Source organism: Dromiciops gliroides, chromosome 5, assembly GCF_019393635.1.
Source record: "Dromiciops gliroides isolate mDroGli1 chromosome 5, mDroGli1.pri, whole genome shotgun sequence".
Classification (NCBI taxonomy): Eukaryota; Metazoa; Chordata; class Mammalia; order Microbiotheria; family Microbiotheriidae; genus Dromiciops; species Dromiciops gliroides.
This window is the reverse complement of record NC_057865.1, coordinates 9,764,608-10,052,965: the sequence shown is the minus strand read 5'-3', so window position 1 is coordinate 10,052,965 and position 288,358 is coordinate 9,764,608. Positions and strand designations below refer to the sequence as shown.

The following is a 288,358-nucleotide window of genomic DNA, read 5'->3' as shown; positions in this document are numbered from 1 at the left end:
TGACTTACATTATACTGCCTAGTATATGGTATGTGCTTAATAAGTGTTTGTGAATAATAACTGATGAATGAGTGAATATCTTACAGGATTACTGTAAGAAAAGCTCTCTGCAAATTTCATTAGTACTAGGCCTAGGGTCATAGATCTAGATCTGGAAGGGACTTCAGAAATCAATAAGTCTAAAACATTCATTTTTCATATGGGGAAACTGAGTCCCAGAGGAACAAAGTGACTTTGCTGAGATTATATGTTTCTTGAAGGGAAGACGTTGAGGGCTCCTATCTTCTTTTGCGCACCCAGAGTGATACAACCACCACTTTCCTGAGCTCCAGAGAGATCCTGAAAGGCACTGGGCTAGTAAGGGTGTAATGCAGCTGGGCATTAGCTTTTCATGGACAGTGACTGATCTGTGCCGATTTCTTTCAACCACGCTTAAAATACCTTTTTCTTCTGTCTCCATCAGAGTCTTTGAGGAGGCAAACAGATTGATGTTAATAAGCTGTTTCTTGTTTCTCATTGTCGTTTATTTGAAGGCTGAGCTCATGAAGTGAATTGATAAGAAGGAAATTAACATATAGGGACATGAAACAGAATTTATTTACACACAGAGTGGCTGGCGATGAAGGAAATCGCTAACGGCAACAACAATCTTCAACCATGTTTTCTGTCTCCGTGCTGGGAGGCAGTGAGTGGGTAAAGGAGAGAGGAGCCATTTTGTGGCAGAAAATGCCCATCCTAGATGGAATCCTGCCTCATCAGGGATTGGGGGAGAACTGGGGTTGTCAAGGTTCTTACATGACAGGGCAAAGTCCAGCATTCTTTTCCAGCTTGAAGGCCTCCAGGGTGGGCCAGGGTACCTGAAGGAATCTGTGGACTGAAGATTGGCCTGACTAAATCCTGAGAAGTTCAACACCAGGATGGCCATAGCCCAATATTCAAAGAAGCTCTGTGGAGATATTAAGTGGCTGAGAACAGTTTAACTACCTTTCCTAACCAAGGGTTGGGTGGAAAGGTACCAGGAAAATCATCATATCCCTTAGATATACCTGGATCACCCCAGAAAAAAAAAAAGATGGAAAGGCTTTGAATATGAGCCAATGATCACCTGATCCATGAGAAAAATCCTGATTTTAGTGGACTTTGGCTCAGATTCTGGCCCTGGCCCTACTAGCTGAGTGACCTTGGGGAAGTCACTTGACTTGTCCAGACTTTAGTTTCTTCATCTGCAAAATGAAGGGCTTGGATTAGATGTCTCTTCAAATCTATAGTCCTAAATCACTTCAACTTTCTAGGTCTATTTCTTCAGCTGTAAATTTAGGCGGTTGGACTAGGTGGAATTCTGAGGTATCTTCTTGTTCTAGATTTTTTGCTACATGATGAAGCGCTAAATTTTGAGGCACAGACCCCAAGGCTACAGGAGCTCTGGAGCACAACAAGAGGTAGGGATGGAGTAATCAATGACAGAAAAAGAACGAGACAGACAGAGACAGAGACAGAGAGTCAGAGAATATGAAAGTTACAAACAAAAGTATGCATGGTGTATTACCAAAGCTCATAAATGTCCTTTTCTAATCAGAAAAATGTTACCCTGGTAACCTTTTTATAACTCTGTCCAATTCACTCCTACTTTCTTTCTCCTCCCTGATCAGTATCTAATTTCTATAGCCTGGACCCTAATCTTGAAATAGACTGCTTCTTCAAAAGGCTTTTGTTGTTCAATCATTTCAGTCATGTCCAATACTTGGTGACCCCATTTGAGGTTTTATTAGCAGAGATCCTGTAGTGGTTGGCCTTTCTTTCGCCATCTGATTTTATAGATGAGAAAACTGAAGCAAACAGGATTAAGTGACTTGCCCAGGGTCAAACACTTAGTAAGTGTCTGAGGCCAGATTTGAACTCAAGAAGATGAATCTTCCTGACTCCAGGTCCAGCATTCTGTGCACTATTCCACCTATCTGCCCTTATTTGTAACATTTTACAGAATATTTGAACAAGTCTTGGTTTTGGTTTTTAATGGAAAAAATATGCTTGCCTCTCCCCAAGATAATATCAAATCAAAGCAACAAATATTTATTGAGTACATAGTACACCCAATAGAATCAATGGGGGTAAGGATAGGGACAAAAGAATCCTTTGACAGAATGTGGCCCCCAAGAAGGATTTTAATATTCAAAAGTTATCCTACTGAAGGTCACCAATCTGCTATGGTCCCATAGATTGGTATCCCTTTGAAATGGCAGGTGCTATGGGACAGGTAAACTTGGGTCTTCAGATGGTCAATATGATTGTGGATGAGGTGATATCACCTCATCACTGAATAGAAGTCAGGCTCTGGTATGTTTCCAAGAGCCACCAAAGACTTCCATGATGGACCATGTCACACCCCTAAAAAGGAGATGGAAATGACTCCCCCAAAACACCAAGGGGGCCTTTTCCCAAGAGCTGACTGACCAGTTTCCTCAGTTCCATGAGTATAAATAATTCTTTAAGGTTTGCAAAGCGCTTGATCATTAGAGGTGATATGATACAGTCAAAAGAATACTGACTTTGGAGCCAGGGAACTGGGTTTCAAATTTTGCTTCTTTTACCTATGTGACCTTGGACAGGTCATTGTGCTTCACTGGGCTTCAGTTTCCTGATTTGTAAAATGAAGTACAACTAGGTTGCCTCAAGTTCCTTCCAGCTTTAGACACGTGATCCTATGATCTTTGCTATAAGAACTATGGCAGTCTGATAGACCTTCCCCGGACTCGCCCAATATTACAGATTAATGAATCAAATGGGCAAAAGACACGGGCCAGATACTTCCTACTAAATTTTAAGATCTTTCAATCTTTCTAGTCTTTAACAGGGATATCTCTTCTCTTGGCTCCTAAGAATTGATACAGCTCATGCAATCATGTTTTTATACTAATGGAGTATAAATATCTTTGTAAAGTAATAGCTGAGTGACAAGAGGTCTGTAATAAAAGTCAACAAGCCCCATCAACAAGTATTTATTGAGGGCCTACTATGTGTCGGGTTCTCTGCTAAACTCTGGAGATGCAATGAAAGGCAAAAGACAGTCCCTAACCTCAACACTGCTTGGTATTGATATTGAAAAATGCAAAGTAGAATGGGGATTATAATTGGCATGAAGGTAACATGATTTGGAAATGCTGGCTGGAAAGTGGCTGAGTCCAAGGAAGATGAGGTGAGAGCTCACCTATCATAGTCCACCTTCCTAGGGATGGAGCCCAAGGTTCCAATGGTGAAGAAATAAGGGTGACAGCTGGATTGCAGGTGATAAGGTGTGTATGTGGCTTTTGAGCTTGAATAGAAGTCTATCTTTTTCCTTGCTTTATAATATGTCTTAAGGAAATATCACCCTCATGAGATTTCCAATGGTATTGTGAAAGACCCATGTTTTCATTAGTTTGAGGGCTTCTTTCCAATCCAGTTTGTCTCTGGTCCATACATGAATACTTAGAAGGCTTCATGACTGATGGTAAGTGTTCTTTCTAATGGCACAGATCTCAACCCATCTCTGCATGTTCTTTTCAAGTCTCTGTGGTATCTGTTTATAAGGTGAATTTTCCATTGATGACATCATATGCTCACTATGTAATTCAACCACTTCCATTCTGGGCCACATACATGGATCCCATCTTTCATGCCCCTTTTCAAACTCAAGGCACCTTTGGTATGGCAGGCATACAAGTACAGGGCATCTTTGTTTTTCCTTTTCAATACACGTTATTGATGCCTTGTGTTGTTCTATCATGGAGTTTTCTGTCAATGCTCTGCTTGCCTAACATACATCGCCACTACCACTCCACTAGAATTGAACCTTTCCTTGAAAAAAAAGAAAACCAGTGAAGTAAAAACATCTGATAAAGTTGTGGCACCTGACAATGTATGCCATGTTCTTTCCCCATGTCCCCCACCTCACACACTCATAGTGCATCTTTTCATTGCCATCTGGGTGGTTTATAGTTACATTTCTTCTGAAATCATTTGGACTCTATGATTCACAGTCATTTGGTTTCATTGGCAGGACATTGGCATAAAGGCCATCAAAATCACAGCTTTAGACTTCAGTGGTGCATTTTCAATATTCCCATAAACACAACCCTTGTCTTTGAGCTTCTTAACCTATTATTTATTATGATTCTAGACAAAAGGCCCATAATGATTGCAAAACACTTCATATCAACATCAATGTAGCCATTGCATTTGGAATGATTTCATAAAATGGCTTCAGCTGTCATACCAGGGAAGAAATCAATGAATAAAGAGAGGCAGCTTGAGCCCCCAGAAAGAGCATTGGACTTAGAGTCAAAGACCCTAGACTGAAGACCTGCTTCCCCCACTAGCTGGGTGCCATTGGACAAGTCCTTTAGCCTCTCATGCTATAAAATGGCAATTGCCAAGCATGCCATCAGACTCACAGGGATGTCAGGAGACTCAAATAAGAGAATGAGTGCCAAGTGTTAAACAGGCATTAGCTTTGGGGTTTAGTGGCTGGAGAGATGCTTTAGAGCCTGCAAGGCCTTGTTTCAAGTCTGGCCTCTGATACAGTGGCCATGTGACCCTAGGCAAGTCCTTTTGCCTCTCAGTGCTCCTCATAACTCCCCAAGACACTACATTGCAGAATAGGCGAGGACTTTCACTGGTAGAAGGAGCTTTTTCATCCAGGAATTCTCCCAAATCTAGTTCCTTTCCCTATCCCCAGTGTAATCCAAAAATGTCACTATTTCTTATTGATGAAGATCTTTGTGATAAGCAGCCAAAAGTCAACAAAATTGCCAAGTCTTTTTCCTAAAGTGTGTTCATGAGTCTCACACAAAACAGAATTCTGGTTCATTTCCCATCCTAGTTTATCTTCCCATTCTCATCTTTGTTTCCCTCAATGCGATTTACTTCCTTGCCAGCTGCGCATCCATGTGGAAGATGACATATTTCCAAGAGTCATCTCACCAGACATCCGCACCCAGCCCACAACTGTAATCACCATAGACAATCATGAGGCCCATTCAAAAGCATCCTTCCCCACAGGACACTCCATGAGTTACTGTTCTCTTAGAGTCTGGTAAATGACTGTTATGAATAAAGGAAAACGGGAGGCAGGAGGATGTTCATCAGTGGAGCTGAGGCCGCTGCCAGTGACAGAATCGAGATGAAAGGCACAAAGAAACTCCGCCTAATGAACCAGCCTGAGCCCCAAGAAAGAAACAGACGCTCTCCGTGATTGAAATGTAACTGCCAGCCACTCACAGCCCACACGGAGCTGTCATGAAGGACATCTAAATCTGTCCCTGTCTGCAACGGGTGTTGTGACAGGAGCTGACAGCCTATCAAAGAGTGGTAATTGCCACCTAAACATCCCGCATTTGATCAACTGTGCACATGTTTAGGGAAAGCAGTTATTTCACTTAAAAAACAACCATTTTCTTTTCTCCTTTCAGAACCAAGTGACAGGGTTTCTTTTCTTCAGAGAGCCAAGACAGCGTTGCCTTGTGTCTATCAGGGCTAGAATCTCAAAGGGTGAAAGAATCATCAGGAAAGTCTGTGACTTGTTGTAGACTTGAGACAGATATTCTTGCTGTTTCTCCAGAGAACCTTTGAAATAAAGTAGTGCTAGTGGGTACAAAAGTGACACGTGGGGATACTGGCCAAAGGAAAGAGGAAGAGGTGGCTTGTGTTGAAAATATCTTCCTGCCTGTCATTTCCTAGATGTGTGACACTGGAACAGTCATTTCTTAGACTCTCTGAGCTGTGGCTTATTCATCTGTAAAATGAGGGAAATGAACCAGATAACCTCTAAGGTTGCTTTCAGCTCTAAATCTATGTTCCTGTGATCATAAGTGATAGCCAATGGATATTTCATACCAATAGCTTAGCGCCAAAAATCTTCCACAGAAAAGGAGAAACTGAGAGCTCTCAAAGTTTGTCCTAATAAGATTTTACTTGTAGAGAGTGAAAGTTGGCACAACCTACAAATTGTCTCCCATACTACTGTAATCCTAGAAATATAGAAAGTGTGCAAACCACTGGAAAGGGGACACAGTACAATGACCTGGTCACCCAGATTCTTCCACAAATTGGCTGTGAGACTTTGGATAAGTTGCATAACCTCTCTGTATATAAATTTCTTCATTTACAATTCAATTCAACATTTTGCCATTAATCTTGTGATTTTAATCAATAAAACTTTAAACTTAAAAGGAAGAGAGTGGGAAAAATGATCATCATTGATCTTTTAAGATTGAGACCATGGAAAATATATGCAACTTAGGAAGAATGAAACTAGGAAGAAATGCTAGCCATTCATGAGAGACATCATCCAGCCAACATGAAGAAATCTAGCAATTAAAGGCATGGCCTCAGATGTCTGTATGCAAAGCCACAAAATATGAGTAATAAACACAGTGAATAAGAGAGCCCAACAAAGGAAGAAAAGTAGGCCTCTTGTGTATTACTGAAACTTGTAGAAATAAGACTCATAACCAGAGTATAGGTCTGAAGAAGAAATACTTTATACACAAGGAAAAGGAAGGAAGGAAAGGAAACAAAATGAAACGAAAGGAAACGAAAGGAAAGGAAACGAAAGGAAATGAAAGGAAAGGAGAGGAAATGAAAGGAAAGGAAATGAAGGGAGGGATGAAGGAAGAGAAGGAAGGAAGGAAAGCCAAAGGTGCTATGTCTGTCATCACAAGTACACATGACAGGAGGGATATAATATTTATAATGATGGGGCTAGGATGCATAAAAACCTTGACAGTCTAAAATAATGGGTTAAATTGAATAAGATGAAAATGAATACTTAATTTAAAAAAAATATCCATTTCCCAAGTACAAGAGCTGAACATGCAGCAAGGCAATAGATCCACTGACCAAGATCTCGAGGTTTTACTTGCCTATAAATTCAAAATGAATCAATGGTATGATATGGCAGCTCGAAAAGCTAATGCTATCACAAGTTGTATTAATAGAGGCATACACCAGAACATCTGAACAAGAGAGGTAACAGTCCTTCTGTGCTCTGCTCTAGCCAGACTTCTTCTCATGGATTGTGTTCATTTCGGGGTAGCACAGTCACAGAAGGACCTTGATCAAATGGGGAATCCAGAGGAGGGCAGCCATAATGATGAATGACCTTGAATCTATGTCATTTGAGAATCTAGGAATGCTTAGTCTAGAAAAGAGAAAACTCAAGGTTGGCAGGAGGAGAGGGACATAAAATATCCAACGAACTGTTATATCAAAGAAGAATCAGATATCTTCTGTTTGGCATCAAAGATCAGAACTAGGGCAATAAATGAAAGGTTCAAAGAGGTGACTTTAGACTGGATATTTAAAAAAACAACTTCCTAACAAGTAAAGCTGTCAAAACAATGGATAGGCTGACTTAACAATTGGTCGATCCTCAGAGGTCTCCAAGCAGAAACTGGGTAGTTTACTTAGTGGGGCTGTTATAAAGGAGATTCCTTTGAGGTATGGATAGTACTAGGAAAACACTGAGGTTCCTAGAATATTGTGATTTTAGGATCTGTTCTATGTCCCACCTTCAAACTGGAGTTGTCAGAAGAGAGAAAATGGCATTATGAGAAAAAATGTCACATAAAGATTGGTTGAAGACATGGTAAACCTGTTCAAATCCTGTGAAGATTTTTTTTTTGAAAGAGAAGCCTGACCTAAAATTGCTTGTTGGCATCAGGAAATGTGCAAGTAGAGGGAGGCGTTAAAATAATAGAAGTGGAGTGAGTACGATTGTTGAGCATGGTACCAGAGAAGAGAGGAAAGGGTGGGATTGCACACAGGACTTGGGGTATTGGCCTTGCCAAGTCACCGAGCAGCCTCATGGATTCCTCTTGGAAATAGGAAATAACTACGACAGCCATACTCATATACTTGCTGTTCCCCATACATTCTTTACACATGCCTACCTTTATGTCTCTTTTCCCCCACCATTTACTTTTTAAAATTTATTTTATTTTAACTTATGGAATAAAACAAGCATTTCCATAATATAGGACAATAAAAAGATAATTTCACATTATATGATATGATATTAAAGAGTATAGTATATCATGTCATGTCATATCATATCATATCATATTAATTATATTTATGGAACAACTCTACAGGTTGTCCATCCAATTGTCTTTGTCTGAACAATAGACATTTTTGATACATTCAGACATTTCCTATGTGTATAAATAGCCCAAAGTCTTTTGAGTAATCACAGATCTCATTTGTAAGACTATGAAATGTTTCTCAAAGAGGAGCATGTGGAAGACTTCATCAGCTCTAGGAAATCCCTCTTTAGTTTGGACCCTGCAAGGACATTCTCTATGAGAGTGACAAACACCTTTGATGGAGATCTCATTCTGTTTTATGTCTTACTTGTCAATAATAATCAGAGGGTCATGAAACAAGTTATCTCTATCATCTATCTTTCAAGGGATGTTGTGTGATACATAGTCTTATCCTCAGAGAGTCCAGCAGGATGTCTTCTACATGCCAGAAACTGAGTCTACTTTAATGCTTCATAATCCTTGTGATTTCATCAGTGTGGGAATGTGTATTTCCTCCACTGACAATGACAGAATCCTAACCTCCCTTTAATACTTAGTTTCATTGGTTTCTGTGATCAAAAATCATCTCGTTGCTAGCATATGGTTATCAATCTCTCCCAAAATAGCTTGGTCAGTCCTGGGATAACACCTGGTGACTAGACAGAGATTCTCCAACCTAATAGGATTGTCTGGCATAGCCTTTGACCACCTACTGGCCATGATGAGGCTTCAGAGTAGGGCCTTAGTAGAAGAGACAGCCAGTGCAGTTGATTAATTACAGGTGAAAAGCCAGGATTTCGGTTCAAAAATCCTATGTCTGCAACTCACTGCCTGACTGACTGTAAGCAAGTCTCTTAAACTCCCTCGTCATATTTCCCACCAGCACTTAGCATGGTGTCTGGCTCATAGTAGGCACTTCAGTGCTAATGGATGGACTGACTTAATAAGCACTTTCTATGTGCAAGGCACTGTGCTAATCATTGAAGATACAAATACAACCAAAAGAAAGACAACCTCCTTCCTCCAGAATTTTACCTTCTAATGAGGGGAAATAACATATAAAAGGGAACTTAAATGGGGAAAGAGGAAGTACCTATTTGGACACAAAATGGTAATTTCCAGAGAATGAAGATCTGGGTTCTTGCCCAAAGTGGACATTCTAGGAGGAATTCACCAATAGCAGAAATGGGCTGATGAAGCAGAAGGAGATGGCAGATGAAGCATGGTGGTAAAGTCCCAGCTCCCATTACTTCAACCACTTCAATAGATCATGAATCCATCCCCTCTTCCCTAGTCTCACTTCTAGCTCTGTAGTCCAGGGCCTTATTATCACCTACCTGGATTGGTGCCTCCTGAAAGGTCATCCCACTTTTCTTCTGTCTCCATTCTACTCCATCCTTCATACCACTGTGGGAATATTTTTAAAATTCTTATTGATTATACCTCCACAATATTTCTTTCATCTTTCCCTTCTGTCTTCTCCCATAACTATCACCCTGGTTCAGGCACCCATCACCTCCTATCTGGATAGTTGCAACAGCCTCCTAAATGATCTTGCTGCCTCTACTGTCTCTTCACTCTAATCCTTATTCTATACATGGATACTAAAATAATTTTTCTTATTGGAACACTAATGCACTGTTGGTGGATCTGTGAACTGACCAACCATTCTGGAGAGCAATTTGGAACCATGACCAAAAGGCTTTATAACTGTGCATACCCTTTGACCCAGCAATACTACGACTAGGTCTATATCCCAAAGAGATCATAAAAAAGGGGAAAGGACCCACATGTACAAAAACATTCATAGCCGCTCTTTTTGTGGTAGCAGAAAATTGGAAATTGAGGGGATGCCAATCAACTGGGGAATAGCTGAACAAGTTGTGGTACATGAATGTAATGGAATATGATTGTGCTGTAAGAAATAATAAGCAGATGGATTTCAGAAAAACTAGAAAGACTTACATGAATTGATGCTGAGTGAAATGAGCAGAACCAAGAGACCATTGTACACAAAATCAACATTTTGAGATGATCAACTGTGATAGACTTAACTCTCCTCAGCAATACAGTGACCCAAGACAATGCCAAAAGACTTATGGTGAAAAATGCCCTCTGCATTCAGAAAAAGAACTATGGAGTCTAATGCAGACTGAAGCATACTATTTTCACTTTTGTTGTTGCTTTTTTGGTTATTTTTCTTGTATATTCTTACTTGCATTTTTTCCCTTTTATTCTGATTAATGTGGAAATATGTTTAACATGATAGTAATGGATAACCTATATCAAATTGCTCACTTGCCTCAGGAGAGGGGAGGGAAAGGAAGGTGGGAAAAAACTTGGAACTCAAAAAATATCTTTATATGTAATTGAGAAAAATTAAAAATAACAAAAAATAAAATAATCTTTCTTACAGATAGATCTCATCATGTCAGTCTTCGCTGAAAAATCTTGAGTGGACCCCTTTAGAGTGATCAAACTCTTTTCTTCTTGGCCTTTAAGGCCCTCCACATCCTGGTACAAGCTCCCCTTCCCAGGGTTACCTCATATTGGTCCACCCCACATGCCCTGCTCCAGCCAATCTGGAAAACTCTTTGCTCCCTGAACACGAATAATTCCTTCATGTTTCCATACCTTAACTTGGGCTAGTTGTTCTTCCTGGAATGTCATTTTCTCCTCTCTTTGCCTGTCAAATGCCACATCACCTATGAAACCTTCACTGATCCTGCCGGCTCTTAATGGCATGTACCTCTCACATCTCCTATAGGACTTAGGGCAGTATTGAATAGGCTGTTAGGCTTGGGGTCAGGAAGATTCAGCCTCAGTCTTCCTTCTGATACATTCTGACTTTATGAATCTGAAAATGTCACTTAACCTTTGTAATAATTGGAATGATGCCACCTACTGGACACTTGCTGTGGGAAAGCTCCACCATGAGGAAATGCCTCAGAGACATTGTGGCTTTTCCTTGGCGTCAGGAAATGACGTTTGCTCATGGGTGCTGTCTATCAAGGCTACCAGCCAATCAACTGGAGGAGCCTCCTATTTTCTGGGAGGAGAAAGGAAGGAGGAGAGGGAGCCTGCGCAGAGAGCTCTGGGGCTTGGGGGGTTCCTGACTGGATGGTGGTGGCGGCAGAGGACTTCACAGGAAATTTGAGGAAAGATAGGAATGCCAGGCTGTTGGAATTCTGTTCTCAATCTTTTTCTTTCTATTTTCCAATAAACTCTTAAAAACCTAAACTTGATTTATCAGTGATTTGAGTCAGTTTCCCCCAAAACTGGGGGAACAGATTAGAATCCACATTTAGAATCTTCCATTACACACCTTTCTCAGTCTGTTTCCTCAGCTGTAAAATGAAGGAGTTTGACTAGATGACTTCTACCCTTCCTTAAAGTTCCAAATCTAGGATCCTGTGACTTTGTTTTGCCTCATTCTAATGCATTTATCTTTTATTGTAGCTACCTGTCTTTGTAGCCTATCCTCCATTAGAAGGATAGTTCCTTAAGCATAGGAACCTTTGTCTTAGCTCAACCTTGTCTCACCCCCAGCATTGAGCACAGTGCTCTGCACATAGAAGGAACTCCATAAATGGTTGTTGCATTGGATTGTTGATAACCTAACAGCAGAATGCAAGATAGCCTGGGGTGATGTGAGACTGGACACTGGAAGACCACACACCAACCAGGACCTCACTACTCCTATATAATGAAAATCTCCCAACAGGCATCAGAGGACTCACAAAGAGAATTTAGGTAGATGCAAATTTGGGGAGATATATGCATGTCAACACCAGCTTTGGATTTTTTTATTAAACAAAGATATCCTCCTTTTCTTGATTCCTAATGCACATAAATAGCTGATTACTGGGATTTGGTCTCATCCCAATATGTGAGTTTCTAAATGTGAACCTGACAGTGCCTTTTATCAGATGGCATGATTAATGATGTTCTTCTCAGGGTAGCTTTAGTTACTATTTATTAAGATGCCTCCCAAATCCTAATGTTGTTTTTCAAAGATAGTCAGTTGACAGTTGCTTATATTCAGTCTGCAGGAAGCAGAGAAGATTACTGCTGTGGTAGAATAGTTTAGAATAATCTCGTTTATTCAGATTTAATTATTTGGTATCTTCTTTTTAACTGCTTTTCTTCTCAAATCCTTCCCTCTCCACACTCCTGCCTCCCAAAGCTGGTGATTTGGAGTTTTAGAAGTTGCAATAACAGTCATCCTCATTTATTCAAGGCTCAGTTCAGGAATCATCTCCTGCACAGGAGCTTTCCTAATCCCCCCTCCCCCCCACACACACACACCCCATAGGTGTGCCCTCACCACTCCCGGTGCTCTGAACATTCCTTGCTATTTACTGTGTGTGTGTGTGTGTGTGTGTGTGTGTGTGTGTGATATCTGTGTGCATGTCTCCTACCATTAAGTAGAATGTAAGCTTCTTTAAATCAGGAGCTAGGGTTGGGTTGCTGCTGTTGTTCTTGTTTTGTCTTCGTATCCTTAGTGTCCAGCACAATGTCTCAAACATGGTAAGGATTTTTCTTAAAATAACAGACATTCTTATTTATAGTTTGGGGTTCCAATTTTTATTCCTCCTTCCCTCCCTCTCCTACCCCCCTCCCTGAGGCAGCAAGCAATAAGATATGGGTTATACATGTATAGTTATGTAAAACATGATGATATTAGTCATTTTGTATGAGAAAACTTGAATAAAAGAAAAAAATGAAAGAAAGCTTCCATCAATATCAGTTCTTTCTTTGGAGGTGGATAGTATGTTTCATCAATAGTCTTTGGAATTGTTTTGGATCATTGCATTGTTGAGGATAGTTAAGTCATTCACAATATTGCTGTCTCTGTGCACAATGTTCTCTTGGTTCTGTTCATTTCACTATACATCAGTTCATACAAGTCTTTCCGGGCCTTTCTGAAATGATCCTGCTTGTCATTTCTTATGGCAAATAATATTCCATCACCACCATATACCACAACTTGTTTGGCCATTCCCCACTTGATGGACATTCCTTTGGTTTCTAATTCTTAGCCACCACAAAAAGAGCTGCTATAAATATTTTTGTACAAATAGATCTTTTTCTCTTTTGGGCATGTCTTTGAGATATAAACCCAGCAATGGTATTGCTGGATCAAAGAGTAGGTACAGTTCTATAGTTCTTTTGCCATAGTTCCAAACTGCTCTCCAGAATGGCTGGATCTTTTCACAACTCCACCAAGAGTGGGTTAGCATCATAGCTTTCCCACATTCCCCTCAACATCCAATATTTTACAGTTTTTTTATATTTGCCTCTGATAGGTGTGAGGTGATACTTTGGAGTTATTCTAATTTGAATTTCTCTGGTTAATGGTGATATAGCACATTTTTTCATATGATAGCTTTGAATTCTTTGTCTGAAAACTGCCTGTTCATATCCTCTGACCATTTATCAATTGGGTAATGACTTCTATTTTTATAAATTTCACTCAGATCTCTATATATTTGAGAAATGAGGCCCTTATCAGAGATATTTGTTTCAAAAATTCTTTCCCAGTTTTCTGCTTCCTTTGTAATCTTCATTACATTAGTTTTGTTTTTGAAAAAAAATTTTAATTTTATATCATCAAAATGATCTATTTTACATTTTGTTTTACTCTTGTGATGAAATAATGGGATTTAGCAGATACTCAAAGACCCACCTGGAGATTAATCTATACTGATTGAATCAAGTGAGAGTGATTGACTGCTGATTAAGCCTACTTCAAGTTAACTGCATTATAATCACACCTGGCTAGCCCTTAAGAAGGTATTGTTCTCAGAAACTAGACTGTGAACTCAACTTGAGAACACCTTCAAAGCCAATGGATTTGGATGACGCCAACCAATCACTTGAAGCAGTGTGTAAGGACCGCCTCTGTTCCAGACCTATAAAAAAGCTTCCACAAACAGCTTGCTAGGGTGTTCCTGATTAAAGCAGGCTCATGGAGGAGGACTTCAGGAAGAGCCCAACCAGGCTGGAACTCTAGGTTAGACTGGTGCTGAAGCTTCTGATTTAAGGCAACCACAATTTAGATTTTAAACATCACACTCCCTATATATTCTTTGGTCCTAAGCTCTTCCTCTACCCATAAATTGGACAGATAAACAATTCCATACTCTCTTAATTTGCTTATGGTATCATCCTTTATGTGTAAATCATGTACCTATTTTGACCTTATTTTAGTATATAGTGTGATATGTTGGTCTATACCTAGTTTCTGCCATACTATTTTCCAGTTTTCCCAGCAGTTTTTGTCAAATAATGAGTTTTTGTTCCAAAATCTTGAATTTTGGGGTTTATTATATACTAGATTATTATACTCATTTACTATAATCTAATTTGTACCTATTGTTTTCCACTGATCTACCTCTCTATTTTTTAACCAGATTGTTTTGAAAATCACATGGTATTTGCTAAATGCTTGATGTTCCTTGCTATCATGTTTTTTGTTGTTTATTTTTTCAATCTTAAAAGTATTTTATTATTTTCCAATTACATGTAAAGATAGTTTTCAACATTTGTTTTTTTGTTGGTTTTTTTTGTTGGTTTTTGTTTTTTGTTTTTTTAGTGAGGCAATTGGGGTTAAGTGACTTGCCCAGGGTCACACAGCTAGTAAGTGTTAAGTGTCTGAGGCCGGATTTGAACTCAGGTACTCCTGACTCCAGGGCCGGTGCTCTATCCACTGTGCCATCTAGCTGCCCCAACATTTGTTTTTATAAGATTTTGAGTTCCAAACTTTTTTTTCTCCCTCCCTCCCTCTCACTTCCCTCCCCCCTCTCCAAGAAGAAAGCAATCTTATATAGATTATATATGTACAATCACATTAAACATATTTCTGCATTAGTCATGTTGTGAAAAAAGAATCCGAACAAAAGAGGAAAACCTCAAAAGACAAAAAAAAAAAGTAGAAACAGTTTGGTTCAATCTGCATTCAGATTCCACAGTTCTTTTTTTCAGGATGTAGAACGCATTTTTCCATCATGAATTGTTTGGAATTTTCTTGGATCATTGTATTTCTGAGAAGAGCTAAGTCTATCACAGTTGATCATCACACAATTTTGCTGTTACTATGCATAATGTTCTCCTGGTTCTTCCTTGCTATCATGTTAAAACAACTCATGGCGCTCAGATTCACTCCTACCCCTGGCCATGGTGCTGACCAGTGCTATAAAACCCAAACCAAAAGAATTCTCTAAGTATTCTCTCCCCTCACTCCTTCCCTTTATGGGGGGGGGGGGGGATGGGGGAGGAATTCAACTTTCTTAGATACATATAGAGCCACATGACTGACTCCAGAGAAAGCAAGAATAGTCTTCTTCTTCCATTTGTTGGCAATCCTTGTGGTTGTCAACATCTCCAAAATCACATGATTGCACCTTCTCCATAAGACTGGCTGTTGCATAATTCACAAGCTCTGTATTTCCATGTTTAGCCATTTTTATTTTCATGGTTTTTCCTTCTTACTCTTTCCCTAAAGGACAGCAGGATGCTAATGGATGCTCATTCTGTTCTGTGTGTCATTGGTAATTTCAGGAGTGCCACTGGCAACTCCTGCACCTTCCTTTCTTAGTCCTCTATCTGGGGCCCAAGGTTGAACTGAAACCTGCTGCCAAAGCACCTGAGGGATCACAAGGAACTCAAAAGAGAGTAGATTCCCAGTAAGCTGGGAATGACTAAAGAAATCAGCACAGCAACTGATACATAGTAGATGCTTAATAAAAAGAACAAGCTTGATTATAAGGGAAGGAAGATTTGAGAAGAGCCCTTTCTCCACTTCTTGGCAGAGTTGGAAGACCTCACATCTGAAACACTCATATGACATCATATTTGTTTCAGTGTTTTAATTAATTTTGCTGATTTTTCCTTCTTCCTTCTTTAAAATTATTTGAAATAAAGTACTCAGGAAGGGAGAAAAGAAGATTCAAAGGGGGAGTGTAAGTGATGTAAAAATAAAATATACCAATATAAAATTTACATTTACAAATTTCTGGCTATCAAAGGTTTCTCTTGTAAATAAGGTCCCCAGGACTACCCAGTTTACAGCATGGATCAGTCTTTGGCTCCTTTCCCCAAAGCCCTAGCAACTGAAATATAATTTTGAAAGACTGAAGATTCCATTCCATTTTAAAGAAGTTGCATTGTCCTGAAGTACAGTGGAAGTAAAGGTTGACTATCCAGACTCATGGCGGTCTGAGCACTCCCTCCTTACAGCCTCATGTGGCTTTCTGACTGTTCTTTAAGCCCAGAATTTCATTTCCAGTCTCTATGCCTTTGCTCAGTCAACCTCTACACACTCCCTCCTCACCTTCACCTCTTAGAATCTCATTTCCTTCAAGTCTCAATTCAAGCATCACCTTCTACATAGAGCCTCAGTGAGATTCTTTTACTCTTACCTTAAAGTTGCAGACTGTTTGGGAACTGTCCCAGTAAGATGTGCTGCCCAGGCTGCTCCCATTGGGAACACATTGTTGTAGTACATGTAAAATACTCATATCTATTTTGTATATACTAATATATGTCTGTGGCATCTCTCCTGCCTGACACAGTGTAAGCTTTTTAAAGGCAGGCAATTGTTGAATAGTTTCAGTCATGTCCAACTCTCCATGATCTTATATGGGGTTTTCTTCGCAAAGATACTGGCATGGTTTGCCATTTCTTTCTCTGTCTCATTTTACAGATGAGGAACTAAGGCAAATACAGCTAAGTGACTTACCCAGGGACACACAGCTATTAAGTGTCTGAGGCTGAATTTTAACTCAGGTCCCCCTGACTCAAGGGCTGACACTGCCACCTAGCTGCTGTATAAAGGAAGATACTATAACATTTTTGGTTTTGTATTGCCAGTTCTAAGCAAAGTGCCTGGCACATAGTAGGTGCTTAATAAATGTTTATTAATTAATTGATTGACTGATGGATTGATACTCCTTTGGAGGCTATATGGTGAAGTGGAAAGCATGCTTGATTCAGAGTCAGGAAATCTAAGATCAAATCCTAGTTCTGATACATCTGAAATAAATTACTTAACCACTTTGGATGGCAGTGCCCTTATCTGTAAAATGGCAGAATTGGACACAATGATCTTGAAGGTCCTTTCTAGCTCTAACTACATAATCTATGATCCTATAAATTATCTCACCTGATTAACTCCACCTCCATACCCTACCTTCTTTCCATGCTAATGGAGAACTAAAGGCTATTGATTGGCACAGTGGCTAGAAACCTGAGTTCAAATTCTTAGTAAGACACTTAGCTGTGTAACACTGGGCAAGTCACTTCACTTTCACCATCTTGGTTTTCCCATCTGTAAAATGGAGTTGATAATCATAGCACTTACCTGCCTGGGCTGTTGTAATGATAAAAATAGATAATCTATGAAGAAGGCTTCTATGGTTGCACCAACTCTAGTTATCTAGCAGAATCTCTAGAGTTTGGGGTGAGGGTGCTCTAGACATATTCTTTCCTCCTTCCTGGTGTTCCAGCTTTGCTATCTGGTGCCTCCCCGCCTGTGACAGCAGGTGTAGAAAACCATTCAGCTGTGCCTCAGTGAGATTCTCTGTCTCTCACCTTAAAGTTCCATGCTGTTTGGGGACTGTCCCAATAAGATAATAAGTGCTGCCCAGGCTGCTCCCATTTGGAGCATATTGTTGGAGCACATGTAAAACCCTCAGCATGGGGATGTGGCTCCAGTGTTAAGCTATTCTTAGAGGTGATGGCTCTGGCCCCTCTGTGGGGCAGGGGAAGCACGTTGCTCCTACGTGGGAGCTGAGATGCCAGTCAGCGCCCACAGAAATCCAGAGGAATCATAGAGCAGGAGAGCTATACCTGGGGAAAACTAACAACAAAGAGCAACATTGTCATCATGGAATTCCCCTATCCCACTTCCTTCCTCCCAAGTGATACAGAGACCATCATGAAAGCAAAGGGTAGTGCTTTGCACTGTGGGAAAAGTACTATCTCTTGAATTGGAGAACCCAGGTTCAAATCCTACCTCTAAAGCTTACTATCTATGTGACTTTCCAAAATTCAGTTTGCCTCAGTTTCCTTATCTGTAAAACTGAGAGGCTGGACCAGAGGGCCTCTCTGTGGTCCCTTCCAGATCAGATCTAGCATTCTATGGCTGAGGTCCAGCAGCCCCTGAAGTTGTCCCTACCTGTCCCCTCTGGGTCTCCTCTTAAAGATCAGGGCCTCTTGCTTTTAGCATCAGGTGCCTCCTAAGTCCCCCAAAGCACTTTAGTAGCCTTGGACCCAGCTCTTCTTGTAGAGGTCTCCCAGATGCAGTGATTCTGTGCCTTTGAAGTGGCATCTCCATCTCACCACTTAACTCTTCATGAAATGATATTCTGAGGGCCACAGTCAATCAAGACCAGAGTCCACACTCCCTAGATCCCTGACCCTGGGTAAACATTCTCTAAAATTTAGTCAGGAAAAATGTCTTGGCTACTGGACTTCTTGCTCTCTACACCACTGAGTAAAGTGACTAGGACCTCTATAATTTATACACACCCAAGCCAGGGTCTTGTCCACTGACGTGTTTAGTTGATCTCTCCTTGGCCAGTCTTTTGGGCTCCTCGAAGGGTCATGTCCCTCAGAAGGGGATCCAGGCCTAAGGCACTACTGGGTCAGATAGTTACTAGTATCATTTGAGACCCTTGAGCCTTGGAAAGTGTGGCATGAGACCTTCAAGAGACCCCAGTCTCCAATGACCCCTAGCCTCATAGGCTCAAACCCTTCTGCCAAGCCAGTGACTCAGTATATTCTTTCTGGACTAGAGTCTCCTCCTTCTCCTGGTCCCCTAGATTCATTCATTCATTAAAATAATGCAGTCATCATTAAGCATCCTTTAAGTGCCAGGCATTATGCTAGACTCAGACAAAATCCAAAGCAGTCAGTCCCTGCACTCAAAAGAATGCACGTTCTACAGGCAGTAATGCTATGTATGTAGATAAGTAAACACAAAGTAATATTAGAAGGACCCTGGTGAAATGATATTCTGAGGCCCAGAGTCATTATCCTATTATAGCTGCAATGGTGATGCCCCCAAATGGCCAGGCACCCTCCATCTGGCTACTGACAGCTCACCAGCAGAGGGCTCCCCTCCTCCATCAAAGGAACTAAGAATGGAGAAGGGCATGGGGAGGGGGAACCCTCCCCTTCTCACCCGCACTGCCAGAAGCATCCACTGAAGAGAAAACAAGGCTGACAAGCCCCCCAGGCACTTAAAGGCCAACATCAATATAACCTTTTAACAGACTCAGGGCTTTGCGTACATGGGGGTGGGGAGCAGTGTTTTTAATGTTTTCTCCACATGTAAAAGATTTTACTAGGCTTTCTTTAATTACTATGTGGCTAATCCATACTTATACATTTCCCCTTCCTCTGAAACTTAAATAATTTGATCTTGACTTAGAGAAAATCAATCCAATCGAGGCAGTTACTGCTGGAGGGTGGTCCATGCTCTCCCATCCCTAAGTACTTTCATCACCTGCTTTAACACTGTACCCACCCGTGCTTCCAAGGGGGTCTTAGAGCTGGACTCAAGCAAACAGCCCTAATATTGACAAAATCACACAAAAGGCACATCAAACAACGTCACCTGGGAAAAGAAAGGACTCACCAATGGAATCCATTCAAGACCCGGATTGCTGAAATATACCACCCTGCCTGTCTCAGCCTCCCTCCTGTTAACAGTCTTGATTCTGTCACTATTCTGCTCCATGCATTCATCCACAGACAGAAATGTTTAATCGGAAGAATATCTGGCAAAGAAGTCACTTATAAATGCTTATTGATTAACTGATTGGATGATTCTAATTTGTAAGACACGTTACAATTTATAAACTTGAAAGCACTGCATATTATATCATGCATGTATAATATATAGTACTTTGAGGATTATATTATACATAACATAATATACTTACATAATGTACATTATATTATAGATAACATAATCTATAATATGCAGCATATTTGCAATAATATTGTATATAATATATACCCACATACTTATGCTATCATTGTTATTGCACTTTCCTTCTAATGACCTTGAGAAGTTGGGAGCCCAAGTGATCATCTTAGTAACTCAAATGTCCACAGCACGTTAAAGTTTTCATGAGGCTTCATCTGTTCATTTGATTCAGACAGTAGCCCAGTGATGGAGGTGCTATTTTTATCCTGACTTTCTGGATGGGAATGGAGGCTCAAGCAGGTTCGGTGATTTGCCGAGGATCCCTGAGCAGAGCAGGCCCTTAGATCCAAACCTGCTGACTCACTCTGAGGCTCTCCAGTCTGATTCCCATTTTACAGATGAGGAAATCAGTTAAATGACCTGCCCACAGCCACTGAGCTATAATCTGGACATCCAGGATCATGGGCTTCCAAGACAGGGCCTTATTCCATTAAACTAGGGTGTCTCCTTTTCTTTTCTTTTTTTTTTAGACTGGGTCTCCCTGTGTCACCCAGACTGGAAATACAGGAGCTGCTCCTGTAGCCAACCTCACCATAGATCGGCACAAAAACATCCACCTGCTCAATTGTCAACTTCAATTCCTGCCAAGTTGACAAGCATTTGTTAGTCACTTATGTGCCAGGCGCTGTGCTAAGATGCACTCCGAGAGAAAGACAGGCCTGCCCCCAAGGCGCTTCCCTTCTGAGGGTGGAGGACGACGCTCAGAAGCAGAGCAGTGTAAGGAAGAAGGATCCGGCTGGGGGCATTGTGGACAAAGTCTTGGGGGAGAGGCGGCAGTACAGCCTGGATTGGAAGGAGGCGGGGCTGGCCTGGGAGCCCTCCTCAAAATGGAAATTGTGGTCGCAAGCGGACAATCAGAGAGAGGGGCCGCAGCAGCGGAGGGGGATGCCAAGGTGTCCTTGGAAGCAGCCCAGGGATGAAGGGAGCTTCCAGGCTAGAGAAGTTACGGCGATGTTGTGGAGCGTGTCTGGAGGGTCCGGAGCAGAGCCTGGAGAGGAGCGGAGAGGACGTGAGCCGGTTTGCTTCCTCTTAGGAAGCCTGATTCCCCATACACACACTCTGAGAGACGCCTCATAGTGGGGCTGGACTGAGGGGGGGCCAACCGGGCATCCATCCACCAGCCTCAGCCTCTCCAGGAGCAGGGATTACCGCCTGTAACTAACCACCTGGATGCACCCCCTGTTATGACCTTAGTGCCTCTTTTCAGCCAGGTGGCACAGTGGGCAGTGGACCTGGAGTCAGGGAGACCTGAGTTCAAATCCTGATTTAGACATCGCTAGCTGTGTGACCCGTGGCAAGTCATTTCACCCTCAGTTTCTTCACCTGTAAAATGGTGACCAAATGAGGTAATAATTATAAAGTGCAGTCGCCGGCATGTAGTAAGCTCTCTATAAATGTTAGCTATTGTTATTATTATTAAATATAAGTCTAGTTGAAGACCCATTTAGGTGGGTACTCATTCTTGTAGGATGTGTGTACTATTTCTCCACTCTTTCTCCTAGTAAACTATAAGTTTCTTAAAGGCAGGGACTGTTTCCTTTCTTTATATCCTTGGGGCATAGCACAGGGCTAGCAAATCATAGGCAATTAATTACAAGCTGGTTGAATTGAATTCTAATTCAGTACAAAAGTCTCCCTGAAGAATAGAAAAATTTCAAAATTAATTGATCACTGAAAAAATGTGGCATACAGAGCTGGTGTTAATGAAGAAAATATCAGGTACAGCTTATGATGATGGATCCTCATGTGGATAAATAAGTTTGAAATAGGGGGCAGCTAGGTGGCGCAGTGGATAAAGCATCGGCCCTGGATTCAGGAGTACCTGAGTTCAAATCCGATCTCGGACACTTGACACTTACTAGCTGTGTGACCCTGGGCAAGTAACTTAACCCCCACTGCCCCACAAAAAAAAAAAAGTTTGAAATAATAACTAGAATTTACAGAGGGCCTTGAGGATTGCAAAGCACTTCATAAATAATATCACATTTGAGGTAGGGGCTATCATCCCTATTTTGCAGATGAAAAAATTGAGGTGGACAAGGTTAAGTGACTTGACCAGGGACCCACAGCTGGTAAATGTCTGAAGCTGGATTTGAACTCAGACCTTTTTGACACCAGTCCAGTATTTGATTTACCATGCTACCCTGCCCTCCTTGATAAGCAACATTCCAAAATATCTTTGTCATCATTCTTTAAAAATGGTAGATAAGTCCGGCATGGTGGCACATGCCTAGAAAACCTGTTGTTGGGGAGGTCAAAACTCTTGTGTCTCTTGAGTTCAGAAGTTCTGAGATACTGTATGCTGAGCCAATCTGGTGTCAGCACTAAGCTGGGCATTTAAACGGTCAGTTCCCAAAGTGGGGGTGGGGGTGTCAGGGAAAGGCACTGAGTTGCCTAAAAGGGCTGGGGAGGGGAGCAAACCAGTCAGGGCAGAAAAAAAGTAGTTCTCAGCTCCCAGGCCTATCAGAGTGACATTGCCCCTGTACTTCCAGCCAGGTTGAGGCAGGGAGACCCAGTCTTTAAGCAAAAAGCAGACAATTCCTTAGTAGGTGAATGTTAATTCACAGATCTTCCTTTGTTTGTGCCCCCTTGTAAATTAAAAATCACAGAGAAAAAATGAATTACTGCAAAGTCTATTCAATATAGGAAATGTTAAGTACCTACTACTGGGCTAAGTGCTGGAAAGTACAGGAGCTCTTACGAGCTTTGAAAATTTTAATTATTGCTTTAGTCTTTGTGCCTGGATTTTGAAGCAAGTCATAAGGACAGCACAATTTTTCTAAATTAAATTTTTTAAAAACAACCACAGGTCCTATCCTATTCTTTTCTCTCTCTCTCTCTCTCTCCCTCTCTCTCTCTCTCTCTCTCTCTCTCTCTCTCTCTCTCTCTCTCTCTCTCTTGTCTTTGGCACTCTGTCCCTCTATCTGTTCTCTCCTTCCCTTTCCCCATCCTTTTTTAAATATCTTATTTTCCCCAATCACGTGTAAAAATAATATTTAATGATTGTTGTTTTTTAAAGTTATGCTTCAAATTCTATCCCTTCCTCCCTTCCCTCCCCCCTTCTTGAGATGATAAGCAATCTAATATAGATAATACATACACAATAATGTAAAACATTTCCATATTAGTCATTTTGTGGAAGGGAGGAAGAGAGAGAGAGAGAGAAGAAAGAAAGACAGGCAGACAGAAAGGAAGGAAGGAAGAAAGAAAGAAAGAAGGTCATGCTTCAGTCTATATCCAGATCCAGATGCCATCATTTCTTTGGAGTCAGAATCTTCTGAGTCCAGATGGAAATCCTTTAGCCAAGTCCCATTACAAGTAAATTACAAAAACCTGCACCATGTTCTTGACTCAATATATCTACTTGAAAGTCCCAGGACTCCTCAGAGGAAGAAAATTCCACCATCATGCCCAGTCTGAATCTGGGAAATTGTCCAATGAAGGAAACACTAGACTCATGCTTTGTGCATTTCAAAAAGGTGGAAGAACCAGCAGTGACCCAGTCCCATAGCAGAATCTACCCATAGCTGCATCAGCCACACCCGGTAAAGAGTAGCCTGACCTATCTTCCCAGCAGTCAAGACACCATATCCTCTGAAGTAACTTGCCCAATGACGATGCGAACCATAAGTGAAGTTGGGAAGAAAATGTGCATTTATATAGCACTTGCCCACTGTGTGAAGCATTTTTAAATAAATAGTATTGTTTGACCCTAATAACAATTTTATAAAGTAGGTGCTATTATAATCCTCATTTTACAGTTGATGAAACTGAGGCAAACAGCTATTAAGTGACTTTCCCAGAGTCATACAGCTAGGAAGGGTCTGAAACAAGATTTGAATTTGTGATTTCCTGAGTCCAGTGCCAGCATTCTTCTCCTCTGTGCTACTAACTGTCTCTACCTTGGTGAGAGGGGAATGCTTAGTAATTACCACTTGAGGATGGAATCCATTCTCCCCAGGGACCAAGGGAAGAGATGAAAGTGCAAGGTTTCTGTTCTTTCTTTCTTACTGCATCTTCTCAGTAACTATGCGAAATGGTGAATTGATTTTGGGGAGAGAGCATTCTGTCATATTAGTGTAGTAAGTGCTGGTTAAATGACATTGAGAATATGGTAACTGGCATTTGATATTGTGAGAAATACACTGGGTGGGTTTGAAGAGCAACAGCATTTAGAAAGATACTCCCAACCTCCTCAGGTTCACTCAGAACCAGGGAGGTGCTGGACTCCACTCATACTGGTTGGTGAGAGCCGATTGTTAAATTTTCAGTGTAAACATTTACATCTTGGAAGTTGACAGATGCTACCAAATAGGGCTCGATTTATTGTTGTGCCTGAGTTTAAGAAAGTGGTGGAAAAAAATAGTAAGAAAGCAGATTAAACATACAAAAGTACAGTAATTTTTTGTTGTTTTCTTTACAAAAAGCAAGTTGTTAAACACTGACCAGCATACCACTGCATGGGATCTAAAGGCAGTTGTAAGCTACTGAACTCTGGGGATCCAACCTGCCAGAATGAATGGGAGCAGGGAGAGTCAGACCCATGATTCCACCAGGGAGGAAACTCCCAGCATGTCATCGGTGACAGTCTTAGTTGTCTGAAGCACTGAGATTGTCAGTCAATCAATACACATTTATTAAACACCTACTATGTGCCAAGCACTGTGCTAAGTGTGAGGGATACAAAGACAGGCAAAAACAGTCCCTGCCCTCCAGGAGCTCACAATCTATTATGGTAGACAACATGCAAACAAGTCTGTACAAATGACCTGTAGACAGGATAAATAGGAAACAATGCTCTGAGAGCAGGCACTTAACAAGTCACAGAGTTAGTACATGCTCAGGGTATGGCTTGAACCCACATATTCCTGTCTCCGGGGCCAATTATCTTGCCACTATATACCATAGTAGTCTCTTTATCAGTGCTTGGGGCATTAAACTGAACTGAACTGACACTCATGCTCATTTATTAAGGATAGGGCTGCAATAATTCATTATCCAAATAAAATATCATTCAAAACAAGTTTCAGACTCAAAATTAAAAGTTCTGAACAAGAAACCATCTCTTTTCTCAGATCTTGCTCGCTTGGTTACGTAGCATTTTTCTTGAGCATTCTTTTTAAAAACTAACATGAAATGTTCATACAATAAATAGAACTTTTGTGAAAAGAAAGCAGGAAGAAAATAAGAGACCATGTTTCCTTGAGGCAAGTGTTTTCCAACAACCATTTTATACCAATTCATTTTTAAACCCCTTATGGAGGCTGGCATTTAAGGCCTTCCAAAATCTGGATGCAGCCTCTCTTTCCAGCTTTCTTTCACATTTCCCCCTTTCCAACACTTGTGCTGCAGCCAAACTCGACAAGTAGCCGTGCCACATATTTGGCTTCCCATCTCTCTTCTCAGTGCCTTGGAGCAGGCAAGGCTCTTCCACTTTGCCTAGAATGAACCCCCTGTTCACTTCCACCTTGAAGACCCCCTCACTTTCTTTGTCTCAGGCCAGGTCCCTCCAAAGGGCTATTCCTGTCTGCCTAGCTGTTTATGCTCTTTCCTTTCTCACGCTACCCTAGATTGACTTTTCTGTCCAAAGTTTGTGTCTCCTAATAGAATGCAAGATTTCAAAGGGCAGGGATTGAGGGCTTGTTGGCTTGTTTTATTCTTGTCATTGTATCCTGAAGTTTAGCCATTGCTTGTGGTATATTGATTTTCTTATTCCCCTCTAACAGTCACTAGCTATGAGATCTTGATCGATCAACTAATCTGAGCCTCAATCTTGTCTAAAATGTGCAGAATAATAGCACCTACTTTACAATCCCTGATCTCAAGGAGCTCACATTCTAATTGAGAGAGATACCACATAAAGAGAAATTATATTCAGCTTCAGCAGTGAGACCCAGAGGTCCATAAAGTGAATTTGGAAGGTAAGACAAAGGTAAAATTTCATAAATTTCTAAAATTCCCTCTTTTATCTTCTCCCCCTGAAATTCAAATCCAGCCTCCATGGAAGTTCTGGACATTGTCACTTAGTTGCTGTCTGCCTCAGTGTCTTAAACTATAAAATAGATTATTTGCTTTTGTTCTGCAGAGCAATGAGGGTTAAGTGACTTGCCCAAGGTCACACAGCCAGTAAGTGTCAAGTGTCTGAGGTCAAATTTGAACTCAGGTCCTCCTGAATCCAGGGCTGGTGCTTTATCCACTGCACTACCTAGCTGCTCCCCCCGCACACACACACACAAAATAGATTAAAATAGAACCTATATCCCAGGGTTGTCGTGAAGACCAAATGAGAAGAGAGTTGCAAAACACAGTGCCTAGCACATAGTATCACATAGTAGGTTCCTAATAAATGCTTGTTTCTTTTCTTCCTTCCTTTCTAGAGGTCTGATGAGCCATGTGGTTCTTTCTGGGTGTGGGGGATGGGAGAAAGATGAAGGAAAGGATACCTGTTGGTGGCTTAGGATGTCTAGCCTCCCTTGGGGTCTAGAGAGAGAAGGAAAGGAAAAGGAAAAGGGGCCCCACTAGTGGCTTGTCCTGACTAGCATCCTCTTGGGGTCTGGAAAGTGGGAAAGGAAAGGAAGGGGGAAGAGAATGGAAAATTTACCCTGAGTTTTTAGCAGCAATTCACACCTAGCAAGCCTGGAGGGGATCTCATCTTGCTGGAGGTAGGGGTGGGGGCTGGATAATGCATGGAGGACACAAGCCATTCATATTTCCTTTCTGGTGACTAAAGATGAAAATTGTGTTTATGATAGGCTAAGGACTTGGAGTGAGGAAGATCCTGAGAATCCTAAATCATGCTTCAGACATGTGCATGACTTTCAGAAAAATCCCTTTCCCTTTCAGAATTTCAGTTTCCTCATTTGTAAAATGAGAATAATAATAACACTTAGATCACAAAATTGTTCTGAGGAGCAAGTGAGCTAATGTATTTATTTATTTTTGTTTGGTTGATTGGTTGGTTGGTTGGTTTTGTTTTTTATTGTTGTTGTTGGTTTGGGTTTTTTTTTGAAGGGCAATGGGGGTTAAGTGACTTGCCCAGGGTCACACAGCTAGTAAGTGCCAAGTGTCTGAGGCCAGATTTGAAGTCAGGTACTCCTGAATCCAGGGCCGGAGCTTTATCCACTGCGCCACCTGGCTGCCCCCGAGGTAATGTATTTATTGCAACGAACTTTGCAAACTTGAAAGGGCTAAAAAATGAACTGGGTTTGGTTTTTGTTTGTAAGACCTGGGACTTTTTTGCAGTAGTGAGCTCCCAGAGAGAAATGTTTCTGCCAACCCAATCAGTAATTCATCTGTGATGTAAATCTTTGAGAGTTGCCTGGGAAACCGAGAAGGCAAGCCATGTACCCAGGGTCACACAGCCTGAAGAGAAGGGGATATCTTCTTGGCTACAAGTCAGCTCTCCAACCACTACTGAAATGTGAGCTACAATCATTATTCCAATGGAGAGAGAGAAGGAGAGAACACTCACTTGTCCTCCTCACAAGTGGCTTTTCCCCAGGACAATCACACCAGCATTTGATGGGGCTCCCTTGGGCAATGCTAAATGGGACCCAGTCAAGTCGAATGGAACACAAGAAGAGTATTTGGAACTTTTCTCCTTGGCCAAGCCCAACCACATACCAGTGGATCAGCTTTGTTTTTTGTTTTGTTTTTGTTTTTGTTTTTTGCCATATCCCCGCTTTTACAACATGCCGATGGTTTCCTGGACACTTTGAGGCAACTGTGAAAAACTGTGATGCAATGGAGCCCAAGAATGTTTTGGCTTTTACAGCTACCATGCCTTGGATCCATTTTCTACATGACCCCCCAAACCGCAGAGCCCCACTGCCCCTAGCGCTATCATCCTGCCCCCTTGATGGGCATGGCCTTGTAAAGTAATCTTTTGATAGCCATCATTCGCGGGTGGAAAGTTCGCATTCAATTACTGGGTAATGTTACGATGGGGAGACAGTATTCATTTCAGCACACACAGAACCATTAGGAATATCAGCTGCTGCCCTTTAGTTGAGGGAGCTGACCTCCCCGGACTCTGACCCTACAAGGATGGAATTGCCTTGGTCTCCCATAGAGACAAGCAATCCATTTTCCCTTTGTGTTTTTGAAGTCACATTTGGCTGTGCTTCTTGAAGGTGCAAAACTAATTGGCTCTTATCACAGTTCTATTACCTCTGGAGGCAGATCAAAATTAATGCAAAGGAGAAATCTGGACCATCACAGACAGGCTGGCTAAATGGGAACTCAGTGTACACAAACCCATAGAGACTCTTGCAGAATGATAAGTCTTGGAGTTCTCCGGGTTATCAGTTTGGGCTCTCACTCCTTCTTTTTCTATCATTGCTTTAACCTTGGCTTTCCCTAGTGCATCTGCTCTGGGGTGATTAATTCTACCAACAGAAATGCATCATGGAAGGGCAGCTTGGCACAGTATAACTAATTAGCCTCCCAAATCATGTGTTCATAAATTAAGACTCTGTTTCTAGTCACAGAAATAAATCAGATTTATTAGGTGGGGGGACTTACATCAGATGCATTGCTGGGATATTTTCAAGTTTCTTGCTGTCTTGTTCACTAATTTTCAAATTGTTCTCTTCTAAATTTATGATGTAATTATTGGGAATCAGAGGACTTGAGTTCAAATCTTGGTCCAGCAAACCTGTGTGACCTTGGACAAGTCATTTAACCTCTAGAACTCACCTTGAACAGTCAGCTTTGTGATGCAGTGGATGGAACTCAGGACTTCGGGAAGACCTGAGTACAAATTCTGCCTCAGATACTTACTAGCTAAGTAACCTCAAATAATGAAGGAAGGAAGGAATCTAGCATTCACTGAGTACCTGGTATGTGCCAGACACTGCTCTGAGTGTTTACAAATAGGATCTCCCAACAACCCTGGGAGGTAGGTGCTATTGTTATCACCATTTTACAGATGAGGACACTGAGGCAAACGAAGGTTAAGTGGCTTGCACAGAATCCCAGAGCTAGTCACTTAAACTTTCCAAACCTCAGTTTCCTCATCGGTAATAAAGGGGTGGTTAGACTTGATGACCTCTGGCCCTTTCAACTCTAAATCTATAACCTGGTAGATTTTTTTTTATCCATGAAATGAGTGGGTAGTTAGGCTGGGTGGTCCCCAGAGGTCCCTCCCAACTCTAAATCCATGTAACTAGGATTCCAGGATCTTCACTGCCCCTCTTCCAGCACTGAAACCTTTTGTTGCTATTTGACTTCCAGATTCCTAGAGAAGGGACACCAAAGTTCTCAGACATTGCATCCATAAAGGTAAATACAGACCCAAGGTCAATCCTCCCCTTCCCTTCCCCTGGATGTCACCTGTGCTAAATGGAGAGACATCACTGGTTCACCCAGAATCCTCTGATGATGACAGGGGAGTGTAGTTCTTAGTAAGCACTTGGGTAGGTCCCCAAAGGGGAGGCTGAGATGGGAAACTAAAATTGCCCCATTCTTAGTCATCCTTGACAGGGGAAGTGGCCTTGCAGCTGGCTCCTCCACAGCCCCATGACCCAACTCAGCACTCCACATGTAGACAAAGGCAGTAGTAGGCTCTACTTTGGACAGAGTGCCCACGGTTTCACCCAAACGACTCAGCAGGGTACAATAAGATATGTTCCTGCCCTCACAGAGCTTACCATCTAAGTAAGAGGTCAAGCATTAAGCGAGGGATGTGGAATAATTAAAGAACAACAACAAACCAACCTTTCTAATCCTACAGGTAGAACTGCAGTACTGAAGGCTGGAGTGGTCAAGTGCAGGCAGTCATGGCCAGGCAGGACATGAGCCTTGAAAAAGGCACCTCATATGGCACGTGCTGATTGGTTGATGGGGAGAGGAGAGAGAAGGAAGCTCTAGCTCCTCTGCCAACCCGGGATTCTGGCTGTTCACATGCTCCACACCCCCAGGTTCTACCCCCTGGGTCTTTGCCTAGGCTGGACTCCAATTCTCCTCACTGCTGCTTCTTCAGAGGACAGCTCCGGGGCCTCCTCCCCCACCAGGCCTCCCTGGTCCCTCTGGGTGTTGAGCCCTCTTCCTCTTGATCATTTTGTATGACTTTGAATGTATTTGGAATTAACTTGTCTACAAGATGTGTCCCTCACCAGCCCAGGACAATGGAGACTTCTCGAGGGCAGGAGTCATGTCCCTGGCACTGAGCATGTGGCCTGGCACCTACAAGGTACCTAATCACTATATGTGAAATTGAACTGTATTGCAGGATAACAGGCTAAGCAAAGGCAGAGAGGTAGACATCAATACAGAGAACCCAGGGCAGTGGGGAGGAAATGAGGGATTCTGAGGGTTGGAGGTGAGAAAGGTTTTCATTCCAAGCATTCCTTGTTGTCACCAAAGCAAGCAGGTCACTTTGGTTGGACAAAAGTACAAGAAAGAGAGTGATGTGTAATAAGGCTGAAGTCAGGTTGGAAAAGGCTTCAAGAGCCAGGGTAGCTTGTGCTTGAACCTAGAGGTAATAGGGAACCACTGGAGTTTATTGAGCAGGGGAGGGACATCATTAGACTTTTGAGGACCCTGTTAGTGGAACCTCAAGGCCATCTAAAGGGCTTTGGCAGGAAATGGTGTTGGTTTGTTCTTATGGCTTATTTTGTTTCAAATCTTGGGACTCTTTTTCTTGCTTTTCGGTTGTAATCAGAACACTCTTTGGGTTGGAGAGAGACAAAGACAGAGACAGAGAGACAGCAAAATGGAGAGACAAATAGAGAGAGACAGAGGCAGAGAGACAAAGATAGAGATATCCAGAGAGAGATATCCAGAGACAGACAGAGAGACAATGAAAGAGATGCCCAGAGATTTTAAGGAAAAAGAAATTGACTAAGATGGAGGTAACTGATCTTTGTATAAATAATGGAAGACAGAAGAAAATGAACACTGAAATAAGTTCAAAGAAAACTAGCTCCTAGTTCTGTGTCCCCTGCTGACCAGCTGAGTTATCTGGGACAAATCACCTCACCTCTATTTGCTTCAGTTTCCTCACCTGTAAAATGAGGGCCTTGGACTTGAAGGCCCCTCAAGTCCCCTGTGTCGCTAAAGCTAGGATCCATTTGAAATTTCCAAATAGACTTGATGGGCCTCCCTTTTTATTTCTTCCTAAATCATCCAGAGGGTGATCCTATGATTTGCTTAGATCCCTTAGCAATGTCATAAATGGCTCTACTCTTTTGAATTTAAGGTCTCTGTAAAGATTTTCTTCCCTCTGACACTTCCTCCAAATCACTTAGAGTCTCTACATTATCTACAGATTTGAGAAGCATGCTGCTTATACCTTTGTTCAAGTCATTAATAAAACATTAAATAGCCTTGAGCCAAACACAGATTTCTGGGACCCAAGATGGCAGATCTTCCAAGAAGACATGGACCCATTAATGACTACTTGATAGCCCCAGTCTTTCAACCGGCTCAGAATTCAAGTAATTCTGCCTTCATGTAGCCGATAGCTCCCAGTTTAGTTTACAAAGATCATGGCAGATTTTGAAAAGGGAAAGAGTTGTGTTTCTAAGAGAGAAAGGACCCTGAGCTGCTGCTAATTCTCAAATACCATCACCCTCCTGGCCTTTGGTATCTAAGGAAACATTCCAATCCATTCCCAGCCGCTGGTGCCCAATTGAGAACATGTTGATAGGAAGGTCTAAGGTGTGTTGAAGGTCTATGTGTGGAGGGCTAAGAAAGGTGAGGAAATTCGGTCCTAGAATAAGAACCAATTTGGGGAAGATTGGGACAATGAGGTTTAGCGGGGCTTATGGAGGAAGGAGCTTCTAGCCTGTGCAGATAGTTAGGAAAAGTAAACACTTACTCGACCCTAGGAGCTGCCCTGCACATGATCCAGTATTCTGGGAACAGTGATCAAAGAGCTCCCTCTGATATGGGTAGTCTAGAGTCCCATTCTGAGCTGTCTCCAGTGGAACAACCCATCACCTCCACCTCCTCCACACTGGCCACTTATACCCCCAGCTCTGATAAACTGACTTTTGCCTTCTCCTGCCAGGACCCACTGCTTCCAAGACCACTCATTTTATGGCTCCCCTTCTTGTGTTGTCTTCCCCTGTTAGAAGCCAAGTTCTTGCTTTCATATTTGTATCTCCAGCACTCAGCACACAGTAAGTCATGAATAAATGTTCTCTCTGTTTATCCCTCTATTTGCCAATCTATCTTTGCATGGGAAATGAGAGCCTGTGTGTGAATGGAGTGGAGAGGGAAAGGACAGAGGTGAAAAGAGGAATGTGTACAAATGGGCCTAGACTAGGAGATATGAGAAATTCAGAGAGGTCACAAGAGTGGGTTCATTACAAGAGCACTACCACTGAGTCAATGTCCTCCTCCCCAGTCACCCTGTGGGAGGGCTGTGCAAAGAATTACAATGGTTTTAGCTGTCCCCTTGTGAGCTTGCTAAAGCAACTGATTTGCTGGAAATAGAGTATAGGCTCTCTTCCCACATTAGGGCTTCAGAAAAAGTGGGGGTTGTAGATAGGCAGTCTGGTCTGCAGCCCATGTGACCAAAGGCCACCTGGCATGATCAAGAACCCCAGGGCATAGGATGGCTGGTGTGGAGTCACAAAGCCAGCAAGTGCTTTGAGTGTTGGGTCCAGATAAAAGGAAGGCATTTCTACAGAGGCAATACTGAAGATGGCCAGGTAGGTGGGCCCAAAGTTCAAATTCCCATCACTCTACCAGTTTGGCTAGCCATCCATGTATCCTTTCTCTGAATTCTTTGAAAACTGCTCCTCTACGTTTGAGGGCATGCATCAGACAGACTGCACAAGTAGTCACTCGATCAGTTCCACTGAAGGTACCCATAGTTTCTACACCAGAAATGTAATTTTCCTTCACAATCAGGTCCAAAAATCCAAGTTTCCCCTTTCTCCCTGGTTCTGAAGTCCCTTGCTCCACCTACTGAAGAATGAAATTATCACTAAGGCAAAACAGGAATATGCCAACTCCCTCACTTTTGACATTTCCCATGTGCCCTAAGGATATCCTTGAAAATTCACATTTAAGGGTTATACACCAGTAATTAGTCTTCACACGTGGGCTAACAAAAGGATGTATACAGAACTGCAAACAAAAACATCAGAATACTTCTGAAAATATCCTCTACCATTTACACAGGGGATTATATCTCCTAGTAACACATCAATGAACCCTTACCAATAAACTAACCACTTTCCACCTGAGAAAAGAAATACAGTGCATTAAATGCTTCCTATATTGAAATGGGTACCCGTGTGTAGGGCACTGTACTGGGGAAAACAGTTCCTGCTCTCAAGAACCTTAAATTCTAAAAGAGAATACAAGTACATGTGTACATTATTTTTAATATATCCCAAGCTTCAACAATTGATTTTCAAGTGAACTTCTGGAAAGGAGTCCCTCAGACCAAAGCTTCTGAAACTTTGGGTCGCAACTCCATATGGGGTCACATAAATGAATGTGGGGGTGATAAAAATTGGCAACAGTAAAAGGTTATGTGTACTTATTTTATTTATCTATATACCCAGGGTCACATAAAAATTTCTCCAGTGAAAAGGAGCTGGGAGTGGGGAATTTTTCAGAAGCCCTGCCCTAGGCAACTCTATAAGAGGGTGAGTTATAGATGAGTCTGCACAGTGGAAGGAATTTCCACCCTGAGAATTGTCTATACCAATTAAACAAAAATTCTCTCTCTCTCTCTCTCTCTCTCTCTCTCTCTCTCTCTCTCTCTCTCTCTCTCTCTCTCTCTCTCTCTCTCTCTTTCCCCCCCCACCTATCCCCAGCTATGTCTGTCTGTCTCCCTCACAGTCTATGTCTTTGTCTGTCTCTTTCTCTCTGTGTCTCTATCTCTCTGTGTCTGTCTCTCTCTGTCTCTCTGTCCATGTCTGTCTGTCTGTCTGTCTGTCTCTCTCTCTCTCTCTCTCACACACACACACACACACACACACACACACACACACACACACTCCCACTGCAAAAAATTATAGGAATTAAGCAACTACTAAGCACAACTAGCTCCTAGTTCAGCGGGTGGAACAGTTAAAGGTACTAGAATTTAGGGGAGTTTGGTTGGTTGTTAAGAAGGCGGCACCCTGATACCCTTGCTAAAGCTGATCAGAAAGCTGAGGCACCAAGCAAGGAAATGACTCCCAGAGCTGAGCTGTTCTCTGTCATTTCCTTCCCTCCACTCCTAGGCTTCTTTTCCGATAGAAGTCCACCAGGAGCCCCCACCCACTCAGCAAACATCCAAGGAAAACATGATAGACAATTCTGGAAATGCAAACTCAGCAGCTACCCGAATGCAGAGAAAATGAACTGGGAAGCAGAATTTGACTTTGCTGTCCTCTGGCCTACACATGATTTGTTTTTAAGAGCATTGAACCTTGGGCTCCAGAGCTGGAAGAGACCTTAGAGATTAGGTACTACAACTCCATCATTTTACAGCTGAGGAAACTGAAACCCAGAGAAGAGAAATGTTGCATAAGTACAGAGTAGATTAAATTCTGTTAGAACTTGAACCCAGGCCCTCTGTCTCCAAACAGTTGCTTTTGATATCATTAAGGAGAAGAATTTATCCATTTTGAGATAGACCTAAGACCAATCTGCCTAGTCACTTGAATGCCTGTGGAATAGATATACAGATGGACAAAGGGAACAGAGCAGGGATCATTGGCATGGCAAAGGGGACAGTAAGAATTAGTATCTGACCCCTTTGGGGGCACTGAAAGCTTGCAAGTTCACAGCCCATCCACAAGATCCTGAAATAACCTAACACTCAATATCTCAAAAAAGTAGCAAAATGACCACCCCAGACCTTCATTCTAAAAGTGTGGCAGAATCCAAGTCTAACATCAAGTCCAAAGTCAAGAAATAGAATGGAAGAACGTATAAACTAAAAAAAGAACCTCACTATAATGAGGTATTATCATGGGAGGGTTGTTCAAGAAACAAATGCAAAAGAAGAGAATGATTCCAAAAAATCTACAAGCAAAACCTCAGAGAAAAACACAGCTTGGGCACAAACTCAACTAGAATTCCTGGAAAAGAAGAAAAGTTTTAATTTTTTAATTTTTTTAGAAATGCAATGAACGCACTTGAGAAAAAAATTGGAAAACAAATGAGAATCATGGAAGATAGAATTGGAAAGGGAAATAACATCTTGGCATAAGAGGCATAAAACCTTGCCCAAGCAACAAGCTCCTTGAAATTTTGAATGGATCCAGCAGAAGCCAATGACTTCATGGGGCACCAAGAAATATTAAAACAAGGTCAAAAGGCTGAAAGAATGGAAGAAAATATAATTTATATCATAGTAAAAACAACCTACATGGAAAACAGATAAAGGAGGAAAAAAATTTAAAATCACTGGACTATCTGAACAAGACCAAAAAAACTGAGCCTACACTTCATATTTCAAGAAATCTTAAAAGAAAATTGCCCAGATCTCTTAGCACCAGAGGACAAAGTGGAAATAAAAAGAATCCACCAGTTATCTCCTGAAAGAAACTCCAAAATGAAAACTCCCAGGCACATCATAGCCAAAATTCAGATCTTCAGGTCAAAGAAAAAATACTGCAAGCAGCATGATAGAAAGAATTCAGATACTGAGGAACCACAATCAGGATTACATACAACTTAGCTGCCATGGCTATAAAAGAACAGAGAACTTGGAATACAATATTCCAGAAGGCAAAGGATATTGGCTTATAGCCAAGAACAATTTACCATCGAAACCAAATCTAAGTAAGGGGGTGGGGAGGGGGGAGGAATGGACCATTAATAAAATAGAGGACTCTCAAGTATTCCTGATAAAAGACCAGAACAATGTAGAAACTTTGAAGTTGAAACATAGGAGTGAAGAGAAATATATAAAGGTATACATGGACCAACAGTGAAAAAGACCAAACTTGGATAAACTGCTTGTATTCTAATATGGAAAGATGATACACATGTCCCCTCTGAAACCTATCATCATCAAGGTTCATAAAGGAAGTCCAATTAGACAAGGCCTGGAAGTGGGTCTGCTATGTGTTGATGACGTTAAGGAAAGGATGGAAAGAAAGAGGAAGAAAAATATACAAGAGAGGAAGGAAAAAGAAATTTGGGGAAATGATCTCATATAATCAGGGTACAGAAATAGATATCTATACAAAGAAGGAGGAGGGGAGTGAGGGTGGCAGCTGACCCTTGAACCTCACTCTCATCTGCATTGGTCAAAAGAAGGAAACATACACAAATATACACAAGCAGACTCATGCACACAAAGGTACAGAAATACCTTTTACTCAGCAGGAAAATATGAGGGAAAAGGAGGGAGGTGGAAATAGAGGCAGGATAGATTAAAATCCAAAGCAAAACAGACTCTAATGATTTACAAAAATATTCATAGCTCCTTCTGAGATAGCAAGGATAAGAATCTGAGAGGGTACCCATAAATTGGGGAGTGGCTGAACAAGTTATCCTATATAAATGTGATGTAATACTGTTATGATGAAGTCTTATCAGGGTAATGACCAACCAGGAATCCAGAAGTCTAAGGATGAAACATGGTATCCACCTCCTAGTAGAGAGGTGAAATACTCAATGCAGAATGAAACTTTTTTTTTTTAACATGGACAATGTAGACATTTTGATCAACTATACATGCTTGTAATGGGTTTTGTTTGTCTCATGTTCTCAAATGTGGGGGGGGGTTGAGGGGAGAAGGTGAATCTTGGCTGATTAAAACTATATGTATGTATATATGTATATATGTATATGTAAATATATATTAGCATCTGGCCCAGTCTCTTATGTATATGCATGTACAGGTACTAAGACTTCTACTTTTGATCTCCCATTTAAATAGTGCTACACTGGTATCTCAGATATTCAGAGAACTGCAGGAAGGCCTCCAGGTCACTGGAAGGGGTCTCTGTGAAGGAATTACTGAAAGACATGCCTAGGAATAGCACAAAAGGAAAAGGTGCAAAGAAATGTGACCTGCCTTGGTAGATGAGGTCCTGAAATCCAGGATAACCCTGATGAGATTAGGAAACCCATCAAAGTTACCTGCTAGGAGTTATCTGCTTCTGTGTCATTTTCCTAAGTTATTATTAGTAGTGATAAAGTAATGGTGATGGTGGTGGTGGTGGTGGTGGTGGTAGCAGCAGCAGCAGCATTTACATATAGCTTACTATGTGCCAGGCACTGTGTTAAGCACTTTCCAAATATGTAAACCTCAAATTCAATGCTGTCTTTATTTAAATCGCAGGGCCATTTAAGGGTGGGAGAGACTTTATTATATACATACATGTTGTCCAGCGTCTAGTAGATGCTTTATCCATGCTTGTTGATTATTGGATAGACTTTAGCGACCATCTCATCTGAGTCCTTCCTTTTACAGAGGAAGAAACCAAGGCCTATAAGATCTCCTTTATCCTTCCACTTCTCATTGCTCCCAGAGCCTCCAACTTCATTCTGACACAGACAACTGCAAGAATCTTGTAACTGGTTTTCTCTCCCCTCCCCGCCAATGGCCAAAGAATTTTCTTTAAGCCAAGATCTGACCATGGTACTTTCCTAATCATAAACTAACATTTCTGGAAACCCTACTGTTTCTGGGATGAAAATGTTCTTCAGTTTGGCTTTTTAAGCCCTTCACAATCTTGCTCTAACCTACCTTTCTAGATGTATTATACGATGATCCCCTTCCCCTACGCTACAGCCTAGTCAAACTGACTTTTCCTGGTTATACTCTTACAAGACACCCAAAATCTCATCTCTGTGCATTTCTACTGCCCACCCACCATACACACAAGCCCCCACCCCTCCTTGTGTGCTTGTAATCGGTCAAATATAAGCTCTTTGAGAATAAGAACTATATCCTTCTTGTCTTTGTATCTGCAGCACACACAAGATAATCGATAAATGCTTGTTAAATTGATTGATTGTGTCTCGATTTCCTCCCCTGTAAAATGAGGATTGAGCTGTTTGGACTCCCCACTTCACAGAGTCCTTTTGAGGAAGCCACTCAAGGTTATCTTAATGTGAACCGAACCACCCTGGCTAAGAGCTCAGGATGGAGACCTCCCTTTGAGAAGTATGTCTTTTTGCAGAGTTTGGGGGCAAATGTAGAATTAAACTCCTAGAAGATGGAGGCTGTCTCTCACTCTTTATGTTTGTAGTACCTGGTACAGTGCCTGGAATAGGATGGGTGCTTGAATGATTATTGATTGATGGGTGATTAGAGTGTAGGATGGAGACATTTGGGCTATTTCAGGCAATCTATGGGAATGTTCTAGAAATCCGATTTTCATGGAATGAATGACTACATGCCATCATTAAGGTTGGCACCTTTGTTTTATATGTAAATACATTCAGAAGGATCCCAGCCAAGAAAGCAGGGCTGCAGATGGTGGAGACACGTTAGGGAGCAGAGCTCGCTCATTCTCTCTCCACACACATTCATCTATTCCCCGTATATGGTGCAAAGAAAGATACGTGAGCCCTTCCAAGTTTCCCCAAGTATAGTTTTGTATTCATTTTTATAAACAATTAGACACATTTAATTTGGAAAATTGTTCATTTTCACACTCCAATGACTAATATGCTCATCCTCTGCCCCCAGGCCATATGGTTGTTTCCTCTACACCTTTCCTACATAGGAGAGGGCTAAGGCAGGGAAAGGAAGGGAAAGCCAGAAATGGAGGAGGGAGGTACAGGGAAGAGAAACTCCTGAAACTGATGCATTGGCCAATCTCTGCCAGCATGGGTAAGGACCTTTAACTCTTTCTATCACTCTAAAGCAAAGCAAACACTAGTTTCCTTCCTTCCTTTTATCCTTCCTTCCTTTCCCTTTCCTGTGTCCCTTCCCTCCCTCCCTCCCTCCTTCTCTCTCTCTCTGTCTCTCTCTGTCTCTCTCTGTCTCTCTCTCTCTCTCTCTCTCTCTCTCATTTTTGAATATTCTATGAACCATAATAGAAAGGGATAAAGTAGGGCTGGGCTGGAGGTTTGGGGAGTTACTCTGGATCTCTTATTTGTAGATTTGGAAATTTTTTTAAAACCCTCTTGCAGTAACATTTTATTATTTTTGATCATCAGGAGCCTGGATGTCAGGCATATAGGTCTACTAACTAAAACCCAGCCCTCTGATAACCCCACCAATGATAAACTCTTAAAAATCTCTTTGGTCAAGCTGAAACTTATCCTCCACCTCCACCCTGAGGGGTTATAGATCCTTGAAAATCTTTTATATTATATGAAAATAGCGGATATATGAAACACTGCCCTAAGTACTTGCTACTGTTTATAGTGGAAACTGAACCTTGATATAGAACTGTAAGGATGGTTCTGGAGTCAATCCCCACCCCCCAAATAGTCTGTTCATTTTGTCGTGGTTCCTTTCATATATTTGTCCTTTCCTCCTATCTGCTTCAAGAGTAACAGAGTTGAGAGAGACTCTGGAGGTCATCGAGTACAATATACAAATTTCTCTATGACCTACCTGGCAAAGGCTCATTCAGCCTCTCATTTGCCTGTCAGTTAGGGCAAAATCACCAAGCCCCAAGGCAATGCATAGCACTTTAAGAAAGCTCAGTGCTAGAGAGAGGGGGGGGGGAGAGAAAGAGAAAGAGAAAGAGGGAGGGAAGGAAAGAGAGAGGAAAGAAGGGAAGAGGGGGGGGTGTAATGAAGCTGGGTTTTTTCTAATGAAAAAAAATGGACTTTATTCCCTCCCCCCCCCCCCACCCCATCCATCCACCGTTCTCTCATCGTGAACCTTTTGGACCTTGCCTTCTAACTTCGTGACATCTGCAGATCTGATGAGCATGCCACTAAGCTCTTCAGCAAGTCACTGGTTAAAAGTATTAAGCGCTGCACAAGATCAAGCACAGATCTTAGAACCACACCCCTAGACACTTAGAAAAAAATCCATAAGATTTCTTGGAAACATTTGTCTTAAGAAATCTTTCCATTTCTAAAAATCAGCCCTTTCTTTGTGGTATTTATTTATAATCAGTCACAGATTTCCAATTACTTGTCTTTCTTTTTTAAAAAATTATAAAGTTACATCATTATGGGAAATATTGAATGAATCTACTGGTTTTTTTAATGTGAACACAGAGAAGGAATGGAATAAACTGCCACCTAGAGTTAGGTTTGGGTTCAGTTTATTATATAGGGAAAAAATTACTGGACAGCAATAGCATTAATCAGTGCTGTGATAAACAATGTTAGAGAAAGGCATCATGGGAAAATTTTTTACCTAGGGGAAGGAGGGAAGGATTTGGCATCCAAGGATCTGAGTTTGAATTCTAGCTCTACCATTTATAGCCTTGTGACTTTTTGCAAAAATCACTTCCTCTCTCTTGGCCTCTGTTCCCTCATTTGTAAAAGGAAGTAGTTGACCAAGATGACTGTTAAGTCTGAGATCCCAGGATTTGGAAATGTCAGCAAAGAGTTGGTTGCTCCCACTTTATGAAAATGAGTATCGGGGTTAATACATCCTGTTACACATTCTTTTCAGTTTTCTGTTTTCATTTGTAATGCTTGGACTGCCCCAGCAAGCTTCAGCTGCTCCCGAAACAGTTGGTCAAATAATTGTGGTTTCTTTCCATCACCAAGGTCAGTTTCTCTGATGCAGAATTCTTCACTATTCCATGCATAACTAATCCAGCTTTCTCCTTGAATAATGGTGACAGGGCCTTGAAAGGACACTAAGAATTTCCCACTGCTCCTGGGATCCCTGTCAGAAATCATATTATTCTTTTCAGATCTAAATGTGACAATTGAATGTCTCATAGCCTGGAGAAAAATCATCTTGCACATTTTGGGATTTTCATTTCTTAGATCACACCTTGTCAGAATCCCTGCAGTTACTTGAGAGCTTTGGGATGGGGTCAGAGCTCACAATCAAAATGGAGATCATGGTACCTCCTTCACAGGGTGGATGTGAAAATACAATGAGATAATGGATGTAAGATACTTTGCAAACATCAAAGCCTGAAGTAAATGTAAGCCATTGCTATCATTATTACCATCCTTTTAATTAGATGTTTCTGTGCCTCTTCCCCAAGCTTCTTAAAGGACTGGCATATCAGAGATCTGTCCTATTCTCTATTCTGCTACAGTATGGCTTTGGACAAATTCCTTAAGCCTCCCTCGGTTTCCTCCTTTCTAAAACAAGACCTAAGGAGACAAGGTCTCCCATTTCTAAAGCTCTGGGAGGTTTACAAAGCACTTCAGTTATAGCTCCCCTATAGGAGAGGGACTGTAAGTACCGTTGTCCCCATTTTACAGCTAAAGAAACTGAGGTTTAGAGGAGATGACACATTTTGCTCTTGGTCTCATGGCTAAGTGTGCAGCAGAGCAAGGGTTTAAGGCCAAATCTAGCTGTAAGTTCAGGATTCTCTCTTCTCCTCTGCCTCTTCAAGGTGATACCCAGCTCTGAATGTCTATGAGTCCATGATGCCAATTTCCTTACCCTTTGTCTTCCATTCCATCCACATATCTGGTTTGTTTGTCATTCATTTCTTCTACCCCAAAATAAATAGGCATCTGTCTCATCCTTGCTTCTTGCAGCTACCTGATTCAGTCCCCTAAGCCCACTGGTATCTTCCCCATGTTCTCTTCACTCAGTAGTCCAAGCAAGGACCACTTGTTTGTCCTATTAGAGTGAGGGTTCTTTTCTTGTGCTCTGAGACTCATCCCCCCACTGACACTGACAGACAGGTCAGGTACTCAGAGTGTGACAATGATATCTCCCCTTGGTATTCTGGGCATATACATGAGTTGGGGGTAGTTTTCTAAGGCTAGGCTCATGCCTACTGGCATGTTTCTCCCTGTGATGATTAGTTCAGATAAATTAGTCAGACAGAGTTAGTTTTTATAAAGAAATATTTACTAAGGTGGCATAGTAAATACAGTGCATACAAAATATCCTCCCCAAAGTCTGTGAGACCCTCTCTCATCAGTACATGTAGAGGCTAGGGGAAAGTTGGTTCAAATTTGGAACATGTAGTAAAGTAGTAGTATGACTTCTAATTACTGAAAGTCCTTTTCTCCCCTTCTTGAAGTATCCATAAAGTTCACCTTTGGAATGTTCTAACTTGATACTAGGCTCCCAGTAGTGTCTCAAGGCTGCCTTTCCTCAGTGTCTCTACTTTGTCCTTAGCTCCCTATTCATACACTGTACCAGCTCCTTTGAGGACACTGGTAGGGCAAGTACACCAATGGGAAGTCCAGAATCCTCCAAACTGCTGAAGTTCACAGGATCCTCCTCTGGTCAAGGTTTGGGGGTAAAGGAAAGATAGAGGCTGACTATTCTCCTTCCCCCATGATTCCTTCTTAGGGGCTTGGCTAGAATGGCTCTCACAACTGAGCTGCCAAAGCCTCAAATCTCAGCTTAGAACTGTCTGATATAGAAGACTTACAGGTATGATCAAATAATGGGATTTGGCAGACACCCGGGGCCCCACCTGAAGATTGATTTAGAATTGTTTAAATTGGGTGAGACTGAGAAACTGACTGAGTATCTACTTAAGGGTGATTGGATGGAGACCACACCTGGTTGGCCCTGAGTGCTGTGTTGTTCTCAGAGGCTGTGGACTACTGATGTCAGCAGGAGACCACTCTCAACCAATTAGCTTGAAGGACCTCCTCTTTTGGGGAGGGAGATAGGAATTAGGAAGGGGAGGTTAGCTCACTGGATTTTTGCTCTTTTCTTTGAGGAACGGCACAAGGCAGCAGACAGGGAAAAAAAAGGAGAGTCCCTCTTTTCATTCAGACATTGGCTTGGTGGCAGAACTTCAAGTGGGCTGCTAGGAAAAGAAGGTTTTTTTTCCCTCTCTGGCTATACTGAATAGATCTAAACTAGAATTTTCCATGCTATAAGGAATCTGTTCTCAATCTCTTTCTCTTCACTAACTTCTAATATATTTTAATAAATCCTTAAAAGTCTAAATTCTTGCTGATTTTATCAGTGATTTTAGCCAGCTTCCCCCCCAAAACTGGGAGGGGGTAGATTAGAACCGACATTTAGATTTTAAACAACACACAGGGCAAGATCAAGCCTCCTTGGCTGATACCAATACACTTCCTGTAGAGTATCACTCCATTTCATCTACTGACTTTCAAGAACTTTTCACATCTAGTCTAATGCCCTAGCTTGATTGATTGACTCAATAGTGATATTCAGGTTTTGTTAACACCTAGTTCATTTAAGTGGGATGGGGGGGGATTAATTGATTGATTCAATGAAGATATTCTCACCTGATTAAGTACAAGAGCTCACTGGGACGGGGTGAATGAATAACTCGATCAACTTCCACATTTACACATAGGAGTAGAGGTTGATGAGGTTCCTGCCCCTCACAAATTCTGTGATTCTCTCATTATAATGTCTGTTCCTGAAACCTTAGCCCCACCAGAGACCTTTCCCACTCCTCTCACTTTCTCCTATTACTATCTCTTCCACCAGGCTTTACTGAGGCACATTCCACTCATTCCTCTGAGGGGAAACTTATTTTTAGCCTAAACTTGTTTTTTACCTCTTCTCCCCATCTCCTCACCCTAGCTGAAATCTAACACTTCTTGGATGATACCACACTCGCAGAGCTTTCACAGAATTACAGAATCCCAGAGGCAAAAGGAATCTCAGAGACCACCTACTGCAACCCAAGCCTGAATAAGAATCTTCTCTGTGATCTTTATGAAAGTGGTTATTTTGGTCTTTGATGATGTGAGTTCCCCCCCCCCCCACCAAGGCAGCCCATTCTATTGTGGGGCAGCCCTAATGCTTAGAAATGTTTTCCTCACAACAAGCTTAATGTTGTCTTTCTGCAACTTATAGCCACCGCTCCTCTGGGGACAAGCAAACCAGCTCATTTCCTTTTCCTTGTAACTTCATTCCTCCCCCATGGGGGGAGACCCTTCTCCTTTAAACTCAGTGATAAAGGCAAAGCTCACCCCCCAAAACCCTCCTTAATACCCTTTCTGGGTCATGAATTAAAATGGCACTTGCTGTTCTTTCATTTGAAATTTGCACCAAAACCACAGGCTTCAATCAGTCTTGGGCTGGGCATTAGGGCACACTTTGTTCTTTATTTTCTCCCTCAGGGCAGATGCCAACGGCAGTGCTCCCCCAGGGGTACAGGGGAAAACCCAGACCTGGGCTCTGCATTCCTGGACATCAAACTCTTTATCCTTCCCATTACCCCTACACTCTGTGGCTCCAGGTTTCTCCCATGGGGGGCTTCAGCACTTTGGTCAGCTCTTATTTCCACCCCTTTTCCCAACATGGACATGGAAGAGATTTCCAAACCAGGGCTAGATGCATCAGGCACCTTGGATTTATGGTGCATTAGCTGTGCACCAACATAGTCACGTCCCAGACCTCATCAAATCCTCGTTCCTGCTCAGAGGTTAGCAACTCAGAATCCCTCTTTCAGACTGATGCATGTGAAGGATCCCAGAAGGGTGCTCTGTCCTGTCTGACATTATTTCTTATAACTTTGCATATATTTTATATTGGAGAAGGAAATTTCGGTCAAGAAAACTCCAAATGCGATCATGGAGAGTAGACTGAAATGACTCAACAGCAACAACACGTATTTTATATAGACTTTGGATCATAGAATCATTGGCCCAAAACTGGGAGCATTCCCAGAAGCTATCTAGGTGACTGTCTTCATTTCATACATGAGAACATTGAGGCAAGAAATGGATGTGACACTGCCATGTAGCAGCAGCACCTGTCACGTGACAGGCTCCTAAAATGCTTATTGGTAAATGGATGGCAAGGTGAACCATTGTCACGCATTTGCATCCTACTTATACATGAGTCCACCAATAGATTCAACCAGGGCCAACAAGAAGCAAATTGTGAAAGAGGCATAACAGCTTCTGAGGGCTTTGAACCCTCTTTCTTGGCCCACTGTTCTTACTTGTGGTGCCCTACTCCACTCTTTCCCTCCTTCTCCATTGTAATTTATTGCTACTTCTCCCTTGAAAATGATTCCATTGGGCATACTGCCTTCTCCCCTTCCTATTCAGTAAGTCTGGATTTCATAGTCAATAAATAGTAGTGCTTCTAAACAACTGAATCCAAAAAAAGAGAAATTTTTATTTGAGAGAGAAAGGAAAAAAATAATGAGGGTATTCAAGCACTTGAAATTTCAGGGAAATGACAATCCATGTAGAAAAATATACACATCCATCCAAAATCACTTCTGTAAATTGAAGTTAGAGACTGGATTGCCTAGGTCACTGAGAAGTAAAGCAATTTGCCCAGGATCACACAGTGAGGGTGGGGGAAAAGGAAAAACTTAAACCCAGCTCTATCCTGTCTCTGAAGCTGACTCTCTATTCCCACACTGCTTCTCTCAGACCCTAAGTCTCTGAAATTAAAATTGCAGAGAAGCAGGTGACCTGCCTTGGCAATAAAATTTCTCATAAGAAGCTTCCTATCCTGAAAAATCACAGATCTGTGTTTTTTTATGAGGATATGATTCTTCATAGTAAACCTAAGGAGTTGGAGAGAGAAGCATTCCTGCAAAGAGGGTGTAAATAGATCACTCATTGATACCGTTCATGGACCCAGAGGGGGTCTGCCATGTAGCCACAGGAAAAGATACAAAAAGAGGAAGAACAGAGCTGTGACATACTGGGGTCCAGGAAGGAGAAGAGAGATTACTCAAAAGACCCAGGCCTCTTCTAAGTCCTGCCCACAACTTCCGGTCTTGTCAGGGTGGATGGAATAACCTCCCTCTTGCTAAAGCCCCTGTGGCCAGCTCTTCAGTGTCCCTCAAGGGCTGGAGACAGCCTCAGGAGGTCTGCATTTCAAGCTCTGAGCCAGATCTGAGAGCCAGTGGAGATGCTGCCCTTTGATTAGGGAGAAGTCAGTTCTAAATAAAGGAAGTCCAACTCTACTAAAAACGGAAAGCTGCCCCCTCGAAGCAGCTACAGGGTTCATTGTGGCTCGCCTTCCAGAGCCCCAGGGTTCAAGCAGCAACAGCAGTGAAGTGGGAGAAGGGTGAGTTATTATGCCCTTCCTGGTTCCAAACTGCTAGAAGAAAACTCGGTGACCATAGATAATGACATTATAGCCACAGATGACTAATGCACATTTCTAATTACTGACCCATCCAGTTACTCCTCATCCCCAGGGCTTTAAAAGTAGCTTGCCAGCTAATCCAATAAACTAATTAGAAAGACTATTATGCCTTAATGTGTAACAAAGAAAAGATGTGCATGTCAGCAGTTCTCTTCTATTTTTAACTTCAAAACATAAATAAAAGGAGAACTTTAGGTATCTTGGCGGATTCAATGGAGAGAGAGTTCCAGGGCAAAGGGTCACGCCAAGCAGCAAGCAGTAGTGATATGACATAGTAAATAGAGCACTAACCCTGGAGCTAGAAGACCTGGGTTGTTCAAACCTGGACTCTACTCCTTAAGCCCTTGTGACTGTGCATCTGACTCCCAATTTGTAAAATTAATGGTTAGGATGTGGGGAAAATAATAGCTAATGTTGACCTCAAGCTTTCAAGTTTGCATGGTAATTGAAATCATTGTCCTAATTTCATAGATTAAGAAACCAAGATTCATGGAAGTCAAGTGATCTGCCCAGCACCACATAGTAAGGCATAAATACAGCAATGTTGAGCTCCAGGTGTTGTTAAAGGCCAGTCCCCTCTATTCACAGGTGAGGATTTTGGGGTCAAAGATGCTGAGCTGCCTAAGACAACTCGATGACAGAAGCCGGATTTGAATCTGCTATTGTACCTCACAAAGATGAGTATATGTGATTCTAAGTCTAGTATACTAGCCACTATGCTATCTTCTCTCTCTTAGACTATCTTTAAAGTTTCCTCTAGGTCTAAATTCGGTGGCCCTTCCAAGCAGCTGCCTGGCCTGCTTCTTCTTAAAGCTGGGCATATACAGGCTATATATGCATGTATTACAGCCCATGTTCAAGGATGGTCTGCCTGGCTAACACCAGCACAAAGGCAGGAATCATCAGTGACCTTTGTTTCCATTCCCCAAGAGATCTCTGAAGTCCTCAAGGAGCTCCGGCATCGGGAGTAGGGAGCTGCCTCTTAGTTCTGGCTTTCCATCATCAGGTCAGGCTTCTGTATTCTGATCAGCATAAATGAAATGGGGGATTCTTTCTTAGGCATGAGTGACTGGGATGGGGTATGGAAAGTCCATCCCTGCAAGCCTGGCATCCATTGATAGGCATCAGAAGAGCTGCGGATACCTTCCCTGGGGCTGCTTGGGACAGGGGCTGGAATGCCTGGGCTGGCTTTAGCTCCCAGCTTCCCGGCTTCCAGGACAAGCGGTCAAGGTGGAAGAAATGATGAGGACCGACTTTTGTTAAGGACTTTACAAAGCAGAATCACAAAGTCTTAGAGATGGAAAGGCCCTGTGACTATTTAGTCTAACTCCTACCTCAAAGGAAGGCCCGGGGCAGCATCCTTGACAAGTGGTCTTCCAGTCTCTGCTTAAGAACCTCCAAAGAGGGGGCTCCATCTGCCTCTCCAAACAGCCCCTTCACTTTGGGACAAATCTAATCATTTGGAAGTTTTTCTGGACATCAAACCTAAATTTGACTTCCATCCACTGCTCCTGGTTCTGCCTTCAAGGTCCAAATAAAATGCGACCGATTGTTCCTCCCAATTTGAAGACAACTGTGAATGGTCCTCTTGGTTCTTCCCTCTCCAGGCTAACCCTCCATGCCCATCACCCTCCTGCTTACCCTCTGCTGGACATTCACGGGGTTATCAATGTCCATCCTTAAACCCTGGTGTTCAGCAATGAACACAACACTGGAGAGGAGTGACTCCACCTCCCTATTCCTGGAAGTAGTGCCCCTCTTCATGCAACCCGAGATGGCACAAGCTGTTTTTGGCTGCTACGTCACACTGATGACTCTAATACCCCAGATCTTGTCCGTAACGATGGTTCTCTCTCCATGCCTCCCCCATCTTACACTTGTGACAATGATTTGGATGAGCCTATAGCGAGCACTCTCCGGCTTCACTCTCCCTGTTAGGATTCTAGGATCCTTTTGAGGGGCTGTCTTTAATTCTGTCAGATTAAGCTTCCATTCTGGTGCAGTCCTCTCCGTGTTGACTAGCAAATATCTCATTTAACCAATGCATACTAATTAGCATCTTATAAAGAAGATTTAATATATTAATACATATAATAATATAAAGAATATGTAAAGATATAACAAAAACAGGAATATAAATGTCTCCCCAACACTTCAGGGACATACTCTTCCACTTCAGTCTCTGGGGAAAGCGTGCTTACCCTGTATGCATCTGCTATATAGCATCTCTCCTATCAGGTCTACAATCAAAATCAACCTTAACCCTCCCCTCCCCCCAGTAGAAGGACAACTCTTGACTCAGGGATTCAATTCTGGGATGCCTCTAAAATCTGGAACGGATTTGACTCCTTGATTTCTGGACCTCAGGAGGCCCGCTCTCCTGCCCTTTGGAAACTCATCTGTCCTAGCGTCCAGATTAATCTCCACTTAAGATGAAAGAACAAATGAAGCAATGAACCAAGGCCTGCATTCACCAGCCACATGTTGACCTCAGAGGAAGAGAGTCCAAGACTTGACATTTATGCAGAATCAATTCCATCTTAGGAGATTCCGGCCAAGGATCCAACCTGTTAGCCTCTCAGCCTGGAGCCATCTGCAAACTTGACCAAATCCTGACCTTGACCCAACTAGCTGTATGGCCCTAGGCAAGTCACTTACTTCTCTGAGACTCAGTTTGCTCATCTGTGAAATAAGGACGATAATGCCTGTAGAACCCGCCTCAAAGGGTTCTTGTGGGACCCAAATGACATACACAAGTAAAGCACTTTGAAAACTTAAGGGAATGTTGTAGAAATGCCAGTTAGTGGGATATCTTCCTCCTCCCCATATGGTCCTACATATGATTCAGTATTGATACAGAATTAGCTCATTGGAGTTGTGATTTAATGGTTGAAGAGGGTGACAGAAAGAAAATATTCCTGAGCACCTATGTATAATTCCATGTTTAATTCAACCTTACAGGGTGAAACGGGCTACGTGAATTTCAATTCAGTCACCAGTTATTAAACACCTGTTCTATTTGAAGCCTTGTGATGGGCATTGGGAATACAAAGACAAAGTCAAGGCATAGCTGCTGCCTCAATTTCCTCATCTGTAAAATGAGCCAGAAAAGATAATGGGCCCAGACTCCAGTATCTTTGCCGAGAAAACCCTAGATGGGATCGTAAAGTGTTGGACCCGGCTGAAATGACTGAACACCAACAACAAAGCAGGGAGCTTACTGTCTACTAGAGAATGCAGCTGGAAAAGAGAGAGAGAAATACAGAATAATTTGAGGAGGGGGTCCGAACACCTGGAGGAAATCTGGGGAAGCTTCCTACAGGAGGCGTTCCTTGCACTGAGCCTTGAAGGAAGCCTGTTGGCTTCAGTATTTGAGATGCTAATAAGAGCTGACATTTATAAACCGCTTTAAAGCTCGCAAAAATGTCTCATTTTAGTGTCTCCTCCCTGCAATAACCCTGTAAGGGAAATGACCTTATTATCTCTGATTTTACAGATAAGGAAACTGAGGCTGAGGGGGGCTAAGTATGACGATCATTAAGTGATGGCTAATAGGTAGCAGCATTCCAGCCGGGTCTCCCTGATTCCACTTCCAGGGCCCGGGGCCTTTCCAGCACAGTAACTTTTTCTCTAAGGGGCAGAAGTGAGGAGAGATAGCACAGCAGATATAGAGGACAGCCTGGACAAAGGCACTGATGGGGGAAATGGACTGCTGAGTCGGGGCATAGCTCAGGGTCCAGTATGGCTGAAAGGAGATGATACGACATGTGTCTGGAAGGGAAGGGGAGGGCCAGTTTGTGAAGGGCTTTAACTGCCAGGATGAGGAGCTGGCTTTCTATCTCACAGACCAAGGGGAGCCTCAGGAGGTTTCTGAGGAGGCCAGTGATGTGGTCAGTCCTGTGCTTTATTTAGAAGGATTATTTTGGCAGTTGTGTGGGGGATGGGTTGCCTTCCAGACTCAGGAAGGCCAATCTGTGGGCCCCACCTGCTCTGAGAAGGCAGTCTAACCCTGCCCCTGTATCTCCCATGTGGGAGCTGAATAAGGCCAAGTATGGAATGTTGCCATTTTCTTTGGATGAGAATCATTACAATCAGAGATGAAAACTGGGCAAAGTGTCACAGCACCAGGGCACCTCAAAACCAGCCAAGTTCAGGATGGGAATGACTTCTGGTGTAGGTACTCCTATAATTACTCCAAGCTAATGATTAAAAACTAGGGCTGCCTATAGCAAAACTTCCAAGGAGTTTATAATAACAACCCTTCCCGCTGGATGAGTTCTTGGTATTTCCAAAGGACTTTCAAATTATTAATTAGCTTAACCCATCCCACATTCCCAGGACCCAAACTAGTGCCTTTGTTTTTAAAACCAAGAGAGGTAAAATTATAATTTGTTGAAGGCTCTATTGCAACATCATCTGAACTCACTTCCCGCCCATTGCTACTTTGTCTTTAGTCAAGGAGGCCAAGCTAATTTCATTAAAGCATCAAATTAGAAGATTATATTGTCAGTAGGATGTCGTGTACCACATAGACCTGATACAAGGCTGAAAATAATGTGTTGAAACTGACATCTTTGAATACATTTGCCATCATGTAAACAAAAAAATTTACTGCTTATAAAAATTTTTGAATGTTTAAAAACTCCCACTAAAGATAAAGGGGTAGTTTATCAGTCTGGGACTAACACTACCCACACCAGACTGGCAGGATTCCATGAGAAAACACTGCCACTATTCTTCTCTACAAAAGTTCCTTTAAAAAAAACTCCAAAGTGACCTTCATTCAAAGGTTACACACTGAAAATCTTCCTTTCCTGTAGCAGCTTTTAGTTTCCTGCTTTCAACCTCCTTATTTTACAGATAAAGAGGCCTTGAATTGCAAATAAATTCTTGTTCCCCTATAGATATTGGCTGGCAAATTGGCTTGTCCTATAATCTTTGCTAGGGTTTTCTCCCCACTTCATCATTCTTATACCACTGACAACAAATCACAGCGATTTCAGATAAAAATTGTATAAGGAATGTTTCTAAATCTCAAAGCAGTTTTGAAAAATATTGGGGGGGGGCGGCTAGGTAGCGCAGTGGATAAAGCACCGACCCTAGATTCAGGAGGACCTGAGTTCAAATCTGACCTCAGACACTTGACACTTACTAGCTGTGTGACCCTGGGCAAGTCACTTAACCCCCATTGCCCAGCAAAAAAAAAAAAAAAAAGTATTAAAAGAAAACATTCCAGCATCACTAAATCCCCAAAGACTCCTGGACCCTCAGATTGGAAGTGAACCTCAGAGGCCACCCCTAGGTAAGAACATCCTGAACACAGCGTCTGACCCGAAGTCCCGCCATCTCTGCTCGGACGCCCATGGGGAGGGGGCATCCATTCCTTCCTGATTACCCACCTCCACTGGGGCACCTTCTCGTACCTCAAACATGTCTCTGGGCCTTCTCAGAGCAAGGCTGATTCCTCTCCCCAGTGAGAGTCCTTCCTCCACCAGAAGGAACATTAGCCGGGCTCTAACCGAGCATCCGCTTCCTTAGACTAACCATCTCCATTTCTTCAGCTCAAGGACCTTCTGATTTTGAGGCCCCTCCCCCAGCTGGCTGGCCGTTAACAGTCCAACGCATGTCTCTGCTTTCTATGGGGTCCGGATGGTAAGGAGATGCTTTCTTGGTGGCAGACATCTGTAGACATGGCCAACAAGTGGGTGTGATTGGTTGGGCTATATCTATTTGTCCTATGGAAGGGCTTCCGCTTAGGGTGGAGGTAACAAAGGTGGGAAGTTAATGGACATCTTAAAGCATCAATAATAATCTTTTTTAAATGTACAGAAGAAAACAAGATAAAAAGTGCACAAGGAAACACAAATAGAGCAGGTGTGTTTCTACTCTGGGATTTTTGTCTCTGCCTATGTGTATCTACACACGTCTGTGCTAGCTCCAATGTATGTTGGGGATGTGACCCTGGGCAAACAGAGGCCCTTAACCTTTCAGTGTCTTGGGGATGGAGTCATGGAGTCACTCAATGAGAGCTCTTTCTACCCCAGTGAAGCCACAGGGCTGCTTCAAAAGGAGAAGGAAGATAAGGGATGTTCGACCTTGGTTCATTCTGGAAATTCACCCGCTCTTTACCTTAGTTTAAGCCTATAGAGACTATTGCAATAGCCTCTAAACTGGCCCCCCTTCCTCAAATTTCTCCCAACTCAACCATCCCAGGGATTCTCAGCTCAGAAAGGTCCAGCAGTCCCCTACGGCCTCTAGGTCATGGTGCAAACTGCTCAGTTTGGACCGTGAATGGCTCATCACTCCTTCCCTTAGGCACCACACACATCCAAGCCACCGGGGCCTTTCATAGGATCATAGACTCAGGAGCAAAATGAGCTCAGAAACCATTCAGTCCCAGCCCTCATTTTGTAGTCTTAAATGGAGGCTTAGAAAGGTGACATCATCACCAGGTGTGGGCAGTAGCTGCCCACCTCAGAGGTCACCCAACTGCCTCACCAACGTGACATTCCATCTCTCATTTCCTCGCCTTCGCCTCAGCTGTCCCTCATGTCTGGAGTGCACTCACTCCTCAGATCTGGTTCTTTGAGGTTCAGATCCAAAGGAGGTCTTCTCTGGCTTTTCCTGTTGCCGTACCCTTGCTCTATAAAGTACTGAGCATTTACTCTATACACATTCTGTGCCTGTTTCTATGGCCTCCAATCCTCATAGACTGCAAACTCCCTGAGGGCAGGGACCGTTTGACTTTGGTCTTTGTAACAGCCCCAGCTAGCCCTGTGTTTGGTTCAGAGGAGTTGCTCAATAGTGTAAATACTTTCTGAGTGAAGGAAAGGGGGGCAGCATGGGGCTAAGAAAATGCCATGGACTCACTCTCTATTTGGCCTTGGGCAAGTGGCTTCAAGTCTCCTGTTTCCTCCTACATAAGAAGAGGGAGCGGGAACTAGGAGAACTCCCAGGTTGCTTCCAGTCCCAGATTCATAATTCAGTGGGTGAGTGATGGTCATCCAGCAAAATAAACCATGATCTGTCTACTCCACAAGCACGGGTCACAAAGCCACCAGGCACCAGGACCAAACAACCAGCCTTCCCTCAGGGAGCTCCTGACAGCAAACGGGCAGATGCTTCTAGTGTGCTGCGACCTCCTTCTCCACTGGTGAAGGGGGAATGCTTGCTGACACACTCCTCAGAGCATTGGGAAAAAATAGCTCCTCAAATCTCCTCAGACCACCGGAGATGAAAAGGGACTGAGTTCAAAGTCCCATGCCGCCATCTGGAGCACCCAGGAGACAGTGCCCAAGGTCTTTCTCTGTAAGTTTTACCAGGTGCATTACTTATATTATCTCATTTCAGCCCCCCAATAACACGGTGAGGTCGGTGTGAATGTGGATGGAGGGCCAGAAGGCCTGGAGCTGTCTTGCCTTATTAAAGCCCTCACGTGGATCTTTGCCTCTTTTGAGGACCAGGCCCCGGGGTTTCATGGGTGTGGGGAGCTTCAGGAGAAATCTGTCAATCAAAGCTGGTCACCTGCTCCACTGGGTTGGAGAGGGGCCTGGAGCAGTGAGAGAACAGGTCACTTGCTCAGGAATGCACAGTCAGCTTGGTTCTGAGCGACTTCACGGCCAGCTCTCTACCCAGAATGCCAAACAATCTCTCATTGTCCCGCTGATATCTCAGTCTCCCTTTTATCACCCATATTGTGCAATGCTGCCATGGCAACTCTTCCTTGGGCTCCAGTTATTAAAAGTCCATTTAACATGGTGGTGCTTTGGTTGGTGAGCATCCCAGCCAATCACAGATGGAAGAACTTACAGGGAGGAAAGCCTCTCTTGTCAGTGTGCAGGCAGCATTCTGCCCAGCCCTTGGTGACAAGCCCAGCCCAGCAAGAAATTGCTTTCTTGGGCACAATTCACCTCTCTGAAATTGCGAGAATCTCTTTGGAAATCAAAATATTGAATACCTACTGTTGGGGGGGGGGGCGGGGAGCATTTCATTTTTTTTTCCTTAACCAACTACAATTATTTCTCACTTATTAACTGACATTAACAAGATAAGTCATGAGTTTGTTGCATTTTGCTCCTTTGTCAGTTATTTATTCCAACCTTTATTTATTTATAAAGGTCTTTTCTGCTGCCACTTAATTTGATATCCAGCTTAACCAAGGGGCAGCTTCCAAAAGGGGTCAACAGGTAGTCATGAATTCTCAGGAAAAAAAAAACATTTTTAAGTTTATAATGTTTATGCTTGAGGAAAAAAAACTGACAAAATTGCAGAAGTAAAAAAGATTTCTTTTTACTTCCTAATTAGTAAACGTAAAGATTGTCTGCTTTTGACTAGACTTCTCATTTGAGGGATCTTACCTTTAGTTAAATAAATAACAGGTGTCTTACATTTCATTTCCTCTCCTGAGAAACTTGCTAACAATGTCACGCCTATCCAAATAGTTGAGTGTGTGAGTGTATGTGAGGGGAAAAAACCCTCAGGAAGAAATGGAGCCAGGTGAGTTCATTGCTTTGGAATGTAAATTCTCAGGCAACCTTTAGATCTGGGTTAAAACCTTAGGGCAAACTAGAGCGGGGCCAGATCCAGGTGGCATGAGACGATTGGTGGCAAACATTCTAAGCAATGCCTTTCCCCGACGTAATTACCAGTATCAAATGCCCACACCCTATTCACATTACTTTATCCAGTGTAACCCACATTTAGGGGGTTCCGTATTAGCAATCCAGCAACTCTCAATTTTCTTTGGAATAAGACCTGAACTCTTCTATTTAGCATTTGAAGCCCTTTATAACCAATCCATCCATTGGTAATTATTTCTTAAGTGCTACTGTGGGGCAAGCAAAACTGTGCTAGGCACTACTCTTGTTTGTCCTTCATTTTTGAAGAGGACCAATGGCATCAAAAGGTGATGTATTGACTTTCTAGTGAATTGGATTCAAGTGGCGCAGAGTAGCAAAAAATCATCAGCTCTCTCTTCCAGAGTTATTGAAAAAGGAAAGAACGAAGGAAAGGAAGGAAGGAAAGGAAGGAGAGGAAGGAGAGGAAGGAGAGGAAGGAGAGGAAGGGGAGGAAGGGGAGGAAGGGGAGGAAGGGGAGGAAGGGGAGGAAGGGGAGGAAGGGGAGGAAGGGAGGAAGGGAGGAAGGGAGGAAGGGAGGAAGGGAGGAAGGGAGGAAGGAAGGAAGGAAGGAAGGAAGGAAGGAAGGAAGGAAGGAAGGAAGGAAGGAAGGAAGGAAGGAAGGAAGGAAGGAAGGAAGGAAGGAAGGAAGGAAGCAGCAAGTTACTTAACCCTCATTGTCTGGCCCAAAAAACCAAAAACTAAAACAAAACCCAGAGTCATTGAAATCCACTGGCAAGGGGGCAGCCAGGTGGTGCAGCGGATAAAGCACTGGCCCTGGATTCAGGAGGACCTAAGTTCAAACCCGACCTCAGACACTTGACACTTACTAGCTGTGTGACTTAACCCTCATTACCCCACCCCCCTCCAAAAAAAGAAAAGAAATCCACTTTCAGGACAAAAGTCAAGACAACTGGCGTTGGCCCCAAGATACAATAGATGACCTTGGCATCTCTGACGTCTGACCAACCTCTAAGCACTCCATAGTCCGTGCTTCAGCCGCCTTCTTGGTTGTTGGAACAAATTGTTCTCATCTGCCTGTTCTGCATGGTGAAGTCTTCAAAGGCTTGGGGCAGACACCCCCTTACCTCCATGATGGGTCTGTGGCCTGTTGGTTACCCTCACACCTGGTTTAGCCCGTCCGCCAAGATGATTTACTGGGGCGTGGCCATTGGCTGCAGCTTCTTAGAGGCACAGGTGCAACTGGGTGAACCCAAGGGTAGATGAGCAGCCCTGAATAGAAGGTCTTGGCATCCCTCACACCAGAGGTGCTAGGCACAAGAGCTACAAAGGCAAAAGTGAAACAAAAGGTCCCTACCCTCAGGGAACTTACAATCTAGTGGGGGAGATAACACAAACATATGTCAGTATATACAAAATTCCCTCAAGGAGCATATATTGAGGGAAGGACAGAATGACTTTTGTCTTTCTATTCCCAGAATATAGCACTGTGTCTGACATAGAGTAGGTGCTTTAAAATACATGTTGTATGGCATGGATAAATCTAGAATGTGCAGCAGCCCCGGTAATAGGGAAACTCATCTCCCAGCCTTTATCTTAAACCCCAAACAAGTCACATTATTCAGTGTGAAGCTGAGCAAAGGAATCAACCTAACCAAGAGATGTATGATGCCAAGTTATGGCTGTTTAAGAAGGAACATGGAGATTGGTGTGGTGAAAAAAGAAATGGGTAGGGTAAATAAACACCCATGGTCACAGAAATTAGAGGCAATCACCAATGAACTTTCAGAAGAAATCTCTGTTATGAGGTACTATCAGAAACAGCTGTACTTAAACTGTACCCAATGAATCACCTATTTCAACCTTCTTTGAGGGAAACCAAAGCCCAGAGAGATTATATGGCTGGCACAAGGTAACTTGATGGCAGAGCTATAGTTGGAACCCAGGTATCCTGACCTGGAATTTGGGACTCTTTCCAGCATATCACACTCACTACCTTTGGGAAGTGGGGAGGGGGAGGGAGAGAGAGAGACAGAGGGAGAGAGAGAGACAGAGACAGAGAGAAGAGACAGAGAGAAAGAGACAGAGAAAGACAGAGAGAGAAAGAAGGACAGAAGCACAAAGAGACCCAGGCAAACAGACAGATACAGAGAGATGAGAAAGAGAGACAGACAGACAGACAGACAGACAGACAGACAGACAGACAGACAGAGAGGATGGACTGGGTAAAGAATTTTCATGAGCCTTCTCTGATAGTTTCCTGGTTGCTGGGAGTTTGGAGATTCAAACATGGATGCTACATTTCTATAGTCCAAACACTATTAGAAGCTATTTCACACTCCAGTGACTTCCTAAAGACGAAAGAACAAAATAGCCTTTTATTCAACAAAGTCAGATGGCGAACACTAGGCTTCCACAATCTCTTGTGTGCCCATTTCTTTTCATGGGCACTAAATCTCTCTAAAACCAGTAGAATTTGAGCACTGGAGGGCATGGGGAGAAGAGAAGAGGGCACCCAAAGAATCAACAGGAAGCAATGCTTTCTACAGATACTTATTTTGGTGGTTTCATTGTGACTTAAACCTTTAAGTGATAAAAGGAATGCGTAAGCGCGGATAATTGCTGAGTTAAATTAAGGTGGAAACTGGATAATAATCGGGTTATTCAGTAATTATTTTGTCTCTGCCTGATGCTATGTTGAGCGCAGACTTTTTGTTGCTTTCAAATACTGCACAGTGGTACCACCTTTCACAGCACGCTTTTTGTCTTTGTGTGTCTTTAGTTCTTACATAAGCAAAACAAAGAACCTCTATGTCATCAGGGGTGATTGTGCACATCGGACATATTTGACAGGATTTTTTGGTTAAAAAGAAAAGAGATGATACAACTGGGAAAGATCTGATAATGGAGGGAAATGATCAGAAAATTACTGGTACATTTATACGTACTCATGATGAAGACCATTCAAGTCATCTTTGCACATGAAGGGACTGATCAAACACCTTTTATATGAAGCCTGTTCTTATCTCCTCAGTTTCTGTAACCTGTCTTCCAAAGTCACCATGTATTCATTTTGAGTGTACCTCTATACCTTCCCCTCCTGCTGTCCCAGCCCACCAATAGCACCTTCTGCTATTGAAGGTAGCCATGGATTTTTCCCTTCTTCAACCAACCGTCCTGGCCCCACTGTGCAGTTCCCACAAGACATGGAGTACGAAATTTTAGCTGGATGCTAACCTGACATCTCTGGAGGGATGCCAAAGCCCCCACTCTACTCCAACCCTTGGACTCACTATGCCCTTGGTAGGGACCATCCAATGGTCTTGCCATCTACCCTGCTTCTTCTCTGAATAAGTACAACCCATCCTTTCTATCTCTCATGGATAGAACTAGGATAGGAGCCTTCCTTTATATTGTATCTTCTTTGCTTGGTATGTGAGTTCCTTAAGAGTCTGAACTGCATGGAATTTCTATTTTTATCTCCAGCGTGTGGTCCAGTTCTTGACACAGAGAGGCATACTATCTCTTCCTATTACAATGTAAGCTTCTTGAAAAGTAGGAACTGTTTCTGCTTTGTCTTTCAGTCTTCAGCACTCAGAACAATGCTTAGCACATAGTAGGTGTTTGTTAATGTATCAATTGGTTTACTACTTATATATGGTCAGCTTTGCGTCACCTGAAATGCCTCATGCTTCCTTACCTCCATGGGGTTATTCCACCCCGCCACTCCCACTCCTGTTTCCTGTGCCCTTCCTCCTTTTCACCAGAGATTCTTGCCCATCCTTCAAAGTCCAATTCATAGAATCATGTACTGAGAGTTAGACTAGGGCCATAAAAATTACCTTGTCCAATCTCCTGCACTTTATATATAAGAAAATGAAGGCATGGAGTAGTTAAGTGACATTGTTTAAGGTCACATGATTAGTAAGTATCTAAAGCAGGATTTGGATTCAGATCTTTCTGACTGTAAATCCAGCGTCCTATCCAAATTGTTGTTGTTTGTTGGGGTAATGTCATGACTTGCACTGAATTGGATTTAAGCGAGGAAGGGTTATACAAGGTCATCAAATTTATTCTCTCCTCTAGAGCCATCACGGTCCAGTGGCAAGATACACACACACACACACACACACACACACACACACACACACACACACACATCAGGATGACTGGAGATAGCTCCGGATGTTTTAAAGGCAATTGGGATTAAATGGCTTGTCCAGGGTCACATAGCTAGTAAATATCTGAGGTGAGATTTGAACTCAGGTCCTCCTGACTCCAGGGCCAGTGCTCTGTCCAAATAGCTTCTTCCCAAATGTCATTTCCTACAGAAGAATGCTCATCCCCTCTTGGAAACAACTCTCCTCTCTGCTTACCCAACATAAATGTGTTACATTGAGCACTGTGGTCATCTCTATGTGGTTCTTAGCCCCTCCACTGGTGTGCATGCTTCACAAGGGGAGGGACTTTGTACTTATCCAAACTTGACTTGTCTTCAGGGCCTTTAGACAGTATTTTACACAGAGTGGAGACTTAATGTTTGCTGAACTATGTCCTTAACTTGATATTAAGGTGCTACCAACAGTGTATCAGACAACATGTGCTTTAAGCTGATAAGGGATTATTGGTGATTCTAGGTCAACCAGACCCTCTGGTCCAAAGGGTTAAGGATATAATCAGTTACCATGGAACAGATTACCCACGATTGGGGGAAACTGGCCATGAAAAAAAAAATCACAACTAACTTTCAAGAGCAAACTGTTTAGAATGGGAAAAATATTCTTTTTCTTTTAAAGATTTTCACTTGAAACAAAATCTCCAGGCATAAAATTATTAACATAAGGTATAAACATGACATCTCAGGACTGACTTTTATTTTAATTTCCCAGAGGACTGGACACCACTTCAACCAAATAAAGGCACCAACATCAGAAATTCAGTCAGCAAGGTTGTGCCCCAGCCCAACCATTAGTTACGATGGTATTGATGCACAACTCAGTTTCTTCTCAAACTTTTCACTAGTCCCATGATTCCTGTCCTAAGGCTAATGATCTCATAACAAGCACAATGTTTATTGTATCCACCGTTTCATGCTGAGTTTTTTTAAGCTCCAGTATCAGACAAAAATAGCCCATTAGCTATTACAGTATGGAATATACAAAAAAGGCCATATTAGGGGAAAAAAGCAAATTCCTAAAGTATGCCACCATCCCTGCCACAAAATGATAGATGGCTCTTCTGTGTAGACCCTTCCAGAAGAACTTGCTACCCTGTGTAATTGTCCTACTCCCCAGTGCTAGAGCCAATAGTGAGATAATGGTCATGGTGGTCGCTAGAATGTTGAGGTGTATGAAGTGTTTTACAAATATTATCCCATTTAATCCTCAAAACAACCCTGGGAGGTAGGTGCCATTATCACTGTCCTCATTTTACAGATGAGGACACTGAGGCAGGCCTAAGGTAACGGCCTTGCCGAAGGCCATGCAACCAGTAAGGAACTGGGGCTGGTTTGGAACTCAGGCTTCCTGACTCCGAGGCCAACATCGTACCTGCTCGGCCACCAAGAATGGAATAGCATTTAGTAATGCAAGTTCCAGGTGGTATTCTCTGTACTGGGGCTCCCAAGAGAAAAGTGAGTCATTCCCTGTTCCCAACAAGCTCATGTTCTGATGCGAGGAAACAAGGTGGGCTGGATTCAGAGTTCAGCTACAGAACAGTTGGATCCCCAGGGTGCTGGGGCAAGGTCAAGGGCAGGACCCAAGTTCTTGGATGGAAGAAAAAACAGAAGCAAAAGATGGTCGCTATCTCCATCCCAAGATTACAATATTGGGGTGATCAAGATTGGAGAACGAATCCTTCAAAGGCCATCACATCTGACCCCTTCATGTTACAGATGAGGAAACTGAGTCTCTGGGAGGGAAAAGGACCTGCCCAGGATCACACAGCTTGCAGTCTTCCAAGCTGGACTCTAAAAGGTCCAACCATTCTCCTTTCTTCCAGGCAGGAACGTATGCAGACATTTTAGGCAGATGAGTGTCATCTGGGTCAATCGAACGCCAATGGCTGTCTTGCCAAGAAGTCTTCGTCATTCAATTATTTAACAAGCACTTTGTAAGCCCAGGCTGGATCCATGGCACTGTGGTAGGCACTGAAGGCCCAAGGCCTGGGCTGATAAGGCATCTCCCAGAAGAATCCAGTACACTGTCCATGCAAAGCAGGATGCCTGACTGGTCTGGGGGCAGTGTGATAGACGTTCTCCTTCTCAAAAGATGCTCTGCTCTGGAACAAAATGGCTGGATGGACTGAGGAAGCCCTCTCTCCTTGATTCTGTGCCCCACCCCTGCTGTTCAAAGCCCACCTTTGGAATAGTCGGCCCGTTCGTTCAGTGCTTTGCCACACCCACAAAAGCAAAAATGCTTCTCCTTCAAAGAGGAACATTTAGCTTTCTGTTACTAACCAAAAGAATACTTCCCCAGCAACAGGAAAAGCTGAAAAGCACATCTATTTTTAAAAACAAAACGTGAAATGCTCAGCGCTTTGCTGGTTTGGTGACTGAAGGTGCATAAATCACAGCTGTCAACATGGGGTGCCTGCCCCATCTTGAACCATAGGCTTCATGAAGCTGCCGTGTGACTTCGTTCCACTTTTTCTTGGGGGGGTTCTTTGCCTCCACTGAAGTCAAAGTTTTTCTTGGGACTTTGCTGCCTGGATGGAGGCTCTCTCTGAGTGTGCTAGTGTGCTCAGAGCCCAAGGAAAGAAGGGAGAGAGGACAGCCGTTGAATTCCTCTCCACAATGGAATGAATCAATCATTCACTACAGAACCATTCCTGGGTCAGAACAAGAGCTTTTGATGACTGCAATGAAATACGATCATGATGGGCTTAGGGGAGTGACTCAAGGACAAGGAACTATGGACATTTGACAGTGGAAAGAACCTTAGAGTTTACCTGATCCAGGGACCTTCATCCTCTCTAGTCGACCTGATGTATACCTCACCACTAGCCCCAGATGGCTCTGGAGGAGAGTGAGGCTGGTGACCGTCCCTCACTTCAATCCAATTCAATGCAAGTTATAATATTACCTTGATGTCATGGTCCTCCTTGGGAACAAAGGACAAACAACAACAACCCTTCTTTGGGTCATGGACCTCTTTGGCAGTGTGGGAAAGGCAAGGAACCTCATCTCAGAATCCTGATTCTGCACGAAGGAAACAAAATATGTTCTATTACAAAGGAAACCAATGACGAGGGGAAATAGAGAAGTGATTTGTATTTATTCATTTATCTATCTACTTGTTTGTTTATTTATTCATGAATGAGTGAATGTTCTTTGCCATCTGAGTTTGCAGAACCCCTCAGAACCCCTGTAATCTCTCCAGGTCGAATCCATTGTCTAATCCAACCTCCTCATTTAAGAGATTAACAAACTGAGCTCTAGAGAAACAAAGACACAATTATCAATCCATCAACCCACCAATCCGTCAACAGACAACTAGCAAATCTAGAATTAGACACCAGGCATTCAGATAGTCAGCTCAATGTGTTTCCCACTGCCCTCCCCTCCATAGCCACATCCCTGTTATCTTGCCTGTATCATTTCTGCCTGTGTTACAGATGGCTAACATTTTTCAAGCCCTGCCTGTTTCCAGGGATTCCTCCCCACCCCCAACATCATCAGCAGAGGCAGATGGGTAAGCCAAGTTAACTTTGCCTGTTTGCTGCAACTCCCATCAGCTCAGCTGGGGGAGGGAGGAGGAGTGGGGCAGGCTTACCTGAGGCATTCTGCTTTGTCTTAGTAGATGAGCTGGTCAGGTGTGGACATAGGGAGGACAGCCTCTGATCTCAAACTTCTAGAGAGAAAGGAGGAAATGACTTGAAGCAGGCTCACTTCCCTGTCTCTAAGGAAGATCAATAACAGGAGAGCTCTTTCCAAGTGTGAAGCATCATGCAAGCACAAGGCATTCTGATCACTGCTAAGAACACCCCACTCGGGGAGAAGGGGCTCGCAGGCTCACTCACTACTGACTGCACATCTTGATCTCACTCCTTGGGAGAAGAAACTCCTCTTTGAAAACACAAACACCCAACTTTCTAGCCTAGATTCCTTAATAGTTCATACCCCTGAGTTAAAACATCAAATACAATTATTCTCCAATATTCCCATTTGCAATCCAGGAGCTCACTGAGATGACGATTTTTTCCAACAAGGCACATTGAAGTCCATCCCTGCCCACCCATCCTACCTGACTCTTGTCTGGGTCCTCCCATGTGTTCACAGCGAGGGGTCTACCAGACATGTTGGCAGCCTTCCTTGCTTTCTCCTAAAGTTGAGAGGATGGCTGCAGAGTGTTCTGGCTGTTTATACCTAAGTGGTTCAGTGGATATAGCACCATGGACTTGTAGTTGGGAATTTCTGAATTCAATTCCTCCCTCAGACACTAACTACCTATGTGACCCCAACCAGGCAACCCAATCCCTCTCAGCCTCAGTTTCTTTATCTGCAAAAAGGGGACAACAATATCAATCGGATACAAAGACAAAAATGATACGGTGCCTGTCCTCAAGGGGCTTACATTCCAGTTGGGGAGACAACATGTACATGTGTGTTTATAAGGACAGAAAGTATGTCTAAAGGCAACTGTGTGACCTGAGGAAAGTCACCCAATCCCTCTCAGCCTCAGTTGTCTTCTCTGTAAAATGAGGAAGGTTGGACACTAAGAAGTCAGTGCCACAGTTTTACAAATGGGGAGAACTGTATAACTTAATAAAATCAGAAGTCCCTGACCAGCGATGAAAAAAGTGACAACTCCACAAGGTGGTACCATATCTGAAACATCTTTCCTATATAATAGCAGCTTTGTATAATACTGTCACATTTGAGAGTTTCCTTCTCCTGGAACAGAATACCAAAGTTACTGAGAATAAATGGTAAAAGATAAAATGCATTTTAACTTTCTAGAACTTCACAACTGATGACGGCTAGATTAATCTTGCCAACATCCTGAACGGAAATGATTTTATCCCAAAGTCTTGTATAGTGGAATTGCTTTTTAAAAGATGCCATCAGGGAAATGCATGACAGAAACACAAGAGGGGTTGGCAAAGGTAAGGGATGAGAGGAAAATCATAATGGTAGTTAGCATTTCTTATAGCACTTAAAGGTCAGTAAGGCATACCACATAGATCATCTCACTTGATCCAGCATCCATTTCAATCAGTCAATAAGCATTTATTAAGCACCTCCTATATGCCAGGGATGTGCTAAGAGATTTTCTTTCTGGCAAAGAAGTGGAAATTGAGGACATGCCCATCTTTTGGGGAATGACTAAATAACTTGTGTATTATAATTGTGATAGAATCTATTGTGCTATAAGAAACAACAAAGGGAATGATTTCAGGAAATCTTTGGGAGACTTCTATGAACTGATGCAAAATAAAGGAAACAGAACTAGGAGAACATTGTACACAGTAACTGCAATACTGCACAATGATCAATTACAAAAAATTAGCTACTCTGATCGATACAATGATCCAAGGCAATTTCAAAGGACTCATGGTGAAAAATTCCCTCCACCTCTGTAGAGAGAAAACTGATGGATTCTGAAAGCAAACCAAAGCAGATTTTTTTTCACTTTCTTGCTCCCCACCACCGATCCCATGACGCAACTAATGTGGAACTGTTTTATATGACTTCATTATGTATAATGGATATTGCATGTCTTGTCTTCTCAATGGGTGGCAGCAAGGGATGGAAGGAGTCAGAGAATGTGGAAATGAAAATAAGAATAAAAAATAAAAATAAATAAAAAATAAAAGTAATTAATTTTCTCAGGTAAAACGACTTTTTGACAGAATGACTCAGAGGAGCCGAACTTGAGTCAAACAGAAGCACTGGGGGAGAGACTGGTCATGGCCTGAGGAATTTGTATAAAACAGAGGAGCTATCTCCGAATCTGCTGGGGATCCTGAGGGCTGAAAGTATAAAGGAAGGTGTGTTGCATACAGAATTAAGCCAAGGACCAGCCGGCCTGATACAACCCATGAAAGGATTAAAAGACTAGGCAAGGAAGGGAGGTATAAAGGTGGAGGGGAGGAGAACTCTGCTCTACAGTAGCCCCAGGCTGATGTCACCAGATGTACCCTCCTCCTCAAGCATGGAGAAAATCCAAAAAAGTCTTTTCTTTCCCCAACTTCCCCTTCCAGTGCCTGTCTAAGCCACTGATACTATGATATAATTTGTAGTTTCATCTTCCAAATGTTTCCAGTAACCTGAATTTTTGCCTCAACCACAAAGAGGCCAAAAATTAAGAGACGGATATGAACGCATAGTTAGGCAGAGATACTCAGCTTCTGCCTAAATGTTAGAAATTCCCCTAATTGGGAGCTTGAAGCAATTGTGGTTGAACTCATCATTTTTTCTCTAAAATAAACTCCCTAAAGTCGCAAAGGAGAGACCCACATGTCTCTTAGGGAGCCATTGTATTGCAAACTAATGATTATAAGAGAGTGTTGCAAGGAAGACCTTTCAATCTTAGAGGGGTGGAAGGAGGTTAGATTTCCCATCATCCCATGGGTGGCCTTGAGGAGATTCATCCATCAGCTGATGACAATATGCGCATTGAGAGCCAAGCGCAGATTGGATACAGATCGATGACTCCACAGGGAGCCAGGGGAAGAACCTATATCTTGTTCAAGCGCACAAAAGGAGTTCTGGCCACCACGAGGTGTGAGCCACTGCTTTGCCTTCCGAACCTCCTGGACTCTGTGTACACTGGAAGAATGTATCACAAACTTCCAGGCGGATGTTTTATACCAACCAATCTGTATCACAATAAATACCCCTTGCTAAAAAAGTGCTTAAGGGCAGCTGACCAAACTGATGCCATCAGTGGCTTTGCCCCTACCCCATGCCCCACCTTTGACTGCTCAGCAGCACCCCGTGCACCGTGAAGGGAAGATATGGTCTTGTTCTAAGGTCCAAGACTCACCTGTCAGGTTGGGAGTTGGGTTGAGGACACTCAGAGCTTTTGTTTGTTTGTTTGTTTGTTTTTTTGTTTTTGCAGGGCAATGGGGGTTAAGTGACTTGCCCAGTGTCACACAGCTAGTAAGTGTCAAGTGTCTGAGGCTGGATTTGAACTCAGGTACTCCTGAATCCAGGGCCAGTGCTTTATCCACTGCTCCACCTAGCTGCCCCCACTCAGAGCTTTTATGGGCTACATTTATGTTTAACGATGATCTGTTTTCATGGCATGTCCCTCTAAAAGAATGTAAGCTTGAGAGTAGGTAAAGGACTCTTAATTTTGTTTGTTTGTTTGTTTTTGTACTCCCAGTCCCAAGTTGCCAAGTACAGTGTTTGGCACTGAGTAAATGCTTTGAACTGAATTGAACTGGTGACTAGTTTGTTATTGAAGCTATTTGAACTATCTGTATCTCCTTAAGCCTCATTTGAATCTCTTTGCATTATTTACTTGGTTTCATGAGAATGGGGTTATTGCCTATGGAACTGATTAATCACCTCATCTCCCAGAGTGCCTAGCACAGTGCCTTAAGTAAACTAGAGTTTACTAGATGTTTGTCATTTAATTCCATGACAAGACTAGTGGATACCTCCATATCAAAAGTATAGCAGTGTTCCTTTTTGGCTCTGCCCCTTTCTGCTTACTCTTTTTTGGGCTTACATTTGGGAACAATGCAGGAATTAAAGGGCCAAGATGGGCTTCCAGATGACCAAGCTTAAAGTCACTAGCCTGACCGGTTAAATATTCATGCACCTCCTTCTCTGTTTGCTTTGTTTCTAGGTTGGAACAGTATCTTTTTTCCAGGCTCCTACTGGTCTCTAGTATCTTTTGCATTTTTTTTTCCCCTTACTGTTCCAATATTATTTCTGAAAGTTCTTTCCTGTAAATTACCTGGAAATGCCTTCACATAGCCGGCTATCTTTTTCAACTTATTATATGGTTCTGATGAAACCTCAACATACATCCTAGAGAAGGGTTAAGACCACAAATCTCAGGGGAAAGCACACTGAAATGGGAGTCAGAAGCCCTGGATTTGAATCCTGATTTTGCTATTCATCTCTTTGGGAAAGTTGTTTAACCCCTCTGGGCCCCCAAGGGACCAACCCTGGTCTTTTACAGGCTGGGGCTCAGGGGGACTCAGTGACCCTTAGCACTGTGCTTGGCACGAAGTGGGTATTTGATAAATGCTAACTGACTAACTTGAGGAAGGTGACACAGGGAGCTAACCCCAAAGGTAGGATTTGAAGCCAGATCCTTAGACTCCACAGGCAGGGCACTTTCTACTCTACCACACTACCTCCGGTAGGTAATGAGTTGCCTGATGCTTTCCTCAACTTTGGGGGAATCATCCTGCACAGTCTGGCCATGTCGTTTGTCATAGATTTACCTGGACTTGATCTAAGGCCCAAAAAAGCACTAAGAAGCAGGGAAAAGGATGCCTGTATGCAGTACTTAAGGCTTACAAAGCACAATATTCCATGATATGGAAGTAAAAAATGGGTAGATCAGGTTATTGTTCCTTTTTAACAACAGGGTAGACTGAGTCCCAGAGAGGTTAAACAGCTTAATGGCAGTAAAGAGCAGAGCTGGGAGCTGACCTCAGGCCTCCTGGCTCCAAACCCAGGCCTGTTATATTTTGATAATGCCCTGTTTAATTTGGGCACTTACACAGACATCTGCCAAGTCTGTCCCTTTGGGCTCAGAGACTACACACAGATATTTTGTGCAGCCCTAAGCAAGCTGCTTGTATAATGCTGTACCAAGAAAGAGAGAGACAGACAGACAGAGAGAGAGAGAGAGAGAGACAGAGACAGAGACAGAGACAGAGACAGAGAGACAGAGAGAGACAGAGAGAGACAGAGAGACACACACACAGAGAGACAGAGAAGACAGAAAAGAGAGACAGAGTCAGAGAGAGACAGAGACAGAGAGAGACAAAGAGAGACAACGAGTCAGACAGAGACAAGAGAAAGGGAGACAAAGAGACAGAAAAACAGAGACAGAAAAGGCAGAGACAGATGAGACAAAGATAGAGAGAGACAAAGAGAGGACAGAGAAAGACAGAGACAAGAGAGAAACAGAAAGTCAGAGAGAGACAAAAAGAGATAGAGACAGAGAAGAGAGACAGAGACAGAGAAGAAATAGAGAGAGAAAAGAGATGGGGGGGGTGAGGAGAAGAGAAGGGCGGGGAAGGGAGGGAGAGAAGAGAGAGGCTTTTGCTGGGAGTACAACAGTTACTCATTGTTCTGCGTTGGCTGAGGCCTTGGATCAAACCAGCTCAGTTTTGATGATAACCAATTTTTGGTCATAGAGCTCTGTTGCCCTCTCAGTCTACAGCCTCTGTGGTACCTCACCTTGAGCCCACAGGGATGATGAATGGGGAAAAATGGGCTGAGGGGCTGATCCAAGCCCAGCCTGGAACATCAGGGTTCCTGAGAGATCATCCTTTTCAGGCCCCTCATTTTTCAGGGGAAGAACCTTGGGCCCAGAGAAGTTTCAGATGATATAAGCTCTAACTAGAAAACCAGAAGCTTCTTCCATTTACTAGTCTGCGAGATAAATTAAGGGAAAGGTTAAAGAGGGGAGATTTATTATCTAATATCCAATTTTAAATCTCACAGTTATATATATCTGATATCTGATATATCTGAAGTCCCAGGTGAACGTGAAACCTCCCCCTCTGACAGCTTAACCTAGTGGAAAACATACTGGAAATGAAGGTAGGCGAGACTAGAGCTGGAATCCCCGGGTTAAACCCGACCATCTGGGGGATCTTGGACAACTGATGGTTCCTTTCTGAGGTTCCATTTCCTCCTCAGCGTAAGGTGGGACAGGTGGGCTCCTTGCCCTCCCCCCTCCCTCCCACAGGCATCTGCACCAGAGGATCCTCGAGGCAACCACACCCATTTTCTAGAAAAGGAAATGATCAAGCACTTGATGTCCTGACTCAGAGGGTCATCCTGCGAACGAGTGCTTTACTGTAAACCTCTGATGTCTATTGGCTATGTCTAGTATAACCCCCTCGTTTTGGAGATGAGGAAGCTGAGATCTGGTGACACGCCCAAGGTCACAGAGGCAAATAAGCACCAGATTCAGGATTTGAACCTAGAGCCTATGATTCGACAGCTAAGACTCTTTCTATTGTGACACACTGCCTCTCTTTGTACCCTCTGCACTGGCTTCCAGGAGGCTTTCTTTGGTTTCTTCCTATTCCCAGACTTACTTTGAATTAATTTTTTTGTTTGTTTGTTTTTTTTTGGTTGGGCAATGAGGGTTAAGTGACTTGCCCAAGGTCACACAGCTATTAAGTGTCAAGTGTCTGAAGCTGGATTTGAACTCAGGTCCTCCTGAATCCAGGGCCAGTGCTCTATCCACTGCGTCACCTAGCTGGCTCCACTTTGAATTATCGAAGTTATCAGAACAGTGAGTTGTGGCTGAATCAAACGTCACTATAGGAAGGTTATAGGAATACTTTTTGTATGGGCCCATTGTGTACTAATGGGATAACTCACCAGCTGTTCACCATAACCTGGGCACCAAACATTTTTCTGTGAGTTACAGGTAGGTGGTGCTGTGGATAGAGCGGAGCCAGGAAGACCTGAGTTCCAATTCCAACTCAGCCGCTTACTAACCTCATACACTCACTTAGCAGTTTGTTCAGCTTCAGTTTCCTCATCTCTAAAATGGGAAGAATAATAACACCTACCTTAGGGGTTATTGTGAGAATAAGATATGAAGATTTTTGTAAACTTTAAAATGTTAAATGTTAGTTGTTACTTTTTTTTGGTGCCCATTGAGGTCTTCTGGGCATACCAACTCCCTGCATTGCCTTGTAGCTGTCTTTCATAAAAAACAAATTCCTCTGTTTGGCATTCAAAGCCTTTCACAATTTGGCTTCCCCTTTGCTTTTCTGCTTTGCCCCGCCCCCCTCCTCCCCATGTTGCTCCTCTCATACCTTGATGTTGTAGCAAATTGGATTCCTTGCTTTCTCCAATACATGCTGGGTCATCTCCTCCATCCCCGGAAAGCACCCCGTGCTCATTTCTTCCTTTGTTTGAGACTCAGCTTGTGTTGCCACCCTCCTTGATGCCCCCAGTTCATACTCTTCCCTTCCACCCTCTAGATGCCTTATGGTCCATTTCGCTATTTTTCCCATGTGCTATTATTGGTGCCCCACCACCCACCACCCAGCAGGATGTGAGGTCCATAAAACCTCTTTTCCTTGTCTTTGGAGCCTTTGAAAAACTGCAGGACTTGAGTCAGGACCCACAAGTTTATTGGTTTAATAAGGGAAGTCTTAGAGAAGGAGCTATCCCTGCCAATGAAGACCGGCAATTGACAACTGCACTTCGCAGTTTTACCCAGAGCTGTATGGGGCATTTAGGGGAGAAGTGACTTCTCCAGGCTCAGACAGGCAGTGTGCCAAAGGCATGATTGGAACCCAAGACCCTCCTGGATTCCAGATGAACTGAATTAATGTAGTCATGGGAAACAGCATTGGGTGATTGTTTCTATGTTAAAATGGTTCTGTTGTATTTTGTTTGCTTTTTGTAATTAAACAATAATCACAATAGGATGTTGCAGCCTGTCTGTCTAAAAATTGAGAAAGTGGTTTTGAAGATGTGCTCTCCTCTAGCAGGTCATCTGTGAAGGCTGACTCCTCTTATCTTTATTTACCCTTTTTATGGGCAGAGCTTCTTCTCAAAGATTTGATGGAGAGGAGGGCAGGTGGGGGGGGCAGGTTGATCACTCCCCTGTCTCCCTTTAGGGGGGGGGGGGGGGGAAGTGGGTGGGAGTGATATTATTGGCCATGGTGAAGGCCTTCCATGGATGCCTCCTGACTTCTTGGACAAGGTGCAGGCCTCCAGCAGTCTCCATCAGTGAGCACAAGATCCTAATTCTGACAGGCCAAGAGCAGGGGCTTGTCATGATTGACTGCAGAGGTGGTCCCTCCCTCCACAGCTCTCCAAGGCAACTGAGTAGATAGAATTGCAGGGTCCTTGAAATAATGAGCCTTCGTCCCACTAGAATGTAAGAGTCTTGCCTTGGTCTCTCCAGGGAAGCTTGGTGCTTCATGAACAGTCATGAAGTGTCTAGATGTGCCAAGCCCTGTGTAAGCACTGGGGCTACAAAAGAACAGAGAGAAAGCTCCTTCCCGCAGGGAGTTCATCATCTCATGCAGGAGCTCACTGTATGATCTTTCTGGAAACTTTCTGCCTGTGACATCTTGCAAACAAATGTGGGGCGTCTTCCAAATGGTGTCCTCTCGTTCAGTCTCTCCTTCATGTACTTGGCCAGGTCCATCCGCTGTTCAAAGCTTTTCTTCCTTTTTTTTTTCCTTGAGCCACTTTCTTAGCCCATCCAATAATTGAGGGGACTATTGATTTCCTAGTATGGCTCAGGGGAAAGGAGCTGGATGTGGGGTCACAGGTGCTGAGTTTGGGTCCGACAGGCTTCCCTTGGATTCAGCTGTTGCATCTATCTGTAAAGGTAGGATCTGGGTCTGGAATAGATTTTAGATTCCTATCCCAGCTCCCATTATCCAATTGACAGACCTGGGCCTCGATTTCTTCAGTCAGATGGGGAAGGGAAGGGGAGGTAGGATGCTCTCAGGTCCCTGTAATGAAGGGAACATCAGAAAAGGGTTTTTGCAAATGTAAAAGTTACATATTATTACAATGTTATTTACCTATAATTATTATGTATTGAAGTCAGCTAGGCCATGCAGCCCATAAAGCCCTGGGCCACGAGTCAGGAAGACCTGGGCACAAATCTGGCCTCAGGCACTTACTAGATGAGCTTCACCTTGGTCTGCCTCAGTTTCCTCAGCTGTAAAATGGGCATAGTAGCAGCACTTTTACCTCCCAGGGTGGTTGTATCAAATGAGAAAATAATTATAAAATACTTAGCCCAGTGCCTGGCATTTAGTAGGTGCGATGCAAATGTTAGCTCTGTTAGGGGGCTGTTCTTCCCCCTTCTTCCTCCCCCCCTTCCTCTTCCCCCCCTTCCACCTCCCCCCATCTCCTCCCTCTCTCCCTCCCTCTCCCTCCCCCTCCCTTCTCCTCTCCTCCTCCCCCACCCTTCCTCCCCTCCTCCCCTTCCCTCCTTCCACCCCTCCCCCTCTCTCCCTCCCTCTCTCCTTCCCCTCCCCCTCCCTCCCTCTCTCCTTCCTCTCTCCATCCCTCTCCCCTCCCCTCCCCTCCTCCCCTTCCTTCCTCTCCTCTCTCCCGCCCCGCCCCTCTCCAGTGCCGGCGCCGGCGTCATGGCGACCCGTCCCACGTGACGGCGGCGGCCCCGGCCAGCCAATGGGCGTGCACGCCGCGCGGGGCCGCGGACGTCGCTCCCCAAGATGGCGGCGCGGCGGTGCCGAGGAGCCGGAGCGGGGGCCGCCCGCGGAGCCGAGTGAAGCCGCCGCCCGGGCCCGGGGCACAGCGGGACGAGCGGCGGCGGCTCCGGCCGTGGCCATGCGGCGGGGCTAGGGGAGAGCGCGCTTCCCCGGGGTTTTAGTAATGTTAACAGAGGTAAGCGCCGGCCCGGCCCGTACCTGCCCGGGGCCTCCCCTCCCGGCCCGGGGCCTCCCCGGCCGCCCGGGCGCCCCGGGACGCGGAGCCGCCTCGCGGGCCCCGAGGCGGACAGCTCCCGCTGGGGACGGGAGGGGAAACTGAGGCCCTCCCAGGGGAAGGGGCTCATCCCCGCGAGCTCCCGGGCCAGACCCTGCCGTGGACTCGAGGGGAAACTGAGGCCCGACTGGCTGGGAGGGGGAAGGGGGCGCGACCGGCCCAAGGTCATGGGCGGGGGGTGCGGGCAGTGCCGTGGCACGATTGGAACCCGGGTCCCGCGGGTCCCGCCCCCGAGCCCAGCTCCCCGCCCCGGTCCGCGGGACCCAGAGATGGGGAGTGACCAGCCCAAGGTCACCCCGCTAAGGGGCGTCCCCGGCAGGATTCGAACCCGGCCCCCGGCCGCTCGCCTTGCTCTGCCTTTGCAGAGAGACTCGACTCCCTGTCAGCCCGAGGCTGGTCAGATGGCCGGTGTCCGAGGCGGGACCGGCGCCCAGGCCGGCGGGGCCCCCTACCACAGACCGGTAGACTGAGGTCGGGGCGGGCGGGGGCAGAGTCCGGATCCCGGCCCCCTCGCACCCCACTTACCCTGATCCTGCTCTGCGGCTGGGGCCGTGCCCACGGATGCTTCGTGACGGCTTGTTCCTGGGGACCGGGGGGGGGGTTGGGGCGGGGTCTTGGGGTATCCCGAAGTCGGGGCCCCCCAGGCTCCCCTCTGGGAAGGGGCAGAGCTTCGGACTCGGGGTCCCCGGCCCGGCGCCGAGCTCCGGTTGCCCCGGGTCTGCGCATCCCTTTCATCCGGCCCAACGGTAAACTGAGGCAGGCCGGAGGGATGGCCCCCGGGAGGGTGCCCGGCTCCTGGGGCTTGGCCACCGCTGGACGGGCGGCTTTCAGACCGGCCCTTGTCCCTGATCTTGGGGTTTCTCGGGATCGCCCCGACAAGAGTTTTGCCAGGCCGGGTAAAGAGGCGCGAGGCTCAGACCCCGAAGGCCCTTGGCACGCCCAGGCTTAGGAAGGCGCCCGGAGCAGGGGGCAGGTGGCGCTTCGTGCCCGTCCGGGGGCTTGCAAACTTGGGGGAGGGAGGCCCTGTTCGAGGCAGGAAGACCCGAATTCGAATGCGGCGGGGGAAGTCACTCAACCTCTCGGTTTCCTCCTCTCTAACTGAGAAATGTCACCCATCATTGCTCTCCCAGGATCGTTCCAACGGGGTCACAGATGTAAAGCGGCCCGCCCCTCCCTCCCCCAGTTAGAATGTATCTCGGGCGGGGGGTTTAGAGGGCTTGGTCTCTGGGGCCTTTGGGGTCCCTGGTCCGAGGACTGGGAAAAGAACGCAGTGTGGTCTGCCCTTAGAAGGCTTGCTAAGTCCGGCTCCCGCTGTGGACCGAGCCGAGCTCCACCATTGTCCCTGGTAAGGGCAGCGGGCCGCCTTGTCTGGGCTACAGCACCAGAGCCTTGAGAAGGAGGAGAAAGATGGCAGTGCCGGGGTTGGCATTGGCTGAGCAGGGATAGAAAGTGTTCTTTGCGTGGAGTTGTGCACACCGAGACTGATGTTTCTGGGATCCTTTCAGGTTTGCAAGAGCCCTAGGGGTGCTGTGTATTATAGGAGTTATTAGGCCCATTTTCCAGAAACTAAGGCTAGCTTGAGGTCATACAGTTGGCCAATGTGTGGAAATGTTTGTAGGTCAGTGTTTGGTATTGTGTGAAAAGGGGATGTTGAAGAACTTAACTGGTTTATTTTCCTCTAGATTTTAAGTCTTTCTGGGCAACAACAGTGTGTCTGTCTGCCTCTCTATGTCATTAATATCCTGTTCACATGTCTTTGGACTCTTCCTTTCCTTGACTTCTCCATGACTGGGTAGATGACCATTCTTCTCTGGGACCTTTGGTAGCCTGGCACCCTTTTTCAGGGTGTACATAAACCCTTACCAGGCCCACAGTGGAAGCTTTCATGCTGCCTGTAGCCTTAGGAGGGTGAAGCGAGGGTTGTCCTTCAAAAGAAAAGCTTCAAGTTATTTTGTGAATAGAAAGCTTGTCTACTGTTGACTACTTGGGCAGTCTTTTAGCAAAAGGTCAGCAAGGTGTAGTGTTTAAATTAATTTGAGTATGACTGCTGATTTCAGGTTAGCACTTCCACATTCTAGAGTTAATACACGCTTATAATAATGTATGACTGTCTTCCAGGGAAGTTTGGAATTTCTTAAAATGTGATTTGTGAAGGGTGAATAGGTTAATGCTGAAAATACTAAAATTTAATGATAGAAAGCTGGATTGATCAGTATTGTCAACATATCCACATATCTAGCAAACTCTTGCTTTTTGATTTAATTGGCAACATTCTTCTTTTGACCTTTTCAGAGGTTGCCTTCAGTTTTCTTAGTTGTGTTTTTTAAAAAATGTAATGGGATTGTAAATTGTTTGAATGAAATTTCAGTTTAAGTAGATGTTGCTAATTGCATTGACCCTAAAGACCTTTGATACAATCTGGCAAAATATTCCTTACATTTAAAAATATAATTTATGGGCAGATTTTCTCAAATTGTCAACTTAAGAATGAATTTTAGAGTAAATGATATTATAGCAACCATTGTATGGGTTCCCCTTTCCTCTTTATGTCAGGCTTATGTTAGTTATGTCTGGATGGGTAGGATTTGACCTGTGATACTTGAAACTGTAATAATGAAACTGGTTTCTCAAGGTTCTGCTCCTTTGTACATCAGTCATATTGTTTTGTGTGTGTCTCCTTCTTGCCCTTGGTTATCACTAGTACAGGATATTATTTGTGGTTGCTTTTGTCCCAAGGTGGGGAGGCCAAGAACATTGATGTATCTTGCTATCTGTAGTGAGAGAATTAGATAAAGCTGCCTTGTCCTTGGTCACAACAAATTTAGATGCTCCAGCAGTGGGCAGACATAAGCAAAGCCTAATAGGGACAATATGAAGTCAAACTGAAAGGGGAAATTTCTCAGCTGAGGAAACCGATGTACTGAACTTAGCAACTGTGAAAACGAGATAGTGTGAAGCTCTTTCAGAGATGTCATTTATAGTATTAAAAATGACTTTATTGGTATTTTCATTTCTTACTGTTTTCTTACAGAAATGATCCACACGTGTGCAGTTATCCTTGCTTTAGGTTTTCTAGCTTCAATCTTTATTTTCATTCAGACTAGTTGATACTTAGCTACTTTACAAAAGATGTTCCTTTAGTGTTCAATGCATTTTATATCTTTCTCTCCACAAGAGTAAAGGAAAACTTCTCCTTTTGCTTCCTTCATCTCTTAATTTTCCTTTTTCCCCCATTTGTAATGTTGGGTAAACGTTACTCTTAACATTTTTTTTCTGGGGGGGCATTATTAATGGGTTACTTGAAAATACTGTGTAAAATGTCCTTTTTAGAAATCTTCTATTTGTGCAGAGTGATTCAGGAATTGGATAGTCTGGTTAATTTAGTATTCTTACAGACTCATCAATCATTAGAGCTAGAGAGAGAGCCCTAGAAACTATATTTTTATCCTTTTCCAAGTGAAGAATCATGACTCTCAGAGATTCAGAGACTTGTTCAGGATGACACAACTATAGTGTAAAAATAATAGTAAGCATTTCTATAAAGGACTTTGTAAATATTAGCCCATTTGGGCCTCACAACCCTGAAAGGTAGGTGCTCTTTTTGCCCCTATTTTACAGGCGAGGAAACTGAGGCAGGCAGGCAGCGGTTAAGTGACTTGCCCAGGGTCACACAGCCAGCATGTGTCTGAGGCTGAATTTGAACTTAGATCTTTGAGATTCCAAGTCTGTCATTGTCTACTTCACCACCCACCTGCCATCGAGAGAACTGTGATAGACTTCCAGATCTGCTGGCTAAATCAGACAGCAGTTATTGATTAAGCACCTGCTATGTGCCAGGCACCATGCTATGTCCTAGAGCTAGAAGTACCCAGAATGAAACAATTCCTTCTGCTTGGCAGTTTTGCCATCGAGGCCCCACCTTGAGATAAGCTCCGTGTGATGATCCACCTATTGCAGGAACATTGTGGGTGGCTTCCCTTTGCCCCTGGGCCCTTGTTTACAAATGCTTTTTAAAAGGTCTTATTGTACTTGCTTTTGTAACCATGTTGTTCCCTAGCATCCTTCACTCCCCAATAGAAGCCATCTATGTGACAGAATATAGGTAAGCCCAACAGACTGACCCATTTCCTTTGCTCTGTGGGATGGTGTAGGCCTCTCTTTGTGCCTCTGGCCTGCCACCACTTGGGATATTGGAGGGAGACGTGTTTCCCTTTGAACTCAAGGCCGGGCATTCCTGTAAGAAGCCATACAATGCTGTTCAGTGTGGTTTGCTTTTTGCCACATTTTCCTGGTCCCGTAGGGTACATTGTTTCCTTACTTCTGCTTCCTCTGCCCAGAAGCCCTTCATAGAAAGTCTTTCCAAGTTTCTTTAAATTTGGAATATGTGTTTTTTCTTAGGACAAAAGACTTTACTGCTCCTTGTCTGGTGGTTCCCTAAAGGAACCACCTTTATTTCTAGTTTTTTTCCTAATACCAAAAGTCCCTCTAGAAATAGTTTCATTTAGCTGGCATTTTCCTTCTGGGTTTGACCTCTTTAGGGTATACACACAGCAGTGGTATGTCGGACCTCAAGGCGAGCCAACAAGCCTTCAGGGAGCACCTGCTCTGTGCCAGGCATTGTGCCAAGTGCGAAAAGGGAGGTAGAGGCTGGGGCCTTCTCTGGTAGACTTTTCAGTTGATTCTCCTCTCAGCTGGACCAGTTCAGGTGCTCCCAGTAGGTCATTAGTGTTCCTGCTGTCCCCATACTACTTCCCAAAATTTCTTAGTTCTTTGGAGGTCTGCATGCGTTTTCCTATTAGAAACTATGTTAGAAATGGTGGTCAAGTTTCCAGCCAAGCCCACAAAAGAACTGACTTTATTGAAGTTATAAGGATATCTAAAATACTCTTCGTGTAAAATAAAACATCTCATGCTGGTTGTTAGTAAATAAATCAAAACAAAGCAAAACAACAAAAAAAGAATTTACTGGGTATTTTCCGGGAAGGTGCTTGTCCTGAGGCAGGTCTGATAAGAAAGAGAATGAGGAAGTAAACTTGGTGTAGATTTTAGGGGGAGATTTCTTCCCCTGATAAGTGTTTGTGGTTCTTATCTTGAATTTCACTCAACATTTTTTCCTAGTTACTGGTGTGTCTCTCAGGCTTGTTCCCTGTGGACGCCATAGTCTCGGGGAATTTTGGATCAAATGTGTAATGAAGAGAAAAGGAGAGAAAGAGGATTAGGAGAGCTTAAGATAGAAGAGCTGATCTCCAGCCCCAGGCTCTCTCCTGACCTTTCACTTCCACTTCAACCAAGAGACATTTCAAACTCAACAAGTCCAAAAGGAGGCCCATTCTCTTCCTCTTCCCTCTCATGGCTCACAGCTCTTCAGACTTTTCTATTCTGTCGAAGGTACCACCATTCTTCTGATCTACCAGGCTCCCTTTGGTGACATCCTTGACTCTTGTTTACCCTCATGTTCTTACATATCTTCTCATGGGCCATCATTCCTACCTCCCCAGCATCTCTCATTGGACTCCTTTCTCCTCACAAAGCCTCTGTCTCAGTTCAGGTACATATCACTGACATGTCATAACTTCCTGACTCCGCTCCCCCCCCCCCCCATGCTCTATATAGATGCTAAAGAGACTTTCTGGAAAGCTCAACAGGAACCAGGTTGTCAAAGTTGGTTTCTTTTAGTTTCTTTTATACATTTTTATAAATAGACAAAGATTAAAGAGTGATTTGTACGCAGCTAGCCCACAGGGGATTGGGTTGCATTCTGTCCATCGTGGTTGCAGCTGGCTAATGGCACTGGGCCTATCAGTCGTGAGCTTCATGGATGCACCGTAAGATCTATGACTGAGATGGAGTGAATGGGTTGGTCAAGCTGAGTTTGGCCACCATTTGAAGCTTGGAGGCTTTTTGATGCTGAAGAAACTGGGGAGAGAGCAAAGGTCAGAATTCAGTTCAAGGAAGGAAGGTTCTTTTTAAGGCAGGCAGTTAGACTTGAACAGCATTAGGAAGAAAGGAGATGGAAGAGCAAGTAAGCAGAAAGTGTTTGTCCTTCCAGAGAGAGACCCACACCTTGACCTCTAGTTTCTGGGCTTGATAGTCAAATTTTTTTTTTTTTGTGGGGCAATGGGGGTTAAGTGACTTGCCCAGTGTCACACAGCTAGTAAGTGTCAAGTGTCTGAGGCCGGATTTGAACCCAGGTCCTCCTGAATCCAGGGCCAGTGCTTTATCCACTGCGCCACCTAGCTGCCCCCCATAGTCAAATTTGCAGTAAAGCTAGAGAGAGGGTTACTAGGTAGTCATATCGATTGGTTTCTCAAGAGTTACCTGGTGGACCCGAAATGTTTCCTCAAGGGGAACTGCTCACAAATGAAGAGAAGGGTCTCTGAGTGCTGAGGGTGCCATCCCCAGGGTCAGGACAGGGAGCTTCTGCTCCCTGTGGAGAACAGCTCTGATAGGAGCCGCCCTAATGCAGGGCTGCTCTAGAAGTGCCACATACCCCCTGCAGGATTCCGAGGGCAAGGGGAGGGCAGAGAGTTGTTTTAACTGGGTCTGTGTGTCTTCTGTGCCTTCCCACAGGCCGGGTGCTTAATGTTTGTCGAATGTATTTGGAGGCAGGAGATACAGACAAGATAACTTGGGGAACTGTAGCCTGATATCAGCAGCAGACTAAATATATGTGGGTGATTTGTTTTCTATCTTGTCTTGTTTGAGAAAGTTTGTGACTATTTCTATGTAGGATGAAGTCTGTCCACACATGCAGTGTGTGAGTGAGTGTGTGTGTGTGTGTGTGTGTGTGTGTGTGAGTGTGAGTGAGTGTGTGTGTGTGTGTGTGTGTGTGTGTGTGAGAGTGACCACCTGTCATTTTCTCCAGGGCTCAGCTCAGTGAAGCCCTTCCTGACCACCCCCACCCCAGCTCCTGGTGCCTTGTCCATGTTCTCTCACTGTGTCAAGATAATGGAATGTGATAGATGAGATTTAACAGATACTCAGGGGCCCACCTGGAGATTGGTTTAAATTGATTGAATTGGATTAGGTGACTGACTGCTGACAGTTAACTAGATTGTAAACACATCTGGCTGGTACTTAAGAAAGTAATTGTTCTCAGAAGCTAAAAACTTTGAACTTTACATCCAGACCACCCTCGGGTCCAGTGAACCAATGAATTTGAATGACATTAGCTAATCAGCTTGAAGAACCTCCCATTTCTGGGAGGGGAACATGAAGCAGGAAGCAGAGGCTGGGGAGAGAGTTCTTCCTCTTTGACTTCGAGACTTGATGGCAGAGAACTTCAGAAGGGGGAGATTAGGAAGGCTAGATTTGCCAGGTTATAGGAAATCTGTTCTCAATCTTTCTTTCTTTTAATATTTTTTCAATAAACCCTTAAAAATCCTAAACTCGTTTATCAGTGATTTTAGTCAGTTTCCCCCCAAAACTGGGGGGACAGATTAGAACCCACATTTAGAATTTTAAATTACACATCACCCGTTGGGGGCAGGGACTGCTGCTTCTTAGACTTTTATGCCCTAGTGCCCAGCACAGGCCCTGGCACATAGTAAATGCATAACGAATGCTTGTTGGCTGGTGGAGCTGACTCCAGCTTTCCCTTGGGTTTACTTTCCCAGTTCTAGGGATAGCTATGTGAGGGTTCTGGAGCATGAGCCATGACATCAGGCATATAGAAGGAGGGGGTGACAAGAGATCCAATGGGACGTTGGGCCAAACACTGCAGGTACCCCTCCTTTGTTAGGTTTCCCAACTTGACTGTATTTTCTCCAGTAAATATTCACTTTTTAAAAACTAAATTTTTCTAATTAAGTTTTATTGAATATTTAATATTACATATCAATACAACCACCTAAATTTGTTAAGGAATCTTTTACAGTTAAAATAATTAATTTTGATGAATACAGTATCATGACTTTTGTTTTTCTTTTCCCATGTCTAGACCCATCAACTTGACTCTTCCTTCTAGAAACATTTTCATATGTCAGTCAAAACAAATCAACCACTTGCCCCAGTCTGGTTCTGTGTATTCAGTCTGTTGCTTCCCTGAAGAGAGTCTTTTTGAAGTCGTGATTGGGTCACTACTTCAGAGCCCCTGGGTTGGTCAGAGTTGTTGCCTCTTGCAGTAGTGTGGTAATTGTATAAATTTCTCCTGGTTCTGCTGACTTTGCGCTGTGTCGTTTCATGTGAGTCTCTCCATGTTTCTCAAATTCTCATTCCTTTATGGCACAATCAAATTTTATTATATTCACTTATTCCCATTTGTTCAGCTGTTCTCCATTTGAGGGAGCTCCCTTATTTTCATCACCCTTGGCCACTGAGATTCATTAGATGCCCTTTCCCTCCATCAGGTGGAGTCTGGTTTTCATACTCACCAGCTCCATCTCTGTCCCTGGGATGCCAGCTGTCTTAGCTGCCCCTTCCATTTGCCTCAGCTGCTCCAGTGAGCACATCCAAGGGGATTGCTAGGCTGGAGAAAAGATGTGGGGGTGAGGGTGGGTAGGAGGGCCCTTGAGCTTTCTTCAAGGATCTGATCGACTAAACCCACAGGGTGGACGAGCAGCCGCAGCAGCGGCAGCGGCTGGACTGGCTTAGGCTGTCAGGAAAAATTAACCAACAAACCCGAACCCCAAAGCAGCTTCACAGTAAGAGCTGCCCCGAGGTGGGAGACACTTTCTTGGGACGCAGCAGTCTGAGATCAACACTTGCTGAGCAAGTCCTCAAGAGCATTCTGCTTTAGGCTTCTACAGGCTTGGCTCCATGTTGTGACTTTCTGTGAGTCTGAAATTCACTTGCTGGTCAGAGATTCAGAGTGAGGGGGTGCTTTATTTATATCTTATATCAAGTATATTATACACTGACTTTAATAATTGTTCCTGCCCTGCTTGGCTCAGGGCAAAGAAATTTAAAAAGAAAGTCTTTTTCTGCTCAGACCCTTAGAGAAATTCATCTCTGCTCTTTGGTTTGGTTTGGTCTGTTAGGGTTTGTTGTTAGGGCTGTTGGAAAACCTATGGATGCTGTGCACTTGCAGCATGTGCCAAAGTGTTGTTCCCAAAGCATAGGCCTGACCTCATCTCACCTCTGCCCAGTAACTCCAGTTTTGCCTCCAGATCTAGGACTGACCAAATACAGACTCCTCTTTGTGGTGTTTAAAAGCCCTTTGACCACCTGGTTCCAGGCTGCTTTTCCAGAAAATCTGTTTTATGCTCATTTATTCCTTCTTGGTCCCATCACACTGACCTTGTCTCTGTACAGGGGTGTCTCGTATGCCTATGACACAAGCCTTCCTCACCTCCACCCTTTAGAATCCCTACCTTCCTTTAAGGCCTCCCTCAAGCTTTACCTTCTACCTGAAGCCTTTCCTGATAACCCCACCCTCAACTTTCCATTTATTCATATCCTGCCCTCTCACATTAACTTGTATTTCTTTTATATTTATAGGCTTATAAGATCACTGATTTCTCTTACTACAATGTCAACTCTTTGGGGGCAGGGACTCTTAAATTTTTGTCTTTCCACTGTATGACTGACTTTTTTTTTTTTTTTACCTAGCCCTATGATTTCTTCATTTAAGTAAGCCCTGGTAAAGAGATTACCTCCAGGGATGTGGGAAAACTGGGGCACCGATCCACTGTTGGTGGAATTGTGAAAAGATCCAATCATTCTGAAGAGCAGTTTGGAACTCTGCCCAAAGGGCTATAGAACTGTGCATACCCTTTGATCCAGCAATACCACTGCTAGGTCTATATCCCAAAGGCATCCCCAAAAAGAGAAAAAGACCTATTTGTACACAAATATTTCTAGCTTCTCTTTCTGTGGTGGCTAAGAATTGGAAATCAAAGGAATGCCCAACAATTGGGGAATGGCTAAACAAGCTGTGGTGTATGATTGTGATAGAATATTATTATGCTATTAGAAATGTTAAGCAGGATGATTTCAGAAAGACCTGGAAAGACTTGTATGAACTGTTGTATAGTGAAGTGAACATTGCGCACAGAGACAGCAATGTTGTTCCATAAAGGAACTGTGAATGACTATTTGTAGCACAACGTTGATCCAAGAAAATCCCAAAGAACTAATGATGAAGCTTACTATCCATCTCTAAAGAAAGAACTGATACTTATTGAACACAGATTGAAGCATGTTATGTTTCATTTTCTTTCTTTCATATTTTTTCTTTTGTTTTCTTATACAAAATGACTAATATGGTAATGTTTTACATAATTGCACATATATAAGCTATATCTAATTGCTTACTGCCTCAGGGAGAGGGGTGAAGGGATAGAATTTGGGACTCAAAACTTTAAATAAAAATGTTTATTTGAAAAAAAGAAATAAAAGCTAAGCAGAGGAATTTTTAAAAAAGAGATTACCCGTGCGACTGCTATGTAAACTAGTCCCCTTTTTTTGTGTTTGTTGGGGTTTTTTTGCAGGGCAATGAGGGTTAAGTGACTTGCCCAGGGTCACACAGCTAGTAAGTGTCAAGTGGCCGAGGTTGGATTTGAACTCAGGTCTTCCTGAATTCAGGGCCGGTGCTTTGTAACAATTGGAATGATGCCACCTTCTGGAGACTTACTGTAGAAAAGCTCTGCCATGAATAGCCCCATAACAGCTATATCCAGTGCTCCACCTAGCTGCCCTAGTCCTCTTTTTAAAAAAACATTTTCGGGGCAGCTAGGTAGCACAGTGGATAGAGCACTGGCCCTGGAGTCAGGAGGACCTGAGTTCAAATCTGGCCTCAGACACCTAACACTTACTAGCTGTGTGACCCTGGGCAAGTCACTTAACCCCAATTGCCTCACTTAAAAAAAAAGAAAAAAACATTTTCAATTAATTTTATTCTCAGTTTTTATTTCCAGTTCTAAATTCTCTCTCTTCCACCCATTGAAAAGAAAATGATACACATTCTACATGTGAAGTCATACAAAACATTTCCATATCAGCCATGTTGCAAAAAAAAAGGCAAGAAAAAATATTTTTAAAATGCTTTAATTGATAGAAAATAGAGTAAATATAATGGGGAGGAAATAGGATGGAGGGAAACAGTTAATAGTAACCGGGAAAAACATTTTGAAGCAAAGGCAAGGGTAACGTAAGATGGTGTTGGTGACTGATGGATTGATGATGGTTAGAGGAAGATGGGGATTGATCGACGATGATGACCGAATGATGATGTCAGGTATAAGATACTATATAAATGTTATCTATTACTGTTGTTGCAATAATCAACCTAGTGGGTTTATGGTAAGGAAATATCTCTTTAAAGTACTGTATAAATGTAGTTTACTATAAAAAAATGACAAGGAGGGTGCTATCAGAAAGACCTGTGAAATGTACTGTATACAAAATAACAGCAATATTGTGAAATGATGTGCTGTGAATGACTTGGCTATTTTCAGCAATACCAGTGATCCAAGACAACTCTGAAGGTCTTATGAAAAATGCAATCCATCTGTAGAGAAAGAATTGATGGTTCTGAATACAGATTGAAGCATGATTTTTTTTTTAGTTCTTTCTTTGGTGGGACATTTGGGGTTAAGTGACTTGCCCAAGGTCACACAGCTAGCAAGTGTCAAGTGTCTGAGGCCAGATTTAAACTCAGATCCTCCTGACTCCAGGGCTGGTGCTCTATCCACTGCGCCCCCCAGCGCTCCTTGTTAGTTCTTTTATCTGAAGCTTTGTTTTTGCCTGTTTTCTTTCACAACCTGGCTGTTGTGCAGATGTTTTGCGTGACTGCTCACGTATAGCTTATATTGAATTGCTTGCGTTCTTGGGGTGGGGTGGGGGAGGGGAGAAGAGAATTTGGAACGCAAAGGTTTTTAAAAATTGATGTAAAAATTTGTATTTCACATGTAATTTGGGAAAATACAATTTTAAATATAATTTGTTTAAAATTCTTTAATCTACACTCAGAGTTCATCATTTCTCTCTCTGGAGGTGGGTAGCATTTTTGATCACGAGTCCTTTCTAACTGTTGTGGCTCATTGTATTGATCAGAGTAACTCATTCCTTTATAATTGATTACACAATTCCTGTGACTGTGTACGGTGTTCTCCTGGTTCTGTTTGCTTCATTTTGTATTAGTTCTTCATTCCGGTCAGGTTTTTCTGGAACCATCTTGCTCATCATTTCTTATAGCAGGATAGTATTCCATTGCAGTCATTTGCCATACCTTGGTCAGCCATTCCCCAGTTGATGAGCATCCTCTCAGTTCCTGGTGCTTTGGTGTCACAAAAAAAAGCTGCTGCCAATATCTTATACATGTAAGTCCTTTTCCTTTATCTTTGATCTCTGGAATACAGATGCAGTAGTGGTATTACTGGGTCAGAATGTAGGCACAGCTCTGCTACCCTGTGGGTACAGTTCCTAATTCTTTAGAATGGTCAGACCAGTTCACAACTCCTCCAACAGTGCTTTCACATCCCAGTTGCTCCACATCCCCTCCAGCATTTGCCATTTCCTTTTTCTGTCTTGTTAGGCAATCTGATAAACTGTGACACGGTATCTCAGAGTCGTTTTAGTTTGCATTTCTCTAATCAGGAGTGATCTAGAGCATTTTTTCATGTGACTTGATAGCTTTGATTTCTTTTTCTGAAAATTAGCTGTTCATGTTCTTTATACTATTTATCAATTGTGGAATGGCTCGTATTTTTATACATTTGACTCATTTTCCTATATATTTGAGAAATCAGATCTTTATCAGAGGAACTTGTAAAGTTTTTCCCCTCAGTTTCTTGCTTTCCTTCAGATTTTGGCTGCATTAATTTTGTTTGTGCTAACCCTTTAAATTTTTTTGTTTTTTTTTTTTGTGCGAGGGACAATGGGGGTTAAGTGACTTGGCCAAGGTCACACAGCTCATAAGTGTCAAGTGTCTAAGGCTGGATTTGAACTCGGGTCCTCCTGAATCCAGGGCTGGTGCTTTATCCACTGTGCCACCTAGCTGCCCAACCCTTTTTAATTTTATATAATGAAAATTACCCATTTTTTTCTCCATGATCCTTTCTATCTCTTCTTTGGTCATAAACTCTTCCTGTATTTGTATATCTGACAAGGAATTTTTTATATACTCCCCTAATTTGCTTATGATATCAAGATTTGTGCCTAAGTCATTTAGGTAACCTATATCTTAGAGGTTGTCTGTGGCAGTAAGAAGTTGCAGGAATGACTAGCCCATGCTCTCCCAGCCTGTGTCAGAGGGGGAACTGAACACAGCTTGACCTTTCTCTAGGGCTTGCTTTCTGTCCACTGGGCCAAGATGCCTAGCACATGTGAGTGTTTGTTCATTGATTGATCTGGCCTGGCTTCTGAGATGCCAGATCAGCTTTGAGCTTGGCTCTGGTTTGTCACATGGCCTGGAGTCACATAGTTTTTATTGTGTGTACTTTTCAGCTCAGGGTTAGAGTTGTATGAAGAAACGTTTAGTCTACATGTTGTCTGTCCTTGTATAAGCACATTGGAGGCACTGTTTTGTTGCCTTTCTTTGTTTCTGAAGTCCAGTCCTAATTCTGAGCCCAGTCGCTGGAGCTTAGTAAGGACTTAAGGGGAAAAAGCCCTGTTGGGCTAATTGGGTTAGAATGGCTTTGACCACAATTCCAAGCTTTAATGTGGTAAACTAGATATTTTATTAAATTAAATAGGTTAACACCAAGTAGTCAAATGACTCGACCTTCTGGTTTTTTAGTGATCCTTAAGGATGACCTATTTCACTTGAGTATGGTGTCTAGTAAATTTTGCTTATGGCTTGGGAAATGTGATTTTATGACTTAACCTGGCATTATTTTGTGTTTATAGGTGTCTTGATGCTGTGTTGTTAGCATGTGCTTTTGATTGATTTTGCCATTGAGATAGTGTATCATTTCTGAGCAGCCATCATGAAAATTCTTACTTGTGTTTGCTCCTGGGGATCGTTTTTTCTTTCACCTGCTGAAAGTACTCAGGAGAGGAATAATGAGGAGGTTAGTGGCAAGGCAGAGACAGAGGGGTCATGAGAGAAAATTGTCCATAAAGGAAAAGGAAGCCGAGTGACCTTTCTCCACAAATAGTGTGCTGGTCAAGTATACCAATAGCAGTACCGCCTGAAAAGTAAATAGAAGAATTGGGAAGAGAACCCAAATGGGCATTACCTTTCCTGACGGCCTTACAGGTTGCCAGGTCTCTTAAGTTTGATCCACAACATTGGTGCAGTGAAGTTCATTTTATATTGACATGCTGCCTTTGAGCCGCCTTTCTGAGCTCGAGAGTCATTTTTATTTGTAAAACTCAATTTTCTTGCTATAAAGAATAAATTATTTTCAAAATTATTTTCCATCTATGTTTCCTTGAATGAGTTTAAAGTATGTTGTAGCTCTTGTTCATGCATGTGGTAGTTCTTTCTTAGTCTCTCTCTCTTTGAATCTTGATTGCTTTATGTATGTGTTTTCCTTCAAAGGGATTCCTGTGTTTGTTTAGATTTCAGATTGAAAGTCTGCATATAGACTGAAATTTTAGAAGGTGGAACAAGGGAAGCCATAAGACAACCACCTGGGGAAAATCATTTGACTCAGAGATTTGAGAGGAAATTCTGGTGAATCAGCACCCCCTCTGGAGTCATCAGATTAGGTGCTAGAGCCTTTTTTTTTTTTTTTTTTTGCGGGGCAATGGGGGTTAAGTGACTTGCCCAGGGTCACACAGCTAGTAAGTGCCAAATGTCTGAGGCCGGATTTCAACTCAGGTACTCCTGAATCCAGGGCCGGTGCTTTATCCACTGTGCCACCTAGCCGCCCCAGGTGCTAGAGCTTTGATTGCAGAAGGAAGAAAGGGGGCAGCTCTGCTGAAACACCCTTTGCCTGGGTGAGAAAGTTGGAGGTCAAGTGACAGATCTGCTTTGATCTCTGTCTAAACTGTTCTCTTGAATAGTGCATGGCCTTGGGGGGACAGAAAGGGGTTGTTGGTCCTCTTTATGGCTTCCTTGCCCAATAGAACACGGTAGTGGAGGGGCTTGGTGAGGAGGTTACCAAGGAAAACAGGATGTGTCTTGGGGTCCTGAGCTGGGATGTCCCACGTGAAGGAAGCTCTCTCCACTTTTGGAGATCAGCCTCTCCTCTGTGAGAGGTGAAGGGATGACTCATTCTTGGCCATAAGGCTCCTCGTGACGCCCCGAAGCTCTTGAATTTCTCATCTCCCCGGCTCCAAGGTTGCTCCTCTGTCTGCGATCACAAACCGCCTCGTATGTCATGTTTGGGAAATCTGACATGGAGGATCTCCAACAGAGACGCCATTGGAGCGCTGCTCTGAGCCGGGCTCCAGAATTTTGAACCCAGTGAGATGTTTGGACAGCCCCCCCCCCAAGATTTAATCCATAATCTTCAAAATAGTGTAATTTCTGACAGGACTCTGGGACCGAACCGCTCTCTCACACCTCACTGGCTTGTTCAGCATTTGTTTAGTGCCTTCTCCGTGTTTGACCTGAGGATGCAGATGGGACCAAAGCAGTGGTGGTGGGGGAGGGGCATTGGGTTGTCTCGCTAGAGCACCAGCCTTGGAGTCAGGGAGACCCTAGCTCAACTGCCATCTCACACCTGACTCTGCTAGCTGTGTGACCCTGGGCAAGTCACTAGCCTCTGTCTAGTGGGCCTAAGCATTCATAAAGCACTGGCTACGTGCGAGGCCCTGTGCTTAACACTTTATGAATAGTAACATATTTGATGCTGTTATTATCCCCATTTTACAGGTGGGGAAACTGAGGCCGACAGTGGGTAAGTGACTTGCCCAGGTCACACGGTTGGTTAAGGGTTGAAGCTGGGTTTGAACTCAGGTCTTCCTGAGTCCAGGCATAGTGTTTTATCTCCACCTCATGGCCTCTTGTGATAAACTTAGGGGAGCACAGGGACAAGAGTTGTGAAGGTTGGGCAGGGATCTTTAGGTTGTGACCTGCCTTGTGGGAGGGAATACCACATAGATGAGATGACAGGTTCTTCTCCTTGGGTGTTCATTCCAAGTGTAATCCGGTAGGAGCCTTGAAAGGGATTCTGGGCCAGAGAGGGCAGTGATCTTCCCTGTATATCAGGGGAAGTTAATCTTAGAGAGGTGGGAAGGCTGGGCTGGGGGACTGAATGGGGCACTTAGTGGTGGGTGGGGAAATCCATGGAGAGGTCAAGAAGAGGGTCTGAACTACGCCAGCAGTGTTCATTCCTAGAGCTTGTGGGTGTTTTTTATTTATTTTTTTTTAATTAAAAAATTTTTTTTTGGGGCAGGCAATGGTGGTTAAGTGACTTGCCTAGGGTCACACAGCTAGTAAGTGTCAAGTGTCTGAGGCCAGATTTGAACTTAGGTCCTCCTGAATCCAGGGCTTGTGCTTTATCCAGTGCACCACCTAGCTGCCCCCAGTTTTTATTTTTAATGGGAACTCTGGCCTCTGGCCATTCTCATGCTCTCTGCTGTGAGTGACATTGATGTTTTTGATATTTTGAGAAAGTTGTCCATAGCTTCGCTCCACTGCAGTCAATACAAAAATGATGACCAGATCGGTCCTCTGATGATATTGACACCTCTCAGAAAAGCCTGCTTAAAAAGGCCCTTCTGGATTAGAAATGGGAGAGGGCTTCTGCTTTCCCTCTCTCCTTTTTCCTGTTTTCCCTCCCACAATGCTGGGGAGGAGCTAGAGCCAGAAGCAGATTCTCCGTGACCTTTAGCATGTTTGGGAACATGCTAGTTGCTGCGTTTCTTTTTTCTATCTCCCTTTTTCCCCTCCCAAAGGCCTCGCAAGCAGTGGAACGGCATCTTGCCAATTCATTGCTGATAGGAACCTTAGACAACTGGGCATTGGTCCTGTGTCCTTGTTTGTCAGGGGGGGAATTGAGGCCTCAGCTTGATAAAACCTCTTGTCTTGTGTTTCCTGGGAGGTTCCTGTGTGTGGGTCCTACCCAAATAGTCTCTTCATATTTTTCCGGGCCCAATTGTAAGTGTCAGAGCCCAGAATCTGTTTTCCAGCTCCTTCTGCTTTTTGGATTGGATAGTACAAATCAGTGCTTGGCAGAACTTGAGACTGAGCCTTAGACAGACATTGCCTTTCAGAAGGCCAGTGACTTTGAATGTAAGACTTCTTAAAAGTCTTTCATCAGTGTCATAATTATAGATCTCATGAGCTGTTGTACAGGTGAACAATAGGCATAGCAATTGAATGAGTATCTTGGTAATTGGGTTTTTTCTAATACATATGTATTTTTATTGAACTAATGTAAACTTGTAAATCTGATAATTTGCTGTCAAAATGAGAATTGGATCCTAAAAAGCAAGCAGTACTTTTGTATAATTATAGTATATTGAGTTAATGGATAATTGAAATACATGTTCTTTCACCAAAGGAAGAGATCTATCATGATTAAAGCTTTTGTAATTTGTTTGATTTAGTTGAAAAAAAAAAAAAGAATTGGACCACTTTAGATACAGTGGCTTATGTAATGGGACAGTAGTGCCCAGTTGAACTCATGAGCTCTATAATGGGATGGTCTTGATAAATGAGGAGGATTTTTTTTTTCTGGAGAATTAAGATTGGATATTGCTTCATTTGCCAGTCTCTTCCAGCATGCCCAGAATTGATGTTTTTTTTTCAGATGTTCTTAGGAGAACAGTGTTCAGCACCACAGAGAGATCACAAAGGGATTAGAAAAAAGCCCAATGAATTTGGCAAACTGGAGTGACCTTAAAGAAAGCAGTTTCTGTCAAGTAGTAGAGATAGAAGCCAGGTGTCAAGGAGGGCACATTGGGGTGAATTTGGGAGGATGAATTTCTGTAAAAAAGAGGCAATATAGTCACTGGAATAGATCATAGACCACCTGGACAGAAAGGGGGAATAGATTGCAAGCCTGGCGTGATAAATCATAGTGATGGGCAATTCCACTGATTCAGACATCTGCTGGGGCATACTTCTCTGCCTAAAGCAGAGAACCTAATGATTTAGGGACTTCCCTTAATGATAAATTCATCCTTTAAAAAGTGAAAATAGCAAGAAGGCCCATGGTTTTCTGGACCTGTTTTCACTAACAAGCTATGCAAATGCTAGCTTTTATACTGCTGCTGCTACTATTATTTAAAAAGTACTTGTTAAATAGATGAATACTCTTTTAATGGCAAAGAGAGAGAGATGTGGGCTGGACATTCATATTACAAGGTGAATTTGGAAATGATTGAACAGCTAGATCCAAAGAATATTTATTCATAATTCCTTGTCAGATTGTACCCTTCCTTCCTTCCTTCCTTCCTTCCTTCCTTCCTTCCTTCCTTCCTTCCTTCCTTCCTTCCTTCCTTCCTTCCTTCCTTCCTTCCTTCCTTCCTTCTGTCTGTCCTCCTATGCTTCCTTCCACGGTGCAGTGAGAGTTAAGTGACTTGCCCAGGGTCACACAGCTAGTGTCAAGTGTCTGAGGCCGAATTTGAATTCAGGTCCTCCTGAATCCAGGGCCCATGCTTTATCCACTGTGGCACCTAGCTGCCCCTAGGACATTTTTTGTTTAGTAAAACTATGGGCTTATCCTCACCTCTATTCTGTTTTTCCGCTCCCCGCCCAGTATGTGACTTGGATAATAATGGTCTGGTTAGCAAATATAACCAAATTTGCAGATGACATAGCTGAAGGTGAACCAGAGGCATTGTGGTTAGAGTGCTGGTCTTGGAGTCTGGAAGACTAATTTCTAATCTTTCTATTGACAGTGTTTTAACCCCTGTAAGACTTACTTTCCTCATTTGTACATTGGGGATATTCCTGGTAGTGGGGCTGTTACAGTTATTGTAAAGGTGAAATGAGATGTTGGATTTAAAGCACTTGGCCAACATTGAAGAGCCACATAAAACCGAGAATCTGTGCTCTGCAGTTCTCATCACCCCCACCCCACAGTCCAGACCAAACATGTCCAGTTCCTTTAGCCCATCCTCATCTGGCTGAGAAAAAAGCCCTTTGCTTTACCTTACCCTCCTTTGTACACTCTCGTTTGTCAGCATTCTTAACCCTTGGACTCCCAGAGACAAACATGAATATCCAGTGGAGGGCACAGATTTGGGGTGCCACACTACCCTGCTTACTCAAATTGGGCTGGTGGACCACCAGACTCTCAGATCTTTCTCAGAAAAGTTGCTGGGATACAATGATCTAAGACAATCCCAAGGTACTCATGATAAAAAATGCTGTCTGCCTCCAGAGAAAGAACTGATGGAGTCTGAATGCAGACTGAAGTCCTTCCTTCCCTCCCCTCCCCTCCCCTCCCCTCCCCTTCCCTTCCCCTCCCCTCCCTCCCTTCCTTCCTTCTTGTTTTCCCCCACCACAAAATGAGCAGTTTGGAAATATATTTTCCATGATTACACATGTATAACCTATATCACATTGCTTGCCCTCTCAGAGACGGGAAAGGGGATTTGGAACTCAAATTTTTTTTAAAAAGAATGTCAAAAATTGTTTTTACATATAATTGGGGGAAAATAAAATATAACCCCCCCCCCAAAAAAAAGTAAAGTTGTTGGGTTTCCATAGTTCCTTTAACTTCTAACTTCTAGGTGTGAAGTGGATTTTTTTTTTCTGTGCCCAAGTTCTAGACTACATTTGTTGCCACTTGGTCTCGTTCAGTTCAGTCCAGTGCTCTAATCTGCCAAGATCCTTTTGGATCATGATTCTGTCATCCTGTTAGCTCTTCTGCCCAGTTTGGTGTCATAGACAAATGTGATGAGCCAAGTCCCTGGTAAAAAGGATGAACAGAAGAGGTCCCTGGGCCACTCCTGGAATTCTGTTTTGTCTTCTCCATATCACTCCACCTTCTCAAGGAAATTAGTGCGAGATGTTCTGTCAGAAACTTGACAAAAATCTAGGTGACTGTGTGATATTGCCTTTATCTACTAGTTTAGTAATCTTGTCAAAAATGAAATGAGTTCATTTTCGCATGACCTGTTCTCCCTTAAGACACTTTGGTTCTTTGCATCATTTCTTTTTTAAATGTTCACCAGCCGTATCTTTAGTGATCTGTTCTAAAATTTTCTCAGGAATTGAATATTGCTTGTAATTGTCTATCATTCTCGTTTAACATTTTACAGATAAGTTTTATCTTCTAACCTCCTATTGCTTTTGTTTGCTGTACATTTGCAATTAAGTCTTGTGGTAGCTGTCCAAGGTGCTTGCTGACTTCTTTTGGTCTCCTCGGGGTAGTTCGTTTCAGTTGGTTAAACTTAGATGGGGTTATAGTCTGTGTTGGCGTCAGTTCTGTTGTCTGTTTCCCATTTTTTATTTTCAATTACTTTCTTAAATGATTCAGTTTTTAATATTTCTAGTTCTACTCCATATCCCTTTTTCATTCTTTCAGTTTTTTTTAAATTCTGATTTTATTTATGACAAGTCTTATGATCCTGGATTTAGAGCTCCATAATGAAGATCTTTAGAAAGGAAGAGACTTGGCCAAGGTCCCACAGGCCCTGAGAGGCAGAGCTAGGGCTTGGTCCAGATAGATGGATCTTCTGATTTGCTATAAATGGACACCAGGCCAACTCCCCTCACCAACAGGGGGATCAAAAGTCAAGTCTCTTTTATACTCTGTGGGTTTGAGGGGCTCTCTGTGCTGTGAGAGATTAGGGTCTCCTTTTTGTGCCTTGAACCCCTGTGGCCCCCTTCTCAGAACCATGGTTTTAAAAGGCCTGGAATAAAATACATAGGATTACAAAGAAAACCAGTAGAAATGCAGTTGTCAAAAGGCCATCCCCACCCAAAAAACCCAACCCGCATTCATTCTGATAGAGAGTGTGGGGCTTCTATCTGATCTTTTTCCTGAACCACTGTTTTCCACCTTTCGATTTGGAGGGTATAACCAAGTTCCTCATGGAATTTCTTCATCCGTTTGTCCTTAGCATAGCAGCAGTTTGCATGGTGGTCTGTTTGTAAATAAGTATCATTAATATTAGAGTGATTGATGACCTAATGTGCAATAGAATACATTTTCTTGTAGTTTCTAGATGTACTCAAACCTGCTGTACCAGCTCCATTCTTTGCCTCTCCTAGGAGCATCTGTGAGCTATTACTGGAAAAGTCCATGTTCATCAGTTGCTTTGTTACTACAGTCCCCATTACCTCTGACTTCCCTGTATAAAGCACTCCTCCTTGGCCACCATGTCCCAGTAGGTGCTGCTTCTTGAGGCGAGAGACTGGTTTGCTTGCTTGCTTGTTTGTTCAGGGCTTAGCACAATGCTTGGATCCTAGTAAGGGCTTAACATACCATAACATTTTATTTATTTGTTTGTTTTTGGGTTCTTCCATTCATTCATCCTTTCCAAACTGCCTCAAACATCTGGGGCCATCTCCAGTTGTCCTGATGTATATCTTGCCACTGGACACGGATGGCTCTGGAGATGAGAGTGAGTTTGGTGACCTTGCACAGCACTCCCTCACTTCAACCCAATTCAGTGCAAGTCATGACATCACCCAATGTTATGGTCCTCATGAAGAAGGAAGGACAAATAACAACAACTTCACCATGAACTAGACCTGTGCTAAGTGCTTTACAGATATCTCATTTGATCCTCACAAGCACTCTGGGAAGTAGGTAATATTATTATTCCTATTTTGCAGTTGAGAAAACTGAGGCAATCAGAGATTAACTGACTTGCCAGTGTCGGAGGCTGGATTCGAACGTAGGTCTTCCTAATTCCTGATTCAGCCCTCTATCCATAGTGTCACCTAGCAGCCTCAGTGCCACCAGAACTACTTAAGCAAAAGGAGTTCATACAAGCCTGAGAACAATTTTGTATTTTTCATCATTCTCTTTGTTTTTATTTTAGCTAACACCCTAATGTACCTAAGTTCTTGAAAACAGGTAATCTTACATTGTTTAAATGTTACTTCTGAAATAGCCTTTTTATTATTAATTCACTTCTCGAGCCATTTCTTTATAGATACTGTGAAGCTTGTATCACCCTAAATCAAAAGCAATAGAATAGTCAGTCAGTCAGTAATTATGTGCCTCCAGTGTGCCAGGCATTGTGCCCCTGCCCTCCAGGAGCTGCTTGTCTAATGGGAGGCAACATACAAACAGATGTGTAATTTCAGTTGGGATTTGAAGTCAGGAGGGAGCGATATGGAGGGACTGTGTTCCAAGCATGGGAAATAGGAGGCCAGTGGCACAGGATCGAAGAGGACGTGCTGGGGAGTAAAGTAAGAGAAGGCTGGAAAGGAAATGGTCAGATGGAGTTATGAAGGGCTTTGAATGTGGCGTGAGCTTTTGTATTGACTTCTTCGAGCAAAAGGGAGCCACTGACGTGGTCCGACCTGCACATAAATGAGGAAGTGGGTCAAGTGCATTTTGTATGACTGTAGGGCTTTTTTTTCTTCAATATGTTTTCCTACTTAAAATCAGTTTTACTTTTTAAAAACCTTCAATACTTTATATTAATGCTTTCTCCTAGCTCTGAGAATGGACCATTTTTAGGGGATATGTTGCTTTGTGTAGCTAGTACCAGACACAGAATGGAAGATAAATAAGTATATCTTGGTTGATTTCTGAAATCTTGGCAAAGCAGTGATGCTCTTATCTTTTTTCTTACTGATTAACCTTCATTCTACACTCCGGTTTCACTCTAACCTAATTCTTTTTTTCCTATTATGACTCAACTTCCTCTGTTTTATAGTTTCAGGAATCATGTGATAATTTTTGTTTTGTAAGTTGATTATACTGTCAAATGATTTGTAGAGATGCTGAATTGACAGAAGCAAAATGAGCAAAGGTCAGCCTTTTATAAAGGGAGACCTTGAAATACTATAAACATACTATTTCTATGTACTTTAACCACAAATTAATTTCGGTAAAATGTGACAGAGTATCTCTGCTTTGTCTTTACGTTAAACTTTCTGCATTGTATGATATGAGAAGTTTTTGTAGAAAATTGCATTACATTAAATACATCTGCTACCACCACCGCCAGCACCAGTACCCAGCATTCTCATGTGTTCCTCACCAGAGCCCTGTGAGATAGCTAATACAGGTTAAGACTTGTACTATCCTCATTTGAGAGGTAGATAAAAAGTGGTAGATAAGAGGTAGATAAAAAGTGATTTGCCCCTAATAAGAAACTCAGTTGAAATCCAGGTTCCTGCAACTTTCAGATTTAGCCCTCTTTCTACAATACCCTACTGTGGCTCTATACAAAGTGAAATGGAAAAAAACAAACAACAACAATAACAAAAAACCACCTCCAAAGAGGAATAACACAGTATTGTACTTTCAAGGAGTTATTTGTAGATGTTTATGAACTGAACTGTGGGGCAACTTTGGCCATCTTTATTTTTTGTAGATACAATCCTTCCAAAATGAAATGTTGTAATCTTTTATGGCTCATCCTGTGTTGATGGAAAATGTTCTGATTTTCTTTGCCAGAGGGAAGTTTTTGACTCCCTGATATGCTTACTGAAGCAATAGCTATTGATAGCTTGACACACCCATTGCCAGGCAATGCTTAACTTAAAGGCTAATTTGTTGTGTCTAAAGTTTGCACATCATTTGGTTGGATTTCTGAATGCATTTCCTGGTGAAAACAATGACTTCTATAATTGACAGGCTTCTGTGGAAGCTACTCTTTTATCTTGTTCTATAACTGAGAAGCACCTGGTGGGAAGGAGGTGCAGCCAACAGGAGTTTGCTTTAAGGATCTGGAGGGGTATGAAGCTTACTGTACGTGTCAGTCCAGATGGATACATCCTTAGGCTGGATAACTGCCTTGCCTCCAGATTGGCTTTACTGCTTTCCTTTCCATTGCTACCACCTATCACTTTTGACCTGGAAAATTCCCCCTTTCCTTGGTGATACAGAAAAGAATGTAGAAACACTCATAGTGCTTGAAGGAATCATGAAATGCAACCCCTTCTGAAAATGGAGGCCCAGAAATGTACCATGATGTGACCAAGGTCTCATGAGCTTCAGAGCTGGGACTCAAACTTAGGCCTCCTGATCCTGAATCCAATACATTTTCCACTGATTGTTAATTTTCCCTGTGGTCTTGACTCTGAAGCTCGTGCATCAATAGACTTGTTGAGGTATTCTGAGCCTTTTTATTGATAGTAACGATGGGTCAGAGCAAAAAGGTTTATTCTTCCTCTGGTTCCTCTTTTGCTTATCACGCTGACTGTAAAAAAAAATTACAAGGCACTGAGGAGGCCACAACTGACAGGCTTCTCATGGAAAATCAGACTTAGAACCACTGAAACCTTGCCTGGACTCAGGCTCGTTTGCAGGTAGCATCTGGTTGAAGGAGAGGGAAATTCCTCTGCTCACCAGGTCATCACTTTGGGGCAGCTATTTCAAGGTGCTTGGTCATTTTCCTGACGTGCGGATTATCGGCTGAGATTGTCTGCATGGTTGAAAAAATGATGCTTTGAGGAAATAGTGGGTTTGGGAGTAGTCTAGTTTTAGATTGGGTTCAGATCTGAAAGAGGGTCAATAGGTTTTGCTTCTGGATGGGGCAGAGTGCTGGGTTCAGATTCTGCTTCTGACTCTTCAGGAGTCTCGGAGTATGTGTGTGTGGGGGTGTAGGGTAGGACTGCCTATGGGCAAGTCATCCTGTCTGAGCATCAGTTCCCACATTTGTACAGTGAGGCTAGGAATACCCAGCATGCCAGACTACAGCTGGGGGTGGTGTGCGAGCTGAGCTGAGATCTTCATCTCAAGCACTTTGTAAACTTTAACATTGGATGGAGAATGAGACAAAAGAGTCACATGTTTACAGTGAGTGATAAAACAGTCCTTGCCAAAGAAAGAAAAAGACCTTTACTCCTAGATATGCTATTAGCATTTCAGCATTATCTGTCTACTGTAGGGTTGCTCTTTTGTACTTTGTTTTTTCTTTGATGGGTATGGGCGCATGGGGGGCTTGGGCACCCCAGAGTTTAGGGGAGGAAGGAAGCAGGACTGATTTGTGACTTTTTCACAGGGTGACAGGTTCGGAGGCTGGGCAGTGATTCCAAAGCACCTCTCTTTGTGTTTTTCTTAGTATACTTTTCTCTCACAAGTATTTTTTTTGGGGGGGGGGGGCAGGGCAGTGAGGGTTAAGTGACTTGTCCAGGGTCACACAGCTAGTAAGTATCAAGTGTCTGAGGCCAGATTTGAACTCAGGTCCTCCTGAATCCAGGGTCGGTGCTTTATCTACTGCACTACCTAGCTTTCCCTCTTACAAGTATTCTTGAGGGGTGTTGGGACCTATGTGTCCCCCAAGTCACCCATACTTTTTCAACATGACAGAATCAATGGAATTTGTCTATGATGAATCTGTATCTCAATATCAGCAGGAATTGTGTCCTTGGGATGTTCTGAGCCATTATTTCTCCCTTAGGGAATTTCTGTGTTTGTCACTGACAATGGAGCCTTGCTAGGGGGACCTGAGGTTGCTGACTCTTGGGGTCTGAGGCAAATGCAGGCAGGAAGAGAAACTGGGAGAAGTTTTTAATGCCTGGCATGCCTCATTGTTGCTATAGTAATACTCGACATGTTGTTTGCTTTCATTAGCAGTCCTCCCTCAGATCTCCCTGCCCTGAATTGATCTTTTCACTCCAAACTTGATCCCATAACCGCATAACCTGGTCAGCTCCAGCCAGGGCTCCTTGCTATTGACAACGACCAAAGACTGCTTCAGCCTAAGTCTGAGTGGAATGAATATCACCAAATCCAAGGTCGACTTAGAGGGGAAATGCTAAGAGTCAGGGTCCCTCATCCTGTGGCACTGCTGTTTGGTAAGGGAGCTTCAGTGGTTTGGGAGGAGAGGGAAGGCGTGCTAGGCTCAGGAAACAGTATGAGCAAAGGCACAGAGACGGGAGACTGTGAGGAGACCAGAGCATCAGACGTGCTTGGGAAGGTAGTAGGGGGGTCATGGTGGTTTCATTCTTTGGGCTTGTTCTCTCCCCCCAAACCCCCTCCTCAGCACTGTGCCTGGCAGTGGTAGGTTGGAGGGTTTTTTATGCCATCGTCCATGCCAGGAGGCTCAAGGAAGTCCTCCAGTGGGAAGATGCACTTGAGCTTTGTAACCCTGAAACCCTGGCATTTGGAGGCCGTTTCTGAGCGTTCATTCACTGTTTTGGTCTCTAAAGATGTGTCTGCAAGACCAATGTCAAAGGGTTGCGTTCATGAGGGACTGCCCCTCTGGACAAAACTTTTCTTTTCCCCTTTTCTATATTGATAGGAACATATTATGTTAGCATAGAATATTATATTCTGTTATTTTTGGCTGTTTCATTGAGCAAACCTATTTGGCTTTTCCCATGAAACAAAGGGGGGACTTTAACAATTGGAATGGTGCCACCTGCTGGAGACTCACTGTAGAAAATCTCCGCCATGAGGAGAAGGCCTCTGAGGGCAAGCCACAGGGTCAAGGTCCTTGGCGTCAGGAAGTGACATTTGCTTGTGGGTACTGTCTGTCAAGGCTACCAGCCAATCAACTTGAGGAGCCTCCCATTTCTGGGAGGAGGACAGGAAGTAGGAAGTGGACGCTGGCAGAGGGGTTCTGTCTTTTTTGGTTCCTGACCTCACCATGGTGGGTCAGATGATGGGGGTCTCTTAGAAATAGTTAGGTTTTTTACCTTTCTCTCTGATCCTAATGCTCTGTAATAAATACTTAAACACTTAAATACTCTTGATAAAGCTTATAATTTATTGGCGACCACTCATTAGATTTTAGATAGTTTAGCTAGAATTTTTGCCCTTACATGTGTGTCTAGGTCAAAGGATATTGGGTTGTAGAAATCAAACCTCTGCATGCCTTGTTGAAGAAAAGCATGTGGTCATAACTGACTTTTATCCCGTGCTTCAGAGTTGGATTCTTTCCTTTGAGATTCACAACAACCCTGGAGGTAATCTTAATCCCCACTTTACAGGTGAGGAAACCGAGCCTCCCAGAGGCTTATGGACTTGGCCATGGTAATGCAACCAATAGATGTCATCAGAAGCAGGTCCTCCTGCCTTTGAGGTCAGCCTGCTTCTCTGTGCTGTCTAGGGCAGCTTAATGGTTTAGGAACTCTCCCCCGCTCCACCTCCTGAATTTGCTGGAGGCCATGTCACCAGAGAACTTTCTATTCTGCTCCTGTATTTCCTTGGCGTATTTACATCTCTGTGCATGTGTGCTGAATGGGAGTCAAGAGCGTATATAGGAAGTCTCTTATTGAACTGGTGGCAAAGACAAGGATCTGCATTGGAACTGACCGTTGCCCTGTTCAGCTAAATAAAGTCCTTGTGTGAGTCCATGATGTGCGACAGAGAAGCAGGAGTGATTTTGGTAGGCATGCCACATGGTCTTCATGATACACCACCATAGAAGGGCCAAGTTTCTTTTACCAAATAGGAAAACTTCCATTTTATCTGGAAAAAGTTTTCATGAAAAGCAGGACTGGACATTTATCCTTGGTGAAACTTTTTTTTGGCGGGGGGGGGGCAGTGTTTGCTTAGACTCATGCACTGGATTAGGTAGAATTTTTATAACACTTGGCTAAGTGATTCAGATTATTATTATGGGGCTGGGGGAGCTCTTCTTTTGTTTCTCTTCTCTTCTTAGCCCAACTCTGGATCACATCCATCATCCATCTTCTCTCATGCTTCTGATAGAACAGTGACGGAGGTAGTCACCTTGATGGGGCTCTGTGCTGTCCAGTCTCAGGCAGGCCCCCTCTCCCTTGATCTCTCATTTCCCCGAGGGTCTGCTCCAAACCTTCTTTTCTCCTGAAGTCTCCCTTGCTACCCTTTCCATACCTTCTGAGAAGAGACCCTCGCCTCGTAAGCCACTGCACAAATTGAGGTTATTTGTACTCAGCTCCCTTTACCTCCCTCATTCTCCACTGGGGAGGAAGGGGAAGCTAGGCGCTTGCTCCTTTGACAAAGCATCACCTTTCTTGTGATTTTCAACCTCAGCTTATTCACCAGTACCTTCATCACCACTTAAAGCTGTTAACAGATCTCTGCCATCCCTAAAACAGTTCCACTGGGTTCTGCTAGCCTCTCCGCATGTCCTGCCATATCTCTTCTCCCTTTTAGATTTCATCACATTCATAGAGCACAACTTGCTCAGCCACCCTCCAGCTGATGAGCATTTCTTCCATTTTTTTGCCACTCCAGAAAGAACTGATATACTTTTATGCATAAGGGTTCTTCTTTCTTTGAGCTCAGATCCAGTACTGATTTGCTAGGTCATAAAGAATACATTTTAATAGCTTTTTGGGTGTAGTTCAGTTACTTTTTAGATTGATTGGACCAGTTCATGACTCCACCAACAGTGCATTCGTGTACCTGTTTTTTCACAGTCCCTCCAGCACTTGTCATTTTCCCTTTTTGTTAGCACATCGGATGAGTGAGTGTGAGGTGGTACCTCAAACTTGTTTTACTTTGCATTTCCCTAATCAATAAATGCTTTAGAGCCTAGCTTCTTAAACTGTGGGTCGAGACCCCATAAGGGATCTTGTAACTAAATGTGGGGGTCACGAAAAGTTTGGCAACAGTAAAAGGTTATGTATACCTATTTTATATACCTATATTCCCAGGGTTGCATAAAAATTTCTTGGGCAAAAAGGAGTGGTGAGTGGAAAAAGTTTAAAGAGCCCTGTTTTAGAGCATTTTTTTTTTCATATGGTTATTGATAGCTTGAAAATTTAGGCAGCTTTTTAAAAACTTCATCCTTGTATGCAGGGATAGTAGCGTTTCCATTACAAGGTATAATGATGTCCATAGTTTGCTAGATTTAGAGGTAGGAGGAGGTTGTCTGAGTGAATCCCCTCATTTTATGGATAGGAAAACCAAGGCCCAGGGAAATGATTTACTCAAGGCCATGGGGGGTGGGGGGGGCGGTTCACAGTGACCGAATTGTACAGTCGAGAGATCCAGCCCATCTCCACAGGAAGACTTCTGCTGAGATCCACTTGCCACCTCCCACTAAGGATCAGCTTTTGTCCTTTTTGAAAATTATTTTTTATTTTTTTATCATTTATTTATTTTTTAGCTTTCATCATACGGAACAAGACTAACCACTCTCCTTCCAGTCTAGTTCTCCAGACCCTTGAGGGCAGCTCTCCCAGCCTCTCACTTTTTAGGCTAAACACCCCAGTCCTTCCACAGTCGTCATATGACTCAGCCTTCCTCTAGACATCCCTGGGCTCCTCCGTTATCAATGCCCTTCCTCAGTCGTGTCCCCCAGAATGGAACATGCACTAGGACTGGCACGTGAGCTCCAGGAAGCAAACCGAGAATCTGAGTTTGCAGGACCTTTGAGATGGGCTGGGCCGAGCCCCACTGGGCCGGTGGGCTCTGCAGCTGCATCATCCCCAAAGTGGTCACGTCATCATGGAGGTGGTTCTGTCTGTGGAGAGTGCCAGTGGATGAGCAGGGCAGCCGGGGGGGGGGGGGGGGGGGGCGCCATAGTGCATCAAGGCTGGGCCTGGCCTCAGGGAGACTCCTGTTCCTGAGTTCAAATCCAGCCTCAGCTGCTTATGAGCTTTGTGACCCTGGGCGCATTTGCCTTGGTTTCTTCATCTGTGAAATGGGAATAAAAAGATCACCCACCTGCCGGGGTTGTGGTGAGCAGTAAAGGAGTTAATAACTGAAAATGCTTAGCTCTGAGTGTGGTACATTGCAGGTGCTACCCAGATCTTACCTCTTATGTAATTATTCTTTGTGGCTAATGTTGATCCGTAGCTGAAGCAGAGTGAAGGAGCTGGTCATGGTATTTAAGGAAGCCGAGGAAAAGGGAGGATTGGTAGTTTGAAGGAGTGTCATCTATGTGGATTTTTTTATTTTTTAGTGAGGCAATTGGAGTTAAGTGACTTGCCCAAGGTCACACAGCTAGTAAGTGTTAAGTGTCTGAGGCCGGATTTGAACTCAGGTCCTCCTGACTCCAGGGCCGGTGCTCTATCCACTGCACCACCACATGGATTTTAATGCTCCTGGTCTAAGGGCAGGATGGGGGGGGGGGGCAAGGGGAGGGAGGAGGAAGATGATGAGCCTAGTGCTGCATTCATTGAGAAAAGAGGATGAATGATTGGGAGAGTAGTAGACTACAGTCCCCACCACTGGGATTGGGTAGCAGATTTTGGTCAGAGAGGTTTCTGAGTGAGTGGTGGAGCCATCAAGAGACGCAGGAGGTGATTGTGGGGAACAGCGTGGTGTGACTCCCCCTCAAAGACGATTGTGTGTAGGGGTAGGGGTGGGGGTGGGGTGAGAGGATGTACCTAGCAGGGATCCTGTGGGAAGCGGGGGAGGGGGAGGACTTGTTGAGGATGTGGAAGCTGCCCATCTTAGCCTGCAGAGGATGGAAAGAAGGTCATTGACCCCAGGGGCCAAGCAGTTACTCAATTCCTGTTTGCAGGAGCAGGACCTTTGGGCTGGAACTGAGGGACAAACATGATGAACTAGGAGGTGTGCAGGTGTCTCAAGATGAGTAAGGAGATACGAAGAGCTCACCCAGAAGTCCCTGATTATTCCAAGTGCCTGGTCTATGGTGTAAGTCAGCAAATAGCCATTAGGTGCAAAAGTACTGGAGTGGTTTGCCATTTCCCTTCTGCTGCTCATTTTACAGATAAGTAAACCAAGGCAGACAGGGTGAAGTGACTTGCCCAGGGTCATATAGCTAGTAAGCATCTGAGGCCAGATTTGAAATCAGGAAAGGGAGTCGGCCTGACTCTAGGCCCCAAGCTCTATCCCCTGTACCACCCAGCCACCTGTTAGCTTTTAGGCCTCTGCTTTGTCTCTCTTTTCTTACTGCCAAATATTTCTTTGTGTTTCCTACTGTTTTCACCCTCAATATATCCAACTTAACATCAGAAACCTTAGATTTCAGACTGGAAGGGAATGGCAGACCCAGGATTTGAACCCAGGTCCTCAGTCCCCAGAGCCAGTTTTCCGTCCACCATTCAGCCACACTGACCCCTGCTCTCCAGCTTGGCCTCCCTTCTTAATACCCTAGGCCTCTTCCTGTCCCTGCAGAGGGCCTCCCCAGATGGCCTTTCATGTGCTCTTTCCCCCCATCTCTTCCCCGCTCCTTCCCTCCCACCTCACCTGTACCATCTGTCTACTCTGTCTCTGTGAGCTACACGTAACATATGTTTGTGATCTTAGATGTTTGTCTCCATGTCCTGTCCCACCATACCTGCCTGCTGCCCTCACCTTTTTGTCTGCTCTTGGCCTGGTACATGGGCAATGCCCGCTTCATTAGTGCCTGTTCACGGACCACATTGTTGTTGTTGTTGAGTTGTAGCCACCTTCCTTTCTGACCCTGTCCCAGCCTCCCAAGGCCATTTTGGCTGCAGCAGCAGCGGCAGCGATGGTCTTGTACCAGGCACTGAAGATAGGCCCAGTGTTCAGCATATCTTAGGTGCTCCTCACCCTCTTTGGAACCCTTTGTACGATAGAGTCATAAATAAGTTTGATGCTGGGGGAATGACATAGGGGCAGAGGGAGGAGCCAGGTGCAGGGGCCCGAGAATCTGAGCAGTCAGAGGGGGAAGGAGAAATGAGAGTATCAGAGAGGGCTTCTGGGAGGAGCTGCCTGGGCAGGAAGCAGTGGTGCAGCTCCACAGTGAGCATGGAGCCGGCCTTCTGCAGTGCCAGAAGTGAGAGGCAGCCGAGGGAGTGAGAATCTGGTTGGACTGCACTGAGCCGGGGCGGGAAGCAGCCTAGTATGGAGCGACCGACCACATGGCTGGGCGTACAGGGCTGCACAGCGCCTCCTCCCTTCTGACCTACTGTGTGCTGCAGAGCTCCAGGCAGAGAGAGAGGGAGGGAGGGAGGGGAGACAGAGAGACACACACAGAGACAGAGACACAGAGAGAGGGAGGGAGGAAAAGCCTTCTCTGGGAAGGAACCTGGGAGCCAGCTTGGCTTGTAGGTCACATAGGGAGGAGGCTCTTTTGTGTTTTGTTCTTGGAGAGATTTAAATACCTCCTGTTAAAACTTAGTAACATTTTTAACACTGGTAGCTTGAGGTTTTGCAAAGCAATTGATTGCCAGTGTCAATGTCATCATCAGGAGCTATGTAGCTGCCTCAGGCTTCCCAGGTCTGTTATGACCAAGAAAAATAAGATTTTAGGTTTTTTTGTCTGCAGGATGTCTGAGAGGAGGGTTATGGATAAGTAAACTCATTTGCTCATAGAATGCGCACAGAAACAACATTTTCTGTGTCAAAATATTTTTCTAATTAAAATTTTGAAAGTTCTTAAAGCTGACATCTGGAAGGAATATATTGTCCCCTCAGTGACTTTCCTTTGGATTGGAAAAGTTAGAAAAACAATTGCAAAGGAACAAAAACAGTTTTTTAGGGAAAAAAAGGTATGAAGTCATAGTTAAAACCTCTTACTGCTAGACAAAGGGTGTTATATTTTAAAATGAAGTTGTTCTCCTGTGGTTATTTATAACCTCTCTTGCTTTCTCAGGGAGATTGGCTGGGGGTCAAATAGGAGGGGGATTCAATAACTTTTTTTTTTAACTTTTTTTTTTTTTTTTTGCAGGGCAAGGAGGGTTAAGTGACTTGCCCAGGGTCACACAGCTAGTAAGTGTCAAGTGTCTGAGGCTGGCTTTGAACTCAGGTCCTCCTGAATCCAGGGCCGATGCTCTATCCACTGCGCCACCTAGCTGTCCCCCCAATTCAATTACTTTTGAAGTGACTTGATTACCCTTTTCATTTCTAAAGTAACTTCTGGCTGTAGCTTTTATTCTCAGTAATCCTCATCATCAGCTTGTGAAGTCTGTCCTGAGTCTGGTTCAGCAGAGTTTGCTGATCTGCGTGCACTTCTTTCAGAAGTTCTGCATTCATTTTCCAAGGAAGGCAAGATTTAAAGTTGAATTCTTTTAAAGAGGACAGTGTCCTACATCTCCATTTCCCCCATATCAAAGTGCTTGATATGGTGGCTAGAGCACCGGCCCTGGAGTCAGGAGGACCTGAGTTCAAATCCGGCCTCAGACACTTAACACTTACTGGCTGTGTGACCCTGGGCAAGTCACTTAACCCCCATTGCCTCACCAAAAACAAAACAAAACAAAACAAAAAGAAGTGCTTGATATGTATCATTCTGGCCTTTGAGGCTGCTAGGGGATGGATAGGACAGAGCACAAGGAAGACCTGGGTTCAAGTGCTGGCTGCGTGACCTTGGTCAAGTCATGTAACCCTTCTTGGCCTCAATTTTCCCAACCGTCAAATACCAGCTATATCCTAGATAATCAGTGTAAGGGGCTTATCCCGGTGGCACATAGTAGGTGCTACATAAACTAGTCACTAAGTGCTTGTCATCCTTGTCGTCATTGTCATTCCCCAGCCTGGACTCGGTGCTGCGGGAGCTTGGGGGCCATTGGACAAAGGCTGGGCTCGGGTCCAGTGAGCCTGCACAGTCCAGCCTCTTGGCTCAAGGCAGAGAGACCCCCGGGCTGTGGAGTCAGAGCAGCCCGTCTCAGATCTGGTCACTTCCTATCCCTGTGACCCAACCTCTCTGGGCTTATGCTTGTTTCCTCTTCTACAAGTGATGTGGCTGCATTAGCTGACATTCAGCCTCCCTTCCTGTTCTAAGCGTCAGGTGATAGCCTTCTCACCCATGGCCTCTTTCCAGTGACTCAGCTGGCATCGATAAAACACCTACTACATGCTAGGCACTTGAGGTATGAGGAAAGCCAAGAAACACAATGTCCCTGGTCTCCTGGCATTCCCGGCCTAATGCGGGAAACGTGGAGATGGCCAGGACTTACTGGAAATCACCAGGGGAGAGCGCAAGGCTTAGGGAGGTGCCCAAATTGGCAGGTTGATCTGGGCCTCCGAGGGTGACGAGAGTTAGGAAGGACTTTAAAAGGAAACAGCCTTTATCCTGCAGGCATTGAAGCTGATGGAATGAGAGGGTCTAGGACATGGTCTGTCGGACAACCTTGTGGACCAGCCAATGAGCTGGGCCAGGCTAGGGGCAGAGGCGGCAGAGATGCAAATGGAGATGGGATTGGGGGGAGGGTGAGACAGGGGGAGGGGCCCCCAGCTGGTGAGGGGGTGGCCTCAATAGCACTAGCATCTGGGGAGAAAGAATAGGGCCCATCATGGACCCTTGGAGTTCGGGATGTCGAAGAGGAAGTTAGAGATGAGGAGAAGAGTAGGGCTGAGGCTCGTTAGCACGGAGAGGATAATTCAGTCCAGGGGAGCCGATGCAAACGCCACGTGAACTGGTCGGGGGAAGAGGAAAGAGCCCTGAGGTCTGCCCACAATCAGTGGCCTTGGCCTGGATGAGAATCCCGCAGAGGACACGCGGAGTGGTCAGGTCACGTAGGGAGGAGGGGAATCGGGAGAACACAGCCGGAGGTTTGAGGAGGGATGGGAAGGTTTTCAAAAGCTGCTGTGGGAAAGGTCTTAAAAGATTGACTTGTCTCAGTGAAGGCCCAGGTGACGTCGTGTCTGAGATAATTTCTGGGGCCTTTATTTGCGGCAGGCACATAGTAGGTGCTATATAAAATGTCTGTTCAGAAGCAGAAGGTACCTTGGATGCATTGACTTGCCCCAGGCCCCTCCCAGGTGGGAGGTATTGGGAATCAGACTGGAACAGAGGTGCCTCAGTGCCAAGTTTAGATCTCTTGTTGGGTGGGGGCTGTGCTTACCCCCCCAATAGGCTTCTCAAGGGATCCAGTGACCAAACACAGGGACCAGCCTTGGACAACTTGGGGGCCTTCTTTCTAAATGCTGGGGCCTTGCAGGGTGCCATGCTTCAGAGCAGCATGTACCAGCAGCCCATGTCCTATTGTGTCCCTTCAGAAGAGATCCTGTGGAGCACACCTGTTTCTCTTCAGTTTCGATACCTGTATTTGGCTCTGAGGTTTACGTGCCATCATGCGATTAAGTCATTCATGTTTTGCATTTTGTTTCATTTCAGGCCAGCCTTTCCATATGGGGATGGGGAAGCCTTGGCGTTGTGCTTTTCCTTGTAACGTTTGGACCCTTTGCTATCTTTTACTTTGCATTTTACGTCCTCTGCTTTGTGGGCGGGTAAGTATATGCACCTGTCTGCATTTTATCATTCATATTAAGAATGTAGTTCATCCTTCAGAACAGAAACTGAGAAATGATCATTTGTAACATTTTGCTTAAAAAAACAAAAAAGATGTACTTTCCCAAAGCGTAGAATGGACAATGAAGACGTCAGGAGTTAGAGCAGAGAACGAGAGAAGGTTCGAGCTACAAGGGATGTCTGAGCCTCTGGGGGTGACAGAAATAGGAGTCCTCTTCTGCTTCAGTCTGGGAACTGACTCTGCCAGTTTTTGAAGACTTAAGAATTTGCATTAATAATCACTATGTTATCTTGGACTCAAATTGTATGTTTTGGCTTTGAAATAATAATATTTATTTATATCACATTTTAAGGTTTACAAAGGACTTTACAGATACCTTGCTTCATTCTCAGAACAATGCTGGAAGAAAACTAAGGTAGAATGGTTAGATGACTTACCCAGGGTCATACAACTAATAAGTGACTCAGGATTTGAAGTGTGGTCTTTCTGATTTCAGATCTTGCGTGCTCTATTCATTGAGCCACCTGGATGCTCAATTACTCAGTCTGGTAACATTTTTTTTATTTATTTAGAATTTTATTTTTCCAAATTATATGTAAAAACAAATTTTGACATCATTTTTTAAAAACTTTGTGTTTCAGCTTCTCTTCTTCCCTCCCTCCCTACCCCCCTGCCCCTAAGAACTTAAGCAATTCAATATAAGTTATACATGAGTAGTCATGCAAAACATCTCCACATTAGCTAGGTTGTGAAAGAAAACAGACGAAAACAAAACTTTAGATTAAGGAACTAGCAAAAAAATTATGCTTCAATCTGTTTTCAGATATCATCAGTTATTTCTTTGTAGATGGATTGCAATTTTCATAAGACCTTCAGAGTTATCTTGGATCTTTGCCTTACTGAAAATAACCAAGTTGGGGACAGCTAGATAGCACAGTGGATAAAGCACTGGCTCTGAATTTAGGAGATCCTGAGTTCAAATCCGGCCTCAGACACGTGACACTAGCTGTGGGACCCTGGGCAAATCACTTAACGCTCATTGACCTACTCAAAAAAAAAAAAAAGAAAGAAAGAAAATAACCAAGTCATTTACAGCAGATCATCTTACAATATTGCTGTTACTTTGTGTACAGGACATTTCACTCTGCATCAGCTCCTGCAGGTCCCTCCCTCCAGGTCTTTCCGATAGCATCCTGCTCATAGTTTTGTTTTGAACAGTAAACTACAGTTATAAGTCCTTTAAAGAGAGATTAACTAACAATAAACCCATGAGGTTGATTATTGAAACAACAGTAATAGAAAACATTTATTTAGTACCTTAAACTTGACAAAGAATTTTCTTCACAATAGCCCAGAAAAGTACCGTATGTTTCGCCATCACCATCAACCAAACGTCAGTACTCACCCATCAGTCCTCATCCTCCTCGGCCTTGTCAATTAGTCTTCATCCTCTTCATTCACTTCTCCTCGTCATCAGTCAGTCCTTATCTTCCTCCAGCCATCATTAATCAATCACCATCTTACACTATTCTTGCCTTTGCTTCAAATGTTTTTCACAAGGACTATTGTTAACTGTTTCCCTCCATCCTGTTCCCTTCCCATGATCTTCACTATCTTTTCTCCCTTCTTTCACCCCTCCCTCCTTAGCCCTTCTCCTCCGACTTTCCGCCTGGGTGAGATAGATTACTCCATTGAGTGTGTATGTCATTGTAAGGCTCATTCACTGCCCTTCTCCTCCCCCCTCTTTCCCCCCACTCCATAAGCCCTTTCCTGCTCCTTTCATGTGAGCTTTCACCCCATTCCACGTCTCCCCCGCTCAGCTTTACCCTAAAGATGTCATCATGGGGAAGTTAGGTGACAGCGGACAAAGCACCTGCCCTCAACTCAGGAGGACCCAAACCCAAATCCGTCCTCAGACACAAGACATTCTCCTAGCCCCACGACCCCAGGCATGCCACCCAACCCTGACCGCCCCACAAAAAAAATAAAAAGGATGAACAAAAAATAAATGCTTTATAGATATCATTCCTTCATAATCAATTCCCACCTGTGCCCTCTGTCTAAATTTATTCCTATCATCTGCCCCAGTACTCAGAAAGCTCTTATGATTTAGACATATCATTTTCCCATGTAGTAATGTAAACAGTTTAAACTTTTAACATCCCTCATGGGGCAGCTAGGGGGTGCAGTGGATAGAGCACTGGCCCTGGAGTTAGGAGGGCCTGAGTTCAAATCCAGCTTCAGACAATTGACACTTACTAGGCTGTGTGACCCTGGGCAAGTCACTTAACCCCAATTGCCTCACCCCCCCCCCCAAAAAAAAAAAACCCAAAACAAAACAAAAAAACAACACCATTCCTCATGATTTCTTTTTCTTTTTTATGCTTCTCTCAGGTCTTGCATTTGAAAATCAGATTTTCTATTCAGGTCATGTCTTTTTTTATTTATCCTATTTTTTATTAAAGTCCCATTTTTTTTCCCCTGAAAGATTATACTGAATTTTGCTGGGTAGGTGATTTTCGGTTGTAATCCCAATTCCTTTGACCTCTAGAATATCATATTCCATACCCTCTGATCCTTTAATGTAGAAGCTGCTTGATCCTGTGTTATCCTGACTGTGGCTCCACAGTATTTGAACTGTTTCTTTTTGGTTGCTTGCAATATTTTCTCCTTGTCCTGGGAGCTCTGGAATTTGGCTATAATATTCCTGGAAATTTTAATTTTGGGATCTCTTTCAGGAGGTGATCAGTGGATTCTTTCAATTTCTATTTTACCTTCTGCTTCTAGAGTATCAGGGCAATTTTCCTTTATAATCTCTTGGAAGATGAGTCTAAGCTGCTCTTACTTTGATCATGGTTTTCAGGTAGTACAATAATTTTCAAATTATCTTTCCTGGATCTATTTTCCAGGTCAGCTGTTTTTCCAAGAAGACATTTCACATTGCCCTCTATTTTTTATTCATTTGGATTTGCTTTATTTTGTCTTGGTTTCTCATAAAGTCACTAGATTCCATTTGTTCAGTCCTAATTCTTAGGCAATTATTTTTTTCAGAGTGCTTCTCCATTTGGCTTTTCAAGCTGTTGACTTTTTTCTCATTACTTTTCTGTATCACTCTCATTTTTTCTTCTACCACTCTTACTTTATCTTCAAAGTCCTTTTTGAGCAACTCTATGGCCTAAAGACCAATTTATATTTTTCTTGGAAGCTTTGGATGTAGGAGCCCTGACATGGCTATCCTCTTCTGAGGGTGCACCTCTATCTTCCTTGTCACTAAAGAAACTTTCTGTGGTCCTTACCTTTCTCTGTCTATTCATCTTGCATCTTTTACTTGACTTTTAACCCCTTAAAGTGGGGTCCTGCTTCCAGGCCAGAGTGTCCTAAGCTTCAGGGGGTCCCAGGTGGTATGCTTTAAGGAGGGGCAGGTTCTTCATTCACCTGGCCTATGCTCTGGTCTGTAAATAACCCCAGGCCAACTTGCTAATTAATCAGGCAACAACATTTTGTTTGCTGTGGTTGTTAGCTGCTATGGGCCTACGCCCCTCCCCGACCTGGGCCACTACCACTCAGGATTTCTTCCTGGTTCCCTGCTGGGATAGAACAACCAAATCCCACCTCAGCTCCTGCAGAAACCCTGGTAGTCTCCCCCCACCCCCACGCGCCCCCACACTGACCAACTGCTCAGCCCTCTCACCAGACAGTGAGCTTAGTTCCAGAAGATGCTGGCCCTGCAGCTGATTCGAAGGCTCCGGTAAATTTCTCTGGCACAGACTCTACTCCTCTGGCTTGGACTCTACTCCTACCCCAGCGCAGCAGTCCCCTCATGCCAAACTTCTAAGCCATCTTTGGCTGGAAAATGATCTCAGCCCATCTTTTTGTGGGTTCTGCTGCTCCAGGAGTTGTTTTGTGGCTGTTTCAAGTCTTTTGGAGTGATTGTGTCAGGAGCCCTGAGTGCTTACTGCCTTTCTTCTGCCATCTTGGCTCCACCCTCCCCTCAGTCTGATAACATTAATGTGAGTTACATTGGACAGATTATCTGGGTTATTTTGTCTCAGTCTGGTCCCATAACCTTTGGGCACTCAGTTTCCCAAGGGAATGAGCTATTGGCCTCTTGCATGCTCCTGCCCACTTCTAAGAGTGAGTCTTTATCTTTGGCTTTCCTTTTCACTCTTCATTGGGGTGGGTGGATCTGATTTCCATTCATGTCTATCCCAGTGCACTCCATTGTTTGGTGAGAGGCTCTTCATGAAACACTGTGGCCTGGAAGTCCCCCAAACAGTATCTGCTGGCCATGGAGAGATGATGAGCCTAGAGCTAAGCTTGTTCTGGGGAGGACTGTCTCAGAGTCGGACCTCCTGCGCACGAAGCCTTTCTACCAGGACCTGGACCCTGTGGGCTAAGCCTTCCGAAGCCCTTGGGAAGATGGGCAACTAATATTCTTTTTACCTGTTCCTATATTGCCTACTCCAGACTTTTAGTGAAAATCTGTTTTTTCAGTGTGGCTGTTTCCTTTTCCTTGCTTTTGCAGCTATCAGGCATGCATATGGGGGATTCCTTCTCAGCTGCAGAGGAGATGTGGCTTCCAGGTACCTTTCAGTACCAAGAGTCCAGAATTTATTATTCTGTGATGACGGCTTTTGGCATTTCCATTCAGAACACTATTGACATTATAGTTTAGCTTACAAATGGGCTGGTTTGGAAGGTCAGAGAACCTTGAAGTCTTGGCAAGTCACTCAGCCTCTTGGTAGGAGCCTTTTTCTTCAAATGGGGATGATGTCTGGCATAGTTGCTTCCCTGGATTTTCCTAAGTCTCTGAGGACCCTGTGAGTGCCAGTCAGTGCATGGCAAATCTTCGAGGGTCTCTTTAGCTGTCTTTGGTTGTTACTGGGAAAGGGCTCATTGCATTGCCTCCCAAGCCCACCCTGAGAGAGGGAAGAAAACTTCGTTTTATGCCCTGGATTGCTGCATCCTTGCCGGCGTCCGGGTTGGTGCCCTCTGTCCAGCATAGCATTCATGTGTAACACCCTGTGGTTGTGAGATAGGAGACCCAGAGACCTCTTCGTCCCACTGACACCCTCTGGAGTGGCCTGGCCTGGATGATGAAGGACCCTCTCTAGCAGTCGCTAGCCATTACCCACCCATGGTGTATGGTGACATCAGATGGGGCTGGGGCTTGTAAGTGCACAATTTTCTGTGCCCTCGGATACCCTTGTGCACTGTAATACTTGGGCAGCAGCAGTTTTACTCTTTTGGGTGCACTCTCAATCTCACCGTCATTGACTGGTTTTATCAAACAAGAAACACAACTGTAAAACTTGAGAGAGTGGATGGGTTTTTCTTTTGGAAACAAGAGTATTCGAATGCCTCCTGTTTGCTGTTCATAAGCATGCCAGCGTCACTGGCTTGCCTAGCCACCCTGCCCCAAATGTATACAAAATGAAGTGCTTCTCTCCTTGTGTAAAGAAGACTCTTGGAAAGAAATCCTGTTTTCTTTTGATGGGGAAGCTTGGTGCCATGTGGAGGTGCCGACTGGCATTTACTGACTCTTGTGTTCTCTGGCAGCACGGCTGCCCTTTACTTTCACTCTTCTCAGAACAACTTAAATGTCAATGCACACAACTTAATTAGGTTCTTTTTAAGATCACAATGTTCCCAAGATTTCCCCAGCTAGAGGTGTGTTTAATCATTTTTAGAAGGATGATGCTTGCTTAATTCAAGTTCTATTAATGTGTGAATCAGCATATTAATACACTCCCCTAACCAGGTCAGACTAAACCGCACAACCAAATTGATCATCCAAGTCAGTGAGGTCAGGGATAAATAATATGGAGAGACGAAATCCACAGATAATCTTCCAGTCTAATTTTAGGTGTTGACTCAGTGGCCTCACCCACCAAACCCTGTACCAAAACACTGCAAATGCTGCTTAGAAAAGTGACCTAAAGGGGCAGCTAGGTGGCGCAGTGGATAGAGCACTGGCCCTGGATTCAGGAGAACCTGAGTTAAAATCCGGCCTCAGACACTTTACAGACTTACTAGCTGTGTGACCCTGGGCAAGTTACTTAACCCCAATTGCCTAACCAAAAAAAAAAAAAAGAAAAGTGACCTAAGATGAGTTTGAGACCACTGAAGCTTTTAACACACAGAACCTGCTGCTTCATTATGGCCCCTTCCCCTTCCCCTTCCCTGCCAAGGATTATCCGTGAATCACGGAGGCTGGCTATGTTCAAATGGCTTTTCACCCTCCTTCCTTTACTGTTACCTCTTTCCTTAGCTTGAGGTCTCTGGAAGACTTAGAATTCCTTTCTCTCACTCTGAACATCTCTGTATTTGTAGATCCTCCTAATTACAAGGGAGATCCTGGATTGAAAATAACTTTAATCTGTATAGGCTGTGAGTGGAAAGAAGTGAGAATGGTTTAAATTATCCTAGATTTTGGGGGGACTAGTCCCATCTCATTTCTTAATACTATTAAGACAATGTTAATTAACAGAGGCAGCTGGTTAGAACATTGTTGGCAGCTAGGTGGTACATTGGGTAGAATGCTGGGCCTGGAGTCAGGAGGACCTGAGTTAAAAATCTAGGCTCAGACACTTACTAGCTGTGTGACCCTGGACAAGTCACTCAACCCTGTTTTCCTTAGTTTCTTCATTTATAAAATGAACTGGAAAAGGAAATAGCAAGCTATTCCAGTATTTCTGCCATGAAAACCCCAAATGAGATCACAAGAAGTCAGACACAACTGCAAAAGGACTGAACAACAGTAAGAATAACCAATGCAATGTTTAGTGGTGCTGTGAACTGACCCAACCATTCTGGAGAGCAGTTTGCAACTAGTTAGGCCCAAAGGGCTATGAAAGTGTACTTAGCCTTTGATCCAGCAATCCCACTACTCAGTCTGTATCCCCCCCCCCCAAGAAAAAAATAAAAAAGGGAAAAGGATCTATTCATACAAAAACATTTACAGCATCTCCTTTTGTGGGTGGGTTAGAACTGGAAATTGAAGGGATGGCTGAACAACTGGCATGTGATGTGGTGGTATAATATTATAAGAAATGATGAGCAAAATGATTTCAGGAAAAACCTGGAAAGACTTATAAGAATTGATGCCCAGTGAAATGAACAGAACCAGGAGAACATTGTACCCAGTAATAGCAGTGTTGTCCGACGATCGGCTGTGATAGACTTAGCTTTTCTCAGCAATACAGTGATCCAAGATAATCCCAAAGGTCATGATGAAAAGTGCTGTCCATCTGCAGAAAAAGAACTGATGGAGACTGAATGCAGGTCTTAGCATACTATTTTTTACTTTATTTTTTTCACTTTATTTTTTTTTTGGTGTGTGTTTTCATTCACAACATAACTAATATGTAAATATGTTTTGCATGATTGCACAGGTATAACCTCTATCAAATTGCTTACCAGCTCAAGGAGGGGAGAGTGAGAATTTGGAACTTAAAATTTCAAAAAATGAATGTTATAAATTGTTTTTACATGTGATTAAAAATGTTTAAAATGTTTTTGTAGGTCTCTGTTTATTGGTATCACTATTGCTAACTTCTTCTCCCTCTACTAGCCCCCTCTCCTCTCCATTTCAAAACACAAATGAATAGTTATGCAAACCAAATCCACCCTCTGCCTGTGCCAGAGAGGCCTAGGATGGGCTAGATATAGATAGACTGTGGGTCATCCTTGAGCCTGAAGCCCCACCCCCCCACCCCCAACCCCAGTTTGGTTGCAGGGAGGCCCCACATTGCTGGAGTCAGCACCGTTCCAAGTAATGGGCAGCTGTCTCTCTTTGTAAGTGAATGACGACAGCCATAGACGGTAGTTTTTTTTAAACCATGTTTCTGACCAGCCACCTGTCTTTAAATTCATTGGGATTCAGCAGTCACTTAATAAGTGGATGCCTTGTAAAATGATTGAAGGGGAAAGTTATGAATGTTGGAGGGGATGTGGAAAAACTGGGACACATTCATTGTTGGTGGAATTGTGAACTGATCCAACCATTTGGGAGAGCGACTGGAATTGTGCCTAACAGTTATGAAACTGCCTGTACCCTTTGATCCCCCAGTGCTACTGCCAGGTCTGTTGCCAAAGATGATTAGGAAAAATGGAAAAGAAAAGAACCTGTGTGTTCAAACTATGTGTAAGCAGCTCTCTTTGTAGTGGCAAAGAACTGGGCTGCCCATTGATTGGAGAATGACTGAACAAATTGTGGTATATGATTGTAGTGGAATACTCTTGTGCTATAAGAACTGATGCGCTCGGTGATCTTAGAAAAACATGGAAAGACTTGTGGGAAATAATGAAGAGTCAAATGAGCAGAACCAAGAGAAAAGTATATAGACAGTAATAGCAATATCGTTTTGAGAATGACTTTGAATGGATAAATCATTTTGACTATTAGAAATGTCCAAATTACCTATAAAGGGCATAGGAAGAAAGATGCTGTGCACATCTAGAGAAAGAATTGATAAATAGAAGTATGTATAGAACAATTTTACATATATTTGTATAGGTATCTAAATGTGTGTATAGATATATAGATATATACACATATACACACACATACACACCTATCTGTGTCTAATGGTAGCCATCTCTAGGCTGGGATTGGGGTGGGGGGGGTTGGGTGGAAGGAAAAAAGAAATTTACATGGTAACTTTATTACATTTTTAAAGAAATAGCAGGAATAGGTTTGTAGTTTTATGCTCACTCATCTTTTTGATTGTACTATGTTAGGGAAATGCTCATTTTATTCCACAAATCAAAGACAAAGGTGAGTGTCTCCCTTGTGCCTGGTACTGTGCTGGGGAACCAGAAAGAGCAGTTCCTCAAGAAGCTGTGTCTTTTACAGCCAGAGAAGACGGAAAGCACAGATACAGGGGATCTCTGAGGACACATGTGGTCAGGGGAGCCTTCCTGGAGGCAGCTGCCTGTGTGTGTGGAAGCAGGGCTGATGGGGGGCAGTGAAGAGCGGATGTTAAGTAGAGAGGATAGAGGTAGGGTCATGAGTCAGGGAGTGACTGGAAATCAGTCTGGAGAGAAAAGTGGGAGCAGGAAGGGAGGGGCGAAAGGCTTGGGATGCCACACCTGTGGGCAGGTATTTTATCCTGGGCCAGAGGGAACCTTGCTGCTTTAATGAGATAGCGTGTTCCTCTGAACTGTCAGGAACCTGCTCCTCTTTTTGTTCTCTCTCTCTTTCCTTTGTTCGGTGAGATGTTGGCTGATGCCATGAAGATGCTACCTAGCCCCTGGTGGTCGGATTTCCTACAGCAAATGCTTATTTCTCATTAATACAAAGGATCCAGTTGGAATGAGAACAGACTTTTTTTTTTCTGATGAAACTTTTTGCTTTTTGATTCGATTTGCCCACTTAAACAAATTGCAAATCTCAAACGAGACGCCTCCTTCACTTTGTTTTAAATAGCACTTAGACTTCTTAGCACCAAATGTCTGTATTATTTGGAGAAATTCTGAAGTGGGAAAAAGAATTTGTAAATACTGTTGGGGTTGGATTTTCTGTGATGGTTAGTTTTAATGCAAGTAAACGTTTCTTGGTTAGCAGAATTAATTTTAATTTCTTTCGCATATCTAAAGTCATACTCGTGAGGGTGGGCCAATAGGAAGCCAGTCCGGTTCTGGATACTTAGATGTGGCTAACCTTCGTTTGGGTGATGCGTGCTCTCTTATGCTGCTGTTGTGATTTGGGGCAATTACATGGTACTGTAGATGGAGTGCTGGACCTGGAGTCGGGAAGAACTGAGTTCAGATCCAGCCTTAGACATAGATGAGCTGTGTGACTCTGGGAAAGTCATTTAACCTCTGACCCAGTTTCTACATCTTTGAATTGGTGATGATAATAGCAACCTATTTCTCTTAGGGTTGTTGAGGATGAAATGAGATACTATTTTTAAAGGGCTTTGCACACTTCAAGTTCGGTGTAAATGTTGGCTGCTGCTGTCATCACCACCATCACCCACCACTAGCACCAGCCGTCATTGTATTGAAAATTCTGGCCCTAAGAAAACCACATTTGAAAAATCATTTTCATAGTTTTCATCATGCTTAGAACATACTAGACAGTTTTCTGTTATGCATGGGATAGAGAACATTAATTTCTCTTCTACGTTTTTGTAGCCCTTGGCAGTAGTGTTTAGATATTTAAGGCCAATCCCTCAAAGTACCTTGACCCTAACTAAATTAATATGCTCTTACACTTTGATTTTTAACTTCTCCAATCTAGTCAGCATTTTGGGAAGTACAGGCAAGCCTCATTACAGGCCGGGTGCATGGGGGAGGGAATAAGAATGGACGCAGCACCTGCTGTGGGCACTGGGCTTGAGAAATATTGTATAGAAAGGGAGATTTATCTTATACCTAATAGGTAACTTCTTCATCCAGGCCTTAAGAGAAAAATTGACCTCCTGAGGAGTCTTTTTTTTTTTTAATTTGCTGTTTTGTGGAACAGCTTTTGGGATTTTTTTTGCTTGTGAGAAATAAATTTGTCAAAATGGAATTCTTCAGCTCTAATACTTGTCGTTTAAAATTCCAAAATAGTTTTGTAATTGCTGTTTAGTATGTGTATGACATGATTATTCAGTGTTAGGAAATAATTTCCAAATTCCTTCAGCTAAACGCCTTTGCAGTCTATGTCTAGCCGATTGTCACACCCCCAGGATGTGCTTTTTAAATGGAAGAGTATGATTTATGTAACTGTAACGACATGCTTTCTTTTCTGTAGGGGCTTTGTGGTCACTCTCTTGTTTGGAAAAACCAATTCCGAGAAGTACCTGGAACAGTGTGAGCACTCCTTTCTTCCTCCAACCTCCACGGGGATTACTAAGGTAAACCCCTAGGAGGGTTGGGCCTGGGTCATCTGTCTGGGGCAAATAGCAGCTCTTGTGATGATGATGAAAAGGAGGAGGAGGGGAGGGGTACGCTGACGTGAGACATGCACAAAGCCCTGGCCGCTTTTCCTAGAAGTGGCTACTTTTGCTTGTGTCATGAGGCAAGGATTTCCCAGCATTCTATGTGGATTAATGACGTATTGTCCAGTTGACCTTACTGTCACACAACAAACGCTGCTGTAAAACCAGAGCAGCAGCAGAAAGACACTGGGTTTACAGGGTGCATCAGATTATCCCTGGGAACGTCAAAAAGGTGCTGCTGCTTTGGTGCTTTTGAATGAAACACTCCCTTTTCAGGGAGTCGATGCACTGGCTCCTGGGACTATGGAGGACCAAATGGAGTCATGTCGTGTTCTCAGCCAGCTTGGAAGTGCCAGATAAAGGCTCCGTCACATTTTCTCCAGCCACCACTCTGATAGCCCTGCCCACCTGTGGGTCCCTCCAATCAGCCATGGCTCTTTCCTCACGTGGGTCTGAAATCTAGATCTCTTCAACTGAGGTTCATTGTCCCTAGCTCATGCATGGCCATGCAGAAAAGACCCTCCTGACAGCCTTTCCAGTCCTTGAGGACTGCTCTCGTGTCTCCCCGGCATCCTTGCTTCTCCAGGACTAATGTCCCCACTTCCTCCCATGAATCCTTGATCTCGGGGCCCTGCCCTGTCTCTTCTTGGGACCCTCCTGGTGATTTCATGAACCCAAACCAGGACCTCCCCCTTCTCCTGTTCTTCTGAAAATGTGGGGGCAGCTGGGTGGCCCAGTGAATAGAGCACTGGCCCTGTAGTCAGGAGGACATGAGGCCTCCCCTCAGATTCTAGCTGTGTGACCCTGGGCAAGTCACTTCACCCCAATTGCCTTAAACATTCGGGCCATCTCCAGTCTTCCTGATCTGTATCTGGCCCCTGGACCCAGAGGGCTCTGGAGGAGAGAGGGAGACTTTGCACAGCCCTGCCTCACTTCAGTCCAATTCACTGAAGGTCGTGACATCACCCCCTTTGTCTTGGTCCTCTTTGATTGTGAAGGACAAACAAGAAAACCTGTCCACAAACGTGGCCCTCACAGCCAAATGTAATCTTCCTGCGTTCTACAGTTGTCTTTCTCTTGGCCTTTCGGGACTGATTCTGAGGTCTCCTAAGGCTCGTTCTTGTTTGGGAAGGGACACTCAATGCCCCTGGAGGCCTCTTGGCTCTTTTAGATGACATCCCTGGTGCTTCCCTCTGTCTCGGTCTTATTCCCAGGACTGAGCACCTGGTCAGAATTCAGCGCATGCTTTTTCATTCACTCACCACTCACATCCTGCTGACTTTTCCTCCTTCCGCTGGCACGACAGCCCTTCTCCAGCCTCTCACCTGGGCTGTGGCTTCCCCATGGGCCCACCTGCATCCATCTTCTCCAGTCTGTCCTCTCCACAGTTGTCCCTCACACACTGACCACGCCACCGTCCTGCTTGGGGCTGGCCTCTCATCAAGACTTGGTTCATAAGCTGTGTCTTAAGTGTCACAGTCTGCTCACTCTCTCTCTCCCTCAGACCCATTTACTCCTCGCCCCCCTAGGCAATTACCCAGGATCCTTCACATTTGCCAGACTCTGCCTCCCCTCCTCCAGGAGGCCTTTCTGATTGTCCCCAGAGGTTATCTCTTCCTAGCTCTCTTCTCCCCATCGTTTTGTGTATATTTTACCTGAGCTTCTCATCGTCTGGATCGTTTTCCCCCGAGAATGCAAGGGCATCGATAGCAGGTGATGGCTGCGTTTTTGTCCTCAGCCTCCAGCAGAGACCCTGGCGCAGAACAGGCGTGGGAGAAAAGCCTGTCAAAGTGGCTGGGCTTGAGCTCGCTCCAGCTTCTCGTCTTCATCCTTGACTAGGGGAGTTGTTGTTTTTAACCCAAGTGTCAGGCTTTATATTTATCCCTGTGAAATTCTCTCTCTCTCTTTTTTGACATGACCATATTTTCTAGCTTGCTGAGTGAGACCTTCTGGGATCCCGACTCTATTCTTCCAGCGTTGTAATTCTCCTTCTCACCCAGGCCACTGTCTCTGTCTTCATTCTTGGCCTTGATAAGGTCAGACAGGTTCCTGTGACGTTCCTTAGAGACCTCCTTCCTCTAAGTTTCTAGAAGCCTGTTAGAGCATGACTTTCTGATCCTCTCATTCAGGCATTTCCAGTTGGACATAGTTATCTATGGCTTGCCATTAACTTTACCAAATATGATGCTGCCCATAAAGTAGGCTGGTGATTTCAGTTTGTCTTGGAATTCCCAAAAATGACAAAAGGAAGAATCCATTTAAATCATAAACTCCATGTATTAGGATGGAATGAGTGCAAAACTAAGACACGATTACACGTGGAATATATGGAATTGAATCCTCCCTTTTTTCTTGTTAAGGTTTTTATGAAGAATAATTAAATTTTTTGAGCCTAATGACACAGTTCTTTCCTAGTTACTTGATTTTGTGATATGATGAGAATGAGTGATTAGCATGACCAGAATGGGCTTCACATTAGAGCCTAAGAGAGCTTGGTGTTCCATAAAATACTCAATTAAAAAAAAGTTATGAGGATTGCAGAATGACAAGCTGGTTAGGAAAGGCTGAATGGGAAGGATATTTGCATTGAATTAAGACCCTCTGGTGACCTGTGCTGCCTTTTCTTTAAGTGCTTAGAAGAAATGAGACGGGAAGCTCGAATGATCAAGATTGATCGAAGATTGACAGGTGCCAACATCATTGATGAACCTCTCCAGCAAGTAAGTGTCCCAGTGTGAGAAGAGCATGCGCTGCCTCTCATGCTGCCTGGGTTTCTTTTCATGACTGCTAAGGATGCTCTTTGTTATCACCATGATACATTATTGACTCATTGATAGACTGTGGGACTGCTGGGCATAGTCCTTGGAAGAGCGTCGGGTGTTCTCTCTGTGTGGTGGGGCCCCTTCTGGATAGTCGGGTGTGAGCATCTGTGGCTGACTGCTTATATAGGGCCAGAGGAGCAGATAAATGAGTGGGAAAGACATGTATCGAATGTTTACAGTGTGAAGAAGCACCAGGCCGACTGTTGGGAGCACTGAGGGAAAAGACAGCACCTGCTCTCGGAGCTGACTCCCTAATTGCAGAAGACAGAGTTCAGCCACAGGTCTCCAAGAGAGGTTCTCCAGCAGCGCTTAGTCTTCAGCTGCCAGAAGTCTGACAGGGCCCAGCACCTCTTGGGGGAGGAGCATGGGGGAACACTCTCGGGGAGATAGGGCTGGCAGCAGTGCCCAAGGTCTAGAGGGGTTTGTGTGAGAGCGGAGAGGAAGGCTTGGCCTGCCGCCCTTCCAGGGGAGGGGTTACAGTTGTTATCCAAGAGGCAGGAATGGGCCTGTCTGCTCCCCAGCTGAGGAGGTTGGAGACTCCCAGAGCAGTATTGGCACGTGCCCTTGCGGGTCATGGTAGAGTGGGCTGTTTGGAGGGAGACGTTGAGAAATTGGGTGCCAGCCGGGATGGGGAAAAAGAAGGGGGGCATTGGCACAAAGGTTGGAAGGAAGGGGAGCAGGACCTTTTCCGTTAGGGCCAGTGTTCTGCCCAGTAAAGTGCACCATTATTTATGACAGTTCAGCATGGGCCTCTTCTGGTGTTTAGCCCCATTCAGTCATCTTCCCAAGGGTTTGGGGTTAGTTAGAAATACCCTAGCTTTCTGCCTGGGTTATGTGAAGAATAACAAATATGGCAAAAAATATATTGACTTTTAAAATAAATTAATTTTTTTGGTTATTTTTAAGTTCTGAGCTGTCTCCCTCCCATCTCCCTCTCTTTGCACCCTGCTTACTTCTTTTTATCCATTCTTTCTCTGGAGGTGGGTACTATCTTCTTTCAACAGGGCCTTGGTAGCTGATTAGAAATTAGAATACGCAGAATAGCTTAGTTGTTCACAGTTACTCTTTGAACAATATTGCTGCTACTGTATACAGCATTCTCTTGGTTCTGCTTATTTCACTCTGTATTATTTTATACAAGTGTTTCCATGTTTTCCTAAAATCTGTCTGCTCATCATTGCTTACAGTGCACAATCATATGCCACAACTTGTTCAACCATTCCCCAATTGATGGGCCTCCGTTCACTTTCCAGGCCTTTGCCGCCGCAAAGAGAGCTGCTATCAGTATTTTAGAACATCTGAGTTCTCCTTTTTCCCTGATCATCTTGGGAAACAGACCTGTACTGCTTTATATAGTTTTCTAAATCTTTGGACATATTTCCTGATTGTTCTCCAATACTGACCTTTTCTGATCCAAACATCTGATGTGGTTTAATACCTTTATGAAATTAGAAATTCTTTTTTTTAAAGATTGACCCTCCAAAAGGTTAACTTCAAGTTATATCCAACTTGTCTGAATGATCCAATAGTTTATATTTCTCCAATGTACATTTTAAGTAAAACTTGTAATTCTTTCTATTTTATTTGTTTTTTGTTTTTTGGCTTTTTTTTTTTGGGCAGGGCAATTGGGGTTAAGTGACTTGCCCAGGGTCACACGGCTAGTAAGTGTCAAGTGTCTGAGGCTGGATTTGAACTCAGGTCCTCCTGAATCCAGGGATGGCGCTTTATCCACTGAGTTACCAGTTGCCCTGTTGTGTTTTGTTTTTTTAAATTCTATTTTAGATGGTTGTTGTGGTGATTATGTTTTCATTGTTTGCTGTATGCTAAATTTTGGCAATGTGAGTAATAGTGTCAGTCAGAGTTAAGGAAAGCATTAATGTATTAAAGTACTAAGCCAAGACGCCCCAGTGGAGCCTCGGGACGCTGGCTGTGGCCCCTTGATGGCCTAGGCTTTGCAGTAGTGCTGGTAGTAAACTCATTTGCCATGGGAAGCCTCCACCTTTCTCAGAAATTGGTCAGGGAAGAACCTGCAGCTTTAAGAAGCAATTTTGAGCTGGGGGACAGTGTTGGGTGATGAGCACACCTGGTACAGTGAGTCTCCCTCGGGGCCGCTGATCCCCTAAGGGGACCTGGAAATTTAGGTCTGGTTTCTGTTGAATGTGGTTACCATCTAATCCTAACATGTGTTTTCTGTTCTTTTTCCTCTAACATTTTAGGTGATCCAGTTTTCCTTGAGGGATTACGTCCAGTATTGGTATTACACATTAAGCGATGATGAATCTTTTCTCCTTGAGATCAGGCAGACGCTCCAGAATGCGCTCATTCAGTTTTCTACCAGGTGAGGCCATGGCACCATGCTAACGTAGTACAATTTATGTATGGTACATGTGTAAGTAGACAGAAGAAGCTTGGCCAGTGCCCAGAGCCTGGGGATTGGAGTCAGGCATGGAGACCACATGCCACCTTGACCTATTGGGTGACCCTGGGCTAGTCACTTCCACTCTGCCTGCCTCAGTGTCCTCCACTGTCAAATGGGGATAATAAGCATCTGCCTTGCTGGGGTGTTGCAAGAATCAAGTGTGATACTGTCTGTGAAGCACTTGGTCAGCTGCATAGCCCTGTACAAAGGCCACGCTCCTGATCATGCTACTGATTCCTGTCCTTGTCAGGGTGAGGCCAGTTCTAGAGGGGGAGAAGGGAGGGGAGGAGGGAGAGGTGCCTCCTACTTGCTAAGCACTGGACAAATACCATCTCATTCCGTCCTCAGAACAGCCCTCCGGCTGGACCAGGCCTCCTGCCTCCTGCTGACTTGGGCCTGTTGAGCTTTGGGGGAGAAGAGGGAAAATGACCCTCATTTCATCAAGGCGTCGAATCTCAGAATGGTTAGAGGCCGTCCTGAGCCGCAGGTCCCGGGCTCCTCGAGATTGTGCTGCTGTTCGCTAGTGCCCAGCTCTCTCTGGTCCCATTTGGGCTTTTCTTGGCACTGGACTGGTTGGCCATGTCCTTCTCCCGCTCGTTTGACAGCTGAGGAAACTGAAGCAGACAGGGTGCAGTGACTTGCCCAAGGTCACCCAGCTAGGAAATGTCTGTGGCCAGGTTTGAACTCGGGAAGGGGAGTTGACCTCACTCCAGGCCCGGTGCTCTGTGTGCTGTGGCACCCCCTAGCAGCCCCACCTTGCTGTTAGGCAGACTCAGGGTCCTGGCCAAGGTTACCAGGGTAGGAAGTGCTGGAGTCAGGGGGTGCCATGTCCCCTCCCAAACCAGGGGGAAAGTGATTGGGCTAAGGGCCCTTGAGTGCACTTTGAGGGAAGGGGAGGGCTCCTAGCTCCTTTCCTGTGAAGTTCACCATGGAAAGGCATGTCCTTGGGTGGAGTCAGACCTCCCTATCCAGGGGCATCTCCCCCTCCCATCTTGCTTAGACTGCCCCTATGCTGTCCCTTTGCTTTCTCTGTTAAAAGCCACGGTAACTTATTTACTTTAAAATCTCCCCTTATACCACCACAGGGAGAATGGAAAGAGTAATGGCCATGTGGAGGGGGGAGGGTGTAAGGCCCATTCTCATGAAGGATCAGGCCTAGCCTGTGACTCAGCCCTGTTCAAGGACCCTTGTCCTGGAGCCCCCGAAATGAAAACTCAGTGGAGAGTGGAGCAGTTGGCAAGTGGAGCGTGGCTTCCTGTCAGGCCCCTGCGCATTTATTGAGTGACTGCTGTGTCCTAAGCAGCGGGTTAAGACCTGAAGATATATAGAAAAGGCGAGATGGGAGACAGCACCTTTCTGAGGATTCAGGTCAGGCCTACGGTTCCTAAGGGTGTGCCGGGAGGGTTGTTCGAAAGGCCCAGAATTCCTTAGTGTGTATCCACAGGTCAGAGGTCAGGGCTTCTAGGCCATGCCTGACTCTGGAGCTTCAGGTTTGAGGTGGGAATGAGATGAATAGCCATTTAACGGTCATAAGAAGAGTTGCGTAACCTTGGTGTGGAAAGGAGAGTTTGTGAGAAGAGCTAGCTAGACAGACGGACAGACGGAAGGTCTGCCGCCCAAGGAGCTGACGTTTTCATTGGGGAAATCAGCACATCAAGGGGAGCTGGAAGGTAGGAAGTTTGATTTGCAGGGAGGGGCCTTCCGTGGACATGGCTGTGAAATGGAGACCTGGTTCTAGGCAAGATAAGGCAAAGGCCACCTTGTCAGAGCCCACCTCCCAATGGGCCAGTGGGGGAGATTTGAGGGTGATGGCGAGAGTTTGGGCACCCAGTTCAGGTGAATGCTGCTCAATCCTTGCCTTAATGCGGGCCGCAGAGTGTGTGCTGGGGATGGTAGCTGGCACCGTGGGGGGATATGAGCCAGACCTGAGGGGGACTGACCCCTCATCCACTGGCCTCTGACACTTCAGACTCCTGGGAGCCACATCAGCACCTCAGGCCTTTAGCTCTGGCCCGGTGTAGCCAGGATGGCAGAGATTGCTCCGACCACGACTGGGCTCAGAAGGACACGGACCAGGCATGTGTGCAGGCCTGGAGGAGCCCAGGCTTCAGAGGCTGCCGGGCTTCTGTCTTTCTCGGAGGGGGATGGTGGAGTATGCCCCACTTACCCAGATGGTGTGAGCACCCATGTCCCCTGCAAGGTGAGGAGGCTCCCTGACTGACACGTGGTGTTCCTCATCCCCTTGGAGTGCTTCTAGACTCTTCTTTAGCTCTTGGGGATATTTGTTTTTGCTTTTCATGGCTCTGCAGGGAGCTCAGATTTGCTGGTGAGGTGGTTCAGGCTTAAGTGCTTTTATCATGACCCCATCCTTTAATAATCAGAGAGCTGATCAAGGATTGCGAGGATCATGACAACAGGCAACACTTTTAGAATGCTGGCTGTGTGCTAGTGTTCTAAGCGCTTTGCACAGCGTCCTCCTCCATCGACAGATGAGGAAACTGAGGGAGTTGAGCTGAACCACTGGTGGGCTCCTGGCCTGGCACTTTATCACCTGCATCATCCGGGTGTCACCTTGATTCTGGAGGGTAGAAGGGCAGTTTGGGGAAGCTGCTGTGCTCTGAAATTAGGATTTTCTGATGAGATTGTGCCGAATCTCAGTTGTTTGTTTTCTGTGGTAAAATTCCCCACACATTCTGAGTGTTCTACTTGACTTGTAATTATTTTTAACAGCTCTCAGGGAGTGTTAATTAGATCCAGATGACCTACCTTGGGATTAGAATGTTCTAAACTTGTTATTTATTCTGCTAGAGGGAGAATTGTCATTTGATTCAGGAAATTTATATAAACTCTACATTTCTAAAGAAAAGCAGTCTCTTCCTGCTTTTTCAATTGGCTGGACTTTGTAATATGTAATAAGAAATTTTCATTTTGCGTGATTAACCCAGACTAATACCTTGAACAGAGTAGACATGTATAAAATATTTGTTGTGAATGAATGAATGAATGCATTCCAACCATGACTCCATTTTTGACTGACCCGTGTTTGTTCATGGGAAGGAATTGGCATTGAGCTGCTGACTCTGGAAAGCACCTGATAATGGGTCTTCCCAAGGAGTAAGGAGATGTCACATTTCATTTCTCATTAAGCTGCTGTGCATTTCTCAGACTCTTGTTTCTCACTATGTGGCTGAAGATGATGAAGAACGATGATGCCCCCAAGGGGGAAGGCGGTCTATATTTCTGGGTACAGACACATAGAATCAAAGACAAGGGGGATGGAGAATGGAAACAAGTTGGTAAACGATTGTTTCTGAGGGGAGAGAGCACTGAAGACCAAGGGGAAGCCAGTGATACTATAAGCGGGGACAGGGAGGGGGGGAGGGCAGCACATGGGCATATCTTTGTCTCGACCCTGAAAGGGCTCCCTTTGGTGAAACTTCGCTTGGCGCATGGAGTCATAACATTGTGGCCTCTTTGCTGTCCCGGTACCATTTATTGGAGCTCTTGTGTGGGGATTAAAGCTTCAGGGGCCTAATGCACAGTTTTGTGCTGAAGTTTGGTCTTCACAGCTCTTGTATTAATTAAAATAATGCTGCCCATTATTTTAATTATTTTAAATTCACAGAGTTGTAGAAGTGCTTAGAGGGGATGTTAGAGGTCTCTTTATTAAGCACCCACTGTGTGTTGGGCACTGGGCTAAGTGCTGGGAATACAAAAAGTGGTGAAACTTACAATCTAAGTGGGAGACAACATGCAAGCGCCTCTATACAAAGCTACACAGCAAGGTATACAAATGACAAGTAGGAAATAGGTAGCCAGGGAAGCATTAGAATTAAGAGAGGTTGGGGAAGGCTCCCAATGAAAGATGGGATTTTAGTTGGGACTAAAGGAAGACAGGGAGGTCAGTGGTCGGAGTGGAAGAGGGAAAGCGTTCCAGCTGTGTGAGGAGGCCGAAGGAGCTAGGGAGAATCCCTAGGCCCAGGAGATGGAGGGGCTTGTTTGTGGAGCATCCAGGAGGCCAGTGTCACTGGAGAGAAGAGTGAGGTGTGAGAGCACTGGAGAGGTAGGAGGGGACTAGGTGATGGAGGGCTTTGAAGGCCAAACAGGGGGAGGCAAGAGGGAGCCACTAGAGTTGAGTGAGTAGCAGGGAGGGGGTGACCCGGTTAGACCTGAGCTTGAGGAAAATCTTTTCGGTGACTGACTGGAGGATGGATGGGAGTGGGGAGAGGCCTGAGGCCAGCATACCCCAGAGCAGGTACTGCAGCAGTCCAGGCATGAGGCGAAGAGGGCTTGCACCTGGTCAGAGGAGAGAAGGGGGCCGTGAGAGATGCTACAAAGGTGAAATCCACAGGCCTGGGGAACACTCTACATATGGGGGGGGCGGGATATACAGTGAGGTAGTTGTCTCTGAGGTTGTGGGCCTGAGGGAGCTGGGAGCATGATGTTGCTCTAGAGAAATAGGGAGGAAAGAAAGGGAGAGGCTTTAGCAGGGAAGATCATGAGTTCTGTTTGGGACAGTGAGTTCAGGATGTCTAAAAGGCAGTGGAAGAGGGGAGAGTGGAGGTCAGCAGAGAGGTTGGGGCAGGACAAGTAGATTTGAGACTCCTCCACATAGAGATGTGGGAGCTGAGGTGATCACCACAGATGTGATATAAGGGGAGATGAGAAGAGACCCTAGGACAGGCCCTGGGGAGGGACACCTGCAGGGTAGAATCTGGAACGAAGGAGCCCGAGGAGGAGGATGGGGAGTGGTTAGAGAGGCAGGATGGGAGCCAGGAGAGAACAGGTGAAAGCCTAGTGAGTGGAGGAGAAGAGAAGGTCAAGGGCCGGGAGGGTGGAGAAGAGCCCGTCGGGGCTGGGCAGCTAAGAGATCATTAGTGATTTGGAGAGAAGAGGTTCTGGGGAACGATAAGGTGTCCAAAGCCAGATTTTAAGGGGTTAAAAATAGGACTCCTTGGTCATATCCTGGATAAGTCAGCAGGAGCTTTTGCTGTGTGAGCACCTGCTCTCTAATCATGCCTTCCCTTAATGGGGGCCTCTCCTGCGATTGACACTGTAGAGACTTACATGGGAAGACTAGAATCCGGGTCTTCTTGATGCCCATTCTGCCGAGAAACTTAATGAAATTCCAGGGCTGGAAGCCTTCCCCTTCCAAAGGACTTTGAACAGAAGACGACCACATTTTGAGGAGTAACATCAGAAGGTTGTTGGACAGACAGACAGACAGACAGACTCTTAGTGTAAAATAATATTTGAAAAATTCTCCGAATGACTGTGGCCACACCTCTGCTGAAAACCGTACTTGTGTCCTGATATGGAAAATGCTTTTGGGAGCAGTCTTTGACTTTGTTCTTGAATCATTTCCCTGGTTTGAGGAGTTTGGATCTAGGCCCACTGAATGCATATGTGAAATACCTCGTCTTCCCAAATCTCCCCATTACAGGCTTTGTATGCAGGCAGCAGAAATGGTCTTTTTTGGCTAATAATCTCAGCTCTTAGTATAACCCTAATGCTTATCTATTTTCATGAGTTAGAATATTTGGTCATATGTAGTGACTTGGCCTGTGCTTAACACATATTAAATTGGAAGTTATCAGCATGGGCTTAAATATCAACAAATTAAATAAAATACTAGGGAGTGGAGAACAGATGGTACTTGATTCATGGCTTGGTATTCTCTCTTCAAAATCTGTTACAAGAAGCCTTCTTTCAAGAACTATAATAAACTATTTCTAAATAGTATACTTATTTTTATAAAACTGATAAATATGGACACATTTGAAAATTGTTTTTACACTCATGACTAAAGGAAACTTCTGCTGGCCTCATGGCTTGGGAGAGACTGTTCATTATGTTAACACTAATGACCAGTGTTAAAGCTGGGGATTTGGGGAAGTCTCCCTCACACAGGTCTAAGTTGGGGAATGTTTCATTAGCTGTAGGAGAGAAGGGCTTGTGTTGGAGGATTGTTGTATGTGAAGACCTTTGCAGACCTTAGAGACATCAGGTCATGAAATGATCCAGTTCCTTGCTGTCTGATTGTCTCCTTCGGGGCTCCTTGCCACTTTTCTCCCCTTCCCACTGCCCCAGGCCCCCCCCCCCCCCAGCTTTTCCAATGATGTGCTAATATTATACCCTGAGAGTGCTTCATTTTTATATTCTAATTGACTGTAGTGCCATGAGCCTTTACTAGTGTTTACCAATGTTAGCTTCTGGGTAAAAGATAAATTGGGGAAATTAGAGCTTTCTGGCTTTCCTTTCCTTTCCTTTCCTTTCCTTTCCTTTCCTTTCCTTTCCTTTCCTTTCCTTTCCTTTCCTTTCCTTTCCTTTCCTTTCCTTTCCTTTCCTGTCCTGTCCTGTCCTGTCCTGTCCTGTCCTGTCCTGTCCTGTCCTGTCCTGTCCTGTCCTGTCCTGTCCTGTCCTGTCCTGTCCTGTCCTGTCCTGTCCTGTCCTGTCCTGTCCTGTCCTGTCCTGTCCTGTCCCTGCCAGGGTTCCATCCTCCTTTCAATAAAAGACTAGTGATTCTTATGTCTTTGTTACATGTCTCTTCCTGCATGCCTTGCTGAGATCAGAGATAAGCTCGGACTTGTAGTCTCCTTGGGTTGCCTCTCAGTGCCCTCTGCTGGAATCTGGTCACTCCTATTACTCCTTCCCCCTCTTCCAGCTTAAAAATCCACACTTAAAGAAACAGGGCAGATGACAGGAGCTGGCACATCATCCTTTACTTGTTGATCGTCTGCTTGGGGGATTGTACAGGAATCCTTTCTTTACTTGAGTTTCATAGGATCTTAGGCCTTAGAACTAGAAGAGACTTAGCTCGTAATTCGAGTCAGATTTTTCATATGAGAAAACTAGCCCTAGGTCTGAATTCAGAGGCAGATCTTTTGATGTCCAGTCCAGTCCCATTCCTTGTGGTGCCCCTTTTCCTGCCTTCCATCCATCAGATTGTTGTTACCATCTCATCTTTTACCAGTGTGTACATCAATGTTTTAAGGAGTTTTTAATTTTAATAAATGCCTATTGATTGACTTACTATAAGCTAAACATTATTGAGAAAGTGATTCTATTTCATTGTTCTAGAATTAATTGTAGAGACAAAAGGAGATTGCTTTTGGATCATGGCCTAACTGGGGCATTTGTGACAATGCTCCTTTGATTCTGTCTAGTAGACATTTGGCATTTTGCATTTTTTCCCCTGAGTTCATGCCTCTGAGAGGCCATCATAGGCTCTTTGGAAATATAATGCTCTGGGTTGAAGTTTTGTCTCTGATCGTTAATTCCTTGTGTGACCACAGACGAGTCACTTGGCTTCTTTTAGGTGCCTCAGGCCTTTTTCAGGACAGAGAGTTTTCCACATTATGGAGTTAGTTGCACAGATCAAACAGAAAACAAGAGCAAAAAAAAAAATAAAAAAAAAATGCCTAGGACCAGACTGGTTCTTCCACAAACAAATGTAGATTCATACTAGACAAAAAAGAAATGTCACTTTTTAATTTTTATTAATTTTATTATTTTTTTTAGTGAGGCAATTGGGGTTAAGTGACTTGCCCAGGGTCACACAGCTAGTAAGTGTCTGAGGCTGGATTTGAACTCAGGTACTCCTAACTCCAGGGCCAGTGCTCTGTCCACTGCGCCACCTAGCTGCCCCGAAATATCACTTATTTTAACAGTCGCAAACTTTCTTTTTTATCTGATGCCTTGTACTAGAGAAGCTTTCCCTTATTTTATTTTTTTGGAGGACATAGTGAAGGAGTTTTGGCATAGCAAGTGGAGCTGAAAGGGTCCTACGACATTTTCTTGGCCCACCACCTCCATTTACGTATGAGGACACTGAGGCCCAGAGAGAATGGTTGACCTGCTCCTATAAGCAACAGTTGGGGCGGCTAGGTGGCGCAGTGGATAGAGCACCGGCCCTGGAGTCAGGAGGACCTGAGTTCAAATCCAGCCTCAGACACTTAACACTTAGTAGCTGTGTGACCCTGGGCAAGTCACTTAACCCCAATTGCCTCCTAAAAAAAAAAAAGAAAAAAAGAAATGTGTGAAAATAATAATTGCATTGATCACAAAATCTGGTGAAATAGTGATATCAAAGATCCCCCCCTCCCCCAATAACAGCTAAAAAATCGCTCTCCTTATGAATGTGTTTATTCACACATCTGTGCTCTAGGTCCCAGCAGTCATTTCAAATCCTCCATCCAGAATACAGAGTTGGTGATGTCTGCGTTCTCTCGTGTGTTTGTCATTAGGTCGAAGGAGATCGACTGGCAGCCTTATTTCACTACGCGCATCGTGGATGATTTTGGTACCCATCTGCGCGTGTTTAGAAAAGCCCAGCAGAAGACCACAGAAAAGGACGAGCAGGCAAAAGGTAGCGCTTGTCCTGCAGACCCCCAGGGAGCGGCAGTGCTCCCTCACACCTCAGCTCTCCCAACCGTTTCCTTTCCGCAGGTTCGGCTGAAGACCTCGTAGAGACCTTCTTTGAAGTTGAAGTCGAGATGGAGAAGGACACTTGTCGCGATCTGGTCTGCACCTCTCCCAAAGAAGAAGAAGGTGTCTTTTTCTCATTCTGGTCCTCCTGAGGGCAGTGCATGATCTGAGCTTGAGCTGGGGAAAGCAGAGTTAGCCAGAAAGGCGGGAGCTCAGCATTGGAGCTGAAGGACAATGACTCACCCATGGTCACAGCTCCCAAGTAGAAGGAGTGGCTGGATTCACACCAGGGGCCCTGGGCTCTGAGTCAGCCTTCTAGCCATTGCCTGAGCCTTAGAGTATGCACTTGATAAAGGACTCTTGCTTTAAGAAGGTGGCATAGATGAGATGACTGGATAGTATTTTCATTTTATGCATTTCATTGGAAAAGTAATCCAATCTTGGAGGAATATCCTCTATTCTGTAAAACTGGGGCAGTACTCATTGGGGCAGGGTGGGGGGTATGGGGGGTGAGTGTTTGTATGCAACTATGGAAGGGAGTGACCTAAGAGCCTTGGCTCTGTGGCAGATATGTGCCAGACTGGCTGCCCACCTTCCCTGGGCTCTGTCCCACAGTGGTGACATTTCCCAACGGTCAGCGATTGCTTCAGGTGGTTCTGGTTTACTCTGGGTTGTTCAGGGTCTTAGGCTGCTTGGGGAGGGGGCCCCGGGCCTCTTTTTTCCCTCTGGACGCCACCTTTTTTGTCATTTGCCTTCTTGTTGGTAGCGTGGCAGAAGAGACAAAGCCTTTAAAGGTTCCCAGTTCTCTGCCCAGCTCCTGTATGAGGACTTATGGACTTACCAGTTTCAAACAAGATCTGAAATTGAGTTTAGAAATCACTGATAGGTTATAATTACTCTCATTGTCCTTTGACTGTAACTGATCCATATGGAAGAGGGAACAGCATCATTCTTTTTTGTCTCTCAGTTATTAGGATTGTTGAATGTGTTAGCCAGGATTTAGAAGTAACACCTATTTTTTCATTTTTACACTTTGGGAAAGAATTAATACAATTTGTTTTTAGGATATGAGGTTAAACGCCTGTACGTTTCCTGCCAGGCAGCATGGCTCAGTGGGTAGAGAGTTTCACAGCCCACCACTGACCCTGGCAAGGGGATGTCTACAGGCGAGTCATAGATGTTGTTGGGGGAGGCCTCAGTCTCACCTCCTGCTATCTGCCTCAGGTTGTTTTCACACTCAAAGGAGATAATGTATGTAGAGCCTTACAAATTGGAAAGTATTACAGAAATATTTTTATGATCATCATGCTTATACTCTCGTTACGTTTATTCTTATTTTAAAAGTTTAAAGCAAAAGCCTGTATAGTAGCTTAATAGCTTATTCAGTGTTCAGTGGGCTTTGCCTTATATGACCTGGCTTCTTTTATATAGTAGATATTTCCTGGAAAGTGAAATATTCAGCACACTTTTAGAAACTGAACATTGACATACAAGTTGAGGTATTTAGCTCTTGATTTGAATTTTCAGTATTATCAGTGTGTAAACCTTTCATTTTAAGGCTTTTGCCCCATCTTTGCTGTCAAGAAATTCTAGGGGGACAAGAAGACTGCTCTCTGAAAGAGGGACGAGTCTTGTGCTGGCGATAAGTCGTCCTTTAGTTCTTTTCAGGAATGGGACCTTGTTGGTTTTCTGAACGTGATGCCTGTGTGTAAAGGCGGCTTGTTGATCAGTCAAGTTTTTTTAAAGAAATTTCTACTTAATTGGACCTTTGCTTGCAAAATTGGTTCTTGTGCCCAGACACACTGATTGAAAAGCAGAACTGAAATGATTGCTGAGGCCGCTTGAATCTGTTATTTTTCCCTAAAGGTTTTGAGAGGAGGGGGATAATGCAGAGCCATTTGACTGTGGGCACTTTTGACGTGGTGCTGTTGCAAGTCAGACTCTCCTACAGACCTTTTGTCTGCTCTGCCTTTACCATGTGCATCTTGATTGGGAGTTCATTCTGAGGAAATGATAACGAAGGAAGTTGGACTCGGTGGTTTCATCACACAGCTCCGAATCTGTGCCCCTGCATTGCTATGAGATGCAACCTTTATCGGCATCTTCCTCTGACCCCATAGTGAGGGGGAGCCGTGTGTATAAAGTGCATTCTGCTAAACAGAGGAGAAGCTCACAAAATTGAGCATTTTCCTTTGCAGTTCGTTATTCACCAAGAAAAGGAATAGGAAAAAAATGTCCAGGTTTTTTTTTCCCCGGTACTTAGTTTATAGCTTTTTCTTAAAATTTCTTTCATGTTCCTCCTTACATTAAAAAGACTGGTATTTGTTTGTGCTTATTATATTATTAGACTATGATACAAGAAGTCAGATAGTCAAGGATATGAACTCTTCTTTGGGAGAAAACTAAGTCTTTCATCATTTAAATTCTACATAGCATTCAGTGCATTCATGGTGAAAATGAAAGAATTCAGCTTGTCCCAGGATGATTAATGCCTAGAATCTTATCTGGAGAACAGTTGAGAAGTGGATACTTTGTGTATCTGTACTGGTGTGTGCTTGTCACCAGAGTCACAAGCTGTTACAGTTAGAAATGGGAGAGGTTTTCTTATGAGAGAAGATATGTGTTTAATCCGTATAGCCCACCCACAAATGAATGTTTAAAGGGCAGGAAGAGTCTGTATCAATAATAAATAGTAAAAGGATCAGGAACGTGCCATTTAAATAGGCCAGGAGACTTCTGGAATGGAAAGTCTCCTACCCTGCACTGTGCATTTTACAACAGTGAGAGCCGTGGGTCTCGGAAGCTCGATTTGCTGCTGCTGCAGCGGGGTGACTGATGTTTTTTCTCTGCCTTCTAGGGTTCCTTAGGGATCTGTGTGAGGTTTTACTGTATCTGTTACTACCTCCTGGAGACTTCCAGAACAAGATCATGCGATACTTTGTCAGGGTAAGCAGCAACTTCTCATTTGGCTGAATGAGGCTGTGGAGGGGAGCTGGCTTAGTAGATAGCGTAGAAAAGGAGACTAGAGCTACTCCCTTTGCAGCCCCCTTCAGTTACGTGCTATCAGTAGAAGGCTTCCAGGCCCGTCATCTCACTCAAGAAAGAGAGTCACCAAATCATAGCCGCCTTCCAGTCCAGCCCTTTGTGGAAGGGGTCCTCACTGCCCTATAGCTCACAAGTGAGCAGCCAGCTCCCACTCTAGGCCGGCCTCACTCGTGGGAAAACTTCCTGTGCCCCCGGACGGGCTCCCGTTCTCCTCTTCTCCACTCTCTGCCCTCAGGCACCGCACTGCACAGTCTCTCTTGGACATGCTGGCTCTTCCCATCCTTGATGCCTGTGGGCCTTCAGAGGCTTCTGTCTCTAAGGTCCATAGCCCCAGTTCCTTTAGGGATGGTGACACATCTTGGACTCCTGTGTCTTTGCCATCCTGCTGGCCCTCCCGGGCACTCAGGCGTGTTAATGTCCTTAATCTGTGCCCACATTGTTCTGATCAGAGCCAAGTGAGGGAAGCCCAGGGTGGCTACAGGGAGCTAGGCAGCTAGGACTGGGCATGTTGACCTGGGAAGGGTTCAGGGGCAGCCCCTGGAAACACGCCATGTTGGCTGAAAATGGAGCCTCTGGCTATGCTTCTTGTGCTCACCCATCACACTGACCATTTCAGTGCCACGTTTGGCTTTCCCAGAACTTCCTTCAGTGTTGCTTTTTTTTTTTTTTTTTTTTTTTTTGGTGAGGCAATTGGGGTTAAGTGACTTGCCCAGGGTCACACAGCTAGTAAGTGTCAAATATCTGAGGCCGGATTTGAACTCAGGTCCTCCTGACTCCAGGGCTGGTGCTCTATCCACTGTGCCACCTAGCTGCCCCCCAGTGTTGCTTTTTATGTGTAAATCTGCCTCTACTAACACTGTCAGCCTCTTCCTGCTCTAAAGAGTCTGCAGCAGAATTGGGTTCCTGGAGCGAGAAGACTTCTGTGTATCTGCCCCAGGCTCTCAGATTCATTACATGGGACTTTGATGTATTTGTTGGATTGAATTCCTCCAGTGCCTTACTATGATCACTAGCTTTATCCAAACCAGAACACGTGGAAGGTTCAGGCTATCCTTCCATTCTCTCCAGTGATTATCTCGGTTTGTAGACATCCACGTATGTACGGGCAGGCACACGTGTACTTATTTGTCATCAGCATTCCCATTACTATTTCCTTCTGCTTTTAATTTAAAATTAGACTCTACTTTCTGTGCACCAACTTATTTCCTACAGTTGCCAATTTAAATCTACAGATAGTACTTCAGTCTATACCCCAGTGGGCATTTGAATGATTTCCCATTTTTGGTGTAAATGCTGCTACTGTGGATATATTATCAAGGGTGGAACTTAAAATGCTGAATATTTTTATCCCTTGTGATGCATGTTTCCAAGTTACTTTCCAGATTGGAGAATTGTCATTGACGTCTAGAACTTTGTAACCTCTTTTCCTTCAGAATCACAGTAATAAGTCAGTAAAGCTTCTGAGAGTTCCTTAAAAGAACATATTTGTATTTTAAATTCCAAGTGAAAGTTTTCCCAAGAGTAGCTAAGTGTCCTTTGTCTCCACCTTCCCAAGTGACATTCCACATCATCATCGTCACCACCCTTGTTGTTTCGAGTCTGTCAGGTGTCCTCTTAAGGTACCACTTAAAATAACACTGCCATGCTTTAATTTACCTTTTGAAAATTGCTCTTGATTGGCCCTTTTTCATCTAAAACTCCACGCCGGCGTTCCGTTTTCTCATCCAGCTCAGGGGCCCTCATGAAATCGGGAAAGAGACTTCCCAGAGCAGAGCAGAGACGAGCAGAGCAGAGCAGAGCAGAGACGAGCAGAGACGAGCAGAGCAGAGCAGAGACGAGCAGAGCAGAGCAGAGATGAGCAGAGCAGAGACGAGCAGAGCAGAGCAGAGTAGAGACTTCCCAGAGCAGAGCAGAGCAGAGACTTCCCAGAGCAGAGCAGAGACGAGCAGAGACGAGCAGAGCAGAGCAGAGACTTCCCAGAGCAGAGACTTCCCAGAGCAGAGCAGAGACGAGCAGAGCAGAGACGAGCAGAGCAGAGCAGAGCAGAGACGAGCAGAGCAGAGCAGAGACTTCCCAGAGCAGAGCAGAGCAGAGACTTCCCAGAGCAGAGCAGAGCAGAGCAGAGACGAGCAGAGACGAGCAGAGACGAGCAGAGCAGAGACTTCCCAGAGCAGAGCAGAGACGAGCAGAGCAGAGACTTCCCAGAGCAGAGCAGAGCAGAGCAGAGCAGAGATGAGCAGAGCAGAGACTTCCCAGAGCAGAGCAGAGCAGAGACGAGCAGAGCAGAGCAGAGACTTCCCAGAGCAGAGCAGAGCAGAGACTTCCCAGAGCAGAGCAGAGACGAGCAGAGACGAGCAGAGCAGAGCAGAGACGAGCAGAGCAGAGACGAGCGGAGATGAGCAGAGCAGAGCAGAGACGAGCAGAGCAGAGACTTCCCAGAGCAGAGCAGAGACGAGCAGAGACGAGCAGAGCAGAGCAGAGACGAGCAGAGCAGAGACGAGCAGAGCAGAGCAGAGACGAGCAGAGACGAGCAGAGCAGAGCAGAGACGAGCAGAGCAGAGACGAGCAGAGCAGAGCAGAGACGAGCAGAGACGAGCAGAGCAGAGACGAGCAGAGACGAGCAGAGCAGAGACTTCCCAGAGCAGAGCAGAGCAGAGACTTCCCAGAGCAGAGCAGAGACGAGCAGAGACGAGCAGAGCAGAGACGAGCAGAGACGAGCAGAGCAGAGCAGAGACGAGCAGAGACGAGCAGAGCAGAGACGAGCAGAGCAGAGACGAGCAGAGCAGAGACGAGCAGAGACGAGCAGAGCAGAGACGAGCAGAGACGAGCAGAGCAGAGACGAGCAGAGACGAGCAGAGCAGAGACGAGCAGAGACGAGCAGAGCAGAGACGAGCAGAGCAGAGCAGAGCAGAGACGAGCAGAGCCGAGCAGAGACGAGCAGAGACGAGCAGAGCAGAGACGAGCAGAGCCGAGCAGAGACGAGCAGAGCAGAGACTTCCCAGAGCAGAGCAGAGACGAGCAGAGCAGAGACTTCCCAGAGCAGAGCAGAGCAGAGCAGAGATGAGCAGAGCAGAGACTTCCCAGAGCAGAGCAGAGCAGAGACGAGCAGAGCAGAGCAGAGACGAGCAGAGACGAGCAGAGCAGAGCAGAGACGAGCAGAGACGAGCAGAGCAGAGACGAGCAGAGCAGAGCAGAGACGAGCAGAGACGAGCAGAGCAGAGACGAGCAGAGCAGAGCAGAGCAGAGCAGAGACTTCCCAGAGCAGAGCAGAGACGAGCAGAGACGAGCAGAGACGAGCAGAGCAGAGACGAGCAGAGCAGAGCAGAGACGAGCAGAGCAGAGACGAGCAGAGACGAGCAGAGCAGAGCAGAGACGAGCAGAGCAGAGACTTCCCAGAGCAGAGCAGAGACGAGCAGAGACGAGCAGAGCAGAGCAGAGACGAGCAGAGCAGAGACGAGCAGAGCAGAGCAGAGACGAGCAGAGACGAGCAGAGCAGAGCAGAGCAGAGCAGAGCAGAGCAGAGCAGAGCAGAGACGAGCAGAGCAGAGACGAGCAGAGACGAGCAGAGCAGAGACGAGCAGAGACGAGCAGAGCAGAGCAGAGCAGAGCAGAGAGGAGCAGAGCAGAGACGAGCAGAGCAGAGACGAGCAGAGCAGAGCAGAGACGAGCAGAGCAGAGACGAGCAGAGCAGAGCAGAGACGAGCAGAGCAGAGCAGAGACGAGCAGAGACGAGCAGAGCAGAGACGAGCAGAGACGAGCAGAGCAGAGACGAGCAGAGACGAGCAGAGACGAGCAGAGCAGAGACGAGCAGAGACGAGCAGAGCAGAGCAGAGCAGAGCAGAGCAGAGCAGAGCAGAGCAGAGCAGAGCAGAGAGGAGCAGAGCAGAGACGAGCAGAGCAGAGACGAGCAGAGCAGAGCAGAGACGAGCAGAGCAGAGCAGAGACGAGCAGAGACGAGCAGAGACGAGCAGAGCAGAGACGAGCAGAGACGAGCAGAGCAGAGACGAGCAGAGACGAGCAGAGCAGAGCAGAGCAGAGCAGAGCAGAGCAGAGAGGAGCAGAGCAGAGAGGAGCAGAGCAGAGACGAGCAGAGCAGAGACGAGCAGAGCAGAGACGAGCAGAGCAGAGACTTCCCAGAGCAGAGCAGAGCAGAGCAGAGACTTCCCAGAGCAGAGACGAGCAGAGACGAGCAGAGCAGAGACGAGCAGAGACGAGCAGAGCAGAGACGAGCAGAGACGAGCAGAGCAGAGCAGAGCAGAGACGAGCAGAGCAGAGACGAGCAGAGACGAGCAGAGCAGAGACGAGCAGAGACGAGCAGAGCAGAGACGAGCAGAGACGAGCAGAGCAGAGCAGAGCAGAGCAGAGCGGAGCAGAGCAGAGAGGAGCAGAGCAGAGACGAGCAGAGCAGAGACGAGCAGAGCAGAGACTTCCCAGAGCAGAGCAGAGCAGAGACTTCCCAGAGCAGAGCAGAGACGAGCAGAGCAGAGACGAGCAGAGACGAGCAGAGCAGAGCAGAGACGAGCAGAGACGAGCAGAGCAGAGACGAGCAGAGCAGAGACGAGCAGAGACGAGCAGAGCAGAGACGAGCAGAGACGAGCAGAGACGAGCAGAGCAGAGACGAGCAGAGACGAGCAGAGCAGAGACGAGCAGAGCAGAGACGAGCAGAGACGAGCAGAGCAGAGACGAGCAGAGACGAGCAGAGACGAGCAGAGACGAGCAGAGCAGAGACGAGCAGAGCAGAGACGAGCAGAGCAGAGACGAGCAGAGCAGAGACGAGCAGAGACGAGCAGAGACGAGCAGAGACGAGCAGAGCCGAGAGGTTCCCCTGCCCCCAGGACAGCTCAGAATCGGTCTTGTTTTTACAGCCTCGGCAGATTGTCTTCTCCACTAGATTGGGAGCTCCCTGAGGTCAGGGCTTGGTTTTGCCCTTCTTTGTGTCCCCAGAGTGCACAGTGCCTGGCACATAGTATGTGATGATTCAAGTCTTCAGCCGGAACCTTTTGTTAATCCTAACTGTGAATAGAACCTTTCAGTCACGTTGCAGATCCCTTCTCCCTCCGAGGATTGCCCCGTTTTTGCTGTGCGGATTACCTAGCTCGCAGGGCCTGGTGTCAGTGAGCTCTTCGGCATGTAGTAAGGGCACGTATTCTTACAGTGTAAAGCAAGGAGAGCCGGGGCTGCCTGCCAAGGGTTCCACTGAAGAGTAGGGGGTGGGGGAAGAGGAGGGGAGCTGAGTCTCTGCAAGGAGGTATGGAAGCAGTCAGACTCAGCCTCGGTGACTCTGCTTAGGACCCGAGGGCTGGGGGCAGCCTCCAGTGAAGGCCCTTCTGTCAGCTCTGGGGGCAGCCGCTTTGGAGCGGGAGCAGAGGCCCTCCTTGGAGGCCTCCAGGCACCAGACTTTAGAGCTCCTGTCATCTGGTGTATTTAGGAAAGGAGCCCAGGGACAGAAGAAAGACAAAGCCGGGGATTCTCGGCTCTGCAGGAATGCTGAGCCCAGTGAACATCAAGTGCTTACTGTGTTCCCGGCACCGTGCTGAACCCTGGGAATACAGAGACAGAATCGAAACCGTCCCTGCTTTCGAGGAGCTGACCCTCTAGTCGTCTAAGGCCTGGAGAGGATCCCCTTAGAGCTTCCCGATGAGGGGTCCTCCAGCCTTTTCTTGACTCACATCTTTGCTGTTTCTGATTGAATCTGCCACATGACAAAGGAACGTGGACACCAACAGTCCATTGCAGAGACTGTGGGCTGTGCTGTTGTCTGAGACTCAAGTCTCTTCTGGGGCCAGGGGCTCCCTCTTGCTGGCCTGTCTACAGGCCCTTCGCTGGGTGGTAGGGGCTGGCTTCTTCCCTCCAGGGAGGGCACAGGGGGCACCCATCCGCCATCTGTGCCCCACTGCGGCAGCTCTGTCCAGTGGAGGACAGATGTCTTTGGGAGGATGTTTTCCAAGCATCAGCCTGGCATCTCCATTTCTGTAACTTTTAGCCCTTATTTCTGGTTCTGCCCCTGAGACAGGCTTGTCTAAGCTCAGCATCCACAGCTCCTTCCACTGATCTGTCTGTGGTCTGGCCGTCACTTTGTGTCACCTCTGAAACAACACAGTTTTTCCCTCACAGTGTTCTTTCTGAAATGGGACGTCCAGAATAGAACACGGCCCCCTGGTCTTCCTTCTCTCTCCCACGTGCTGAGGAAGAAGGCTTATGCCCATCCTTTCTGCTGGCACTTCTGTGGTTTTCACAGTCAGGTCCCCCCACCCCTTGTCATCGTTTGCACCCAGCCTTTCACAGAGAGAATCTGTGCAGCGCCCCCCCCCCCCCAATGCTGTACCTCTCTGTTGGCCTAGTCCCAGCAGATAGTGGCAGTGCCTTTGGTTCTGAGGGTTGGAGACTCTTGTGGCTCTGAAGACACTGGTGGAATGAGGGCATGGTCTCTGCTCTCCTGGAGCTGGCTGAGAAGTCGTGGAAGGCAGTAATGAGAGTGCCAGAGGATTCTCAGAAAAGCCCACCCTTCCTCCCCATACCCCTTCAAAGACTTTTGTTTATTGGGGGGGGGTCTATCTATAGGCATTTACTGTATTAATTATGGAACTATATTTCGAACATAGTTTTGGTTTCATGAACCCACTGAAAGGCTCTTAGATCCCTGATGGTCCCTAGATCACAGTTTGAAAACCCTTGGTATAGACAGTAAATGTTGCTTAGAAGGAGATGTTCAGGAAACTATCCTTGGGAGGCAGGGCCCTGAGCATGCTTTAGGTGTTCTGGCTTAAGGGGCCAGTTTGGCATTCAGGAGTTGGTGGGGAGCCGAGCCGAGCAAGAGCATCACTTACTAGAATCCATAGTCATAGTTCTCAAATCCTTTCTTGCACGCTGTTTGTAAGTTTTATCCTGTTTGACCCTTTGTAGATCAGTTTTTGAGTTCCTGGCAGAATTTTTGTTACTAAATGTATTGTACACGTGACAAGTAGGTGATTTACATCTTTGTTTGTTTTCAGGAAATCCTTGCACGTGGGATTCTTCTTCCATTAATAAACCAACTCAGTGATCCTGATTATATTAATCAGTACGTCGTATGGATGGTAAGGGCTCTAAGTCTTTTTAAACTTCAGATTAATATATTTCAAAAACATAATTTGAAATTTTGTGGTTGCTTATTAAAGTAGGTGTGGTTTAATTGGAACAAGTGAAATCCAAAGAAAATTGTCTTTGTGAAGCTGATGGATCAGCTTTACATATGACTGTGCCAAAATGTCTTTATTAGGTAATGATTCTATCCCCTGTCGGCACTGGCAGGGGCCTCAGAGCTCATGTCATCACACCCTTCCCTGAACAGCCTTCCCGATATGCAGTCAGTTCTCTTGGTATCACTCCAGGCCAGTGTTTCCATGTTGGGCCAGACGTGATGATGAAAGACTTTCCTCCCTCATAGGGAGTGTTGTGGGCCTTCAGTGCATGCAGGTTAGCTTGACCCCTCCTCATGGGCTGAGCAGAGCACATTGAGGATCTGCCCCAGGCTGAGGATTCACCTGTATGGGGCGCTTGCTCCACTGGCATGGGTTGCACCTCTTGTCTCCTGCTGGTGACCAGCTTCCAAGAGTGACTGAGAAACCGCCATGGCACTGATGCTGTAGAGAAAGGGGGCCCAGCCCCTGGCCCTCATGGCCTACTTGTGTGGGCTCTGAGGAGAGGTGGCTCAGCATCTTTGGGACATCTTAGAGTGAAATTGATATAGTAATTTGTATTCAGGGGCCTCCTGCCTCTCACTTGCAGTGTGATCTCAGGCCAGTCGCTAATTCTCCAAATTCCTCTATTCATGTGACCACGAGGCATTATGTTTCCAGCAATAAAAATGGATGCTTTTGGTTCAGAGGCAGCTGTACCTCTAGCACATTTGACCATATTTCTTTTCCAGTAATGGTAGCACCCAAATTTAGTATTTCATGTGATTGCCTATAGAAGTCAGGGTCATTGAAACCTGTGTCTCATGCTGAAAACAATTATTTGAAGGACTAACAATATATATAAAACTAAATAGTCTACTTAGCATACCACTGCTGCCCACTGCACAATTGACATATTCTTAAAAGTGATCATTCTTGGTATGGTGACAGTACAAAGGGATGCCATTTTTTTCACGTGACTTCTATCCTAAAATCAAACCCATATTCCTGAGCAAAGAAGAGCCCCAACAAAAATCCTCACAGATTGGATTGGAAACCTGTATACCAACAGGAAGGAGGAAATACCATTTTGTCCCTGCAGTGCTTTTCGATACTTTGGAAAATCTCGCTCCTCAGAGGGCTCTGAAGCCTTTGCTGAGGGCTCTGCCCTCCCAACTCCATGCCAGCTAATTAAAGGCTCCTGCAGCTTTCTTTCTTCCTCTCATCATTCTGGCTGTTTGTGATGGCTGGGAGGAGGGAGCTTTGCTTTGCCAGTCAATGCCAGCAGCTCTGGCATGAGCATCCCTCATGTTAATAGCTTTGGGGAGAGTGAACACACGCCTGGGCACATTGTCATCCCAGAGCGATAGGGCCACTAAGAAGCCGGGGTCTCTGCTGAGCTTGTCTGGAATGGCTACTTCTCCAAAGTCTGTCCTAGTTCTTATCCAAACTAGATGAGTGAGGCTCTTTTCTTAGGCTTTCATGACATTCCTGTTACCTGTTTTTACTTACTCTACCTTCTTCCCCTAAGACACAAACAAACCACCCCCCCCCCCAACAGCACTGAGACTGTCCGTACGTAACTGGAAAAGCCTAGTGTTCTTTAGAAAACTTGCGAAGAAGCTCGCCAGAGGGGCTTGAACAGTTGTCTCTGATGAAACTTTGTAAACAGGTTAACACTTAAAGGAGAGGCTGTGCATCCAGCTGTGCTGTTTGCACAGTGAGTGGCCTGAAGAAGCCAGCCCAGCCATGTTTTGTTCACCCCAGAGGCAGCCGAGGGGCTTGGAGCGATGTCGTGTCTGACTCTGCACAAGCAAATTCAGTAAACTAGCACAGAGCTGCTCCTCCCTCTCCTCATCCACATCAGGGGGCTTGTCCTTCAGAAATCCGAGCTGGCAGGTCTCGGAGAAGATGCTGGCAGAAGTTGCTTTAAAAATGTTTTCCGAGTTCTGCTTTGTACTCAGAAACCTTTGTTTCCACCTTGTCCACACAGAATACCTGGCACTGCCTCCCTCCTTTGAACCCCCTACCACGATCCCATGGTATCCAATGAGACTGTCCTCTTGGGTTCGACATCGGAGGAGGAGGTGGAGACATGCCCTGGGGCTTGAGAGCTGTGCCTGGCTTTTCAGGTGGTTTCCTGGGGTGGGGGACGGTGAGCGGGTATTGTTTTCCCCAACCTCCCTTGGGCCGGGCAGTGCCCATTTGTGAGAGGGGTTCCCAAGGGGCATGGTTCTGAAGGCTGTCCACTGCCCCACTCTGGGTCCTGGCCTCATATGTCTCGCATAGCCTCAGTCACGGTACTTTCTGAATCCTACTGGTTGAGGATTTCTGTGAGGCCAGGAGAATGTCACTTCTGTGAGAGGAAGGATTCATTTGGCCCTTGGAGCTCAATTAGCATAAGGTGACTTTGTCTGTGAAGCATCACTGTTGTTCCTGCTACTACAGGAACAGTCATGACACTCATCCAGGCTCTTGTGGGATTCTCACGACAACTCTAGGAGGGGGGGTGCTGTGATCATTCCCATTTTAGAGAGGAGGAAACTGAAGCAAACAGAGGTGATGTGACTTAGCCAGGCTCACACAGCGAGTTAGGGGCTTCAGCAGGTATTGAGCTCAGGTCTTTATGACTCCAAGTCCAACCTTCTAGCCATTAAGGGAATGTAGGTAATTTACTTGTGAGCAACAGTCCTTAGAATATCTTGGCTTCTTGTAATCACAGAGATATGGTCATGCATTTGTCTTGCTAAATCATCATTCCCTTTCCCTAGTGACTTTCTTTTCATTGCATTTTTAAAAGAAATCTAAAATTGTTTAACTTGACAGGTCAGCCGTGTTCAAAATATGCGTGTGTTGCGTTTCAAATGGTCTTTTAAAGTTCTTCTTTGTGACTGATCAAGGTGTATTCAACATCTGGAGAAGAATGGCTTTAGCCTTTGTAAAGAGACACAGCTTTTCTTAACTCATGAATTGGCCTCCTAAATTTTCAGAATTTTGTCCCCTAGATCCGTGATTCCAATGGCAACTATGAGGCCTTTATGAACATTATTAAATTAAGTGACAACGTGGGCGAGCTCGAAGCAGTCAGGGAAAAGGCTGCTGAGGAATTGCAGTATCTCCGATCCCTGGACACTGCAGGTGATGGTGAGTATGTGGCTGCTCGTTAACGTGTCTGAGTATTAGACTCTTGGGTTCCCACAGACTTGGGATGGTATCTCAGGAAGCATCCCATACCGAGTGTGAGGGATGCTAAATCACGTGGCAGCCACACACACACCTCTGCTTCTTGTTCTGTGAAAGTCAGTAGCACTTGCCTAGAAGCTGTCCATTAATTGGTATCACCTGCGACAACTATGGTGTGGAGGAGAGAGCTTTGTTGTGATTATCTAATGATTATCCTCAACTGCATCAAGTTGTGCTTTATCAAGCAAATGAGCTAATCCAGAGAAGGAGGTTGGACTGGCTGGTGATGGAGCCTTTCTTGGGCCTTCTGGATGACCCCCCAAAAAACCAAGAACAATGGCTGCCTACCACTTTGTGTGATGTGGCAGAGCAGGGAAAGGCAGATGTCAGCTTGCTTCCCTTGGACCTTCAAGGAGCACCAGCAGTCTGCTCAGGCACACAGATGGGGGTGAGGGCAGGGAGATTGCTGACTCTGGCCACGTTGGCTGCTTGAACAATAGCCATTCAGCCAGCTTCCATGTTCCAGAAGTCTGAACACAGTAGGAAGAGAGATGGTATCTCTTGCAGCGGGCCTCCTACTGTGACCAGGAGATCAGAGATGTGCGTAGCCTGAAAGGATCTGTCTGAAGGTAGCAACAGCAGAAAGCTCTCCCGAGAAAACCCCAGGGATAATTCAGAATTCCCCAGTGGCATTAGAAACCCACAGGGGAGGCCTTGGAAACCCCGAGGTATGTACAGTAGCCCCTGTGGCATGGGAGCACTCAGCCTGGAACAGTGCGAGTACACAAGGGCTCCAGGGTCCCTAGTGTTTCTGATCTGAGATGCCAAAGAGGGACCCGGTCCCATCTCTCTGAATCTTAGAGATCCAAGGTGACCACACCATGGAAGGTGGAGTGGCCCGGGAGCCCAGGACAGTTCTCGTCGAGACTCATCACATCACCCAAAAGCACAGAACTTTTGGCCCCAGCACAAAGGCCCAAATTAGGAATCACAGCTACAGAGTCAGTATTGAAATTATCGTAGATATCTAGATGGCCAGAAAAACCTTCCCATGAGAAAGTCATTCTATAACAACTGTGATTGGAAATGCAAAGAAAACAATTACTACATAAATGCCTAGAAGAATTCAAGCAAGAGATGAAAAAGAATTAAATAAAAACTCTAGAAGAAAGATAATAAATAGCAAGAATCATTGGACTCCTGAAAACCGTGAGTTTTTTAAAAAGCTGGGAAATTATATTTTAAGAAATCATAAGTGAAAATTGAAAAATCCAGAATTCCAGCTTAAAAGAAACAAAAAAAGAAAGTACCAGCGACCCCCAGTCAGGAAGCTTTTGCTATAAATAAGAGGAGAGCTGGGAAAGCAGTTTTCCAAGAGGCAAAAGGGAGAGCTGATCACTAAGAATATTTTACCCTGGAAAGCTGAGCATAATCCTACTTGAAAAACAATGAACCTCTAACGGGATCAAAGACTTTTGAGTATTTCTCATGAAAAGACTAGAACAATAGGACCTTGGAACCGCATACACAAGAGGAGAGAAACTTATGAAGGCACATTCGTTCATGCGTGGCATTAGAGGTAACTGTCTGATGAGGCAGGGCCATCATTCTCACTGGGCAAGAAGAAAATGTTTCCTGAGAACCCTAATGTCTTCAAGGATATTGAGGAGACTGGTTCTTTTCTGAGGCTTTAAGGGGGAGGAAGAAGAGACTAAACGGTGACATTCCTCATGGTTGGGCTGCCGGAGAAGAATATAGAAAGGTGATGTAAGGGGTAGGTGGGACGGATATCAGATGAACCTCACTCTTGTGCAGAAATGACAGACTGTGTAGCATACATGAGTAGTGGGTGCAGTCAGAGCATTTTCATATTTTCTCCGTCTTTGCTTAGTCCATCTGTGTAGGCTCAGAGATGATGAGTGGTGGGAGTGATTCCATTCTGAGGCTTGGCTGGATGTAATTGGTGATACAGTGAGAGGGTTGGGGCTGCAAGAGAGTGGGATAGTGTGGAGCCGAAGTGGAAAAGGTGCACACAAGGGCCGTATCATCTGGGGAAAGCCAGGTTTCAGAGAGAGTTAGTAGTAGCCTGAAGGAGTAGAAGAAAGTGTTTAAAATGAAGGCCTAACAGTGGAATGGCCGGGTAGACTTTGGGTGAACTTTAAGGAGGGTTAAGGGAAGGCAATGAGGAATTAGACGGTGGTGGGTGTTGAGTATGGTGTGGAGGGTCTATAGGACTTCAGAGGCGTTGGGATGTGAAGGAGTGTGACCCGTTTTGGACATGTTGAGTTTAAGATGTCTTGGGGACAGCCAGCTCAAGATGCCCAGTAGGAAGCCAGAGATGCAGGTCAGTAGAGTGGTTAGCCTGGATAAGTCGACTTGAGAATTATCAGCGCAGAGATAATCACTGAGTCTTATTGAAATAAGATGAACCTCAGTCCTATGAAAGAAGGAATGAATGAGTGGCCAAGGATGGTGGTGGCCAAAACTTCCTTTTCTGGGTCATCAGTGCCTGTGGTTGTAGCTTCTGCAGGAGCCATTGTTCTTTAGGCTGAATCTCCCTGGAGTGGCTTCCTAGGAGGATGGCCAAATCTTACCACTCCTGTGGCTCTTGGGCTCAAGGCCCTGAAAGGACATGGTGGTCAAGAGAGTGGTGGGAGTTTGACCAGCCCAGCACATGCTGCCTCCTCTCGCTCCCTCAAGGGGTCCTGGTGTGGCTGCTTTGCAGGTGGCAGTTCGCTAATAGCTGGTGGGCATGGTTGCATAGGAATTGCTTCCATGACTTAAAAAAAAATTCCTTTCTTATCTGAAACAAAGAAGGGTTGAACACATTCACATGCATGTACACACATGCACACAATGCACATCACACACCACACACATCTCACAATGCACATATACATGTCACCCACCCACTCACACACATCACACACATGTCATACATACCCACTGACACTAAACACATACATACCACATACAAACCACCTATACACATGAACATGTGTCACATGCACATCACATACCCACTCTCACACATATAGACATCACAAATGTCACACACACATTTAGATGTGTATGTGAATCAAACTCAAGAGGGAAACAAGCAGGGTTGGGCAGAGAAGTGTTCAGAGGGAGAATAATGCTGAGAGGAAAAGAAACATCCAGGTCCTTGAAAGGACTATGGGGGGAAAAGAAAAACAAAGAAGTAGAATTCTAAGGGTGTCCCCAGTTGGGAAAGAACTGAATGAATTGTGCTCCGGGATTGCAATGGAATATCATTGTTCCCTAGGAAATAGTAAGACAACTTTGCAATCCTATGGAATGTGAGCTAATGCAAAGGGAAAAGAACTTAGAAAACAGTTTGTACAAGAACAGCACTGTAAAGAAAAACATTTTAAAAGACTTCAGATCTCTAATCAAATGCAAAGACCAGCCATGTCTCCAGAGGACCTGTGGTGAAGCTTGTCATTCACCTCCTGGCAGTGGAGGTGGATTCAAGCCCCTTTGACATGACCCCTGTGGGGATTCATTTTGATTCACTTTAATTGGGAGGATTCAAGGGGACTGGCAAACTCCACAGTGTCCACTGGATTGGAAAAAGCCAGTTTGCATCCCAGTCCTAAAGAAGGACAGTGCCAAGGAGTGTGCAGATTACTAAACAGTTGTACTCATTTCACATGCCAGTAAGGTGATGCTTAAGATTCTGCAAACTAGGTAGGCTTCAGCAATATGTAAATCGAGAATGAGCAGAAGAGCAGGCAAAGGAACTAGAGACCAAATTGCCAACATTGGCTGGATTGTGGAGAAAGCAAGGGAGTTCCAGAGAAACTTCTGCTTTTGCTTCATGGACTGCACTCAAGCCTTTGACTGGGTGGATCCCAACAAAATGTGGCAATTCCTCAAAGAGATGGGACGACCAGATCATCTTCCTTGTCTCCTGAGGAACCTCTATGTGGGCCAAGAAGCAACAGTTAGAACTGAACATGGAACAGCTGATTGGTTTAAAATTGGAAAAGGATTATGACAAGGCTGTATACTGTCACCTTATTTATTTAACTTATATACAGAATACATCATGTGAAACGCCAGGCTGGGTAAATCAGGAGCTGGGATTAAGGTTGCCGAGAGAAATATCACCAATCTCAGCTATGCAGATGACACCACTCTGACGGCAAAAAGGGAAGAAAAGTTAAGAGGCCTCTTGATGAGGGTGAAAGAGGAGAGGGTAAAAGCTGACTTGAAACTTAACATCAAAAAAGTTAAGATCATGGCCTCTGGTCCCATCAATTCCTGGCAAATAAAGGAAGAAAAAAATGGAAGCAGTGGAAGATTTTATATTCTTGGGCTCAAAGAATACTGCAGACAGTGACTATAGCCATGAAATTAAAAGACGTTTGCGTCTTGGAAGGAAAGCTATGGCAAACCTGGGCAGCATATACTAAAAATCAGAGACATCACATTGATGACAAAGGTCTGTAGAGTCGAAGCCATGGTTTCTCTAGTAGCAGTGTATGTCTGTGAGAATTGTACTCTAAGGAAAGCTGAGCAGCACCGCAGCATCAGTGCTTTCCAGTTGTGGTGCTGGAGAAGACTTGTGAAAATCCCTTGGACAGCAAGGAGATCAAGTCAGCGAAAACTTTAAAAAAAATTAATTCAGGCTATTGACTTGAAGGTCAGATACTGAAGCTGAAGCTTAGCGACTTTGTCCATGCAATAAGAACATGGGAATCATTAGAAAAGAACCGAATGTTGGGAAGCATTGAAAGGAAAAGGGGACGGCAGAGGCCGAGATGGAGAGGATCTTGGAAGCAAGGAATGTGAGCTGGGACAGACTCGGAGAGAGAGTAGAGGATGGAGGAGGACCTGCTGGCTGTAGTCCGTGGGGTCACAACTGAACAGCAGACAGTTGTGATGTCAAGGAGCAAAGATCCTCGGTATATTTTGTAGAATGCTCAGAAAAGAATAGAAGGAAGGTAAGAAAGCAGCACAGACAAGCCTGGCAGCTTTGCTGAATGCAAGCTGAGTAAAATGGCAATTCATGGTTTCCTATACATTTCTCTTTGGTATTTTTCTGTTCAGAAAATGCCCTTTTTGGTGTTTAAATTCAGAGTAAAAATAAAAGACACAAAGAAATCACTCACAGCCCGGGGAGTCTCTGGGGGCCTCATAAATAAAAATAGGAACATGAATGAAAGCAGCAGCACGTCCATTGAACAAACACTAATTTCTTCTTGGTCACCTCACCGAGATGGTCATCTCCTTCAAGAAAAGGAGCAATTGTGACTTCTCTGTTCTTGTAACCTCCCTTTGGCCTGACTTAGTGCCTGGCATTCATTCATCAATTACATGTGCAAGTGCATGGCTCTACTCAGTGGAGGAAGGGTCCCTTCTGACTGAATAGTGATGGGAGCTGGGAGCTGCGTTCTCCTGACCAAAACCAAGTTGTGAGAGCGCTCCCCAAGGCTCCTGATCTGTTCACATCGGGGTATACCTAGCAGAAGCCAAACGTGGGGTTATCCCTATTTTCATTTCTGCCCGTCCTTCAGCCTTCATAAAATGAGCCATTTTTGTTTTTCATAGCAGTAGGTGGGATTTTGTTTAATATACTACTAGAATTTTTATATGTATGCATATATATTATACACATCTATTAGATATGCATGGTATATGTTATGTTTTTGCCATGTATCATGATATATTTTATTTTCTGATAATAAGCAGATGAACTGTTGGAAATAGAAGAATATGATTTTCACTGTTACCCACAGGAGTGATAATATCAGAACGAGTACAGATTTATTTAAATTGCCACATTTTATCATTCAAATTTTACCTTTCATTGAAATAAAAAGGAGGGTTTTTTGTTGCTAAATTAGAGTGTTTACATATTGAAATATTATATAGATGGCATGTACTTAACAGTCTCTAATGTATATTTATTGTGTTTATTTTTAGACATCAACACTATCAAAAATCAAATTAATAGTTTATTATTTGTAAAGAAAGTATGTGACTCCAGAATACAGAGATTGCAGTCAGGCAAAGTAAGTAATGTGGTTTTGAATCAGTGTTTAATTGTGAATAATTAGATTTAACTGAAACATCAGAAGAAAATTGAATTTGGTTTAATACTTTCTAAAAGACCGTTAATTGTATCATTTTTCCCTTCTGGGCTTGCCCCTATGTAGGCAAAAATGTTCAAATATCGCATAATGACACTGATGCACAGATGAAGGAAGCATCACCTGCAAGTCGCCCTCATTGCCAGTGACTTCACTTTGGCTTTTTGTTGGTCCGACTCTTAATCTTTTAATGCCCAATGTCCATTTCTCTGGTACATTTCCTCTTCTCTGAGAGAGCTCACGGCTGGATCAGGGAGACAAGATGCCACTAAGATACAGACGGGTACATGAGAGAATCATGGGGGGGGGGTGGCATGGAAGACTCCTTGCAGAAAGTGGGCCTTTAGCTGAGGCTTAAAAGAAGCCAGGAGGAGGAGATGAGGATGGAGAAAATCCCAGACATGGGGGCCTGCGACTCAGGTGACCAATGTATACGGACGGGAGTCAGGCATCAGAAGACTGGCGGGGGAGGGGCAGGGGACGGAGGGCTTTAAAAACCAAGCGGAGGAGTTTTTGTTTGATCCTGCCTTCACAGGAAACCCCTGGAGCTCATGGAGTACGGGGGTGACGCGCTCAGACTCGAGTTTTCAGAAGATCCATTTGGCAGTTACATGGAGGTTGATTTGGGGAGACCAGCAGAGTAACTTACGGGAGGGCTGTGCTTTGTACAAGGGGACTTTGGGCCCTAAACCAATGGGTTTATCAGAAACCTCATCATGTCAAGTGAAAAACACGTGAAGAAGCTGGGTGCTAGATGTTCAAGACAACTGTATTTAGATTGACTTCTTATTTCTTCTTGTTCAATCATTCCAGTAGTGTTTGATTCTCCATGAGCCCATTTGGGGTTTTCTTAGCAAAGATATGGGAGTGCTTCGCCATTTCCTTCTCTAGCTCATTTTACAGATGAGGCAAACAGTTAAGTGACTTGCCCAGGGTCACATAGCTGGTAAATGACTGAGGCTGGATTTGAACTAAGATCTTCTTGACTCTAGACTCAGCACTCTATGTCACTTAGCTGTCTCTTATTTATAGGGAAAAGTTAAGCAAGAATCAAAGGTGCAAACAAAGGAGCTAAGTTTAAATTAAAATTTTCCTTAATTCTTTAAAAAATTTATTTGGTCTTCCCTGCACCCTTAATTCAGTGTCTTAGTGTTTTCCAAGAAAGAAGGACAAACAACAACAATTCAGTGTCTATGTGTGATTTATATACTAACCTAATTCGGCAAAACATTGAAGTGTGGAAGATGGAGAAGAGAAGATGGTGGTGGTTGTGGAGATGGTTCTCAGCATTGGCCATCTCTGATGGATTCTCTCTTTCTTGTTCCATGGAAGTCAAAAGAGGAACAGAAATGACCAATTGTGTGGCTCTCTATGCCCCCAGGGCCCACCTCCCTTATGCTTTGGTTTGTAAGCCAAGGAGTCAAGTTGCAGGGTGTGTTTTCGAAACAAAAGGATTGTTTGGGAGCAAAGCAGACTCCTTATGGCTTTAGGTGTCTAAATTCCTTTGTTCTGCATCATGTTTCAGACATGATTCCCTGTTGCCTTTGAGATATTCCTGATTTATGGGCCATGGGGTGTGGTAGCTTCCAGAAGACCAAGTCCCTTTTCAGTTGTCTTTTATAAGAGGAAAACAAACACTCCTGTACCTAGAGTTTGAGAGACATGAGACCAGAAGGTCCTGCCTTCAGTCCTTGCTGATTGCCTGATCTTGGGCAAGGCCTTTTCACACCAGGATTTCTTATTTGTAAAATGGGAAGAGGAACATCAATAATACATAGGATAGGATATCATGGGTAGAGGGAACTATTGGGTGAGGTCATTCCCTCCACCAGTGAAAGCAGCCCTGAGAAGGGGAGTCACAAAGCCAGCAAGTCTCCTTGTCTTTGAGGACAGCTCTTTTTGTTCATTACCCTGTACTTCCTCCAGTAAAAGTCTCCTTTAAAACAGTGGAATAAGGAGGCTTCTGGTAGGGTGAGCACTATTGGATGTGAGTTGTTATGGAAAGGGTTTGGCTTTTGCCCTTCTCTGGCTGCACTGCCACTGGAGGAATACCCACTAAGACTCAGACTCCTTGATGGCATCTCCCTGAAGAACCATCTTTTATTGTAGTTGCGTATCCATGCCTTTTGTGGATAAGGTGGGAAACTGCTTTGTCCTTTTGTGTCTTGCTCATTTCCTGTTGAGATGATCTTCAAATCAGAAGAGTATTGAGAGAGAATTTGTAACCTTTCACTTGTCTTTCCAGGAAATAGACACTGTGAAACTGGCTGCACACTTTGGGAAACTTTGCACAGTCCCCTTGGACAGCATTCTTGTAGACAATGTTGCACTACAGTTTTTCATGGGTAGGTAAAACTTTACATGAAAAAAAGGTTGCTCTTTAAGGTATTAAAGAAGTAGAAACTGTATCCCACATTCTTCATGTTGCCAGCAGGAACTTGTGGAGTTTGTTCCACATTTTCAAGATCAAATTCTCAAATCCTTGCTGACACCAGAGCTTGGTACAGTTTTCAAAGTCATGTAAACCTTAGATGCTCCTGGTGAAGAGGTTCCTTGACCCAATTCAGATTGATGGCTTCCCTGCCACTTAAAGACTTAAGGGCCAGCTGGAAGCTCAGACTTCCTGTACCCCAGGCTTGATTTCTGTCCACATTGTCGTGCTGCCCTTTATTCTTTGAGAGTGGGATCTTTGTGACCAGAGCATTTGTACTGCTAAAACAAGCTTGTCAAACACTTTTAGCCATGCTGTATTGTGAAAACGGTAAATTTTTTAAAAAAATGAATAAAAATTATTTTTTAGGTCTTAATTGAAATCCTGGTATTACACAGTGACTGGTCCTCAAAGGACAACCTTTCTGTTGATTCCATATTCTCCTGAGTATTTCCTCACTATTCCTCTAAATGCTGAGTTCTGCTGGATTAGTCATGAGGCAGCCAGTGGCTGGTGGCATAGCTAGTGGCAAAGCCTGCCTGCTCCATTGGCATCTGACACCAAGGAGAATCTCACACCATCACATGACAAATAGAGGCTGGCCACCTCTGATGATTGTACTCTCTGTGGTCAGTCTTTGGGGGCCAGAAGCCTTGCCTGAGCGCTTTCCTTGGACCTTGGGCCTTGGGCCCTGGGCATGGGTGCCAAGGAGGCTGGCTGCCTTGTAGGTTTTGAAGAGGTTCTTTTTTTAAAAAGAGTCCCATGTTCCTCTCTTTTCAATTTCCTGTGACTTAGCAGAATAGGGTGCCAAATAAATGATTTTAAGGAGCCTGGGATTTCTGCCTGTTAGATTACATGCAGCAGACTGGAGGCCAAGCTCATCTCTTCTTCTGGATGACGGTAGAGGGGTACCGGGTGACAGCCCAGCAGCAGCTGGAGGTGCTGCTGAGCCGCCAGAAAGATGGCAGACATCAGACCAACCAAACAAAAGGCCTCCTGAGAGCCGCCGCTGTTGGGATTTACGAGCAGTACTTGTCTGAAAAGGTAGAGACGCGCTTCAGCGCAATTTTTATCCTATTCTTTGCCACACGTCAGGGACTGTCTGATCTAATTTCTGAGTAATGTTAGGCAGTTGGAGTTTTCTTAAGAAAATATCATTAGGGAGATTTTCACTTCTTCAGATCAGATAGTTGTTAATTCTTTAAAATATTGAAAACCTGTGCTATTAGTAAATACAGTATTTGGCCTCATGCTCTCGAAAATCAAAGCTTGATTTTAATGCTTAAAAATGTATATTTAAAAAATTCATAATCTTTAAAAAATTTCTTGAATTTTCTCAATTCCTGCACATTTTGATTCAGTTGGAAAATTGAATGGTTTTAAGTTATGATTTTTACAAATGATTTTAATCAGAATTCCCATTCTCTTTTATAAAGGATTAATTTAGAGTGAAGTAGTATAATGGAGGGTTTTTTTTTTCCCTTGAGCTGGTCACAGTGAAAGTTTTTCCATAAAAAGATAAAATAACCTGATCTCATTTCCTCAACTCCTCTTTCCAGTATGGTATTTTCCATATCATTGAAGCCTTTTGGCCTGTGTTTGGGATTGCTGCAAGACTGCTTTGGTACAACACTGTAGGGCACAGCCCAGGTGGTGGTTTGGACCCAGTCCCCCCTGATGTGCATCTCTAAGGTGTTCTGGTGCTCAGGCTGATGATGCCTTCTTGAGGTGGGCAAGTTTGCCCTGTGTGGCCATTGTGGGTCTGTTCTGTCCTTTAGCCTTAGGTTTGAGCCAAGAACTGCCTAACAAGCTGGCCCAATGTTTTTCCTACTCCCACGTTTCTTTTCCTCTTCATCAGGGCTCCAGAACTTCCTTGTTTATCAAGTGTGGGCAGCCTGTTTTATTTGAGGCTGCCCCGTGACTGTGAGCCATACAACACCCCAGAAGAATATTGGTATCCAAAACAAGCCATTGTTTCTAGTAAAAGTTCAGGGTCATTACAATAACCTTACATAATTTCCTAAAGGCAATCGAAGCTGTCTTCCTCCTGCTGTTCACATCTTGACCCAGCTTATAGCTACCCCTGATGTCTTGACTGATGAATGAGCTTATGTCAGAGTCTAAATGAGAGGTTTTCTTTTTTCCGCTCTTTGTGTCCTAAATGGGTCCTCAGAGTGACTGGAGCTCCCACAATGTCATCTGAGTGACCTCAAGATCTCTTGGGATCATCCCCCTTTTGCTATTTTATCCTCAAAAGACCTTGAAAATAGAGCTTTTGGTGCTCTCAACATGGCGTCCAATTTTGTTGTCACCAACACTTTTCATTTTCGCAAGAACTGATGACTATAGCAGGAATGATAACAGTAAGAATAACTACAGTCGCTTTTATGTAGCACCGTTTACTCTTGAGTTAGCTCAGTATGGTGGTTTCTCTGTTGGTGATGGTGAGAGAGAAATCTCAGTAGATCTTGTCCACTTTCTTCTGATGTCTTCTTAAAGCTGATCCATGTATGGGATCACGTGAGATGATCTCAGAGGGCCAAGCTGTACTAGCTGATGCCATTTCCCTTTTGGTTCATAAGACACTGAAAACAAAGGTAGTTAATTATACTCTTACTGCTTCAGTTAATTTTCCTTCTCTCAGTGTTGAATGTGCTGAGGAAGCCATAACTGTTCAGGAGTGACAGGTTCTTGAGGGAATAAGAGTGAGCAGGGGCCTCTTTGGGCCTCTTTGGTTGTTGGCTTGTGAATTTCAAGAAAAGCCCAGTGGCCCCAGTAGGGCTCCTACTTTAGGCTCCTTTGGCTGGGACCCCCTGACTGTCGGGCTGTCTGTGTTTTGTTTCCAATAGGCATCACCAAGAGTTCACATTGATGACTACTTGGTAGCCAAGTTGGCGGATACGCTGAATCATGAGGATCCAACACCTGAGATTTTTGATGACATCCAAAGGAAGGTATTTCAGAACAAGTAGATTCTTTGTTTAGAGTAAACAGGGCTTTTATTTATTTTATTTGGGCTTTTCTAGGGTTTTTACAGAAAACAAGGCAGTTAAGTACAGGGGGTTCCAGTGCTTCTGAAAAGCTGGCCTGTTTGTTGTATTTAATTGATTGTATTCATTTTGGGGCTAGGAAGGTACTGCTACGTTGCAACATATCCTTGTGGTCAGCTTTCTGGGCCCTTGTCTTCAGTCCTGCCTTTCACTCAGGAGTCTCTGCACCCGGGGGTTGGGCGAGGAGGGAAGGCATTCCAGGCGTGGGAGCGATGGCAGATGATGCTGATAACTGGCATTTGTCCAAAGCTCTGAGGCCTGCAAAGGGTTTTACAAATATTGTCTCGTTTGGGGTGGGGAGAGGTGCCAGTACTATCCTCGCATGACCGATGAGGAAACTGAGGCAGAACGAGGGAAGGGATGTGCCCAGGTTCACCCAGCTGTTCAGTGTCTGAAGGCAGATAGGTGTTCCCTGCACTGTGGGGTCCCCTAGCGGCCTAGCCTGGAAGTCGCTGAGGGAATTCATGGTCAGTAGCCTGTGGAGCAAGCAGGAGGCTGCTGGGAGAGCCACGTTCTCTCGTTGCTCGTCTCTTAGTAAGGTTCGCTCACGGTGCTGTTCCTTCTTCCTCTAAGGTATATGATCTGATGCTGAGAGATGAGAGATTCTACCCATCCTTCAAACAGAATGTTCTCTATGTACGCATGCTGGCCGAGCTGGACATGCTGAAAGATCCCAGCTTCAGAGGCTCCGACGATGGCGACGGAGGTGAGAGGATGCCCATCTTCCACTTTAGGGAAATAGCAGCTTTTGCAGCAATCCAGTCTTTAAAACTGCGTCTGTGGTTGTAAATCTACAGAGAGCGTAGTCTCTGAATGCATTGCCTTAAAATGTCACCTTTTGTGAACTGTTGGACTCTAGGACCCTTTAAGTGGGATCCTGGGGCTCTGGAAATGAGGCTCTTCTGGGGCAGCTCGGTGGCACTGTGGATAAAGCTCTGGCTCTGGATTCAGGAGGACCTGAGTTCAAATCCAGCCTCAGACATTTGATACTCACTAGCTGTGAGACCCTGGGCAAGTCACTGAACCCTCATTGCCCTGCCAAAAAGGGAAAAGAGATGAGGCTATTCTGCACCATTAGGTAGAATCTTGCTAAACACTTGACCTGTTGTATTTTTTTTTCTTGCCCAGTAGGTAGTTTCTAAGGTCCTTTTTAGCTTATACTTCTAAATTATATTTCCAACTCCCATGTCCAGTTATGGTCTACAGTGCAGAGGTCACCTAGACTGCCGGGCTCATGGCACAGATGAGGAAGGTGAGGCTCAGAGGGGACATGAAGCCCAGGTGAGGCTCCAAATCTCCCAACTCTCCTTTTCTCCAGTGAGCCCCTGCACGTGGGGCACCACGCAGCCACGATGCTGCCGACAGGCAGGATCTTTCCTGAAAGGACGAGGCCTTATTTAGACCTTACTGTGGGGGAAAGAGGATGGAAGCAGGGTTGGGAGCGTGGCCGGCGCTTCCCCTGAGTAGAGGGGGCTGGAGCTGGATAAAAGGGAGGCTAGTGGGCCGCCGAGGCCCTTCTGCATGAGCACGCGAGAGAGCAAGGCTAATGCTCCAGGAGGGAAGCCCCCTGGCTTGGCTCAGCTCGGTCCCTCAGCAGAAGGCTCCAGGGGCCCCCGGGAGCCACGGAGAGTTGTAAGGGGGATGTGCCTGAACTCCTCGTCTGCCATCGACAGACCCCCCAGTGTCCCGGGTTTCTTCCCTGGGGATGGCGCCTAGAAAGAACATATGCACGCGCCAAGGAGTCAGGGGGTCCCCGTCTGATTTAGGCCGGATGTGATCTGTGTGGAGGACAGACCCTCGGAGGAATTGGTGTAAGTGAGCGTGTGCTCGGGGAGGCGCCGGGGCCGGACTCTGTTGGGTCAGTTCGGTCGGCACTTAGGAAGGGCCTCCTGCGCACCGGGAGGAGGAAGAGTGACAGCCCCTGCCCTCAGGAAGCTTACAGTCTAATGGGGGAAGGCAGTGTCCCCAAGGAAGCCGAACAGAGTGGGGATGCCGAGGTCTAATGTTGTGGGGGTGGGAGCCCAGGGAGGACAGTGCTGCCGTCATCTCCATTTTACAGGGAACAGAACAGGCCAGCTCACACAGCCAGGAAGTGTCTGAGGCAGGGCAGATTCTTCTGCATGAGAGTTTGGACTTGATCTGCTTCTCATCCACTCTCTCTCTCCAGTCTTCCCCTCACCTTGAGCTTTGCCAACCCAGGGAAACTTCTGCTCTGAGGCCTTCTGAGCATGGCCATTGTCAGAAGGACCGAGGCTGTTTTTCCTCAGTCATCCCTCGGCTGACGTGTGACTTCTCTTCCTTCTCCTCGCTCGCTCCCCTGCCCTATGGGGGTCACCACCTCCCTGCAGTCAGCTTGGAGAGAGGAATCGCTCCAGATGTGTTTGGTAGCAAATCTTCGCTGGTTGGGGCTCAGACTCTCCAGGGTTCACCCTTTGCTTGGCGCCCACAAAAGCGCGTGATCTGTTTGGCCCAGGCTCCTTCTCGTTTTGCAGCAGAGATGCTGAGAAGAGTCAGGCTGGCTGAGTGCCTAGCCCAGTCCTTGGCCCCTGGGAGGCGCATAATCAGTATTGCTGGAGTGCTCTTAAACTCTGGAGCATTAACACACACACACATACACACACACACACACACAAAAAAAAACCAAAAACAAAAACAAAAACTAGCTGGGGGCTTCTGGTTTAGATTACTTCAGTTCTGCCAAGGGCCCGGAGCTTGGTTTTGCTTGGTTTCCGTATTGCAGGGGAAGACGTAACAAAAGGCCCCCCAAGGGCTTAGCAGGTGCTAAGCGGGGTCTTGTGAAGCAGCACCCAGTCACGTTCTCCATTTGGGTGTTTGTGACACTCTTGTCATGTCACTTCCCAGACACTGAAGTCCCCTGTGTGTTTAGCCCCCTGAATTCCACTGTGGGCCATGTGGCAGTGGGACCATGGCCTGTCACCAAGCACAGAGATGCACAGGGTGTGCAAGATGAGAGGGGAAATGTGGGCTCAACTGCAGGGTGTTCACTTGAAAGTGAACACCCCAAGAGTCTCGCTGTCCTGGCCCCTCAGGAGCTGGGAGGTACGCATGGAAAGCCACCACATCACGATTGTGTTACCGGGGCTGGTCACTAACACAAATGAAACCCCTTCCTCTTCTCTAGGAGGGATTAATTAGGTTTTACTTTCAAGGAACATCCTGAGGAGTTTGTCTCCTTAGATCAGACTTGGATTCTGACTTATCATTGATTTATTTGAAAGTTTGGGGGGTTTTAAATAGCAACTCAAATTCTGCGTTTCCCAGAGTACTTTTCATAAGGTTCTTGAAATATTCCACAAAGTCGGGCTGCATGGAGAAGTGGGGAGAGGCCTGGCCCCAGACCCAAGAAGCCTTGAATTCCAGAGTCATCTCTGTTATAGACGGCAGGTCTCTCCTCTCGATGCTCTAGACCGGAGGCGTCCAAGGTACAGTGTGCAGCTTGAACCAGATTAAAATGGAATTGGGAAACACTGAACAAAATCAATAAAAATGCAGTGAAACATAGATGACCCGACATTTTAACACAGAGTCAGTATGCACCCCCAGAAATCCTTATGTATGATTTAGTGACCCCCATTCCTTTTTGGCTTTCACACCATTGCCCTTGCCAACTCTCAAAGGCTGGACGTGGCAGAAGAGGGGCTGGTCTGCATTATTGCTGTGCCCAGGAAGTCCCCGGTGCCCCGACTTCCAGAGTGTGAGTCAGGGTATGTGACGTTCGGAATGAGCCTGAGTTCCTGTGAAGTGAGAATTTGAAGCCTTGCATCGTTCGCTCCCTACCCGACATGGGGCGCACTTGACAAAGTAAATAAGTGATGTTGGTTTTAAGAAAGCAGCTATTAGTGCTGAGGAATCCAAGAAAGTGAGTGAGATCCTCGAGCCGCTCCACAACCATGGCAGTGAGTGTTAGGGTTTTCAACATGTTTTACAGATATATTTCATTGGGTCCTTGTAACAGCCCTGGGGAGTAAGTGCTGTCATCATTCCCTCTTTTAGAAGTGAGGAAGCTGAGGGAAGCTGAGGCAGAACTTAAATACTCGGCTAGGGTCACACAGCTAGTGAGTGTCTGTGGCTGCCTTTGAAATCAGGTCTTCCTAACTTCAGGCCCAGCCCTCTGACCACTGGGCCACCTTTGAGCCTTCTCATGAAATTTAACCTCCAGAATGCTTATTTTGATCCCCAAATGGCATTTATTGGTATATTTTTAAGTTAATCTCTAATTCTGATTGGGACAGAGTAATGCATTAATGTGTGAAATGGCACAAGACTTGAGCTCTTAGAAAGGTGGCCAAAGTCTTTGCAGGAAACCTCAGAGGGACAACATTGGAAATGTTTTTAGCTAGTTTCGTGCCAAGAATGAACAAATGGAAAGCACTGATACTGTATCAGTTACCGCAGATTGAGAAAGTGCCTACTTTGTGCAGGGCGCTCTGATAGGTGTGGGGGAGACGAGGACAGAAAAGAGATGGGAGCTACTTTCTGGGAGCTTACGTGGGGGAAAGGCCCCCGTCTGTACATTATGTGCACCCACACACACAATAGAGAAATAAATAAAAAGACTGTAGGGAGGAAAGGCCCTCGAAGTTGTGGGATCAGGCAGGGCTTCTTGTAGGAAGCACAGTCTACACACCTCCTAGACTGGAGATCAGTCTCTGTCCTTCCCCTGCCTCCCCCTCAGCCCAAGGCAATGGTTACTTAGAATTTTTCTTTACCTGATGATGCAAAAATGCCAGAGGACAGCAGAGATGATTTACCTTTGTGGTCCTTGGCATGATGTTGCCTGCCTGCCCACCCCAGACTGAGCCTCCATCACAGGCCAACTGCCCTCTGGTACCCAAGACTCCCTGCTCTTTGCTCCCTGTGGACATACACACATCATCTTTGAAATGTTGGGTTAGGAGGCCTCGGAGACTAAAGGATTTAGAGTTTGAGTGGATGCCCTGAGTTCATTTTTCTTTCGTGTTTTGTCATGTTTTAGCTGATGTGAATTTTATACCGAATGCATGAACCTTAGCTGAAACCACTGTTTAGAAAACATTTTCTGCATTCTAATTTGAGGTATATGTTTTTTTCCCCACAGAATCTTTTAATAGGTCCCCTACAGGGAGCATAAATTTGGTAAGTGTGATGGGTCCTTTTACTTCTATAGTAACCTCGAAAGGTTTAGGCAAATATATCATTTTGCTCTGTACGATCAAATGGTACACCCCAAGTCCTTTATTCTGCTAAATGATTATTAAATATTGAAACGTTGTAGTCTTTGTGAATTACAAATCAAAACAAGCGGAGGAATGAAAGAAAAAGATTTCAGTAAGGGCTTACTCTGCGCTAATCGCTGTGCAGTCACAGAGAACAAAGAACTTCCATTCTACTGTGGGAGACCCCCAAAAGAGGAATGGTTCCAGGAAGGGCATGGTGCTCTGGGAATTTCAGGATAGTGAGTTGGGCCAAAGAGGGCTTGGCTCACACACAACCTCTGGGATCAGGGGCAGATTTGACTCAATCTCGAGTCACGGTTCCTGAATGAGGGGAAGTGGGATGAGAGGAGGGGAAGAGAAAGGTCCCCAAGCATGGGCATGGTGGTTTGTGAGCCTGGAGAGATGCTGAGAGAGGCAGTAGTGAAATGAAGCAGGCTTGGGGCCTTTACTAGGAGGAAAATGTCATTTTGAACGGGCTTTCGTAAAAGCTGAGGGTGTTGACGTGCTTCGTCAGGGATTCCAGTTTCTGTTCCTGTTGAGCGTGTTTCCACCAAGTTTTCCCTCTGGTCAGAGTGCCAGCTGGTGCTGAGGTCAGTACTCTGTGTGTGTGGATACCTAAGAATGATTTCCTAGGTTCAGAGGACCTTTGACCTGGGGCCGGCAGGGGCTCAGAGCGTAGCTAGGCCGACCCTTCCTGCCTAGCCCAGCGCCCCCCCCCCCCCCCCCCCCCCAGCTAGTAAGCCTGAGCCCTGCCCGCCCTTTTCCAGTGGATATGGACACTGCGTTAAAGAAAATGAGTTGACTTGATTGAAGGTGTTTCATTTGACTCTCATACAATGTTTAAATCTTCCGTTCTTTCTCACAAGCAGTCATGGCCGTTTGTGTCCGTTCATCTTCATGTTAAATGATGACTGTTGAACTGCTCTCGTTGTTTTAGGGCTGTATGTGGCCAGTGTTAAAGCCCCTCTCTACCAGGAACTCATTTTCTCAAACGTACATCATCTAGACAGATGGCTTCGTGTCTTTGACAGTTGCCAGTCAGCACCTCCTTTGTGTTTCTACTCAAGTTGCAGCCTTGTACCAACTGCATTGTCAGCACTGGGTCATTTCGGTCAAGAGATTCTGGCATTTACCCTCTCCCTCTTCCTCTCTGCCCATCCTTGCCTTCTTTGGTTTCTGACTCAGTTGCACTGTGAGCTAATAGTGCCACTTCTTAGCTTGTCAGATACAGTTTAACGTGCCATTTCTCGCTCGGTGGAGGGGCTGATTTCTGCATCTGCCTTGGTGTTTTTCCTGACTGCTGGAACATAGTCATCATCCTGATGCTCATCACACTTGCAGCCCTGCTTTTAAAAGGAAATAACCCCCAATATGTAGAGTAGGTGTTTGCAGAGATGGGCAGCGCTCTAAAGAAAGCGGTTTCCAAACCCAGAAAAATGTTTTGTTCTGCCTCAGTCCATCCTATTTGTTCCTCTTAGGTTGGTTGTGCTTACGCACATGTTGGAACTAGGGGGAGAGAATTTTGTCTGGCTTTGCTCTGTGTCTGAAATCACTTCCTACTCAAGTTTAATACGGCAGCTCCTTCCAAGCCCCATAGTCTCGGCATTGGAACGAGGCCTCGGGTGGGCACATTAGGGACCTGACAGGCCGGTCACTCTTTTCAGTCCCTACTTTGGAATTTTAGTACTTGGGCATGTTTGCCCATGATTACACGCGTCCAACACAAGTTAGAAATCCCAGCATTCCTCAGTGTGCTTGTTCACCACTGACCCGACATCAGTCCCGCTGTATTTCAGCATTCACCTAAGTGGGATTTCTTTTCCAAACTTGAATTTTTAGGTTTTTGTGGCATCTATGATTAGGAAAGCCCTCTTGAATTACATTATCTCAGTTGCCTAAAGGGGAAAAGGAAGATATCTGTATGTCCCCTGTGCATGTTCTGATTCCCTTATAATTCTACAAGTCATTTTATTGTGGCCTCACTAAAATATCTGCATTATTATAATTACCAGAAATTTGTGTGCACATTTAAAAACTACTTTAAAACATTTCTATGGACATTTTTTTTGGTATCACCTAAATTTTTCCTATATGCCTCCCCAAATCCATCCCTTATAACAGAGAATTTTTTTTTTTTTTTTAGTGAGGCAATTGGGGTTAAGTGACTTGCCCAGGGTCACACAGCTAGTAAGTGTTAAGTGTCTGAGGGCAGATTTGAACTCAGGTCCTCCTGACTCCAAGGCCAGTGCTCTATCCACTGCGCCACCTAGCTGCCCCAACAGAGAAAAATTTTAAAAAGAAAAGGGGGAACTTCATTAAAAGTCCTACTTTTTGTTATATTGTTGACTTAAGAGATCCATATAGCTTATATTTAATATGCCACTTTATTGCTTTAGCAGTTTCTGTGTGCCACAGCATAGGTTGCTAACATTTGAGATGTTGTTTCTGAGAGGAAGGATGATCATTGAGTTAGACTTTCCTATTTTATTTTGCTGGTAATTTATTGGATAGGAAAAGATGTATGGTAGGGTATGACATTAGTTTAGGAGGGGATATTATTTTCTTCAGTGATGTTTTTCACATATAAATACTTCACAAAACAAAAGGTATTTCTGTCTTCATTATGGGTCACAGCTTGACTTCCTCACATTTATTTTCCATTTTATGTTTTTGAAAGCCCTTCTGCATATATCACAGTAAGGTATCATAGAAAGGTATTATGCCCGTTTTATAGATAGGGAAACCAAGACTTCCTCAGCATCACACAAGGCATCGGTTGTGGGACTTAAGCTGCTCCTACATCTTCCAATTCCAAGATTGTCTATTCTTTTCTCCTACTCCAGAAGTTCTTAGCAACAATCACGGCAAATTATTACCTTTGGGGGGCGGCCAGGTGGTGCAGTGGATAAAGCACCAGCCCAGGAGTCAGGAGGACCCGAGTTCAGATTCGGCCTCAGACAGTTAACACCTACTAGCTTTGTGACCCTGGGCAAGTCACTTAACCCTCATTGCCTCCCCCCCCCCCCAAATTATTACCTTTGGCTTTACTATAATCAGTCTTTATTAGATATGTTTTTTTTTCAAAAAAAAAGAAAAGAAAATACTTGTCTCAGAGTTACAGAGCTGTTTGGTTTTAGCATGTCCAGGTCTACATCTCAGGGACAACCGCTGCTCTTTGGGTGATGCTGACAGTACCATGTTAAATTTCGGACACTTTTGAGATTGAAAGTAGCGAAAATAGGGGCAGCTAGATGGCGCAGTGGATAAAGTACCGGCCCTGGATTCAGGAGGACTTGAGTTCAAATCCAGCCTCAGACACATGACACTTACTAGCTGTGTGACCCTGGGCAAGTCACTTCACCCTCATTGCCCCACAAAAAAAAAAAAAAGAAAAGAAAACAAAGTGGCACAAATTGTGGCTGTGGACATCATTTCTGCAAATACCTCTTTTTTTCCTCTTAATAACCTCCCAAGCAGGCTTGGGAGTTGCTATTGCATTAAAAAAACTACCACTCTTTTCTCATTCAATTTTTTAATTTTTTCCTATCTGTTAAAAATCTTAATGAGAATTTCCCGGTTAAAGAGAATGTTCTGGATATTTCCATATTAAAATAATTAAAATATGTGAACTCTGGGGGCCCTCATTCCCAGATCCTCTCTGTCTTCCCTCTCAGCCCTTCATCTTGAAGATTTCCTCACAGTGTGCGACAGGGTGTGTGTGCATCTCTCTAGTGCCTGGGGGAGTGTGCTGCTCCTGGGCTGTGTGTCCTGGTTTGCTGATCTATAAAAGTCTTAGTGCCCTGCTTCCAGGGTCATTCTCTGGGGCCTTGCAGCCTTTTCTTTGGTGTTCCGCAGGCCTCTTGACCTCCCTGGATGCTCTCATGTCCTTGCTAAAATTCCATCTTCTGCAGGAAGCCCTTCCCAACTGCTCTGAACGCTAGTGCCATCTCTTGCTTCTTTCCACTGTAGCCTCTACCAAGCCTGGTTGTACCAATTTGCTTCCCTGTTGTCTCCCCCATTAGACTGAGCTCCTTCAGCACTTAGCACAGGGCCTCTGGCATAGAGCAAGCCCCGAATAAATGTCTGTTCTCACGTGGTAATGCTTTACGTAATTGCACGTGTATCACTGAGATCCGATGGCTTACTACCTCAGGGATGGAAGGAGGGATAAAATTTGGGGCTTAACACTTTAAATAAAAAGGTTTATCATTCAAAATAAATAAATGGATGTCTGTGGCTGCTTGTCCCTTCCCTTCTGAGGTACAGTATCAGAAACCAGCTGACGAGATGCTTAAAGAACCATCATAGGCATATTCAGAGGTCAAATAATCGGCAGGTGGGATGTTAGTGGGGCCCTAAAGGAAGCCAGGGGGGGCCAGGAGGCAGCTCGGGGAGGGAGAAGGTTCCCAGGGGGGAAGGGCAAAGTGCACCTGCAGACTCTGGCTCGTATTCATCACAGCCTGTTAGAACTTTTCGTGTTTCTTTTGTTATCGCTTTCAAGTCACCAGACTCAAATGTTGTTGAAAACAATAACTCATGTTCATTATAAAACCCATCCGTTACTTCAGTGTGATCCTACCTGCTAAACATGCGCACACACACACACAGTTTCTCGGTTATACTTCTCCGATTAACTTTACATTTCTTTTTCTGCAGTCTTTGGATGACCTTTCAAGTGTATCTTCTGATGACTCGGTGCAGCTCCATGCTTATATTTCTGATACCGGTAAGAACTTGGGTGTTTGGACATGGTCGCCCAACCCGCTTTCTCTTCTCCTTCGCGTTTTGCAGTGATGTTTCAGTGGCGTGAATTCATCATTCAGAGAATTGGACACACACTCTTTTCTTCCCCAAACCATCAAGTGTCCAGCCTTTTGTCCGTATTCAGTATTGATTTTAAGAATTCTGCTTGATGTCGCACGCTCTCCTTTGGCAATAGCATGCCTAGAGGCTTGGGCCTCAGTTTTCCAGGCCTGTTTTAAAGCATTTGAACATTAAGTATTCAAAGCACACAGGGCATGCTACTTTTCACCAAGAGAACTAAGTGTAGGCTGCTTTTTCTTCTCATGTCCTTGGTTCAGCCGATCTGTGCACACGAACCTCTATGGGAGATAAAACAACCCCTTGCATGCATCGGGCTGTCAACGTCAGGTAGAAATGGGCCTTCATGTATCTGCTGGTCAGTGGAAGCAGAGAGGCCTGGGAAAGACCGGCAGAGCCGTTATCTGGTTTCTTCCCTAGTCTTTCCAGAACATCTGTATTTTTCAGATCACTTTGAGAGGTCAAGAGATTTCTGTTCACGTTTTCTCTGAGTCTGTCACTTGTAAATATTTGTTTGACACCGCTTTTTCCTCACAGTACCTTGAAAGCTTGAAGGGCCTTTATAGAGATCACTCACTCCTTTCATTTTGCTGATGAACAAGCAGATTCTGAGAAGCATTAAAGGATATGTGGGATGCGCATGATTCAAGCTTTTGTTTCTTTATGAATGAGTGAAAGAAGAGTCATTAAGAGCTTGTTCTGTACCGAGCCTTGTGCTGGGTGCAGGGGGGCAGAGGGAAAAGTGCCACCAGCCCCTCCTGTGAGGGCCAAATTTAATACATGGAGAGTTAATTAGGTGACTCGATGAAATATTGGGGTCCTGAATTGCCTCTTTAGATATTTCTTCCAGGCCAATAAGAAAGGAGCCTTACAGCTTCTTTTCCACAAAAGGATCAGATTTTATTACTTGGGAATTAATTAAACAACAAAGGTGAAATTAATAAAAATCAAAGCTAAGGACATAGGGAAAAAGGAATACAGATAAATTCTCCTAGCTCTAACCTAAGTCTATACCATCCCCAGCTCATTTTCAATTAAGCTAATTCAAAGGAATGCAGGGCTTTTGTGTTCACTCACCACACCTGGGATGTCTGCTAGTTGCTTTCGCTGCCACCGGAAAGGGCAGAGGAAAGAGAAGAGAAGAGCCAGCGTTTCAGGAAGTGACTCAGCCTCCCCTCAGCGAGCATTCAATCTTCTTCCCCCAAAAGGGGAGGTCGTTCAAAAACTGCCTATGGAGAGGATTCTCTTTCTGGCCTCAGTAGCATATGTAACTTCAGGGTGGGCCAGGTATGGCCCCTCCCAAATGAGTCAGCTAAACTCCAATAATTTTTACCACACTCCTCAAAGAACCAGAGAAATTATCCAATTCAGGTGGGAGAGAAGATCTTAGAAGATGAGGAAAAAAACTTAGTAAGAGCCTGGGGTCTCCAGCACAATCAGCTGTTGGATGGGAGAAGCTGGAAAATATCTGAGGGTCAAGATGCCTGAAGCCATGAGTGACTCAAGCTCATCTTAGAACAACCAAAGGATGCTCAGTAGTCAAGACAGATTTATTAAGTGCCTACTATGTGTCAGGCATTGTGCTAAATGCTAGCTGGGGCTACATAAGTATCCCTAGGACTACTAAGAGGTAAAAGAAAGGACTAAAAGAAGGCCACTTGACTGAGTAAGAAGGACTGCATTAGTGACCACTGAGGCAAGACATTATCCAAGCACAATCTCAAGGACCTAAGTTAGACGTGGAGGCCTGGGGCTGAGCAAACAAAAGCTGTGATGGAGAACGGCTGGGGAGAAAATGTCAGGTGTCCCGGACCCCTGGGCTGCCAGGACAGGGGTGGCAGAGCTGGCAGCTGTTTCTGCAGGGGCTGATGCCCCAGGGCCTCCTCGGCAAAGGCAGTGAAAGGAGACGCAAGAAGGAAATTCTTGGCCCCAAACGCCCGGGCCCTGTCAGAGGGCTCCTCACCCAAAACAGGCAGGATGTCTTCCGTGGGAATGCCCCTCAGGGAGCAGCATGACGCCTGCTGGGCCTCTGGGGCCTTTCCGTGTGCCCGGGAGTGGACACCCCCTGGACATGCCTTCTGCCCCCTGAGAGAGCCCTGTTGAAGAAGGTTCGAGTTTTCCCTTCAGATCAGTCCCCGTCTAATAAAGATGAACTTCTTACCAGCTTCTTAAACTCTTTCTACTGGAGGTTAACTAGATTAAAATAACAGTTTTAACCGATGGCTACACTTTGTTAAGTCATTCCTCAGCCTTATCCTCTGCTTGCTAGGTGACTTAAAATCCTTAAGCCCCGATACTGTTATCTAAGTTTATGGCTCGTGGATAATCATCTTCATGTCAGCATGTTGACTAAGATCCCTCTTGAACCCTTGCTCAGGTTTCCTTTGGAGGGAAGTTCAGTTTCATTTGATCTTCTAATGAAATGAATAGGTTCACTATTAATTGGCATAGAAACAAGGATTGGGATTCTACCTAAACTGATTTCACAAATTGTTCTTTAATTGCAAAGTGATTTTTTTTCCTGTTAATATTGTGCAGTTTTTCTCACTTGGTTGCCCAGTGGAACACTCCAACTTTGATCATTCTGTTGTCTTGAGCAGATTTTTGTTTTAGGGATATATTCTTGGGAACCTCTGTTTTCCAGGGATCTGTGGAACTTAGCTTTTTTTTTTTTTTTTTACATGTTGTTTAAAACATGTACAGAGCATATGGAGTTTGGACATGAGCTCAGTGACCCTAGGCAAGTCACTTCACCTTTCTGTGCCTCAGTTTCCCCATCCAGAGTGGCTGTGAGGGTCAGATGAGCTTGCTTGTTCAGAGTTTTGACTTTACTGTATGAACAAGACAGACTCCCAGGGTGTGTCCAGACGACCGTGCCTCGGTGCAGGGATCTGGATGGCGAGGTCCTACTCACCCAGCCTGGCTCCAGGGTCATGGTCCAGCAGCAGACACTGTGCCATAGGAGAGTGGAGAATGCATTGACCCACTGGCACGTGTGCATGGGGAGATCATTTGGTTGTTCAAGGTGATTTAGCATCTTCTGGCCACAACAGAGAAGAGCAGAATGAAGATATTTGGGCAGATGGGGGACGAATGAGACCTGGGTGGTCCTAAAGACTCATCTCCTGGCCTGGTGATGGAAAGGACACCAGAAATAGACATGAACCAGATATGGGAGTCTTTGACAGACCAAGTGGTCAATGTAGGGAGATGGAGGTGCCTGGAATCGACCACGTTTCGCTTTCATTCTCATGGCTTCTTTTTCTCTATTTCTATGCTGAGAAAATTGGAATAAGGCAGAATTTGCAAATCTAAAATATATCAGTTAATCAGAAGCTGAAATTTTCAGTGAGAAACTACTCATAATCTTTTTTTTCCCTTGGCTGCTGAATGTGTCACGTGTAGTTGTGCCCAATTAGAATCTTAGTGTACCATGGATTTTTTTTTAATGGCTTGCAGCTAAAAAAGTCTTAGTTGTTATGATGAAACTATTAGAGGGACGAAATTGTGGACCTGCTCAGACAAACAGACATTTTAAGTAGATGGAGCCTTGACAGTAAGGCAGCCAACTTTGTTGTTGTTGTTGTTGTTGTTAAACTATATGACATTTTTGTGACAGGCTGAGCTTTGGGCCTGGTCCTAAGCACTAAAGAGATGTGGCATAGAAGGCCCCACCTCCAGCCGAGAGCCGCACGGGGTCTTCATCCCTTTGAGGAGGCACTTTGTGACTGTCTCCCTTTGCCCTGGGGAGTGACTGAGCTTGTTCTTATTTGTTCCCGTATTCTAGTGAGCACAGCTGGGAAGGGTCGAGTTCACTGTATTCTTTTAACTTTAGCATTTCTGCTCCTGCCCTCTTCTCCCTGGGACCCTTGTCCCCTACCACCACCACCCCCAAACTTTGGACTGAAATTCCCTTTAATTTGTCGTGAAGAGGAGGCAGTTTGGTATTTTGGGAAAACATGGAATTTGGTACTAGGACCTGGGTTCAGATCCTTGTTTTGCTACTTTTTACCCATCTGGCCTTGAACCCATCAGAAGATAAACCCATCACATGATGTCTCTGTTTCTTTTCTATAAAAAGAGGGGGTTGGGCTAGGTTCCCTCTGAGGTCCGTTACAGCTGTGAATCCTTTGTCCACTGTTTGACACAACATTTATTATGGATAATGTTCTCATCTCCTCAGGTCACATCATAACTTTTGGCACCTGTTTAACTTGGTTAATGTGGGCAAATTTTCTTTTTTGCCTCTTGAAGCCCTTGGGTTTTCTTTCTGTAACCGAAGCAATCTGGCCATCTGATGTAAACTCTTTGGGTATTGGTTCCCTGCTTTATTTCGGTCAAGTTTTACATGTTTTTAAGTTGTCAGAGTATTTGGTGTAAGTGTTGATGTTTCACATTGAGATTATTCAAGTGGCTGACAAGTGTCACCAAATTTAGTTCCCTTAATTATAAAGACAGATTCAGAACTCAGTGTACAAATGCGGGACTGCCTGACTACTCTGGCTTATCCAAATGACATGTACCTTTGTGGTCTTTTCATGCTGATGCTCTAGTCCTTATATTTATGCAGTTCTATGCTTGATGGGTTTCATCCTCCTTACAATCTATAATCTAATTGAATAAGCTTCCTGATAACACATATATGACCAATTAACATATGGTCAGTAAATTCCCAGTAGTCAGTATTTTCCATTATAATGTTTCCAATTGTTCCTTTGCCCTTTCAGCTTGAAAAAAAAAATCAATCCTATCTCTCTCTTTTATAATTTCCTCTAGAATCTCATTCCATTTTCTTTACCTTTGATTTCTGTCACAAAACATCTGGCCCTTCATAGCAAACAGACTTTGAAATTTCTCCCACCAAACTTCTCTCCACCATTGTCCCCATCCCTAGTACTTCTCTGGGAAATCCTGTTTCACAAAACATGTGATAGATGAAACATGACTTTCTTGATGGAAAACTTAAATTATTTAATGTTTTTAAAGATGAATTTGCTAGTTAGAATTGTAGGCTCATGTGCTGGAAACCATTTTCCAAGAATTGTTTTGACCTTTCTTTAGAATGAGGTATGTTGTCATAACAAGAAAAACTCTTTGAGTATAGAGAGTTTGCTATTCAGTTAAAATTTATTTAAAGTCTTTTGGTCACTGTAGTTTTGTATTCAGTTGTAAAGAGCAAAGGTGCTGATGAGCCACATGACTTTAGGGACTTTTTCCATAGTCCTTCCCTGTTGGGAAGTAAGACTGTGTCAGTGAGATGCAGAGCATTATCTTCCCCCACTAAGGGTTGTTGTGTATCTATAGCATTTACAGGTAACAGACATTTCCAATCTGGAATGTTTTATGTGCCTGAACAATATTGGAAATAATGCAAGTCTATAGGGAGGCACCCTTAAATAAGTAATTACTCTTCCCCATCATTGAACAGGATCACTGAAAAAAAATAACACCCAAACCCCACAACCTAAGGAAGCCTCAAGTGCCGCCCCCCCCCCCAAGAGTAGAGGGTGCTCCCTCCTACAGCTGTGGGCAGGGCCTCCATCCTCTCTGCTGAGTCCCATAGTGGTTCATGGAGGCCACCTCATGTGTGGGGAAGTCAGCAGCATTTTCGAGTTTGGCCAGAGCAGTCTGTGATGTCTTTGGTCATTCGTCTGGCTGAAGAGATTGTGTTTGAACAGCCGTTGGCCAAACGTTTGAGACCCCCTTGCTCTAGGGAGCGTAGGACCTGGCCCTTGAATCCTGGTAGTAAGAGGCAAGCTTGCTGCACAGGCTCCAAGGCTGGCCCTCCCTCCTTCTGTTCCTCCCTCGGAGTCGGTAGCCAGGGGATGATGGTCATCCCTGAGGAAGTTTGGGTGTTTTCTCTGACCCTCTGCTGACATCCATTTGTGTCTCAGTCTCTCATTTCAGACTCTTCCTCATTTCATGTTGTCTTTTTTTGTCCTTTCGTTTTCCTCCTTCGTGTGTTTTGTTTCTTTTCTTCTTGTTTTCAATGACTAGTCTGTGCTGACTGTGACCCCTATGCTGTGGCAGGCGTGTGTAATGATCATGGCAAGACCTATGCCTTGTACGCCATCACTGTGCAGCGGCGCGGACCCAACAGCGACGAGATCTGGAAGACCTATCGCCGCTACAGTGACTTCCATGACTTCCACATGCGGATCACAGAGCAGGTACGGACTTGTATTGTGTGTTCTTGGCTGGCTCTTTGGGAGCAAGTGTGGAAGCTGGAGGCAAGTGTTGGCCTAAGTGGATGCCCCTCCGTTTGACCAGGGAAGGGCAGCTTCTCGACCCTTGTCTTCTCTGTCTCTGAGCGAGGGACTTGAATGGCCCTGTGTCTGAGGTCTTCATCCGAGAGCCTTTGGCGAAGCCCTTTTACCTCTCGGAACACTCAGTTTCTAATGATCTGGTAGAAAGAAATTCCCGGAATTTGATTTCACCTGCCTTTCAGATTATATGTACAAACCAGTAACATTTAAGTATCATGGGAATAATTGTATTTGGAAATTTAAATATCCTATTTTTTCTAAATATTAGCAGCTAAAACTGGCCACAAACTTGTTCAGATTCTCATTTGATACTCTCTAAGTAGAAATGTCATTTTTTGTGTCCAGCACTTAAAAATGTCTGTGAAATTGATATAGGGTAATAAGTTTTTTAATTGACTTTTAATAGGTTTAGACAGACCAGTTCAGCTGTTTAACCATTGTCTTTTCCTCTGTATGTGCCATGCTCTGCAGAAGTCTAGTCCACAGAAGGGATTCAGTTTCCTCATTGAATTGGTCACAGAGATGCAGAAATAAAAACTGAACTTGAGAAAGGAGCATTTCAGTCGGAGTTCAGGCTCTGTGTGGTCAAAGGCTTAGCCAGCTGCTGACTGTACTTGATACTCTCAGACAGCCTATCTTGGGTTGCCTGCCCTACAGTCACATGCTCTTAACCCCCATAAAATAATCGAAGGAAACCTGTAAGAACTGGTGATCTTGCCAGGGCTACGAAGTAGAATCTGTTGACATCAGTGTTTGCTTCCTGGGGGCTCTGAAGGCAGCAAAGTCCCTTTGAAGGGATGAGAGTTGGATGAAGTTACTTGGCTACATAAAAACTTTCATTTGATAAGTGTGTGAACTAGAACGTGCTAATCAGGGGAAAATCAAAACTGACTGGAAATAGTGGGTGAAAAGTTGTATCAAACTAAAACTGTTACTTAGCCGGCATTGTACAAACTTGGCATAAATTGCTTATGACGTGTGGATCGTGAGATTGGAGGGCACAGCAGCAGCCACCCAGGCCAGGCCAGTCCCTCCTCAAGAGAATCCTCAGGATAAGGTCCCTGACAGGCGACTGAGTGGGGAGACCTCCAAGGAAGGGCAGACATGAAAGCCATTCGACATTTCGACAGCCCAGCTATTAGGGAACTTTGTCCTGGTATCGAGTCTAAAGCTTCCTCTTTGATTCTGCTTCTAGTCTCTGGGGCCTAACAGGACACGTCCACTCCCTCCCCTCATGCCAGCTTTTCAGGTTACTAGACATTAGCTCTCCTGTGTCCCCATCCTTCCACCCCCAACCGCCTTCATTTCTGATTGTATATGCCGGCTTCCTTCACCAGTCCTTCTCTCGGACTTGTCTGTGGCCTTCTTAACTGAGCACACTCCTCCAGGCCTAGTCTGACCAAGACGGAGAACAGCAGGACTTCCCTCATTATTCCTGGAAGTTTTGCCCCTTTTAATATAGCTAACACGGCAGTGGCTTTTTGGGCAGCATCATTAGACTTGAAGTCCCTGAAATGTGCCTCCCTCATCTTGTTTGGGAGGGGTTGGTGTGCATCTGAGTAATAAAGCGCACTCTGTAATTAACTCCATTGCATTTCACCTTACTCACTTCACCCAGGATGGCCCCTGAGAAGATCAGTGGGGTCCTGGCAAATATGGTCATTGTTTGGGGGTTTTTATGGTAGAATTTGACAAGTTATTAGTCATTTGGAGAGGCATGTGAATTGAGTCAGCATCCAAACGGTGAACGTCTCTTAGAAAAATGTCTTCAGAGCATTGTTTTCCTTCATTGTTCAACTGGGCATGACTTGACTTCTTTCTATTTTCACTATTGAAAGACCCAGTCATTTTCTTTGAAAGGGCTAAGGAAGGACACAAATAGGGTTATAGATGAGACCTTGTACAATATTAATGGGTTTCTGTGACTTTAAATGAGATTATTGTTGCTTGTCATACAGCTTTATAACTGAATGGAGAATCTTAGAAAACCAGTTATTCCTGACTTGACAGGATTTACCATTGTCATTAGTGTATTCTACATTTACATTATTTTGATAAAGCTTAATGAGCAATAAACCTTTTCTTATTTTCTAAGCATAAATTACTGCATTACAAAAGTTTATGAAGTCCATGTATTTACATCTTCCTGTGTTATTCATTTTTAAGGGTGAGTGGTGATTCTACATGGTGTCCCCAAGTCCTCCTAAGAATAAAGATTACTCCATTCGAGAAAACTATTACTAATGTTAACTTTAGAATTTTGAGATTTAAAAACGCTCTTAAAGCCTAGATTGTTTGTCTTCTTTAGGAATTGATCATTTAGTTTCAGTGTTAGAGCCATTCCTGTAAAGTATTAAATGTGTATTCTGTTTTAACATTACTCGTTTCAGAGTGTCTGAAATAAACTGATTTTATAATGGACAAGATATTTACCCTATGAATGAAATAAATTCATGCATTACTTGGATAAAAAGCCATTCAGAGAATTAACACATGGAGTCCGGTACTTGGGAGATGGCCTTGCCTCAGCCCTTTCTTCTCCTCTCTGCGCGCCCCGCCGGCCCCCCCCCCCCCACCATGTTTGCTCACTGTGACATCAGGGCCCCATTTGCGTAGAATCGAATCGCAGACTCTTAGAGCTGGGAGGGGCCTTCAAAGCCCATCGTCCAGCGCAGACCTGCAGGAACCCCCTTGGCTCCCCTGCGGGTGGTCACCCAGCCTTTGCCTGAAGACCACCATGGGGGGGGGCCAACTGTTACCTCTTGGGGCGCTGACTGTTAGAGCTTAAGCCTCATGACTCAGAAGCCACTGCCGTAAATCCTGTGTCTGAGCCCCTCCTGCCCCAAGACATTCCCCACTCTAATCCCCTCTGCCATCCCTGTCCCCAGTTCTCTTCCAGTGCTGTTTGGACGGTGTCGCTTAGTAAACTCCGCTGGCTCCTACTGCCTCTTCCCAAGTCTGAGCTTGTCCTTGTAGCCTCCCTGCCCTCGAGTCCGCCAGACGAGCCTTCTCGGCTTCCCTCCCACATGCCCTGGACTCCTCATTTCAGTTCCCTTGTGCTACTCGTGCCCTTGCCATGAATACCTCCCCTCCCACAATCCCACCTTCCACAAGAACCTGCCGTCCCTCGCTGCCCATTGCCTCCCTGAGGATCTTCCACTTTTATCCTTGTTCTCTTGAGACACAGTAAGTGTGGACCTCTTTGTGGCAGCGAGGTGGCCCAGTGGGTAGAGCCCTGGCCCTGAAGTCAAGAGGACCTGAGTTCAAAGCTCACCTCAGACACTTACTGGCTGTGTGACTCTGGGCAGGTCACTTCACCCCAATTGCCTCAAACATCCAGGGCCCTCTCCAGTTGTCCTGATGTATCTCTTGGCATGGACCCAGATGGCTCTGGAGGAGAGAGTGAGGTTGGTGACCTTGCACAGCCCTCCCTCACTTCAATCCAATTCAGTGCCAGTCATGACCTCACCCAGTGTCTTGGTCCTCTTTGAGAATGAAGGACAAACAACAACAACTTATCTGTGGGCTCCCCTCCAGAGGAGCAGCTCCTGAAGAGTAAAGTTGGTTGTCTTGGCGTGCCTGGCACACAGTCAGTGCTGAATGAATGCTTGCTGATTAATCGTACCAGCAATGGCCACCCTTATGTCCAGCCACTCGGTCAGTTCTGAATTTGGGTAATGATTTCTTGTCTAGCCCGCGGCTCTCCATCTTTTTGCACAAAAGGATTTCTTGAGTACTTGTGCACAGTGTCCCACCCTTGTAGCACTTGAGTAATGGGATTAGTCTGGTGTGACCTGTTGTGGTTGAATCCAGGCCCAGACTGGCTCTCTGCAGTCCCCTCCTCCTCTTCTAGATGGTCATAAACCACCCCGAATTTTGTAGAGAATTAATATGCTCGTTGACCTACAGTTTGTAAAAATGAGTATTTCTCATGAGCACCACAGTCTTTCAGAGGTCACTGACAGTGTACTCAGCAGTCCCTCGGGTCCCTTCTTTGAGTCCTCTGTGGGGCACAGTGTAGTCGTCATAACCAGGTTCCTTGGTTCTTCAAGAGTGGCTGGCTGCTCTCTTACCATCTCTGTCATTTTTGTTATTTCTGGTCCCAAGACACTTGGTCTTGGTGAGGAAACAGAAGCATGATGGGATTTCAGCAGCTCTTACCTCTTCCTTTATTATGTCATTATCGTTGGTCCCTCCACCTGCAAGTGTTCCTGTCCCTTCTGATGTGCTTTTTGCTTCCATGTTTTATAAAAATCTTGTAAAAGTCCAAGGCACTTCTGTAAAAACCTATCCTTATACTATTTAGTAGTATATAATGTAGACTTCTTTGTATAAATTGTTATTCATATGAATATTTATTTATAAGTCAAAAGGTAATGTAAAAATTAACTTAATTATTAATTATAATATGTGTCATTACAATCATCTGTTTTCAAAATAGTTCCACTATTTTTGTCCCAGTATTGTCTGCTAGGTCTAGGAGAGTGTTTCTCTAGAGAAGTTTTGTCAAAATGTCTAAAATTCTTAGCTACTTTTGTATATAGCATAGTAATGAATTTTAAGGGATTAACATTGAATATATTTTGTATTCTAGTTTGAAAATCTGTCAAGCATTTTGAAGCTCCCTGGTAAAAAAACATTTAACAATATGGATCGAGATTTTTTAGAAAAGCGAAAAAAAGACCTAAATGCATATTTACAGGTAAGGGTATATTTGCTGTCGACCTTATCTTGTCATTTAAATCTCAGCAGAAATATGCAAAAGGCTTCTTTTTCTTGAAAAGCTTGATTAGGGTGTCCATTTAGAGGAATCTTTCTGCCTGTTTGATTTGAAGGCTTCCTTCTTTGAATGTCAAATGAAAAATTAGGGGATTGGATGAAATGATTTTCAAGGGCTGTGCCAACTCTAGAACTTTCTGAATTTATAAAGCTTATTCCTCCTTAGCACTGTCATGTTTAGCTATTTTATAATAAGCTAAAGAATTTATTATCCCTCCTTCTTTATCCAGAATCCATGACCCCTTCATTTTGGTGTCTCTCCATAGGATGCGAAAAGAATTGGGCAGCTTTCATTCTAGGAATGTCAGTACCACACCCTTTGAGTTGTGTCCATCAGTCTGTAGTCTAGAACTTGTCATCTGGTTCCAGGCTCGGAGCTTGTAGGCCAACGTTGGTGTCTGTCAGAATTCTCTTTGGATTTCCTTGGAGATGTCCTGGTTCTTGGGCCCTCCCCAGTACTAATTCTCATTCCTTGGAGAGCCATGTTGTAGCACAGATATGCTTTAGTGCTGTCAGCTTTGGTAGATGTGATTCCTCAGTGCCTGGAGTTCTGTGCTCCTGCCTCCACTGCCTGTAGTACAGAACCAATTCCTATTCTGATTCAGAAGGCTGATTAGTCTTTCAGATTGACCTATTCCAAAGTTACGTAGCATAGCATTGATTATTCCAGTGAGGTGAATGAATTATTTAGTAATTTGTCATTTTAAAACTACTTTTTATGTTTTTTACCTCATAACATTTATTTAACAGATTCAATGGTGTATTCATTTCCTAAATAATTCACAACAAGATTAATGATAAGAATTAAATGGGAATGTTAATTTGAGAACTCTAGGAATCCTAAGAACAAGGTATTCATTTTGGTCATATAATTTGTTTTCAGATTGATGATTTTTTTTTCATTATTACATGACAAATTCAGTTGTGTTTATCCTGTCTACTTATGCTATTGTTTTAAGAGTAATTTTATGGAAAAGAACTTAAGACATACATTCTTCAGTGATTCTTTTCTAACTATAATTGATAAAACTTTAAAAGGGACAATATTTTGAAAAAATGAATATAGATGAGGGCAGCTAGGTGTCACAGTGGATAAGGCACCAGCCCTGGATTCAGGAGGACCTGAGTTCAAATCCGACCTCAGACATTTGACACTTACTAGCTGTGTGTGACCCTGGGCAAGTCACTTAACCCTCATTGCCCCGCAAAGAAAAAAAAAGGAAAAGAAAAGAAAAATGAAATAGATGGAGAGGCCCCCCCCCACACACACACACAAATGTTTGGTGAATAAAAATAACTGTCATCAATAAAATAAAATTAGTTCTTTCAAAGGATACAGTAAAAAGTACTAGTTAGTTGTGCTATCAAATTTGTAAAAATGTTTTGAACTCTTTATTTAAAGTAACATTTTGCTTTTTTAGCTATTGTTGACCCCTGAAATGATGAAAGCATCCCCTGCCTTGGCTCCCTATGTGTGTGACTTTCTGGAGAACAAAGCCTACAGCAAAGGGAAAGGGGATTTTGCTCGTAAGGTAAGAAGCCAGTAGGACACTTGATGGGTGGAAGTGACATAGTCTTCTGTGCAGAAATGGGGAACTTTTAAGGAGGCGTTTCTTGTTACTGGCAGTTGTTGTAGGCCGGTCTTTATTTCAGCAAGAACTCGAATGACCTACTTTGCTTCATATAATCTCCTGTTGACATCAGTATTATCTTCATGTGCTATTGCTTGGTGTTCTCCCCACTAGACTGTGAGCTCCTTGAGGCCATACATACACATATGTATATGTACATATGGGGTGGGGGGAGAGAGAGAGAGAGAGTGTGTGTGTGTGTGTGTGTGTGTGTGTGTGTGTGTGTGTGTGTGTGAGTGTGTGTGTGTGTGTGTGTGTTTCTCCATCTTAACCCATCTCTTCAATACTGATGTCATTCACCAGGAAGTTCCTCCCAAGACATTGTGAGCAGATGGTGCAGATGAAGCACTCGGAGATCTTCCCTCCTTTTTAGCCCCTCTGGTCATGTAGCTCACCCAGCTCTTTCTGCTTCATGTGGTCTGTGATCTCCTATGTGGATCTGACTTTACATCCACAAGATCACACAGCTGCCCATTGGGCAGGATCCATGTCTGATCTCCAGGACTCAGGAGGGTGAATTATGTGAACAGAGTAGTTAATATGGAGGGGGGATTTTAGGATAAAACGGGGTCCAAACCGACCGTGAGGAGACCAAAGATGAGCCAGCTTTGTCCCTTTTTTGATACCCAGGGATAAGTAACCTTCGTAGTGGGCTTTAAAGTTGGCCACTGGCTTTGTAGGCTGCTGTCATTGGACCTCACCGCAGCCCTGAGGAAGGTGACCCTAAGAGGCCTGTGATGGCCGAGGACACTGAGACCACACAACAAATAGCTGAATAAAAACTGCATCCAGCTCGTCTTGCCTCCTGATCGGTTACCGTCTCCTGTCTGTGAGCGGCGTCGGCCTCCAGTAGATACGGGTGTCACCACACCGGCCGTACATGAGATTCCTGTGGCCACCTATTGGCTCAGCAAACCGTGTGTCATCGTTATCTGTGTTCTCCTGTATTTTTATTTATTGGGTTAAGCATTTCACAGTTACTTGTGGATCTGGGGAGTTTTGTGAGCCACATGTGCGTGGCATCTGCTCTCTCTCAGTAGCGACCCCCACCCCCCAAGCATTACGTTCCTCCAGGTGGTCGCAGTTTCACGGATGTGAACACTGCCTTCAGCAGCTCAGATCACCCCCACTCTGCAGTTGAGTAGATGGCCTTAAGGAGTCCCGGTGGCTAAAAAATGGAACCCCCTCCCCACCTTAGCCAGCCTGGTCAGTAGACAGTCCACGTTTATGAAGCACCTACTGCGTGTCAGGCACTGTGCTGAATGCAGGCAGTCCCTGCCCTCGAGGAAGCTCTAATACAAAAAAGGAAGGTGTGCAGCAAGAGCAGCAGACGGGGGAGGTGCCCAAGCTGGGCCGGGTCGAACCACTGGGCAGCCTGGTGAGGAAGGAGCTCAGTGTCAGCACAGATGTACAGTCAGTCTCGAGGCCTGTATCTGAAAGCATCACGAGTTTACTTGCCCTCCACTTGTATGGAGGGTCACTCAGCACCATGAAGAGGCATGGGAAGAGGACTTGAGCCTACAAAGGACAGTATAATCACTTATGATTAGCTCCAGCCTCAGGCCATTGTGGTATTATTGCTCCAGAGAACAAAGAGAAGTGACCAAAGAAGCCCAGGGTTCTAGGTGAGTCCTGCTCAGGACCCCAGGGATGATTCGCTGGGCGAGGAGGCAGTGAAGTGAGCGGCTCAGTAAAGCAGGGGCGCTTAGTACTGCCCTGAGACTCTGGCGACAGCTTGTGTCCAGTGACGCCGGATGAGTGAGAATGTCCAATATCAGGTGCTGGTGTTAAAACCATTTGATATATAAACATTAGCAGCACAGGAAGCTTCAGGATAATCGTTATAGTCTTTCAGGCTGGGCTAGCCCAAACATCATTGACAGGTCACAGAGGGAGCCCTCCCAGACTAGCCCCTCAGCTACTGGACACACGTCGAGAGCACAGTCCTCAGACTCCCAGTGTGGGGCTGTCTGTCCTTCCCATTCCTGGCGGCACAGCAGTTCATTTTAAGTAAAACTCCGTGCTGATGGACGGTCAGAGGACTTGTGGAGGGGACTGACTGCCCATCCAGCCACAGACTCTGAGGAGGCCTCGTGACCTCAGAGGACTGGCCTCCTCGAGGTCAGCACCAAGCACTGACCCCGCCTTATTGGGTTTGGCTAAAAAAGCCAAACAGACCAGAAAACGACCCATGAAACCCCTGTGTGATTTCCAGGGACCCTTCGAATGTCGTCATCTGAGCTTGATGAGAACATGCCAGGGCTAGCTTAGAGCTTGAATCAAGAAACCCAATAGATCCATTAGACAAGGGTGGTCGCCATTGTGAGCCCTGCCTATGGCCAAAGGCTCATCAAAACAGTGGCACGGTGGTCACTTGGGGGGTCCTCTCTGTCAGATGTGATCCGTCCAGCTTCAGGACGCCAAGGGCTTTGGAAATCCCACCCTCTGGAAGCAAACCCTTCCTCAGTGGATGACGTATGTCAATATTCTGAGAGGAGGCTATGGACCTGGTGCCAAGTTCAGTTGAAACTAGGGGGACAGCTCACTGACCCACTCATCCAGAAAGAGCTCTGGAACCCGAGTCCTCCCTGTTTAGAATAACGAGGTACCGCCCTTCTGCCCTTACTCAGGACTCTGGAGGGTGGGGGCCACGGTTACCACACCATCACCCCCCCCTGGCTGGCACCATTCTGTGTGATGCAGTTGCATCACGTGCTGGAAGAAAAATCCTTTCCCCGCTGCCTCTCCCCATCCATCCATCATTCTCTACACTGTCCCCACCTCCTCCCTTTGGAACATCACCCCCATTGATGCCACCTCCCTTTCATTCTCGAACTCTGCATCCTCTGGATCCATGGGCACCCTCTCTAGGGACACTGTCCTCATGACTCGGTGGAGGAGGAGGCGGTGTGCTCACTGCTCTGAATTGCGTAGCGTCCCTTTGCGGCCAGCACCCAGGCTCCGTCCTTGTCTCTTTTGAGGTTTGTTCTACACAGCTTCACGGCTCTCCCTGCAGCTCAGGGAGTTTGGCCATTATGCCCCACAAGTTCCCCCCGACTTGGCTCCATGGCAAGGTTTCTTTTCCACTTAGGAGCCCACAAAGATGACCATGTCTTAGACCCTGCCGTTATTCATGAATGTTCCCTCCACGGTCTTGAGTTGCGAGTTTCCTTCCCATCCCTTTATCTCTCCTTTGCTGAACACTCCAGAAGCTCTTGTTGGCTCCAATCCCCACTTCTTTCTTTCTGTGGCTCAAACGGAGGTGGTGGTGTGTGGGGGGGAGAGCAGCCCTTTCTGGCCCCAAGCAGCCAGCTGTCAATCCAAGTGCAGCCCAAGGAAAAAGGGTGTTTTGCAAGAGTTGGTGGGATGCTCGCAGCTGGATAATGTCTTCAGCGGCAGCAGCCCATGGGCAAGTCGACTGGGAGCTCTGGCGGAGGTGCTTCCTGGCTGTTAGAGGGAAGCTAGGAGCCCTGGCTTCTCACTGCTCAGCCTGCACTGCCCCGAGAACACCACCATGGACCACCAGATGGGGGTGGGGAAGAGAGGGAGGGGGAATCTAGGAATTATTCAGTCATTATTTCTGCTGCGTACTGTTGTCTTGGTCACAGAGAGCAAAACAATTTTGGTTGTGCTTCAGAGTCTTCTGTGCGTGACAGAAGAAAGCATGCCCACCAGTTATCTTCTGATAGAGCCAGGAGTCAAAAGTGGGTCTCCTACTCTTCTGTCTCCCCATCCCTGCCCTACCCCACACTATGCACCTTTTGTCTTCTCAGATGGGGCATAAGGTCCAAGCCCCGCACTGGCTCCCTAAAAGGCAGGAGATCTACAAAGCCTTCCCATGCCCCCAGCACTGGCGCCACTGTGCACATGGTGCACTGTGGCCCTGCCCCATGGGCTCTGCGTCCCAGGAGCCAGGATCACTTACGTGTCTGAGACTTGGGAATGGGGCAAGAATGAGGTCCCTGTGGGGCAGATCCTCCCTCAACAGGGGCCACCATCAGTACTTGAGGAGAGGAATCATGGTTGTTCTTTCGTTCACTTCGTTTAGTAGGAGCTTAATAAATAGTTGTTGGCGGGTTGTTAGCTTGTTCACCCCTCAGGCCGCAGGGCTGCGGCAGGACAAGTGGATAGGTACAGCTTGACTGGGACAACGGGAAAGAGCATTTTGGGTTCAGATGCCGCGAGCTAGCTCTGCCATTCACTCGGCACCGGCCTTGGGCCCTCTGCCTCAGTGTCATCTTATCCAAAATATGGTAGCCTTACAGGTCTGTTGGGCGACAGACATCATGGGAAGGAGTAAAGGGAGAAAGCAGTTGTTGAGCACTTACTGTGTACCAAGCACGGTGCTAAGCTCTGGGAATATGGGTAGAGGGCACTGAAGAGGGAAGGTCTCAGCTGCCAGTCTGAGGGAAAGATCCTGGGCTTCTTGGGGCACTGCAGTGAGGAGGAGATGGTAAGCCTTTGTCTCTGATGTCATTCCCACTGATAATCTCCTGTCAGTGTCTGCTGTTGGACCACCTGACAGGGATGAGACATTGGTGGCCACAGGCTTCTCTCTTGGGTCTTCAGTGGTTGTGGCTGTAGCCGCTGTAGGGATGATGGTCTCCAAGCTGTGTCTCCACAGCCATCCGTGATGGTGGCTAAGGGGCCCTGGGCTCTTGGGCTCTGGGTGGGAGGGGTGATGGAGGAGGCTGCTTCCTGCCTCTCCCTCAGGTGAGGGCCTGCTGCTTCAGCTGCTGGAAGAAGGCCCGGTGATGACTCCAGGCTGGGCTGCTGCATGCCTCTCCTGCCAGGGCTCTGGGCTTCTCTGTAATGCAGGGTGGCGCATAAGCTTTAGCACCATTTATGCTTTCTTAGCTTCAGTGATTTAAGTGCTAAGACTTGGGAACATCCCTTCTGTGTAAAAGTGTGGAACGTAATGTATTTATGAGTAATTACATGTAATAGTAATGATTCATCCCTTAATGTCTGTACTTTGTAAAACTTAAAGTGTGCCCTGTGAGGTTCAACTCTCGTTTTCTGATTACCAGTCACAAACTTCTTGCCACTTCCTCTTCCATTCCTAGTGATTGGCTCCAGTTTAGGCCACACCAATTCTCCTTTTTGCTTTCTTTACTTTCTGAAAAGAGAAGTGGTCAGTATAGGACAAGAGCTGCCCAAGGCAAAGAGTGGGATATGAATCCAAACTGGCTTCATGCCGTAGACTTAAGTTGTTTATGTTTACAATTAATTTCTGATCTTGACTAGCTTCCAAAGCCATTCTTTGTCTTTATCTCATTAAAGTACAGAGAAGAAGTCCATTTGGGGAACCTTCTGTTTAAATTTCAGGTCAATGTTAGTTTGTTCCTATTTGGTCATTTTTCATTGTGTCATCAGCATGAGTGTTAATTTTTTTGGGGGGGTGAGGCAATTGGGGTTAAGTGACTTGCCCAGGGTCACACAGCTAGTAAGTGTTAAGTGCCTGAGGCTGGATTTGAACTCAGGTCCTCCTGAATCCAGGGCCGGGGCTCTATCCATTGTGCCACCTAGCTGCCCCTATGAATGTTAGTTTCTTCCTCTTCAGTTCTCATTTCCAAGAGGCCTGGAGTGATAAAGAGCAAGTTGTCCATTGAATTTTTTGCGTGTGAAAATGATGACAGAATTTTTAGTCTTAAAAATATGTTCTAGTCTCTTTAATTAAACAGCCAAAGCCTGGCATTGTGCCAGGTAGTCCCCACAATTTTTGATCTGTTTAGTCCTGAATACTCAAGAACCAATCGTTCCCCCTTTCAGGTTGTGTGCAGCACACATGCTTACGGTAAGAAGCCCCCTCCAGCTTAGGCCGCGTGTCAGTCTTGGAGCAAAGGTGTAGGAAATGCATTAATGACTAAGGGATCTCACCAAGCTTCTTAGTTAGAGTGGACGATGCCGCGGAGGAGAAAGTCACGTCGTACTCTCTGTTCCCCTTTAGATGGACACCTTTGTGAATCCGCTGCGCAATTCTATGAGGAATGTTTCCAACGCGGTTAAATCTCTTCCTGATAGCTTGGCGGAGGGCATGACAAAAATGTCCGACAACATGGGCAAAATGTCAGAGAGATTAGGACAGGACATCAAACAATCCTTTTTCAAGGTGAGAGTACTTTTTTGGACAGTGTTTCCAAAAGTTGGCTCTTAAGGAAGCTAAATATCGTAGAGAATTGATTGGACTTTATGTAATAATGCATCATTAGACTCGGTCGTTTACTCTTTAACTTCTGTGAGAAACAAGACCACATTAATACATTTTTTTTATCCAGACCTGTGACTTCATTGGTGTGGGGGATTCTGGTAAGGAAGCCTCTAGCAGCGATTCTGTTTGCTTAGCAAGGGGGTGGGTATGCAGCGGCACTCAAACTCGGCCCCCTGGCATGGTCTGCTGTTCCCCTTATCAGGAGAATGTGTATAACTAGCAGCACTCACTGCTTCCATCATCATGCTCTTAAAGTCGGCCACTTTCAGGCGTATGCTTACCGAAGTTAGTGGCACGCTGATAGTTCTGTTCCGGTCTCCATTCAGATCATAGAAATCCCAGCAAATTCTCCCGTTTTAGGCTGCAGTGGGACCGACACTTGCCTAAAAGAGCCTATTGCCATCATCAGTCTCGGTCCCTGCCTCATTACCACAATAAGCCAGATGTGCCACCATGGCCACAGCTGTCCCACACGCCTCCACTTTCCAGAAATTGGAATTTGTTGTTCAACTGCTCGCCTCCACAGAGCCCGACTCCGATGCCTTCTCAGGGCGTGGGGGGGATGCTGGCCTGGAATTGGACTGAGAGGCCTTAAAAGTCCCCGCCAGCTCTAAATTCTGTGAAGCTCCAAGACAAACAAAACACGTTCAGAAAATAGATCATCGGAAAGGGCCGGGCCGGTTGTGTGGTGAGAAGGCTGGGAGGGTCACAGCCTGGGACAGACCCAGAAGCGTAGAAGCCGAGGAGGCAGCTTGTCTGGGCACTCAGCTTCTTGTCAGTTCTCAAGTGATAGATGCTCCAAACTGTAGGGATTTCTTTGTTTCCCTTTGGTGTGGACAGTGGTCATGATGGGCACTGGCTTTTATGATGGCCCATATCATACCACAAGAAATTTCTGTTCTAGCCATGTGACATTCTTTAATTCACCGTTGTTTGGGGTGTGTTCTTTCTCCTTGTCTGTTCTTTGTTAACTTGCAACTTCAGTGTATTTCATTTTTGTTCTTGATGTTCCTCGTAGGTGCCTCCTTTAATTCAGAAGACAGATTCTGATCCTGAGCATTGCCGCGTCTCTGCCCAGCTTGATGACAATGTAAGTGATTTCTTCCTCCTAGTGTTAGTTCATGACTTAAAAAATAATTTGTAAATTAATTTTAAAATGAGCTTTGCTATCTTCATGCTTCCAAGTAAATTTCTCATAAATTATTTTAATGATAAATAATATTAGCCTTTAGAAGGCAGTCAAGAAGTGCCAGGCTTTTGCTAAGCGTGGGGATACAGAGGAAGGAAAGCACTGTCCACGAGAGGGTCCTAGTCTCGTGGGAGAATCCCCGTGGTCACTGGGCACACACAAAATAGAGATGAGGAGATGGGCATTTGGAGATGGCTTTGATGACGGCCATGAGGTTCCGCGTGTTATTGGAACAGAGCAGAACTTTCTTGGCCTAATGAGCACAGAAAACTTGGTGGTTCAAGAAATCTGCCGTCAGCTTGGAGATCTAAAGGTTCATGTCAAAGAAAGTAAAACCCCAGGATTCTGAGCAAAGCAGCCTGACTCCTCATGAGTCCTGTTTCCCCAGCGTTTAGATTGGGATGGTGACCAGAAGGCTAACAGAAGGAATCTAGTTATTCCTGGAGGACACACACACAGAAAGCTCTCTTCTACCTCGCATTCCTGTTTGTCACAGCCACCTTTCCAAGGCTCATTAATAGTTCTGCCACTGGACCTTGGGAAAAGCCTTTTTCTCTGGAATGCCTCATGTGACTGCTTTTTTCTACAACTTTGGCTGAATCATTTCTCGTTTTCCTATATTTTAAAATTTGTAAACTAAAAGGTTACCTTACTGAGATGAATTTTGTATAATATTTGCTAGGTGTTTTGCTTACTTTCAGGCGTGTCTGATCAGATCTTGCATGAAACCCACAGAGGTGCGGGTTTTGTTTGCTCTCATGAAAAGATTTTCTTCTCTCGACTTGGATTCATGAAGTTGGGGCCAACGTTCCCATTTGCTTTATTTTTTATTTTTTGTTTTTTGTTTTTTGTTTTTTAAGTGAGGCAGTTGGGGTTAAGTGACTTGCCCAGGGTCACACAGCTAGTAAGTGTTAAGTGTCTGAGGCCAGATTTGAACTCAGGTCCTCCTGACTTCAGGGCCGGTGCTCCATCCACTGTGCCACCTAGCTGCCCTCCCATTTGCTTTATGCAATAGTTACCAGTGCTACTGAAAGACTAGTTGAAGACTTATCCACTCCTAGAACATCTCCATTTCGTGGTCAAAAGCCTTGTCATTTCAGTTTATGAATTTTCTTGTTATGGTAGACTTAGGGAATTAATTCTAGAATTAAATTAAATGGATAGCTTTCAATATACATCTTCATGTTTATTTCCACTTGGGAGAAGTTAACAGTAATAACAATAGGAATAAAAGTTAATATTTATATAGTGGGTATTTTTTTTTGTGTGAGGCAATTGGGGTTAAGTGACTTGCCCAAGGTCACACAGCTAGTAAGTGTTAAGTGTCTGAGGCTGGATTTGAACTCAGGTCCTCCTGACTCCAGGGCCGGTGCTCTATCCACTGCGCCACCTAGCTGCCCCTATATAGTGTTTCAAAATTTACAAAGCACTTTCCTTCCAACTACTTTGTGTGGTCAGTAGTGCAAGTTCCCTTGTCTAATTTTATTTATGAGGAAGCATGCCATGAGGTGAGTTGGCCTGCCTGTGGTCACCCTAACATGTCATTTGTTGTCCTTGTCGTCGTCATCATCATCGTTGTTGTCAAGTCATCATCATTAAGTCATGAGTCATGTCTGACTCTTCCTGACCCTGTAGACCATAGCATGCCAGGCCCTTCTGTCCTTCACCAACTGCTAACGTCTGTCTAAATTCATGGTCGTGGCTTCCGTGACACTATCTCTCCATCTTGTCCTCTGCCACGCCCTTTTCCTTTTGCCTTTAATCTTTCCCGATATCAAGTCCCATCTTCTCACCATGCGACTAAAGTATTGAACCTTCAGCTTCAGTATTTGATACTCCAATGAATATTCTGAATTAATTTCATTAAGTTGACTGACTTGATCTCTTTGCTGTCCAAGGGACTCTCAAAAGTCTTCTCCAAATACCACAGTTGGAAAGTGTTGGTTATGTGGCACTCAACTGTCCTTATAGTCCATCTCTCACAGTCAGACGTTGTGACTGGAAAAGCCACAGCTTTGCCTACACGGACCTTTGTCGGCAAAGCGACGTCTCAGCTTTTTAGTGTGCTTTCCCGAAGCCATAGCTTTCCTTCCAAGGAGCAGGCGTCTTTCACTCCGTGGCTGGCGTCACGGCCCACAGTGGTCTTTGGGCTCAAGAAGTCGGACAGCCCTCACACAAGAGAAGCTCTGTCACATGCAGGCCCAGGCCTGGAGCAGTCAGGATTGTTCCCGTCCGTGTAACACCTGTTCCTTTTCTTCCCTTTGCAGGTAGATGATAACATTCCTCTTCGAGTCATGCTGCTCCTCATGGATGAAGTCTTTGACTTAAAGGAGAGAAATCAGTGGCTGCGAAGGAACATCAAGAACCTTCTCCAGCAGCTCATCAGAGCCACTTACGGGGACACCATTAATAGGTACCTTTCTTTGCCTCTGGGAGCCCCGCAGCGTGAGTTGTGTGGCTTAGCCAGCGCCGCTTGTTGTCCCGGCCCGGAAAGAAGCTGGGATTTCCTCCACAGAAAAGTCCCCTTGTTTTTTTTCTGCTGCTCGGCATCTTTCCGGGCCTGGGATCACTCACGTAAATCTCTTTAATTTCAGAAAAATAGTTGACCATGTTGACTGGATGACTTCACCTGAACAAGTTGCTGATTCGGTCAAACGTTTCAGGTACCATTAATATAAATCTCGGGAGGTTTTCAGGACAGCTCACGCTTCACTTGCACTTTGCAGTGTACAGGGTGCCGCCCTTTGTAACGACCTTGTGCATGGGGAGCTCAAGCTCTTATTCTCCCCCATGAGGAAACTGATTCTCAGAGAGGGAAAAGGCAGCGACTTGCCCGTGGTCACACAGCTAATAAGTGTCAGAGCGGGACCTCTGTCCACATCCTCTGACTCCATGTCTAGTCCTCTCTCCTCCCTGCAGAGCCATTCTCAAGGGCTTTGTTCTTCAGTATCGGGGACGGCAGCTTGGGGTTTGGTTTGGGGTTTTGGGGGCGAAGGTTTTTGTCTCGTGTTCTTTGGTGGAGGGGTGGGGACGAACATCATTTCGACTGAACGAGTAACTTCTTGTGCTGGTCTTTCCCTGGTTGTGCCACTGGTTTTCATTAGTCATAAGAATTCTAAGACTTCATGTTCTGCAATGTTCACTCATGGGCATCCCCCGCTCTAAAGCAGACAGGAAGAGCAGACAGATACCCCTTGATTAAATTAACATCATGACAACATGGGCCGAGGGATGTTGCCGAGTCTCGTGGGTCGCTTGGGTCTTCAGTTTGCTTCACGTGTTTAGGGATTACTTTGCCATGCCCCCTCGAAATAATCCCAAATGGGAGTCAGTAATCACTTGCTTTGTTGGGAATGCAGCTTGGGATTGGTATTTGTGCCCATATATTTTGCATTTGTTGGAACTCTCAAAGCCTCAAATACTCCTTAGACTTTTCTTAGAGAGAGCAGAACATTCCCCAGTTTGAAAAGTTCTCTGAGCCTCCCTTCTGAGGAAGGACAATCTCTCCCTTTGGGTGACACGTAGACTCCACCTGCCCGTCATGCCACCCTCTCTTGCCACCCTTTCTGTCTGTCTGTCTCTGCAATTTCCAAGGAGCTGAGCCTGAGCACAAAGCGTCCAGGGCATGGGGCCCCTTCAGGACGGTGACCCATAAAGGCCCTGGCCATGGCAGGGTGGGCTCAGCCACAGAGCTTCCTCTCCCTAGTCAGCAACTCTTCATTAAGCCCAAGAGGTGGGCAAGGTGCTGCGGATACAAAATGGCCCTCGGTCCCTGTTCTCAGGCTTGGTGGGGCCGGGCAGGCTGTGAGATATGGACCGGAGTCAGTCTGGGGCATCATTGAAACGTCTAAGGAAGTTTAGGAGGGCCTGAGACCTTCGTGGCTGGGAGGGGTCTTCCTAGTGGAGAAGAGGGGAACTGCATGTGGAAGGTGGCCCTTGTGGAAGGTGCCCAATGATCCAGTCCTAGTTGGGATGGAGAAAGACCCAGAGGAAGGAGGCCTGCAATGGTAGGCCCACGGGACAGTCCCTGCCCTCGCTCCATCTGAGGTTTGACTACCTCCCGGGGCGGGACCGAAGAGCCCCCTCTGGGATTGGATAAAGCGTTGGACTGGAAGTCAGGGACCTGGGGGCCAATCCTCGGCTCTGCCCCCTGCTGTCAAGCTCTGTGACCTTGCACACATCTCTTGGCTTTCCCAGGCCTCAGCTTCCCCATCTGTAAAACCAGGAATCTGGGGTAGACGATCCCTTCAGTTTGGGGGATCTGTGTCCTTGGGGGAGGGGAGGAGAAAGATGCTCTCCCATGATTACACTCTGTGGCCACGCGTCGGGAAGGTGAGGTGGGGGAAAGGTCACTGATCTCCAGGTCGGGGGTAATTTGGCTCAGCTGGAGAGAGATTTTTGTGGCATCAAGTTTGGTCCTTCCAGAAGCGAAGATATCTGTTCTGTCCTTGAGGACAGATTGCTGTCTGCAGCCTCCATCTCTCACCAGCATCCTTAGAGCCCATGCCCAGTGGCACCAAACCCCTTCTTCTTGTTGTCACATAGAGACTGGGAATGACACCTCAGATGTGACTGGAGTCCACTCATCTGGCACTGGCCATGGGTGCAGCATACGCAAGGGAAGCCCCTGCTGGCTCGTCTGTCAGCCTCTCGAGGCTTCTCTGACTTCCCAGGCCATTGTCCCCAGAGTCTAGTAAGAGCCCAAGAAACATAGAAATGCATGCATGAGCACAGACGTCCTCTCCTTGTATGGATATTTATCTCTGTGGCTTAGAGTGCTTTGGGGAGCTAATGATGTTCTTAGACACTCATTTTCATCCCTCTTCTTTCTGAATAGGGATGCCTTTTGGCCAAATGGCATCTTAGCAGAGACCGTGCCCTGTCGGGACAAGGCTATCAGGATGAGGACCAGAGTGGCTGGAAAAACAAAGCTTCTGGAGATAATGCCTGGTGAGTAGCCCGCCACCTGGGTGGCATGACATCTTCTGCACGTGTGTGCTGCACGTGTGCGCCTAGTGCCTTCTGGTCTAGAAGCTCTCTCACCAGGCTGGTTTGGTTGGGGCATCAACACCAGCTGAACAAGATGGGTTGTAGCTGCATCTCTGGAGGAAGTGGCCAGTGACATCACTGGGATGATGATGTCACAGGTATATGGGAGGGCTTGGGGCATGGCTGGGAGAAGCCTTAGACTTCTGTCTGTGCTCATCACTGTCCAGGGGGAAGGGCCTGCCAACTGAGAGGGAGTAGAGAGATAGCAAGAATTCATTCCTGTCTCCTTATGTGAAAGAGGAAAATATTTAAACCGTTTAAAAACAAACTTTCAAACATCTTTAAAAGATTCATTTATATGGAAGTATTTGACGAGCCATGAATCTGCCCATTAAAGAAGTCTCCCCAAAGGAATTCAGCTTGGCAGTCCTCTTTCAGCTAGATTTCTTAGTGTCTATACCTGAAACCAACAAAACTGCAGTTTAAAATAATATTTTATTATTCAAACAAGATTTTAGTTCGAAATAATAACATTCTCTGGAATTCCCTCTTGAGTGTGTGTCTCTGAGAGGTCCCAGAAGAATCTTAGCTGAATTTCCCCCTGTGCTTTTTCTTAGTAGAAATTAGAAGGAAAAGAAGTATTTTACATGTAACAACCATGGATTATTATATGTTTCTAACTCTTAAAGTTTTTACAATAATGTATTGAGTTACATCTTTGTGTTAGATGTAATTTTTCCAACATACTTTAAAAAAAATGATCATATAGATGTTATTGCTGCATTCATTTATTATTGTGTACTTCAAAGTGAAAAAGAATCCTATGAGTTAGGTCTTATTCATTCATTCATTCCCACGCACAGTGGTTATGGTGAAACAGACAATTGAGAGGACAGTCAGGGAGACTCGAGGCCGAGGGAGAGGTGAAGACCTCCCTGCTAAGAAGCTACACGCACCTAAGTGTCACGGGGAGAATTGGGCTTCCCTCCCTTCCTCTCTCCCTCCCTCCCTCCCTCCCTCCTTCCCTCCCTCCCTCCTTCCCTCCCTCCTTCCCTCCCTCCCTCCCTCCCTCCCTCCTTCCCTCCCTCCCTCCCTCCCTCCTCCCTCTCTCCCTCCCTCCTTCCTTCTTTCCTCCCTCCCTCCTTCCTCCCTCCCTTCCTCTCTCCCTCCCTCCCCCCTCTCTCCCTCTCTCCCTCCCTCCCCCCTCCCTTCCTCTCTCCCTCCCTTCTTCCCTCCTTTCCTCTTTCCTCCTTCCCTCCTTTCCTCCCTCTTCAGACCTCACTGTATTGGTGCCAGGCTGGGCTGCTTTGTCCTGTTTTATCTTAGGGCTTCCCTGCCCCCCTCTCCACTCCCGCCCCCTTGGGGACTCAGTGTTTTTAAAGCTTGGTGCAGATGCCCGGTTGGTTGCCTTTGGCCTTCCTGTCAGGAGCACAGTGTTCATGAACTTGGCTGGTCTCTTCAAAGCACAGGCCCTGCTGTGTGTTCCCACCTTGGGAGAATGCTTCTCAGTCTCCTCCAAAGGGCCCCTTTGGCTGTGTCAGTCCCTCACTCAGAAACCTTCTGTGGCTCCTCATTGCCTTTCAAGTCCAGTGCAGACGCCTCCACTACAGCAGCTGGTGCTTCCCCAAACGCGCCTCCCTCTCTTCTCCTTCTTTCTTGCCTCAGCTGTCCTTTCTTCCTGGCGGTCTGCTCTCTGCCTCCCCTTGTCAGACACCTCCTCCATGCAGCCTTCCTGCAAGCCCCCAGAAGGGGATGGTTCCTCCTTTCTCCTGACTTCCTATTTGGGGTCTTCTTCTAGCCCTCCTCGGGGGGCTTGTCTGAATCCTTTGGGGTGTCTGGCCTCAGCCCTGGGGCTCAGAACGCCCTCCTGTTTTGAGGGAACAGCTTAGAAACGAGGTTCCTTTCTTTGATTCTTACCAGCGACTGTTCTTTGCTTTGTGCAGATGAGCTGAAGCACATCATAGGGGCTGAGACCACCCGGAAGGGCATCCTCCGCGTTTTCGAGATGTTTCAGCACCACCAGCTGAACAAGAGGATGGTCTACGTGTTTCTGGAGGGCTTCTTGGAAACCCTGTTTCCCCAGTACAAATTCCATGACCTCTTCAACAAACTGCATTCCCGCTCCAGGCAGATGAGAAAGTACAAGCAGAGACTGCAAACAGCCCAGCCACCCGCCCTGCAGAAGAGGTGACCCCGCGGGCCGGAGCCAGGGTTTACTCGTCTGCCACGAACGCCGGGCAGGGCCTCCGGGGCACCCCCACCGGCCGTGGGCTCTGCCCCAGCCTTGTAGTGTCACATGTTAGCCTGTTAGTGCATCCATGAGACCTGGGCTTCTGCTCATCTTCACCCATTGTCCCGCCGGGACCGCCGCAGGCACACAGACGGACGTCGGCACGTCGGAGCGCCGGGGGCATCTCTTCGCCACGTGCAGAAGGATGCTGCCCCGGAGAGCGCCAGTCTCGTCAGCCCCATTCCTTTCTGACCGAAGAAGCCTCGTCCAGCTGCGTGCGCCAGAGAGGTCGTAGGGGAGTGCTCCCCACGCCGAGTGGGCTCCTTGTCTTGGCACTGGGAGATTGTGCAATGGGCGGCTTGGGGGGCGGGGGTCTGCTTTGCATCAGGACTGTCGAGGTCTCGGCCCCCATTCCTGCGAGGGAGGCATCGCCCCATGGGAGCACTTTGGAGCAGCCATCTCTCGAAAGCAGTGTTAGCAAACACCGCGCTCCCCACAGCACAGACTGACGGTTAAGAAATCGGATTCCTTCGCCCGACTTCACTCTACTCTTGTGATGTGAGAAATAAAACTGGGTAACATTAGAATTCGGCTGTAGTTGTCATTCAGTGGAACAGCGTCCCTTTTGTGTCTAGGGTGTGCTCTAGGGCCCTCGTTAGCTCTGGCGGCCCACCTGCACAGTGACCTGGTCCCAGTCACATGCCCATTTGATCTGCAGAGGGCCACAATCCCTCTGACTCCCGTAAGGCCAGCGGTGCAAAGGCCCCCTGCCCCAGGGCGCACGGGAGTGCAGAGTGTTGGAAGAAACACAACACCGCGCACCTTTTGTGCTCTGAAAAGGGAAGCTTGGCAAAATGTTGTCCTCATTTGAATCGATTTGATTTTCACTTCCTGTGGTTAGATGCTAGGTCTGCTACTCACCAAAAAAGATTTTTAATGAACATCAATCATTGTATGCAAATATACAAAGTCCTGAATCCACCACAATGTACATAGATGAAAATGAAGAATGAAAACACAACTATAATATTTTTTTAAATATTTTTTTTTATTTTTTGCGTAATGTAAAGTTTTAAAAAAACCTACAAAAAATCCCTCAGTCTATCCCTTTGATTCCCTGAAATCATTCTATACTAGAAAGAAGCAAATGTGTCCTTTCGCTCTTTGGGGGCCCTGAGTATTTCAGAGTTTTTCCGTCAGGAGTCTGCGTCTCTGATGTGAGAGTCGCTCCTGCCGAAAGAGCCGCGTTCCCATGGACTGAGAGTGGAGGAGGGGGAAGGTCTTTCTTTTAGAAATATTTAACACTACAAGCATAAGAGTATCAAGCTACTTACAGATCACTGAGCCAAGATCCTGGTGGGGAGTGAGCCCCCAGGCGATAGCAATATATGTATGTATGTATATGTATATATATATATATATATATATATAGAGGTATATGTATATATATGTATATGTCTATGTATATCTCCAGCTAAGAGAAAGGGTCTGGGCACCCAAGTCCCAGTTATCTGAGAGCTTTACGGGTGAGAAGACACCCCGTGTTGGTTTTGTCTTTTTCTCTCTCAGAATCTCCTTTAAGCCTATTAACACAATGAAGCCTTTCTTTAAATATTTGTCATTCTAATCATGTTTATGGCTGAGGCCACCTTGCATACTCGCAGTCTATGTGAATTTGGCATATGTTGCACATCTTTGAAACGAGACACAAATGAACTACCCTAAAAGAAATTACTTGTAGTAGATTATCTTTTTCTAATATTGATGGGTTTTCCTCCCTGGGCTTTGAAATAAGGATTCATGAAATATGTCCCTCCATAGGAAGGATCCACTTGGCCACTAGAAAAATGATTTTCACACCCCCTCTTCCCCATTGTCCGTGGGACTGCTTTGAAAATGGAGGCGTGAACCTAGTTCTGTACAAGTGAAAGGCTATTTGAAGTGCTTTTGTACTTTGTGAAAGATTGAAAGTTGAGCTCTCTGTATAGGAGAGATACAGGCCATAAACCACAGAAAGATGGTGTCCGTGTAGAGCACCCCGTGCCCCGCAAAGAGAACCCAGCTCCTATTTCGCCAAAAGACTTTTCTGAAGAAATTGTTTGAGTCACTTTTTACTAAAGAATTTATAGGTAGTATTTTCAGAGCAAGAATATGAAGTAACTAACAGGCTTAAGCAGGGGCATCTTCTCTGAAGGGACCTGTGTGCTGGAATTCAGAAATGGCCGTAGTCAGGCTGAAATTCCAGAGATCTTCAGGTATCTTGGTCCAGCTGCGTGTTAACATCTGTAGCCCACCAATCAAGTACGGTGTACCATGTTGATAAAGGCATTGCACTAGTGCGTCTATCAATATGTGTGTGTGTGTGTGTATATATTTATATACACACATATATATATGTATGTAAAAGAAGATTTGTGTCTTCTGATATTTAATTTCCTAATACGGTTTTTAAAGTCAGGGGTGCCTTTGTGCAAGAGCTATCGAAAATAATCTCATTAAGGTTCTTGATTTGGTTTTTTGTTGTTGCTGTTCTCTTTTGTCGCTAAGACTATACATTATTGAACATAGAGAAAAATCCTCCCTGCCAACTTATGTGTTCTATTACCTTGGGGAAAAAATGTATAATTAAAACACAGCACTGAGGAATAATCTGGTATTTGGGTGTTCTGAATAGTTGCTGAAGTAATTGTGCCATTGACCAAAAAATGCACTTGGTTAGCCTTAATTTTCTTTTGAAAGAATATTAAAGTTTTAAAAATATTTCAGTTGGTTTGTTCTCAAGCTTGTGCTGCTGGTGTTGCTATGATTAAACAGTTCATTTTAAGTGCTGCCAGAATGTGTACCAACTTTTTTTAAAAGTTAACTATTTAAATTTCACAATCTAAAAGTTAATTTTGTGCAATATTTTCATTTAACGCATGTGAATTTGAATAATTGTAAAATAAATGAATTTTTAATGTTTGAGACATAGGTTCAACTGTCTTCTTAACCCAACAACTTGCATTTTGTTGTTGCTGCATCTGTTTATTTGAAGACTTGTTTTAAAAGTCTTATATGTCATACTCCTTGTAAAATTCTCTTGTCATTGGTGAATTTCGCTTGGGGGAGAGTGGCCCCGTGTTCCAAGGGCAGACTCTACCAAGCACATCTTAGGGACAGAGCTGGTAAAGAGGCCTTGTGCATATCACTGTACAGTCAAATGTCAACTGTGTGCCTAATTGTCCTATCAATACTTTCTCCCCTTCAGCAAAGAACAAACTTCAATCAAAATGTCAGTCACTTATTGAAGTGGAAAAAAAAGACTACATTTTTATTTGGGGTTTGCATTATGTTCTGTCCATTAGGAAAGCTGAAAAATATTACACTAATAAAGTATTAACAAACGTTTTTTGTTGTTGAGTGTATGTGATGCTTGTTGTTCTATTGACCCCTTAAACTAATCCTGCCTAACATCATTAATGCTACAAGAATAAGGTTTTGTAGGAGGTGAGAGGAAGGTCCGAGGAAACTTGGGTGGGCCCAAGGCCTCTGAGGGTCAGAATTGCTTTCATGGGAGTAGAAAGAGGTTTCCATTTCTCATATAGTGACCATTGAAAGCTCTTTGGTAGAGCCAAGCAGGGGGGTCCTTAGCAGTTTTTATGTGTAAAGGGGCCCTGATACCACAAAAGTTGGAGAAGTTGGGGGCACACGTCTTTACAGATAAGTCCAAGGGTATGTGGAGGATTAACACGGAGTGATTAGGGGCAGGGGGCATCCGGAAAGGCCTCTCGTCCCTTCTTGGTTGTGGCTGGCCCAGCTAAAGCACCGGGCTAAAGCACTAGCTCAGCCGGGTTCCCTCTGCTGCTTCGGCAGGAATCTGCAGTGAAGATGGTCTCCCTCACCCTCAGGGCAGGCTTCCTTCCTGGGACCTGACTTCTCCAGTGCCCTTATCATGAAGGGAGTCCTGTGCCTACCCAAATCTGGGTTCTTCTCAGACTCGGAACTCCTCAAGTCTGCTTAAATCAGTCCAACGAGCACCTATGACACATACTCCTACATGCTGGCCACTCTGGGGAGAGGGGGGCAGCCCAGGATGGGGCGCAGTCTGCACCCGTGGACAAGATGCTGTGTGACTGAGATCACAGCCAGCGTGTGGGAGAATGCCCAATGTGGACATAGGGCCAAAGAGGATCGTCCAAAGGTTTTCCAAAGCAGTAAGTTTATTAACAACCAGAAAACAAAAGTTCTCAACATCTTCGCTAAAGAACGCGTGACCCTCACTCAGAAGGTCATCGTCTGCTGTCACTGTACACATCCAGTCCCTTCACGGAGCTATGGGGAGGGGAGGTATTGAGGAGGGTCCTGCAGCAAGGATGTGTCAGAGTGGAGACCTGAACCCAGGTGTTCCTGACTGAAGTTGTCCATTAAATCACTGCCTCTCCTCAGAGAAGTCGTCTCTTCTCTCTCATAACTGGATCATGATCGATAATTAGGTCTTTGCTGTGTTCCATAGGCCATTCACTTAGCCAATCCTAAAGGAGTTAGGGATAGTGAGGACGACAATCCAGTTTGCTGAGAACATAGCAAACCAAAAGAGTAACCATGTGAAATAAGCTTGGAAAACTAGACAAGATCCAGGTGCGGGAAGGCCTTGGATTGGGTGGTTTAGCCTGTTGGCCATGGGAAGCCATTGATAACTCTGGAGCATGGGTGTGATGTGGTCACACAGCTAGTAAGTTCCTGAAGTGAGATTGGAACTCAGGTCCTCTTGGCTTCAGAGCCAGCGCTCTGTCCACTTAGCGGCCCCAAGGCTGTGGGAGGAAGTTGCTGTGAGAGATGGATTGCTGTCCATTTGCTCTGGCATTGTTCCTTTTTGTAACTACCCACCTTAGAATCTTCTGGTTGGACTTTGGAAGAATTTGAACTTGATGAAATGTGGCTTCTGTCTGTCGTAATTTTTTTTTTTTTGATGAGGCAATTGGGGTTAAGTGACTTGCCTAGGGTCACACAGCTAGTAAGTGTCAAATGTCTGAGGCTGGATTTGAACTCAGGTCCTCCTGAATCCAGGGCTGGTGCTCTATCCACTGCGCCACCTAGCTGCCCCTTGTCGTAAAATTTGAAGAAGAATTTCCTACAGTAATAGCCACAGGGACATAAGGAGTGGCCACCCTCCTCAGGAATACTGCCCCAAACTTTCGCATCAGGTTAAAGAAAGCAATACAGGTGCCACTGTTTCTTCTCAAGAATTCAGTCATGGTGGGAGGTGGAGCCATCAGTTCCCCATCTTAGGAAACTGAGGCAGGCAGGGTCAGGGGGCAGACAAATGCCTGGCCACCAAATGCCGGAGCAAAGGTGATAAACCCTGGGCTCTGCTACACCTCAGGACAGGTGAACCCTGGGCTGGGTGCTCACCCGGGCAGAGGCAGGTGGGGAAATGGGGCTAGAGCTGGGGGGGTGGCAAGCTCTGAGGAGGCAGAATGACCCGACCCTACGGAGGCCACGCAGGTCACGAGCCTGGCTCGGCCAGGACAGGATTCCGGGCAGCAGTGACCAGGTGAAGGACCCAGTCAACTGCAACTTTGAGGAGGGATCTGGGAAGCTTTACTACCACATGTTGACATTCTTGTCAGGAGACAGGTTAATTATAGCATTATCCTACTACCGACCCCCGGGAATGCAGTTTTCCTGCAATAGTTGATCACATGTGTAACAACACAGCCCCTGAAGGCTGGATACCAAGAGAACTTTGGTATCACCTAGCAGTGATTCCTGCCTGTCCAGAACTTCACGTGGGCTTCATCACCACAGGGACCATTCTCATCATCTCAGTTTCCCTCTATGGGCCCTGCAATGCAGGTCAACTTCTCTTGAGTGTGTTCCCTTGGCACAGTGGCTTTGACGCCCAAAGGATTACGTTTCTATATCTAGATGTTGCCCGTGATTCAGGGGTGTTACTGGAGCAAAAACAAACCTTCAAAGGCACTTTCAAGAGCTCTTTTGGAATCAATTAGCACCCACAAGGTTTGGTGTTATTGCTTAATTAACTTTGATAATGCAGCCCACTGAACAAGTTGCTTTGGGTTTTGTTTTTTTAAATTCTTGCTTCTTGTTTAAAGAGAACTTACTTTTGTACTTGCATAATCAACATTTGCTGAGTGCATATGAGTTGGTACCCATGAACTGGAACATTTGGGGAAAAAATAAAATTCCACGTAAGAATTCTCCTGGTGAGTCCTGGTCCTGTCTGCTATCACAGAAGACAGTCATCCCTGCCCTCCACCGTATTGGAGTCCTGCCTACAGGTAAGACAAGATAAGAACTTTAACTTCTCCATAGAAGCTTAGGTAAAGTCACAGAGAACTGGAAGGTTTGCCAAGCTCTTTATAGCTCTTAATGCATCAGGGCTTTACAACCACACCATGACTTTAAATACTGCAGGTATTACTGTCCTCAGTAACTTGGGACAGGGACAGTGACTCCCCCCCGCCCCCCGCCCCCCGCCCCCCGCCCCCCGCCTCCCGGGTTGAGCAGGTAGTTGAAGTCACAGATAGAATGTGAGACCAGCCCTGATTCCAAGCCCAGCACTGCTTCTACATCACATGCCACTGTGAGAGTCTAGTCAGTCATGTTGAACCTCTGGCCTGACCCCAAATGTCATGATGGACCCCGCTGTCTGTATGAGGAATCAACATGCAGAGTCGAATTGGGACTGATCTGCCATTGCTCTGTGACTATGGGTATCAATCATTCTGCACCTCCTCCATAACAGTTAACAAAAGGATAGATAGTTCAAAGCCAAATAATTGTTTAATTTTAATTTGAAATACCACATCAAGATAAGTGTAAAGAAAGATTTCCCCTCTAAGCAGAATGGTACATACTCTCCCATCATGAGTAGGTGATAGGGAGGGACACAGGCAGGGAATGCATGGAACACAGGTAGGACAGGGACAACTCATGCCTTCAACAATTAAAAAAAATGTTATTGGTATAGTTTTGGTCTCATCACCAAATTTCCCAGTGTGTTTGTCAAATTTTAAAACATTAAGAACCATAGTTGAGAACAAAAAAGAAGAAAACCAGTTCTACAGAACTAACCAAACAAATAAAAAAATGTGACTCTGTCTGTAGCATTCTGTGCCCCATTTTTTCTCAGCTCTGAAAAGAAGGGAGAGGGACGCCTTCTCATATCTGTTATTTGGGGATAAGCTTGAACATGATCATTTCATAACATTCAGTTGTTTTGTTGTTCTTCCTCCCATTCATAATGTGGTAGTCATGGTGAATTTGGTTGATTATTCCTTGTTTAGTTCACTGTGCATTAGTTCACATGCTTCATTAGTGGCATTGAGTGAACAAGCACTTATTAAATGCTTACTATGTGTCAGGCAGTGTGATTCATCATGTGTGTCTTTTCTTATAGTAGAGTAATAGTCTATTCTATTAAGATACTAAAACTTGCTTAGCCCTTCTCCAATTGATGAGCATCTATTTTGTTCTCTTCTCTTACAAAACGTATAGCTATAAATATTTTGCCACATATAGAATCTTCTTTTTATCATTGACCTCCTCAGGGTAGATGTCCAGCAATAGACTCTCTGGGTCAAAGAGTACGGACATTTTAATTAATTTAATTTCATAATTCTAAATTGCTTTTCAGAGTGATATAACCAATTCATGTTTCCTCTAATAGTTCCCCCTCCGACACTGACTCTTCCCATCTTTTGCCATTGTTTCCAGTTTGAGTGTATGATGTGAAATCTCAAAGTTGTTTTCATGTGCATTTTCCTTCTTATTGGTTATCTGGAGCATTCTTTCATCTATTTATTAAAAATTTGCAAACCTTCTGTTCATATCCCTTGACCACATATCTATTGAGAAATGGATTTTGGTCTTGTATATATTTGATTTAGTATATGCCTCTATATTTTGGATGTTGGAGCCTCATCAAATATGATAGGATGCAAAGAATTTTCCCACTTTACTTACCTTCTTATTCTAATTAACAAGTTACCTTTTTCTTTATAATTATGCTTTGTTGTAGCATTTTTAACATTTTGAATACAAAATTCTCTTTTCCTTCAGCTCTTCCCTCACTTATTGACAAAGCAAGCATTGTAAATACATGGAGTCATGCAAAATGTTTCATATTAGCCATGTTAAAAAAAAGCAAGAAAAATTAAGTGAAAAAAAGCATGCTCCATCTGTACTCAGAGTTCATTACTTCTCTCTCTAGAGGGATGTAGGTAGCATTTTTCTTCATGAGTCCTTTGGAATTGTCTTAGATCATCGTATTGATTACATGTGGTGGGTGAAAAATGAAATGACTGAGAAAACAGTTCTGAGCTTTCAAGAATATTGATTTGTTAAGCAATGCATTTCAATTGCCCAAGAAATTGGGACCAGGCCCCTTCCTCAGCTTAGTGCTGGACCCCAAATACAGAAACAGACTTTTATACATTAAAAACAATCCAATAAAACCAATTAATTAAAAGGAAACAACGCAACATTAGGTAACCTGATTTCTAATTGGAGGAAAGATTAGGGACTCTCTAAGTTGGGAGAGGAAGAGCGAACAGGTGCAGTACCTTTAAATCAGAAAAAGAGACGCCCCACTCCTTGCAAGTGCTTGTGAACAACCAAAGGACCATAGGAGCAATAAGCAATGGACCAGGACAGGGCCAGTTTTCAGATGAGACCCAGAGGTTTCTTGAGATGTACAATTGTGAGAAAATAACTTGTATCAATCTTAGGATGTGACTGGGTTTCTGCTCAGCATAAGTCAGGCCCTTAGTGAAGGGTCTCTAAGCAACAAGCAAAAGTGGTCCAGCGTCTGAGCCATGCAGGGTTAGGTTCAAACAATGCAATAAGATTTTCTCACAGTTCCCACAATTGAATAAAGTTTTCTCGCAGAACAGAAATTGGACTTGACCCCTAATTGAATAGAAAGGGAACTGAGCTAGCTCCAGAAATCAGTCACAGGATGGAGTCAGTGTGGTTCACCCCTTAATTCTCTCATCGAGTAGCCAAGTCATTCACAGTTCTGTGAACAATGTTGCTGCTACTGTATCCAATGTTCTCTGGGTTCCGCTCACTTCACTCTGCATCAATTCATGAATCTTCCCATAATGGTGGGGCCACTTCAGACTTCCACCAACAGTGCATTAATGTGCCTATTGCCACATCCTCTCCAGCATTTGTCCTATTCTCAACTGTCTGTTGGATTCTCTGGATCCAAATCCTGAGTTATGATCAGCAGATTAATTCCTATCGACCTTCATCTGTATAACTCCTTCTCAGAGAGATCAAGAGAATCCCACATACTGGTGAGAACAGGAGGTTTCATAAATAAAGTGGGATTTGTGGGGAACAAGAAGAGGGTTTTTTCCCATGGGTGAAAGTTTGGTTGGGCTGTAGGTTTCAATGGATGTTCGCTCACCAGCTGGTCGAATGGATGCTTCTTGTCCCTTCTTACTGATCTCCTTGTCCAATGTCAAGAGTGGGAAGTGAAGATATTCACCTGGGGCCTGGTTTGCTTCAAAGGAACCTCATTTGGGATGTTGGCTGTCTTGTTGCTTGGCAGGCAGAGATCATTAATTTACTGGGAATATTTATTTAAAACCTGGTTTGTTTTCGGAGTTTTTGCCATCACCATGAAGAACTCATGAGAATCATTCTTTGGAACTGACCCCCCCCCCCCAGCATCTTCTTCTTCTTCTTCTTTTTTTTTTTTTGCGCGGGGCAATGGGGGTTAAGTGACTTGCCCAGGGTCACACGGCTAGTAAGTGTCAAGTGTCTGAGGCCAGATTTGAACCCAGGTCCTCCTGAATCCAGGGCCAGTGCTCTATCCACTGTGCCACCTAGCCGCCCCAGCATCTTCTTTTATAACACGATTTCACACTGTCAGAGGTGTCTTTCTGCATGAGGTTCACACGTTCCTTAGCAAAACTGTTCTATGAAAACTTTTCTCTTTTCCAGTTAATAAGCTTTCTGCTTCAAATGTAATTCACAGTTTTAAAACTTCTGTTTTAAGAAGACCTTCACAACAACCTACAGGAAGTTATCACTCTCTTCCCTTCGTAGGGAGTGATGTAGCTGTGTGACCCTGGGCAAGTCACTTAAACCCAGTTGCCTCACCAAAAAAAAAAAATCCTTTTAACTTTGACCCTCCAATAGTCTGGTCATTTCCTCCGCCATTCCTGGGCACTCCCTCCAGTGATTCCTGGGCACTCCCTCCAGTGATTCCTGGGCACTCCCTCTGCCATTCCTGGGCACTCCCTCTGCCATTCCTGGGCACTCCCTCCAGTGATTCCTGGGCACTCCCTCTGCCATTCCTGGGCACTCCCTCTGCCATTCCTGGGCACTCCCTCCAGTGATTCCTGGGCACTCCCTCTGCCATTCCTGGGCACTCCCTCTGCCACTCCTGGGCACTCCCTCTGCCATTCCTGGGCACTCCCTCTGCCATTCCTGGGCACTCCCTCCAGTGATTCCTGGGCACTCCCTCTGCCATTCCTGGGCACTCCCTCCAGTGATTCCTGGGCACTCCCTCCAGTGATCCCTGGGCACTCCCTCCAGTGATCCCATTCCTTCCTGCCCTTCCAGGGTGATCCTTGTCCACATCTTCCCATCGGCATGCTTTCCTTTCCATTGTGAAGCATGCGGGCTGTCCCCAGGTATACCTCACTCTCTCTGTGTCTGGCCCATCCTTTTTTATTTTCCTCTGTTCCTTGAATGACATTTTTATGCCATTTCTTTTGTGGAATTCCTTGCCTTCGGGTCATCCTGTTCACCACGCCACCCCTCTTGTGGGCCTTTTCCCTGGTCCTCAACTTCAACTAATTGGAGACTAGTGTTCTGTGCATCACAGCCATATAGTATCAATGAGAGAATATTGGAATTGTGAAGGAGCAAGTCGGGACCAACCAGCTACAAACCCATGGTCTCAGGAGGCCTCAGGTGGAGACAAGACATAGAAGAAAGTCTTTGGCCTTAAAGCTGAAGTCCATTCACATCAGGGAGCTGCAAGCTTGGTCCTCTCCCATGAGGCCTTAGGGAACCTGGTTCCTTACTCTGCCCAGACAGCCTTCCAAAGCCACGCCAGAAACTGGGTCTCCCCTACAAAACCTTGCAGCTGCAGGTGTCTCCTTTTTTTCTTTCAAAGGTTTCAGAAAGGTCAGGGAAGCATGAAATCCAACCTAATTCAGCTTAGCTGGGAATCACAAAGAAAGAAACGGGAGTATGACTGAGTATTTTGGCTGTGTCCCTGGGCACCTGTTTTGGCCATCTCAATTTGTTTTTCTTCACACAACATTTTACACCTCTTAATTCAATTTGTGGTCATTCCAATTTCCCTAGCAGCTGTCCCAGGGACTAGGGCCGACACATTCCACAGTGGGGCTCTCAGGGCTTAACGTGGCCCAGGGGCTGGGCCAAGAGCATTAGTGGGGTCCCACATAGCCCTGGGGGCCCCGCACTTTGGCTGCCGGATCACTGGTAACCTGAGGAAGCTCTGAAGTGCTGTCAAAGGATTTCATGTATGGACCAGAAATTTGTTCCCATCTCGACAATGATGTTTGGGGATTAAAGGGGGCTACGTGGAAATATAGGGGCTCTAATTGGATGGGAAGGGAACATGAGTTTGGGTTTGTCAAACTTGACTTCCTTGATCTCCTCCCCATGGGTGCTCCCATGGAGAAGAGCTGTTTCTGAGCAGTGTTTTGTGATACATAGTCACCCTTGGCACCCCAAAAAGCCAGGGGCCTGAGGGAATGAAATCACATTTCAAAAATGCCCCAATGGACCTAGGAGGGAGGTGATGTGGCAGAGTGGAAAGAGAATTGGCCCAAGAGTCAGAGAACCTGCATTCAAATCCCACTTTTATGTATCCGTATTTTGTATCTGTCTGTCTGTCCATCTGTCTGTCTGTCTTGTACTTGTTTTCTTCCATGTTAGAATGTACATTCCTTGGAAGTAGAGGGGTTTTTTGGGATTTGTATCCCTAATGCTTAGCATAGTGCCTGGCACCTGGTAGGTATTATGCCTAATGATTCTTGTTCTTTTTTTTTTTTTTCCGTGGGGCAATGAGGGTTAAGTGACTTGCCCAGAGTCACACAGCTAGTGTTAAGTGTCTGAGGCTGGATTTGAACTCAGGTCCTTCCCGAATCCAAGGCCAGTGCTTTATCCACTGCACCACCTAGCTGTCCCCCCCCCCACCCCAATGATTCTTGTTGATTGATTATGAAAGATATTTGGACTTGACGTCCTTTGAGATCCTCTCTAGCTTCACATCTCTGATCCTAGAACTCCAAGTTTGGAGTAGGGGGGAGGAGAGAAGGCATTTCAAGCATATGTAACAAGAAACCTGTGTTTTTAAAGGTGTGGAGTGAGATGCTCTCAGACATCCCTTCCAACGATTGCTCGATGCTCTTATCAATGTGGGCATTCATCCCAATAATACTTCCCATGACCCATCCATGCCCATCCATCATGGGCAACTCTTGTCCTCCTATGCATTCCTCCAAGTACAAATAGTGTTCTTGCATGAGAGAGCATAACTGCCTGAGGACCAGTCTAGCCAAGCATAGAGAGGCTCATTAGCAGTAGACTGGACACTTGGGGGGGGGGATCCTGCTTTGACTAGAATCACATATGGAGAAATAAAACGTAGGCCTTGTCTCTCCCATGAAAAGTTGAAGCTGAGACATGCCCAGAAGATTGTATATTTTAAGTTCCCTGTTTATTAACCCTTCAGCCACCCTTGGTGAGATAGGTACACAGCTTCCTAGGGAAAAGATCAGAATGGAAGATGGCAGGTCATGAGTTTGTGCGTCAGTAACCAATGGGCAGGATTGTAGCTTTAGGTCCCTTTGAGGGATCTTCAATGTTGGCAAGTCCAACCCTTTCAGGTGAGGAAACTGAGGCCAGCAATTGTCTCCCTCAATTCCACTGGCAGCAAGCAGCAGAGGCAGTATTGGAACCCCAACTTTCTGCCCCCCCAGCCAGCATTCTTTTCATTCTTCCATGATGCCTCTGAGTGGGAAAGGAACCTGAGCTTAAGTCTAGTTTCTAACAGCTGAGAGCTGCATGACCATGAATCAATCACTTCTCTGCTCAGCTTCAGACAAGAGTTCTTTACCTTTTGGTGTGTCCTGGACCCCTGTAGCTACAGTCTGATAAGGCCAATGACCCTCTCCCCAGAATCATGTTTTAAAATGCATAAAATAAAATACAGAGGATTTTATAATTATAAATTATAATTTATTTTAAAATATATAAATTATACTTTATGTAAAATTGTAATTATAATTTTATAAGGTGCAAAGGAAACCAATTATATGGAAATTTAGTTATCAAAATGTCTTGTTACAAAATAAGTTCAAACTCCACCCCCACTGCTAGGTTAAGAACCCCTGCTCTAAGACTGAGTTACAGATGAATGGCATTCTGCCTGATTGGAGAGAAGTAACACACTGATGAAATCCCTGGTCTTTGGTACAGTAGCATGCCCCAACCTTCAAGGGGGAATAAGTGAACAAAGATTAAATTGTTTGTTAGATTCCTAAATGAATAGCCAGTTGCTGACTGACCTTACTTAGAAGGAAATTCCATCGTCTACCTGCTAAATGACACTCTCTGAGGGCAAAACCCAGACCAAACAATTTTGTTGTTCAGTCATTTTTAGTTGTATCCATCTCTTTGTCACTCTACTTGGGATTTTCTTGACAGAGATACAAGAGAGGTTTGTCATTTCCTTCTCCAGCTCATTTTACAGATGAGGAAACTGAGGCAAACAGGGTTAAGTTACTTGTCCAGGTTCACACAGATTTGAACTCAGGTCTTCCTGACTCCAGGTCTGGTGCTCTATCTACTATGCCATCCAGTGGCTCTCTATTCAGTCTCATGATGCCTAGAGTCCATGTATATGATCAGGGATAGCTCAGGAAGGCTTTACAGATGCTGCTGCTAATTTCCTTCAAAATTAAAGTCAGGTTTATGTGACCACATCCTGTTCTCCCTCTGGGAAAAAAAAAAGATTCAGTGGAAATGTTTGTTTGTCTTCAGGAGAAATGCTCACAGAGCTGGCATGAGACTAGAATTCTGGATTCCAATTAGAAATAAGGGGAAAATCTACCTATGAAAGAAAATAGGATGGAAGCAAGGTATTTATAATTTCTCATGACATGTCAGCTTATTGTTTAAAAAAAACGTAATCGCTTCTCAAGAAAAACACTGAACTATACCCCCGGAGAGGCAGACAAAGCGGAAATTGTCTTTTAGGTGTGAAAAAGCAAATTAGTGTTCATGGACTGAGTTGGGAGGGGCTCAGAGCCCACTTAGCTCCACAGCTATCTACCTCCACAGGAATATTTCCTGCTCTATCTCCTATAAATGATCATCCAACCTTTGTTTATTCTTCCCGGTCCTTCAAAGATCAGTGATGGGGGCTGAGCCAACCCCTCCACCAGGTCTTCTAATCTGGAATATTGAGTCTACAGAGGTTGGGTGACTAGATAATCTGTGGCATCCCTTTGTTTACCTGGCCTTGGAAATAAGTCCTTTATTAGCCATTTCTTGTTGTCTTTTCCAGTCTAAAGATGACTCCTTTTGGTAGTCTAGGATAAAATACATATTCCTCAGCCTGGCATTTAAAGCCATTCAGAACCGGTCTTTTTCCATTCCATTAGTCATTCACCAAGTAGTTTATCAAAATCCTTTCTAAAACCATGAACCCCTCCTTATAGGTTATTTTCTCCTATAGAGCCACTGTAGTTCTTTTTATGTGATACACATAATTTTTACAGTTTAGTAAAACATGGGTTTCTTTGAGGGGATGTTTTAATGTTTTTCTTCCTACCCCTCACTCCCACTCATTTGCCCTTTCGAGACTTGATTCCTCTCAATTCAACATCAATTACCTGCAGTTCTCAAGCTGATCTATGTATACCCTCAAGGAGGCATGAAAAGCTTCTCAAGGGAATATGGGCATATAACTCCCTGGGAGACTCATAAATCTCTGATGAAAAAGTTGAGTCACCCCAAAAGTTTGAATATCCACTAGCCTCCAACTCCCCAGGAGTCTTCCCTCTCCCCGACCCTAACAAACAAGAATAGGCGGCAGCCCCCAGGTCCAGGTATGTCTCTCCCTTTCCCCCATGCCTGGTCCTGTTAGAACCAGAAAAGAACCCTATAAAACCCCACAGGCCTGAGGAAAATGGGTGCCCCATTTCAGACTTCCCATTTCTTCATGGGGCCTCAGTGGTGTCACTGTTTCCAAAGGAGACCAATGAAGAGGACTTTATAGGGAGTCCAACCATCAGGCACTGATGAGGCTGAGTCAGCCTCCCATCCAGACCTCTCTCAAGCACGTGACCAGCAGACTGGGACCAGTTACAGAATGCTGCTGCGGCTCCCAGCGCTTTTATGGATCATGATCTGGAGCAGGCTCCCTGATGTCCCCGTATAGGGAGCTGGTGTCCAGTCCCTCTGTGTGAACACCAGAGAGCTGTGTGGGTAATGGTAGAGACGAGGGGCAAGGATGCTCCACACATGCCTTGGAACACATGAGCCTGGATTCACGGGGACATGTTGAACTCTCTCCCCGGCTATTTGCTTCATGATTTCCAGAGGCTCTGAGAGCCTATCTCCTCTCTGACCAGGATAATTCTCCTGGGTCATCCATAAATAGGGCAGCCTGAGTCTCTGGTTACAGGGCTTTTCACACCATTTCCTTCTCTGATTTCCTTCTAGTTGGCACTCCCTGCCTTGGGTGTCTCACAGCCTGGCACAAGTGAAAATTGAACTTGCTGAAAAAAGCCCTGTGAGTCTGGATTGCTTATAAAACCTCCCTTTGACTCATCCCTGGTGGCCAACTTCCCCACATGAGCTCAGGTAGACCAGCACATCCATCGTCCCACGGTCCTGCTCATGATCAGAGATTGGGGGGTGGGGCATGGAATGCCCAGGATCCGAGGCTGAGTCTAGGAACTCTCTTGACGGCTTCTTCCCTGGGCTCTGAGCAATCTATATTTCTGGATAAGCAATTATCACATCCATGCAAGTCATTTCAGAGGGCAGAAACCCGTGTGTGTGTATCTGTATGTGTATATGGTTTGTCTATGTGTATATCTGGTGTGTGTGCATGTGTGTGGTGTGTGTGTATATGGTGTGTATGTATGTGGTGTGTGTATGTGTGTGTATGTGTGTGGTGTGTGTGTATGTGTATATGGTGTGTGGTGTGTGTATGTGTGTATATGGTGTGTGGTGTGTGTATGTGTGTATATGGTGTGTGTATTTGTGTGGTGTGTATATGTGTGTGTATGGTATGTGTGTGTATATGGTATGTGTATGTGTGTGTATGTGTATATGGTGTGTGGTATGTGTATGTGTGTGTATATGGTGTGTGTGTGTGTGTGTGTATGGTGTGTGGTGTGTGTGTGTGTGTATATGGTGTGTGTGTGTGTCCCAAAACTGAAAAATAAATATAAACCCTAGTCTTCCCTGTGACTCGGCTGGTCAGTAAATCAGGGTCCCACAATCTCAGCTTTGGGAGGGTCACCTGAATCCCGCTCCTCATTAAACCAAAGCCTCTCCTGCGATGTCCCTGCCAGCAAATCCCTCCTCTAATGCTGACTGTGTTTGTCATCTGGAGCCAATCTCAGCTCCTTTATCTGTCAAATGAGGGGCTTTAACCAGGGGTCCTGAGGTCTCTTCTGACTGTTGGATGAGGACCCCAAACGTTCCTTTAAAGGGCTCCCGGTCTGGGTGCGCCTGTACACCTTGTCTGACTGAATTAGTTCAGGGGAAAAAACAGTTAAGTTCAGTAAAAGAATATTATCTGAGTCTTAAAGCAACCTGGGCCTGATTTTTTTTCACCTTTAAACAGGACTGGTGATGTGGGTTGGAACAATACAAGTGTCTCACAAATGGTATTTACTCATCTGTAAAGAGGCCTGTTCTCATTTTAAGGAAGGAACAGGCTCACAGAGGCCTGAATGAATTGCTGAAGGCCACAGAGTTAATTAGCAATGAAAGTCAGATGAGAATGTGAGGAGCTTGGAAAATCAGGGGGAGAAGGTTGAAAAAAATACTCCTTTCATAAATGTGTGTGTGTGTGTGTGTGGTGGTGGGGGGGGTTGGCTGTGGTATTTGTGTATGTGTCTGTGGTGTGTGTATGAGTGTGGTGTGTTTGTGTGTTGCATACATGGTATGTGGGGGTGTATGTGTATGTATGTGGTGTATATGTATGATATGTGTATATGTGTGTGCTCTAAGGATCACAAAGATAACATGGACACTGGTTTGGAGCCTGAGGCCTTGACAAACAGCACAAGTGAGACTAGAGACATATACCATGTGCTGAGGCCTCAAACCCCGGGGCGGGGGGGGGGGGGATGTGTGGGGGGGTGAGCTCCCATGAAATTGCATTTTGACTAGAAAGACCCAGTTTGATTCCAGGAGGCAAGATTGGGCCGTTCCATCAGAAAGATGAAACAGGGGGTGGGGGGCACCGTGCGACTTCCAGAGCTCAGGCCAGAGGGTAATAGCTCACACACAATCCCCTGCCGTGAATGCACTCAGGGAGCTGAAGGAAGCCATCAGCCTCATCCCCTCTTGGATTAACTAAGGGGCTGAGAACACCTTGGGATGCATTACCCCCAGAGCTCACTTCTAGCACCTGTGACTTCCCAGGCCAGCCTGGGTGTGCCCCCCCCCCCACCTTGCTGACCCTAAACCCTCACGCCTTTATCTTTGGTAGCCCAGAGTTGCTGGGGTGGCCACAAGCCTCTGAATTTAGCCGAAGAGTCCTCTGAGGACAGTCGCTAACCCTTGAGCCAGTAGTGTTCTCAGAGGACGCCTCGCCTAACCCCTTTATTTTAAAGATGAGAAAACTGGGGCCAGGGAGTTGTCTTTGTCAGGGAAGTGAAGGGACTGGCTCAGGGTCCTCGGAGCCCCAGGCCACTCCCTACCAAACACAGAGTGGGTACTCCGGCAAAGGGAATTCCTTGTGTCCCCAGTCAGATAAAAGGGGGCATCGGAGATCAGCCAGGCCAACTGCCTTTGGTCCCAGAGTGCTTAGGTGACTCGCCCAAGGTGATCAGGTCATCAGCAGTGAAGTCTGCCTCATTCAGAGGCAGGACTTTAAGCTGAGCTGGATCACCTCTGGAGGGGTCTTGCTCAGGGACGGTTTGGGCCCTGATAGAATCCCGCCTCAGGGACCTCGCGCCGTGGAGTCTCAACCTCTCTGCTTGGTCCTTGGTTTCCTCACTTGTAAAAGCAAGGGTTTGTATTTGATGACTGTGACCCCCTCCCTAACCTGCACCTACAATCCCACGGAGCCAGCTTGGTGCTGGACCTGGAATCAGAAAGCTTGGGTTCAAATCCTGCCTGATAATTAAAAGCTGTGTTACCCTGGACAAGTCATTTTATGTCGCTGAGGATCAGTTTCATCATCCATCAAATGGGAACAAAGATACCTGTGGCCCCAATGGACGATCGGATGTGCGCAATGTCCTTTGCATCAGCTAAAATGCCCCAAACTCCAGAAACCAGGGCCCATCTTAGGACTAGTGCGTGGCCCCATGTGTTTCCTTGGGGCTGTCTCAATGTCAGGAGGTTTGAAGGACTCCCACATGTTGGGCAGACCCCCTCTAGTGAGGGCACGGTCTAGGCCCCAAGCAGAGACGGTGACCCACCTCCATCATTGGACATCATCACCAAACTGTAGGCCCATTGGACTGGAAATATCAGCAGAGCGGTCTCCTCCCATCTGCCTGACGGGCCGAGCATTCGCAGAGGGGTGTGAAGGTGGCTTTTAGCTGGCCAAAAGAGCATTCAGGACAGTCTATCTAAGCCCACATGGACACAGAGCCTCTTCTCACTCCCCAGGAATGAGTGTGAAGTCACTTACATGGTCACGTGTCAGGATTGGATGCCATTTCTGATGAAAAAGTTGTCAGTGGCCTCATCCCGAGAGCCAGGACTTTGTCCTTGAGGCAGCAGGCTGGGGACCGGCCCTTCTCCTCCCCAACGTTGGCCAGCAAACGCTGAAGGACCTGGGAAGATCCCTTCACTCTCCTGGCTGAAATGTACTGGGGACAATGATGCATTGACCGCACCCAGCCCCCACGCCCCAGCCCGATCCTCAGCCTTGAATATCCAGGCCTCCTTTCATGCCCTGACATGTTAATCCTCTTTGAGGGGTCTCCGTGGGGGAGGGGACCTGGAATCCACCCCTTCCCTTTGATCTTCTCTCTCTGGGTGCATTCCAGCCCTGCACCTGCTTGGCACCTTCCTTGGAGAGCCCCGGCAACTCCTTTGATGTGAAAGGATCCACTTTCACCTGGGCCCCTCTGCATCGAGGGCCCTTTGGATCTGGCTCAAGGACAAAGTTCTTCGATCTGAGATCCAGGGCACCTGTCTGGAAGTAGTGACAGCCCAGGACTTCCCTGAAGGGAAGCGTGACCCAGTGAGTCTTTACTGCATTATGCGTGTGCCCAGTGAAGGAGACAATGAAGGAGATGAAGAAGCCCTTCATCGGCCACTTAGCTGGGGAAACTGGGTGATTGATTAGTATCACTGTGGAAAAAAAATCTGTGGTGGAGTGCAGAAACCTCCCTGGGGTGCCTGTCCTCCCGTCGTGCACAGAAGCAATGCTCATTCTCCCATCAGGATTTTCCAGCTTATTTTAATTATCTAGTATTAACCACAAATTCAGTGGAGTCTGACTGAATCTAAGCAGCCTGGTATGATTGATGAAGAAGATGATTGTGACGGTGATACTTTCCCTTAGCACTTAAAGGCTTGCAGAGCTCGATGCATACATTATCTCATCCAACCCTACACCTAATCTTGTGTGATTACTATAAATGTCCTCATTTAGCAGGGGAGGAAACTGAGGTTCAAAGAGGTGTGTTGGCTTGCCCAGTGGCCAACCTTGTAACTGTCAGAGGTGAAACCTGAAGCCAGGTCTTTTGATACCAAAGTCAGCATGTTGTCTACAACACCATGTTAGAACGAAGTCTGAGTCAAGAAGACCCAGGTTCAAATTCCAGGTCAGATATTTAATAGTTCTGGGACCATGGGCAAGTCCCTGCATCTATGACCTTTAGAAGGTGAGGAAGTAGAGAAGGGATGGCCCCTTCCCTTCTGTCCAGGTATTAGGGCATCCTGGGGGATGATGGGATATTTGTTTACTTTTTTCTGGATGGTTTGTGGCTTTTTTTGGTGGGGGTTAGGAATGGGAGAAGAAGGACAACACCATCTGATGGAGTCCTTTCTTCCCTGGTCATGGTTCAGCATTCCAGACAGGGAAGGGGAGAGTCGAGCAATCTCCAAGATTTCCCATCCCTACCTTAGGATCCTGAGCTGAAGGGCTAGGCTGCGTTCTTCAAAAGTCTTTCTCACCTCCACATTCCAAGAGTCTATGATGTAACAGGTGTTGGCCTCCTACCCCAAGAGTTATCTTGTCCTCCATACCTTTCTTGATGGTTTTGGTCCATAACACTCACCACTCTGGAACCAACTAGCTGTTGTGTGCCTCCTAACATAGCTAAGTTCTCAGATCTCACACAGAAAGTCCATCACCAGGTCCATGCCTGGAGCCTTTTAGACTTGGCAAAACAAACAAAGATTTGTGTTTCACAGGCATAGTCCTCGAGACCCCAAGTACCCCTCCTCAGCATATACAACAAGGCATCAGAGGAGGATGTATGTTCTAACTTCCCTTCTGCCTCTGGAGCCTTGAGCTCATCCATGGACAACCTCCCACCAGTGGTGCAAACCACAGTTTATCCATGCCTCCTCCCTTCTCAGTGCTTTGGTTTTGCCTTTATAAAGTCCATGGTGTATACAGTAGGTGCCCATTAAGTGTATGTTGTCTGAGAATCTCCTGTGCTCATCTTGTGTCTTCCTATTGTCAGTTGGGTTGTCTGCCATGTTGATTCTTTGAGATCCTGGGGTTCCAGGGTTTGGAGCCGTCCCACATCATCCATAAAATTCAGTAGTTAATCAATAAGGGATGGCCGCCAGAGGTCATCTGTCCCTTTAACTTGTATCTCCCTGTTTAAAGTTCAGAAAGTATAAACCACAAGAGGTTTTAGTTGGATCCACAGCTGAGCAGAGATTCATTTTCCACCCATTCTCCCATCCTGTGAAAGGAAGTTTATCATTTGAATTCTCGTGCGCTATCCCTGTTGGGAAAAACGAATGTTTCTTTACATTATTGATATTGATGACAATAACTAGAACCAAAAAAATAGGTCCTGTCTGGGCCAAATGATGATTGATTTTGACTGGCTCATTAACTCTCTTGAGCATCGATTGCTCCCCAGGATAACACGGGCCTCGATGAAGAGGAGAACCATCGTCATAGCAGCACACGATTTCCAGCAGGGCACCCCAACACCCCCCCCCTCAGTGAACCTTTTCCAGGCCAGATGTTCTAGGCCATTTTGGTCTTCTGTGTGGAAGCTGTCCTCCACACAGGTGATTTATGTCAGTCTCCATGTGACGATCAAAAGTCATCCCCAATCATTCTGTTACGGATGTCTTACCACAGCCTTCAGGGGAATATTTATACCCTTTGCTCTTTTGGCCTTTGGTCCGTCTTTATTTTATTAGCAGAGACTGCCCTTGTGTGAGCTAATCCTTTTCCTTGCTCTCAAAGATAATTTACAAACCATTTCCTCTGGCTTGGCCTCTGGGGAGGGGGCCCCTGCCCAGGGAAACCCAGAAGAGCCCTCTCAGGCAGAAGGTGTGAGTTCAGGGGCAGCCTCTGAAGCATGGCTGTTCTATGTGGGTTTTCTGAGTTCTCCTTTCAGTCTGGGGGTGGGGGGCTGGAGTGGGACTGGCATGTGGTGAGATGGTGGGGGGAGTCTACTGCCAGAACTCTCTCCCTCTCTCCCTCCCTCTGGCCCCTGACAGGAGCATCCCTCTAAAACAGGATTGTTCCATTGGGCTTAATTCAGTAAGCCTTCATGGCTGGAGGAAACTTGAGGTGTGGGGGCTAGAGATCTGGCCTCCAAGCCAGGAAGACCTGAATGTAGGTGATACCCGGGCCACAACCTGTCTGAGTGACCCTTGTCCAATCACTAACCTCTTAGGGCTCTGGGCAGCTCTCCAAGAAAGGTACCAACCTCCATGGGTACAGAGAGCTAGCTCCCTGCATCAGTAAAATCAGAGATCCAGCCCCTGTCTTTATTGACAAGCTTTTATTAAGTGCCTTTGGTATACTAGGCACATACTAGGCAATATGTCTTCATACACAGCTGTTTGCATGCTCTCTCCCCATTAGGTTATGGGGTCCTTAGTGGCAGGGGCTTGTCTTTCTTTGTATCCCCATCTCTTAAAGGCACAGTGCCTGGCAGATAGTAGATGTTTAATAAATGTTGACCTAAATTTGAAAAAAAAAAGCCAACACCCTCATAACTTCTGGGAGCATGACATAGTGGACAGGGCACTGGCCCAGGAATCTAGAAGACCTGAGTTCAAATCCGGCCCAACCTCAGCTTCTTCCTCTGTAAAAATCAGGATCAGGAGCTGACAGCTTCTGGGATGGGAAGGCCAAAGGTCTTACCTGACCCCCAAGACCTGTTGTCTCTCATTTGGAATTCACCGGTCATTCACGGGTTTGGAAGGAGGACTGGGTTCAAGTCTCAACTCTGCTGACATTAGACAAGTCTCCCAGCTTCTCTGCACTGGTTCCTTAGCTCTGAAATGAAGGGGCTGGACCAGACAACCCACTTTAAATCAATGGCCCCGTGTTCAGCAGGCTCGTCCCAAATTTGCCTCTTACAGCAATGACCCTGGAGTACAGCTATGGAGCCCAGAGCATTGAGCAACACTGCCACCTTGTGGTGAAACATAGACACCAGCGGTCCATGGCCCTGGCCAGCTGGGCTTCCTCTCAAGACATCCCCTTCCCCAGAAAAGGGACCAACCACAGACATAGAAAAGGAGTTGGGAAATGGGGAAGACAAAGGGATTGGGGGTCTGGGGTTGTGAACTCTTCATTAGACTGGCAGCTCCTTGAGGTCAGTCACCCGAACAGTGCCCAGCCCATAGTAGGTGCTTATGAAATGTTTACTGAGGCCAAGAAATGGGCTCGGTAGATATACCTCCAGGCTGGGACTCAGGAAGACCTCAGGTCAGATCTGTGCCCCTCCCCCCACCCTGGGTAATCTGCTATTCCACCTACTGCCTCCATTTCCTCATCTGTGAAATGAGGAAAATAGCATCTCCCAAGGTTGTTGTGAGGATCAAAGGAGATAATAATTGTAAAGGGTTTATCACAGTGTGTGGTTCATAGCAAGCACCATATGATGGTGGTGGTGGTGGTGATGATGGTGATGATGGTGGTGGTGATGGTAATGGTGGTGGTGATGGTGGTGGTGATGGTGATTGTGGTGGTAATGGTGGTGGTGATGGTGGTGGTAATGGTGGTGGTGATGGTGGTGGTGATGGTGATGGTGGTGGTGATGGTGATGGTGATGGTGGTGGTGATGGTGATGGTGATGGTGATGGTGGTGGTGATGGTGGTGATGGTGGTGGTGGTGGTGGTGATGGTGGTGATAGTGGTGGTAGTGGTGATGGTGGTGGTGATGGTGATGGTGGTGGTGGTGGTGGTGGTGATGGTGATAGTGGTTGTGGTGATGGTGGTTGTGGTGGTGGTGGTGGTGGTGATGGTGATGGTGGTTGTGGTGATGGTGGTGGTGGTGATGGTGATGGTGGTGGTGATGGTGATGGTGGTTGTGGTGATGGTGGTGGTGATGGTGATGGTGGTGGTGGTGATGGTGGTTGTGGTGGTGGTGGTGGTGGTGGTGGTGATGGTGGTTGATATTAGCACCTCCTAAGGTGAGGATCAACTGAGATGATCACTGTAAAGCACTCAGCATGATGCCCAGCACATAGTACATGCTTTATAAATGTCATTTAGTGGTAGTACTGGTGGTGGGAGACATATTGGTCATTATTAAGCATTAAGAAAGGGTATGAACAAAGGAAGACCTTCCAGGGTGTTTGTGACTTGACTTGATTCTTGAAGGGAGCTAAAGGTTCCAAGAGATAGAGATGAGGAGGCAGAGAATTCTAGGCCTTGGGTAGAACCTGGGCCAAGTGACAGAGGACATAGGTGGGTCCTATTCATGGAAGACCAGTCTGGTTGCAAAGTAGAGCACATGAGTCAGTCTTGTTTGGTATCATCCACTTTTGGGCCACCAAGCATGGGAGTTTGAGCAGGTCAGTGCTCAAGGGTTGGAGCTGGATTCTGGGTCTGCTAAAGCTGACGGGCCGAGTTTGTTCTTTTTTTGTGTGTGAGGCAATTGGGGTTAAGTGACTTGCCCAGGGTCATACAGCTAGTAAGTATCAAGTGCCTAAGGCTGGATTTGAACTCAGGTCCTCCTGAATCCAGGGCTGGTGCTCTATCCACTCCACTATCTAGCTGCCCGGCCCAGTTTGTTCTTTTTTTTTTTTAAGTGAGTCAACTGGGGTTAAGTGACTTGCCCAGGGTCACACAGCTAGTAAGTGTTAAGTGTCTGAGGCTGTATTTGAACTAAGGTACTCCTGACTTCAGGGTCGGTGCTCTATCCACTGCGCCACCTAGCTGCCCGCCCCCCCTTTTGTTCTTAAAGATAAAACATGAAGTTCCTCTCCAAATGCCATTTCTCCAGGCTGTTAGAAGTCCACCAGCCACACTGACTGGGGATGGAGGATGCACTTTAATTTGCATTATTATTGAGGACTTATATTTTAAATATTGAGGAAGGACTTCACCTTTCCTTTAAATGATTGAAGTCTCTTTCTGGTAAAGTCATCTCAATGACTAAGAAAGTCCAGACATCGGAGCCACTGGCCACATCCCTCTGGGACACAGATCGCTGTTTGCTGGGGTTTTGTAGGAGAGCCAAGCATGGCAGACTGCCCCCGAGGGGCTGTGCCCCTCATGCCTCAGACAATGCTTCTTTATAGGTGGCGAGAACACCTCGCTCCACCCAGCACCCCAGAACGAGGCCTTCCTAAAGCAGTATCCAATTCTATGTTAATAAACCTTTCAGGGAAAGTCACTTAAAAGAATGGCTTGTTTATGAAAGAGACCCTTTGAAAAGGAGAATATGCTTCCCTGTAGTCCTAGGCAGGAGCCAGGGAGCAGGGGCACAAAGGGCTCTTTCAGACACTGAAATCAAAATGGACATTTCAGGAATTGGCCTGGATGTCGACTTCTCTGACACAAACCCTACCTTTTGTTTGACGGTTCCCTCCCTCTAAAGACCTGATCAGAGATTTTAAAGGCACGCTCATAGTGAATTGCTCTGATTTGCAGCTGCGGGACTCGGGCTGGTAAAGGGGAAGAGATATTAGATGCACTTTGCAGATGAGGGAACTGAGGTAGCAAGAAATTGTCATTTGTGTGTGTGTGTGTGTGTGTGTGTGTGTGTGTGTGTGTGTGTGAAATCATCACATCAAGGTGTTTGGATCCCAGTTCCGTTCTACCTGCTAGACTCGCTAAACTCTCTTGGTGACCTACTTGTCATCTCAATGTCAATGATTCTTACCAGATCTAGCCCTAACCTCTTTCTAGAACTTCAGTCCTGCATCATAACCTGTCTGTGGGACATTTTACATGACATGTCCCGTAGGCATCCCAAATTCAATATGATAAAGAGAGGATTCATTACTCTTCCTTCCACCCTCAGACTTTCCTACTTCTGTTGAGGACATTGACCGGCAGTCTCCCAGGTCCACAAGCTCATCCTTGGTTGCTGACTCTCCCTCATCCCACATGCCCAAGCTTCCAAGCTGTATTAATTTAATTCATTCCTCGTTTTACTCATATAACCAGTAACCCTCGCCATGTCTCAGCTGGACCATTGTAGTCATTTTCTAGGTGACATGTCTCCCTGTGCCAACCCATCCTCCATCCATCACCTACCAAATGGTTTCCCTAAGTACACATCACTCCCCTGCTCAGAAAACTCCAACAACCAGCTCCCTGTTACCTCTAGGACCAAATTCAACAGTCTGTTCTGTGTTTAAAGACCTTCCTCACACGGCTGCTATCCACCTCTTCAGCTGTAATGTATATTATTTCTTTTCACACACTCACAGTCTAGCCCAAGGGGCCTTCTTCCTGTCTCCATTTCCCATCACCATGCTTTTACCTGCCTAGTGTGCATTCCATCCTTCAAGGTTCAGCTGAAATACCCTCCCACCCCAGCCAAGCCGATAATGAGGTCCCTACAAAGGTTACCAAACCAGATCAAGACAAGTTCTCAATAGAATGGAGCTAGATTCTAGGGATGGATTTGACCAAGAGGTTCAGGTTCATCTTGTGAATGAGATGCAGAGGTGGGGACAAGACATTTGAATCTGACGGAATGGAAAACTCCCCAGCCAGAATGGAAGATTGGGCTGCCTCGGAGAGCTGCCCATGATTGAGCCTGGAGGCCTTCAGGCCAAGGCTGCCTAGTTGACCACTTATGGGGTGTGTTGTCGGGTAGGATTCTGTCTCAAGCACAGATTAGACTGGATGACGTCTTTGGTCCCTGCCAACTCTTGGTGTCTGCTCTTCTGTGTAGTAGGCGGCTCAGCTCATTTCCATTTTATGGAGGTGGCAGTGACTTTCCCATGGTCACCCAGCTGGTCAATGCCAGAGTTGAGATTTAAACCCAGGGCTCCCCTGATCAAGTTGGACACTCTACATTCTTCTCCTGGAGAACGATTTGGGGCTTCCTGAGGGGGTTTTAAAGAAAAGAGGTGAGAGGCTCTGAAGCACTCTGGACAGCACCAAGAGGCTGAGAGGAGTGAGTGTAATGGGGCAATGAGGAGGCAGGCTTGGATTCACCTCACTTCACTAGCAGATCTTGCAAGGCAGCGGGTCAGTGTGGGGAGCTTAGAGCACTTGATGGGGGAACCACATTCCCCCCACCTTTCGTCTTCCCGGGCCTCTGCAGTGTCTGCTCTTAGCCCGGAGAGGGAGCGGACTGAGGCCGTTGGGGTCCTGGAAGACTGATCGGTCCCTGCCCTGACATGGAAGGTTTGGGCGGGTGCCAGGCCACTAGCACATGGGAACGACTTTGTTTTTCCATAGACTTATAGCCCTTCTGGGAGCAGTTAGAAAGCCCAGATACGAGTCTGGTCGCCTTCTCTGGCTCTGACTCCACATCAGATGCGGCCGTGAGAAATGGGCTGGAAAATACACTCTCCTGTAGGCGGGGGGGGGGGGGGGGGGGGGGGGGGGGGGGGGGGGGGGGGGGGGCGGGGCTGCGATGCCGGGCTCACCGAGCCACACCTGTTCTCAGAATCAAGACATATTTTAGTCACCCCCAAACAAGAATCCCTGCTGGCCGTGTGCCGGACAAGTAATAACAGGTAACAATAGCTAGCATTTACATTGCACTATACAAATAGCATCTCATTTTATCCTCATAACAACCCTGGGAGACGGGTGCTACCACCACCCCATCTTACAGATGTGGAAACTGAAAGTGGCATCTGTAAACTGACTTGCCCAGTCTCAGGGCTAGTGCATATCTGAGGCTGGATTTGAACTCAAAGGCAGCCTGAGCCCCCCTTTACCTTGGTGCTAATTAGATCATTGATTTGTGCAGAATTTTCAGTCTATTCAGACTCATTCATCATGCACCTCTTACTCTTGTGAAGGGGACTTTTTGAATCACAATAAAGACGTTACCATATCTCTATCACATTTCATTTTACTAGATTATGGCAGATTATTTGGGATCCTCATTAGGTTGTCCCTCTTAGTCTCCTTCAGGATTTTAAAAAAGGCTTTCATTTAAGTCATTGTTTAAAATGTTAAATAGCCCATGACCTTAGGGTCTGCCACCAGACACCTCCCTCTGACTCTGCCACTGTGGGTGGGTGGAGAGGTTTAAGGCAGTTATGGCCTCTCTCAGAAGGAGCCAGTGAACACTCAGTTCCCACAGAGGGACTCCTTCTGCCATACCTGATGTCCATGGAGAACACTGATCAGGACCAGCACTCTACACATGTTTATAAGGGCTGGGCTCTCTCTGGCCAGTCCCCGTCACATCTATCCAAAATAAAGATGAGTAACTTTGGAGTGGAAGAGGGTAGACACAACAGGGGGAACCAGAGCAGGCCCAGGAGAGGAAGGAATCTTCGAATGGACTCTGGAAGGAAGTTGGGTGTTCTCAAGAAGTGGAGGTGACAACTGTGGGCATCCACAATGTGTCCTCTTTTCTCTTCTTTCTTTTATTTTTTTATTTTTAGTGAGGCAATTGGGGTTAAGTGACTTGCCCAGGGTCACACAGCTAGGAAGTGTTAAGTGTCTGAGGCTGGATTTGAACTCAGGTCCTCCTGAATCCCGGGCTGGTGCTCTATCCACTGCGCCACCTAGCGGCCCCTTTTAAAATTTATTTTATTTTATTCTATTTTATTTATTCATTCATTCATTCATTCATTTATTTAATCATTTATTCATTCATTTATCTATCTATCTATCTATCTATCTATCTATCTATCTATCTATCGATTTATTTATTTATTGTGTGTGTGTGTGTGTGTCCTCTTTTCTCAAAGACTGCAGCTGTAATTGAGGCTGCTGGCTTCTTATCGTCACCAAACAGGGTCCTTTGGCTTTGCCCCTTCCTTCCTTCCTTCCTTCCTTCCTTCCTTCCTTCCTTCCTTCCTTCCTTCCTTCCTTCCTTCCTTCCTTCCTTCCTTCCTTCCTTCCTTCCTTCCTTCCTTCCTTCCTTCCTTCCTTCCTTCCTTCCTTCCTTCCTTCTTCTTTCTTTCTTCCCTCCCTCTTTCTTGCTTTCCCTCTCTGTCTCTTTTTTCCTTCTTTCTTTCTTTCTCTCTTTCCCTCTCTCTTTCTTTCCCTCTCCATCTCTCTTTTTTTCCTTCCTTCCTTCCTTCCTTCCTTCCTTCCTTCCTTCCTTCCTTCCTTCCTTCCTTCCTTCTTTCTCTCTTTTTCCCTCTTTCTTTCACTCTCTGTCTCCTTTCTTTCTTCCTTTCTTCCTTCCTTTCTTTCTTTCTTTCTTTCTTTCTTTCTTTCTTTCTTTCTTTCTTTCTTTCTTTCTTTCTTTCTTTCTTTCTTTCTTTCTTTCTTTCTTTCTTTCTTTCCTCTAAAGGCAAGCATGGTGAAAACACAATGACTCCTGTGTTGGTGATTTGGGGTACTGCCCAATGCTTCTCTCTAGGTTGGATTCCGTTCTGGTCTGTTTGTTTTATTTGTAGACCTTTCTGTATTTATATTCTCAGCTGTAAGAACATAAGTAAATGGAGAGTGTTAAATAACTCTCCATTAAAGTTCCAATAAGGCATTTTCCTAAGTGAATTCAGTGTCAATTGATGGTCCTCCTGTGGAGACCAGAGTCTTCCAGGTTCACAGTGGAACTTTTAGTCCTCTGGCTTCTCAACCGTATTTCATGAGAAGTTAGAGCCTGAGCATTTAAGGTCAAATGTAGGATCTTATGAATATGCAGGGTTCCAGAACTTCTTCCCCATGGATGGTCATAAAAACAGTTGATGGGGGGGGGGCTCCCACGCTGAGGCAGCTCTAGGAAGAGGCCTGCGCTATCTTGCTGGATCCCCACAATGGATAACAGGAGCAGATTTGCCTTGTTCTGACTTTGTTTCTTTTTTCTCCACCAAAGACAATGAAAGGAACCAGGGTCAATCAGCCATCAAGCATCTGTTAAATAGTCCTACATGCCAGGCACTGAACTAAGTACCAAAGAAGGTACAAAGAAAGGCCCAAACAAAACAAAACAAAAAATAACCCATGGCCTTGACCTTAAGGAGCTCACATGCCAACAACTATGTACAATACACACACACAGGTACATAGCATATATATATTGTATATACATATATTGCAAATGTACACAAATATATAGATGTTTATATACACATATGTATATGTCAGGAAGGCTCACAGGACCCTTGTGGTATGGCCCCCTCTGATCTTTAAGGGGGTTCCTCCTCTGCAAGGAAGAAAGCCATATTGTCAGTACTTGACTCCATTAAATCTCCACCCCCCAGTCAGGTTGAAGCTAATAAAACTAGGATGTTTTCCTTCCTCCTGTTTCTTCCTTGAAGAGGAGGGGCCTCCTTAATGATCAGAGGGGACCATAACACTAGGGTCTTTCCATCCTCTTGATCAACTTTGCACTTGCAGGAGGATTGGCCATTTCATTGGCCTATGAACCTGCCTCTCCTGCACCTTGTCTTTCCCCTCAAACCCTCTGAACATTGACCAACACCTGTAGACTCCCCAGCTTACATTTTCCTGCTTGGCCTGTCTACTCCAGCTCCCTTCTTGTCCTTTCCTGTGGCTGACTTCCCACTTCCTAAGATGGCTACACTCAGGAGTCTTGCTTCTCTCCAGATCCACTCTCCGATTACCAGGAGGCAAGGCTCTCTGAAAGTCCCATCCCTCTCACTGCTTAGATGTAGGTCATTCACAGGTAGAACTGTAACTGGAAGCTTGGGGACCTAGGGCCCCATAGCTCTAGTGCCCCAGCATAAGACGTGATGTGAAAATAATGCAACAATTAAAATGAGGTCAAGCGGAGCAGAAGGAAATAACAATATTTATATAGCACATTAGCGTTAATAAAGCACTTTATATGTATTATCTTGTTTGATCCCCACCATAACCTTGTGAGGTAGTTCTATCGTTGCCTCCATTTTGCAATGGAGGAAACTGAGGCTGAGAAAATCATGTTATTTGCCCAGGTTGATGCAGTTATGGGAGTGTCTGAGGTAGGATTGGAACTCAGGTCCTCCTGCCTCTAAGACCTCCAAGCCCTTCCTCATCACCCCTTCTTTATCTTTGTAAATATCCAAACTCCTTACCAGAGAGAGTCAAGGAGGCTACTTCTGGGGAGGCTACCAGCAAGTGGTGGTGGAGGAAGATGATAAGGAGATGCATGGGGGAAGCTGGGAAGGGGCAGTGGCTCCTCCTTTGGCTAATCATTTCTGCTTATTATGGATAAGCTCAGTTATCTCTGGGCTGCTTGAGTACAGTCCGAATCCGTGCTCCACATCCAGTACTCCATTGTGACTCGGTTCACAGAGCAGAAGGAAACCTTCACTTACTAAGAAGAATGGGGAGAAATGATTGAGGAGCCAGAATGCTCCCCTACCACCCTGTTCAAGGCTGACAATTTTTTCCCTCAGCTAACAAACATTTATTTTTTTCCCCTCTTCTTTCAATGTCTCCCCCACCCCACTGGGGTCAATCAAACAAACAAATGAAAAAACAAAAACCAAACCCTTGTAACGAATATGTGTAGCTATGTAAACAATGTCCTACCTTGGTTATGTTGAAAAACTTCTCTTATTCTTTCTTTATTTTTAATCCATCATCTCTCTCTGTCAGAAGAAAAGGATTCTTATGGACCAAAATATGCCTAAATAGCTCTTTTTGTGGTATTAAAGATCTGGAAACCAAGGAGGTCCTCATCAATTGGGAAATGATTGAACAAATTATGGTATAGGAATGGAATGGAATGTTATAGTTCTGGAAGAAGTGATGAAAAGGGTGGTTTCAAGGTCTGCTCTTTAAAACAATCCTATAATATCCTAGCACATCAGAGCTAAAAAGACTCCAGAACCCATTTGGTCACACCTGTTCATAGGTGATCCTAGATTGTGTAAGGAAGTAGTCCCAGGAGGCAGAATCCAGAAGAGAATACACATCCTTAAGGCTCTGGCTCAGGGCTCTCACCACCTTGCTATCCATGGGACTGCTCGTTGTTTGTTTTTTTCTTTTCACGTTGGGAAAGGCTTTGGTTACTTTTTCTTACCATCAGTTTACCCCTCATTTTTTCCACCTCTTTGGACAGTCTGGATTTTCCCTGCTGAGTTCCCATCAAGCTGGTGAAGACAGGAGGCAAGAGCAAATTCTTGCCTGATGACTCAGTGGGGCAATGCCCGGGTTGAGATAGGCTCAGCATTTGTCCTCCCCTGAGTCTGGACCAAGGACACACAGTCTAATTGAATCTCAGAGTTTCTCAAGACCGTTGAAGTGAATTTCGATTCCACTTAAAGGCAGGGGATGAAAAGTGAAGCCTATTTCAAAGTTATGGAAAAGAAACCAGAATAAACATGTCATCACATGTCAGGAAAGAAATTTAATTATTTGGTAACTGAATAGCTTGGGGGAGGGGGGAGGTCAGTTAATTGGTAGCGCTGGTATTTTTGGAGGAACACTGCCACCTAGTGGTCCAAGAATTCCTCCGGTGGTAGGAACATTGGAAAGACAGCCAATGAGATAGATACCTTAGTCTGTCCCATATCACAGGGTCTCTCTGTGGGAACAGGTCTCTGAGGCCTCCAGAAAAGTCCCCTGAGAGTCCCCATCTCTGACCATGGTGCCCTGCCTTTGCTCCAAGAAGACCTCAAGTGAGCTATCTCCCTAGGCCACCCTAAACACTTTGCAATAGCTCCAGATAGCAGAGGCTTTTCTTTATCCAGAGCTCACATTTTCCTCTTTGCAACAGTTGCTCATCGCTCTCGGTTTTGCCTTTCAGAGCCAAATAGAATGGCTTTGGGTGGAGGCCGTGTGGTATGTCTAGGAAGTGACAGGGTCCTTGACATCATGAAATGGAAGTAACCCCTTGCAAGGTCTTGAGCAAAGACTGGATGACTTTTTGTCAGATGTTATACTGGGGGTTCCTTTTGCAGGTGGGTTGATTCTGTGGTTGAGAACAACCCCTTTTTGCTGTTTGAGATTCTCTTCAAGTGCCCAAAAGAACGTAGACTGAGATATGGAAGGGACTTCAGAGGTCCTTCCAGTTTAACAGCTGAAGAAACTGAGGCTCCTGGAGGTGATTTGCCCAAGGTCATATTCAGTGAGCTTAAAAAGTGGGATTTGAACCCAGGTCTTTTGACTCCAGAGCTAGGGTTCTTTCTACTGTGCTATGCTGCTTCCTGCCCAATAACGTTTTAGCTTATTGGGACTGACAGCTTAATGAATCCAACCCCTTCATTTTACAGAAAAGGAAGCACTGGAAAAGAAGGGAAATGACCTGTCCAATGGCATCCAACTAATTGATGGTTGGGCCTCAGTCTTCTTCCCACTATCCAAACATGTTTTTTGACCATTTAGTCAAAAATGTGGGAAGATCAGAGGGACAAAACAAACTCTTTCTATGAAAGCTTTTGGTTGCTTTCACATGTTTTTCTTTACTATGGTTGTAAAGAATTCTTCCCTAATGCTTCTTGCCAAAAATGCCATGGTGTTCCCTCCCAGTGTTGGCAAGTTCCTAAAAGGTAGGCATGGTGTCTAATCTCTCAGCTTGAAAATTGCCTGGCGCAGTGCATACATGGTCATCACTGTGAAAGGCTCACAGGTCTAATCTCTCTCCTGACCTCTTTAGTCCAGTACCACTAACTGCCTTCTGCACATAAGGATGTTCCTGTAGACATCTCCAATTCAGCATGTTCCAAATGGAGCAGATTTCATTTGCCCTCAAACTGATGCTCACAGGGGCAGCTAGGTGGTGCAGTGGATAAAGCACTGACCCTAGAGTCAAGAGGACTTGAGTTCAAATCCGGCCTCAGACACTTGACACTTACTAGCTGTGTGACCCTGGGCAAGTCACTTAACCCCAATTGCCTTACCAAAAAAAAAAGCATTGAACTGATGTTCCTTCCAGACTTTGGGTTTTCTGTTGAAGGTGCCATCACCCTCTAGTCACTGATGTTTGCTTCATCTTTGGCTCTCCCCTCTCCTCAAACCATTCTCACCCCGTCTCTGATAATTTGCTAAACAATCATTCTCCACAACATCTCTTTTGTCCTCCTCTCTATTTGCTCACCTCCAACCTAGTTCAGTATATCATTACCACTGGCCTACACTATCGCAATAACCACATCATTGGTCTCTCTGGTTCCTGTCTCTCTCTCCTCTCTAATCCATCCTCCACAGCTGCTGAAGTGATTGATTAACACCCCACCTCAGTGTCCAACTGTAGGATTGGGCATCCCTTCCCAAGGACAAGATCTTCACTTTTTCAGGAGATGGCATGGGGCAAGGTCCTCAAGATATCTTCTAATTTGAAGAACTGAATTTATTCTCATTGGTCCCTGGGTGGGAATATTCATATCTTATGGGACTCTCAGCCCCACCTTCCCAATCCTCTCCACATCACCTCATTGAAGGTAAAATTGTGTCCTCAGTAGTTTTATTCATTCAATAGCATTAAATAAGCATTTGCTAAATGCTTACTATGTGCCAGGCATTGTGGGAGGGGTTGAAGGTACAGAGATGAAAACAAAATCCTTGCCCTGCCCAATTTATATGCTACTAGAGGATGGTGGTGGTAGTGAGTTCTCAAAGTATGTCTACTTGCCTTAGGGCCAGCCTTCAATTCTCCAAAGGGAAATTGGGGGCTGGGTGTCAGAGCACACATTTCCTTCTCCAGGTAAGCAGGGTAATACTGTCATTTGTCAATGGTGCCCTTAGAGGCTCTGGTGGCAACTTGAAAGGCATGCTCCTGGCTTGCCAGGCTTATGGAAAAATGCTATCACTGATGTTGCCTGGTACGTAGAAACCACTCTGAGCTTTCTGGCTAGGTTCCCCCCTTTTTTCTTCACATTTCTTATTTGGGGAGGGGATGAAAGAGTATTTGAAAGAGGGAGGACCCCAGGGTAGACTCAATAGCCACTCTAAAGGATTCCTGACTTCAGTCAAGGTCATCCTCCCAGACCAGCTCCATGATGTCGCTAACAAGATGCAATCCTTTCTTTTCTGCCCTCTGGTTTCAGGATGGACCCTGGGATTGAGGCTAGAGTCTACTCCTCCTCCTTAGCCTCTGCCCTAGCAGTACAGCTCAAACACCTTGCTAGGAATAATGGGGTTCATTACTTCTGTTGTATGTGCGTGCCTTCCTGTCTGTCTGTCTGTTGGTCTGTCTTGGTTTATCTGTATGTCTGTCTGTATTTACTCTGACAAGAGTTCTTCTTGTCCTTCCAAGTAGTGGACGTAATGGGTCACCACCTGGCTAGCTGTGCAGAAGGGGGTACTAGGGCACAGGCTTGGAAGAAAGGAAGTGTTGTAATTAATAAGCCAGAGGAGACCAAGGTGACATTTTACAGATTATTCTTTTACCAACTGCCTACCAAAAATAGTCTTCTGATGCTTCCTTTTAAAAAAAGTGGTTTTATTCATATCAGTTGTTTTCACATTGCCCTGCATTCTAACTTTGTCTTTTTTTTTGTCGGAGTCAGTTTAATTCATTTTGACAACCAGTCAATAAGGTCCTGCAGGTGCTCAGTTCTGGACTAGGTACTGAAGATGATACCAAGGCAAAAATGGAACTGTCCTTTCCACTCATGAGAGGAAAGTGTAGGGACAAAAAACTATGCCTGGGAAAGCACCAAGGACTGGAGCAGTTGAGGAGGTGGAGTGAGGCATCTTCTGGGAAGGTTGGTGGTGGTAGTAGAGTGAAGAAAGCTGCCCTAGGTAGAGAGCAGGGAGGGATGGGGGTCAGGAGGTGGAGCCCATGCTCACCCAGTATCTTCTTAATTTAAGTCATCTTTTCAGGAAGGACTGAAAGGGCCAGCAGCAAACTCTAAATTTGGTGGCCCTGAACAAAGCCTCAGTCACCTGTCCTGGTGACACTTAAGGTCATAAGAAAGGACATACCCTGCACTGGAATCTAAAAATAAAATTCATTGTAGATCAGTAACTTAAGAGCTTTCTTTTTTTTCAGGGCAATGAAGGTTAAGTGACTTGCCCAGGGTCACACAGATAGTAAGTGTCAAGTGTCTGAGGTCAGATTTGAACTCAGGTCCTCCTAAATCCAGAGCAGATGCTTTATCCACTGCGCCACCTAGCTGCCCCGACCTTCCTTTTTTTAATTGATAAGGAAACTGAGGCCCAGAGATGATATGTGTCTTGTCCTAGGTTATACAATGTGTTGGTGGCCAAGCCAGAACTACAACCAGGGTTCTAGCACCTGTTCTCTAGAGCCTTCATGGAGACTGGCCTCTTTGAGCTGAGACAAGAACCTGGACAGGATTGGGGCTAGTGGCCCAGGTCCATTTCTTGATTTCCTTTATGCTCATTCATGGGTCAGTAGACCTAGGAGATTCGATGTGAGGGGTGCCTGGCCTTCCCCAACCCTGGGCCATATTTATAACTATTTCTTTTTTTTTGGTGAGGAAATTGGGGTTAAGTGACTTGCACAGGGTCACACAGCCAGTAAGTGTCAAATGTCTGAGGCCAGATTTGAACTCAGGTCCTCCTGAATCCAGGGCCGGTGCTTTATCCACTGCACCACCTAGCTGCCCCTAACTAATTCTTATACAAGACTCATTGGGGTCATTAATTCTCTCTATCCAAATCTTTTTCTTCTTGAGATACCTATGGTTTATTCCTTGTTGACAATATGAATTTTGCTTTGTCATCCTTGTTTTCCTGACCTTGGATCCTGTGCTCCTGTGACTCTCGAGGGGAGAGCAGGAAAGCCCTCTGGAACTCCCTGGAGCTGGTCTTTGGTTCCAGGTTATTGCAGGAAGAGAGGCCTCTAACTCTGGAGACTCTATTTCTGATGGTGAGGAATCAGGAAGTGTTGCAAGTCAGCAGGGTTTGCTCTCCAACTTAGATGGGAAAGAATCTTCTGCTTCAATGTCACTTGGGCCCCTGCATGAGTGAGCATTTATTGTTTTCTGGTGTTGGTGATGAGCTTGTCTCTCCATTGCCCTCTCTGCTGTGAGTTGTCTCTTTCTAGAGGCCTGGTAAGTCATAGTTGTCATTGTTTGTCCTTTCTTTTCAAAGAGGACTGATGACATCACAGGTGATGTTTTTACTTGTATGGGAATGGACTTAAGTGAGGCAGAATTGCACAAAGTTGTCAGCCTCACTCTCCCTTCCAGAGTCATTGAAATCCACTGGCAAGACACAGGACAAGATAACTGGGGATGGCCTGAGATGCAGGGGATGACGATGGTGTCTTCAATGTCTGACCAAGCTCTAAGGGCTCCATAGCACCTGCTTCAGCCACCTTCATTACCACTGGAAGACATTGTTCACATCTGCCTATTTTCCAGGGAAGTCTTCACATGCTTGGGGTAGACACCTCCCTAACTCACTGAAGGCTTGGGACCAGAATGGATTATCAGGGTGTGGCTGCTGTGAATACCAAGCTGTAGCTTCTAGGGAGCCACAGGTGAAAGTTGGATAAGAAATGGACCCCAAAAGTGTAAAGTAGAGCTGAAAAGAGCTCAGCACCCCCAAGACCAGAGGTACTTGTCTGTGCTGAATACCCATGCTCCCCAGTCATAAAACAATTTGAGGATCATAGATTTGGAGACAGAGGGGACCTTAGAAGTCATCTCATCTAATGTTCTCCATAATTTTACAGGTGAGGAAACTGAGGCCCCAAAAGGTGATGTAGTCTTGACAAGGACATATAGCTAGTCAGTAACAGAGGAGGAATCTGAACCCAGGTACCCTGAGTTCAAAAACAATGTTCCTTCCATCTAACAGGATGTCTCTAAAGGAAGAGGAAGTAAGCATAAACAAAATGGGGAATTAGGAAAGATGTCCTAAATCCAATAGCACTGAGTTGATCCTTGATTTAGGGATTGTGATGTAGCGGTAAGAGTGGTAGGCATTTCAGGCTTGGGGGCCCACGTGTGCAAAAGTATAGAGGTGGGAGATGCAATCCCATGTTCAAGTAAAAGTAAATAATTCATTTCAGCTAGAATGGAAAAAGGAAGTAAGGTTAACTAAGTCTGGAAAGGTGATTGGAAAGGGCTTAAAATGCCTCTTTAAGGAGAATGTATTTTACCATAGAGATAATAAGGAGTGACTAAAGATTCTTGCTCAGAGAAATGGTTTGTTAGACCTTTGTTTCAGGAAGTCTGTTTTGGCAGCTGTATGGATGAGGGGGAAACTGGGAGCTGGGAGTCTGGTTAATTAGAAAGCTATGTTAATAACTCAAGTAAGAGGTGATGAGACCTTTTACTACATTTGCAGCTATGTGAGTGTAGAGTTATTGTTGAGGCAAGATTTGGTAACTGACCCCCTTTGGGGTAGGAGGCAGGGTCAGGGAGGGTGAGGATTCCATGATCATCCCAAAGTCGTTAACCTGGGGAACTTAATTATATTCTTATGAAAATATAAAGGGATGTGAGGTAGACAATTTGGAAAATTACTAGACGTGCTTGAACTCTTTGAATGTCCAAATTCAAAGAGAATCATTAATGATTGGATGTCAAGTCCAGCGGAGTGCCCCATGGCATCTGGATAAGCTCTGTGTGATTGAACTAGTTTGTCAAATGCTTGGATAAAGTCATAGATGGTGAAGTTATTAAGTTTGTAGATACTCTAAGACTGGGAAATGACAGCTAGGTGATGCAGTGGATAGAGTGCCAGGCTTGGAGTAAGGAGTTCAAACCTGGCATCAGACACTAGCTGTGTGACCATGGGTAAGTCACTTCTTATTTGCCTCAGTTTCCTCATCTGTGAAATGAGCTGGAAAGGAAATGGCAAACTGCTACCTTTGCCAAGAAAACTCCAAATTGGGTCCTAAAAAGTCAGTCAAGACTGAAAATAACTGAAAAAAACAACAGCAAAGACCATCCTAGGTGGTATTGTTGATATTCAAAAAAGATCATCGAATTGGAAAGAGATCTATGAAGTTGTCTAGTCCAACACATACTTGAGAATGAATTACATCTACTCTACAGAATACTCACAAGTGGTCTTCCACATTCTGCTTAAAGATCTAGAGTGAGGGGGCAACTCACTACCTCCCAGGCTGGTCATTCAGCACTCGGACAGCTCCATACCCTTTGCAACTTCATTCCATTATTCTTGGTCCTGCTCTCTTGGCTCAAGCAAACCAATTTAATCCCTCTTTCAACAGGGGCTACTTCCTATTTGTCTTTGTATCTACAGTACACATAGTGGCACATAGTACATGCTTAATAAAGCTTTCTGATTGTTTCTTTTTTTTTTGTGGGGCAATGGGGGTTAAGTGACTTGCCCAGGGTCACACAGCTAGTAAGTGTCAAGTGTCTGAGGCCGGATTTGAACTCAGGTACTCCTGAATCCAGGGCCAGTGCTTTATCCACTGTGCCACCCAGCTGCCCCCTGATTTTTTCTTTTAATACAACCTCAGGTGCATTAAGTGAGTTATAGCTTTCAAGACTAAGGAAGGGATAATGGCTATTCCTTCTGCCCTCTGCCCTGGTAAAATCCCATCTGGAGTACCAGGTATATGTATATGTATATGTATATACACACATATATGTGTGTGTATGTGTGTGTGTATATATATATGTATATATATGTATATTGTACACAAAATGAATACAAAGAAGTTTGGGAAGGAGATGTGCTATCAGACTGAACAAGTCTTCCTGAGGAAGGATTTGAAGGAAACCAGGCTGCCATCTTGTCCGGTGGACTCATATATCAAAAGCCCCAGGATATGTCCTATCTGTGCTCAGTTCCTCTCCCACCACCCAGTGATTCCCATTAGGATCATCTTCTTCTCTGTCTCCCATAAATTCTACCCACTTTAGAGTTTTTCTTTCCAACAACAAGGGGGGAAATAGTTAAGACATGGAAACTAGTCCCTCCCAGGTCCTACCCATTTTTAATTTTCACATAATCCCTATAGGGAAAGATAAAGTCTCACATAGGATGTGTGTGTGTATGTGTGTGTGTGTGTGTGTGTGTGTGTGTGTGAGTGGGAGATCCACGAAATTTTCCAATGGGATCCTGGGAACCCTGACCTAGAAATAAAACATGCTTTGGATTTCAGAAGCAAATCGATGAGGGCACAACTACTTTTAGCCCTCTTCTGCCCTGTGTTTGTATTCTGGTTCACAGGCAGGAAATCATAGACTGGAAATTTTAATGGGAAGATGCTATGTAAGTTTCCAGTTAAAGTTGTTGGTTCTGATTAGTGATCAAAGGAAAAAACAACTTAGTTCTAGGGTGACCTGTTATTTCCATAGATGTTAACGTTTAAAGAAGATACTGGGTAGAATGAAAAGAAATTAGTCTGAGGGTCAGGAAGGGCCTGAACTTGAATTCTGCCATAGACACTGCCTGGGTGGGTCAGCCTAGACAAGTTCCTTCACCTCTTTGAGCCTATGGGGAGAGTTGTTGTATGTGAGGATTAAATAAGATAAAGTAAGAATAATAATGGGCTTTAAGGTTTACAAAGATCTCTATAGATATCTCATTTTATCTTCACAACAGCCTTGAGAAGTAGCTGTTATTACTATTCCTATTTGACAGATGAAAACCTGAATCATACAGAGGTGAAGTGACTTGCCCTGGGTCACACAGTTTTTGACAGTGTTGGAGGCCAGATTTGAACTTTCTGACTCACCTCAAAAGGCCTATTTTGGGTTTTTTGAAAATCAAAGTGTTCTGTAAATGTGAGGTCTTATTATTAGCACTAATCCTGGTATCGTCAATACCTGAGTGTACGACCTCAGGCAATTGTCTTCCTGTCTCTGGGACTCAGTGTCTTCAAGGGCATGATGAGGGCTCAGGATAAGATCATAGCTCCTATCTATATAACACTTCCAGGTTGGCAAAACACTTTCGAAATGTCCCACCCATGGCCTCCCAGAAGAGCAGGAGAGGGGCAGCACTGAGCTGTGCTCTGTATACTTAGGGAGGTGTGACTCTTTCCTGATGGAGAGGATATTGAGCATTCCTGACCCCACCTATCTCTTACTTCAGTTGTTTGTAGAGAACTTCAAGAGAAGAGTGATGGGGAAGTGGTCAAGAGAAAGATACTTTGGATTGGGGGATGGGACCACTACCATGCATGGGATGCTGGCTCCATCATGTAAAGACCGCTGAGAATTATCCTTTTCTGTCTCCTCGTTTGAGCTGAGATCTCATCTTGCACCAGCGGAAGAATTTGTTGACTCTTGCATATTCTTTGGTATATTATACTCTGCAGAACTTCTCTGATTTCTGTTTCCTGGTTTGCTTGGATAAATGAGATTACTTGGTGTTCACCATTTGTGATGGTCTTATGTAACCAGCATTTTGTGGGAAGGAATTAAAATGACAAGTGAATGCTAAAAACTGCCCTCATCCTCAGAAGGGATGAGGAGAGAAGCCTTCTTCCTGAACTCTTCAAATGATACCTCTTGACTAGAGAGACTGGATACATGGAAGATAGATGTAATTAGAGGCTAATAGCCCTGGTGGAGATAGAAGTGATCGCCAAGCCTTTGGTGGTCCTCAATTATCCCTGCCCCTCCCTCTTCCCTTGACCCCACCCCTCCAAACTGGGCTAGTAGAGGTACATGCATGGCCCTCTTCCAATTGGCCACAAAGGAGGGCACAAAGGTCTGCCTCACATCATAACCAACCTATGCCCACTTTGCGTAGATTTAGAAAACCTACACGTCTTACGCAAACATGATCTTATTTCATTCTTACTGTGATATTATGAAGTTGTTATTATTCTTCCCCCTTTAATAGTGACTGAGCTGACATCAAGTAATCTGCCCAGTGTCAAAGAGGCAGCATATGTCAAAGGTAGGATTTGGAACCTGGTCTGGCCTCATTCCATAGAGCTGGAGCCATGTGCTCATCCTGCTCTAACGTTCCGTGGCTTAGTGCATTTGAGATTACATAAAGCTTTATTCAACAAATATTTTTCATAACTACTACCTTCTATATCAACATAGATGGCACATATAACTGATTTCATAATGATTTTCCATAATGGCCTATAGATCATTTTGAGGTGTGTTTTCCCCCAGGATGGGGATGAATAAGGAAGTTCGTATCTCTACAAAAAGCAGCATGGGGCAGGTTATGATAAAACAGTTTTTTCCTTTCTACTTCTGTCTCATTTTTGGACGGAAAACAATTTTGTCTGACTTGATGTCCCACCTGATGTGGGATTTAATTAGAGCCCCACATCACTGGATTAGACTTGGTCTCACTTGCTCAGATTTGGTGCCAATGTATTTATGATATAATTGTTAAGATCAAATTCATCTCGATGGATGAATATTTTCTATCAGCACATTATTGCATAATGGAAAGAACACTGGAATTGGAATAAAAAACCCCAAAGATCTGATAGCGGGCTCTACTACTGAATAGCTGTGTAATCATGTACAAGTCAGCTTTCAACTCTGGGCTCTGTCTCCTCGATGTTGCAATAAGGAGATTAGGTGAGATGAACTCATAGGTCCTGTGCAGCCCTAATGTTATGCTAAACGCTGCACTACTTAGATACTGCAGCATTTTTTGAAGGTGATTCTAAGAGAGGAATTTTCAAATTGTTTAAAGCAATGGAAGCAAGATTGACACAAGTCCTAGCATTTTCTTTGCTTGGTCTTTGAAAATCTAAAACAGATAGTCTTGGATTGACCCTATACTCAAACTAATCTTATTTTTTAAAAAACTCTCCCCCCAAATATCTCCCCAATTTAAACTGTTCTGAATAAGTTCCCTAAAATGTCATACCCCTTCAACATCACCCATGACAGGCTATTTCCAGATCCAAAGAATAAGAGAAGTAATCCTATAACTCAACCCACAGCTCAGGAAGCTTATTTCCACCAAGTACCAATCCAGAAGAAAATTCATGACTGATATAATAAAACAAAAGACGTTTACTTAAAACTAAATCCAAGGCAAACAATAGGGAAGAAATCTTATTTCCTGGAAACAAAGGGGAATACTCCCCCACATATTCTCATGACCCTGGTAGAGGAAGAGACACTTGTAGCTAAATAATTCATGTTCCCAGGGTTATGTCAGAGCTGGAGCTCGACCTTTGCAGGGCCTTCTTGCTGCTTTCCCTTAAAGCTGCAGATGTCATCTGAAGAATTTCTTTCTCCTCTGAACTGTTATCTGCTGCTTATAAATAGCTTCTTACCCACGGTGAGTGCCTACAGTGCTGTTATGAGCTAGACCATAAACTCAAGGCTATTTCTTCCCTTTTGTGAATCAGCCCTGAGATGACAGTTTCAACCAGTCAGCCCAACAAAGAATGACATTTTTTTGATTGCCTGTGCTTCCCTTTCAGTGGAAAATCCCTCAAATTCCTTGACATTTAGGTTGGAGTTAGTACATTCTTTTCAGTTCTTGTCATAGTCTTCACAACTAGCACCTGAACTATGAAAATAAACCCTGGGGCTTCACTTACTAACTGGGGGACTGAGATGGAGCTGATGACCCTTGTCTTATATTCCTGCAGCTGCATGCAGATCACTTAAAGGAAAAACACCAATCATTACTTTCTTCATAACTCCCACATGTCTTGTAAGTAAAGCAGGAAGAGACTTTGGTATTTCCCAAGGCTAAATGGAATCGACTCATCCAATCAATAACTTTCACCTTTTACCAAACTTTAATGCACTCACTTTGCAGAGGTGTGTTCTCTCTCCTTGATTCTGTTTGTAGTTTTGTTGGAAGCTGTGTGGGTTAAGAAAATTGTTTTACTGACCTCCAGCTAGCTTGCAAATTCTGCAATGTCTTTCACAGAGGGATTTATAGTTGGCACCATGCTGAATTCTCTCCTTAGCTAGAATAATATCCTCAGAAAGGAATAAAAAGGCAGCAGAGAAATTAGTTACAAAAAGAAATGCCATAAGGGAAACATCGACCTGAACATTTGACCAGATTTCTCTGGGGGAGCCACAGGCTGTCATTGGCTTCACTGCTCAAATTCAAAAGTTGAAGGGGGATTTTGTAGAGAACTGGTATGTTGGCATCTGTGCAAACAAACAAATAAACAAACAAAAACTACATCCTTTACCAGGCTGTTTGAACTATCCTGTAACTGTCCATTTGGGTATATCTTGATCCTCTTTCTCTGGGCCACCCGTAAAATGCTTGTGGCTTGACTAATTGTGGATCAAGTGTGGTGAGGCACCAGAGGCTTGAAATGAGGAGAGCTGCAGATGGGGAGTGGGAGCACTTGTGGGGTCATTGTCTGTCCTTGCCCTCAGTTTCTTATTCTGTAAAAGTGAGACAATCTCACTGCTACACTCACAAGGCTAACTGTTGTTATACAGATAAGAGCAATTATCTGCAGCCATTTGATGCAGAGCACTTACATGTTGCCTTTTATGTTGAATTTAAACCAGGGCACCCGGGTTCAGTTCTCAGCTCTCCCTCTTCCTATGTGTGTGATCCTGGAAATCTCAGCCTCTCCAGGCCTCGGGTTCTTCATCTATAAAATGAAGGGCAGGACAATTAGGATTCTGAGGGGCATTTTGTTTCCCAAGGTGGGGGATCAGGTAACAGAATCCTTATATAACATCTGGGTTCTGCCCAAATCTTCATGGCTGACAGTGGGGAGAGAGGAGCAAGTAGAGAGAGGATGATTGAAATTCCAGCTTATCACTGTTTTCTGATAATTGTCTGTTTAATTGGTCATTCTAGGGTAAGGGACAATATTATTTGACTTCAAGGACTTGTGATTTCAGTGGTGTGGGTAAACCCATGCTCACATATTGTAGCCCCAGAGTTCTTAGCACAGTACTTGGCACATGGTAAGTGCTTAAGAGTGCTCAACTGATTCCTTCCTTCCTTCCTTCCCTCCTTCCTTCCTTCCTTTCTTCCTTCCTTCTTTCCTTCCTTCCTTCCCTCCTTCCTTCCTAGCTTCCTTCCTTCCTTCCTCCTGCCCCTCCCTCCCTTTCTTCCTTCCTCTTTCCTCTTCCTCTCCTTCCCTCTTTCCCTCCCCCTCCCCTCCCCTTCTCTCTCTAGTTGTCTGTCCATTAATTAATTCCAGTCCCATTTTGGTTTGGTCGTTAGCCTTTCCATATTTCATCTCCCTGCAGCCATCCTGAGGTTGGGCCTCTCTGGACTTAGTTGACAATCATGCTGTCTACCATCAGTCCCATAAACACTGCCCTCCTCCTGCTGGCTTGTGCTCAGCTGTCCAAGATCCTAAGCTCAGGTATACTTTATGCATCTGGATCGCGTCTCCATCAAAGGGACAGCCAGTCTGTGCACAGCAGTCATTCCTTACTCAAAGTCCACCTTAATGGTGGTCCGACATCTCTGGAAAGCCCTTTAGTGGGCTGATCTTTCACACAGGACACAGCTGTCTCCCTGCCTCTGTGATTGGAGTGAGGGCCCATTCACACGGGCAAAGTCCTCCCTAAGGCGGAACAAGAGTCCTCTTCGGGAGCTCATCATTCAGAGGAACATTCTCTTTGGTGAAGCTTCCTCTGGGCCTGAGGCCTCTCACACCAGGGGAGATCTTTCTGGGGAAGAGAACAAGGCTCCACCCAGAAGGCCCTGTGCCCTCCCAAGGTGAAGCTCTGACTTTGTCCGGGTGCGGAATGAAAGCCTCCTGTGGCAGCAGACAAGTCTGTCTGTCGTGTTCCAGGGAGCCGGTGTCGCCTGGAGCAGCCGGGCTGTTTTTATATCTTTTTGCACTCCCCTTGTGCACAACTGATGCAAACTTAGAAACCACTCAGAGAGAGCTCGAGGAGCTGCATGTGCTCTGGGTCTTGCCACCAGTGTTCACAAGGCCCAGCTTCTGGGCTGCATGTTCTTGACTGCTGATTGGAGGACATGAAGCTCTCCTGTCTAGGTCTGCATGCCCCAGCCCCATGTTCTTTTCCATGCTGACCACCAGGCCTTGGCTCCTCTGCTGCCTGTCCACAAAGCTTCCTTTGAAAATAGGAAATGCCCCAGTGAACTTTCTCAGTGCCCCCGCAGTCCCAGTCCAGCATCTCGAACTTGTCTAGTGCCCGGAGTGAGCGTTCAGACTTCTAGCCAGAGGCAGATTCAGGTGGCAGAGCCTGGATTCTCAGCCTCTTCTAGAATCTACATTTGTGGGTTTGTCTTGGGTGTGGAGGCCCCATTAGAAGGAACTCCCCAGCCTGGCTTCTGTGGGTTCCTCTGCTAGATCTTCGGGTGTGCTTCACTGACCTCCCTAGCTCTGCTTGATTTTAGGGTAGCTCTGTTTTCCGTACTCCTTCCTGGCTATGTCCAGGGCTCTGAGCCCTGGGTGTCCTACCCTCCCCTTTCACTGTGTGGGTAAATATTTTCCCATTTGCTCCTAAGGATTTACCCCCCTGGGTTCCAGCCTCCAAGCACTGACCTTAGCGCTGCCTCCTTTGCCCCTTCTGAAGGTCTCAGGTTCTAGCCCCCCCACCCCCCACCCAGGGTCCACCACCAGCTGGTCCCTTTCTTGACACCTTGCCCTTCTAGCTCTAGGGTTAAATCCTGCCTCAAGCATTTACTACTTGTGTTACCTTGAGCAAGTCACTTAACTGCTGAGTGCCTCTTTTCATCCTCTGTAAACTGAGGCACCTTGACCGGGTGATCTCTCCCATCCTCTTCTCTTAAGGCTCAGTTCTGTGTGTGTCCTAAAGCCTCCAGGGAGGGGGCATTAGGATCAAACCACCAGCGATGTAGAGTGGGAGCACCCACAGACTGGTCATCTGTCTTGCCTGAGGCCACGCTGGGAGAGAATCGGACCCAGGGTCTCTTGCTCCAAATTCAATCCAGTCGGGGCTTGGTCTCCAACGGCAGTAAGGTAGTAATGATGGAGAGCCCCCATTCACTCTGCAGGGGCGCCCCTGCCCACCAGCCCTGCTGGCCCAGAGGCCCGGCTTCCTAGCTTCAGGGAGAACCCAAGCCCCTTTCACTAAGGGATATGGCAATCTGCAGGTTGCTGCCCCAGGGATGGGCTTTCTGTACCCTGAAGGAGGCCTGGAGGGGAAGAGATGAGACACTTCCTTGTGACTGGCTGAATTTACTGATGTTTTATCTCTCAAGACAGCCTTGTGCCAGGCACCTCAGGGAAATCAGTGGCCGGGAACTTGTGACTGCCTCTTATCTGGGAGGGGGGGAGGCTGCAGGAAACCAGCGAGAAGGGAGCATCCCTGGCACCCTGGTCTCAGCATTGCTGCTGTCTTCCCTTCAGGAGCCCATGACTTGTGACTGCTAACTCAGGCCCGAGCCTCAAACTGAGGCGTGGCTCAGAGGCAGGGAAATTCTCAGAAGGTGTTACCAGGGACACGGTTATTGATAACTTTGTGACCCAAGTCATCTCGTCCAAAGTGGCCTTCGGGGTGCTATGAGCATGACCTCAGGCTGTTTGAAGCACAGTCTGATGCACAAGACTTCACAAGGGCCACACATGTATAAATATGCACATGCCCATACATATACATACACACATTATATATATTCATTTGGATCCAATGCATATTTTCCTTTTCAGGGGAGTCTACACCACAGGGTATACTCAGAAGCTTGAGAAGATTACTGCAGGAAGGAGGGACTTGCCCTGATAATAGAAGATTGCTCCAACAGTGGCCCCAAATTAGCTTCCTTGGAAGGAGGGCTGGATTTTGGGTGGTTTGATTTTTTTTTTTCAATATTCTGGGCAAATATTGATAGGCCAACTAGAGTCCTCACTGAGTGCTCAGCAAGCATTTAGTTCTTGGCAACATATACATTTTCTCTAGGTTAAATATCTAAGAGGTCTGTTAAATGTTGAGTGATTTTACAGGATTTAGAGAACTTCTGCTTCCACTTGGGCACACTTGGAACATGAGCCATAGCCAAGTTTTACTGTGGTGACCATCCTGTATTAACCCAAGTGTGGGGCAATGGGAAACAAGAGGAGATATTGCCCCTTCGTGGTTGAGGGACCTTGGGGTGCCTTCGGCCTTGGGTCACAGAAGCTTGAGCTGATATCCAGAGAGCAGTAAGCTCTGCAAAATAATCAACAGACATGAACTTATTTACATTTCCTCACGTGCACATGTTTTTGTGTGTTGCCTTTCTGTGCCAGGGCTTTAAATAAATTTAAACGAGTCCTATACATTGCCATGTATGAAAAAGTATTCTCAATGTTCTTCTCATGCAGCCATTAAAGTTCAGGAAGGACCTAGTACAGCTTTGGGTAAGAACCCCTGACAAGGGGTGTGTTTGTGTGTGTGTCTGTGTGTGCCTGTGTGTGTATGTATGGAGAGAGGGATACACACAGGCAGACAGACAGACAGAAAGAAACAGAGAGAAAGAGAAAAAAAGCCAGAGAAACAGAGAGAGAAAAAACAGAAACAGAAAAAGCAGAGAGAAAGAGAAAACAGAAAAGAGAGAGAGAGAGAGAGAGAGAGAGAGAGAGAGAGAGAGAGAGAGAGAGAGAGAGAGAATGAGAGAATGTGTGGTTCTGCCCATGGAAGGGGCCAGTGTGGTGGCAGTTGAAGGAAGTTTCAGGTATCCAAAATGACCTCTGTCACTTCAGTGGGGATGACTAAGCTTTGTTACCCTCACCCATCCACAGCCAGGTTACTGGCCCTTTGCCCACCAGGTGCTAGGCATCCCACTGTGAGAAGAGGCACTGCTGGTGATAAGGGAGAGGCCTTCCAGCCCCAAGGAAATGTTGAGCAGAAAAAGAACTGGGGGAGGGGGGCAGACAAAGGAGGCTTTCTTTGTAGCAGGGGGTTGGCAGGCTGAGTCCTGTTTCTGTTCCCAGAGCTTGTCTTGAAATCAAGGTGTGAGTTAGGCATGTAAAAACTGAACAGTGAAATAGTGTAATTGCCCCATATTCTGCTTTCTGCTCAGGGTGAAGGTGGAAAAAGGTTAAACCCTGCCCTCTGCCCCTTCCCTGCTCCTATCCCAGCAAAGGAAGTGCATTTTAAAAAATGTTTATTTTTAATTTGGGGGGAACATAAATTTTACAGGCATCAGCAGGAATGAAAACTCCAATGAGGCCCAAATGGGTTAGCTGATGTCCAGGGTCATGTGGGTAAGAAGCAGTGACCATACTTAGCCTAAACCCTGAGACTTTAATGAGGCAGAACTGAGAAAATTAGGCAAAGAAAGAAAAAGGAAAATAACTGTAAGAGATGTACAAGATTTTCATCTTCAAGCTACTTCTTGCCCTCCTAGAGCAGTATAGGAGGGAGGTGGCCCTAGGAAATACAAAGGAAAAAACAACAGTCCCTCAGGAAGTTCACTTTCTGTGGGGCTGGGGCAAGACTGTGAATTCAAAGGCTCCTTAGACACAGCATGGATCTTACCAGACCTTGCTGTAAGTGTTAATGGAAGGCAAAGCTCAAAGGTCCCCTGTCTACACCAAGTTCAGCATGGAGTGTTTGGGACAGCTATACAAACACAGCTCAAGTCCCTATCCAGGGCATGATTTACAAATAGACCAGGCAGGTGTAAAGAATCAAATTGTTTCTGTTCAGTTGTTTTTTGTAGAGTCTGACTCTGTGACTCCATTTGGGGTTTGCTTGGCAAAGATATTGGAGGGGTTGGCCATTTCTTTTACTATTTTATTTTAAAAATGAGGAAACTGAGACAAACAGGGTTAAGTGACTTACCAATGGTCACACAGCTAGTAAGTGTCTGAGGCTAGATTTGAACTCCTGACTCCAGTGTGCTCTATCCACTGTGCCACCTAGCTGCCTCTGAATCAAATCATAAAGCATTTAAAATTGGGACAAAACAACTAAGTATATAACATAGAATCATTATCAATCTTCCAAACATGAGGGGAATCAAGATTTTAGGCAATGAACTGCATACAGAAATCAGGTCTTTGGCCATAAGTATGACTGACGGGTCCAGAATGAGTTACCATGAGTTTTTTGGTTTTTTTTTAGAACGGACTCCCGAGTCTTCCTTGAATACTGTGGAGGGATTGCAGCTTGTAGGTGATCAAGCTCAGACACATCAGGCAGTTTTTATGAGCTAATCAATTGTATTTACATTGGATTTAGCCCCAGAACCTGGTGTTACAATGAGAAAAAGCAAGGAGTTTGAAGTCAGATGTTCCTGATGGAACTGAGTTAAAGTCTCAGCTTAGTTGTGTGTGAGACCCCAGGCAAATACCTTCCCCTTTGTGTACCTCAACTTTCTCATCTGTAAAGTGAGAGGTTTGGGTTAGATGGCCCTCTAAGCTCTTTTCCACTTAAAATTCCATGTGACTACAAAATCTATAAAGTAAAAGATAGCTATGAATTATTAACAATATATTTATTATTGTATCAAAGTGTTATTGTTATGTTTTAGACTTCCACTACAGTCTTCTCTGATGTTTCATCATGGGGTGGAGGTGACCTGGATTTAAGTTTAAGTTAATGGAGTTCAAGTTCAAGGAGGTCCTATCAAGCTGAAGCCAGCAGAGATGAACGCTGTTCTACAACTCGTGCCCCTTCTCCCTCCAAGATCCTCTCACTACCCCTGCTGTGTTTATAGAAGCTCATCTCACTGTCCTCCCTTCAGCTTCCTTTTGTGTCTTGCCTTCCTCCTTTAGATTGTAAGCTCCCTAAGGGCAGGGGACTGTTTTTATTCTTTCCTATTATATCTCCAGTGCTTAGCATGGGATCTGGAAGACATTAATAAATGCTTATTGGCTGGCTGGACCAAAGACAAAGTTCAATCACATTTGTATGGTTTTGAATGGAAGTCCAGAGATGGCTGGTGGTGAGGTTGGGCATGAATAGAGGGTCAGCATGTGTTCAGGCCTTCATCTCTAGCTTTCTTCAGCTGGATGGGGAGGGAGCTACTGGAAGAAGATGCTTCTCATCCTTTTCAGTAAACAAAATTTCAATGTTTGTTGCTTTGCAGTTTCTCCTATGTGGTGCTTACCCCATTTTGAGCATTTCTCTCCTGGATATAGGAAAACAGCATACTTGTACAAAGAGGGCTTGATTCAGAGTCAGGAAACTTTGGTTTGAACCCTACCTCAGACACTATCTGAGTGACTCTATCTCCTTAAGCCTCAGTTTCTTCATCCGCAAAATTGGAGAAATTATATATGTGTGTGTGTGTGTGTGTGTGTGTGTGTGTGTGTGTGTGTATGTATACCACCTATGTTTTAGAGTTGCTGTGATAAAAGCACTCAGTAAGCCTTAGAACATTATGCCATATGGAGGATGAGCATCATGATGATACCACCGTATTCTTAGTGTGGGTCTTGTTTTTTTGACTTTGGGATGACTTAGTGGTTGGTTTTTTATATCAATGGGCATGATGGTGGGATAGCATCTCTTTTCCCAATAACTTTGTTAGAATAATTTACTATGGACCCCTAACTTCCCAGTGTGTGTGTATGGTTGGGACAAGAAGGGGAATGGGGACATGACAATCTTGCAGAGCAGTAGAACAGGTCAAGACAGGAACTAGGGCCCAATGGGTTTAGACAGTCAGTTTAGCACAATTTCTGGTAAATGGGCATGAGCCATGAGTAAGAGATGCTTGGTAGAATCCAAATCTGGGACATCAGTAAGATCCTGAGGGTCAATGCCGGTTATAGCACCAAGGAGAGCTCCCATAAGCTGACATGTTCTCTGTCCCTGTCTCTATTTTGGTATCTGTGTATAAACAGAGTGTTTGTGTGTCTATGTCTGTCTTAAGTCTTTTATCAAGCTGCTCAGAATGACCTGGTGGACTATAGATTTTAGCAGGCCTTGACTGGGTAGAGTTATCTCAGTCCTCTTTGTCCAAACAGGAGACATGTCCTCCAAGGAAATTTGAGATTCAGCTTGGCATGCCAAAGGTATTATGATTTTTTTTTCTTAACCTGGCCCCTTGTTAACTGTCTAGTGTTCCTGTATCTTCCTCCCAACATAATTTGCATTAAATGCCCTATCTCCTGACTCTTGTCATTTCCTCTGGCTGTCCCCATACCTGGAACTCTCTTCATCCTCTCTATCTTCTCTGACTTACTTTACATCTCAGCCAAAGCCCCATTTTCTGGGGGAAAAGCCTTTCCTGGTCTTTCTTTCCTCTGAGAGCATCTCAGATTTAGCCTGTTTATAGATTTCTTGTACATATTAGTTCATTTGCACGTTTTTCCTCCATTTGACTGGGAGCTCCTTGAGAGCAGGGGCTGTTTTTTGCCTTTGTATCCTCAGTGCCTGGTGGTGACAAGCCTCTGTGAACCTAGTTGGGGGTGTAGAGGGATAATCTTGGAGGGGGAAGGGGCAAACCTTAGATCGCAACAATAGTCTCTGTGGAAACCAGCTTGGTACGACCTTCTTGAACTCAAATTCTACTGATTAAACTTCAAGAACCTAAGGTCATCTCAGTTTCCACATCTGTAAAATGGGGATAATATTAGCACCTAACTCACAAGGTTGTTGTGAGGATCAAATGAGATACTATTTGTAAAGCGTTCTGCAAACTTTAACATGTCGTATAAATGCTAGCTATTGATTTTATTGTTATAGTTTTATCATCATAACTATTATTGCTATGATATATAAGGGACCCCAGTGGTGCTCTAGTCCAATCTTATGATTTTACAGATGAGCAAGCAGAGGGTCCAAGGTAGCACAACTTGTAATTTGAAGAGAGGTGATTCGAGCCCAGATCTTAATGATTCAAGACCCAATGCTTTTCCCACTATGCCACCATTGCCTGAGACTTACCAAAAATAATGCATTTCTTTTGGGTCATTGAGGAGTGAGATAGCTGCACCTGGATTCAGGAAAATATGAGTTCATATCTTGCCACAGGCACTTATTATCTGTGCGACCCCAGGCAAATCACTGAACTTCTCTTAGCCTTAGTTTCCTCATCTGTAAAATGGAATAATAACAGTATCTGCCTCGCAGAGTTGTGGTGAAGATAGAATTAAGCAACATTCAAAGTGCTTTGCAAGCCTTAAAGCATCATTGTAAACACTAGCTATCGTTATATTATTACTACTTCTATCATCATCATCACTTTAATGATGATTATGATTATTTTACTTCCAAGGGGAATTTGTGAGCTGATTGGAGACTTGGCAGGCTTGGTCCTTTCATTTTTTTTTTTTGGCGAGGCACTGGGGGTTAAGTGACTTGCCCAGGGTCACACAGCTAGTAAGTATCAAGTGTCTGAGGCCGGATTTGAACTCAGGTACTCCTGAATCCAGGGCCGGTGCTTTATCCACTGCGCCATCTAGCCGCTCCCATGGCTTGGTCCTTTAAAGGCTAGTTTTTTCCCTTGTAATAAACACTTTTATTTATAGTTTTGGGTTCCAATATTTATCCCTCTTTCCCTCTCCTCCCTCCTCCCTGATGTGGCAAACAATCAGATATGGTTATTTATGTATGATTAGGTAAAACATTACCATATTTGTCATTTTGTACAAGCAAACTTGATTAAAAGAAAAAATGAAAGTGAAAAAATAGCCTGCTTCAGTCTGTTCCATCAATATCAGTTCTTTCTTTGGAGGTGGATAGTATGTTTCATCAACAGTCCTTTGGGACTGTCTTGGAACATTGTATTGTTGGGAATAGTTAAGTCCTTCACAGTTCTTCACCAAACAATATTGCTGTCTCTGTGCTCAATGTTCTCCTGGTTTTGCTCATTTCACTATATGTCAGTTCATTCAAGTCTTTCCAGACCTTTCTGAAGTCATTCTGCTTGTCATTTTTTATGGAACAATAATATTCCATCACCATCATATACCACAGCTTATTTAGCCATTCCCCAGTTGCTAGACATTCCTTTGATTACCAATTCTTAGCCACCACAAACAGAGCTGCTAGATTTTTTTTTTTACAAATGAGTCTTTTTCAATAGCGAGTTAGACTATTTTTTCATATGGCTATCCTCACTATTGATTGGTGAGATTCAGGTCAAAACAAGTCTTGGTACTACCTCATACCTATTGGATTGGATAATAGGACAGCAGAGGAAAATGACAAACAGTGGAGTGGATATGGGGAAAATGAGACATTAATACACTCTTGGTAAAGTTGTAAACTGATTCAAACATTCCATAGAGCAATTTGGAACTATGGCCAAAGGACTATAAAACCATGCATATGGGGGCAGGTAGGTAGCGCATGGATAAAGCACTGGCCCTGGATTCAGGAGGACCAGAGTTCAAATCCAGACTCAGGCACTTGACACTTACTAGCTGTGTGATCCTGGGCAAGTCACTTAACCCTCATTGCACCACCACCACCACCAACAACAACAACAACATGCATACTCTTAGACCTAGCCCACTACTAGGTTGGTACCCTAAAAGAGATTTTTAAAAGTTGAATTCGAAATTGGGGTTATGTCCATCAATTGGGAAATGGATGAAAAATCGTGGGATGAGATTAGGATGGAACACTATTGTGCTCTAAGAAATGATGAGCAATACGTTATCAAGAGGACTTAAGAAAAATGCAATACATTTACAGAGAAAGAACTGATAGTTTCTGAATGCAGATTGAAGTATAATTTTTGTTAGTTCTAATGTGAAAATGTTTTGCATGACTACACATGTATAACTTATATTGAATGGCTTGAATTCTTAAGGAGGAGTGGGGATGGAGGGAGGAAGAGAATTTGAAGTGCAAAGTTTTAAAAAATCAATGTGAAAATTTGTACATGTAACTTGGGGAAAATTCTAAATAAATTAAAAAAACAAATAGGTCTTTTTCTCTTTTGGGAGATGTTTTTGGGATATAAACCTAGCAGAGGTATTACTGATCAAAGAGTATGCACAGTTCTATAGCCCTTTGAGCATAGTTCCAAATTGCTCTCCAGAATGGTTGGATCTTTTCACAATTCCACCAACAGTGAATTAGCGTCCCAGCTTTCCCACATCCCCTCCAACATCCAATATTTTCTGTTTTTGTTATGTTTGTCAAGGATAACCTTTACAATTTTTCAGGCCACAAATTTCTTGGATACTTTGGTCCAAAACATCCACAATCAACTACTAGATGATGAATAGATCCAAGAAAGCTAATTCAACTTAGGCTATCAATAGAGAAACATGGTATCCAAGACTAGGGAGTGAGGAGTCCCACTGAACACTGCCCTGGGAAGATCATATCTGGGAGGCTGTGTTCTGTCCTGGGCACTAAAGTTTCAGGAGGACTCCAATAAGTGGGAGAGAGTCCAGAGAAGGACTTTCAAGATGAAGGAGGTCTTCAGGCCCATTTTATGTTCAGATCAGTTGATGAAACTGGGTATGTTTAACCTGAAGTAGAGATGACTCACTGGAGGGAGGGTCTTGTCTGTCCTATAGTATTAAGGGGCTGTCACATATGGAGGAGAGATTAGACTGGTTTGGTTGGTCCCAGAGAGCTAAGCAAGTAGTGTTGGGTGCAATTGGTAACAGTAGGATAGAAGTTGGAAATGGTAAGATTTAGATGAGATAGTTCCACTTAGAGTTGCCCCAAAGTCAGTGGAGTTCAAGTTCATGGGGTGTTTCAGGAGGCACTGGGGTCCCTCTGCCTAGAGATCCTCAAACAAAAGGAGGATGACCACCTGCTAAGGCAGCCACGGGGGAGATCCTTGTTCAGGATGGGTCAGACTTTTTTATCTGAGACCCCTTCCAACTTTCATATTCTGTGTTTTGGGGGGGGTTGTTTGTTTTTTTTACAAGAGCTGCTCATTAGGCTGATCTTCACAGTTAAGTGGATAGATCAATAAGTTACAGAATGCTGGGGACTTCCATGGACATGTTAAAATGAAAGAAATTATTGCCTCCCCCTATTCTAGGTGGGGGTGCTATAGAGAAAACCCACAATTGGGAGCAATGGGACAAATTTTAAAAGGGGCAGGACCAAAAGTATCCTGAAAGCTGTTAAATGACCTCATATTTCCAAAATGAACTTGGGCCATGAATTGAGATTAGAATTGACTTTGGAATGGGAAGAGGGATGTGATATAGCTTGTTAGATTCAAATGGGAAGTTGTTTTGGGGTGTTGGAAAAAACATGAAAGAAAAATTGCCCTTCAATCCAGCCAAGTTTTGCTGTTGGCCAAATGTAACTTGCTCATGCAACTGGAGAGAGTCCCGTGTATTTAATGGGTCCTCATTGCCTAAGCTGAATCCTTGTGAAATCTGAGATTGTTTTAATAAGTCTCAAAAATGGAATATGCTCATGAATTGTATAAATGACAGTAGATTTTAAAAATAAATTATATAACCCCTAATTTCCCAAGCCATCTTCTGTTTTACAATGAAAATCCTATTTGAGTCAAGATGGAAAGGATTTCAATGTCCCAAGCAAGGAATGAAGTTCAAAGATAATTTCCCAAATCTGAGACCTTATTAATGGTAGGAATAAGATGACTCCAGAGACTCACAAAAAGAAGCACGAGTACATTGAAGACCCCAAGCCCATCAGGAACCAATTAAAAATAAGCCATTCCCACTTCTCTGTCCATAAATGCCACTGCTTTTCTTGACTTGATTAAACCAGTTCCCAGGCTATGAGGAGTTAAGCCAAAGAAGTTTTCATTCAATTTTTCTTCTCCCTGAAGACTTTCTGCCTGCTGAATCAAAGCAAGATAGATACCCCAATGAACCCTAGAGTTTTTAAGATGTTTTTCCTCTGGGAGAATGTGGTTGGCCAAAGTTCCAGGCCCCCAAATGTCAAATGTTACTCATCTCTTCTTTGGCTGTTGTGAATGGGTATGCAGTTAAAGTGATTGAGAATGTTTGCTTCCCGTGATGGTTCCAGAAGTTTTGGCTTATTGTTGGCAAACCAGCTCTGGTGTGCACAAAAGGATGATTCACTCCACTTACTGGAATACCATTGTTTTCATTGAACTCCTGGTTGGGTTTTAAGTTGGGGACAAAATACCAGCTGGTGAAGGCATTATTGTCATTATCGTTATGTGTTGCATGTTATTGTTATAAATCAAAATGACTATTGTTTTCCCATAGGAATGGAAGTATCACAGTCATTTCTATCAGCAGAAGAAGACTATCCAAATGATTTCATGACATTTATTTTGCAAATGCCCAGAGCCATTTTTGGCTCTGAAGGTTTTCCATCCTCAGAAGGGCATTTATGGTCAATCCAACTTTAAGGGTTCCAATAATATGGTCTGAAACAAGAGAATTGTACACTCATAGAATGGGGATTGTAATCAAGCAATCCAAAAGCATTTAGTGAGGATTTACTATGTGTCAGATATTGTGCTAAATATTGTGGACATAGATTCATAAGTGACCTAACGCCTGCCCTCAAGGAATCTCGCTTTTACTAGGGAGATAATGTAATATGTAGACATATAAACTATATGACATGAATAAAGGTGAATAATGGGAGAGAGGGTTAGGAGATGAACCTTCATATCTTCAAGCCTGGTGCTCTATCCACTGTGCCACCTATCTGCCCCTCAAGCTATTAGAGTTGGCCAAAAGTGGTATGGGCTGAAAGTACCCCATCAGTGGTGGTATCCAAGTGAAGACTGAATAACTTCTTAGGGCATATCACACAGGAGATCCTCATTCAGGAATGATTTAGACTGGATGGGAAGGGGACAGTGGAGATCCTAAAGATAAATCCCCTTCTTTGCTATTTTACCTGAAGTCAGCCCTATTTGCCTTCCATTATTCAGGAAAAATGGAAGATGTGTACACAGTAATAGTTTCAGCAAGCAATTCATGCATTCCTTGAGCTGAGCAGAAACTTTGATGTGTTGCTTTGCCCAATAGAGACTTGAGACAAGAGGAGCTTCTGGAGTAGCATATCTGTTGTGTGCCAGCTTCAAAATAAGCTACACAGATCACTTTAGCATCAAGAGGATAAGTATGGTGGGGCCAGACAGTGGGGGTTACCTTTGGTGCTGGAAAAGGAATTCTGAAAGGGGTTGAAGAAAAAGTACAAATGAAAGTGGGCTAATTATGCAGACCACCCTGGTGACATTTTTCTTGATGGAAAACCAAACCATCAAACATTACCCTGAAGAGTGGTAGTGATGGTCATGGCAGAGCATCTGTAGACCAGAGATGGAGAGGGAGCCCTGGAGAAGCTGCAGAGGCAGTGCTCTCACTCAGAGCTTCTTAATCTTTTCCCACTTGTGACCCCTTTTCATCCGAGAAATGTTTATGCAACCCTGGGTACATAGGTATATAAAATAGTCATCCCTAACCTTTTACTGTTGCCAAATGTTTTGTGACCCCCACATTCAGTTATACAACCCCATGTGGGGTTGTGACCTACAGTTTAAGTAGCTAGGCTCTAACTAACAATGTTGACCTCCCAGGGCAAGCTTCACAGAATGTACCCTGAGGACAACGTCATAATTCATGATGTGAAAACAATACATGAGGAAATTATGGTCAATTAAATTGAGTATGAAGAGGAATTAGTTGTCATAGCAGATTCTTTGGTGCCAAAGGAATACAAGTTTTATATTGTTGTACTCTCTAAATCTGATGCCCAGGAGCAAAAGTCTGATTGCCCTGCTTTAGTTATGGCATGTCTTGAAGGAACAATGATGATGGAGAAGAAAAATGGAAGATGTTACTGAGGGAAATCATATTCAAAATAATGGTCACAGATGTTTGAGAAAAGATGGCCTTGGAAAGACCTGGTAATGAGAAAGTTGGATGTTGCAAGAGAGGATTAGCAGACCTCTTGGTCTTTGGGATGTGCACTACTGTCCTTCAGAAGCTCCACAGGGAGGAATGGCAATGGATGGTAATGAAAAGTCTGGGAACCTATTGAGAACTGCCTTGCTTCAGAACCTTTCCTTTCTTCATCCCTAAGGCATCATGGGATAGTGGAAAGAGCATACATTCAGAGGACTTGATTTCTCTGGGCTTCAGTTCTCTTGTCCATAAAGTGAAGGAGCTGTATCTGATGGCTCCAGATATGTCTGCTAACTTTAGAACAGAGGATTTGAACTTGGTGTCAATGGATCCCCAGTGGATCCATGGACAGATTTTAGGGGGTCTGAATTTTGGTGAGGGAAAAATATAGATTTATTTCAATATCACTAATTTCCTTTGTAACCCTATGATAAATTTTATTTTATGCATTTAAAAACGTTATCCAGAGAAAGCAGCCACATGTTTAAGTCCACTGCCAAAGGGATTTAGGACACAAAAAGGAGATAAGGAATTCCTGCTCTGGGGTCATGAGCCTCTGAAGCTGCTACTGCCATCTGGCCCTGAGAGACTTTGCAAGAAATCCATGATCTAGTCCCATTCTCGGTGAGGCAATCTCAAGGCTTTCCTACAAATGGAGAAATGTAGATGGTTTTGAAGGATAGAAGACACTTCAAAGTCCAGGACCATCATGGGTCATAACATCAAAGGAAACAGGAGGGAAGAATTGGGACCCCCATAGCCAAGTGAAAACACGTTTCTTAGAACTCTTCCTGGTCAGGTCATCTCCTCTCTGTAGTCTTACCCAGATCCCTGGGACTTTTGCAAACCCTGGGCTGATTTAGCCAGTGTATACAAGCTCTAAAAGCCATCTACTTCCAGCAGTTCTGTGGGTCTGTGATCTCACTAGGGGACCCCTCTCCTGAGACTCACCTTTGCCCAATGCTGAATGATCCTCCTGCTTCTTCCCTTTTGCCCACTGCTTCTTTCTTGAAGATTCATGAGTTAGGGATTAGATTGACTTCTCCTACGTGCGCGCGCGCGCACACACACACACACACACACACACACACACACACACACAGAGACAAGAATGAAGTTCCTCAGAGGAATGGCTAGTTCTGGTCTGTGAAAGAGTTGAAAATTCAAGATTGTCCTAGGAAAGTGTCAGGAGAAAGCCTGTCTTCTTTTTCACTCTGCATTTTCTTTCTATGAAGGCAGAACCATTTCATGGTGGCCTATGAGTGATCTACTTTCTGTCTATTTTTTGCAATCCATCATTGCAACCACAGAGCTGAGACAGAGACCTTTGGGATCAGTTCATTCAACCATTTATATTACAGATGAGGAAACTGAGGCCCACCCTGAGGAGGAAAGCCATTTTACCTAGAGCTTTTGGCTAGCCTGGAGGCAGAATGGGACTTGGACCCAGTTTATTGACTTTGAGTCTCACTACTATGTTCCATTATATCAGCCTTCCACCTGCTTGGGAAGCCTTGAGCCTCACTCCTAACTTGCTGCAAGGTATGTGGGTATATTGCCTAACTCTTATGGGCCTCAGTTTTCTCATCTGTCCAATGATGGGGTTGGATTAGATGACCTCTAAGTCTCCCTCTTTCTCCACCTCCTCTTCCCCAGCCCCTGATCTAAATGTCAATGATTCCAAATGATAGGGCAAATACTTTTATCTTCTTGAAAGACAAGCATTTGTTCAAGGTGCTCGATGAACTCTTTGGAGAAGTATGTGATCATCCAGGAGGTGGGCTCTCCACTTCATCCTCTATTTTCTAGATTATATTTCAGGGCAGGGAACATCTGAACCAATGATTACATTGACATAGGTCACTTCTAGTGGGCAATTGTCTATTTACCCTCTTGCCACGATTAACCATAATACCATCCCAGACCCACTTGTCTGGGGGTTCTGAGAGATTAATGAATTGTTCATGGTCACAGAACTTGAACCCCAGTTTTCCTGGCTCCAAGGTCAGCCCACTATGCACTAACTACTCTAAGCTTCTTCTCATTTTCCCTTCCTAGGTGGAAGGCTTGAAAGAAATATTTCATGAAAAACTGAACTGGTCGTTAGGCACTCAGTGTATTGCCTTCCTCGGCTGGTCTTTGTCACAGGTGCGCCTACCCACCTTTGCAGTCTGTGATTTCAGGTTTGAAAGGTAACTTTACACCTAAAGTCTGAGCTCTGTTACACTTTCTTCTCTCTGCGATGCTTCTAACTTGGAGCATTTAGAAGTTGTCCCAATTCCACAAATTCCCAGTAGATGTCCTTCTAAGGCAAGTCTGTGCTCAAACTGGAAGAAACTCCTGTTTACAGTAATGATGCCGGAGGAGTTGGGGCCAGCCTTAGCTCTTCTCTCAGGGTCAGGGCTGGTGTGTGGAGGCAAGGGAGTCACAGGATTCCTCCTCTTATAGAACCTGAGGGTGATGTCAGTGGAGTGGAGTGGACAGAGGACTGGGCAGGGAGGCTGGAGATCTGGGTTTGAAACCTGCCTCAGATGTTTACTAGCTGTGTCACAAGTTGGATCACCTCTCTGTAAAATGGGGCTCTTTGTACTTCCTACTTCATGGGGTCACTGTAAGGAAAGGATTCGAGAAAGAAGACATCCCCATTCTTCTCACTATTCCCAATGGCTCTGGCTCCAGGCATACACTGAGTCCTTTAAGGAAGCTGTGGGCTGGTAGTTTCAGGCTCCCCTGGAGTGGTGGGGATTTTTCCAAAGCTGGGAAGAGCTGGATGTGCCACTATGAGTTGGAAATGATTGCTCTCTGCTTTGTCATAAATTTTATAACATCATAACCTGTGTCCCCTAGGCTGAACCCTCTTGAAGGACAGTAAGTGGGACTGGACCTGGAGTCAGGAAGACAGGTTCAAATTGTACCATGAGCTGAGGGACTTTGGGCAACTTCCTCCACCTCCAAGAACCTCAGTTTTAAAAACAAACAAACAAATCAGGGAGAACAGAACTTATCTTGGAGGTATTTTTGCATTTCTTTTTATCCCCAGCTCTTTGCACAGTTCCTGCCACACAATAAAGACTTAAACGCCTGCTAATTAAACAGTAGCATTGTCAGGAGACTCTAATGAGATAACATCTACAAAGCAGTTTGCAAAAGCCTGAAAGGTCTAGAGAAATGTCCAATATGTTCTTCCTAGCTAGGGTTGGGCAGAAAATCAATAGTTTGCATTTATGTCAATTAAACTTTTAGAAGCAAATTATTCACATGGTCTCATGAGAGCCTATATAACCCTGAGACATGGGTGCCACTGGTATTATCATCCCCATTTCATAGATGAGGAGCCTGAGGCTCAGAGAGTTGGAAGAACATACTCAGGGTCATTAGAATCACAAAATGTAGTGCTTCCTGGGATATTAGTGTCCATCCAGTTCCAAACCCTGACAAGTTTCTTCTTGAAAACCTCCAAGGAGGGGGAACTCACCAACTCCCAAGGCAGTACATTCCACATTTAGAGAGTTCTAATTGTTACACACAGCTAGTACATATGGAAGGTGAGATTTGAACCCAGAATTTTCTCATTTCAAGCCTAGCATTCTCTCTGATTGACCATGAGAATACAGCAAACAGACACAGGAGCTTTTAGTAATTGATCAATCAGTCATTCAACAAGCATTTGATTAAGCACCAACTATGTGCCAGGTAGTGTGCCTAGTACTACTTCTCTGTAACAAGAAGGGAAGAATCATGATGGGGGGATCTCTTGCTCTTGTAGATTCAGCCCCTCTCGCCCTTGAAGACTGTCTTTAATGGTCTTAGCTGAAACAATGAGTCCCCAGGTGGCCAACCCTGGGGTGTTTGGCTCTTGGCCACCCTCCACTTCAGTATAAAAGCAGTCTGGAATGGTATAGAGTAAAGGAATGCAGCAATTCAGATTTTCCAGTAAGTGTGACTCATGTCTGACCTAACACATTTCATTAGGCCTGTGTCAAGACAGGAAAATAAATCAATACCTCTGGAGGACTTTATTGTTTTGTGTTTCTACAATTCTGTCAAAAGGAAAGAACCTGAGATTAAACTTATCACCTCCCACAGTACTTTGTTTAATTAGACTGTCCACTTGGGTGGGGAGGAACAGAATCTCCTTTCAAGGGGGGTAGAGATCATGCTTCCTCCAATACTGGCCTTAACTCATCCTTCTTCATTTGGGAGTTTTCAGTAACATCTATTTTGTGGAACTTCTGGCATCAATCTGTGGAGGTCACCGGTTTCAGTTTTTGCTCTTCCAGGAGAAGCAAAGTAAGCCTCTTTAGCTGTGGAACTGCTATTGTTGTTGTTGTTTGGTGGGGCAATGAGGGTTGTGACTTGCCCAGGGTCACACAGCTAAGTATCAAGTGTCTGAGGCTGTATTTGAACTCAGGTCCTCCTGAATCCAGGGCCAGTGCTTTATCCACTGTACCACCTAGCTGCCCCAGAGCTGCTATTGTTAAACCATGCAAAGGCTAGGGCTGGGAAGTGCACTTGTGATTAAATAGATAGAAGGAATTCCCAGATGAAGAAGCTCCCAGTAACGAACATACATCAAAAAGTCCCCTACAATTTATACTCTCAGAGGGGATCTGAGAGGTTATGATTTATCCAGGTCACATTCTCTCCCTCCCTTTCTCTCTGCCTCTCATTCTCTCACTCCTCTTTCTCTTTCCTCTCTCTGTCTCTTTTTCTTTCTCTCTCTCTATACATTCATACCCATACATACACACACACACACACATACACACACACACACACACACACATATATATATATATATATATATATATATATATATATACATGTATATGTGAGATGAGAGAAATGAGACTTGAATCCAGGTCCAATTTGTAAAGAAATGTATGATCAAAGAACAAGATGAGTTCATTACATGGTATAGGAGAGGGATGATGTAAATAGCTCAAATGATGTGAAGAAGGTCCCTTGTACAATGGACAGATTCCCTTATAGGAGAACACCACTGAGACAGGTTGGGGAGGTGTGAATGGGAAGACATAAATGGGTCACAGCCTGAATTTTTGGACAGAATAACCAGATGAAGGAGATCACAGGCACATTTGAGTATTGAAATTGTCTATTGATCTCTTGATAAATACACACTGAGTTGGACAGAAAGGAATATAACTCCCTTCAGTGTAACTGAAATGAATAGATGTCTTTAAGAAAAACTTTAAAAAAAGAATAACAATGTATAACATCCTTTGAGAATGCTTTCATATCACCTATGCTTCTGGCTGACAAACACCAGTGCAATTCAATTGATTCCAAGGGTTAGTCCTCTACACTACTGAAAGTAGAAACAGACCATGAAAACCACCCATATTAGCAAATCATGCTTGTGTGTTTGGTACTGAGTGGTTGCTAAAGAAGCAATGTTATTTGAGTTATTCAGCTGACACTTCTTTTCAGTGAAGACAGTTCAGGAGAAGACAAGCTCTTTGAGGGAAGAAACTGCTTGTTTTTGTCTTTGTATAATCAGGGTTTGAGGACAGACTGGCAACCTGGGTTTTGTAATTCAGAGGCATACACATCACCTCTTAGCACTGAGAGGAAATCTGGGACCATTGCAGTCTTTCAGCTGGAAGATGACTTACATGTAGGAGTTCTTGGGGGGATGCAGGTGGTCTTTGAAAGATGGACTGAGCCGGAAGGACCAGCTACTTTAAGAGCTGAGCAGAAGTAGTGAGAAGACACTCTACCCACTCCTTGACTCAGTTCCTCTCTTTTAGACTATGTGTCTCTTTTTAAGAACTCCTGGGAGCGAGGCAAGTCACCTTTGGGATCCAGGGTGTCAATAGTCCCAAATCACTTTCAGGCTGAGAAGGAATACTTGTCCCTCAGAATTACAAAGCCCAGGATGCCAATCAATTCTCAATTCCCTATTACACTCATATTTCTAGAGCCTAGAGCACAGATGTTTAAGAAATGCTTGCTGAATGAATGAATGAGTGAATGAGCCTGGAAAATGTAGTTGGCCAATTCTATTTCCTTCCCTACAGGTTAAATTTAAATATTTTTTCTAGTTGGCAGGAAAACACTATCAAATTCTCCATACTCCAAATGTCCCTTCCTACTGAAATCTGCTGAGCCCCAGGGCAAAGTGTATTTGATGATGAGTGAAATACATGTATACCTTGGCCCGACTTATTTGGATGCTGTCATTTACACCTCTCCTTCCTCCCTTCAGGCTGTCTCTGAACCTCCATCTCAATTAAGAGGCAAAAGACTTTTGACTATCTTTGCCATGTGCTGGTCTGTTGTATGTTTGTTTTGACAAACAAATCGGCTATCACAGAATCAACAAGGCTGGCATTACACAGAGATGGGACATTTTTTAATAGAGAAGTTGAGGCCCCACTCCCAAAATATCTCCCTTATGATCTCCATAATTCTCTCATTAGTGATTCACTCCTTTCTATTAACCACTTCCCTCTCCAGAGATCTTTTCTTAGATGGAAATATTCCTTGAGGAGGTAACATGCTATAGTCTGGATGTGCTCATTTTCACTGTGTCATCAGATTATTTTCCTTTGGTGATGGAAGCCCAAGAATGATATATCTGCAGATAGAGACATCATTGAAAGGGTCTATGAAAAGATAGGGCAAAAATGAGGATCCAAAGGGAGTAGAAGACATGGTTTCCTTATTTCAGAAATGTTCTTGGCAGCAGTCTTAATCAGAAGTACTTGCTTAGGAACAGAAAAATGTCTAGATTTTGCTTATTTGTAAGGAGTTGTTTGATTTTGTTGAACTCGAAATTTGTTTCTTCTGGAAAGCATTCCCAGATGTCTAGATCATAGATTTAAAGTCAGAAAGAACCTCCTTCCCTTTGTTGATGTTGTTGATGTGGCCTGAAGAGGATCTCATGAGATATTATTTATACAGTGCTTAGCACAGTGCCTGTCACAGAGTAGGTGCTTAATAAATACTTGTTCCCTTCCCCTCCCAATTAATCCATAGACTATAAGCTACATGAGGTCAGGAATGTTATCTTATTTTAACTAGGTCTCTCCCTCAACACCTAGTGTATACTTGAGCTCAGTGGGTAACTTGCGAATCAGTTGATGAATTGAATCATGTATATCAAGATGACTAATGACTCAGATTCTCAGAGGATCCCTTCCTTGATCTGTCCAATTAACCTCTGAAGATCTCCCCAGTACTTCTTATTTCTTAGTTTTTCAGTCATTTCTGTAACATCATCTCAAACTTTCCATTTTCTAGTTATTTTTTGAGCTGATTATAAAACAATTGTTTTTGAAGAAATGTCAACATTGATGCTGCCAAATGTATACTCAAAATACTTTAAATTTTAAGCTTCAGCAAATCAATATCTATAAGATCGAGTCCTTTAATCAAACTTCTCAAGTCATTGAAAACATCTAAACAAAGGGAAGCAAGCAAAGAGTCGAGAGAGAGAACTTCTTGGAATCCAAATGGGTCCAGTGATAATGGCTTTGGGCACTTGCCATCAAAGGCATAGACTAACTTATGCAAGCAGTTGAAGGGTTAAGATGGGGTCATAGATGGAAGGCTACAAAGGGCCTTCCAAGTCATCTAGCTCAGCCCCCTCTTCTCCAGAGGAGATAATGCTATTCAGTAGAACATGGGTCTTCTTTTATCCAGGGACCCACCTGACATTCCCAGCACATGGCTCCCTGCTCAACAAAAATGATGATAATGATAGGTGACATTTCTAACACTCCTGGGTCTGCAAAGATCCTCTGTCTCTCCTCAGCTGTGTGATTTTGGGAAAATTACCTAACTTTTCTGGTTCTTGGTTTCTTCTCCTATAAATAAGAAAGTTGGACTCAATGTTGAAGTCCCTTTTAGCCTCATATCTATGAAACTATGAGAGATTAAGTGATCTAGTTAAGGTCACACAATAAATGAAAAAAAAAAGAGATTGAAACTTAAGTCCTCTAATGCCAAATCCAACTTAATCCAATTCAGGATCTTCCATTTTCCCTCAGCCTTTATCACCCAGAGTTCCTGACAGGTGTTCTCTCCACCTTACTTAAATATTTTTGTAGTTATTTTGTTTTTCCATTCCTTTGGTCCCAGAAATGGTAAAGGTTAATGTAATCAGCCTAAGGACAAACAATCACCAAGCACTTATTAGGTGGCTGATATATATCTGGCATAGTCCTGGGCACCAAGGACACAAAGACAGAAAATTAAACACTTTGACGTCATGGAGCTTATATTTCACCTATTCTATTTCATTCAAAAATAAGTCAATAGACAATGTAAAACCATATTGCTGCTGTCATTCATTTTTAAATTAGTGAAACAGAATTAAAGTGTTAAAAATTCTCATTGTAGAAAATACCTCCATCAGGGCTAGAGGCTCATTACTCACATCAACTTATCGGTTATTTTCTTTTTCTGGATTTTACTTTTTCAACATTCAGGTCAAAGATGTTCCTAAGCAACTCTAGGCTCATTAGAAATAGGGCCAATTCCTTAATTTCAGTGATGGGATGCCACAACTTTGTCTTTGTCTCTTCTCTTTTTCAGGAAAATGCTTTTGGGGGGCCCGAACTATAATAACCTGACAACATATGAATTCATTTATTGTTCTTGGGTGATTCGTCAGAGCAAGAAGGTTGAAATTTATGGGCTGACTCTCCAGATGTCTAATAGAATACACTAAGAGTGTCTGGGAATGAGAAAGCAAATTGATGGAGAAAGAGTATTGATTTGGGAGTCAGGAGGCCAGGAAATTTGTTCCAAATATGCTATTAAAGTGGGACAGCATTGGACAAGCCACTTAATTTCTGCTGCCTCAGTTTCCTTATCTGTGAGAAATTTATAGGTTGGTTTTCAATAATCTCTAAGAATTTTTCTAGAGTCAAGGAAAAGAAAGGGAGAAAATTTCTCTCTGTGTCTCTCTCTCCCTGTGCCTCTCCCTCCCTCCCTCCCTCCCTCTTTCCCTCTCTCTGTCTCTATCCTTTTCTCTTTCTCTCTTTTGCTGGACTAAATTTCTTGAAGTTTCTTAAAGGGAAAAATTCCAATTGAAATGATTCTGGCTTTTACCCCATATGTTACATACCTGTTGTTCTAAATATCACTCTTTGTTATTCTCTGGAATTTCGTATTCAGTTGGGTATATCACTTCCTTCCTCCTTTCTTTTTTGTTTTCCTTCTTTCTTAAACTATTTGTAAAGCTTCATCAGACAGCCATTTTGTTTTCTTGCTCTTCTTTTTGTTTGGAATTTTATTTTTGGGTGCTGTCTCTGCTACAATATTGTCAACCTTTCTCTATAGTTCTTCAGGCACTCTATTTACGATATTTAATCCCTTAAATCTATTCATGACTTCCACTTCATATTCCTTTTTTAGTGAGGCAATTGGGGTTATACCCCAGATTTGCTTTTCTCATCCTTTTCTTGACTATGAGGGCTATTCTGTTTCTTCTAAGGGATTCTTGCCCACAGTAGTATATATAATGATCATTTGAATTAAATCACCCATTCCTATCCACTTCACTGACACCCAAGATGCTAGTGTTTAAACTTTTCATCTCTTGTTTGGCCAAATTCAGCTTTCCTTGGTTCATAGACCTTCCATACCTGATTCCTATGCAATATTGATCTTTGCAGCATTGGATTTTCCTTTCTTCACCAGATACATCTGCAACCAAACTTCCTGTTGGTTTTGGTGTGGCTATTTCAATCTTTCTGGAGTTACTTGTAGTTGTCCTCCACTATTCTCCAGCAGTGTTTAGGACAACTTCTTACCCAAGGGGATCATGTTCTGGTGTCATCTCTTTTATCATTTGAATATTGTCTAGGGGTTTCCTTTACAAAGATCCTGGAGTGGTTTGCCATTTCCTTCTCCAGGGGAGAACTCTCCACCATTACCTGTTCATGTTTGGTAACTCTGCATGGCATAGCTCATAGTTTCATTAAGCTACACAAGCCCCTCTGACACAACAAGGGAAAGATCCAGGAAAGGCACATTAAACTACACAACAGAATTGTCCATTTTACCTCTCCCAGGAATCCTTTAGAAAAAAGATGAATTGAACAGGGAAGTGGAACTTGGATCTGGTGTAACTATGTTCTTACAAATTTAATCAAGTGCCTTTGCCACATTAGGGAATGCTTCCTCCACTTCAGAGCAGGTGAGATAGATACATATTCATGTTATTTATGAACAAGTGGAAAAGCTATGGAAAATCTGGACAGCATAATGAAAAGCAGAGATGTCATCTTGCCAACAAAGGTCCGCTATAGTTAAAGCTATGATTTTTCCAGTTTTGATGTAAGGAAAGCTAAATACTACAGAAGTGATATTTTTCAGTTGCAGTGCTGGAGAAGGCTTTTGAGAGTCCCTTGGACAGCAAGGAGATCAAATCCATCAATAGTTTAAGAAATTAATTCTGACTATTCATTAGAAGGACAAATACCATAGCTGAAGCTCAAATACTTTGGCCACATAATGAGAAGATGGGACTCATTGGAAAAGGCCCGGATGTTGGGAAAGAGGAGAATACAGGCTCGAGTGTAAGGAAACCTTCCTCATGATTCGAGCTACCCCAAAGAGTAATAGGCTCCCTCTAGACAGGGTGAATTCTTCCTCACTGGAGGTCTGCAGATAGAAACTGGACATGTTGCAGATAGAAACTGGACATGTTGCAGTGGACGTGTGTTTGTGTGTGGGGGGGCTTTTATGTGGGGAACTAAATCCATGGCATCTAAAGCCCCTTCCTACTCTCAGATCCTGTGATTCTGTTAGCTAGGGCTAACAGCTGTCCTTAAGGAAATTAAGTAAGTCAGGCAGCATCAGTCAGGATAACTTGTTTTGTTCTGGGTTATTGGCTAATAGGTTTTTCTCACTGTCATGTGTAGAATGTCTTTCTTTGCAAATTGGCTCTTTCTATATGTCAGTGTAGAAATAGCAAGTATTTTATTTTGAAAAGCCAGCATAATCGCACTGACATTTCTAGGCTGCTTTCACAATCCTATTAAGGATCTAGAACACTGGAAAATTGAGGATAATTAGCACCTAATTGGAGGGGTATTAAGATGGTGCAGTGAATAGAGCAGGGCCTGGAGTTAGGAAGACCTGAGTTCAAATCCAGCCCCGGACACTTACTAGCTGTGTGACCACAGGTTAGTCAATTATCCTCTAATTGCTTCAGTTTTCTCAGCTAATAAATGGGGGGTAATAATAACATCTACCTCACAGGGTTGTTGGGAGAATCAAATGAGATAATATTTGTAAAGCACTTAGTGTAGTGCATGGCACATAGTAGGTACTATATAAAAGTTAGCTATTATTACCCATGATACTGTTTTTGGAACACTTGGATATTTGTTTCCTTTCAAGGTCTTCTCTCTTCTCATTACGCTCTTGCTATGTAGTTGTTTTTTGAAATGGGGTCCACTAAAAATTCCTTTTTTTTTAGAATTTCCATGCTCTCTTTTTGGAGTCATTAGGAAATCCTATGGCTTGACATAACCGATGCTAGAATCACTTGTTTGAAGTGGCTTTGGGTGTCTATGTTTCTAATTATTTCTACTTGCAATCTTTTCCATCCTTTCTTACCACATTGCTGGCACCCAGAACCCAGGGCTGGGTGGTGGAGGAGGGGGAGTACACTCTAGTTTCAGTGGGTAGAAGGGTAAGATTGACTGGTGTTCCTACTTCGATCTGCTTGAGCTTTCTGACTCCTGACAAACCAGTACTCATGCACTCTTACCACCGTCCTTGGGGGAAAGTGGGGCCTGACAATGTATGCTGGCATTAATGAACTGGAGCATGAACTGCGGAGTTCGTCCAAGAAGATGAGTAGACTGGAGACTAAGCAATGTGATGATCAGTTATAGGGCTTGGATACCACGAGAAGAGAAGCCATAGGTAGCATGTGATAACTGTCTTCAAGGATTTGAAGAACTATCATGAAAGAGGGATTTGCCTTGCTCTGCTTGACCCCAGAGGACAGAACCAGGAGCACTGGAAGTGTGCTTTCTTGTGGAGGGTTTCTGCTCCAGATAAGAACTAATTTCCCCAGTTAGAACTGTCCAAATGCAGAATGGGCTGCCTGTGGAGAACAGTGGATTCCCTGCCCTGGAGGTCTTTGAGAAGACTGGACGACTGCTTGGCCAGAATGAAATATTCCTGTATATATGGGAAATCAACTGGGCCAAAAGAGGACTTGTGATCTTCCCTCTTCTCAAATAAAACTTCTCATTTGGCATTAAGGATGCCACCATCCTTCCAGCCAGCTACATTCACAACCTGAGTGAGCCATCCTTGGCTCCTCCGCCTCCCTACACCCTATACTTATCAAGTCTTGTGCCTACACTAAAGCTTGCACATCCATGTTCTTCTCTCCACTCTCACAACCTAGTTCTTTCCCTTATCTCCTCTTTTCTAGGTAACTGCAACAATCTCTTAAACAGTCTCCCAACTTTCAACTTGTTTCCTTCACCAAATCCATCCTCTATCTACCCAACCATGTCACTCCTCAGCTTAAGAATCCTCTGTGGTAGGGGCAGCTCAGTGGCAGAGTGGATAGAGCACTGGCCCTGGATTCAGGAGGACCTGAGTTCAAATCCGGCCTTAGACACTTGACACTTATTAGCAGTGTGACCCTGGGCAAGTCACTTAACCCTCAGTGCCCCCCCCCAAAGAATCCTCTGTGGTTACTGGTTGCCTCTAGGATATCATGCCTTTAAAGCCATCAATGACCTTCCTACATCTATTTTCCCCATGCTATATCTCTTCACAATCTCTTTTCCAAGAAAGCCAACCTGCTGGCTGTTCCTCAGCTCATTTTCCTTCGTCTTCCTTCCTTGTCTCTTCACAGGCTGTCCCCCATGCCTGGAATGTTCTCCCTCCTCACTCCCAGTTTTTAGAATCTCCTGCTTCCTTCATGGCTTAGTTCTTGTGCTGCCTCCTACAGGAAGCCCTCCTTGACCCCTTTGGTTATTGGTGTGCTCTCTATTCCCATTGTCATCTACACACTCCTTTTTTACAGGTAGTGCTTTCCTGGTGGACTGTAAGTTCCTTGAGGGCAGGGTCCTTTTCCTATTTTGTCTTTCTATCCTGAGCACCAAGTATTTTGCCTTTTACAGAGTAGACTCTTGACAAATGCTTGTTGGATGCTACAGATCATTGAATGTAAAAGTAACTTCTCATTTTAAAGATAAGGAAACTGAGATTGAGATACAAGAACTAGGGTCACTCATCTAGGAAGCACCAGGAGGCAGGATTTGATCTGATGTCTTCCTGACCCCAAATCCGGGACTCTGTCCAATGTACCATGTAACTGGATATGATTGGAATCAGATATGGGTTGGAATAGATGAATTCTTAGGACCCTCCTAACTCTGAAATTTTGTCCATTCTCTGTTGTATATTCAATACATTGTAGGTTCCATATAAAACAATCCCTTGTTCTAATATATGCAGAAGGAACCTTTAAATAATCTATTTAGACTGTGATAAATTTCTGCCCATCTGATAGCAATCTATCAAGCTATGTTAGCCATAATGACAATAACTCACATTTTGTATATTATTACCTTTGTTGTACAGATGCGGAAACTGAGCCTCAAGATGCCTTTGATTTGCCTCTAGAGATGGGAGCCAGGATTTCTTAATCCAATCTACTGCCTTTCCCACTGTGACATTCTTCCCCTCAGCCATTTGGATGTGTATTTTGGAAATACCATTGCTTTTCTTTTTTTTCCTAATTGACTTGGCCAGGTTGAGTAATACTCCCCAAGAAAATGATATTTCTTATTGAGCTCTCTTGGGAACAATAGGATTTTATGGTTTCATCTCAAATAAAACCACAGCTATTAGGAAGGATTATACTTTCATTCAAAATGAGCAGCAGGGTTTATGTGTATAACCAACCATCCAAAGCAAATGTTTGCCTCAGTTTCCTCAACTGTAAAATGAGCTGGAGAAGAAATGGCAAACCACTCCAGTATCTTTGCCAAGAAAACTCCAGAAAGAGGTCATGAAGTGTTGGACATGATTGAAAAACAACTAAAGATGAACAAACATTCAATGAACACATTAGGGACCCAAGAGGAGACCACAGACCAGTGGCAAAAAGAGGACTTGGCTGCCTGGAGAGAGTGGAGAGTTTTGGGGGATGGCTTGGTGAATGACTCCCATGAAGAACTTAGAAGCTTGCCTGCTAAATCATGAAGTACTGGGCAGGAAAATGGACATCACTCACCATTAGGTAAACTGCTCTACAGCTGCCTGCTCAGCTAATGAATGACACCTAGTGACCTTCTGCCTGAAGTCTCAGGAAGGAGTAACCCTGGAGAGCGCTACTATTCCTGAAGCTGTGAACAGCCTAGAAAAGAAACAAAAAACAAAGCCTGTTTCACAGTTGTTGTAGAATGCCCCCCAGGCTGGACATTGGTGATGGACCCTAGTGGGGATGTGGCCAGACCATTGTGTTGTCTCTTCTGCCCTTCCTGTGCCACATTCCTATAGTAGATGGTGCCATTCTAGAGGTGGAGATAATTCTCTTTTAAGATGTTTTAGTACCAGTGCAGTATTTAGTTGGTTAGTTTATACACCCTGGAGTCAGAAAGCCCTGGGTTCAAGTTCCACTTGTGACACTTATTAGGTTTGTGACCCTGTCCCTCATGCTGGAAGGCTCTCCATCCTCCACTCACTACTCACTTCTCTGGCTTCCTTTAAGACTCAACTAAAATCTCACCTCCCATCCTCTCTTAATTCCAGGGCCTTCCCTCTGGTAATTCTTTTCTAGTCCTCCTATAACTTTGGTGCTGATAATCATCCTATTTAAAGCTTTTATATATATATATATATATATATATACATATATATATATATTTGTATACATATTGTAACCCCCATTAAATTATAAGCAGGGACTGTCTTTTATCTCTTTTTGTATCCTCAGTGCTTAGCACAATGCCTGGCACAAGAAAGTGCTTAATAAACGTTGATTGACTAATTAACCCTGGGCAAAATATGACCCCTCTGAGCCTTAGTTCTTTTCTTCTGTAAAAAGAGTGAAAAGTCCCTGGAGTTCTACCTCACAGACTAATTAGGAGGCTCAAATGAAATAGGATTTAGGAAAAGCTCTTTGAAAACTATAAATGCCAGTGACTGTGACCATAACTCCATGTGTATTTGAAAATCCTGCTGATGTAAAAATGAAGTGATTCTCGTAAAAAGAAATGGGAATATCCATGAACCAAGTAGCCATTTTCCTCAGTAAACATTTTTTGCTTGGAGTTTTTGCAGGGTACTGAGTTTCCCCCAAATGCTGGAAATAATGCCACCATCTATTTGTTAGATAAGATGCATGTGCCTGAAAGGTAAGGGCCATAGAATGCCACACGTTCACTATGTCAGTGGCAGCGATGTCTGCTTCAGCCTGGTGGCTACTTCTATGTCACAGGGCTTGCCGGGGAAAGTTTCGATGCTTCCTATTTCATGAGAAAGTCTTCAGTTTCAGAAATCAGACCCCCCTCTGAACAAGAAGAAAATCTATCTTGGCTCTGAAATCCCATCCATTGTTCCTGGGTGGGATCCCTCAGAGCCAAGCTCAGTGAGCCCTCCTGGAAGCTAATACTGGTATTTTAATCCAGTTAAGTAGAGAAGGGATAATCAGGGGTATCTGTCCAAGGAGCTCCCTGGAAAGAAGGATCCAAAGATCTTGCTGCTCCACTGAACAAATGCCTTCATCTATAAATGTCAGCAGTTGGATTCCAGGGGGAACGTCCACGGCTTAGGACTTTCCATATAGCCAGAGTCAGAAGACCTGAGCTTGGACCCTGCCTCTGAAGCTCTTTCATGTGTGACCTCTCAGGCTCAGTTCCCTCATCCATCACATGGGGATAATAAAGTCCAACCCTCAAAAGGTTATTCTGAGGCTCAAATAAAGGTAAATAAAATAATTAATAGAAAATTCTTTGTTAATAGTAATGTCTGCTATTATCCAGAAAAGAGAAATAGTGATATACTACCCATCTTCATGGAGTTACTAGTTAGAAAGGGTTTCTAAAAAAAAAAAAATCTTAATGTGATTTATAAGGGTGATTCACTATTTATTTGTTATTGTTGTCAATAACAGATTTTTGCCTTTGGGATTTACTTCAGTTTTTCTCCACAACATCCCACTTCTGTGCCCATTCGGTCCTGCCTTGTAATGAAGAGCACAGGTTAAATAGAAAAAAGTGTAATACAAAATGACATGAGCAAATGTATTTAATAGCATATATGATGGTGGCCCCCATTTCTTTTTTTTTTTGTAGTGAGGCAATTGGGGTTAAGTGACTTGCCCAAGGTCACACAGCTGTAAGTGTTAAGTTTCTGAGGCCAGATTTGAACTCAGGTACTCCTGACTCCAGGGCTGGTGCTCCATCCACTGCACCACCTAGCTGCCCCGGTACCCCATTTCTTAACCAGGAGGAGGGAGGGAGGGGAAGAAAAAAGGATTTATATAGTACCTACTATGTTCCAGGCACTGTGCTGTACACTTGACAAACATTACCTCATTTGGTCCTTGCAACAACCCTGAAAGGAAGAAGCTATTATTATTCCCATTTTACATTTGAGGAAACTGAGGCAAACAGAGGTTAAGTAATGTGCCCAGGGTCATACAACTAGTAAGTTTCTGAGTCCAGATTTGAACTCAGGTCTTTCTGACTCCAGGCTGAGAGCCCCATCCACTAAAGCACTCCTCTACCTTATTGGAAGAGAAATGAATGTATGTTTCATCTTCTCTTCTCTGCTTCTACACTTGGTCCTGGCAATGAATTTGAGTTCAGTTGCCTTTTTGGGTTACTTAATTTATAATCCCAGAATTTTCTGTTGAATCTGTGTATTTTACCAGGATATTGTTGGTGTGGCCCTGAGGGCCTGAGTGTCAAGGAGTGTCTTGGGGTCATCCTTGCCCTAATGCAGTCCAACCTGGCCCTTCTCTCCTTGTTGGGATGGACCTGGCTCCTTGTCTAGTGGCAGGACCTGTCCAAGGGTGGGAAGTGCCGACAAGCCAGATTAATGGAAGATTCCTGTTGTTCTGTCCCCTGGTCACCAATCTGTGCTAGACATGAATTCAACAACACACTAATTCAACAAATATTTCTGGAACCCTTGCCCCACAAGCACAAGGCCCATTGGTGGAGCTTCCATACCCTTGTCATTATTCCTTTAGAATCACGTTGAAAATGGCAGCTCCACCAAGAGCAGCTGTGTGATACCACGCTGGAACAGCTATTCGCTGAGCCATCTTCATCTTATGTATTCTGGTCTTGCTGCTTCTCCCATAAGTACTCTCTTAGTGCCTGAATATCAAGGCCATAGTGCCAACATGGTGTCTCTGAGTATCATGGAGTGAATGTGCCTTCCTCAGTGCTGTGTGATACCAGGCAATGACTCCCATTACATTTAATTTTATTTATTCATTCTTTCAACAGATTTATAATAACAATAATAACTGGCATTTGGACAGACATCATGGAATACTGGAGAAAAATCTGGCTTCAAAGTTAGAAAAACCTGAGTTCAAGTCCCACCTCTGATATGAGCTGGCTGTGTGATGTTGGACAAGTCACTGGGCTTCTCAATGCTCTGTCAACTCTCTACAATCACAAATTGCTGAGAGGATAGCAAACTGCATTGGTAGAGAGAGTTTCATCACCTGTGAGTTCTCAATACTAATGAAACAGAGGTCCTGTCCTTATGCTTAGCTTTAAACTCAGAGTGCTTTAAGGCTGGCAAGGTATTTCAGCTCTAGGACCTCACTGGAGGTTCTCTATAGCCCTGTGAGGTAAGAAACAAAGGTATGTTATTTCCATCATGCAGATGAGGATGTTGAGACTCAGAAAAGACCTGCCTACACACCTGGTAAGTATCTATGTCTTGATTCTAAGTTTAGCACTTGAAATTTCTATTATTGATACTATAAGTAGAGCCCTAATGAAAAACTCATATTTACATCAGGTTTCTGTGATAACAATCTCATTTCCAAATACATGAAGAAATGAGTACAAAGTATAAAAATATAAGAGCCATTCCTCAATTGGTAAATGATCAAGATATGAACACACCGGTCTCAAGGGGAAAAAAATCAAACTATCAATGGCCGTATGAAAAAAAAAAGTTACAAAAATGCAAATGCAGACAACTCTGAGGTCTTACCTCATGCTCATCAGATTGTCAAAGATGACAAGTGAGTAGCATGACAAATATTAGGGGGGCTATGGAAAAATAGGCATATATTGTTAATGGAGCTATGAATTGGTCTAGCCATTTTGGAAAGCAAATTGGAACTATTACCCAAAGGTTACCAATCTGGGCATATTCTTTGATTAATCAGTGTCATTACTATAATACCTATACTTTTGACCCCCAAGGGAAAAGAGAAAAAAAGAAAAAGACCTTTTTTTTGGCAGGGCAATAAGGGTTAAGTGACTTGCCCAGAGTCACACAGCTAGTAAGTGTCAAGTGTGTAACGATTGGAATAACGCCACCTGCTGGATACTTACTGTAGAAGAGTTCTGCCCATGAAGCGAAGGTCTTTGAGGGCAAGACCAGGCATCAGGAAGTGACGCGGACGAGTGGGAGGAGGAAGGAAGAGACTGGCGCTCGGTCTCACTCTCTTTTCCTCTGGACTCTGGTGGAGAAGGGAGCTAGAAATGTGCTCTCCCTTTAATAGATAGGAATCTAGGCCTTTCTTTCTCTCTTTACCAAATTCTTATTCTCCTTAATAAATGCTTAAAAGTCTAACTCTTGCTAAAGCTTATAATTTATTGGCGACCACTCATTAGATATTTTAGACGGTTTAGCTAGAATTTTAACCCTTAACAGATGGCTGACCACGAAGAGGAAAGCTAAACCTCAGTCTTCTGATCTTCTGGTTGGGTAAGAAATTTCCCCTAAGCTCTCCCTTTAACTGCTAAGTACTGGCGTACTGGCTGTGTTTTCCCTTTAAATTTTTTCGAATGGACCTTTTAAACTCCCTAATTACCCTATTTTTGATTTTAGTCTGTTTAACCAGACAAATGGGAGATAAGATCATGTTAATGCTTTGTTTTTCTGGATTTTCTATTTTTCTTTTTATTTTTGTTAAAAGAGCCAGCAACTTACTCACACAAGGAAATATCTCTCCCTCTCCCAACCATGCTTTTTCAGAGAAGCCTGAAGAGATTCCTGCAGCTTTTCCCAGTTCTAACAGTAATTGTTGCTTTAATTTTGCATGCCTGGAGGCAATGACCCACCCTCTAGAAGCTTTTAATCCCCTAGCACCTGGAGGCAAAGTGGGGGAAGAGGAATCCAGGCCTGAGTTCAAAATCAAGTCTGATTCAAATTGCTCTGGTCCCTCCCCTCCTCTCCAGACCCCACCCTCTACTCCTCACATGGCCAAGCCCATTGCTTCCCCTGCCTGGGAAGTCCAGAGATCTGATGCGCATGCTCAACTTTTTCTACCTGCATTTGCAGCTTCAGGCTCAGCCCTTCCCCATCCTGGCTGTGCTTTTGAGACAATCTTAGAAAACTCTTTAAATTCCAGATATGCTCGTTTTGTTCATAATTTTGCTAACCTGCTTTTGTCTTTCATTAGTAATCTTATAAAGCATTTGTATGGTGAAAAGCCCGACAGATAATATAGAGGGGTTAAAGAAGAAAAACTTAAGCTGAATAAGAATGACAATCATCAACATAGTTCAAGACAATGCTTCTTTTGGCATGGAAGGATATATATTGTACAGAAATGTAGAAGTAAGCAGCAAGGTATTGATATGAGTATTGGGGATTTTAGATATCGGAATCAAAAGTGTTCTGAATTCACTCAGAGTAATAGTATCAGTTCAGAGGTTACATAGGATTTCTATGCTATTACATATACATTTTGAAATTAATGGTATGGGTTTATTTTCATAGAGATTTTCATGATTTTGAGATTGTGTCTTATACCTAGTTTCTAAAACAAGGAGAATATTTGTAAAAGCTTTTTATAGTCATGTGATCAAGTTTATATTTTATAATACTCTTATTGATATTAAGTTCATATTCATTTAGATTTCCTTAGTTTGAATTTCATTGTCTTTTATTGTTCCACGTGTATCTTCTTCTATTCATTCATCTATCTAATTTTGAAACATGGTTTTGATTTCATAATACAATGTTAATTCTAGGAGTATTGTGCTCCCATATTCTGAGTTGTTTGTTTTTGTTATTTTTTCTCAACTGATTATTTGATCAAACTCTTTAAAGCATTTCCCTGGCAAATTGTTTGCCATGGCAAGTGTAAATTGATTCTAGAAGTATTATTTTTGATAAGCATATTCCAAAAAAAAAAGAGGGGAACATTTGTAAAAGTTTTCTTTGAGATTGTGTTGTGCTTTAACTTGTATTTAAATATGTTCAGATTTTTCAAAAAAGTAATTGTATGCTAAGTAAAAAAAAAGATATTATTTGAAATTGTTGCATAATTATATATTATATTCTGAGTCAAGATGTATTCACATTTTTTGCAATCATTTATTATCCTCAATTTTTAAATCCATATGAGACTTGGATTATGGGAACTTATCATTTAAGACATTAATTGCCTTTATTCTGAGTTATCAGATGCCAGTTGGCCAAGGTGCCATCCAATCACAAGAGGAATACATGCAAGAGCAGACACTGAACTGTCACATGAGGGGAGACATGCATGAAGTCAAGGTATGGCTGAGAGAACGGCTTTTGACAAATGTTGAGGTTGGATTCTCTTGGTTTAATATTTTATTTTATTTTTCCCCACAATATTGTACAGATGGCTGGAAGTATTCATCCCACCCATCTCACTTCTACACCTGGCTTCTATGCTCCCTCCTATATGCCTGATGCCATGGACATCTCAATCCCATGCATCTGATTAAGTCTGACTCAGTTTCTTCCAATATGTTCGGTGGCTTGGACGTATATTCCATCCACCTATTTTAAGCCTGGCATACTGTATGGGCAGTACATATTGCTCAAGTGTGGGAATGCTCATATCCCATCATTTCTCTGTTCTTTTATGGTAACCCCCATAATTATCTCAGGTGTCATGATAAATACAGTGTTGAATTTGGCCTTGACACCTGTTACCAATTATATTAGATTTTCTAATTTCTCATAATGGCATGAGGATAATTAGGCAGATGATGCAAAAAGTGATGAAACAAAGATAAAAATTATTTTAAAAAATTAATATCACAGCAATTGTCTTCTCAATTACCCTCCATAAGGGGGGACTATAGTAATACTATAATTTTAAAGAATGTTTCAATTTTTGTTTTATTATATGTTTCATGTGTAACAACTAAGATTCTGAATTCCCTTAGACATGTTTTTGAGAACTTTCATTGTTTGATTTGATTATTGACAAAGCTATTTTAAAGTTGTGTTAAGCTCAATTTTGTAGGAAATTTTCCTGGCTGATTACCAGCATCCACACATCAACCCCTGAAAAGACTTCCATTCCAGGACTACACCTAGAGGACATCTGAGAAAAGACTTTCAGAGACTTTAAATGAACAGTTTTGATTTGTTGTTTTTGTTGTTTTTTTTCTCTTTCTGTTATAATATACACCATCTGTAACATGTATTCTCTGCAGAGGCCCTCCCTTTGCAAGACTAATGTCAAAGCGTCGGTTCATGAGGAAAAAAAAAAATCGCCCCTCTGGACAAAACTTTCCTCTCTTCCTTTTCTATATTGTTGTTCACATATTATTAGTTAGCAATAGTTATTATATTCTTTTTACTGTTCCGTCAAGGAAACATTTTGTTTCTTGAGGAACAACAGGGGGGACTGTAACGATTGGAATAACGCCACCTGCTGGATACTTACTGTAGAAGAGTTCTGCCCATGAAGCGAAGGTCTTTGAGGGCAAGACCAGGCATCAGGAAGTGACGCGGACGAGTGGGAGGAGGAAGGAAGAGACTGGCGCTCGGTCTCACTCTCTTTTCCTCTGGACTCTGGTGGAGAAGGGAGCTAGAAATGTGCTCTCCCTTTAATAGATAGAAATCTAGGCCTTTTTCTCTCTCTTTACCAAATTCTTATTCTCCTTAATAAATGCTTAAAAGTCTAACTCTTGCTAAAGCTTATAATTTATTGGCGACCACTCATTAGATATTTTAGACAGTTTAGCTAGAATTTTAGCCCTTAACAAGTGTTTGAGGCCAGATTTGAACTCAGGTCCTCCTGAATCCAGGGCCAGTGCTGTATCCCCTGCAGCACCCCCTAGTGGCCCCCAAAAGACCCATTTGCACAAAAATATTTATAGCAGATCTTTTTAAGATGGCAAATGATTGGGTGTTCATAAAATGAGGAATGGCCCAGCAAATTATGATCTATAAATGTAATATAATACAATTGTGCCATGGGAAATGATAAGTAGGGTGGTTTCAGAGAAATCTGAAAAGATTTCTCTGAAATGATGCAGAGTCAGTGAGCAGAGCCAGAAGAAACCATTTTTTTTTTTGGTGGGGCAATGAGGGTTAAATGACTTGCCCAGGGTCACACAGCTAGTGTCAAGTGTCTGAGGTTGGATTTGAACTCAGCTCCTCCTGAATCCAGGGCCAGTCCTTTATCCACTGCACCACATAGCTGTCCCAGAAGGAACCATTTATACAATAAACACTAGGGCATAAAAACCAATAACTTTAAAAAACTTTAAATAACTTTAAAAAGCTTTCTGATCATTCCAATGACTATCCATGGTTCCAGAGAACCCATGAGGAAGAAGAAAATGCTAACTATTTCCTGACAGAGAAGGGATATATTCTACAGAATGTCACATTTTTTGCATGTGGTCAATGTGGGAATTTGTTTGAAGTGATTATGCATATTTGTTAAAATGGTCATGCTTTTCCATTTTTCTTTTTCAATGTGTGTTTGTGTGAATCTGAGGGAAATGGGAATGAAATAAAATCCATGCATAATTTTAAAACATTAAATATTAATATTTCTGAATTGATATTAAAAGGCAAGATTTAGAATCGTGGCTCAGTTACGTACTTACTGTGTAATTTGAGGCAAGTCATTTCATTGTTATAAATTTAGGCACCTTTATTTGTAAAATGAAATGTTGGAGTTAGTGATGATATCTAACAACCCTGTCATCTCTAAATGACCCTTTCATCCTGTGAAACATATGATACCATAGTAGGTAAAATGGAATGCCAGGAGAAATAAAGCATGTTCCTTCCCTTTAAGGGAGTTATTATCTAACTGTGGAATAAGACATACACCCAGTTATCTCTAATACAGAGAAAGATATGGTAGAACTGATGTGACCCTGGATGGCATTAAAAGAGGTTAGTACCTAGATAGTGGGAGGTAATGGCCCCACTGTGCCTTGCCCAGGTATGATTATATCTGAAATGATTGAATCCCTGGTGCCACATTTAGAAAGAAATTGGCAAACTGAAAAATGATCATGATGGTGGAGGACTTTGATATGATGGTATATCAATCAAAGGACCTGAGGAGGGTTAGTCTAGAGAAAATAAAATTGAAGAATGGACAGATGAAAATTGTCATTTGAAGGGCTGTTGTGTGGAAGGAAGATTAGACTTTTTTGACTTGGCTCCAGAGGAGATAACTAGAGACAATATTTGAAAGTTTTAATGAGGCTGACTTAGGTTTGGAGTAAGGAAAAATGCCTTATCAATTGGAGTATCTCAAAGCAGACTGGCTTCCTCCAGGAAGCAATGGGTTCTTTCATTAGAGGTCTCCAAGTAAGGACTGAATGAATGCTTGTCAAGTACATTGTTGGGGGAGGGATCCCTGCTGATGTATGGTTTGAACTAGACATTCTCGGAGGTCCTTTCCAACTCTGAGATTCTGTGGTCTGGCAAGTGCTCTAGGTTTATGGTGCTAAAATGTTTTGTAGCTACTGCTTTCATTATACCATCTTAGTAAATGCCTTTGCTAAGAGCTAATTGTGTCTCCTGGCTGATAACTAATGGAAAACAAATGGGTTGGGGGCCCATGGGCTCCAGTGTTAGGAGCACAGACACAGTATTACCCTTAGAATATGAGGTAGAAAATGCCCTATCTCAAGGACTAGCCCAGGAATAGATACTAAAGATACATGCAATTTTTAACATAGTCTTCATTTTTAGAGCAGGAACACCACCTGAATTTAGACAAAGGTCTTGATAAAGGGAATGATTTGAATCTGAAAAATAAGATGTCCTCTTCTCTATGCTATATCTTTGAGGGGGTTTTTGTTTGTTTAAAGTGGAATCTGGAAATCTGGCTGCTTTGAAAATCCTGTCACATTCTTTCAGTATATTTGATCTTCCATTTTATGGACTTCTTTGGTTACTGGTGTTAATAGTAGTGACTTAGTGGTGTCTTAGTGAAGTAAAAAGAGGAATGGGAATGATTTAAGACAAATTCAGTTTATTCTTGTACAGCAAGAGAAGACCAGAGGGAGGATACAAAGTAACTTCAAAGGGATTCAATAATTGACTAAGGCATTTTGGAGCTCCATTAAAAATTAACAAATTGATCTTAATGGGTCTCATCTAATTTTTCTGGCAGGTCCTTCCTGAAGCCCTGAGGTCCTAATGAATGGGTAGAGATTTACTTGGTAATCTCTTCCAAATGTCAATGGTCTGACATTTGTTGGGACCACCTTTGATTTGAGTCCTGTGAGGCAAAAGCAGAAAGGACCTGACACTTCTTTTGGACCATTCTCAGTAAATACTGAAGTTCAGTGGTGGATAAACAGTAGATTGGAACCACTGAAGAGTTGGTATGAAGGTTGGAACAGGTTTTGTAACTGATTTTTGCAACACTGAGGATGGGAATATATGCCTTCAGACCAAATGGACCAGGACTGAAACTTTCAGTCTACCTTCCCAATCAATGGCTTAGACAATAGACTGCAAGATCAATGTCTGAGCCCTTGCCTTAGGGGCAATAGAGCTGATTTGATGGGAATAAGATACTTCAATTCTGTTCCTGTGATATGTACATTTGTTTGCTTTCTCCCCATTCTCCCAGTTGCTTAATAAATGCTTATTGTTGACTGAATAAAGGAAGTCCCCATCCCATACCCATTCACCCTCCCAAATTCAAGCAAATTTTACTTCTGCTTGTGCATCCTGGCTCACTTTTAGTGACAATAGATGGTAGCCAAAGATTATGTCATTATAAGGAGACTGTGTTGTCAAATGGATAGAATGCTGGCCTCAGGAAGACCTTAGGTCAAATGCTATCTCTGACAACTCTGTGACCCTAGCAGTCACTTCTCCACTTCAAGATCACAATAACTATAGCATCTACCTTGCAGAGTTTTTGTGAGGCTCGAATATGACCATATCTGTAAACGTGAAAATGCCACATCAATTCCAGTGATTATCCCTCTTTGAGTCGTAGGTCTTGGAAGGGATCTCAAGAGATCAGACTCTGGCTCTAGGAAGGGCCACAGAGTCATAGATTTAGAGCTGGGAGTAATTTTAAAAATGAGAATTTATGCTCTGAATGATATTATATCTTTTAAAAAATATTTATTTTATTTTTTCAATGATTGCACATTAAGTGATCTTGCTCTCTTGTACCTACAACTTGCTGTAAGTTGAAAAAAGGAGAAAAGACAAACAAAAGCCTTTTAAGAAATATTTATGGTTAAGGAAAACAAATTTCTCCACTGACCATGTCCAAAAATCACATGTCCCATTCTCTATCCTCTCTGTTAGAAGATGGGCTTCAAATTTCAATATAGGTCTTCTGGATTCATGGTTGGTCATTGCATCGATCAGTCTTAAGTGTTTCTAAATTGTCTTTACAATGTTGTTGTTATTGTATTGATTTTTCTCCTCACCTCAGTTTGCATCAGCTCAACTGAAGCAAGTCACAAGTTTTCTCTGAAAGCACTTCCTTCATCGTTTTTTTTTTTTATGGAACAATAATATTCCATTATACATAATTTATTCAACCATTTCCACAGTTGATGAACACCTCCTTAGTTTTCAATTCTTTGGCACCTCAAAATTGCTGCTAAAAATATTTTTGTACATTGGGGTCTTCCCATTCTTCACTCTCTTTGGGGTACAGACCTAGTAGCAGTATCAGTCAATCAAAGGGTAAATGTTGTTTAATAATGTTTTCGGCACAGTCCAAATTGCTTTTCAGAATAGCTGTACTATTCACTGCTCCACCCTCAGTACATTAATGTGCCCATTTCCCTTCAATCCTTCTAATATTTAGTATTTTCATTTTTTGTTAACTTTGTCAACCAGATGGGTGTGGGGTGGAATCTCAAAGTTGTTTTAAATTACACTTCTCTAATTATTAGGGCTTTAGAGTGTGTTTTCAAATTATTGTCATTAAGTTAGATTTCTTCCTTTGATACCTGCAAATTTATATCCTTTGAGCATTTATCAACTAGGATATTGTTCTTAATCTTACAATTCTTAATTAAGTTGGTTCCTTATATATCTTGGAAATGAGAATTTTACCAGGAAAACTTTCAGCAAAGATTTATTCCCTTTTATTTCATTTCTAATTCTAGCTGCATTGATTTTGTTTATGAAAAAAATAATTTTATGTGATGAAAATTGTCCATTTAATCTTCTGTGATCTTGCCTATTCTCGTGCTTGGTTGTGAATTCTTCCCCTATCCATGAATCTGAAAGGAAGTTTATTTTTTGCAAGTGTAAATTGGCATGTGTATGCTCATGTAAGACATATAAGCTTATGGGTTGTCTAAAATGGGAATTGCTACAGGCATTTGAAAAAAAAACCCTCTGGAATCTTACCCACTTTCCACCAAGTGAGACTGTGATTCTTGCCTTAAGAGGAGCAAGAGAAAGCTTACATTCTACTGGGGAACAGAAGTGAAGGGAAGACTAAGTATAATTTGCCTTTGCACCTTTGACTGAATCCTCATCTTGATTTCTAAAGCTTTCTTTTTCTTCCAGCAGATGTCATTTTCCTAATGTCTCAATGGACCAAAATCAGATTAAAGAAAGCACTTTTTATATAATTAAATTTATGATACAGTGATGGCAATGTCTCTGAGGTTATTGTTTATATGTAGGCTACTGTGGCCACAAACCATGATGGAAAATGATGCAGGGTACAAGACCCTATGGAGAATGTGGAGAAATTAAACATGGCAGAAAAAATGTGAGTGACCAAGTGAAAATCACATGTGACAAACAACTCTGCTCCTTGCCTGGTTCCCCAGCTCCTTGTACCCTTCCTTTGACTGGAATGCAAAAGCAAAAATTTACTGGAAGAGTACAGATAATCTCTTGGTTTCTCCATGGATAAAGATGAATGGACAGGATGATAGTCCCACCTTGGGCATTCCAGTAGAGGACATTTCAGGAGAGGACAATTCACACATTCTCTGGATGTCAATAGGCAGTCATCTTGCAAACTTCCAAAGCTACTTACTTTCAGAAGAGCAGAGTTCAAAAAACTCTCCCTGACACTTACTAGCTATGTGACCCTAAGCAAATCAATTAATGTCTCTGAGTCTCACACAACTCTCTAAACCTAATTCATAGAAGGGTTGCAACCCGCATCAGTGAAAAGAATTCCACATGGATGAAATTACAGGTACTTGATGTAGTCATCATCATGATTCCATTATAGCTCTGGTGCTGGTAAGAGTTTGCTTTTAAATCCATCAAACGGCAAATGTATAAGAGAGATGGGGATTAAAATGAAAAATTAGAGGAGATAGAAAAATAACATTCTATAAACGTTCCCCTGCTGGCTTCCATGTAGGTTTGACCTCTACAGTAGGGTGGGGTAACCTTGCAAATAGTTTGGAACTCAACATGTATATTCCATTAAGATATTCACTGGCCTCACCCATTCTGGGACCAATTCATTTCCAGACACACACCACTTCCTGCCTGCTGCCCCCCATTCCCACCTACCCATGGCATGATGGGTTTTATGAGTCATCCTAAGGCATTGCTTCTTCCCTAGAGACCCCATACTGCCAGGGAAAAGGCCTTGGATAAGGAGTCAGGAGACCCAGGGCATAAACCCAGCCCTGTCACCAGCTCAAACAATCAAAAATAAACCAGCAGAGTTCTACTAGGCACTGTGCTAGGCACTAGAGATGCAAAGGTCACTCACTGGGTGACCTTGGAAAATTTATAATACCTCTCAGCCTCAGTTTCCTGATCTGTAAAATAAGGGGCTAGGACTAAGTGGTCTCACCTTCCAGCTGAGATGCTTTGAGTTTATGTCAACAATTAACATCAAAGTGAAAACAGTCCCAGAGTTCCAGGAGGTTTCACAGAATTGCCAGGGAAATGTTTGATCTCAACCTTTCTTCCCCTTTCCAAACCCCTAATCAGGCAGGGTTTGAGTCCCTGCTTGCTTGGCAAGGATAGTGTGACCAGCTTTCCCTGGGGTACTCTGAAGCCATCTGTCTCCACTCTGGGAAGATTTCATTTAGAAACCACCCCTAAGTCTCAGCTGGGAAACAAATCGATCTCAATTCCTGATCCCTGGTGGGGAACTGTAACAGACGGGCTCTGTGTGAGCCCACTAGATAATGGGTTTCTGTAAGGGAGGATATGAAATGCCAAGCATCAAGTCAGCCTGGAAAAAAAGCTGTTTATTCCAAATGGAGACTGGCACCTCTTCTTTGACAGAAAGGTCAGATTTTCCCATGGCAGCCAGTTGTGGGCCACTCAACCATATCAGATGTCCAGAGAGCTTTGCTGCCTCTCTCAAACTATGTTGCAAAACTGTGGGTTTCAAAGTTGTGGGTATTCTTAACTGTGGATATTCTGCTTGTACAGAGCAAACAGCAGGAACTCACTGCTTTCATGACTATTGATATGAATCCTCCCTCTACCAAGTGGCACCACAGCCCTTCAATGCCTTTGTTTCTGGAGCTCCTGTGGCCAAAGGCATCATGACTTCAGGCCAACACTTTGTTGATGAGCCTCTCTGGATGTAGCCAATTGATTTTTGGACCATGGACCTTGGATGTATCTTTCCTTTGTGACTCTGGCTGAGGACAAGGCCATGCTCTATTGGTGACTGCATCCCCCAGAATTCTTCATGAGAATGACATAATCCAGGAAAAGGAATAAAGATGGGTCATGGAGATTTTGGAGGCATCTGAGTGAGAGAGAAAAGTGGAAGAGTTGGGGGAGAGGGAAAGAAGATGGTGTAGGACTAGCCAAGCTTCTGATTTACTGCCAAGAGCTGTCAAGCCCCCAAAATAAAGCTCATGAGGCACAAAAGTAACGACATTAAAGAGACCATAGAGGAAACTGATGATCAGAAAAAGGGGTAGATCAGTCATGGAGCCACAGGGAAGGCAGAGGAACCCTACCCCAGGAATGTTATACCAGTTACGTGCACAGCACTGAACCAAGGAGGAGTTGATGGGTTATTTGCATCATCATAGGGAGCACCTCCATCAATGAAACTATGAATTCATTTACAAAGACAAGTGAAATCTCCTTTTAGCTCCAGATCCTGTCAACCTGTAATCTACAATAGAAACAGGCTTTAGTAGCCACCAAATGAGAAGCCTCCCCTGGTCCCCACCTCCTCACCCACAGTGATCCCCTTCCCTCTGAGACTGTCTCTTTCTTCCTAGCACGTATAGAGAGATCTTGAACATTCAGGGTTGTTGGCCCAGTGTCTCCACCAAGAGAATGCAAGCTCCTCAAGATGAGGGATTGATTTTTTGTTTGTTTTCTTTTTGTATCCTTAGTACTCAGCACAGTGCCTGACACATAGTAAGCATTTAATAAATTAATGTAGATTAATAGAAAGCTAAAGAGCTAGCTAGAATATTGGGAAACTAGGTAGAAAGCTACAAATAAAGGTGGCAAGATAAAAAATCAGCCCCCCAAAAAACATCATTAGAAGGTATAAATACAGCTGGAAGGCCAACCATCTAGCTAGGTGCAAATGGAGAGGCAAAATTACAATGAGGTCCTAATTAGTACAAATAACGACAGTGAGCCACGCCGCCGATGCCCCCCCTCACCCCCCCCTCGCCAAGTGTGGTCACATTAAAATTTACGTAGAACATTTCCATTGGCCAGGAACTAAATACCATATTTTACATAATAGTGACTGAATAGCATGAATTAAAAGACATATGATCACTTCAGGGGACCTAGCTGAACAAATACAATTTGTAAGCAATGATTCAATAATATAGGAAACTGAGACTCAAGGAAGTTAAAAGATTGGCCCAGAGTCACACAGCTAAAGTGTCTAAGACTGGATTTGAACTCAAGTCTTCCAGACTCCCAATCCCAAACTCTTCCCACTATGACACATAGCTGCTCCCTGGATGGCCAGTCTTGGAGTCTTGTCTCTGATATGCACCAGCTCAATGACTACTAAATAGTTAGTTCAGTTCCCTGAGGCAGCAATACTCTAACTCCATGTCGGGGAGGGTAATTAGCTGGAAGCTGATATTCCGTTGAGCCTATCACTCCTCTCTTTAAGAAGTTTCTGGGTCTCTCTATTGCCTCTGGGGTAAAATACAATTCTTCTGTCTAGTCTTTAATAACTTTCACAAAGTGGCTCTAAGCTACCTTATCACAAGTTTCTCCCTTTTGTTTAGCTAAAAACCACAACTCATGTCTTGGAGTCTGGATCAAAGAAAGGCTTGTCCCAAAACTTGTAGCTATGGGGGAACTCAGAGGAAAGAACCCCCCCAAACTGAGCACACAGCTGACTTTTCAACTCTGAGGAAAAGGAGGTGTTTTGTCTTCTGTTAGCCTTCAAATGGAGCAAGTCAGCGTGTTGCTCTTAAGGGTAAGGGGGAGCAGCTGACATGGGGACTTGTTTTTTATCTTCTGGAGGCCTTTGGAACAAGGAGGGGAGGGAATTCCCATATCAGTAAGATTATGAGTCCATTGACACTTAAGCATTAACGGGATCTCGGAAGTTATCTAGCCCAAACCTTATATGAAGCCTATCCTTCCTGGAACACAAGACCTCCAGGGAAGCAAAGCCCAATGCACAGCACACAGACCATTTGGCTCCATTTTTAGAAAGTTCTTGACATCAAGCCCAAATCTGCCTCTTGGCAATTTCAACCCATTGTTCCCAGGGCCCCCCATCCCCACCCCTTGGGGACCAAGGACAGAGATGTGGAGTGAATTTGTGTCTCTGCCTGAGCCACTTCCACTCTTGGGGCTTCAGTTTCTTCATCTGTTTAATTAGCGTGTGTATTAGTAGCTTAAAGTCAGTGATCCTGGCAACCTACATTTAATCTCTCTTTCACAAGAAAGTCATTCAATTCAATTCATGAAGCAGTTATTAAGGGCACTAGATCTATGCTAGATGCGAGGAGGTAATAGCAATAATAAGAACAGTTCCTGCCCTCGTGATTCTTACATTCCACTTCAAACTGAAGGTAGGTCTCATGGCTGCCTGGGGTCTTCTACTCTTGGGGCTAACCATCCTTACAATTCAAATGAAATCAGCTGACATTGTCAAGATCCTGTAGGAAACTAGGCAGGGTGCTAAGCTCTGTGGATACAAAGAAAGGCAAGTCAATCTTTGTCCTCTCCCACTTCTAATGGGGGAGACAGCACCCAAACAAGATAGAGACTGCCTAAATGGGAGAGAGGCTCAGAGAGAAGCCACTGCATCGAGGCGGATGGGAAAGGGCTTCTAATAGAAGGTGGGATTTAAGCTGGTACTTGAAGGAAGCCAACAAGTCAGGAGGTGGTGATGAGGAGGGAGGGCATGGCGGGCAGCCTGGGAGAATGCCTGGAATGGATAGATGAAGGGTCTTGTTTAAGGAACAAGCAGGAGGCCAGTGTCATTGGACTGTGGACTACTATGGAGGGGAGTGGGGCATCAGGGAGGAAGGGGTCAGGTCAGGAAGGCTCGAAAAACTGAATGGAGGATTCTACATTGGCATTGACATTACTAGAAGCAAGTGTACTGGGAAGAAGTGAATGTCCCTGCCTTCCAGGGACTTCACAGCAATTAGGAAGGCAAGATTTTCAGACAAGTAACAGTGCAAGGTCCAATCTGTAAGCACTTTGCAGACTCCGAGAAAGGACAAGTGCTGGATTGGGAAATGTGGGGTGGTACTGAGCTGCGTCCTAGAGGGTTGAGGGTAGGCATCCCTGGCAAGAGCTTCATGAGCAGAAGTGTGGCCAAAGAGGGAGGAGTCTGGGACTGTCATCGACAAGGGCAAAGACAGCTTGGCTGGCTTTCATTTTGGGGAGCAGTAGAAGGGAAGAAAGGCTGCGGGAATCTTTTCTTTCATTGATAACTAGGAGCATGACTATAGGAAATGAAAGGAGGGATCATTTTTGAGTAGATGGCACTGCCTGGGGAGGGCATGATTGAAGGAGGTTTGTTGTGGGCAGCTGAGGACAGAAGCAGGAGAGAACTGACCACCCAGAGAGAGAGAGTCCCAGGAGAGGGAGGTGGGAAGGCTCTGCTGCCTTGTGGCTTCCTTGTCTCCAAACATTTTAGAGCTATTTCTGGATTCAGCAGAAGTGCCTTACTTTGCATCTTATCATGGCCTTTGTTGGTAAGAAGGGAAAAGCTACCCAGACAGTGCCTTCCTCTGTAGGTTCCAAAGAAGCTCTGGCCTTCTCATCGAGCCTCATTTCCTAAACATCTATTATCAGCTTCCTGGACTTCCCATAAATCTGGACTGGAAAAGAGTTCAAAGAGCAAATGTTTAAGATGGAATTATTCTTAATGGGGAAAGAAGATTAGCATGTCCCACAGTTTAAAAAAGTGACTACATTATAGAATCTTTAAAACAGATTGTAAAAAAAAAAAGTAAAGATTTTTTGGTTCCTTGAAAATAGGATCCTTCTGGTGTTTTCTTTAGAATTTGGAAAAAGTGAAAGTAACCAAGAAACCATAGGTTCAAGAACTGAATGTGTGTTTCTGTTTATGCATATATACATGTAGGGGGCCGGGACACAAGTAAACATACATGTACATGTGTGTCTGGCATGGCAGAGAATATGCATGTGCGTGGATCATTACATGACCCATAGTAAAAGATCATAGAAACAATGATGTTTCTGATAAATGTAAGTTAAACATTCTTATCCCAAGCTGGAGAGTCCCAGCCCCATAGGAAGGAGAAGCCTGCAAAGCTGCAAACCTCTCATCTTTGAGGTGGCTTTTATCGTTTAGGAACTATCAGTGCCATGATGCTAATCCCCATTTATTTTCTTTATGATAAGTAGCTACTATCACAAGTGACCTTGTGTGATTTCCACAACAAAGGCAGGGCAGGTCATAACTGGTGCTAATATTTATTCATCTGGGGCATCATTTCATCCCAGTGATTGTGTTTACTCTGATAAGCACAGATCCTGTTCTGATAACATCTCCCGCCAGGTCATTGCACTGCATGGTTTTGAACTCCCTACAAATAAAATGTTCTCATCTCTTTTTGCAGATAGGGGTGCAGGATCCAGGACAGCGGAGCCCTCCAGCCACCCACAGTGCAACTATATAGTAAAAACCGCACTATCTTAGTGGGGTGAAAGGCTGTCAATTAAATTCATTTCCATGAACATTCATATGCCTACTATTCAACCAGCCTTTAGTGGGCACCTCTGATGTGTCGCAGACACTGCGGCAGCACTGGGGATACAAGGACAAAAAGGAATTAGTCCTTGCCCTCAGTGGGCTTCCATTCTGTTTGAGGAGTCCAGACCCATTAATGACTATTTTTGGTTTTATTTTTAGTGAGGCAATTGGGGTTAAGTGACTTGCGCAGGGTCACACAGCTAGTAAGTGTTAAGTGTCTGAGGCCGGATTTGAACTCAGGTACTCCTGATTTCAGGGCCAGTGCTCTATCTACTGTGCCACCTAGCTGCCCCCCATTAATGACTATTGACAGCACAGGGACTCATTCCATGAGCATTTATAAATCACCTACTATGTGCCAGACCCTGAAGACACAGACAACGATGAACCACATTCAGTTGAAGCCTAATAAAGCCCATTCAAGGGAAAATATGACCAGTCTGGGAGCTGTGGACACAGAAACTCAGAGGAAGAAAGAGGCATCTGTAGAGAATAAGGTATTCTGTGCCTTCTCCACTTGAGGCTGATTTAGGAGAATTGGCTCCAGTTGCCATCAGGATCACCTTTTAAAGTGAGACAATTAGAGCTTTGTGTCACATGACTGGGAAGCCCCCCACCCCCACCCCCACCCCCACCCCCACCCTAGGTCAATCATCTTCAAAGGCTCCCTATTGCTTTTTTTTTTTTTCGAGGCAATGGGGGTTAAGTGACTTGCCCAGGATCACACAGCTAGTGTCAAGTGTCTGAGGTTGGATTTGAACTCAGGTCCTCCTGAATCCAGGACCAGTGCTCTTTCCACTGCGCCACCTAGCTGCCCCCTCCCTATTGCTTTTACAGCCCAGCTTTTGCCATCCTCCGCCCCCAAGGCTCCCATCAACTTGCTCTTGCCTCTGGACCTTTGCGTAGGATGTGTGGAATGGCTGCCTTCATCACCTTCAACTTATTCAAAGGACAGTTTAGGTGCTGCCTCCTACATGAAGCTCTTCTTGATTTCCCCATACTCTTTAATCCTATTTAGTTCCTCCTCCTTCCTTATACGTTGTGTTTGTGTGACACCAATGCTTGCCTGCCTCTCCCAACTCATACTCAGACTATGAGGTTGGGGGGTCAGAGCAAGGCTACTATTTTCCCTCTCAAGGTTTTAAAAGTAACTTTGAGGGGTTGGGTTCTAATACTACTGTTTATGAGCCTCCATCCAATATGTTCCCCTTTTATTGATCACCAGCTAATGTCTTCCCAATATCATTGAGCCAATTACCATCAATTAATTTTATTTGTTTGTTTGGTTTTTGTTGTTGTTGTTGTTGTCGTTTTTTGTGAGGCAATTGGGGTTAAGTGACTTGCCCAGGGTCACACAGCCAGTATGTGTTAAGTGTCTGACTCCAGGGCCGGTGCTCTATGGACTGTGCCATCTAGCTTCCCCTCATCAATTAATTTTAAAAAGAGCCATTACTCAGAATATATCCCAATTTAGGAACATGCTCTGCTCTACACATTCACTTGCAGAGAGGGGGTTCAAACTAAAGTCACTCTTACAAAACATCTCCCTTCATAGTTCTTTTCTGGATGAGGCATAATTGCTGCTTCATGGGTCAAGGAGGCTGCTTCTCATTTGGCTCAACTATTTCTGCTACTGGCTCCAGTTGCTGAGAGGATTGTTGGTGGCTCTCCTGCCCTTTTGAGGACAAGAAAGTCATAACTTGGCTGATTTTTTTTCTCCTAAGATCAGAAAAGGAAAAACACAAAGACCGGAGATATGGAGGTACAATGAGTTCTTGGCCATATGGTGGTAGGGTGGGGAGACCAGGCAGTGGCAACAGCCCACCCCTGTCGCTTCTGCCTCCACTGTTGCTTTTCCCCTCACATGAAGATTTCAAAGTGCTAATTCTTCCCCTCCTCTCCTCTTCCCTGCTCTCCCCTCGCCTCTCCTTTCTTTTCTTGGGGACACCCAGTGCCAGTGTTTCACATATTAGTCAAGTCCACATGGCCAGTGTGAGGCCAGTGTGGGAACTGATTCTCAGTCTTTCTGCCTCCCTATTTATTACAACATACTGCCCCTCACTTTTCAGATTGGGTTTATAATTAATGTTTGTTGAGTTGAATTGAATATTGGGCAAAAGACTTTAAAGACGATTTATTTGGATATATTAGGAGGTGTGGGAAGGTGTTGGATCTGGAGTCAAGACTTGCCTTTGACACTTACTAGCTGTGAGATATTGAGCAAGTCACCTGATTTCTTTGAGCTCTACTTTCTTCATCTGTGAAATGGGCCTAATAATCTCTATACAATTTACTCCACAGGATTG

The 288,358-nt window shown here is 44.5% G+C and overlaps 1 protein-coding gene across 2 annotated transcripts; it reads left to right on the top strand.

Annotated features, from left to right (window-relative positions):
• The first annotated feature begins 72,075 nt into the window (after positions 1-72,075).
• SNX13 (sorting nexin 13) lies at positions 72,076-197,645 on the top strand. 2 transcript variants are annotated; one of them, XM_043966043.1, is made up of 26 exons: positions 72,076-72,259; positions 107,207-107,319; positions 118,087-118,189; positions 120,904-120,993; positions 123,312-123,433; positions 131,761-131,882; positions 131,963-132,064; positions 134,799-134,887; positions 141,979-142,062; positions 145,149-145,287; positions 151,279-151,367; positions 153,691-153,790; positions 154,727-154,920; positions 156,726-156,830; positions 157,500-157,632; positions 162,025-162,062; positions 166,799-166,868; positions 172,994-173,133; positions 177,824-177,931; positions 179,430-179,540; positions 185,590-185,751; positions 186,869-186,940; positions 189,307-189,452; positions 189,634-189,702; positions 191,877-191,989; positions 193,972-197,645. In XM_043966043.1, exons 1-26 carry the CDS (start codon positions 72,248-72,250, stop codon positions 194,217-194,219), a joined length of 2,874 nt encoding a protein of 957 aa, XP_043821978.1. In that variant the 5' UTR covers positions 72,076-72,247; the 3' UTR covers positions 194,220-197,645. The 2 variants fall into 2 exon arrangements, with proteins under 2 accessions (XP_043821978.1, XP_043821976.1); XM_043966041.1 differs by having other exon boundaries at positions 172,961-173,133.
• Positions 197,646-288,358: the final 90,713 nt, after the last annotated feature.

Excerpts from the sequence above, each read along its gene's own strand:
- SNX13 (XM_043966041.1), top strand. Across the intron at positions 179,541-185,589 it reads AAGGGGATTTTGCTCGTAAG|ATGGACACCTTTGTGAATCC; the intron begins GTAAGAAGCCAG and ends GTTCCCCTTTAG. Across the intron at positions 191,990-193,971 it reads GCTTCTGGAGATAATGCCTG|ATGAGCTGAAGCACATCATA; the intron begins GTGAGTAGCCCG and ends TGCTTTGTGCAG.